This window comes from Vipera ursinii (assembly GCF_947247035.1).
Source record: "Vipera ursinii genome assembly, chromosome: 5".
In the NCBI taxonomy this organism is placed as follows: Eukaryota; Metazoa; Chordata; class Lepidosauria; order Squamata; family Viperidae; genus Vipera; species Vipera ursinii.
The window spans coordinates 19,277,191-19,565,548 of record NC_139518.1 but is presented as its reverse complement, the minus strand read 5'-3'; the positions used below and the strand labels follow the sequence as shown (position 1 = coordinate 19,565,548).

At 38.0% G+C, this 288,358-nt stretch overlaps 2 protein-coding genes across 2 annotated transcripts in view; both read right to left on the bottom strand.

The window, feature by feature from the left end:
• Positions 1-66,427: 66,427 nt before the first annotated feature.
• SI (sucrase-isomaltase) lies at positions 66,428-199,423 on the bottom strand. The gene is made up of 48 exons (XM_083364319.1): positions 199,316-199,423; positions 190,223-190,340; positions 180,477-180,550; positions 173,491-173,611; positions 172,126-172,235; positions 152,596-152,750; positions 151,502-151,673; positions 149,570-149,669; positions 147,846-147,958; positions 144,103-144,228; positions 141,472-141,603; positions 140,184-140,303; positions 135,977-136,090; positions 134,064-134,148; positions 132,725-132,842; positions 131,657-131,828; positions 129,533-129,649; positions 129,296-129,450; positions 127,667-127,751; positions 126,251-126,307; positions 125,386-125,510; positions 123,414-123,502; positions 121,616-121,665; positions 120,721-120,891; positions 119,536-119,685; positions 116,444-116,650; positions 113,861-114,015; positions 111,295-111,463; positions 109,237-109,333; positions 104,420-104,532; positions 104,183-104,308; positions 103,565-103,693; positions 99,024-99,131; positions 96,048-96,110; positions 93,632-93,766; positions 92,710-92,794; positions 92,204-92,342; positions 81,724-81,857; positions 80,836-80,870; positions 80,629-80,745; positions 75,257-75,405; positions 74,235-74,319; positions 74,075-74,131; positions 73,671-73,795; positions 72,984-73,072; positions 71,600-71,649; positions 68,917-69,090; positions 66,428-68,283 (listed from the first exon to the last, which is right to left on the bottom strand). Exons 2-48 carry the CDS (start codon positions 190,338-190,340, stop codon positions 68,221-68,223), a joined length of 5,433 nt encoding a protein of 1,810 aa, XP_083220445.1. The 5' UTR covers positions 199,316-199,423; the 3' UTR covers positions 66,428-68,220.
• An 88,632-nt stretch (positions 199,424-288,055) lies between these two features.
• The window catches only part of SLITRK3 (SLIT and NTRK like family member 3), a gene marked incomplete at both ends in the record, with an annotated part of 2,892 nt that continues 2,589 nt past the window's right edge, over positions 288,056-288,358 (bottom strand). The window contains one exon of the mRNA XM_083363357.1: positions 288,056-288,358. This exon is cut by the window's right edge and continues 2,589 nt beyond it. Coding sequence (XP_083219483.1) covers positions 288,056-288,358 — 303 coding nt within the window.

Sequence of the window (288,358 nt, the reverse complement as noted above, 5' to 3'; positions counted from 1 at the left end):
TTTTTTTTTTTTTTCAAAAAAAGGGGGGAGGAAATTTTCAGAAAAGTCCCACAGGAAGATGGTTAGGGGAATAAGAAAGGTAAAATCTCACCCAGGTCCTCCAGATTGCTTCTTAGTGCTAGGTAGTGCTTTTGGCAGGGAGCAGCTTAATGATCGGCCATGTTAATGGCCTGTCTCTTCTTCTTCGGGCCAAAAGAGCTGCTCTGGATTCAAGCAGAGGGCTGCTGCCCTTCTGAGATCACAGGGAGGGCCTCCTTACAGTGGTCGCCCCTCCATGGCATCTTTTGACCCTTTTCAGGGTCCTCCAAGGAATAAAGATTGGACGGCAGGAAGCAGACTCTTCCTGGACGTCCAGAAGTGCCGTGCGCACAAACCGGAAGCCTAGTTTGCTTCTCTCCTTGATTTACTCACCAAAAGTGGAAGAAGAAGAAAAATAGAATCAAATGGCTTTCAATTGCATATATGTTGTTCCACATTTGAAAACAAAGGATTTTCTGGAAATCTTGTGTTCTCACTTCAACTTATTTGCAGAGAAAATTGTTCTAGGGCTTGATGAGTAATCTACAGTGAAGCAAAAATGAACTAAATTATTGTAAGTAAGGAAGAATTATCACAGATATATTTTTAAAAAAAATAAAAAATCAGGAAATTCAGATAGAACTTCCATGGAATTTAACAAAAGATTAATAATGTTAATTATAATAACCTTTACAATGTTTTCAAAAGCTGAATTTGCAGCTTGTTCTACAATATATAGACTTTAAACCCATGATAGCTATGGGTGACCTTTCCAAATTACAGAAGGTATAAAATGAGGCATGACTTCTATTTTACTGCATTTCCATTAATGGAAGGAAGGAGTTGTTTCTCCCTTTATAATATGCTACTATGGCATTCAGAAAATAGACTTCTATATTCTTTAATAAATGAAATTGTCACCTCAATAACCTTGAGACTGAAGGCTCCATTCTGTTCCTTTCCTTCCCAAATATAATTAAACCTTAAAGTTAATAAACATAGAGAAATATTTTTTTTATTTGTTTGCTGCAATTATAACACAGGCTATCTGAACTCTCACAACACCTGTTAAAACTGTTTCTTTTGTTGTGGGAAATTAATGAAGATTGTTTGCTACATCTAATCATACTCTTGGTAAATAGAAAGTATGTGATACTGATCTAAAGAAAAAAATGACTTAATTAGCACTAAATACAATATAAAACAAAACAGTTGTGCAACAGGAATACAGCATAGACCATGCAGTCAACACATAATTTGAGCAATATTCAAATAGTCCTTCCCTTCCCTTAAGTACAGTGTAACTGTTAAATATGTGATCTTATTTTCTTCACTATAGCAAGCAGAGAAGTCTTGGTAAAAGTAAATTTTAAGTCTTGAATGGCAAAATTAGGTAGATCAAACCTTTGCTGAGATCTTTAGCTAAAACAAATCCCTGCTTTTTTATGAGGCTCATTGTTGTCTTCTATAGCATCTGATAAGTTCACTCAGTATTGACAAACTTTAACAATTTCTTCTTAGCACCTCAAATATAAACTCTTCTTCCTCAATAGGTATCTAGTTAATAATGAGTAGGTCTTCAGTATTCAATTATAGAGTCACAGAGAAGACACATTTAGCCACTCTATTTTCTTGATTCTAGGATGTAAGAGATAGATAGAATTACTTAAGAGACAGGATTTCATTTATTCCTATTTTGACACAATACTTTGTTCTAAAAAGAAGAAAAGAACTAACAGTGTTGAAAGATTATTTTCTTTCAAGCCAGCAACACTGCAATGATTTTAACCACATTGATATTTTTAACTCTTTATGATGATGCATGCCGTCTTCTTCTGTTCTTCTTCCTGTTCTTCAAAATAAACTGTGTTTTATAACTATGCACTTGGCAATACCCTTTTAAGAAGGAAGTCTCATTGCATTTTCTTTGCAAACCTGCATGACTGGACAGATGCATTTTGTGTTCATAGGTGGATTTGCATTTAGAAACTTCAAGCAAATAATGTAAGGGTTCACTTTTCCTTTGAAGCTGACTTGAAAATTGTCATCCATGGGAAAAGTACTTAAAATTGTCCACAGATGGACAAATAAGGATGTGTCAGGATATGTGGTGTCCTTGAAAGAAGAGTACTACAGAAGAAAAGCATAATACCCTCCCAATAAATTTTGTACTCTTTAAACTATTTATGTTTATTAAAATCAAATCTTGTTAAGTAAGTTACAAATTGAGAAATATAGCTTGATGATTTGATAGCATCAATGCACAGCAACAATACAAATGGTAAAAATGCCCGATAACAGCTGTTCCCATTCCAAGAGAATCCATTATTTGCCCATTATGCTACAAAGTAGACATCCATTAAGATGTGGATGTCTTTGTTACGCATCACATCAAAAATATTTTTTAAAAAACATCTATAAATAATATGCTATTAGAATTCAATAGAATATATTGTACATAAATTATTTCCAAGAATTTTTATAGACAGAGAGAGAATAATTACTTAAGAAATAGAACACAAAAACATTAGGAATAGGTGGAGAGCAGGATGTGGTGGACATCATGGGAGAGGTTGAACTTCTCTATGTGCCAACAGATAATACATTGGATACCCCGGATTATAAAATAAAAGCTATCTGAAACTTCAATATTTATTGTCAATGTCCTACTTTTTTCTTTTCCTCATCTTGAAATCCTTTCTTACACTGTCACATAAAAGACTAACAAGATACCCTTTTCTTTTTCACCTCAGCTGAAGAATCTTATACAGTTCTCCTTAATAGATGTGAAAGTGGTAAAATAGTGACAGATCTGTATCGCCTGCTACATTTATTGTGTTAACAGCATTCCAAGCATTTTACAAGTGCTTGGTCAATTTTCATGTCAGTATCATCTCTAGCTGAATATCAGCAAGGCCTCTTTTGTCAAGATGAGTGCACAGTACAGCCACCTTTAGAAAGCGGCTTTTCTTTTATCTGTCCAGGCTAGATCTATCTGGCTTTTCAGGTATTCTACTGGTGAATACAAAGCTTTGTATGCATTTTCAGAATTCACTTCACCGAGCAACAATAAATGATAATCTATTTTACTCTTATCTTTTATATACTGTCCTATTTTACATGGACTCGTGGTTGTGCACAATAAAAATAATCAATCATAACAGTAAGAGAAAAAGAAATCTAAGTGTAATAGCAGAGGGTTAAATGAAGGAAAGGTCAGCAACATCATACACTGAGCAAATAGTAGTTATAGGATATATTTAACTTACTATTTGAAACTTTGATTATTAATGAAGGGTGACATTCACAGCTATCTGTGTTATGTTGTAATGAGGTTTCTTTTATTTTTAACAGTTCATTTAACCATGTAAGTTACTTACTGATACAACAAAAATGTCAATTAACAGAATGAACATTTTAGAGATTTATATGAGAATGATAGTGATATTTCAAAATGAGAAATTGAAACAAATGCATCAGTGTTACAAATGTTAGTTCTGGAAGAGCAGAATCATGAACAAGTGGTAAAAATTGGTGAGAATACTGCAGTATGTTAAAGTAGATGATGTAATTAGAGAAGTTTAAAAATATGGATGTGGTTTGCTTATGTGTTAGTTATTAATGTACATTTGAAGACAGCATCTGGAAGAATAGCATTATTAGTCTCCTATACAAAGAACATAGTAAAGGCATATAGAAACTACAAGGAGATTGAAGTCTTAAGTATCCCTTGAAGTTTCCATCAAAAAAATAATAATGGATGTGCATATCCATGACTTTAGTTCACTTTTTATATATCAAAGTGGGAATTCGAAGGCTGCCAGGAAAAATAACTTGAATGCAAAGGGAATAAGGTACTTAAGAAGTTATTTTTTTAAAAAAGAAAAAAAGAAAAGAAAATAAGAATGGATGCCGAATGAATGTGGGTTGAATAGAAAGTGAAGTATGAAAAAAGTATATTGAGGTGGTCTGATTATATAGAATGAGAACTGTATTGCAACAAAAGTATATGTAGGAAAATTGAATGGGTCAAAAGGGAAGATAAAAACTAAGGAGGCTGAATTGAGTAGAACAGATAATCAAAAAGAGAGAGAGATTTGAAGAACAAAGGAGAGGAGTGGCAGTGGAGTTACTGTGTTTCCCCAAAAGTAACACCTACCCTGAAAATAAGCCCTAGCTGGGCCTAATATACTGTAAGCCCTATCCTCAAAATAGGCACTAGTTTTGGGGTGAGATGCAAGCCTAAAAATCAAGCAAGGTGGGGGTGGGGGAGTGGAGCTTACCATTGCAGCCAGGCCTCCCATGCATCGACACTTGCTCAATTCATAGCTCAATTCTCGGCTGTATAGGCCTCCCGGAAAGGTCTCTGACTGCAAAATGGAGGCCGGAGCTCCATTCTCAGCTGCAGAATGAAGCTGCTCCTTCAGCTGCAGAAGAAGTATGTCAGCTGGGCGGGGCTGTCAGTGCTGCCACTGTGAGTTGAGTGGAAACCTCCACTCCAAATAAGACCTGAAGCCTCTTTTGGAGGCAAATAAAAACAACAACAACAATAATGATATAATACCAGGTCTTATTTTCAGGGAAACATGGTAAAAGAGGGATCAGCTTAGAATCCCTCTGTAGCCACAGAAGGGCTAAGTCCAAACCCTAATTCCTAAGTCCAATTTCATGGACCCTTATCTAACTCCAAGCCCATGCTACTTTTAGCTGAAAAGATTCCTGTGCATAGGGTTTTTTTTTACCAATAAATCAGTTTAATTGGATCCTCAAATGTGCCCCTGGTCTTTCATGCCATGTATTACATGAAGCATTGCATGGACATGGCAGGAGTAACAAATGTGGTTTACAAGAGTAAAAATATATGAAGAAGTAATGTGGGTATAACCTAATCTAACCTAATTTTACTTTTATTTCCTTTTCAAGGGACTTTTCAGAGTATACCCTTAATAAAGAATTTAAGCTGGATTAAATTGTGGACTCTTACATAATAAATATATATTTCCTTCTCTTTTTCTTGCTTTTCTTATCTTATTCCTTCCATTTCCTTCACTTAGATTTATTTGTTATTCCTTTGCTGTGCTGTGCATAGCATTGCCTATCCAAAAGGGATGATGGGTGAATATATAATTTGTGCACTGTATGGTTTTCTTTTACAGAAAATTTGTGCAGACTCCACTAATCATATTTAATGTTTATTTCCAGCAATATCTGTTATTTCTAATCTGAGATAAAAACTAGCACATTATGTAAAGTATTACTAACAAAAAATGGTTTTTAAAATGGACTTTGTTTAAAAAAAAGTAGTTTTAGAATGTTTGTTCCTCTGTTTCTGAAGTCGCACTGTTTTATTCTGTCATTAGTTTCCTTAAGCTATTCACAACAGATGTTTTCATTATGTCCTAGACTAAAATATTTCTATTGAAACAAATGAATATTGTATTTCTTTTCTGACAACAATGCCAAGTCAATCTTAGCATTGTTTCAGACTTATTTCTTGTTCATATTTGACCTGATGATAATCCAAGGGCTCATTAAAAAAAAAACCTTCATAAAAAGCTTTGCTTCAGATCTTTTCCCATGTTAAACCAATTTCTTCAGAATCTGTTCATTTTAGGAAATCCGAGATTGCCATATTTTTTCTGTTATAATCAACAAAGCACAGAATATCTAAATAAAGATTCCCTTGTACTGGACTTGACTCCTAGCGATTACATGGACATGAATGGAGCCTCCAGGGCAGGAGTTTCTTGCTTAGCTTTTTTTGGCTTGGTGCTGCCACCTGCTGTTATATAATACCCAAATAGGTGCAGTGTATATTGTAAAGTATTATGAATTTGATTTGGGAAAGAAGAATCAGAACTCTGCCCATTAAAAAATTCACTAAATCAGATCAAGGATGTATTCACTCAAGAATTTTGACACAAAGATAATTGTGAGAAGTATACATGACAGAATTCACCACCTTTCTTGATTCTTCCCACACTTTTCGGTTCACTTTTTCTCCACACACAATACCCTTATTACTTAAACTGGAGTCCCACAATGTTTTGTGGCAATAGGTAATATAGAAATTTTTAGAACATGTTACAGGGAATCTTTAGAAGGTGGGCACAATTCTAAACAAAGTAATGGCATGCCACCATTTTTTATTTAAAATTGATTTTGAGTTGTCATCTTTCCTTTTCTTTCTGTTTTTGTAGTGCACTTCTATTTTAATTTTTGTATGTGGATTCTTTTATACTGGATTTTTCTGTGTGAGCCATAAAGAGTTTTTTTTTAAAAAAAATTGTGACAGAGGAAAGGGGGAAGGAAGGAAGGAAGGAAGGAAGGGAGGGAGGGAGGGAGGGAGGGAAGGCCTTCAGAATATACATACTTGGAAATATTTGTTGCTTAAGTATGTTGCTTAGATTGAAAGAATAAAAATACATGTTGGACATGAAACCTACATCACATTTAGTAAAGGAAATCTTGAATAAGTTTTGAAATTCCAGCAACTAATTACCCAACTGTAGGTTTCACAAAACTAAATAAAGTAGGTTCTGGCAAAAGAAAGCAAACATTCCTGAGTCAGGACATTATTTATCATTATACTTACTCGTAAAATCATAAATTAGAGTTCAGCCTTTCAGTTTCTTGAAAACTAAAGCAGTTTCAGTGCCTCAGGCAGTCCAGGACTTAAAACTCAACAAGCAATCCAATTACAATGGACAAACTTCAAAATGATAAGGTGGTTGCAGTTCTTAGAACTGGTCTAGGGACGAAGGAATTCACACAGCATCAGATACAACATATAACACAACTTGTGTTGCAACTTCTGTAGCAACAGAAATGCCCCAGGCCTCTCCCCAAATAGAATTGATGGTTAAGAGCATTAATGTATTAGAGTCATCATCTGAAAGGCTTCAGGTCCCGTGACTTGTTTTCTCTGACAAGAGCTATTGCTTTGTATTCTTACCTTCAAACTCTCCACCCATTTCCAATAACATTCCCAAAGAGGCTGATTGATTATGTGCCATCAGATCCTTTTCAGCTGCCAGAAACCACATAGATAATTTTCTTCATGAAGAGAAGAGACACCTTCAATTCCACTTCAGTGTTCTCCCTAAGGTTAGGAATGATAGGGTCAGCATCTTATTTTTTTTACCTTTTGACATTGGGAGTTGTTCCTCAGTTTCTGAGTTGCCAGCTACATAAGTTTGTTCCTGTTCAGAGGAAAATGTGTCCAACTGACCTCTAGCACCTCAACCTGTATGCAATTTTGGAATATGATTTTGCAAAGAATAAAGTTTCATTTTTCTTGGAAGGATTCTGTTTGCAATGTATTTAAAGAACAAAGTAAAACTGATCAGCACTTGCTTTTAACTGTGATTTGGCCTTCACTCCTTTACTATTCTCTTTTCCTTAGGTTAGGGGTCTGCAACCTTGACAACTTTAAGACTTGTGGACTTCAGTTCCCAGAATTCCTCAGCCAGCATAGTTGGCTGAGGAATTCTGGGAGCTGAAGTCCACAAGTCTTAAAGTTGTCAAGGTTGAAGACCCCTACCTTAGATATATATAAAACAAAGGGACACGGTGGCTCAGTGGGTTAAGGGATGCTGAGCTTGTCGATCAGAAGGTCGGCAGTTTGGCGGGTCGAATCCCGAGTGCCACATAAGAGTGAGCGCCTGTTACTCATTGCAGCTTCTGTCAACCTAGCAGTTCAAAAGCACGTAAAAATGCAAGTAGGAAAATAGGGACCACTACGGTGGGAAGGTAACAGCGTTCCGTGCACCTTTGGCGTCTAGTCATGCCGGCCACATGACCACGGAGACATCCTTGGACAAGCGGTGGCTCTTCGGCTTTGAAACGGAGATGAGCACCGGCCCCTAGAGTTGGAAACGACTAGCATGCACGTGCGGGGGAACCTTTACCTTTTTATATAAAACAAAATAAAGTACAACAAGTACAAAAGCTCAAACCTACCCATCCCATAGTGCAGGACCTATTATAATTTTCACAAAATTGGACTGAGGGTGCTAGTATAACTAGAAAAAAGTGAAAAGTGTTCTGCCTGTTCCTTTTGTTATTTGTAGCACTGCAAAGCATTGGAAATACAAATTGGAGATAGCTTTTAGAATTAGCCAAAGAGGAGTAAACTCTCTGTCCAGAATTCACCTTGGCTTTCTTTGGGTTTCATTCTGAATTAAAACACAGTCAATTTCTAGGCTAAAGATATGGCAATATTTATTTATCCAATGCCTACTTTTACCTACAAAAATCTTACTAAATTCCTTGGGAGTATCTTGCTTTATATGTTCACAGTCTGCACAATCAGCATTACAGCTGTGGAGGGACTTAAACCAGAGTTTTCCCTAAGGAACTCAATTACCTCATACAGCAGAGTGACTTCCTTCATTCTTTTCTTATTTTGATTTTTTTTTAAATTTTACTCAAAAGCCCATATCTGACTATCCATTTGAACAAGCTGACACATATTCTATTAAACACTTTTGAGTTTGTGCCTGTTCTGAGATTAATGTGTACTTTGGGCATCTAATAAATCATATTTAAAATGTCAGGTCTCATATTACTCAGTAGATTTGGAAAACCTTAAGCTACAATAATGGTTATATATATATAAAAAAATCTCCCAAGTAGTGTAAGACAGAATGGCTAAGACTTACAAGCAGGCACAAAGAATGAGAAAACCTTATTTTATCTGAAGATGATTATCCAAAACCATTATATAACAATTAAGTTGAAGCAAAGAACATATATTAATGAAAAATGTTTAAAGCTTCCCAGTCTATTCTAGAAAGTACATATTTCTGAAGTGTTTTTGTACAATATATGGATTTTGAATGAAAAGTTTAAAAGATAATTTTCCTCATATTTTTAAGCAGTTAACCTCCTTCCTAAGTTTATGTGTGCAGCTAAATGGAGCATGGAAAAAACCATGTAACAATTTTAGTTGTATGCCATTTTTATTATGTTCTAGTTTGCTTTCTAATAAAGAACTTTTATTTAAATACCCTCCTAAAATTGTAAAATATGCAAATGCTTAATCTGATATATTTAAATCACTCAGATAAGGACAGTACTGAAGATTGTCTATGGAATACATTAATCTAAATCTATTGAAGATTTAAAGAAATCTAAAATCAGATGGATGCCTGTTAAGTTCAAACTGTATTAATATAGTCCAAGTGGATCAAATTTCTTGTCCTATATGAATTCTCAAAGTGCGTCAATCATTCTTGTTATGAGTTTTGTACTCCTAGTGTTCCCTTTTGAATATATCATTTGGTCTTACAGCAAGGATTCTATTCTATGTTTGTGTTTGTAGTATAGAACTGAATAACATTAACAAACATCAAGATGAAGGTTGGACATAGGAGAATGTCTGGCATCTCTAAGTTAAGCAGCATGATATATCTAGGATCTGAAGTTCTCATTAATATGACAAAAGCAGTGTTACACCACTGTGGAACAAGCTATTTTTACTCCTTTCATACATTTGTACAATGTTACATTATGCATACAAAAGGGGTGGACCTTGTGTGACAATAACAGCATGTAGCTTTCATCATTTACCCTATTGTTTTTATGCACCCACTCCATCACCAGTGGACCATTGTGGAGATAATCATTTTCCTGAAAGTGCCCCTGTTTAAAACATACATTAAGGAAAATTACATAAGATCCTATCAGTAATCTTTACTGACATGCTGTACTCAAAAATAAATTTAATTAGAATGGGGAAGAGAACTCTGTATATCCCAGCATCAACTATAGATCACAAACCTAATAGTAAATAAATCTGGTAAATTTCCATTTAATTTATGATGATCTCAACTATTTTTCCAATTGGCTGACAAACTGTAATTTTTAGGACACTATGGACACCAGTCTGATGTTTCCTCAGCTAGCCTGCTTCATTATGCTGAACATCTACATTAGTCCAATTGACCATTTTCATTAAGTTTACTAATGAGATTTAAAATGTTTGCAGACCCTTGGCCCTGTTAGTACTGTTAAACCCCAACAGTGTAGAATTTATTTGGTGAGGGACTTGGAACAGAAAAACTCATTTGCATGAGCCCTGAGGTTTTGGGAGGAGGGAGAACATTTCAGATCTGTTTGTGTCAGAAATGGTTCTCTGCATGAGACTTATATTATATAAAAATAGTGATTTATATATATTGTTTTGTCTCTGATGATTGTCTGATGATCAAGAATTGCTATGGCAATAATATTTTTTTTAAAAAAAATAAATAAAACATTATTCATTCACAGGGTTGCATTGCTTTCCAATTAAATCCACAGTGTGGATGGATGATTCAAAAGAAAGCAGAGTCTATTGTACTCATGTGGAGACTCATTAAATGACTCCATCTCTCATCATATCCACCCACAAATGATCTTCCAACCAAAGAGACAAATGTATTTGCCATGAAAATAAAAGAATAAAACTCAGTATACAAATGTTTGGATTAAAGGAAGCTACTTAATATGTCCAGAAAGGTGAATTTTGTTTTGTGTTGTTTTCCAGGAAATGCTGAGCTTTGATGTAAGCCAAACTAGATAAATGTGTCACCCTGACATTCTTTATTTAAAGACCAATTGTGACTCTTGGTGATAGGAGAGGTAGGTTCAAATCTAGAATATTAGAAGAAGAGAATATGGATGATGGATAAAATGAATGCAAGTGAATGCAAAGTTATGTAATTTTGCTTTTTAATTGATAACAGAATAACTGACTTGAAAGAGACTTTGGAAGTCTTCTAGTCTAGCACTCTCCTCAAGCAGGAGACCCTACACCATTCCAAACAAGTGGCTGTCCAGTCTCTTCTTAAAAGGCTCCAGTGATGGAGCACCTACAACTTCTGAAGGCAAGCCATTCCACTGATTAATTGTTCTCACTGTTAGGAAATTTCTCCTTAGTTCTAGGTTACTTCTCTCCTTGATTAGTTTCCATCCATTGTTTCTTGTCTTGCCTTCTGGTACTTTGGAAAATAGGTTGACTCTCTCTTCTTTGTGGCAGCTCCTCAAATATTGGAACACTGCTGTCATGTCACCCAAATTTTTTTCACTAGACTATACATATCCAATACCTGCAACCGTTCTTCATGTTTTAGCCTCCACCAGCTTAATCATCTTTGTTGCTCTTTTCTGTATTCTTTCCAGAGTCTCTACATCTTCTTTATAATATGGTGATCAAAACTGGATGCAGTATTCTAAGTGTGTTCTTACTAAGGCTTTATAAAGTGGTACTAATACTGCATGTGATCTTGATTCTATCTCTCTAATAATGCAGCCTAGGACTATATTGGCTTTTCTGGGTGCTGCTGCACTTTTCAAACGGTGGTACGGGTACCACATGTAGTACATTGGCACCTGGCAGGTGGTACGCGACCATCCTAGAAAAGTGGTAGTGGGGGAAGGGAATGAGCTGAATTGGTGGCAGCACTGCACAAGCCTGAGCAAGAGATGGCTGGAGCTGCAGGTCTGTCAGGGCTCAGTGGAAGCACCAGGATCAGTGCCAGGCTCCAGCTGGAGCTTGGCACTGATCCCGGTGCTTCTGCTGAGCCCAGAAGAAGCACCGATCAGCTGGAATGTTGCAACATCTCCAGGGTCTTGTGATTTACATTCAGATGCTTGGCAACTGATTCATATTTATGATGGTCACAATGTCCCAGGGTCATGTGAAGTGACCAAAACCTGCTGCAACCACCCAGCAGAGGGAGGGGGGATAAATACCAAACACCCCCCACCCCATCCCCACTGCCAATCTTCAACAGAAATGCTCACAACAATGAAAACCTCAGGCAGGAGGAAAAGCGCTGCTGGGTGGACAGGCAGGTGTCTTGCTCAGCTGTGGCTTGGGGGGCACTTTTTTCAGTGCCATTGTTACTTTGAACAGTCACTAAGCAAACTGTTGTAAATCGAGAACTACCTGTACTTCATACTTCATCACTTTTTTCCTTTTTTTTTTTTGGTCATCAAGTTTTTGACACCTTGCTAGGCAACTGGTGGTACTCGGCTGTTGCCATATCCTAAAAGTGGTACAATGGGTGAAAAGGTTGAAAAGCCCTGGCATAGATTATAAATGTCTGATCAACCAAACACAACATGCCATTCAACTGTGCTTGGTGTTTGCTTTCTCACTTATGGGATAAAAAGTAGGTTAATTATTTCAGGGATCAGTATGAAGGCTTTACATGGAAAACTGATCACAATTTGAAAGTAGAGGAATTGGGCTAACTCTACATTGATTCAGAGAATTTGGGTATCTGCATGGTTCACATGCTATTGCATGTGAGTTGGTGGAGGGAAGGGAAAGGGGATGGTTCTGCATGAGTGACTGGCAAGGTTATGCATGTGTGTGCAGCTCCATTGGCATGTGAGGCAGACAATTGCCCACCACTCATGCAAATGGAGGGTAGATGCCCACGCCCACTGCTCACACAAGTGGGGATGCATGCGTGCATATTCACCCCGCTGCTTCCACAGCCCACTTCCAAACGGCTCACAGCCCAATGGCCTGGGGGTTCGGCATCCCTGGTTTAGTGGTAACAGTCAAACAGGGTAAAAAAGAGCTCTGTCGAACAGAATGGAGCATTCCTTTGTAATTTATATAGACCTTTTTTTAAAAAAAATAATAAAAGTAATTCCTTTAACTCTTGTTAAAAGCCAACTTTCCTATAGCTAGCATATTATTATAGATGTTTCCCCACTTAAACTCTTCAACATCTCTATTTCCTCATCATTCCCTAATATTTAAGCCAACAAAAAAGCAATTATGTCTGGACAAAAATAATTCAGACTAAAATATAGCATTGGTATAACCAGATCTTCTTTAGGGAGCTATTTATCTGTATGCATCCTCATCTATTAGTGGTACAGAGCCAACTGTGGTTTACAGCACACATTGTACAATTAAGTAGTCTTCTGTATTTAAATATTTATATGCTGCTTCTTTTAAAAACATAATTGTAAAAAATTGGAAAGAGCAATAATGGGTAGTATTTTGGCAGAGAGTGTTCATGAGAACATGCACACACATAGACACAGGCACATGTACATATATTGTTTAATTTCATCAGAGAGTGAGAGGTAAATTGGATTTTAAAAAATAGGCTGAGTTACAGTATCATCAAATGGATTCTTTTCATTAAAAAGCTACTGAGGTCATTCATAACATCCATGAAAGCTTACAGAGACTTACATATCACCTGCCTGCTCTTGAAGATCACCCAGAAGCTTTAACTGATGTAGACTGCAGTGACTTCACCAGTGAAAAGCATACCTGGTATGCCCATGTAACAACTCTATTTCTTGAGCTACAACGGTTGTCAGTTTGCTTACTGGTGTGATTCAGGATTCTGGTTGTTATCTGAGGAACAGACTATTTCCCATAATATATACTGCAACATAAAAAAGAAGCATTGAAAAATGGGGGAAAATGGATGACAAATGGGAAGGGAAGGGAAGGGAAACACCAGGAAAGAAACATTCAAAGGTATTAATATGTCAATTATCTTGGTGATACCTTTATTCATATCCTGAGAAAAAAACTTGATATGAATTGCTGAAACAAAGTGAAAAAGATTTGTTTGTTGTACATAGATTATTTGAAGCTACTGTATATGGAACTATATTTGAAACTATAATTTCACCTTTACTTCATAATGTGAAAATATATAATGATAATATTAGCAAATGTTGAGTTTGTTTTCCTTGTGTAGGTAAAACTTGAACAAAATGAAGTTTGACAATGGACATATCATAAAATCTTCACCAATACAGAGACAGTACAAATATCTAGGAATATTTGTAGCAGATAACATTTTGCATGTTGAAGTTTAAAAGATAACCAGTTTATATTGAATGAGTACAAAACATTCTAAATTCAAAATTAAATGCCATCAACATCAAAGCCATACACACTTGGCTGGGATATTAATCTAGACATAACTTGAATTGTACAATTTTGATTGGAAAACCTGAAAACTAATGTCAATGCATCAGGCACTGTATCCATGAAGTGATGCTTATTGGCTGTACTTAGTATGGAAAATTGAGGCCATAGTTTTCTGCAGGCAACACCACTGTTGCAGAAAACAAAAGTGAATTAAATGATTGTATCAAGGAGAGCAAAGATGAAATGCCCTTTATAGTTTGCAAGGAAAATATCTTGCAAGCAGCAGAAGCAAAAATGACTAAAAAGTGTATTATTGAAAAACCATTTAGAAAACTGGATAAGTAAACCATGACATGGCCAATACATAAAAGAAATTACAAACAAAGTGTACAAAATCAGAATTGGCAATTGTTAAAAGCTGGCATCATTAAGAAGGAAACATAAATAATTGTTGCAGCTCAAGTATTAAAAACAAATGTGGTGAAATCTAGGATACAAAATCAGAGAAGAGCATGTATGCATTTGATAGCTTTTTATTACTATTGACAGTGAAGGAAGTCTGAACCTGTTCAAGTTTATTAAACCTACAATGGCCACTGTGAAAAAAATGAGTATATTTTTTATTTATTTCAAATGTGCTATAAGTTGTTTTGCAAAGTAATTGCAAAGTAATTTTGCTGAATTTGGACTTTTCAGGGACAATAAGAACACTACCTTTCCCTACAAGGCAAGTAATATTTTCCCATTAATTTTCTTCACTTTTTATGTCATTCAAATGAGAAAAAATAATTTCATAGAAAAAATATAGATGAAATGTGAATGGATTTAATGCAGGATTCTCTTGCCTTGTTTCTAAAACAATTGAGAGATGAATAATGTCATCTTTCATAATGATTTTATCTTATTTTGTGTCTTCTATTTCTGTTAAAATATGAGGACACACATTGAAGGATCTTTTCCCCACAAGCCCTCTTCAGACCAAGAAAGTAATAGAGTGATGGAGTGAGGTATAAAAAAGGGAAAAAACACCAGCACCAAATCACAGCAGAAACAAAATACATTCCAAAGACCCCACTAAAATAAATTTAAAAGAAATCCGGACAAAGTTAGGAGTAGAATTATTGAACCCTCTTTCACAGAGGAAGAAAATGTTTGGGAAATTAGAAGACAGGTTTTCAACAGAATTTGTTGTTGTCGTTAGCTGTGAAATCATGTCCAACCCATCGTGACCCCATGGACAACATTCCTCCAGGCCTTCCTGTCCTCTACCATCTTCTGGAGTCCATTTAAGCTCACGCCTACTGCTTCAGTGACTCCATCCAGCCACCTTGTTCTCTGTCGTCCCCTTCTTCTATTGCCCTCGATCTTTCCCAGCATTAGGCTCTTCTCCAGTGAGAATAGTACCAGAATTGGTACCATATCATTAATATACACTACACATTTTAAAACATGGAAGTGAATGTTGAGTTGATTTTCATTCTGTCAGTGATAACTAGGAAGATTTAACTGATATGTGCAGCTCCAAAGATAAAGTTGCTATCAGAAATATGTATCCAAGTGAAGTTATTCTAGTACCTTTCTGAACAAGTATGATATTAGTATTCTGCTGTCCAAGAAAATCAAGTTTCAGTGCAGTGAAAAGGGTTTACACAACACTTTTAAATGTTTTGATTGAAAGAAATATTCAGTATTCAGGGAGGAAGCTTTGAACATTACAAACCCAGATGGCGCTTGGGTCTATACCTATCGCCCTCATTCACAGCCTGGCCGATGCCTTGGTGGATGCCTGGGAAAGGGCGGCCACCGAGGCACTTGACCGTGTGGTACCCTTGCGACCCCTGACCCAGCGCAGATACCGTTGGGCTCCATGGTTTTCTGTGGAGCTCCAGGAGATGAAGCATCGGAGATGGGGTCTAAAGAGCGGTTGGAGGTCCAGCTGATCCGAATCTGACTGATTGCAGTTAAGAACCTTTATAAGGTCTTATCTTGCAGCAATGAGGACGGCGAAGGCTAATTACTTTGCTGCCCTCATTGCGTCCGCAGATAATCGACCAGTCGCCCTGTTTAGGGTGACTTGCTCCCTTCTTAACCAGGAGGTGAGGGAGGATCCCTTACAGGGTCAGGCCAAGGAGTTTAGTCACCATCTGACGGACAAAATTGCTCAGATCCGGGCCGGTTTGGACTCTGACTGGGCAGAGTCTGATGTGGAGGAATTGGACGGTCTTGAGCATGTTATCTGGACTGACTTTGATCCTGTTTCCCCTGATGATGTGGACAGGAGTATGGGGAGGCTGAGCTCCAACACCTGTTTATTGGACCCATGTCCCTCCTGGCTGATTTATGCAGCTCAGGAGGAGACACGAAGCTGGTTCCAGGCAGTAATAACTGCCTCTTTGAGGAAGCGTGTTTTCCCCGCTGCCTTGAAGGAGGCAGTGGTGAGACCCCTTCTCAAGAAGCCTGCCCTGGACCCAGCGATTTTGAATAACTATCATCCGGTCTCCAACCTTCGCTTTTTGGCGAAGGTTGTTGAGAGTGTGGTGGCGCATCAGCTTCCTCTGTTCCTGGAGGAAACTGATTATCTTGACCCGTACCAATCTGGTTTCAGGCCCGGGTACAGCACGGAGACGGCTTTGGTCGCACTGGTGAATGATCTCTGGCGGGCTCGGGACATGGGTTGTCCCTCTGACCTAGTCCTATTAGATCTCTCAGCGGCTTTTGATACCATCGACCATGGTATCCTACTGCGGCATCTCAGGAGGTTGGGAGTGGGAGGCACTGTTTTACGGTGGTTCTCTTCCTATCTCCTGGGCCGCTCACAGTCGGTGTTGACAGGAGGGCAGAGATCCGCCCCGAGGCCTCTCGTTTGTGGAGTTCCTCAGGGGTCGGTTCTCTCTCCCCTCCTGTTCAACATCTATATGAAGCCGCTGGGTGAGATCATTCGTGGTTTCGGGGTGGGGTATCATCAGTATGCTGATGATACCCAACTTTTTCTTTCCACCCCGAACCAACCCAGTGATGCCCTCGCCGTGATGTCCTGTTGCCTGGAGGCAGTCTGGATGGGGAGAAACAGGCTTCGTCTCAATCCTGCCAAGACTGAGTGGCTGTGCATATCGGCATCTCGGGTTAACCAATTTATTCCATCGTTAACAATGGGGGTGAGGTGTTACCCCCCGTTGATAGGACTCGGAACTTGAGCATCCTCTTGGATTCACGGCTCAGTTTTGAAGATCACATAGGAGCCGTGACCAGAGGGGCTTTTGCCCAGGTTCGCCTGGTGCGCCAGTTGCGACCCTACCTGGACCAAGACACCCTACACACATGGGGCTGCCCTTGAGGACCACTCGGAGGCTTCAGCTGGTGCAGAATGCAGCTGCGCGAGTTGTGATGGGGGTTTCCCGATACTCCCATGTAACACCTCTACTCAGCGAGCTGCATTGGCTTCCGGTTACCCTCTGGGTGAGATTCAAGGTGCTGGTGATGACCTATAAAGCCCTAAATGGCTTGAGTCTGGGATATTTGAGGGAACACCTACTGCCAGCATCAAGTTCCCTTCGTCCTGTGCACTGCCACAGGGAGGGCCTTCTCAGGGTGCCGCCAGTAAAAGACTGCTGGCAGATAACACCCAGGGGGAGGGCCTTCTCTGTGGGTGCACCTGCCCTTTGGAACCAGCTGCCCGTGGAGCTTATGACTGCCCCCGACCTTCGTTCATTTTGCCGGGACCTAAAGATCTGGCTTTTTGAGCTTTCTGGCCCAGGCTGAGTTTTTCATTGGGTTTTTTTATATTTTTACTTCAGGGATCGAATTTAATTATTTTTAATTGTTTTTTTAATTTTTGTATTGTATTGATGTTTTAAACACCTTGTAAACCGCCCTGAGTCCTACGGGAAAAGGGCGGCATATAAATCTAATAAAATCTAAATCTAAATCTAGTGGTGGGATTCAGCCAGTTTGCACCTGTTCGGCAGAACCGGTAGCTATTTTTTGTTGTTGCCCAGGCCCAAAATTGACTTATGGAAGCAGCATCCGTACAGAGAACTGGTTGTTTACATATTTGAATCCCACTACTGCCTAGAATATTTATATTTTGTAAAGCAGGGCAGTGGAGCCTTTTAAAATACAAACAATGTTATATAAAGCATTCCAGCTTTATCTAATGCTGGTTCAAATATTAGCTGGAATAAATTTGGCACTTCACAAAATACAAACAATGTTATATAAAGCATTCCAGCTTTATCTAATGCTGGTTCAAATATTAGCTGGAATAAATTTGGCACTTCACAAGATATCACTTCTGTCTCCATCTTATTTCTGTTTTTTTCAAGACTTTTTTCCCCCCAAAAAATCATTGCTACAGACCATCTGTTGGTGTAGGTTTCCTCAATCAGCTATTGTTTTTAAAGGATTACCTTTTTACACTTTCCTTCCAAATTTTACAAAATTGCATTTCAACATGCCAGCTTCTGAAAACCTTTTGTAATTCTCTTTCCTTTAAATTAGCAATCTCTTGTCACCTTTAGCTGTAGCTGAGACAAGCTTCTGTTTAAATGAATAAGAAATGCCATCATGAAAGATTCATTTCCCCCAACTCTTTTTCCCCTTCTTATTTAATTTGCAACTTTCTGCTCATTTACCACAAGTTTTCACATATTTCAGGAAACAGCTAATTTTCCCAGAGAACAAATTGTAACATTTACTCATGTCCTTCAAAGAAACTAATAGTTATAGTGGGTGAAAAATTGAGAACAATAAAGAGAATTTGGCACTAGCTATTCTTAACTCTATTTCAGTAAATTCAGTAAATTACAAGTGGTGCATGCATCAAATGTTGCAGTATGTAAAATGTATTTTCAGATATTATATTCTGTAAGAGTAAACATATATTTTGCTGGTACTCAGCCTCTTTCATATATTATATTTGTGATACATCTGTAATATTCTCAAGTGGAGTCAGCTTTGTTATGAAAAGGTTAGACTTTATGTAATAGTGATAACTTAGTATATATCGTTCATTATTGTGTTTCATTCTGCAATTCAGAGTTATTGTTTTTTTTTCCCCAGTCAACAATACTTCAATGGCCAATAAGGATATATTCATCTTTGCAATAAGATTTTAAGAGTCTTTTTTCTCTCAAAATATTTTTTTCTCATTCACTTCAGAGCATAGAGTTGATGCTGCACTGAAATCTTGGAATTCTTCATTGATTTATTCAGTCTGTGTAAGAATGCCTTCCCAATAACAACTACATTAGTAGGGAGGAAGGGAGGGAAGTTCAGTTATATGTGTATAGGTCTTCATTGTGCTTCCATAAATCTTAAGCGAGAAAAGAAAGGAAAAAAATTATTTGTATTGGCCTATTCTAGAAAAATATATTATTTTTATCAAATATAATTTTGGGGCATCATCATGAGTTTCTTTACCTCAAAATTTGTCCAGAGCAGTTGATTTTCAAGCTGATTTCTGTTTGTTTGTGTGTTTGTTTTAGTATTTCAGTTGGGAAATGAAATAATCACTATGCAGCGGAGGAACAAGACAGAAACATTAAAGAATCCAAAATAATTAGTCTTTAAGCAAAGATTTATGAGGTAAATTGCTTAACAAATATCTTAAAGCTCAGCAAGATATAGGAGCAAATTGTCCCACTACAACAATTCAGTGAACAAGTAGTGCAAGGTATGACCTAGAAATCAATCTGGATTTCAATGACAGACTTTTGGGAGTTACCCCACAAGAAAATTAGTGCAGAAACGTACAGAAATGTTGGAAGTTAGAAAAGCACTTCTGTATTTTGAAGACCACTTTATCTTTCCTGAGTTTTAAACCTAGGAACCAAAATTGAAACTGATCTGAATGGCAGCTAGTTTTATTATTATTATTAAATTTATATGTCACCGTTCTGTCCAATAAGATGGCTCTGGGGAAGTCATTTCATGGAACCTGCTGTGAGGAAAGGACAAGTAGATACAGAGCATCCAAATAAAACTGCTGTCCTTTCCTTCTTCCATTTTAATTTCCTTTCTGATAAAATGCTTTAATTGTTCCATCTGTTTAAAGCTATAGTGAATATCCCAGCAGAAACGTGTGGCAGAATTTGTTTCAGATTTCTTATAAATATGTCATGTCCTTCAGTTTTACACATACCCGTCCCTATATTTTTAGTGACAATTATTACTGTTTTAACCAGCTCTTCATGCTACTTTCATAGATAACTTCAGTAGAATCTGAACAAGGTCGTCCTTGACTTAAGGCTGTAATTGAGGTCAGCATCATAGCTGAAAGTTATTGCAAACATAAGTCAAGCCATCGCATGAGCAGATCTGGGTTTTGTGCGTGTGTGTGTGTGTGTGAATCATTAACTGAATGCAGTGGCTGATACACAAACAACTTGGTCATTAAGCAAATCCATTTTCATATACACACACACACACACACACACACACACACACACACACACACACACACACATATATATATATATATATATATATATATATATATATATATATATATATATATATATACATATATATATATATATATATATATATATATATATGCAAATTATTCAAATTGCTAATAAAGAATTTTGGGAGGCTGAGATGATCATTTCGAACTCTTTATGTTCTCTTCAGTCAGTCATACCCTTTATCTGAGATTCGAACCTGGGCTGATTAGATATTAGGCAGTTGTTTTTTAACTTCCTGAGCCACAGGTTCTTTCTCTCTTTTATTAGCTAGAAGGCAAGGCAAATGTGTGTTAAGTATTTGTCAAGGCTTTTTTTTAATGCACCTTGCTAATTAACTCTTTCATTCCTGTTTTGGCCTGACTCAAGGCTTATCCACAGGATATAGTCAACTTATGACAGCTCATTATTTGTGCAAATTATTCAAATTGCTAATAAAGAATTTTGGGAGGCTAAGATGATCATTTCGAACTATTTATGTTCTCTTCAGTCAGTCATACCCTTTATCTGACACACACATATATATACATACATATATACATATACATATACATATATGTATACCCACAACGATAACAACACACAACCACAAAACAGAAACCTAACTACAGCTGCAACATTAGCCACTTTAAACCCCTCCAAACCACACAATAAGCAAACTGACACCCACTATAAAAACAGGGCACCACCACAAACACAGAGCCGAACAAAAGCAGCACAACTCACCGGTTCAGGTCTAAGGCTGGCAGCTGAGACCAGCCCATCCACTCAAAACACATCCCCACCCAATCAGAACACAGCCCCCATTCAAAACACACTCCCACCCAATCAGAACACAGCTAACCCTCCACCCAATCAGAGCACACCTCCACCCACAGAACACACCCCCTCTGGCAGTTTAAAAAAGAAGAAAAAACAGCCACTACCACACACTTCTCCCAGAAGAACGAAGCTAAAGTCATATGGAAACTGGATGCAAACACTGTAAACTGGCAAAAAATGTTGCAAATCATGGTCACATGACATTGAGATGCTGCAAACAGCCATAAAGATGATCCAATTGTCAAACACCAAATGTGGTTGCCAAGAACCATTAGAATACGTGACTGTCATAATTTCATAAAGAGATAACAAATAGTTCTGATCTGTCATGAATTTAAAGGGTTGTTATATGACCAATCATATGGCTACTTATATCTCATCGAATATTGCATACTTGACCAAAAACTCCCAATGCTGATCCCTGCCTGAGTGTCCCTGCAATGTGACTGAAAATAAAATAAGAATAAAATATGTCCACATGCTCATTAGTTCCATTCCTATTGTTTTTGAGAAGAAATAGAACTTCATTCTGTGAAATGTGAAATGTGTATACTGTAAACAATTTTATATTTCAAGTATAACATCTATATAAATAGAACATACTGCTTTCTACAAGTATTATTTACTATTCCTTCCCATATGGCTGGTAGATAGCAATAACAAGAAAAAATAAATGAACAGTCCTTTCTGATTGCAATTGCGCCCCCTCCAAATTTGAGTATTTTCTGTCATCAGAAAAGTAAAAAGTGCCATAATAATATAGCTACAGCACACATAATGTTTGTACATTTCTGCAAGACGTCCTGATGAGCTCTTTTAAAAGAATGTTAAACACGCTCAGTAAATGGAGATTAGTAGTGGTGGCTATGGAACAACTAAATTTAAATAAAGCATAGTTCCAGATAGTAAATATCCAGGGCAGGCAACATTAAAAATCTTTCCTGCTGTTTTTGTGCACTTCCTAAGGCACTTGGCCAAAAAAAAAAAATCCCGGTTAGAAACAGAAATTGTATGGAGGGCTAAAGAACTTGGTTCTTAAGCTGCAGAAATTTTATTGATGGCAGAGAAATGGTCAGAACACATCTGCCCTGGCTAATTGTGAGACCACCTGTTTCAAATTATCTCTGCTCATCCCCAACGTATAATAGGGATGGCATGTTGTCAGAGCCAAGCATACATCATCTTCCAGGGGATTTTTACCAACCAGGAAAAAATATGAATGTAATGCATAGTTGGCTTAACTGTGTGAAGGACCAGGACTAAAAAGCTTGTCCTCTTTCCCAAAGCCAGCAGATTCAAATTCTGCCAGAAAAGCACCAGGCTATGCCACAAAGAGTTCCAAAGGACCTGTCCAGTTAGATTCCAGCTCAAACAGTTTCAAATGGTTTTATCTAACAGGTACCTTCACAGCAGTCCTGAAAATGTTCTTCTGATCTCTCTCTTATCCAGGAGGGACTGGCTCACCTTACAGATAGCTGCCAGCCATCTCTCTGCAAATATAATAACATCCAAAAAAATGTTTTGCCCTTCTTATTACAACAAACCTTAATAAAGGCTCTTGCCTTGTTTCATTTTGGTCGTTCTTTGTTTTCTTCTAATTGGGCATAACTCTGTATTTCATCTCATTGGGTCATTTTGAAATTCAGTGAGTTTTTCAAGAGGCACTACAAGAAAGAATCTGCACTTGCACAACTACATCCAATGCTATTGCTGTCCCTTTGGCCCTTCTAAACCAAGCAGTGACTAAGGGCTTCATTGTGCATCCAAGCTTAGTCAACCTCACTTTGAAATATAACAGAATTTATCTAGTGCCCATGAGGGTCCAATTTAACGAGCCATTACAGAGAACTGTAAGGCTAAAAGACAGTGATATGTGCATGAAAAGAGCTGAGTGGTGACATTCCAGAATTTTATGTAATGCCTGAATATGAGATCATCACTTTGAATCAGGCAGAGAAGTGAATCAAGAACACAGTAAACAAATAAAATCCATGGGTTTCAGTGTGGCCATGAACTATTGGGCTGCCTTTAATCCCATGGCCAGAGAAGACAGGTTCAAATCCCTCAGTACTATTAGTCTGGGGAACTCCACTGGTACAATCACACACACACACACACACACACACACACACCCCTATAAAACTGCATTATATTCAGTTATTTTGTTTGCAGGAACCATAAATACTGGATAAAAAAATAACAATGACTGTGATTATAGAATATGCACCAAAATACCAAACAAAACTGCATGGTTTCTTAACTTTCTTTTTTTTTAAAAAGTAAAAATTAAGATAGGAATGAAAGAATAGCATTTTTCAAGGGAGATTGCTGCAAACAGATTAGTTGTGTTGTGAAACCTGAGGTTAAATTTCAGGAGTAGCATTCCATTGTTCCATAGTCCTGTTATTTGTCTTGGCAAGTTGTCTTGTTTTGTTTTTCTCTATATGTGTGTGTGTGTTTAACCCAAGCAGCTTCAATTACTTTCTTTATTCACAATGGCCCAAAAGTACAGGACTGTAGCTTCAGCTAATTATTTTTCAGGCAGCCTATCACAATGGGTTATTGAATCTTTTTGAAAACCCTCTAAATCTAAAATCAGGCCGGGCCAATTTTTCCTTCTGCACATTCTAATATAATTAGAAAAAAGTGAAACTATATCAATTTTGAAATTAAGTGGTTGTGGAGTTCTTGGTGTTTCTGAGTTTGGTTGTTTGCTTGCCAATGTTTCATTACCCGAGTAGGTAACATCTTCAGTACTAATACACACACATCTACACACAAACACATACATACATACATACATACATACAGTGGTGTAGCGTGGGGGGTGCAGGGGGGGCGGCTGCACCGGGTGCAACATCTGGGGGGCCGCTCGCACTCGCAGCTCTCTGCCCCTGCCTGGCTCACTCACTCTCTCTCACTGCAGTGCTGGCTGTGCGAATCCGATCCGAGCCGCCGGGTCGTCGCCCACTGTGGAGGAGGGGTGCCAGGCGTGCGGTGCGGTGCGGAGAGAGATCGAGGGACTATCTGGGGGAGGGACAGTGCAGCGGCCGCCCAGCACAGGGTTTCTTTAACTAAAAAAAGGTAAAGGTTCCCCCGCACATGCGTGCTAGTCATTTCCGACTCTAGGGGCCGGTGCTCATCTCCGTTTCAAAGCCGAAGAGCCAACGCTTGTCCAAGGACGTCTCCGTGGTCATGTGGCCGGCATGACTGGACGCCAAAGGCGCATGGAGCGCTGTTACCTTCCCACAGTAGTGGTCCCTATTTTTCTACTTTCATTTTTACGTGCTTTCGAACTGCTAGGTTGGCAGAAGCTGGGACGAGTAACAGACGCTCACTCTGTTACGCGGCACTTGGGATTCGACCCGCCAAACTGCCGACCTTCTGATCGACAAGCTCAGCGTCCTAACCCACTGAGCCACCGCGTCCCTTTCTTCTTTAACTAATCTAGTGCTAAAATCCACGGGTTAGGGGGCGCAAATTACTTGCCTTGCCCCGGGTGCTGACAACCCATGCTACGCCACTGCATACATTCATACATATATACATACATACATGGTGCAATGTATGCAAGCTGTTATAAGTTTTGACAGGTTCAGGAGATAGAGAGCGCTGGACAGCGAAGGTGGAGTCTGGCCGGCAGGAAGCAGAGTTCGACGCTATTGGCTGTTGAGACTGGCTCGAGCTGAAGTTTGATTTAAGTGGTTAACAGGCACACAGTTGATGCAGTATAAATAGTGCATATATAGCCATTTACTCAGTTCAGTTCTGTTACAGTTACTAGCAATAAAGTACAGTGTTACAGCACACAGCGTCTGACTAATTCTTCGAACCTGCAACATAATAACTGGCAACGAAGGTGGGATGCTGTTTCGATCAGCTGGAGACACTTTCAGTGATCAGCTAAAGCCTTGCTGCATCATAGAGGCACGCAGGAACAGCAGTCCCCAGGTCAGACGTTGCTGCCATGGCACAGGTCGGTCAAATACCTGTCTTTGATACTTCCCATCTGGAGCTATGGGAAGCGCACGTAGGACAAGTAGAGTTCTACTGCAAAGTGAACAATATTACAGAGGACGGGATGAAGGTGGTCACTCTCCTTTGTACCAGCGGATCAGACATTTATAACCTGGCAGTGGGGTTATGTGCCCCAACGGCCATTGGAGCAGTTGCCTATGGTGACCTTCTGGAGAAGCTGAACAAGCATTTCAGTCCTCATGTGTCATTGCAAGTTGGAGGTACAAGTTTGAGAAGAGAGACCAGCTACCAGGAGAATCGGCAGCCAATTTTATTGCTAGCCTACGGCAGGCGGCTCAAATATGCCGTTTTGAAAACTTGGAAGACCGTTTGAGGGACAGAATTATATTCGGTATCAGAAACAGGAAACTGCAGTAGAAGTTTTTCGCAAAGCCTGATCTAACCCTGCAAGAAGTCCAAGAGGAAGTCCTAGCCAGGGACATGGCAGACTCTCCAGAACACAATCGAGCATACATTGCCAGTTCGAGTGGGGCTGTTAACAGGTCATTTGCATATGGGGACAGCAGTGACTTGAGTGATGAGGTGGAGGTGGACATGATCCAACAGAAACCAGGCTCAGCACAGGCTCATCACAATTCGCAGAAGAGTCAACAACCAACGACCTCATCAAACAAACAAGAAAGAAAAGGGTCCGGTTACAGCAGCCCCATGTCAAAACAGAGGTGCGCCGGATGCGGGGGCAACCACCCCAAAATCACCTGCAAGTTCCAGACAGCCAAGTGCAGAGGGTGTGGCAAAACGGGCCACATCACGTCCGTCTGCCAGAGCAGGGCTCATGACAGCCTGAACCACATGGAGTCGGAGGACTACATGATCAAAGGTACCTGGGGCCAGTACCAGGAAACATCAATCAGCCATTCAAACAGCTGGCGGGCCAAGGATAAAAATGGGGTCCACCGGTCACTGACTCCAAAAATTAAGCTGATTATTTCTTTAAATCGGGTGCCTTGTAGCATGGAGCTTGACTCTGGCTCAGCGGTCTCAGTGATTTCATATGAGACATTTAAGACAGTGTGCAGCCAGAGCAAGCAGAAGAGCACTTTGAGACCGTCCAGTATACTGCTGACTGATTTCCAAAAATCCCCAATAAAAGTAAAGGGGGAGGCCACTTTGGAGGTGCGGTACAAAGAGTTCCTGGGGTATTTGGACGTCCTAGTGGTCAAGGGACAAAGGACTAGCCTTGTGGGTTTGGAGTGGTTCAAAAGCCTCAGAATTGTCATCACTGACATTAATAGAGTCCAATCCCACAGCATCAAAGCAGTCTGCGAGGGATTCGCTGATGTCTTCGATGAATTGTTAGGCAAATACATGCCCCCCATCACATTTAAGCTAAACCCCAATGTAATGCCAATCAGAATTAAACCGTGACAGGTACCTTTCGCTCTGAAACAAAAAATAGAAAGAGAGCTTGATAAATTAGTGGCACAGGGAGTGCTTACACAGGTTGACAGTGCCGAGTGGGAGACTCCTATAGTCACCCCACTCAAGGCAAACGGCAAGGTGTGCATCTGCGCAGATTACAAATGTTCCATCAATAAAGCATTGGACCAACACGCTTACCCGGTGCCCACGGTAAGCAGCATATTGGACTTTGCACAGGCATACCAACAACTGGCTGTGTCCAAAGAGACTGCAGATGCACAAACTATTGTTATTCACAAGGGGACGTTCCAGGTAAACCAGTTACAATTTGGAGTCAGCATCGTGCCTGGCATCTTTCAGGAGGTGATGGAGCGAACGCTTAAGGGCATCCCTGAGGTCTGCCCTTACTTTGATGACATCCTTATTGCAGGAGGGTCAGAAGAAGAGTTGGCTAACAGATTGCAGGCTGTTTTGGAAAGGTTCAGAGCTGCAGGTATCAGACTTAAAAGGAACAAGTGCAGCATTGGTGTAACTGAGACAGAATTTTGGGTTTTAAAATTGATGCTCAGGGCATTCATCCTACTGATGCCAAGGTAAAAGCAATTAAAGCAGCTCCCACACCCAAAAATAAAATGGAGCTTCAAACTTTTTTGGGACTGTTAACTTTTAACACGCATTTTTGCCACACAAGGCATCCATTGCAGAGCCTTTACACAGACTACTCGATAAAAAATCACCATGGATCTGGACTATCACACATGACAAATGTTTTCAAGCTCTAAAAAAATTATTGGCCAGCAATGCCACAATCACCCATTTCATTGAAATTAAAACAATCTGCATTGCCTGTGATTCATCTTCCTATGGAGTGGGTGCAGTATTAAGTCATATTGAAGACGGGGGTAAGCAAGTACCAATAGCGTATTACTCCAGAATGTTGTCAGCGGCAGAGCGTAACTACGTGCAAATCGATAAAGAAGCCTTGGCAATTGTTGCTGGAGTAAGGAAATTCCATGAGTACCTGTATGGTAGGGAATTTGTTATTTTCACGGATCATAAGCCCCTTTTGGGTCTTTTTACCACAGACAGGCAAACTCCACAAATAATGTCACCTAGAATGCTCAGGTGGTCTATTTTCTTGTCAGCCTATACGTGCAAGCTTATATACAGGCCAGGCAAGGAAATGGGCCATGCAGATGGACTTAGCAGGCTTCCCTTGCGAAATACTGAACCAGATCCGGCTCCAGAATCACAAATTATGTGTTTACAGGAATTTCCAGAATGCCCCCTTAGTGCAAAGGTCATAGCAGTAGACACCAACTGACAAAATTTTAAGCAGGGTTTTGGCTTGGGTCTGCTCGGGATGGCAGGATAGGTCCCCGGGACCGGAATTCCAGGCATATTTTGTGAGGAGACATGAACTGTTGGTTCACAAAGGATGTCTGTTGTGGGGATGCAGGGTTGTTATACCTGACAAACTACAATGGAGAGTTCTACAATCACTCCATGAAGGGCACCCCGGGGTGGTACACATGAAGGCATTGGCTAGGAGTTATTTGTGGTGGCCAGGGTTGGATAAGGACATCAAAGACCATGTTGTGGGATGTTATATCTGTCAGAGGTCCCGGCCTGAAGAGCCACATGCACCAGTGCATAAGTGGGAAGCCACACACACACCCTGGTCCAGGGTGCACATTGATTTTGCTGGACCCTTTCAGGGACAATTATTTTTTTTAGCAGTAGATAGTTACTCAAAATGGTTAGAAGTGGTACCAGTTCATAACATGACCATGGCAAGGATGATCCAGGTACTCAAGGGACTTTTTGCCACACATGGCCTCCCTGATGTATTGGTCTCTGATAACGGGCCACAATTTATTTCTGCGGATTTTCAGGTGTTTACGACAATGTTCGGAATTAGACATGTCACCGTTGCCCCGTTCCACCCACCTTTGAACAGCATGGGCTGAACATATGGTGCACACGATGAAGGATGCTCTGCGGCGCATCATACACGGAGATTGGAAAAGCAGGTTAGCACAATTTTTGTTGCACCAACACTCAACCCCTTCAACAGCTACTGGAAAGAGCCCAGCGGAAGTACACTGGGGAAAAAGACTCATTACAGAATTAGACAGACTACACCCAGACAGAGTAGCAGTGGACTCAGAGTATCCACTGAATCACAGCCAATTCACAAATGGAGATTTGGTATGGACCAGAAATTATGCTTCAGGTCACCCTTGGGTGCCAGGGGAGGTTGTTGAACAAACTGGTCCATTGTCTTACATTATAAGGGTGGAGGGGGGTAGACAACACAGAAGGCACGTTGATCAGATAAGGAAGAGAGTCATTGAAAATAGTTCCGGAATTGGCACACTTGTGGACAGTCCATCAATACACACTGACAGCGACTACCTAACAGATACTGAGGATTTGTGGACTGTAGGTCCTAACTTAAATACTGACACAGTGACACCTCCCAGAGGACCAGAGCAAAACAGACAGTCTGTTCTCCCCATACTGGACAGGGGAGAAACTTTGAGAAGATCTAATCATTCACACAAGTCACCAGCGTATCTTGCGGATTTTGTGTGTGAATAAGCAGAAGAACACATGTATATAGTTGTTATTGGGTTATGAGTATTGTTTAGTCTTAAAGGGTGGAGGGGTGAAATGTATGCAAGCTGTTATAAGTTTTGACAGGTTCAGGAGGTAGAGAGTGCTGGACAGCGACGGTGGAGTCTGGCCGGTGGGAAGCAGAGTTTGATGCTATTGGCTGTTGAGACTGGCTCGAGCTGAAGTTTGATTTAAGTGGTTAACAGACACACAGTTGATGCAGTATAAATAGTGCATATATAGCCGTTTATTCAGTTCAGTACTGTTACAGTTACTAGCAATAAAGTACAGTGTTACAGCACACAGAGTCTGACTAATTCTTCGAACCTGCAACATAACGCATACATACACACATACATAAAGTAGCTATATGTTTTCAGTGCTATATTCTCTTTTATTAGCCTGTAGTAGGATTGCTTCATGTTTTAGTAGTTCCATAAGAATCTGAATGCTACAAACCTTTCCCATTAGGAATTGATGCATCAGTCAAAACTCTGCTAGGTTGGTGGGCAGTTGTTCTGATTTCAATGGGGCAAGTAATGAATGGACACTTACAAGCTAGCACACTGCTACTGCCCAATATATAAAGGCACGAGTCCCAGGTGCCAATATGTTTCCCCAATTTAATATGCAAATACCTTTGATGCTGCAGCTAGCACTACAGATTTGGCAAAAAACAAAACAAAACAAAACCCACCAGTCTTTAACTAATTATTTATCTGTCCACCTTTACTGTGCATTTGGCTCCAGCAAATAGATGCTAACATATTATGTGATTATTCTTTCCTTTTTTCCTCTTTGAATGTGCATTGAGATATAATTATGTTTTCTAATTATCTGAAATCTCTTTGTAATAGCTTTTTTTTGGCACCCATAGGATCTGTTGTGATGTTGCTTTTCAGTCTCCAATGACACATTTTGGAGCATATTGTTCCAACCTCATGAATCCCATAAAAATTAATCATTCATTGTGATCAATATAACAGCAACCTTCCTCCCTTGAAATAATTTACTCATCTTGGTTTTTATAGTATCCACAACTGAACTAATTAAATTAAAACAGAAGGCTAAGTCATCATCACTAAACAAACTGTTAGTTACTGTATTGCTTCATTAGGTCTTATCCACACAGAGAAATATAGTTTATGTGATAGAAAGGTAGACAGATAATGATGTAGAAGATGAGAATAATGATGGACAGATCTGTGCAGATAACTGCTATCTGTATTTTATATAGATTTTCAGGGATCTGCTTTGTTTTAATAAAAATACAGAAAGTGCTTACAAATATCCAGCCAGTTTCCCCCAGAAACTCAAGACTCTTTTTCAATCCATTTTCTGTCTCCTTGGGCAAAACTGTCAAATCTACTTAATATTTTATAATCATTTATAGAGAATGCAAGCATGGAAAGATGTCAGCATTTCTGGTAACAATTTATATATATATATATATATATATATATATATATATATATATATATATATATATATATATATATATATATATATATCCATGAAGCAAGTTCCCCACCATAGTATTTTGGCTTTAAAGCTTTCAACAGAATCCTAGTGGTTTTTCTGTTGATTAAGAAGAGAATAGGTGCTCGATTGTAACCCAGTTCAGTGAAACAGAATGGTGAGTCCATATATTTGAAATTTTCCCCCCTTCATTGCACACAGAACATTTTTATGTATTATTATTTTTTTAGCTGGAGCTTTTTATCAATCTGCTTTCTATCATGAGAGCTGGATTGGAAAATCATTTGAAGAGCGAACCTATACTATGCCTCCAGGAAATGAAAAGGGATATCACCATACTAGCTAAAATGTTTGGCTGATTTTCCAGTCACCATATTTTGATGAATGCTTGATGCATCAGTTGTACATCAGTTTTAAAGTTCTTTCATCTATCTAGTTCTTATGACTGATTCTCCAATTTCAAAAGAGCAAGAAAGTAGATGTTGCCCCCTTAGGTTTGATCTAAGATTATCTCTCAAAAGAAGCAATGAACAATCCTATGTATGTTTACTCAGGAGTAATCCCAAAATATGCAATGAATCATTTATCTGAGAGTCCATATTAATCTAGTTCCATGTTCATTAATTTATTTGCTAATGTATTTTGTACATATGACTATCTAGCCTTTGTTGAAAGGCAGTGAAGGGTAAGATATCATTTAATGACACCTAGTCCATTGGTTGACAATATTGACTATTAATTTTTCCTAATATCTAACCTGAATCTACTCCACTCTAGTTTTAACCTTTGATTTGATCCTGCCCTCCAGAGCAACAACAAACAACTCTGTTCCCTCCTCTAAGTGGCAACTATTTGCACATCAGAAGACAGCTATCGTAACTCCCTCTGGTCACTTTCCTCTTCCCTTTCATCTATAAGCTATTCATGCCCAATTCCTTTAAATATTCCTTATGGGGCATCATTATTTTTTCTTCACATATACTATTGTCAAGCAAAGTCTTTTCTATTCTATACTTGTTTTTTTTCTTTCTCCCAAGATGCAAGAATTAACATATTAACACTTGTGCCCTACCATTCTAAACCTTCTCTCTCTCTCTCTCTCTCTCTCTCTCTCTCTCTCTCTCTCTCTCCCTGTTTCTCTTTCTCTTTCTATCTCTATCTTTCTTTTCCTTAAAGTGTTACCTACTCCTCTAGTTTTGTGCAAAGTTGATAATCAACAACTCAATCTTTTCATCCAGGTCATTAATAAAAATATGAAATAACAAGGAATCCCTGTGTCACCCCACAATTCTCGTCAGGCTTATATTTTGTATGTAATTCTTAAGAAATGTTTTGCTACAGTGAAAGTGTATTATGTCTACCTAGCTTATTTTTAAAAAAAAACAATCACTGTAAAAAAAAAGACATAAAATACTCTGGTTGTGATTAGCCATGCTGGCTCTTGTCAGTTCTTGCATCCTTGTATATTTTCACAATTATCCTGTTTAGTGATCTGATAGCAGACCTTGTCCAGTATAAGTAGACAGGATTTTCCTGGGGCTTTTGAAGACAGAGGCAATATGCTCTCATCCAATCTCCTGAAATCTCACGAATTGTCCATGAATTGTCCAAAGTTATATATACCGTAGATAAATGATAGACAGTCAGACAGACAATAGAGCAGTTTAATAATTCTAATAATTCCATTTCTTCTTGAAGCATTGCAATTAATGTAGCTATGAGGAAAGTAAACTTTTTGAAATGGATTTCTAATTTCTTCACTTTTTAACATTATTTCTATAAAGTGAATATACCATGATCTCTCTAAGTTCCAATTCTGTCACTGAAAGCTTCTTCAGTAATGTAAAATAAGTGTGTTTTGATAGTTCTAACTCATAAGGTTTCATTTTCCCTTTGAGAAAATGCAATATTTTTCAGTGTGAATTCTTCATAGTATCAAGAAGGTTCTCCTTAAGATGAGAAGTTAAGAATAAGTTGTATTTCAGGTTCATGGTATACTGTCCCTATTCCCATTCAACAGAGTATAAATCCTGTTAATTGTCAAAGCTCGTCCTGCAGCAAGCAGGGCAAAGTACCGAACACAGGAACGAGAGACCTCCGCTGCGAACTGAAAGCACTTTATTCCCCAAGGCAACAGCTGCAGCAAGAAACAAAGCCAGTGTTGGCCGCTACCTGCAGCCAACGCTGCTATATACACACCCGAAACACCCACCCATACTCCACCCAAACACGCCCATGCCCTCCCATTCCCTATATCTTTCCCACCCCTCCCCTACAAGCCCCTTCGCCCGGCGCCTAACCAGGTAAGCCCCCTCCTGTGCTCTGCCGCCACTGTGCTCCACCCACTCACTCCCTCCCTCCCTGCCGCGCCCATCTCTGGACCCCCCTGTGGTCATCTACGTTCGGGGGCCCCAGCCACCCAAGCATTGCGACGGGGAGGGACCCGTCCCCCAACAGGCTCACCGGCTTCCGAGCAACACGGCCCCGTGCACAACCGTCCAGTGCCCTGGGCTGCTCCGCTGAACGTGGTCCCGGCAGCTGAAGCCGGGGAAGGGCCGGCGTCGTGCCGCGGGCTCCCAAAATGGCAGTCCCACTACCAGCTGATCTGGAGCTTCCGTTGGGCATGCCACCGGCTGGGGAGCCCCGTGCAGGCGTGGCGTCGGCCAGAGGAGACAGCCGCATCAGCGCGGTCTCTGAAGCCTCCTAAAGCGCGGCCAAAACTCCCGAAGCCTCCCAGGCCGCCGTGACGTAGGGTGGGTCCGGGCCTCTGCCGGTCGTGCCGTGGGCCGGGGAGACCTACACAGACGCGCCACCGGGTGAAGACGGCAGCCGCGGCACGGATGGGGAAAGCAGAAGTGGTGGCACGGCCCCCGGAGCCTTCCGGGCCACCGAGGAGTCTGGCACGGCCTCCGGAGCCTCTCGGGCTGCTGTAGAGCTGGGCGGGTCCAGCGGGTGCCAGGCAGGGGGTGCCGTAGAGGTGGAGGGGCCCCCCCTCGAGTGTCGGGGTCCCGAGGCCTGACATTAATATGGACAACAATAACACTAAAAGCAAAGGACTAAAAGAAAATGATGCAGAAATTTAAATTTTATTTCCTTCAACAGTGTAGAATTTCAAGTAAATTCTCTAAGAACCTGTTCAAATGATTCATGAAATATCTACCAAAAATTGCTTCTGACTTTCAGTGCTAGATTTACAGTGCTTACATTTCAGATAGGGAGGGAGGGAGGGAGGGAGGGAGGGAGGAAGGAAGTTAGGAAGGAAGCTTTTTCTTTCATATTCTTCCAAGTCTTATTAATCATTGATTTTTCTATGTGGGGAATATTAAAGCTAATTTTATAGGTAGGGCAGAAAATTGTCAGGTACAATTACTTTTTCCCCAGTCAAAAGTTCATGTAACTGAACATAAACTAAGGGCTTAAATACTTCATGACTTTGTCTTCTCTATCATGAATTGAAGAGTAAAAAAGGAAAGCTCACAAAATTAGGAGTGAATGATAAACATCTTTTGTCTTCTAAAAGTGGCAGTTAAAGACCCAAGTATCATGTTTAGTTTTGTTTTATCATAAAAACGCTGTATGGAACAGAAATCTTCAGTTTAATGCATATTAATTTACACTTTCCAAGTCAATATACAATTATATGTCACTATTTGTACTTTTCTGAATTTTGTTTGGAGAAAAGAAATAGCAAAACTATGATGTAGAAACTGGGACAAAATTAACTTAAGTTTGGAGAGATGGGTAAAAAGAAAATTCTGAACTGAAGTCTTAATGCATTTTAAGTCCTTTTAAAAAAAATATTTACAAATCAGTGTAAGCTATGTGGATTGGAAACCTACAAGAGACATTTTTAAACAAAGCTGTTTGGTTAAGCCTCTTTGTTTTTATTCTTTCCACCTACCCACAAAATCCAACACATACTCAATAAAAGGCTATTATTTTGAAAAAAATATATATTTCCAATGTGAGGTTGGTTACTTCGTCTGGTGTGAATGCAGGAGGGGGCCTACCACACTGTTCTTTAAATTAATGCCATCAAGTTAAAGAGGTCAGAACTTTATTCTGCAGGAAGCAACCAATTCATATGGCACTGTCCTCCTTGATGGTATGTCCTGCTGTTTAGTAATGGCTGGCTAATTTTCACTCAGTGATTTTGCATCTTTTAAGTTGAAATCTTTTTAAAGTTGAACTGGAAAGCAGTAATTGCACAGTCAGTTAACCTAGTGGGGGAGGAGATATCTCTCCATTTTTTTTCTGGGACAGAATATATCTTACTGAAGGAAGCAACAATTGTTGAAATATTTTTTTAAAAAAATCTTCCTTCTAAGTTTTATTCTTTTATTCACATTTCTGTGTATTACCACTGGAGGGAAAAGACCAGCACATTTTCTTTCTTTTCTTTTCTTTTCTTTTCTTTTCTTTTCTTTTGTTTTTGCTGAGTCTCTGGCTTTCACAAATGTGGCATGAGGTGGAATGGACCATATGTCTGTTTCAGTATATGGCCATTCCTGTTCCTAAGGTAGATGTCTCAGGTAAAGCAACTGTCACTGGAAGGATTCAATTTCTGAAGTCACTGAGATAACAAAAATCAATCTTAATGGACCAGAATTAGGATGAGGTGCATAAATTCTGCCATCATTTAGAGATATGCCTGTATAATGGCTTGAGGTCAAGAAAAATTCTACAAAAGATGCACAGGAAGAATTAGCTTTCCAGCTTATCCTAATACCCCGATGGCCTTAATTTTATTCTATTTATTTATTCTCTAGAAGGTTTTTTGTTGTTGTTGCAAGGCTTCTTCCATGAACCTATCTTTAAAAAATCACTTAATTTAATCCAAATCTATATGGCTTTGAAGTGAAATATAGCAGCATGATGCAATTGTGTAATGGTAATATAGCTGCACTTCCATCCAGTTTACTTCCAAGCATAATTCAAAGTGACAGTATATCCTTAGTGGGTTTTTTTAGATCTACCTACACAGAACTGAAGCAATCAACTGAACACTCTTTCCTTGGAGGAAAATAAAAAACAATCTGTGGTTACCAGAGTCAGTTTTACAACATTTTTAATGATGATACCTAATGTTCTGATTCAGCCTATAACTGTGGTCTTTTGGCTGTTCAATCACAAGAAGATTTTCCAGGGCCATGTAATGATCCAGATTTAAAGGGAGAAGTGTTATGTGATATATGCATGGTTGTAAATGTGCATCAGTCAAGAATATCTTTAAGGGAGCTGTTTCTTTTCTTGGACTCAAATACAATCTGTGTCTTGGTTCCGATAGACAGGGACAAATAAAGCAGAATTCTGAGGCTTGAGAACTCCTCAAAGAACATGTTTATGGTTACAAAGTATCGACACAGTCAAAAGTTAAACCAAGTCTGAATTTTCAACTAAAAATTACCCAGTTACAAAGTATAATGGCTCACCCTCAAGAATATGCATTTTACTATGTTTCCCAATAGAAATGTCTGGCGGACTTTCTAATGCACCGCCCTGTCCCTAGTCCTGGGAGTAATAGATGACCTTGGTTCCCACAGGATATTGTTTAGACTAGCCAAGAGTCTGTGAACCCCCCCCCCTTTGCATGTGGCAACCTAGAATGAGACAGAGAAAGATGGCTGCAGCTGGCTCATGGTAGAGTTGACATTCAGAAGAAGGTGTTCAGTTGAAGGTGTTTCTGACATATGTGACATGCAAACCCAAACACTTCCAACCCATTTTTCTCTGTTGAAATTCAAAGCATTGCATAATCTATTCATTTCAGGTTCTTGGGTCTTTTCAGGGTTTTTTTTTTTTGCTACTGGTTTCATCTAAGTTTATATGTTGTTTTTATTACTGTTCTTTGTTTTTTTATGGCATGTTTCTAATTTACCCATAAATTTATCTGACAGTTTATAACTGTCATGCGCTCGTGACCTCCTGTTTAGACTACTGCAATGCTCTCTACATGGGGCTGCCCTTGAGGACCACTCGGAGGCTTCAGCTGGTGCAGAATGCGGCCGCGCGAGTTGTGATGGGGGTTTCCCGATACTCCCATGTAACACCTCTACTCCGCAAGCTGCATTGGCTTCCGGTTGCCCTCCGGGTGAGATTCAAGGTGCTGGTGATGACCTATAAAGCCCTAAATGGCTTGAGTCTGGGATATTTGAGGGAACACCTACTGCCAGCATCAAGTTCCCTTTGTCCTGTGCACTCCCACAGAGAGAGCCTTCTCAGGGTGCCGCCAGTAAAAGACTGCTGGCGGATAACACCCAGGGGGAGGGCCTTCTCAGTGGGTGCGCCTGCCCTTTGTTACCAGCTGCCCATGGAACATAGGACTGCCCCCGACCTCCGTTCATTCTGCCGGGACCCGAAGACCTGGCTCTTCGAGCTCTCTGGCCCAGGCTGAGAATTTTAATTTTAATTTTAATTGGGTTTTTTACTTTTTCAGGGACTGTTGTAATTATTTTTAATTGTTTTTAACTTTTGTATTTCTTGTTTTAAATACCCTGTAAACCACTCTGAGTCCTGCGGGAAAGGGCGGTATATAAATCCAATTAAATAAATAAATAAATCCAATTAAATAAATAAACTTCTCTATCAGTATTTAATGTCATTTAGAGACTGTGTAGGGGAAAAAAAATCTGAAGCTTAATTCAGAAAATATATAAGTTTAAAAGCAGATGATGAAGTGGTTATTCAAGCCATCTTTACTAAAGGTATAACTCCACAGAAGACTCTAATTTGGATCTATGTATTAATGGTTTCAGCCCTGAATCTGACTGTCCAGGGTTTTTGATTGTCTGAATTGTATGCATATAAGCAGGTATAATCAGCTATATTTATTTATTTATTTATTTATTTATTTATTTATTTATTTATTTATTTATTTTATTACATTTATATACCGCCCTTTCCCGAAGGACTCAGGGTGGTTTACAGGGTGATTAAAAAACCAAGATACAAAAGTTAAAAACAAATATTTAAAAAATTATATTTGTCCCTACATAAATAAAACCACAGTTAAAATAAGATTAATCCTCAGCCTGGGCCAGAGAGCTCGAAGAGCCAGGTCTTCAGGCCCTGGCGGAATGAACGGAGGTTGGGGGCAGTCCTCAGCTCCACTGGCAGCTGGTTCCAAAGGGCAGGCACCCCCACTGAGAAGGCCCTATCCCTGGGTGTTACCCGCCGGCAATCTCTTACCGGTGGCACCCTGAGAAGACCCTCCCTGTGGGAGCGCACTGGACAAAGGGAACTTGATGCCAGCAGCAGGTGTTCCCTCAGATATCCCGGACCCAAGCCATGTAGGGCTTTATAGGTCATCACCAGCACCTTGAATCTCACCCGGAGGGCAACCGGAAGCCAATGCAGCTCACGGAGTAGAGGTGTTACATGGGAGTATCGGGAAACCCCCATCACAACTCGCACGGCCGCATTCTGCACCAGCTGAAGCCTCTGAGTGGTCCTCAAGGGCAGCCCCATGTAGAGAGCATTGCAGTAGTCTAAACGGGAGGTCACGAGCGCATGAGTGACTGTGTGTATGCCTTCTTCTACATCAAAACTTGCCATGTTGAAATGTGCTATGGTTTCAAATATGCTGTTTGGACTATTGTAAATGTTCTCTATGCAAACTACCTTTCAAGAGCACTTCACTATATCAGCTTGGAAACTGCAATCAGATTATCACCTAGGATACTTATAAAGAGTATAAGACAATCATCCTGAACAGTACTCCAGTCTATTATATTTAAATTCAAGTCAAAGTTTGCTTATAAACTTAAGGCAATGCTATATAAATAATGGTGCTATCCCATCAAATTTCTGCACAGCGTCTAAAAATTAGCCATATTTGTAACACAACATTATTATTGTCTATAGTAGGGCTTTTCAACCTTTTCACCCATTGTACCAATTTTAGGACATGGCAACATCCGAGTACCACCAGTAGCCTAGCAAGGTGTCAAAAACTTGATGACCAAAAAAAAAAAAAGGAAAAAAAAGTGATGAAGTACAGGTAGTCCTCGATTTACAACAGTTTGCTTAGTGACTGTTCAAAGTTACAATGGTACTGAAAAAAGTGCCCCCCAAGCCACAGCCGAGCAAGACACCTGCCTGCCTGCTCGGCGGCGCTCTTCCTCCTGTCTGAGGTTTTCATTGTTGTGAGCATTTCTGTTGAAGAGTGGCAGTGGGGGTGGGGTGGGGGGTGTTTGGTTTTTATCCCCCTCTGCTGGGTGGTTGCAGCAGGTTTTGGTCACTTCACATGATCCTGGGTCACTGTGACCATCATAAATATGAATCAGTTGACAAGCATCTGAATGTAAATTACAAGACCCTGGAGATGCTGCAACATTCCAGCTGATCAGTGCTTCTTCTGGGCTCAGCAGAAGCACCAGGATCAGTCCCGAGCTCTAGCTGGAGCCTGGCACTGATCCTGGTGCTTCCGCTGAGCCCTGTCAGCCCTGCAGCTCTAGCCATCTGTCGCTCAGACTTGTGTGATGCTGCCACCAATTCAGCTCATTCCCCTCCCCCGCTACCACTTTTCTAGGATGGTCGCGTACCACCTGCCAGGTGCCAATACCATAAGTGGTACCCGTACCACTGGTTGAAAAGCCCTGGTGTATAGAGATTTCTTTGAAGTCATTTTACTTCTCATCCAAGATGCTTCAGCTTCAGCTGAAGAAGCTCCTTGGATGAGTAGCAAAACATCTTCAAAGAAAAAAGAAAGTCCAGTTGCCTCATGAAAAAGCACCTTTGGGATATCATTATTATTGTTATGTGTTAAGTTTTATGTTGTTACGCACATTTATATATAACATGATATGAGGTGATGTGATATGATATGATATATAATACTATATATATATATATATGATTTTTTTTATCTAACTTATAAAGCTGCCCATCTCATGAAAAAGTAAACAATAAAAGTAAAACAAAAAATATTTAAAATAATCATTAAAATATTATTTTTTTAAAAAAATACTAAACAGATAAATAGGATTAATAGCCAGGCAGATGTTAATAGTAATGGAGCAACCTCACTATTTCATCCATTTTCTCGTGTCCCCAGGCTTAGTATAATCATATCTTGCGGGACCTTCAGAAGCTTACAAGTGATGAGGCCATCCTCACCTTGAAGAGGGGGAGTTTCCATAGCACGTAAACCACAGCACAAAGGTTCTTCATCTAGGGCCCATCAAATGTCCCTAGTACTTGACGACATCCATAACATGTCCATTCTATAAGATCTCATGGGAAGGGTAGAAACTGGTAAAGAAACTGGTTATAAACAATGCAGTTTATGCATCACAAGGGTAGCATGTGCTCTACAAGAGGAACACATAAATGCTTGCATCACTGCATCTTGTACCAGTTGACGTTTCCAAATACTTTTCAAGGATGCATGTAAAGTGCATTGTGATAGTCCATCAGGGAGATGATCAGGGATCAGTGAGCATGAGGGGTATATACTAAGAGGTATAATATAAATATTTGTATATTTGGTGATGATACAAGATAGAACTTTTACAGTGGTTGCTGCAGATACTTTTCATCTTTTCTTAGAATATGCTTCTGACTCATTTTAAATGCAAAGTAGAACCAACAGAATACAGCCTTCAAAAGTTCTGGGTGCTCCAAAAGCACGAGGAGTTTAAGAAGAGGCTGAACAGCCACTTGTCTGGAATAGTATAGGATCTCCTGCTTAATAGTAGGTTGGACTAGAAGGCCTCCAAAGTCCCTTCCAATTGTTATTCTGTTATGCTGCTTTGTTTTCATCACTCCTGGGATAGGCAGATGTTTGATGGTGTTAAAGGTCACAAAATGTAAGCTATTCCAAGTAAAGCTGCCTTTTGCAATTGATAGATGATGATTTTGTTGATGCTGATGGTGTTCAAGTGGTGCTCTGGATTTTTTGGGATTGCACTATTGGTACTATCATTCTTTTCTTTTATCACAATTGTTATCATTACTATTTCTAAGTAACACCAGGAATAACTAAACTATGTACTTATAAGTATAGTGTTATAAAAACAAAAAAGAGTAGACAATCATTTTATTTACTGAATTATTTTTCTTTTCTTTTTTCTTAAGAAAGTTGAATCATTTTGACATTTAAATCAGAACTGTCTTATTGTTTAAAACAGGCTGCCTTTCCAACAGTCAGTGTGTTGATTTAAAGAACAATATTCTTCATCTATATGCTACTTGTAAACTAGCTACCTTTAGAGAGCATAAATGCAAGTCTTGGGTTTCTTAATAAAACTGGAGCTCATTCTGTAAAATTATTCTAGTTTATGTTATATTGCATCTCTTTGCAAAGTTTATGTATTCTTTTTACCATAGTGATATGTTTCTATTTTTAAATCAATTTCCCTTATTATGACATTGGTGTAAACTCTAGGTCGTACACTAGTTTGATTGGCTACATAAGTAAAATATGGATGGAACATGTTATTAAGGGTTTAAATGAATATGAATATTCTCTACATAGCAAAGGTCAAAAATAATAATTTTGCTAATTATGGGACCCAGGAACCCTATTCCCCATCATGTTTTAAATGACTTCCCCGCATGTAGTACATGCTTTCTTTCTAGTCTCCATATTTTCTATTTTGCATGCTACCTTAGTTGCCACAATTTACAGCCTGTCAGGAACATGATTTCTTAAGCATAGATCCTGATCAGCAATAAGTCATCCTCTGCTATTTCTGCTGTATGCTAGCACAGCTATTTTTGGTATTTGCAAGCCTAATGTCGCACAGACTCAGCATAATGACCCCGCTTTGAATCTACCAGTTGTCACCTGGCCTTCAGTTTCAGCTGTAAAACACATTAGAACGGAACTCTGTGCCCAGATTCAGCATGAACCCTGAACCCAAAACCAATTTAGACAAATTAGGGTAATCTTTAACTCACTCAAAGTTGTATAGAGAGTTGCTCTGACCTTTCTTGCATTTTTTACCGTTCACTTTGATTTTTTCTTTTCTTTTCCTTGTTTCATTTTATATTTGCATTAATTTTATCTTCCTTTTTTTAAACAAAATATTTAATATAATATATATGTGTATGTGTATATACATATACTGTATATATGCAATGTATATGTATGGATAAGGATATGGATTTGTATATTAGGATCTAAATTTGCTCTGATCTGAATTCATAATCCTCTAGACTAGAGGTCCCCATCCTTTTGAGCACCAGGGCCTGGTTCCATAGAGAGACGTTTTTCTGTGGACTGGAGGGGGCATGATTTCATACACTGCCTGCATCCCATGGATGGGCCTTTGCTTGTTTGCGCGGACTGGATCAGGGTTTGGGGACAGCTGCAGCACATAAAAAGAGTTAAAAAGAAAAGTACTTTTGTTGCTTGTTGTCATAATGAATCTTCATAGGGTTTGAAGAGTAAGAAAGCATGGGTATGGTTGACTTACAACCATAAGTGAACCCACAGTTTCAGTCATAAAGTGGGGGGTCACTGCATGACTGTGTCCTATTTTATGACCTTTTATGTGAGGGTCATTAAATGAAGGTGACAGTCAAAAAGTGAATGTGGCAATTATTAAGCAAATGTGATGGTTGTTAAGTAAACTTACTGTTTGTTATGGGGCATTTTTTTTGCTGGAAACCAAAGGTAAATGCTGGTTTCTGAGGGAAAAAAAAACATTGTAAATTGTAGTCAAGTGACTACAGTCATGCTGCAAATGACTGTAAATGCAGGCTGGTTACCAAGCAATCAAGTATAATCACACGACTATGGGGAGGTGAATGTCAAAACTTTGAATTTGGGGATATATTGTAAAATTTTGTTTTTGTAAAACTCTTAAATAAAAAAAACTTTGAATTTGGATTGTAAGTCACTATTTAGGGGTCTATCATAACTAAACAGTCACAAAGCATACAGGATTCTCAGAACACAGGCCTCTGTAATCAAACTAGTATTGTTTACTGTTGCAAACTTTTCAGCACTATTTTGAGAACCTTGGGGATCAAATCTGAAATGAAACCACAGGGTTCTTTTTTACTAGGTACAATTCCAGAATATATCAATGCAAAATACCATAATGTATTAAGATCACTCTACTCCGGCCTAGGACTAGAAGACTTCTAAAGTCTCTTCCTATATTTCTATGAGCTATGAGAACAAATTTTGCATAAACTGGAACAAGTCATTGTACCAGCAATATCTGATTGGGAACTTAAAACATGGACAATATGCAGCCATGATGAAACATGGTATATGCTTGGTGTATAATTGTCTGTACACCTATTGATATGATCTTTTGCAGAAATACATATATCTGTTTTAAATAAAAAAAATCAATGAAATTTTAACGGTAAGAAAAGCTGCTGGCAGATAAGCCATCTCTGTTTGCTTCACAAATCCAAGTTGTCACCCTTTAATACCTTTGTAATTGATTCCCATTTCAGCTGAAAAATCAAACCAAGAAAAAAAAGGGAAGGGAGGAGAGGATAGGAGAGGATAAAGCATCTTGGGGGAAAATGGAGAAAATCCCTTAGTTTATTCATTTTCTCACTGGTTCTTATCCTTCATCTATAAAAGTAAGAAAATTTTGGCTGTCCCATGTATCTGGCCTGTGCATTCAAGCAAAAGACAAATGAATTGATCTCCTATACTTATTTTACTCTCAGCTGTTGGCAGCAAGTGAAGATAGGTTTGTCAGGAAAAGGCATAATATTAAAATATTTTGACAGCTGGTGCACCATGTAAACAGTGGCAGAAGGCTATATCTAAATTTTTGTGGCAGGGGAAAACAACCCATATATTTATTAAAAATCATTTGTATGGCATAATAATATTCCTTACTATTACCCCTTCTCTTTGCAGAACAGCCCAAAAATCTCTGTGAAATTGACCAATACCTGTGAAATTTGTCACAAGTATTTTTCATCAGGGGATGCATTTATGGATAGATTTCAGTAAAGTCAACATGAACAAAATTTTTAGTTACCCATACTTTTATACAAAGCACATTTTGAAAATCTCTGCACAGTGAAATGCAAAAAAAAAAAAAACTTAGGTATTTCAAATAAACTTTTAATGTTCATAAACATTCCTCCACTATATTCTACTTGGTGCATTTTATCCTTTTATAATGCTCAAATATTACTTAAATTTCACCTTGTTCTACTGAAACAAAACAAAATAAATCAAAGCCTTTAGTCATGTTTTCCAAATTTAATAATGAGAAGACTAAGACACTTTTTTCTCTCCATAGTCCAAAAATATTAAGACAGGTGATAGTGATATAATTGTGAATTAGATTGAACTACATTTCTTCTACAAAAATCTAAAAGCTTCAACAAGTTTTTTTATCAAAACATATTGGGCAATAAAATATTTTTCTCATGCTTGGGATATTCCTTCTCAGTTTTTGTCTTTATTTTTCTAGCTTGCTTTTTAAAAATCCTTTATCTGTGTTTTGCATAATTTTGCTTTCCTGAAAGTAAACAGTGGGTATACATGTATGTACGTTGTCTTTATAATTTTGTAAGTCATTGTTTAAATGTTTTATTTCCAACTACCTTTGTTATATAACAACATCTAGCAGTGCTGGCAGAATGGTTAGAATGCAATACTGCAGGAGACTCTGCCTACTGTCTGGAGTTTGATCCTGACTGGCTCAAAGTTGACTCAGCCTCTCACCCTTCTGAAGTCAGTAAAATGAGGGCCCAGATTGTTGGGGACAATATGCTGGCTCTGACATGATGGAGAAGAATATTTGTAGATCATGAATGAAATGAGGATTTCTTGGTTCTCTCTGAACTATGTTGTTTTCTTCCAGACATTTCATCATCCAAACTAAGTATCACCATCAGAGCTAGTAGGGCCTGGGTTTCTTCTCATTTTATATTCTAGTGAAAACTTTTCTGTACCCTTCACACCTAAAATGCTTCTGATATATTTTCTCACCCCTTACAAAAGTTCAAAACAATGGCAACGAATTATGCATATACACTATAATTTTGAAAACCCAAGTTTTCACACACCCTGGAATATTGTCTCGCACCCGCAAGTGGTGTAAGCACCCCTGGTTGGGAACCCCTGTTCTAGTGGCTTGCCCTGCCAGTGTTGGTGGGAGTAGTTCTGGTGGTTTTTTGGTTGAGCTATTTACTGTTAGCTTATTTTGTTTATGCCTTGATGTTAATCTTGGTGTAAATTTCTGATTATCTGCATATTATCTCATTTGAATAGTATATAGATGTTTATGTCTATGTCCTGCTGATGGCTGATTTGTCAGAGTGCCAGGCTTCTAGGAATTCTCTAGCAGCTTTGGTCTTGGCTTGATCTAGGATAGTCACAGCTGCCCAGTTCAAACTGTGGTTAAGTCTATCCATGTGTTCTGTGATTAAGAAGTTTTTGTCAGGTCTTCTGACTGCTGGTTAGTGTTCTTGGATGTGCTTTGCTTGTCTTCTGCTTGTCCTATGTAGCATCTTTTGCAGTCCTTACATTATATGTTATAGATGACTCCTGGTTTTTCTGCTGGCATTGCTGGGTCTTTACTTAGGATATTCTGAACAGCTTTAGTTGGTTTGTAAGCTACACTTATGCCATGTGGTTGTGATAGTCTTTTGGTGGTTTTTGATGTATTTTCGATGTGTGGCAGGGTTATCCTTTTCACAGCTCTTGTTGGTTGTGCTATATTGGGTTGAGTGGTCAGGCACTTTTGTGTGGATATCCATATTGTTAGAAGATGCTGTACAGATAATCCCTTTCCTTTTTCTGAGGTTCATGGTTGCTGGAATGTGTTTGTCTTCATCAAGAACACTATTCGTTGCCATTGTTTTGAACACTATAGAAATTAAATTATTATTATTATTATTATTATTATTATTATTATTATTATTATTATTTAAACATATTCTGGAATGCACATATTCAAAGGCAATTCATAGATCAAATACATTATCTGTATTTGTTCATGAATGAAGCATGTGCACAATCCCCCAATAGTCTATGATGTGAATGGTTTTTATATTCCTAGGCTGTGTACATTGAAGTATACAGAGTGTATTAATATTGTTAACTAACTGATAGCCACTGAGCTGACCAAACAACTTTTCTACTTGATTCCAAATGGTACCCAAGAACTGATGTCAAATATCAGTGCCATTGTGCTATAATAAGAAGTTATTACAGAAAGATGAATCATAGTGTCATCAAATTCAGTATATGTGTAAATGTGCAATTGTCAAAGAAGTTAGAAAGATTTCTATTCACTTTTAAAAGAGGAAAGTTATTTTTAAAAAGGGAAGCTTTGTGATAAAGGAGATAAAAGAGAAAATCAAAAGGGTCAGATTTCTTTAAAATTCTTAACAGGTTATTCAAAACTAAATTAATAGAACTGAATTCAGAAAATATACCAAAGATCAAGAGAGTTGGTTTCAAATTGTAAGAAAGCATTCCTCCTTTAAATAGCAGAATCAAAGAACAATTAGAAGTAGGAAAGCTTGCTTTTTTTTTAAAAAAAGTGATATTTTGCCAAATGAGGAAAACATAAAGGAAGCTTTTTATCTTTATTCAGAGAATAAACAATGTAGAATTCAACGGCTGGAAAGAAAGAAGCTGAAATACTAAACCATTGTAAAATAATATTTATATCTAGTGTTTAAAATGTGCTATAAAATATGAAAGCATGTGCCTCTCTTGTGCCATTCTGTCTATGTGTCATGACTGTTCAACTGGCTAAGTAGGGATGCTGTAGGAAGGTTTCTGAGTTTTCAGAATGAACCACTGTAGTGTCTGAAGTGTCCCTCTATAAAGGCAAACACTTCAACCACTTTATTCTGAATTAGTTCTTCTGAACACCAGTTATGGTTACCACATGAGGACTTGGCCTGAGTTCATCACTTTTCCTAATCCAGAACCAAACAAAGGGTCATCTGTAAGTGTCATGGTTCCAATAGATGAAAGCTATCAAAAGAACTTCGAGGTAAAATTCTTCCTTAAAGAACATTTATTTGGGAAACAAAGTATCGGCAGTACATAGTTGAACCCAAAAACTAAATTCCCTTCTCCTGGATACAAAGTAACAAAGTACAGTTCCCACCCCCCAATAAACTGTCATAAAGCGCATTCCCCAATTAGCTTAAAACGCAGGCTTTCTCCTCAGTTCCTCAGCCCACAAAAACGTTATCAGCTTGTCCTTGGGTTCCCACAGCAGCGTTATTATTATGGCTAGCTGAGCTTACATCCTGACCACCCCCCCACTGCACCTTAATTCTAAAAGCAAGAAAAGCATGTTAAAGGAGAAGAGAAAATGGCTGCATTTTCATCAGTTGTCAGAGCAGGAACATCCAATGTTAGCAGCATTGATAGTAAGATTAAAATAAAAAAGGTTAAAAAAAAGTAAAGATTTCCCCTAACTAATCATTTCCTAGCCAAGGGAACCAGTATTATTTGAAGATGCTTCCATGTGGCCGGCATGACTCTATGCTGAGGCACATGGTACACTGTTACCTCCCCATGAAAGTGGTATCTATTTATCTACTTACATTTGCATACTTTCAAACTACTAGGTTGGCTGGACCTCAAGCAAGAATGGGAGCTCACTCCATCACGTGGCCTTGAATTGTCAACCTTCTGATTGACAAACCCATTGTCGTCACTGAAAGATATAAACATATCTCCAATGTGCATATTTTAAATCTACTGATGCCTTAAAGAGATGTTTGTTCTAAAAGAGATACCACTGTTATATCTGGGATCAAACGAAATCATATGCTGCATTCTTGATAAGATGAAAGTTACAGTTTAATAGAATAATCTTCTTGCTTTGATGTGTTGTCTTCCAAGTCATCAGTTGAAGAGACAGTATCCTATGTTTATTCCTGTTCAGCCTCTTTAGTTTTATGACCACCTCTTTTGTCTTGCGTTTGTTGTCAACATGTCAGTTGTGGAGAGTGTAAATATCCTCTTCCTTTGTATTAGAAATATTCCAAAACATGATGTTAACCTCAATACTTTTCGGTTGCTTTAAAGTGAGAACTTTGAAGTAATGTTGCTATATTCTTAAATTGACTGGGACTAGATAATACCTGTTTTTGTTATCATTAAACTCTTGTTATTGTAAACTCTTTCTTTTAAGAAAAATAATATAGTTGGGCATAATATGTATTTGTTGACAATTGTTGTACCTTCTACTCTTTTATTTATTTACTTGAATCAAGCCTCATAGAAAATATATATTTTAACAGGGGAATAAGTGTAATTGTGCTAGATGGTCAGACTGAACTCTTTTCTATTATTTAACCAGTAAAAGTTGAAAGGTTAGCTAGTTCTACAGATGTTGCCATTGTAAGCTATTAGGATTGTATTGGACAAATAAAAAAATCAAAGCAAAACAGAAATGATTCACTGATAGAGAGTAAGCCTGCTAGTTCAGAATAAGGAATTTAGTTTTAAAAATCATTTTTATTATTATATAACACATTTTCTTTTACCACTGCCAAGGGAGTCCTGAACATTGCATCAAAACCTTCTGTACAAAAAGTTTCAACTGTTTAATTTTGTATGTCATTCCCAGTATTTAATGATAGTAGTTATTAATGCATGGTGAATATATTAGATTTATATGTACGCTGGAAGTTGTTTTTGTAAACAACTGGATTTGCCATTTTCACCCACATTTTAATATACAACACAGACACATAATTTTTCCTTATTCATAGTTTGAGAAAACACGAAAATGACAATTATTGGCACATTAATGCTGTCCTACCAGTTTTTCAATGTTGCCTTCATTTGAAGGTAAACTCCTTCCTCTGCTTATCTTACAGTAGCAATAACTGGTTCTTCATGAGATGACAACCCTTCTCCATTCTATCAAAAATGAAGCATCAAAGGAGATCATTTTTTTACAAAAGAAAAGCACAGCATCCACAACAGTAGACTGCTAGATTTGAAGAACTACTCCAGGCAATTAACTAACATGGTCATCAACTTAGAATTAAAAACCAAGCCTACCACCCTCACCACCACTTCTCTCCTCAGCCATAATATTGTACCTATGATACACAGCTTTTTCAATTATTTTACTCTTTTGTGAGCTTTAGATGAGCCTTAATATTGGCATACATACTATGTCCAGTTGATTCCCAGCTGGAAGATGAGAAGATCAGCTGCTACCATGTGGTAAAGGGTGAATGGAAATAAGCTTGCAAACGAAGGAGCAAATGTGATGGCACAACAAATAAATGGCCTTTTTGCACCATTATTATTTTGGAAGTCTCTTACTTATTTTTCTTAATAGAACAGTAAAGTAGGATAATAATAAAAAGGCTTTATATTCCAAGTCTGTGTCTCATTACATGAATCTTGTTACTTTACTTTATTTGTTCTCTTGCAAAGAACTATTCCCTTTTCAGAAAAAGCAACATTTTAGCAGAGCAAAAGTGAAAAACTATTGCAGAGAAGTGGCAGTATATCAAAAACGAGAAAGTATACCCAGTCTCTCCAGAGATTACTCACGATAATTTTGATGAATGGTCCTCTCTCCACATCACTCTCACATTCTGTAGAAGTGATTTCTTTCCAAAATGTGATTGTCCTATAAGAGGTAATGTGAGTACAATTTGTCTGGCTTATGACTGCTTAGCTTGGGAAAGTAGAGAGGCAAAGAAAGCTGAACCCTGAAATTGCAGCTGTAAAAGCTTTTTGCCATAGTGTTGAAATATATTTAAAGTGGTTGGGGAGAGGAGGTGCATGAGTTCTCTTTTCCATTCAGAAGGAAACAAGCACTGTGTCAATATCAGTAGAAGCAGGACAAAATTATGAAGGGAGGGAGAAAATGGAAGCACCTTTGTACAGGTAGCATTGTACAGATAGTCCTATCCTGATCCTGCTGTCAGAGGTTTTCATCTTTGGATACCTGCCAAAGCACATCTGCAGCACAAGAACCATTGCTATTTCTAGAACTTTCAGATCCTTCTTAAGCTCTTCTTCAGTACTTTTATATATGAAACAGAGGAAATAAGCCCTATTTGTCCTTCTACTATGAAGTATTGCAGACTGGAATGCAAAAAGCTGGGAATGTTCAATTGCCATAGAGACGAATACCATTAAAAAAGGAAAATAACAAACGTTGTTTCCTTATATATATAACCAGTAGCTCATCCCCTTTTTACATCCCATCACCCTCTGCAAAGGTTAAAGATAGATAAGCAATTTGGTGAATGATTGAAACAGTATCTTTGGAGCACAGATGTTTCTGATGTATACATTTTTACTTAGAGTGCCTGATACTTGAGCTTATAAAGCAGATGTCTCAAGTTTTGAGTGACTGAAATGTCAGCAAATATGGTTTAATACTTACAGGGGCAGACCTGGACTCAGTTCAAATAGGCACTCAGCAGGAGCCATATATATTTTGTGGTCAATGCACAGGATAAGAGTTAGAAGAAAATAGATTAATATCCTGTAGTTCAATTCTAAACTTCACAGGTAATGAATAGGACGCATATAGATAGATGACAGACAGACAGATGGATGATAGGTAGAATTTGAAGGAAGATGAATACATACATTTTAAACAGAAATAGACTGTTTTTCCTGTAAATAAGAACTTGTTTACTATATACAATAGTAAATTATATTAAAATATTTCATAATTCTGCAAATAAAAAAGTAAGAAAGCATTTTAGTGTAAATATGCTATTAGTTTCTACCCTAGACTCATCTTTACCTAATGTGAACATCACTGTATACCTTTTCTTAATATATTGATCTCTGCATCTAGTTTCCTGAAATGCATAGATCTTATATGCAACTTTTCCAAATATTTTGCTTTTTATTTTGCAAGCAACTTTGCAGAGTATTCAAAAAAAATTGTGACGTTTAAGCCTAGAACATCTTGAGATGAATGCTAGCAGGCTCCACAAATTATTTTTATGTTATGGTGAATTCCCAATTCTAGTGCATTTGGCAATTTCAATCAAAAGCAATACTTATTAAACCCCTTAAAAACTAATAAATTATTAGCAAAATCTTCAGTATATCTCCACACTATTTTGAAGGGCAACTTACTTTTCATGATAGTTTCTGGACTGTCCTTTTGAAGGTTGATGCGATATTCATATTTGCACACAATATTCAATCATTACAATTACCCATTCAGTTATCTAGAGTTGCAGCACAAAACCTGTCACATTTTATGGTCACATGATTACAAACAGACATGATATATTTCATTTCATGGTGGCAGATGTGTTTTGTAATGTTATTTCTGTTGGAAGTGATTATGATAACATTCAGCTTTGGATATGAGACTCCCAAATGTGTTGAACATTGAAATGAGTAACTAGGGGGATGCTTATCTCCAAAACAGGTTTTTCAGTGACACTTCGCAACCCTAGAATTTGAGAGGCCCTTGGCCTTTCACTTAATATTTAAAAGGCACTTACCCTTTATCCTTAGACTATCTAGTATTCACATAGAAGCAGTATGTGGTTGAAATAGGCACTATGCTACCACTTAGATGCTGTATTTACCTTCAAGAAAATAATGGTATTTTATAGAAGCATGAAAATATGGATAAGCTGAGAATCTGAGAGGCAAAGAAGGAGTATTTTTTCTTCCCATTCCACCTTCTTTTAATGAGGTGAGAGAAATTTAAGTCATGTTCTAAAGATTTGTCCCTGTCATCTCACCTAGGGTTCAAAGACTTTAATTATGCCAACTATGTTTTATTTATGTGTTGCCTTTCTTTCATAATTAAGGCAAGATGAAATGATGGTTCTAAAAAAAGAAGTTGAGAAAGAATAGAAAGTGATATTATAATGACAGTTACCATTGATTCACCAAGCTGGGATTAATTTAAGAAGTTTTAGGAAGGAATCTGTACTGGAAATTGAACCTGGTACCCATTGTATGCATAGTGGGTGTTCTACCATTGCACTTTAATTGTATCCAGGCTCACCAAGAAAACAAAACAAAAACAAAAAAACATTTTTCAGTACTTCTTCTGGTGCAGGTAAGCTAAATGGCTACAAAATAGAAGAAGTTCTGAGGATAGAAGTATCAACTGACAATAACCAACTAAGCTAACTCTTTTGTGACTCTCCCTTCCAACAGGTACAGAACTGAATTGAATTTTCACTTGCCAGACATTTGATAGCCTCAATTTCTGGATTTTCCTGTGTTCAACCTGCTGCTCAACCCCCTGCTACTAGTCTGAACTTCTTGAGATATTTTTTTACTGAATCTTTAAATTGATTTATAATGAAATGAAGAAGAAACATATTGATATTTGTGCAGCATTGTTTAAATCTTTCAAATATCTCATGCTAATTCTGCACCTTATTTAACTTTGAAAATATATGAACAAGACATTAGTAGCTAGTTTTTGTCTTTGTTTATTTCTGTATGTTTTAAAAAATAAAGAGAGAGATGGAGGGTTCAGGAAAAACTGACAGGAATCAAATTCATTTCTTTTAGATCATGAAAGACAGAAAATTTAGTCTTTGCTGAATCACAGAATTTAAGATTGTATTTGCCTTTAAATTCCACTTTCTTTTGTATACCATAATCTCTCACTGCAAGTAATTTTAATCTCCTTCAATCTTGAAGACATCTTCATTTTGGATACCACTAAAAGTCCTAGATAAATCTCTTGATTATAATCTCTTTCAGTACAATTATCTGGCTAACCTTCTCACTTGGTCATATTTTATAAACTATAGTGTCTTTTGAAACAATTTTCTCAACTCTGAAATCTGACAGTGCAGTTGTTTGGACATTAATAATAATCTCTTTGAAAAATGCCTTTAATGACAACATAATATCTCAATTATGCCCCATTGTTCTTTGATATTTATATCTGAACTGAATTTTTTTTAGAAATATCCCCTTTACTGTCTTTTCTGTCTAAACTAATGGCTCACTGTATAGAATTTCTTTGGGGTCAAAATGTTTTTTTTTCCCTAGTTCCTAAGACTTACTAAATTTTCAAGACAACCATTCTTTCAGGATAATATAATAAATAAGATAGATGCAAGCAAAGTAGCAATTTATCTTCTGATTAGGGATGAGCCGAAAATCTGTTTTCTTTTCCTGCCTATTTCACAAGAGAGAATTGTGCTCTAGCAGAATTTATAGCCAGATTTTTAACAAAAAAGCATGGATAAAAGCAGATTTTTAAAAGTAGAGGGACTGTATTTATTTTGTATATATGTATATGTATGTATGTATGTATATTTAATTTAATTTAATTTAATTTAATAATATTTCTATACCGCCCTTCTCCCGAAGGACTCAGGGTGGTGAACAGGGCAAGAATAAAAATACAGGATTACAAAAGTTAAAAAATAATTAAATACATGCCCATATACTAAAAATACTAAAAATATATACATATTTTTATGTATTTTTAGTATACTTAGGGACGCAGTGGCTCAGTGGGTTAGGATGCTGAGCCTGTCGATCAGAAGGTTGGCAGTTTGGCGGGTTGAATCCCGAGTGCCGCGTAACAGAGTGAGTGCCTGTTACTCATCCCAGCTTCTGCCAACCTAGCAGTTCGAAAGCACGTAAAAATGCAAGTAGAAAAATAGGGACCACTACGGTGGGAAGGTAATAGCGTTCCGTGCGCCTTTGGCATCTAGTCATGCCAGCCACATGACCACGGAGACGTCCTCGGACAAGCGTTGGCTCTTCGGCTTTGAAACGGAGATGATCACCGGCCCCTAGAATTGGAAACGACTAGCATGCATGTGCGGGGGAACCTTTACCTTTTTTTATATATATCAGGGGACCTGTAGTTTCAACTTTTTATTTCTGTTCATAGGAAGAAAAGATCTCTTTTACAGATTCTACAGAAGCTCCTTTGCAGCACTTTCTGGAATTACCACAAATGTGATCATACATTGCTATGCGTGCCATGTATGATTAAGTTTTTGAAATTTTTAAAATTTGCATGCTACCATTTAAAACCATGGAGTTTTGCTATATTTCTGTCCTTTTGCAGCTTTAAGAAGAAAAGCCTCTTTCCCTTTGGCATAGTTATGATCATGGTCAGTTTTAGAGAAGGAAAAGTCTACCTGGTGTCTTTTTCATTCCTTTTTGCAATGCATCCTTAACTTTACTGTATGTTTGCCTCACCACTTAAGCACCAGTGAGTAAGACTGACCTTTACCTGAACACAAAAATACATTGCTTGTTTTTTTCCCCTATTTACACAATCTAGGTTTTGTTAAGACTGTGGATCATTATGCCCAGTGTTGTCTTGAATGCTACCGATAACTCAGTCTCCTGATCATTGAAGCCGATTAGGATATTCTCTATGCCATTATTTCTATGAATGTGTGGTCCTTTGTTTGCAATAATCTTAAGCTTAATTATGCACAAAAAATGTATCAAAGCTTATATCAACATATTGGTAAGGGAATAGGGATATATTAAAGCAATAGATTTATATTTGTATTGAGCTTCTTCCGATTCTGGAATGTAAAATGAAAGTATTATACTCTGTTCCCTTGTCTTGTCTGTACTGTTAATAATCATATTTGATCACAATAACGTATAACCACACACTAGCATTCTAGAACAATTATACAATAAAACATGATATCAAATCCACAAAATGCTACAGACACCAATCATGTTTTAAAACCAATATGTTAATTTATTAAAATTCATGGGATAGTAAAAAAAAAGTCACTACATCTATCCCCAAAAGACAAATGTATCAAATGGACCAGACCTAACGCATGCAAGATATTTTTAAGATAGAAGACTACTTATGCTAAGACCCCCTGATCCAGACACCTGAGCATTCCAAATGCATTGTAAAAGAGCAACAATTTTTGCCATGAATGTCTAGGGCATGGAAGAAATAAAAATGATAAAGAGCATTATTTTTAATTTGAGATATGTCTTTTAGTCTTCTAGGCCTGAAGTTATTATCATGTATGAGAGACAGAAATACATCTAAAAAAGAATTGCTGAAGATGCCTGGTACCCAATATTACATCTACATGTGATTCATTCAGTCAAGTATCCAATATCAGGATACTGAATCTGAACATCTTCAGAAAGAGGTTTCATGCTTATGAGCACATTTGTTTCTTAGATCAGGGACCATGCATGGAAGTTAGGCAAAAATCTCTATTCTACATTTATCTATCTATCTCTATGTCCATTTCCATCTCCATCTCCATCCATATCTCTATTTCTATTCATATCTCCATATTCCGTATCTCCATTTTTTTTCTCTCTCTCCCTCTCCCTCACTGCCTCCCACCTATCACACACTATGTTTTTATATAATCTTAAAAAAAACATTATGAGGGTGGAGCTGATTCCTTTCTCTTCCGTAACATGTTTTGTTTCTTGTCAATAGAATAAATCTTCATAGTATTCTTCTTCTAATTAATCATCAGAGTACTACATCATCCTAGAATGTAGATTGCAAAGGAAAGGGGTTATAATAATGATATATACAGGAAAAGAAATAGATTAATTCCAGATCACATAATATACTGGGTAGAAGAATCTCGGTGTTCTTCAGATTAAAATCTGATTTTTTTTAATGATTTGAAATTTATATTTGAGATGAGAATTATGACCCCTCCCTGTCCATAGTATTAGTAACATGCTTTTATGTACACATGTTCTCTATAGTCTCTATGGCTCAAGCCCTGGATTATTTCTAACTATCTATAAAATTGACATTCTGTCCATGAAATATGAGGTGAAGAAATCCTAAGGAATGTCCCTAGATATCAAGAAATGTAATGAGAAGGGGCTCCAAAAGCAGGCATTTTCTATGCTTTAGGCAAAGGTAGCTCTCGGTCACATAACCTTCTGTAAACATGTAAAAAATTGACTGCTGGGAATGTTTGTGTTGTAGATCTCCTGTTATTAGAAATGCTATAATTCTTTTGTAATTATTAATTGCAATTATCACTGCATGGGGGCTGAGTGGTTAGGATGCTGGATTGGCAATTAGCAAGTCCGCATTCAAAACCCAAGTGCTGCTGCATGATGGGGGGAGCCCCTGTTATTCGCTCTAGCCTCTGCTGACTTAGCAATTTGAAAGCAAGTACTCACAAATAGATAGATAGGTACCACTTCAGGGGGGCACATTAATGGAGACATGAAAGAAGCCTCCAGCCAGGCATCTGCCAGGCATTGGTGATGTCACTGGCTAATCTTTTCAACACAGAAGCACCTCGGTGCTTCCCACATGAATGCAAGTAATGACTGTATTTGTTATATATAGCATATCATTGTATGTTATTGTTGTTGCTGTTGCACTGGCTGTGCCTCTTGTTTGGGTACAGTGGTTGATTGTAGTGGTTCATAAACTAATAAGCAACTAATAAATACATATATAAATGCCTGTATGCAGTATCAGTATACTTTTATTGATTTATAAATTTGAGAGAAAGAAGAAAACAACAGAGAAAGTGCTCTGCTGTATTTCATGAGACATTCTTGCTCAGAGATTTATAAACTTCATCATAAGGCAAAATTAAATAGTGCATCAAGCCAGGCACTTAGAGATTATGCTGACATTTTAATTCCACTGCAAAATAGACCAAAAAAAAATCTGACTCTGACAAGCTCATACACATTGCCTTTTTAGAATTGTTTTTAAATTCATAATATTCACTATTTTGCAAAGTTATCTTTTTCCCCGCTTTAGTAAAATAAGCATTTTTCACTTTTATCTAATTTAACAGCCAAAACAGCGTTCCACATTTGTCATATATATAATAAGTATCTTTTAAAGAAAAAAATGAAGGAATTATGACAAAAATCACCTATAGAGAAGACAAATCAATTCTTTAATTTGCCTATCAGTGCCATTCCTTCATAAAACACTTCTAGGAAAAAAGTGAATTCATCAGCTTAGAAGTCATCCTTACATTGCTTGTTTTTCAGAAATTGTTAAGTAGCTGTCATGACCTCTTTGACTGGATTTAATTTAGCAATGAAGTAATTTGGGGTACTGAGCTTATGATAAAGATATTATACATGATGGGGGGAGAGAATGCAAAAATTAATCCTTTATTTCTGAACATATAGCTAAAGTCCTACCAATATTCATAAATTAATAAAGCTGAAAGAATCCATTGATCAGTGGTGGGATTCAAATATGTGAACAACCGGTTCTCTGTGTGGATGCCACTTCTGGAAGTCCATTCTGGGCTACCAGATCTGCTGAACTGGTGCAAACTGGCTGAATCCCACCACTGCTATTGATGCTTGAGTCCTAACACTTACTCATTATGAGAATCTAAATTGAAGCACCCTACATAATTGTCTACCCATCTTTTGCTTAAATACATTTAGGACAGGGCAGTCAACCAACTACTGTTAAACTAAGGTTATCATTTGGATGTTTTTTCCTAATATAGGGACATTATTTTAGTGGTGGTGCTTTTGAGGCAGTGTTGATCTTGGTAACTGAATAGTCTCCTAATTTTTTTGCACAAGATTTGGAAGTACCTTTTTTAAAAGGCTGGTTTCAGGCCTAGGGAAGGGTGAACTCATTGTCCCCTGGCTTCTAGCCTGATGTCTTAACAACTATATCAACCTGGCTCTCTATCAAATAACTGTCACCCAAGATAACAGATGATATCACAAACATAGTCCAACAGCATAACAAACTAGGAATAGAATAAGACACCATGTTTCACTAATATCTAATATCTTCTTTGGGAAATTAATATTTATTGGAAGATACTCTCTTGGATATGCAAGCTCCATCAAACATATTCAAAAGCATGCTATATGGAATGTATCACAGCCTTAATTTTTGTGCTTGGCTGATACCACAGTGTGGCTAATATTCTGATTATTTTATACTGTAATTAAATTCAGGTATAAATGCATGAGGTTTGGCTCAAATTAACTCTTAAAACTGGCTCTAATTTGATCAATTATGATGCAAAGAAAGCTTTGGATAGCTGCCCTAAATGTCTTTTCAAAACTTTGTTCATTGTATAGAGATAACCTTGATGGAATCCCTAAGGAGGAATGAGATGACAATGTTAATATTTATTAATATGGGGGCAGCTTGGAGATATTTAAATGACATGTTGGTAAATTCTTACCTAAGGGACATTCAGACCATTTTTATAGTCAGCCTCTTCACTGGTTATCACCATAGGGTTCTTTTAAGCTTCAGATCCACAAAACTATTACAATCTTAGTTTTACATGGCCCCACCAGTGGCATAAAATTCAAGTCCTGTGGAGAAACTGTTTCCTAAGGTAGTAAGTTGGCAAGTAGATAGGCAAGCTGGTCAAATGAAAATACCCCCTTCTCCTACATACGAAGTTGATTGGAAGTCTTCTTCATCCAGGATGGAAATAAATTATCTCATTAGACTTAAATAGTAGATTGCCCTTCAGCAGGTTCTTATTATCCATAAAATCAATAATGAGTAACTTCCTAAAGTAGTTAGGAGAACTGGGTGAAATCATTGTCCATTTTGAAGACACCAAACCATGGCTTAGGCAATATCATTTTCTCCTTGCTCCCAGAGCACTCAAACCCATAGAAGATCATTATTTTATAATTTCTTCACAGGCAGACTCTGTATAGAAAAAAAAAAACCTATGAGTGATCTAGCTCTCTCTTTGATCTGGAGACAGTTCCTGGGAGCCAATCTGTTCATCTGCTCCTCTTATCACCCTAGTCATTAGCCCTGCTTTCAAAGATTTGTCTTCAGTCCACCATTGTTTCAAGTCTCAAATGATACAATTAGTCATTGCAAAAGACATCATGACAGTACTGCACCATTTGTGAAATAACTTGATGTGCATGCTGACATTTGATGTCATTGTCACTTCTTCCGAATGCCATAAGTATTAACTTAAAGGAGGGTGGGTGGGGGAACAAGTCTAATTTCAAAGAAGCAGATTGCTCATCAACCGTTTTCCTTGCCAGACATATCCAAACAAGACACAAGCAATCTTGGAACTGTTATTGAACAAATTGTTCATCAGCTTGAAAATAAAGGTTTTATTTTTCCATTTTCTGGTATGGAGATAATTTCACCTGTTGGCTTATGTGAGTAGAAAACGCATCTGCTGCAGCAACCTTCAATTTCTTATTTATCTCTTATTGTTCAATTTGATTAAAGCATTGGCAATGAAGATGATGTCCTCCATCCTTTAAGAAGTTGACATATGGCTTATCCTCTCCCTGCCTTCAGATGACCTGACCTCTATAACTCCCAGTGTCTGCAGAGGAGTTTCTATTTTTCATTATTGCTAGTTTGAGAGATGCTTAAAACAGCCTAATAATAATAATTTGAGCTGCATATGGGATCTTGCCTTTATGGAAGGCTTAAAGAACCTCAAACAAAATCTCCCTGTTACATATATTTCTGGAATACAGTCATTACTCCACAATGGGTAAAGGGGGAATTGAAGAAAGGACTTCTTCTGTACAAGGCAACAGTGCCACTGATTGCAGCCTGTTGACATTTAACAATCAGGCACCAAAGGATGGAGCAGTTATTAACCTGGGTGTTATGCATCAATGCATGGAAATAAGTGTTATATAGGTTATAACTATAACTATATATCTATATATCTATATATCTATATATGTGTGTGTGTGTGTCTGTGTGTCTGTGTGTCTGTGTGTCTGTGTGTGTCTGTGTGTGTGTGTGTGTGTGTGTGTGAGAGAGAGAGAGAGAGAGATAGCTTATATAGCTATAAGTGTCATATAGGGCTAGCCAGTTTTGGGCAAGACATATCAGCATTATTTTTCATGCCATACTGTAGCAGTCTGTTCTCTTAGGGGCCAGACAAATACTCAAGGGAATTTAATAATCTCCTTGCAGTGGTCTTCCAAGGGATTCACATTGCCATTAAAGCTAGTAGCTATTATTTGCCATCACTTCCATGAATTGGTTCAGCCCCTTTTGGGAACCAAACAGTAGTCTTGGATTTTTGCAACCCATATCTGGTAACCATGATTGTCCCACTACTGGAATTGCTAGAGAAGAATTTGAAGTAAAAGAATGCAATGTAATTCAGTTGATTAGGTTTGCTTTTAGGGTACATTGCTTAATAAAGCAAATTTAAAAAGGTGCTTCACACGATCTTTTATCAAAGCAAAGAACCTCTTTAAAGTAACAGTGTAGGCTTTCACAACCAGTGTCAATTAAATAATGATGAGTTTTCTTGCTGAATGGCATCAACTAAGCAATGACCAAACATTGAAAATTCTGAAATTTGGCCTACAAGTTTTAATAATTGTTTTACGCGAAGAATGTTTTCTTTATGTAAAGCATAATTATTAAAATTTGTAGGCCAAGTTTAAGAATTCAGAATGTATATTTCTATTTGTTTTTACCACTACGTTGATATATTATTTCTATAGTAAAAAAAGTGGTAGATTCATTGAAATTTAATCTTTGACTTGACTTGTTTCTCACCAGTGGTTCCTTTTCTTTCAGGCACTTAATTTATATACCTAGGGTTGCTGAACAGGTATAATCTTTCTTTCCACTTGATTTTAAATACAACTACTTAGTTCCCTGCAGCACCTCTGTATACATTAAAATCTTGTAAATGTAAATGTTAACACAAATTGAAAATTTGCATCTTCCCTCATTTCTAGAATATTCACAACAGTTTCAAATAGTCTGGGAGACTATGTAATGTTAATTTAATTTAAACTGCTGTACAATCACTCATGGTATTTCCAGCTGATGTAATATCTTCAGCTGATTATGAAAAAAAGAAATGCTTGTGATGTTGGGCAGTCCCATTCTCTACATTAATACTTTTCCAAGGACATTAAATAGATTTTCCAGAAATGTTGATGCCTTTCATCCTCCTTCTCTGTTGCCTTCCTCTTTATCTTCCTCAATCTTGTCAAGAATAAACTTTTTTCTCCCTGCCTCCCACTATACCTGTTTCCATCACCTGCCTGATGTAGCTCCATTTCCCCTTCTTGATCAAGTGAATTGTCACCATTTATCTGGTTCCAGATATACTTGACTTTTTTTCCTTAAACAGATACTTTAAACAGTTATCTTCAAATCCATCCTTTGGAAATTTATATCTTTGATCTCTTCTACTTTTTTTAGTACCAGCTATCACATCCATTAAGAAGCACAGTGGTTTAATGGCTTAAAAGATGCCAGAGAAAGTTCAGTCATACCACCCTGGGATGGAGTGAGTTCCCATTACTTACCTCAGCTCCTGCCATCCTAGCAGTTTGAAAGCATGCAAATGCAAGTAGATAAATAGGTATCACTTCAGTGGGAAGCTATCAACATTCTGTATTTTATATGCTTTTCACTGAGGCATGATGTTATACTGGGCACAGATCATAGAAACATCTTTGGACAGTGCTGGCTTAATGGCTTTAAGAAATGGATATAAGTACCACCCCCTAAAATCAGCTATGATTAATGGAGTAAAACCCACAGGGACTCCTTTAACTTTTTTAAAAAAAATCAGATACACTACTATTGGGAGCAAAACGTTTTAACTATTTCTATCCTTATTGTTGATGAAACATTTTTATCCTTCATTATCTTGAGTTTATCACTGCCTTTTCCCTAGATCTCCTCTTTCCTTTCTAGTACATTATCAATCTTTATGTATTCATGAATGCAACAAAATAAATATATCTGTTTCCTTCACATTTTTGCTGCCAATTATGCATTGACTAAGCAAGCAAACATTAACCCTAATTTTTCATTTCCATGTTTACTTTCATAATGAATTAAATCTTTATTTTCAGCTATGAAAATAGTACATTAACATATTTCAATTTATTAGAAATTCCACACCTAGCTTTGATTCCAACTATCAATCTTTTTAATCCTGCTATTCTTATAATATATTCATTGAACAAGTTAAGCAAAGATAAGCAAGTATGCTTCTCACTCCCTTCCTTAATCTACATCAAAGGCAACTGGAGCAAGGAGCAACGGTGGCCAAACTGATATCAGCAGTGTTGTGTTTTGCTGTGCTGTTCCATTTCTATGTGTGCTGTGACATTGAATGTACAATCTAAGGGGCAGTGTTTTTCACAAATATAGTGTAGTGGGTGGTGAACTGCATGGCAATGAGGAGGCAGATGAGTACCGCATGTCAGCTCTTTATTTGTGGTAGGCGCGTACTGAACAAAGGGGTTTACCTGGACCCCTTATATACTTAGCTAGGTGATGCTCTGGCCAATCCATCCATCCATATCTCCCGCCGAAACCCTTTCAGCCAATCCAACCACAGGACAGCACCCCCTGGTGGTACCTGCAGAGCTGCTGCTCACACCCCATACATAACACCAAAAGCAATGACTTATTTTTGGTGCTGCTTTTCTGAACAACTATGCTTCTCCAAACTCAGTTATTTTGTTCAATAGCTTCCTGTTCATTATAAAAAAAAATCCTCAGGTGCTCAGACATACACACAAATCTTAATATATTTTCTATTCTGGAATATTTTATGTAGTCAGAGGCCTTTGTGGATCAGGTAAAAATAATTCTTTCTCATATTCTCTTTCTTTCTCTAGCATCCATCTTATAGTAGCTTATCACGTTATAAAACTTTAGTAAGTTCACACTTGGAATATTGCATCAAGTTTTGGTCACCACATTATAAAAAAATTGAGATTCTGGAAAGAGTGCAGAGAAGAGCAAGAAAAATGGTCCTGGAGACTAAAAGATATGAGCAACGGTTGCAGGAATTGTATATGTCTAGAATAATAATAATAATAATAATAATAATAATAATAATAATAATAATAATAATAATAATAATAATAATAAGACTAGGGGTGACATGATAGCTGTGTTCCCATATTTGAGTGGCTGCCACAAAGAAGAGCGGGAATCAACCTATTTTCCAAAGCACCAGAAGACAAGACAATAAACAATGAATGGGAGGAGAGAAGGTATCAAGGAGAGAAGCAGCCTAGAAATAAGGAGAAATTTCCTAACAGTGAGAACAATTAATCAGTGGAATGGCTTACCTCCAGAATTTGTGCTCCATCACTGGAAGCTTTCAAAAAGGGACTGGACAACTAATTATCTGAAATAGTATAGATTCTCCTGGTTGAACAGGGCATTGGACTAAATGATCTCTGATGTGCCTTCGAAATCTGTTATTCTGTTTCTGTTACCAATCTTGTGTGCCTCTACCCACTGTGTAACTTGATTGTCAATCTGATATTTCTCTCTCCATATATGTATTAGTATAACTTTTCATAATCTCAACTTTTTCCTAAATCTCAGTATAAGCAAATACTGTGATTTTTTTATCCCCTCCCTGAAGTCTAAGTCATAGAATCTTTCCTATTTGTTGACATGGAGCTATTAGCATCTTAGCTGCTTCTTGTCCATGACCTTTAAACAATTTAGGAAGTATTTCCATTGCTCTTGATGCTTTGCCATCTTACAACTGGGTCATTGACTATTATCACATTTTTAGTTGAGTCAGTTGATGAGTAAACTGTTTTTCTATAATTATTTCTGTCATTTTATAATCTATGTTCTACACTATTTCAGTATTTGTGTGTATGCATATTCTATCCAGCAATAGCCTCAGATCATCCCAGACACATTTTTATGATTATGTTCCCCTATTTGTTGTTCTTCAAAGACATTTGTTTTCTTCTCATTGTACCATTTTTCTTGTTACATAGGGTTTTCATGATAGCTTGTTCTGGAAGTCACTTGGATCATCTCCTTTTTGGACATTTTGTTTTTTTAAAAAAACTACTTCATTCTGTCTCTTTTCTCTTCACTATTCCACACATTCTCCTCTGTATAAGCCAAGCATTTCAAATCTGTTTCTCACATGATTAGATTCTTTTTAGATTCTCAGGCAAGGTATTCTTTAAGAAGGAGAACATTTTCTCATTCAGCCCCTTCAGCATTTCCCACAATTGCCTTGTATATCTCTTATTCCCTAAGTGAACCAAAATTGAATTGCTCACTGCCAGGCAAAGATTCTAGTTTCTTTTTCATTAGCTCCATCTTAAATTCTTTACTCCTTTACCAGTTCTGCTAGTCCACAGAGTTTGCGAGATGCTACTGCTTGCCCTTCAAAGTTATTTTTATTTAAAGGATCATTGCTCAAATTCAAGAATTTCTCAACTGTTTGAGACTGCTGTTCAATCTCTTTGTTGAATATGGTTTTCATGCAACTTTTAAATGTATGTGGGCAGCCTTATCATTTTTTTAGGTTCATAAATACTTTTAAAAAAAAAGATTGATGCAACTCTGATTGAACGTCACAGTTACAAATACTAAGCAGAGTGTCTCTATGTGTAATAAAAACAAACCACAAACAGTATCAAATAGATTTTAAGGTCTAAAAAAAGAAATTAAGTTTATTAAGAGAATTATATGTGCTAACAGAAATCCTTGGAAGAGGCTTATTTTGATTTTGGAACAAGCTGCTCTCACTTAATCTGAAAGGCAATAAGAAGTATCACATTTGTATGATTCTGCAAATATGCAACTCTGAAGATTTAATTCCTTTTGTTTGCTATCTGCAATGCTAAACTTCATGCTCACAACAATAGTAATATGCTATAAATACAATTTCAGAATATAATATCTTGCTCCAATTGAGACATCTGTAAATTTCTACAGATATATTAAGTATTTTCTGCATTCGAGAAAGATCAAATGCGATCAACCTCTGGATCAAAATAACTAAAATAGGCTTCAGGATTTAAGATTCATGAAATTATGCACAAAAACATTCATACATACAAATCACTGTTTTGCAAAAAATAAAATTTATGGTTATTTGCATGATTATCTTTTTAAAGTAAGAATAAAACATTTTGCTTATTATTTTTCTGGTCAATTAACTATGCATTTTTATAATTTATTATATACTTATTCTCATTTCCATTCTCTCCCTTGATCTATCTATAACAGTTTTTTGAAAATGTGTGTCCCACATTTTTTTTCTGAAGTTTTCTATATCCTTGCTATTGAATGTTAAATCAATCAATTTTATTTCTATCTTTCTCCAGCATAAAGGATAGGATAAATGATACAGAATAATTCACAAAAGCATGCAATAATTATATCACTTAAAAGCACCCTATCATATTAGATATTAACAGTATAAGGTATACTTATTACAAAATATCTATGAGAGTAAGATCCATAAACTAGACATCTGGGTCTGAGTCATATATAAAAGACATTGAAATAAATAATAAACAAATGTGAAGTTTTTATCATGTATTTCATATACAGCATATCCAACCTGTAAAATGCCAAAGTGAAAAGATAAATAATTGCTATAAATCAGTTATATCTATTTAAAGTATGTTTGGCAGCAGTTCTGTGTACATATTCTTAAAGAATAGAATAGAATAGAATAGAATAGAATAGAATAGAATAGAATAGAATAGAATAGAATAGAATAGAATAGAATAGAATAGAAAATAGAATAGAATAGAATAGAATAGAATAGAATAGAATAGAATAGAATAGAATAGAATAGAATAGAATAGAATAGAATAGAATAGAATAGAATAGAATAGAATAGAATAGAATGGGACCTTGGAGGCCTTCTAGTCCAGCCCCTACTCAAGAAGGAGACCCTTTACCATCTCAGACAGGTGAATGTCTAGTCTCTTCTTAAAAATCTCCAGTGATGGAGCAGCCATGATTTCTGGGGGTAAGCTGTTCCACTGGTTGATTGTCCTCACTGTCAGGAAGTTTCTCCTTAATTCCAGGTTGCTTCTCTCCTTGATTAGTTTCCAACCATTGTTTCTCGTCCTTCCCTCTGGAGCTTTGGTGAACAATCTGGCCCCCTCTGCCTTGTGGCAGCCTCTCAGATACTGGAACACTACTATCATGTCTCCCCCCCTTTTTTTCTCTTTAGACTAGCCAAACCCAACTCCTGTAGCCATTCTTCATATATTTTAGTCTCCAGGCCTTTGATCATCTTGGTTGCTCTTCTCTGAAATTTTTGCAAACTCTCAACATCTTTTTTGTGATATGGTGACCAAAATTGGCTGCAGTATTCCAGGTGTGGTTTTATTAGGGTTTATAAAGCAGTACTAATACTTCGTGTGATCTTGATTCTATGCCTCTGTTTCTACAACCCATGATTGTATTAGCTTTTTTGGTTGCTGCTGCAAACTGCTGGCTCATGGTCAAGTAATCGTCCACTAGGGCAATCACTTGAACTGATATCATTTGAACTGATATGGACCAGATCTGCCCTACATAACTCTTGCAAACTTTAGTTGTCATCATCACAATGAAGTTCTCACCATACTGATTTTACAGTTGCTTCATGTGCCATTCAAAAACAATTTTTGAAGATCACATTTTATTTCAATTTCTTGATGATTATTCAGTATGAAAAATGGTACTAAAACCATTTCTACAGCTCTGGGCTTCACTTACCTATCACAAGAAATTGGAAATACAGAAGATTTGGGACATTAAAAATGTCAAGAGTGTTTTCCCTCTCAAAAATCATTTCAAACATGCAGCCTAACATTGCTCAGGATGCCACACAGAACTACAGAAGAACCTCTAGAGCTATGTAGTTAGCTAAAGTCAATGTACATAGTTTCAAAATCGGAACAGTACTGTGGAAAAATGGGGTAACTTTATTTTTTTTGTTTGTTTCTTAACACCTTGGGGTGGGGTAGGATGGGATGGGATGGGACGTGAAGGAAGGACTAGCCTAGTATTGAGTTCTTGCGTGATTGATTTCAACTTTGCCCAGTCTTGGAGTTTGAGCAACACTGAAGGGCAATTCAAATAACAATATTATTAATGTGTCAGATAGGTTTCTCAAAGAAAGAATCCTTTTTCTGTTTTAGGAAAATGGCTTTAATTCATATCAAATACTGGTAACCATATTACTTTTAATAATCCAAATCAATACCCTTATGATGAATTATTTACACTTTTAAAAAACTCTATCTGTATTTCCTCAGACATTCTCTCGCCTTGTTCCTATATTCCATGTGCCAAAAATGCACTAATAAGAATTTACCAATCATTCTTCCAGGGATCATATTTCTAGTCTTCTCATTAAAGCTTTGGTAAAAACTGTCCTCCCTTAAATGTTTGTGTGTGCATGCATAATGCTAATTTATATTATAGCCTTATTTCAATTTTCTAATAATTTATGAATATTTATTTTGATTTATGGAGTGTCTGGACTTTTTGTCATGGCAATGCAGGCATAATTCCACAAATATTGGCTTTTTCTATGTATTTATTCATTTAATAATTCTTAAATCTCCTAGTTATTGCTCCATCCAAAGTGGTCTGTGAATATATATCTTATAATATCAAAATTAGTAGTATCAAAATTCAGTCAATTCACAAGACAGAGCATTAATAAAAACTATATAGAAGTAATTTCCAAAAGCAAATTAAATAGTTTTACCTTTAATTGCATCTGGGAAATATAGACCTATTTGATTTTAATGACATAATTAAAGGAAATATTCCAACTTCTCCTTTCACAATCAGTTAAACCAAAAGATATTTAAATTCAGCTCTATTACACACAAACAATAAAACTATTTAATTGATAAGCCAGGAAAAAAATAAATGTATGACAGAAATAGTATCTTAAACAAGTCAAATGCATTTTTCAAAAGATATTTTCAGCTTATCAAGATTGTCTCCCTGATAGGTGTGTGAAGAATTGCATTTTAATTATGTGGAACTAAGTTGAATTCAAATATGCATAGAAGCATCCTCAGCTATCTACTGACATAAGGAACAATTCCCTTAATCCTTTTATCAGTTCCCTAATGTTTACCTCTCATATGCAGCCATAAATTTTAAAAGTGGTTTGTTTTTCTGATCCAAATTGAAATATTTGACAAAAAAAAGAGTGGTTCTTTAGAAGCTGAGCAAATGATGGGATAACAGATCTCTTTAGAAACAAGATGTTAAGGCTTAACTTCAAATCTTACTCATACAGTATATTTAATGAAAAATAATAAAAGAAAAGAGCTCTGGTTCCAATATTGACTTTTACTCAAATTATAATAACACAGTCTAATAGCAGTATTCACAATACCCAAGAACAGCAAATATACCGAGTTATGCCTTATGCAAAAACTGGCATTCCCAACACAGCCTTATCAGATATAGAACATAAATTGGTTTTCCATTCAGAAAACCTTTTTTTATATATATTCAGAAATTACCTATTGTTGGAGTCTTCATGGAGAAAACCATTTAAAACTGACAAGGATATGTTTTAAAGTGCTGAACTGGAATTGTAATAAACCATTTATGCAAATATTAAAGTTGACATTAAGATAAAGTTTATCAAATATGTTGAGTTAGCATTGGGTTGAACAAGTTACACTATGGATTAATGGAGAATGAAATATGGAATTTTGCCCTTTGATTTTTGAACCTTGTAAATTCAGATCTACTTAATAATGGAGTCAATCTACTGTTTTCCAGAATAGTTATATTCTGAAAACATCCAAAAATGAACTTAGTTGTGTTTAAGAATGATAAACTTGTGATAAGTATACAGATGAAAAAAGTGGTTTTCTGTGTCGTATAAGAGATGCTAGTTCCATCGTAGTGCATAAGCTTGGCCCAGGAAAAGGTGAAGATCTGTAATATGCATTGCCTTTGGAAACAAACAGTGGAAATGATAAAATTAGTTTAATGTTCCTGTATATAAATAGAAAAACATTTATATGAAGTACAATTGATTTCTCATATATAATGTAGTAGAAAAGAATGGAATTTGGGGAAAGAATCATTTCATCCCCCTCAGATCTAATCACTTTGCTTCTCACTATGATTAACTCTCCTTTGATTGAGTTTGCCATGCATTCATCCTGCTCTTATTAGGTCAGTCATTTCTATGGATAAAGAGATGGCTCTGTTACTCCGCATAGCTTTATCTTCATCAGTTCAAGCCAATATTTGAAGATTACAGTGCATCACACTACTGAATTGTGTTCACATTAAATAGTTAAGGCTGGCACAGCTAGCTTTAGAAGAGAGTTAACTGAGTTCATGGAAAATTCATCTATTGATATTTATTAGTCATCATATTGTCTTGAGGGTCACAGATATCATATTACCTAATGCAAGTAATGGAAAACCACAAAATGGAGTAGCCTTCATATATTGCTTGCTGATTTTCCACAGGCAGCCACTGTGGGAAACTGGATACTGAATCTCAAAAAGTGTTGGTCTAATAGAACAGGGATAAAACTATGCTCTTCTTAATGCTAAAATTATTTTTCCTTACCTGACTTGTAGAGTTATACATTACTTTGTGAGTAGATGGAATGATTGCATCATTCTGAAGTACAACCACACTTGGAGAGGACTTGAATTGGGCCCCTAAGATTTTTACTTCACCAAACTTTAAATTATTTGGGTCAAAATATCCTTGATGGGCAATCATGATATCCAAGACATTCTGAAAGACAGTTTCCTAATATCATTATTTATAAAATTTGCCATTTCCTACATTTGGTTCCCCCATTTAATCTATTATTGAGACAATAGGATGAGAATGGAAATAGCAGCAATGGGAATATTGACAAAAAGTTTGACACTCATGGTTTAATGATACTGGCTTCTAATAATCTGTAGATAAAAGCTTATTGTCTTGAGTTGTTGAACAGAATTTACATATTATTACTGATCTTTGTAAATCTAAATGTAGCTTTGCCTACTTATTATTGTGTTTTTCTTAACATGCCCCACTTTCCCGATGGGAGACCATGCCATTCTGCATTTCTTCTTGCTTTGTATGTTATAACCCTACTAACTAAACAAAGTTGTTCCAGAATAAATGAGCATTTTGACTAAAATAAATGTACTATTCACATGTCCCAAAGCTTGGATAAGAAGAGAAATGTCTTCAAGAAAAACAAGGAAAGTCCAGTTGTCTTTGGGGAAAAAAAAACACAACCTTTGGGATAACCATGACCTGAGAATGGCTATGACTGAGAATCTCCATAGGTATAATTCACATGTAGACAAAGTAGTCTAGAAGCCCTAATTCATACCACATTGGTATATATTAGGTATTTTCCCTTCTTCTTTCATTTGCTTCCCATTTTGATCCTCCCACCTATCATTGCCTTTGTGCCTGGACCCTGCCTGATGGGCCTCTGAGTGGCTCTCAGCTCACCATCAGGCTGGAGTCCAGGTGCAAAGGCAAAAACAGGTGGGAGGAGTCAAAATGGGAAGTCCCTGCCCACCGCTGCCTGCCTGTTGCCCTGTCTGCCAGCTTTAAAAAAAAAGCCTGCAGAGCACTGGCTTCCTTGTCTTCTTCCACCCTCCCCTCCATTGCCTCTGTTCCTGGACAACCAGCCTCACAGAGAATGGGGAGTTGGCCTGCTGCCCCATGCAAGGCTTCCCCACCTCCACAATGGCAGGAGCTGCACCAATGCCATTCACCTCCTTGTTGCCCCAAGCAAAGCTTTCTCCTCCTCCCCCTGCAATGGCAGGAGCCCCCAACTTGCACTTCTTTTTTAAAAAATTGCATCGCAGGCTTTCCCCCCTCCCACAGAGCCCCTGCATTCACCTATCACAGGCTGCACCTGCAGCACCATGGCATCTGCCTGCCACCCGATTGGCCGGCAGCTAGCTATCCTGTGCAGCCAAAGGCCTCGGACATAGGTGCCTTGGCAAAAGGCCAGGTCGAAGGGTGTAGGGTGGAGAGCAAGGGGCCCATTGGCTAGGGGGAATGGCCAGGGGTAGGCCAGCCAAGGAGAAATACTGGAGGTAAATGGGCTGAGGCAGGAGGAGAGAGGCAGAGGAGCCATGTCCAAGAGTGGGAATCAAAGGATCCTAGACCAGGAGCAAGACTGAAAGCAATCAGAGAAAAAAAATCCCAGCATTGTTTCTCTCCCTCTCTTTCTCTCTTTTTCTCTCTGTGTTTGTGTGTGTGTTTGTGAGAGAGAGAGAGAGAGAGAAAGAGAATCAATTAATTTGCATTTAGCACACATAGACATTTTGCTTCTTCCTTCATTGTTTCTATCTTTTTCTCTGTGGGTCATACACAGACATGTACAAATGTTACTGGCAAGTAACTGATTCAAAGAAAGCATTTTGGTCATACTGGTTTGGATCTGAAGAATTTCTAGGTAAAGGTAAAGGTTCCCCCGCACATGCGTGCTAGTCGTTTCCGACTCTAGGGACCGGTGCTCATCTCCGTTTCAAAGCCAAAGAGCCAGCGTTTGTCCAAGGACGTCTCCGTGGTCATGTGGCCGGCATGACTAGACACCAAAGGTGCACGGAACACTGTTACCTTCCCACCGGAGTGGTCCCTATTTTTCTACTTGCATTTTTACGTGCTTTCGAACTGCTAGGTTGGCAGAAGCTGGGACGAGTAACAGGCGCTCACTCTGTTACGTGGCACTCAGGATTCGACCCGCTAAACTGCCGATCTTCTGATCGACAAGCTCAGCGTCCTAACCCCCGGAGCCACCGCGTCCCTCTTGAAGAATTTATACTGAAGCATAAATGATTTCTCTGTACAGGCAGTCGACTTATGACCACAATTTAGTCCAAAATTTCTGTTGCTAAGTGCGACATTTGTTAAGTGAATTTTGCCCCATTTTGCGACCTTTCTTGCCACAGTTGTTAGGTGAATGACTACAGTTGCTAAATTAGTAACACGGTTGTTCAGTGCATCTGGCTTCCCCATTGACTTTGCTTGTCAGAAGATCGCAAAAGGTGATCACATGACCCTGGGAGACTGCAACCATCATAAATATGAGTCAGTTGCCAAGCTTCTGAATTTTGATGCTGCAACATGGGGATGCTGCAACAGTTGTAAGTGTGAAAAACAGTCATAAGTCACTTTTTTCAGCTCTGTTGTAACTTTGAATGGTCACTTAATGAACTGTTATAAATTGAGAATTACCTGTACTGGTTCATTCAATTGGGAAATAATGCCTAGGAAATGTACATACCTGACTGACATTAAATGTATGTAAGAGGTAAAGTCCTTTCTCATATGCATCTGTAACAAAATAATAGCAATATATGATGATTGTATTATCTATGTTTCTGACATGCTGTTTTTCACCATTTCATTCATTTATTCATTCAATATTTAAACTGCCCAATAGCCAAAGTGTTTGGTCAATTTACAACAAAACTCACTAAAAATTAAAGGTAATAATAATAATAATAATAATAATAATAATAATAATAATAATAATAATAATAATAATAATAATAATAATAACAACAACAACAACAACAACAACAACAACAACAACAACAACAATAAAATAAAGAAACAGACATTCTTTAATCTTGAAATAGTGACATTACCACCTGACAAAGCATTCATGGGAAATATGGTATTAAATGTTTCTGGCTGGCTGATCATCTTAACTGGGGCTTTTTTTTTGTGGTGGGGCTTATATAATGAGTGTCCTGAAAAATCACACTAGGGTTTTGTTTTTTTCCGGTTGGGTCTTATTTTCAGGAAAACATAGTATATTATTTCCTTATATTGTCTTGGAATAAAGCCTTAAGTATTCATTATATGTGTTCATTACTTCTGAACCGAAACACCATATGGCAGAATTGTAATCAGCTAGCATCATCTTTTAGAAAAGGCCATCCAGGTAATAGTGGAATCACTATATGCTATAATGTTCCCTTATGTCATTTCAGTCTATCCTGGAAGATAGCATGGCCAATATCAAATGCCACTGAAAAGTCCAGGAGAAGCAACAGAAAAAGAAAAAAAAACTTTTTTGCCAACCCAGACCATCCCAAAGGGTGACCAAGGCAATTTCTGTTCCAACTGTAGACCAAATAACTTCCTAACAGCAGCGAACAGGTAACCAAATAAACAATTGAGCAAAAGCATGAATTTCTAACGAAAATAGTTGTACACGTTTGTTTTAAGTATAGTTGAACAAGTTCATTACTAAAATTGGAGGAAAATTAAATTTTAGGTAGAACAATTACCATGCATTTGACCCTATAAGAAGGCTAAAAGAAATAGGTAAACCTCCAACAGATTAATTTGACTGTTTGTTCATTTTAAGGGCCAAAAATATAAGCCCTACATTCTAGCATTGCCTTCTAGAGTTCTTGGAAGCCATGCAAAAATGATGTTTTAAATCACAAAATATTTACTTGTCCTATGATTAAGGACATTTTTTTTCAAGTTACGCTAAAGGGGCTTTGCATTCTTTTCAATAATTTGCATTATACAGTTAAACATCCTAACAGTGTTACTATTCAGTACATCGTCAATGTATTCTACTGCATGGAGAGTGATATATACAGTAAGCCAATTAAATCTATTGATTAGTCTATCAAGCTTATATTTACCAATTGTTGTTCCATCATCCCAATAAAGAAGTCCTTGAGCAGTTCCATTATCATCCAAAGCAACTGTAAGTCCCATTAAATTTTTTCGACTAAAAAGAAAAGAAAACGGAATAGAAGAGAAGGGAAGGGAAGAGAAGAGAAGAGAAGAGAAGAGAAGAGAAGAGAAGAGAAGAGAAGAGAAGAGAAGAGAAGAGAAGAGAAGAGAAGAGAAGAGAAGAGAAGAGAAGAGGAAGGACATTAAAGAAGAAAGTTGATTTAGTTTCATCATTGTTCTAACTTGAGCTAGAGTATGTTGGCCTCATAAGAATCTGTTGTATAGCCACACTTAGAGAAGATATATTCATTCATTCATTCATTCATTCATTCATTCATTCATTCATTCATTCGTTTGTTTGTTTGTTTGTTTAACTGCCCATCTCAACCCAACTCTAAAACTCTAAAACAATTACATATTTCATAATATTTATCTTTTAATGTGGATTTTTATATTTTTAAATGTTTTGTTTTTATACTGGTTGTTTTATATGATTGTTGTACATCACATAAGTTGCTTTTTTGTAAGATGGGCAGCTATATAAATTTGATTAATAAATGAATGAATGAATTTGCATTCTATTTTAGTTTCCAGTACTTCTCAGTACAAAATTCATGAGGAAGGTACCAATATTGTGACACATTGGCTCATACCTGGCCTTGGTGTTTAAACCAGGTAGCTGCCATGGGATAATATAGCCACCTCTGACATGAAGATTGATGTGATCAAGAGGAGTTGGCAATCTTCTCTGCTGCCGCCTTGCACCAATGTTTTCATCCTATATGCAAAGAAGACAATATTTGTCCATGTTGTTTTCCCCACCTCCCCAAAAGTCACAGACTCCTCCACATTTATTTGAGAACTTGAATAATTTTTTATTTGGTTGCTTTTACCAACATTTGATTCAAATTCCCATCAGTATTTAGCTCAGTGCCCCCCTTTTATTCATCAAAGTCTTCTTATTCTTGAACTCAACTGAAGTTTGAGGCTAAAAGAAAGTATGGAAATTTACTACTATAGAAGTAGTAAAGGAAGAAAGAGAGAGATTATTACTTACTGTGTAATAATCATACCAGCGGGTATCTGGAAAGTAAGCTTCCACTTCTGTAATGTTCTACATTTAAATAGATACATTAATGTTAAAAATATGAATGGTTCTTTTTGAAGAAAAAATATGTTCACACATATTTACTGTTTGTTTTCCTCTCTCAACTTACTTCATGTAGTGCAGGACTAATGAGCAATGCAGGTCCCCAGAGAAATTGCTCATATATACTCCATGTTGCTTTATCATCTGTAAATCTAAAAGTAGTATAATGAATGATTATGTAGAGCAGGGTTGGGCTCTGCTTTTTATCTACCAAAACTTTAATCATCTCTTCCTCCTCCTCCATTTTTAAAACTTAATCAGAAGCTTTTGCCCATCTACTTCAAGTTATCCAAAACTATCAGTAGATTCTGATTAAACATCTGATCGAGAGCAAAAAAAGCATGCTTCTTTAAAAATCAAATACCTGGGTGTATGTGAAAAATGTTATTTTACAGTATATACTTCATTTGAAAAGACTGTTCTAAATGTTGAAAAATGTAACTGCTCTTGAGATTAAATTTCCAACCTGTTGAGGGTTTTTTTAAGAAGGAAGGACATATTTTCATTTCTAAAAAGGATATATTCAGTTGTTATTTTATTGCAAACAAAAACTAAGCTTTGAAAGTTCACACACCATTAATTAATTAAAAGTCACCTCTTGATAACTCTTCATTTCAGAGAAAATTTTCACTTTTCCTATTGTCACCACAATGATGGTATGAATGAAAATAATATTCAAACGTTGGCCTTGTTTTTATATTTTTAAAATAATATAAATTATAAGAATTCACATTCACTGAATAGCATATGTTTAGATATTTAATTGTGTTTAATTATATTCTTTTTTATTATAATGTAACATAGAAACTGTATAATATTTTTCCCCCAGAAAAATGCGAGTCCAGGAAGGAACTCATCTCAGCTTCTTCTGTTGAAGGAAAAATAAATGACTTTAATCAGATAACTTTACACATTACAGTGCTTTGTGCAGTCATAGGAAGGATTTGATAATGAGTATTCTATAATTGCTGGAATAACAAACTAGTAAGTGTGTGTTTGTGTGTGTTTGTTTCCTTCCTTTTTATAAACTAAAAAATAACCAAAACAATTTCAAGATGACAGAAGGATTCAAGAATATTCAATACTTACTCATGAAGTAAAGGGCGCACAACAGTGCTGCCATGAGCATGGGCATTATACATTAATGTGTACAGATATGGAAGCAAAGTATATCTGATATTGAGCACGTTCCTGGATATATCTTCAAATTCCTTATTAAAGGCTACAGGATCTTGCTTCTAAAATTTCAAATAAATATAATTGTTAGATTTTCAGAAATTGTCACTCTGCTGCTATATCCACATTTCCTTGCTGTTTCTGACATGCACAGAAAGCGTTAGGGAAAAAAATAAAATAATATACTTGTATTTTCAAGATGGATGACAGTCCCACTTGGGTACACCAAACCAAAAATCAATACCAAGTTAAAAGTACTTTGATTTAGGTTTGGTATAACAGAATCTTGCATGTCTGATTGTACTGTATTTCCTCCACTTTCCTAGACTATTGTGAATTATGGAGATGTCTGTCTCAGCCACTTACTGGCTGTTGTGGATTTAAAATATGTTTTTAATTTCTTTAAAAACTGAGCCATTTCTTTTTGTTCTTCTCAACCCAATGAGATGCTGGAATAAATTATGTAAAGGAGCTCAAGACAATCTCTATTTGCCAATGTTCTCGATAACTTTCCAAAATGTGAATAGAAAAATAACAAATTTGGAATAGGGCAGAATCCACAAAAATAAATGTTGACATTGAGTATGTACCATATTTGGCTGAGGGCTAAAAAAAAAAGACCTGAAATCCCACCCCCATCCTTAACAGTAAAGAAGAGGGGCAGAAATAAGTAGTGGCAATTACCTCACTCTACCCTCTCCACCATCTCTCCTGGCCTTATGGCCAAGAATGTAGTTTATGCAGCCTATCCTGTGCTTCCTGGGCATGTAGACCAACACAGATATATAGACTCGTGATAAGGGGAAAGCAAAAACAAGCAGAACACAGTCTTCACTAACTGCAGAATATATACATTCTAGAAAATTTACCACTTACAGATGGCAAATTAGTGGGAAAGAATATTTAAATAGAACAAAGTCTATCTCATAAAGAAAAACTGTGCAACAGATTGAATCGTGGACTAGCAGTAGCACTTCACATTTCTGCCCATCTACATTCAGCAGCATAAAATGAGGTAAAATGAGGACCCAGATTGTTGGGGGCAGTAGCACTTCACATTTCTGCCCATCTACATTCAGCAGCATAAAATGAGGTAAAATGAGGACCCAGATTGTTGGGGGCAATTAAGCTGACTTTGTAATAATGCCGCTTAGGGGGTGTGTGAAAGCCCTAATAAGCAGGCATATACATAGAATGAAGGCTACTGCTAAGTTTGTAAGCCGCCCTGAGTCTTCGGAGAAGGGCGGGATATAAATGGAATTAAAATAAAATAAATAAAATAAATATATTTAAAATAAAATAAATATATTTAAAATTTGGCAGGCCAGAATTTCTGGTCCTTTATCAATATGCAATAAAACTAGATCATTCTTCACTAGCCTTATTAAGTATGAAAGTGTTGTTTCCTCCTTAATTTATTTTCCCACTCACTTCGTTAAACTATTTTCTACAATATATTTCCTTGCTATTCTCCACATTAGAGGACAGGCACCTTTTGGAATATAGCCACCAGCAGAGGCCAAATCAGTTAATTTCCCTGCCTATTTATGAGATTTATCTCTAACTCGCTTTCTTTCTCTTTTTTTGTCCCTTTTGTTATAAAGAACTAAGGGGTTAACGTCTGGAATATAACTTCTTATTTTTGCAGATTTATGTCAACACTGTGTTCCTAGCAGACCCTGAAGTTTATAGAACCATATAGTTTGAATGTGTCTTTGGGCATTTAAATCAACTTCTTGCTTAGTGCAGAAGTCCAAATTAAAATATCTGAGATAAATGGCAATCTAACTTCCATCTGAACATATCCAATTAAGCAGCTTCCATCATAAGAACATGACCTATTGGATCAGGCCATATATCTTCTTACTTAGCATTTTGTTTCTTAGTAAAGTAAAGTAAAGTTTCCCCCGCACATGCGTGCTAGTCGTTTCCGACTCTAGGGGCCGGTGCTCATCTCCGTTTCAAAGCCGAAGAGCCAGCGCTTGTCCAAGGACATCTCCGTGGTCATGTGGCCGGCATGACTAGACGCCAAAGGCGCACGGAACGCTGTTACCTTCCCACCGTAGTGGTCCCTATTTTTCTACTTGCATTTTTACGTGCTTTCGAACTGCTAGGTTGGCAGAAGCTGGGACGAGTAACAGGCGCTCACTCTGTTACGCGGCACTCGGGATTCGACCCGCCAAACTGCCGACCTTCCGATCGACAAGCTCAGCGTCCTAACCCACTGAGCCACCGCGTCCCTCCTTTGTTTCTTATAGTGGCCAATCAGATGGCTCTGGAATCCTCATAGCAGAAAATGGAGACAAATTCTTTTGCATTTGGTATTTGCCAAATATTAAAGTATCAATACTATAGTACAAAGCCATGAATATTAATACTATCTAAATTACAAGTATTTGCCAATAATTTTGGAAAATCTCTTGGAAGGAATAAAAGTAATAATGTAAAACTTAAGGGATTTTGATGCAGTAGCTGGATTTTAAATCAATAATGGAAAAAAAATGTTAGCAAAAAAAATGAAGATGGAAGAGCAAAAATAACTGATAGAAAGAAGTGGTATATATCACCAGAGAAATTGTCTAGAACAAGGGTCCCCAACCCCTAGTCCGTGGACCAGTACCCGGCTGCGGCATGCCAGCAACCGGGCTGCACAGACAACCAAAGCCCCATCTGTGGGATGCAGGCAGCATACAAAACCATGCACTCTCTCGTCCGTGGAAAAACCTCTTCAATTTATGTTGGAAGTGTGAACAACAATAAGGTATATTTTATCATCTTGGGTTGATGTGTTTCATTTTTTATCTGGTTACCGGTAATTTTTTTCTTTAGTAAAATTATATATAGAGCCTTGGTGGAGCAGTGGGCTAATGCCTCCTTAAGTAACACCAGCTGCTTGCAATTAGTGCAGGTTCACATCCCACCAGGCTCAAGGTTGACTCAGCCTTCCATCCTTCCGAGGTAGGTAAAATGAGGACCCAGATTGTTAGGGGCAATAAGCTGACTTTGTAATAATGCTGCTTGGGGTGTGTGTGAAAGCCCTAATAAGTAGACATATACATAGAATATGCTAAGCTTGTAAGCCTCAGTATGACTTTATTGTGTACAGTAGCAATACATTCCAAGGGCCAATTATGTATTCCGTGAGTAAATGCTTTTTTTTTTCACCAAATCTGTTTTATTGGCTGCTCCTGGGTCCTAATATTTTGAGAAAGGGATGAAAACAATATCTTTGACCAATATTGGAAGACTGTCCCAAAGGTGCAGTCAAAAGGCAACTGACCTTTTTTTTCTTGAACACATTTTGCTTCTGATTCAAGAAGCTTCTACAGTTGGATTTTCACTTCTCATTCATGCTTCTTCTTGGATGAGAAGTGAAATGTCTTCAAGGAAAAACAAAGTCAGTTGTCTTTTGAAAAAGCACTTTTGGGACATCAGACCTGGATCACTGAGAATCTCCATAGATATTGGATCACTGCTATCATGTCACCTCTCGTCTTTCTTTTCACTAGACTACACATAACCAATTTCTGCAACCATATGTTTTAGCCTCCAACCTCCTAACCATCCTTTTGCTCTTCTCTGCACTCATCCGGTCTCCTCAGAGTTATTTTCAGGTTTTAACATCCTAAATAATTTAGTATCAACCACAAACACAACCTGTCAACTGATTATCCAAGATGCAATCTCTCTGAATAATAGTCTGCTGTCATCCTTACTGTTAGGATGCTTTTTATAACATTTAATCTAAATTAACTTTAGCATGATTAAAATCCATTATTATGCATCCTCCACTATGAAACAAAGGAAAACAGTTCTTAACCTTCTTCTGTTGACATCAAATATGTGAACAGTGCTATCATAGTTCCCTTCATCCTACTTTTCTCAAGACTAACTATATCCATAATCATATCAATTAATCATGTCTTTATATCACCCCTTAAGATTCAATAGTTTAACCTACTTCCTTAATTAAATGTTTTTGAGGGGACCTTTTATGCAGAAGTGTAGTTAAATAGTGAAACCAATTACTGAGAGATATGCTCTGTACCCTGATGGTTTTAGATTGAAGCTAGACAGCCATCTATCCAAAATGAATTTAGAGTCCTGCACTGGGTACTGGATTTAATGTCTGCAATGGTTTCTTCCCAGTCTGGCGCATTTTTCCCCACACAGGAGTAAAACAAACAAGCTAAAACAGGAGTAGGCTAGAGTGAAAGTAGATGTCCATACAGCAAGTTTACAGGTGTACAGGAGGCACTTCTTTGGCCAGTGGATATGTACAGGTAGAGGGAGACTATCCAGTGGCTTGTCTGACACCATTATTCACAGTCATACATGATTCCCAGAGAAATGTTTGAGAAAATGTTTGAGGCTGACTGCCTCAACGAGCACTGTGGGATCGCCCATCATGAATCATATGCTCAGGCAAAGGTCTTCCAGTCTAAGTGACATACCAGGAGCTATCTTGAAACTGCCCACCTTGAAGTACTTGGGTGAATGTTACCAGAAAAGGCCAAGAAATGTTTTCTACTGCATCACTGAACCAAAGTAGTTTGAGGTTGTCTAAATGACTTTGCCATGGCAAATTGGGTAGTTTCTTTATTTTAGCAAAGCAAATCAGATAACCTTCACTGAATAAATCAGCTTGCTGGAGGAAATTCTAGCTGTTTTGCATAAATTCATTCTAATCCAGAGTTGCCTCTCTTGGCTTTGTATGTGCAGACAGATGTCCTTCCAACAGAGAGATGATTACTCCATTTTTTGTTGTTGTGCCACTTACAGTACTTCTTGCAAACAACAGAGTGGAAGAAAAGTCATTCCCTGATCAGGAGCTGAATAACTGCATGGATTATTTGGTTATTAACTTTCCTCAGTCATAGCATTTGCAAACACATGAGTAACACTGATTAATATCATGCACTAGTCATATGTAAGGATTTGGGAGCCAACCCTATCTCTCATATAGAACAAGAAGATGGAGAGGACACATTCTAACAACATGGAATAAAATGGAGTAGTTGTGGGTGCTGTTATCCATATTTAAAGTGAGCTGAGGCTTTGCACTAGAGTTAAACTAGATCTGATTTAGTTGCAGATCTTACTAAAACAATCACGGTTATTACTTTTTGTGCAGTGTTTTCTTCTTGTGTATTCATTTCTAATGGAACAGACAAAAACATGAATAATGGCTTGATGCAGCTATAGCATTTTAAAGCATGAACCAGAAGGAAATGTTCACCATATTAGGAAACATCAATACTAAAAACCACACTTTCTAAACTTACGATAAATCCAATGCCATTATGATTTCTAGAATATGGGTAAAAGGCACCCAACTGCATCCAACGGGCACACAATTCATATGTTGTATTGTCATTGAAGCCACAGATATCTGCTCCAGTCTGCACATATTAAAAAATATTTAATTATCAGTCTCACTTTAAAAATAAATAAATAAAGAAACAATTGAAATTATTTTGAATCAAACTTACATAGGATATTCCAAAAAGGCTAAATTCCAACATACCTGAAAAAAGTAATACACTGCTTTAGCAAATGATTTCTTTTTCAATAGTCACTATATTAACCACTTGTAGGACATTAGAGATTTTGTTTTGATTTTAATTGAGAGATACATGTATCAGTCTAAATCCAGCCTACATCAAAATTACAAGTATTGATATGTTCCACTCAATCTTCTGCAAGATGTTTTTAAAACCACACATTTGTTTCCCAATGCAGCTTTCTGTAACAAACTTTGGCTTTAGTGTAATTATCTCAATGTACACATTTTATATGTGTAAATCTCCATAGTACACATTTTAATATTGCATTTTATAATATATTCAAGAAATTCAATGAACTTTTAATTTTAAGAGCAACATGATACATTTCAGGTGTATAATGAAGAAAAAAATACTTTACACGCTAAATGGGCATAAGGATAGTGTTATGGAATATGAAGCTATTTAGTTTTACATGGAATACTTTCAATGCATAGCCATGACACTTTTCTGGATGAAAATATAAAAGTGACAAAAATGCATTTATTCAGTTTTCAATGTATTAAGAATTAAGTTTAATTCATAAGGAACTGAGAAGAACTGGTGAGCATTTTTCATGATTTTTGTTTCTTAATATTCAATAAAAGCCTATGTCATTAATTACATGTTGTTGATATATCCAGAAATGGAGCACATAAATAAATCTGATGACTACAAAAAATGTATGCAGTCCACTGCAAAAATGGGTAGATAAGCATTAAGAGCAACTTTATACTATTGATATTAAGAGTCTGTTACTTAAAGTTTTATAAATAGTAGGAATTATATTTGTTTACATAAAAACTGCTAACTACATCCAACTTAGCTTTCACTTACCAATTATGGATTTGTAAAGCTGGTCCCATTTTGAAAAATTATCACCTAACCAATGTCCTGCCCATTTGCCACTCGATGGATATGTTGAACGAGAAATGACAATGCCACGTTCCCCAGTGATACTATGCAGAGCACTAATAAAAGGAATAAAGCAACATTTAGGGTGAGTCATTAAAAACCATGATATATATTTAAGAAGCAAAAATACAGTGCAAATAGTTAAGACCATTATATCAAGGGTGCATCAAGAGTTTTCAATATAAACATGCAACAATTGTTAATTAGAATGTGAAGATTTTCTAAATTTTAACTTATAAAATTTCCACATTTTTAAATTCTAAATGCTTGCAAATCAGGTATTTTAATACAGGTAGTCCTTGAGTTATGACTACAATTGAGCCTAAAATTTATGTTGCAAAGTGAAACATTTGTTAGGTGAGTTTACCCCATTTTATGACTTTTCTTGCCACAGTTGTTAAGTAAATCATTTCATTTGTTAAGCTAATAACACAGTTGTTAAGTGAATCTGGCTTCCCCTTTGACTTTGCCTATCAGAAGGTCACAAAAGTTGATCACATGATCCTGGGACACTGCAACCATCATAAATATGAGTCAGTTGTCAAGCATCCCAATTTTGTTCATGTGACCATGGGAATACTGCAACAGTTTTAAGTATGAAAACGTTCATAAGTCACTTTTTTCAATGGTGTTGTAACTTTGAATCAACACTAAATGAAGTGGTGTAAGTCGAGGACTACCTGTAAAAAAAAAAGATGTCCTTTCATTCTGTATGCTATTTCCCTAACTTTGAGTTGAGAAATTGGTCAGAGTAAATTATCTGTAGGAGAATGGGATATAGCAAGGCAAAGCTGAATGGTGATAAAGTTGCCTTATTTTATGTAGAAGGCAAACAGTGGGAAGACAAGACAATAATAATAATAATAATAATAATAATAATAATAATAATAATAATAATAATAATAATAATAATAATAAAGTTGGAAGGGACCTTGGAGGTCATCTAGTCCAACCCCCTGCTCAGGAAGGAAACCTTATACCATTTCAGGCAAATGGCTGTCCAGTCTCTTCTTAAAAACCTCCAGTGTTGGAGCATTCACCACCTCTGGAGGCAGGTTGTTCCACTGGTTATTTTTTCTAACTGTCAGGAAGTTTCTCTTTAGTTCTAGGTTGCTTCTCTCCTTGACTAGTTTCCATCCGTTGCTTCGTGTCCTGCTTTCAGGTGCTTTGGAGAATAGCTTGACTCCCTCTTCTTTGTGGCAGCCCCTGAGATATTGGAACACTGCTATCATGTCACCCCTCACTCTTCTCTTCATTAAACTACACATACCCAATTCCAGCAACCGTTCCCTATATGTTTTAGCCTCCAGCCCCCTAATGCCAGGTGTGGCCTTACCAAGGCATTGTAAAGTGGTATTAGTACTTCATGTGATCTTGATTCTATCCCTCTGTTAATGCAGCCTAGCACTGTGTTGGCTTTTTTGGCAGCTGCAGCACACTGCTGGCTCATATTGAAGTGATTGTCTACTAAGACTCTGAGATCCCTCTCAGAGTTACTACTATTAAGCAAGGTACCACCTATACTATACCTATGCATTTGATTTTTCCTGCCTAAATGTATTGAATTTCATTTTGTTAGATAGTGCCCAGTGTTTGAGTCTGTCCAGATCCTTCTGTATCTTAAGCCTATCTTCTGGAGTATTGGCTATTCCTGCCAGCTTGGTGTTGTCTGCAAATTTGATGAGTTCCCCATCTATCCCCTCATCCAAATCATTAATGAAGATATTGAAGAGCACTGGGCCCAGAACAGAGCCCTGGGGCACCCCACTACACACTTCCTTCCATGTAGATGCAGTTCCATTGAGGACCACATGCTGAGTATGGCCTGTCAGCCAGCTACGAATCCATCTGGTGGTAATGCTGTCTAACCCACATTTTTCTATCTTATAAAGTAGTAGGTTGTGATCTACCTTATCAAATGCCTTACAAGTAAATTATACATACAGCATTCCTCTGGTCCACTAGTTTTGTCACTTGGTCAAAGAATGTAATAAGATTTGTCTGGCATGATCTGTTTTTGCAAACCCATGTTGACTTTTAGTGATGACTTTGTTTGCATCAAGGTGTTCGCTGATTTGCTTAAACCCATTCTAAGAAATTAACTTGAGAAATCTGCTCACACAGATTCATTTTATTCACATAATGAGAAAATTAATGGCAGTGTTGCAAGTTTCTGTTACTGTAGCTGTTCTATTTAAAGTAGTTGTAGACTTATATGGAATTGATTCTTAGTGTAGTCTACCCTATAGGGCTGACATATCCATATTTACTGAGGCAACCAGACCTTGCAATCTCTCTGGAGTTTTCCTCCTCTGCAAAAGATTATGCATTTCTATCTTTCTCTCAGAATGAGTAAGATAAATTCTTTCTCTCATAATCTTCTCTTGCAATGTTTTTCAACTGATTTTATTGTTGGAAATAATTCAGAGTGCTATTCCTGTTGTTGTTTTCTCTAACACATTTTTCTATCATGCTGAATCCTCTTCAGCTGCCTACGCTTCCCCATTTGAAAAAGCCAATTGGAGGAATGTTTTCATTATATCATCCCTTGGGATTTAATTAAAGCAGACTGCTAAGAGATGATTATATAGCAAAAGATATTCACACACAGCTCTCAGCCACCTTGTAACTAAATTAGTGGAATAACATAGCATTCTACTCATAATAATTCCTCTAAAATTCTATTCTGCTGGGAAAGAATTTGTTTAAAAAAACATTCTCTTTCATCAATACTCAGTAAGAAAGAATATGAAAAATATGGTTGTTTTCTTTCAGACATTTCATTACTCAAGTTAGGTAACATTATCAATGTTAGTCAGAAGTGGGGTTTCTTTCATTTTATATTCCAATGCAGGGGTCCCTAACCCCGGTCCATGGACCAGTACCGGACTGTGGTATGCCAGCTGTCATGGTTCCGATTAATGAGACAGTTTAAACAACATTCAAGCATTTTTTTTTATCTAAAAGTCTATAATCATGAAACAAAACATCGGCACTCATGGATGGATGCCAGAATCTGAAATCACCTCCCCTAAGCCCATACACAATTCCCACCCTTATTTACATGTCATAAATCACATTATCCAATTAGTTTTACGTATGTAGTTTCACTTCCTTTCTGTGCCTGCTATTTCTTATCTTATCAAAACATCCAGTTGACATTCCCCCCCCCTTCAGTGATTCAAAGTGAAGCAGTTAGAGCAAAAGGCTACCTCTTATATTGTAGGACATTAGAGATTTTGTTTTGATTTGAATTGAGAGGTACATGTATCAGTCTAAATCCAGCCTACATCAAAATTACAAGTATTGATATGCTCCACTCAATCTTCTGCAAGATGTTTTTAAAACCACACATTTGTTTCCCGATGCAGCTTTCTGTAACAAACTTTGGCATTAGTGTAATTATCTCAATGTACACATTTTATATGTGTAATTTTCTATAGTACAGATTTTAATATTCCATTTTATAATATATTCAAGACGTTCAATGAACTTTTAATTTTAAGAGCAACATGATATGGTCAAGAGGATATATTGGTAGGTTATAATGAATTCTGCAACAGACTTTGCATCCCTTTTGTTAAGTTTCATGTTTTACATTAAAAACAGCTATTTATATTATACAGAACTGGAAACTTACAGAGAATCCTAAATCCATTATGCTTTTTTGCAGAAAATAGACTAAAAGGATTGCCCCCAAATTGGTGATATGTTTCATAGAATTATTATGCATGTTTTAAATTTAATGTAATATTAATTTAGTTTCACTTCCTTTCTGTGCATGCTATTTCTTATCTTAACAAAACATCCAGTTGACATTCCCCCCCTTCAGCAATTCAAAGTGAAGCAGTTAGAGCAAAAAGCTGCCTCTTATATTGTCAGTGCAAAAACATGTCAATGTTTGCGGCATTGACACCAGCACAAACAAGAGAAGCCCCATCCGTGGGATGCAGGCAGCACCCAAAACCACAAACTCTCCGGTCTGCGGAAAAACCTCTCTCCATGGAACCGGACCCTGGTGCCCAAAAGGTTGGACCTCTGTTCTAGTGGCTTGCCCAGTCAAATGATCTTGGTTCTTTGGTAAGACTTTTTACTGTTAGCATGTTTGGCTGTTTCTTCATTGGAGTATTATTTGCTGCTTAATTGTTGGTCTGATGTTAATCTTGGTGTTAATCACTGCTCATCTGAGTGCTGATTGCTGGTGAGAAGGTGTTTTGGTTCCCTTTTGTCTTGTTGGTTGTCTCCTTTGAATGGTATATAGATGACTATTTATTTGTTTGTTTTGTTTGCTGGCCTCATGCTTTGAAGTGATTCTGGGTGGCTTACAACATTAAAAGTAATGTAATAATAAAAGATAGATATTTCTAAAAAGAACAAAAAATAGAATTACAATCCAAACTAAAGTTACAGTTAAACTATTGGGAGGGAAGAAGTGGGTGAGGTGGTTTTTTTTCTTTTCAACCAGTGGTACCACCTGTACGGGTACCACCTGTGGTACATTGGCACCTAGCAGGTGGTATGCGACCATCCTAGAAAAGTGGTAGCGGGGGAGGGGAATGAGCTGAATTGGTGGCAGCATCACACAAGTCTGAGTGACAGATGGCTGGAGCTGCAGGGCTTTCAGGGCTCAGCGAAAGCGCCAGGATCAGCGCTTCTTCGGGGCTTTCAGGGCTCAGTGGAAGTGCCAGGATCAGTGCCGGGCTCCAGCTGGAGCTCAGCGCTGATCCTGGCACTTCTGAGCCCAGAAGAAGCACCGATCAGCTGGAATGTTGCAGCATCTCCAGGGTCTTGTGATTTACATTCAGATGCTTGGCAACCGATTCATATTTATGACGGTCACAGTGTCCCAGGGTCATGTGAAGTGACCAAAACCTGCTGCAACTACCCAGCAGACGAGGGAAATAAAAACCAAACACCCCCCCACACACCACCCCCACTGCCAATCCTCAACAGAAATGCTCATAACAATGAAAACCTCAGACAGGAGGAAGAGTGACACCCAGCAGACAGGTGCCTTGCTCGGCTGTGGCTTGGGGGGAACTTTTTTCAGTTCCATTGTAACTTCAAACAGTCACTAAGTGAACTACCTGTACTTCATCATTTTTTTTTTCCTTTTTTTTTGGTCATCAAGTTTTTGACACCTTGCTAGGCAACTGGTGGTACTTGGATGTTGCCATATCCTGAAAGTGGTACAATGGGTGAAAAGGTTGAAAAGCTCTGCACTAAGGCATTGAGCTAAAATAAACCTATTTATCTTTAAGTTGTTTGATAAATTAAAAATCCTAGTTTTTAATCTGTGTATGCCATCCAGAGTCAATTCTGTGGAATGGGCAGCTATATAAGTAGGCTAAATGTACAAATACATTTGGTTTCTTTTAATTAGATAAGTTTTTATTAGATACGTGGTGATGGTTTGTGTTGTGATTCAGGGTCAGCCTGTGGGTTCGGCAGTTGGGTCGGACGACTCAGAGGAGGAGGGGAGTGTTGAAGAGCTTGCTGAGGGGGTTGGAGAGCTTGCTGATGAGAGCCCACAGCCAGGCCCCTCCCACCTGATCACGACGGAGACCCAGCTGTGTAAGCCTGACAGCGTGGATGAAGATGACCCACAGCTGGCCCTGTTCAAGGATGCCTGACGCAGGAGGCAGTCAATCAGGAGTAAACAGAGGAAGGCAATGTGGCACCTCAGAAGGAGGCAGAGAGAAGCCACGCCCTGAACTGTATAAAAGGGGAATGTGTGGGAGGGCTGGTTTGCTGAAGGCAACCGCTTGAATAGTTCCTGTTTCATAGCTCCTGTTTCATGGTTGGTGTCTTGTTTTGCTCTGTTTTATGTTTATAAATTTGGCAGGCTTAATTCCAGCCTCTTGCCGTTTGTAAAGGGGTTGTCCCTGCCTTTTCTGCAGGGCCGGTAGCAGGCTGGTACAGAACAGTTTGTTTGTTTATTTATTTAACTTTTGCTTGACGGATGCTGTCAGCATTGTCATTTTAAAAACTATCTGAATCTTTACACAAGCAGATAAACAAACTCAGGAATATGAACTGCTGTCTAATCTCAAAGGTGCTTTTTTTCAAAAGGCAACTGGACTTTCTTTGTTTTTTCCTTGAAGACATTTTGCTTCTTATCAAACAAGCTTCATTGATTCTGGCAGGATGGTGGGGAGGATAGAAGAGAGAGAGTGTGTTAACCAGAACCAATGAAGCTGCTTGGATGAGAAGTGAATTGTCTTTCAGGAAAAAACAAAGAAAGTCCAGTTGCCTTTTGAAAAAGCGTATTTGAGACAACCATGACCTGGTTAACTGAGAATCTCCATAGGCATTGCTGCTAATACATATTTTTATTGACCATATTCCCATGATTTAAATTACATTAGGAGCTTCTGGCCTCATCTTCAGTTTGTGTGTGAGTGTGTAGACAAAGTGGACCATTGTCATATCTTTGGTGAAACCCCACCTCCATCCCACTTGAAAGTTTATTTATTACTTCATTTGAAAGCCTTCGTGTAAGCCTCTCTAGCAAGAAAAGTTAAGTGGTGACAGCCCAGGAACCAGTCTTCCTGTGTTTTCTACTTAACCTTTATCTAAAGAGATCAGACTAATTTCCTCTCGTCTTTCTGATAGGTTGTTGTGTTTTGTGTTGTGCACCACTTGGCCTTTCAGTGATTTTTAGCTCTGCACTCTCTCACACTCTTGCTCTGTTTTAAAGTTTGACAATTTAACCTTTGTTTATTTTATTTTTTTTGCAGTTTCAGAATAGGATTTATCCTGGAGTGAAGGACAAGATAAATCAGGAAAGATTTCATAAATAAATAAGAGTAACATGAACCTGTCATTTATTCCCTTTGTTACCATTCTTTTGAAGGAAGTGCAAACGCGCACACCCACACCCACAAACCCAAAATATGATCCTTCATCTTCAGTTTCATCTAAGGTATCATTACATCTAGTGCTGAATTATTGTTTGCTGATGACATTTAAGTAATATTTGATCCAGCTAGCAATAGGCAAATCTGAAATTCATTCCTTTCTCATCAGCAGTTTTGTAAAAGTTCGGATTGTCAGTGAAATGTTAGAATGTACCAGATGAATACTGTGATGTTTTTCGCACTTTTTGTGGCAATATGAAACTTGGATCACTATAATTAATTTGGGGGGAAGGCTATTTTTACTGTGAATTGCAGGGTAAAAAACCTAGGTATATTATCCTTAGATCTGCCATTGTTTCAAACACAAAGTATCTCAATCAGGAATTAGTGTGTCATAAAGAGGTCTGGGAACAGACAAAATGCATTGTTAAAGCAGTAGTATTTTTCGGTTTCTTTCCATTATATCTACCCTCTTGCCCCTCTTTGTTTGATTTTTTAAAAAAGTGAATTGCTAAGATTATTAATTTACGAACAAGTATACAGAGCACTTAATTTAAAACAATCATTCTGCACATCCTACATGGAATCCTAGCCAAACAATACCAGCTTTTTAATTAAAGCAGTCCATCACAAACTAAGCTTGGAACAAGAGGTTATTTTCTTCTCCAATTCCTTGTGCTACACTCTTAATGGCATATTGAGAAGTTGAAAATTGTTTCATGTCATCAATGAATGGCAGAGCCCTTTTTATTGCAGTTCATGGTTGGTTCATCCACACAGGAGTGTCTCAAGTTGGCCTTTGCGGATTATGTTTCAAAATGAATCCATCTCATAAACTCAATAAACTGTATCTGAAAGCACCAGGACAAGAGAAAATTTGGTGACATGGGCATAAACATCCATGTTGAGCTGTATTCAGAATATTAGCTTGACCATTTTATTTTAGAAACAGGTCAGCAACTTCATAAAATTTTACAGAGGAAATATGTACAAATAATTACTCACAACTAGCTGAATAGCTGGGTCTCTTAATATTCTGTCCCAATATTCTTGCATATTTAGTAAGAAGACAGCAAAGCATAAAATGCTAGTCAAAGTGGAAAGGTAAATGTCCCAATGGCACCCAGGTTCTTTTGAAGGTTGCAGTTGTATAGTACTCATGGTACCTAGGAAATTAACTTTTTTTCTCTGGAATGGCTAAATTGGACAGAGGGGACATTCTCTTTCTTAATAATGTTATTACTGGGAAACAGAGCAAATTTCATAGATGAGCACAGATTTCAATATAGCCGAACATCCCTTGTGCATATCCAGAACCTTTCTAGTAAACCATATAATGTAAGATATATTATTATTATTTTGAAAAAGTGACTACAGTATGCTGTGTTTGTAGAGTTGCAGTTATGGCTTGTTCCTCCTAACTAGTCTGCTACTTTCAAAAAAAAGAGAGAGAATTCTGTCATCAGTATTGAAGAAATATTCAATCCATGAAATGGCAGTAGCCCCTTATCTCAGACAGCAAAGTATCTTAGGCCAACTTTGTATGTAAGTTATAGCTTAGCCTAACTTTTGTACATTACTCATAACTAAAGATAATTTCCTCCTTATAAATACAAGGGATCCAAGTGGTAAATTTAGAAAGTAGTCCTCTGGGATTTTCAGATACCAAACTATATTGTAAAATGCTGTACAGCCTAATATTAAGAAATGACAAATATGCCTAAGATGATTTGTTTGATATCTGGTCTATGGAAAGGATATTTCTGCTAGGCTTTGTTAAATTGCCAAGGAATTCCTTGAAGTAAGAGCAGGATAGAAACATAAAAATTAAAAATGTATGATCTCTTGCCCTCAGTATTACGTTATTGAATATGCCAGTTATAGTCAGCAATTTTTATTATAGACATGGGTCTATAATAAAATTAAATCTCAGAAACTCAGTTCATTTTCAATAAATATTCATTTTCTTGTATATATTTTGTTAGAATTTTTAACATAAATAACATAAATCTTTATAAAACAGAATGTTGTCTGGGTGACATTTATAAAACTCTCCTTAACAATTCATTTCTAAAAACTATATTCCATCTGTTAATTTCATTTGATTTCCCCTATCCCTAATATATCATTTTCAACAAATATTCAACTGCAGGTGTCTATCATGCAATTTATCCTATAACTCTAGCCAGTGCTTTTTTTCTAAAAAAAAAAAAGTACGGGAACTCACACACGTCATACAACCCACCTTACCTACCCTACAAGGTTTATCTTTGAGGTTGAAAAAAAAACCTTCAATTTTTAGTGTATCTAAAAGACTAGGATTTTGTTCAATGTAAGTTAATACTATTAATGTTACCATGCACTGTGTGGCTTTAAATTGCAAGAAGGCATTTTATTAATCTTTTGGGATATTTACCACTGGCATACCCATTTAGTTTAATGAGTGAAAATGTCAGCTTTCTATGTGGAATGAAATTGGCCCAATAAAACAAAATTTGGTTGCTTGTAATAGACTGAATTATTTTTAAGAAGTTGTCAAACAAGGTGGAAAAATTTACATTTGGAGTTTAATATGGATATTGACTTGAAACAAATTAAAATTGAAACTTTGTCAGTGAACAGATTACTTTTAATTTACCTTTAAGTTAAACCCAATTTAATAAATAGATCTGATTAAACCTCATACTGTAGGTCTACCTTTACATCTGACCAATACAGAATTAATATATATTATTATTAATAATAATAATACCTCAAAATCACAAGACATTAGCTTTATTCTTATTCTTCCCTTTTGCAGTTTGCGTATAAAGTATAAAAGACTAAAAAGAGATTTTTGTAGCCTTTGAACTACCCAAGGAACCTAAACAGCAAAGTTTTGCTGTCGGGCAAGCTTCTACGCCAGCCGCCTTTCTTTCCTCTTGCTTCGCCTCTTTTTAACCTCACACCCCACCTTCTGTCAGGGAGGGCAAAAGGCTCACTCACCCTCTCGTGAAAGATGGCCTCCATGTTTATGTGTCTCCCACCGCCACCATTGGCTTCCACACCACATGGTCCAACCCAGCCAATCAAGCCACGCTCTGGCTGTGGTGCTCCAGAGCCTTATGGCTCCTCCTAGAGGAGGCAGACAGCACCGGAGGGGACCCCACTCACACCGTACCACCAGTGGGGCATTTTAAAAAAACAAATGAGGATAGGAGGGAAACAATAGAAAAAGAATGCAACTCTGGAAAATCCATTGAAAAAAGGTGTCAGAACTCCGTTCCGGTGCGTTCTATGACAAAAAAGCCCTGACTCTAGCTATAATGTTAAAATATTTGAACCATTGAAGAGAAATTTAAAGAAATACACATTTAAATGTTATTATATGAAACAACAACATCAAATAATTAAACTAAGATACTGTACATGTATAAACTTTTAATCTCTCATGCAAATTAACTCTAGTAAACTAGGATTCTATTTATTAAATGGAACAACTTCTATAACTACTACTAAATAACTATTAAAGTGATGCTACTACTCAGAGAAAGATAACTTACTCATAGGTAGGCTTAGTTTGCGACCATCCATATAAATTGTGGACATCGTAATGTCGAACTGGGTTTCCATCAGGCAGAATTTGTTCACTTTCCATACACATAGTTTTTTCATTCAGTCCCACATGTTTTCCCAGAATGTCTGAAAAAATAATAATAAATAAATAAATTCAAGGAAGTTAACAGAACCAGATATATCTGTCTGTAAATTTCTACTTTTTTAGGTAAAATGTTTTACATGGCTTGACGTATAGTGATTTCACATCAGTGAAATGTAGCATGCACAATGTGCATAATAAATTTGTGAGAGAACTCAGCCAAAGGTACATAGAAGAGATAGAATAGCACTATTTCCAAAATATTTTTTACCAGAATCATGTGTCTGACTGAATCTAAAAAAAATCATTTTAGAAAGTTTGGCTTAATCTAAATTCTGGCATGTTGATATTTTGGCCTCAAATTTACCAACATTCCAAAAAATTAGAATACAGTGTTATAATGATAATTACCTGGCATATATATAGGATTATTTAGTTCAGAGTTCCTACAACCAGTAACTGCACCATTGACAAAACTTGCAGGTTCATTCATATCCTTAAATTGTAAAACAAATAAGACACAGAGACTGTTATTAAAATATTTCACTAACATTTTATGAAGTGTATACCTGCTACTTTCTAGTTTATACCATTTGTAAAATTATGCAAATGATGTGCTATGATGAAGTAAACTGTAAAGTCCATGATAGCAGAAATTGACCATTAGCAAATAGGCAGTGCATTAGTACATATTCCTGTAGAAAGCATAAGCTTGCAATAAACCTTTATATTCATTTGAACTGCCTGGACTTCTTGATTTAGAAGGCTCTACAGGATATTTAAGTGTGTTATATATAAATCAGTGCATATATGAAATGGAATATCATAGATTTATGGATTAACATATTGAAATGGGACATAAATGAGATTTGGATTCTAAATGGATCTACTCATTTGTACTAGTAAAAAACACCAAAATCAATGACCTCATAATGCATTTCATCTGCTTTATTTATTTATTTATTTATTTATTTATTTATTTATTTATTTATTTATTTATTTATTTATTTATTTATTTATTTATTCATTCATTCATTCATTCATTCATTCATTCATTCATTCAGTTAGTTATTTAGTTATTTATCAATTTTCTATATTTTAGGTCCATTTCCCTAACTTAAAGTCTTCCAAATGAGTTAGCTTAGGAATAATTGGGAACAGAAAAATTGTGGGAATTACGAAGCTCCCCAGAAGTATAGTTTATAGTCTTAAAATAATATTTTTGTTACTGTTAAATGTGGTGTCTGAAAACACTGATTAATGTAGAAAGCGTGAACTGGAAATAATGTTACTAAATTTATCAGATAAAACATTATACAAGACAGGAACCTACAATCCATAGTCCATCAAACTTGATGCTTTGTGATTGATTGATGGGGTTATTGTAGACTTCTTCAATTTCTTTTTTCCACCACTGGGCTGTAGATTTGCGAAAAAAATCTGGGAAAGCAGTCCAAGCACTGTAAAACTGAAGAAGAGCAGAAAATGTGAAAAAGAAAATAAAACATCCCATGTATTAGAAAGTAAACCTCTGTTGATACAGTCTATAGCATTTACCTTTTGTGCAGTTTCATCACACTGTTTATTCATATTAACTATTATTATGTAATCCATTTCACAATTAATATGGCCAGGTATGCCCAATTCTATTTCTTTGTGTGTGACTTCTATTTTCTAAATGAAGAACTGCTACAGTATCTTGATCTGATTAATTACCTAAAGTTTCAGGAATATTTTGAATGTTAGTTATGCTTTTTTTTAAGGTTATATTATATCTCAATAGAAGAGAATGTTGGTAGCTCAGGGTTGACCTCTGGGATTTTGGTGCTCCATGAGTTTGGTTTTATGCTTACAGATGTTTCATTATCCAACTAGGTAACATCATCTATGTGATACAATATATTCCATCCAATATCTTCTTCACATCTAATGAGCAGAAGTTGATAAGATTTCAGAAAAGGAATGTAATCATTTCATTTTGCATATTTTAAGAACACTCTGTGCTTGCTTCATATAACATATCCATAATTTTATGCATAATCTTTAACAGTGGGTTTTTTTGTAAGAAAAAAGGTGCCAGAACACGCATCTTGTTAATCTTTTATTTTTAAAAATTATATATTCAGTTCTTAGCAGGACTGGTGGTTTCATTTTTAAATTTGGGGTCACACTTTTACACTAAAAAGTTTAAAAAGATTTTCAATTCACCAATGATTTTTTTTAAAATAAAGACATTATTTACCTTTCTACATAGTCAATTGCTGTACACACACCCACACATGTCAATTGTGTAATGAAACATAACGATCATCACCCGCAGTAAGCACTCAGTGCGCAACCACATGACCAATCACAAGCCGAGCAGTGCCACAAAGCCAAGCAGCACCATCACAACCAGTGCAGACGAAGTACACATACATCGGACTCCACATATAATCAGCCCACATGCACCATTTTAATGATTTTGCCGCTAATCTGCTACATTCAACAGGGCGTTTCAAGTCCACATGGACCAAACATCAAAATTTTCAAAAGTTATTTTTAAAACTTGGAAAATCCATCAAAAAACGGTGCCTGAACTCTGTTCTGGTGCGTTCTATGACAAAAAAACCCCCAAACACTGCCCTTTAAATAATTTCTTAAGGCTCTCTGGAATCTTTATAATTCTGTTCCTGGAATAACAGAATAGGAAGGGACCTTGGAAGTCTTCTCTATATCATTTCAGACAAGTAGTTGTCCATTCTCTTCTCAGAAATCTCCAGTGATGGAACACCCACAGCTTCTGAAGGCAAGCCCCCACTGATTAATTGTTCAGGAAATTTATTTTTATTGGTTTTCTCATTGATTAGTTTCCATCCATTGCTTCTCGGTCTACCTTCAGATACTTTGGAGAATAGGTTGGCACTCTCTTCTTTGTGGCAGCCCTTTAGATATTGGAACACTGCTATCATATCACCCTAATCCTTTTTATTATTATTATTAAACTACACTTACCCAATTCCAATAAGTAACTGAAAAATTTGCAGAGCTTACTTATGAGTAAATGTGTGTCAGGAAGCATGTTTGGAATGATAAAAAAACAATAAGGTTTTGAATGTTTCTACACTAGAATTGTTTTCTGACAAAATCCCAGACTTTTAATGAAACTCTTCCCATGCAGTAAGTATGAAAGAAAAGCCTGCTGAATCAGGTCAATGGGTCAAACATTCTGTGTCAACAATTCTTTTCCACTGCTGTATCCTAGCAGCTGGTATTTAATAGCAGACATTGGTATTAAATACTATACAAGTTAACTAAGATACTTTGCCTCATCATTGGGGGTATTGTGAAAGGATGTACATAAATTCCAATGGCGTTATAAATGAGTTTCAAAGTTCTTTGAATTTTAACCTTTGTATCTATTGCTGTGAGATTCAGGGAGCAACAACTTCGCTGTGTTTTTCTCATAATATTTCCCCATGAGGTACAAGCTTTGTGATTTTTAATCGAAATTTAATCTATCTCAAAATAAACTAGAAAATTGGCCATTCAGGCATTCAGAGATTGTACTTCCTCCAACAACCTACAGATCAGAGTACATTCATCCAGCTTCTTCCAATTGCAGATTTTCAACAATGTGACTGAAGTTATATTGGTTTTTGCTATAATTGCTGCTACTATTACTACTAAAATTTCTGTTAAGTTTTATTAGTATAAAAAATTGCTTGGAATCTTTTTACCAAAGCAGTGCATGAATAAATTACACTTACTTTCACTTTATCATCCCAGCTAAGTGATGAATTTACAACAACATCAGGAAGATATGGCCACACCTAAAATAAAAAGAACATTTGAAAATAATTAGCTTTATGAGTTAATTAAAGGAGAGGAAGATTTCTTCTTACAAATAATCCATTGTCAAAAAACTTTTGCCTTTCATTGTTACCAAAATAAGGGAAATTACATAAAAAATAAGGCAAAGGGGATAAGGCAGTTGTGACTCTAAGCTAGAGATCCTTCAGCTTGGTTGTTGACGAGATTGTAGTGCAACTGGGAACATTTGAATCCTTTTTACTCAGCAAAAATGGTGATGATGGCTTGGCATCTGCCCTGGATTGAGTTCTTAGCTGAGCAATGGAGGGAATGGGGATGCAAGTATCCTTTGTGGGCAAAGAATTTAGAGATATGGATGATGGGGCTGTTCAGTATTGGGAGTAGGAACATATGGGTGCTCCAGCAAAAAAAAGAAAAAAAACCAAACAACAATTGTAGCTTCCAGCTGTCATGTAGTTGGCATGCATAATACAGCAGCTATGTTGGTTATTGTTTTTCTCTTGCATAGAAAAGGATCTGGAATCTGCCTTAAATGTTTCAGCTTTTGACAGTTTCTTTCTTTCTTTCTTTCTTTCTTTCTTTCTTTCTTTCTTTCTTTCTTTCTTTCTTTCTTTCTTTCTTTTTTATATTTTTGTTGCTGCTGTCTGCTCTGAGATCAGTGAAGGGTACAACTATAGTAGTTATCTCTCAGTGGGAAAGATTTTTTTCTTTTCCTACAGCAATGCAGGCAAGCGTGGAGAAGGTGGGATATTGATGTGAACAACATAAGTGGTAGTGGGAAGTAGGTTGGCTGAACAGCTTTCAGACTGTTGAGCAGTATGATAAAATACCCTGGATGTCTGGGCTAGTTGCTTATTTTGAGAAGTATGTTATCTGGTTGCAAGGTAGGGTGTTTTGAAATGCAGAACATTAGCAAGAGTCAAGGGAAGTTGATGCTTTGTAGGAGGAAATGGCCGAAAATCACAATATAGCTATGAGAGGCATAGCAAATGTAACAGAAACAGGAAGGGCTGCTTTCGGAGAAGGCAGCCTTAGTATTTGATATTCATGCCACATTCCAGTCCTATCTGTTCTTCCCAAGATCTGTTCTTCAGAGTTTCTCTTTGACTCAGACCTAGCAAGACTACAGAAGATTTTCCATCTCTGGTATTGGATGAGGTAAGCACTCCATCAGTGTTGGTGCACAGTTATGGGTCCTCTTAGACTCATGACTCCTACTGGAAGGACTTTGTACAAATCTATCTTGTCTGCTAATTGTGTTTCTGGATACATATTTGTTTCTGGATCTTGCATATTTGTTAACTTGACTTGTGTATACCCATTTCACATAGAATATGTGACTCTAGGTGGCAAGTAATAAAATAGATAAAACCAATAAAATGCATAATATAATAATAGACAGCTGAGCAAATCATAAAATTACAATGGGCTATATTGCACACCAAGGGTCTCCAACCCAGGCCCAAAATCTGGTTTTCAAGGGCACACAAAGCCACTAGCAAAGAGCTAACCTAATCACACAGACAATAGTCTTCCAAAGGGTGGGCACCATGACAAAAAAGACTCTCCTTTTGGCCCCTGCTAACTGACTTTCATAAACTAACAGTATCTGTGAAGTCCTATAAGAAACCAGTCCCAAGCCATGAATGACCTTACAGGTGGTAACCAGCACTTTGAGTTGCACCCAGAAACACACTTTAACTCACAGTGCTGAATAACCAATGCAATATACTGCCTGCGACACTTGCTGCTGCATCAGCTGATGTTTCTGAAAGTTCTTCAAGGGCAAACCCATGAACAGCATGTTTCAGTATCCAGTCTGAAAATCACAAAGGTCTGAGCGACTATGAACAGACTTCACACAGTATAGGAATGAGTGCAAGTGATGTATAATCATGCAAAGTTCCTCCTATTCATGTCTGCCACCTGCTCTCCAAGCAACAGCCACAAGTCCAGAAGAACACCCAGATTGTACACTGGATCTGCCTGTGATAGTGCCATCATATCCACAATCAAAGATTAAAGATCTATGGAATCATCAGGTCAAACATCTTAGAGTTCTTAGTCTTGTTCGGACTGAAAATCTGAAGATGAAATTATTCTCGGGGATATGTTTATTTCCCTAAGACCTGGAACATGAGGAATAGTTTTCTTTGGCTATTTTTTATGATCAGACCTTGTTCTTTTTCTTACTTGTTTGATTCTATTTTATCAGACCATGCCATCTTACTGGAAATATTTTTTATTGGTTGTTTGTGTCATTAGCTGTCCAGAATTAATTAAATTGGGCATCTTCTAAGAAAGAAGGAAGGGAAGAAGGGAGGAAGGGAGGAAGGAAGGAAGGAAGGATAAGGTGAGGTGAGGTGAGGTGAGGTGAGGTGAGGTGATAAGATAAGATAAGATAAGATAAGATAAGATAAGATAAGATAAGATAAGATAAGATAAGATAAGATAAGATAAGATAAGATAAGATAAGATGATAAGATAATCTTTTTTGTCATTTTTTTTTACTGTGGGCACAACGGCACACAACAAAATGAAATTTAGTTGCCTGCTCTCAAAGTGAAACACATACATGACACACACCTAACCATACTATATACAACATATGTATAGACCCACACCCCTACATTACATAACAAATAAATATTAAATACTGTCCATCTTGAATATATAACGGAAGGAGGAAACTTGAGAGTTCACAAGGTTAATGCTGAATGGAATGAAACCAAGGCTGAATCTGGATGTTCTGCTATGGATACAAGGAAAGAAGGAAGGAAGGAAGGAAGGAAGGAAGGAAGGAAGGAAGGAAGGAAGGAAGGAAGGAAGGAAGGAAGGAAAATTGTTAGCTATATTGAGTGCTATTCTTTGGCATAAAGGCAAGGCACAAAATTACTATTATAAAATATTACCTTCCCCCACACAATATCATTGCTATTAGGCCACTTAATGAAAACATCATCCTGAAGTCCTCTGGTGAAAGCAGGGTAATCAGTTTCATTTCCTGAGATGGCTGGATCCTGAAATGAAACAGTATGCTCTTTAGATTTATATCTAAATCTAGGAAGTCCAACATACAGCACAGGCAATCCTATAGTGGAAATATAACAGCTGTGGAAATGACAAATATAACTTCTTTCTTTCTTTCTTTCTTTCTTTCTTTCTTTCTTTCTTTCTTTCTTTCTTTCTTTCTTTCTTTCTTTCTTTCTTTCTTTCTTTCTTTCTTTCTTTCTTTCTGATTATTGTTGATGCCTGGTGATTGCCTGGACAAGTTCCTTCAGTTTTCTTGGCAAGATTTTTGAGAAGTGGTTTGTCATTTCTACATATAAGAGAGAGTGACCCAACATCAGTCAGCTAGCTTTGTACCTAAGGCAGGACTAGAATTCATAATCTCGCTCTTTCTAGCCTGATGTTTTAACCATTACACCAAACTGGAGTTCTAGACTGCTATGATGAGGTCAAATAAATGGAAGGGATTATTGAAAGATTTTCCTGACAGTTTGGGAGTCACCCTGATATAGAAAGACTATGTTACAGGAGGCAACACACATTTCACATGGAAGAACTTCACATTGTCCAAATGTATTTCCACTTCTGGTCTGTAGGAGCAAGCTCTATAGACTTTCCTCACAACCTACTCTATAGTGAAAAGTTAGAATGTGTAAATGGGACTGTGAAGTAGAAGAGAACAAAAAGATATAGCTAATTCCCTTTTTCTTAGAAGCAGTATTTCCTTCAAATCTTAACTGAAGTAAAGATTGAATTTAAGAGAATTTATACATTTACTATGGTCAAAATGGAAACAGGACACAGGAGAAACCTCTGTGCTTAGATTTAGTATTCCAACATTATTATTATTATTATTTATTAAATTTTTATACCGCCCTTCTCCCGAAGGACTCAGGGCGGTGAACAGGGCATATCTTAAAACTACAAAAATACAAAAATTAAAAAAGAATTAAATTATTGCCCACAATAAAAACAATAAAAATATATATAAATATTAAAACCCTAAGTGATTCCCCATCAGGCCAGGCCAGCTTGTTCAAATAAATGGGTCTTTAACCCGCGAAGGAAGGAGTGGAGATCCGGTGCCATCCGGAGCTCAACTGGCAGCTGGTTCCACAAAGCCGGAGCGCCCACAGAGAAGGCCCTCCCCCTGGGGGCCACCAGCCGACATTCTCTGACTGGAGGCACCCTGAGGAGGCCCTCTCTGTGGGAACGCATGGGGCGGAGGGGAGTTGACGCCGGCAGCAGGTGGTCCCCGAGGTATTCCGGACCCATGCCATGTAAGGACTTAAAAACCATCACTAAGACCTTGAACCTCACCCGGAAGACAACTGGTAACCAATGCAGCTCGCGGAGCAAAGGTGTAACATGGGAGTACCGGGAAACTCCCAAGACAACTCTCGCGGCCGCATTCTGTACCAGTTGGAGCCTCCGAGTGGTCTTCAAGGGAAGCCCCATGTAGAGAGCATTGCAATAGTCAAGACGAGAGGTCACGAGCACATGAGTGACCGTACACAGGGCATCCCAGTCTAGATAGGGCTGCAACTGCCGCACCAGGCGAACCTGTGCGAAAGCCCCCCTGGTCACGGCTACTACATGATCTTCTAAGGTGAGCCGTGCATCAAGGAGGACTCCCAAGTTGTGAGCCCTATCTACGGGGGGTAAAGACTCACCCCCCATAGAAAGTGATGGAACGTTTTGAATGTCCTGGGATGCCGGAATGTACAGCCACTCAGTCTTGTCAGGGTTGAGTTGAAGTCTGTTCCTCCCCATCCAGACCCGAACCGCCTCCAGGCAACGGGACATCACAGCGAGGGCATCACTGGGGTGGTTTGGGGTCGAAATGAAAAGTTGGGTATCATCAGCATATTGATGATACCCAACTCCAAAACCACGAATGATCTCACCCAGCGGTTTCATGTAGATGTTGAACAGGAGAGGCGAGAGAACCGAACCCTGAGGAACTCCACAAACGAGAGACCTAGGGGCCGATCTCTGCCCCCCTGCCAACACCGACTGCGAACGTCCCAGGAGATAGGAGGAGAACCACCGAAGAACTGTGCCTCCCACTCCCCTGAGACGCCGCAGCAGGATACCATGGTCGATGGTATCGAAAGCCGCCGAGAGGTCTAATAGGACCAGGACAGAGGAATATCCCCTATCCCGGGCCCTCCAGAGATCATTCACCAGAGCGACCAATGCCGTCTCCGTGCTGTACCCGGGCCTGAAACCCGATTGGTACGGGTCCAGATAATCCGCTTCATCCAGGACCAGAGGGAGCTGATGCGCCACTACACTCTCAACAACCTTCGCAAGAAAGCGAAGGTTGGAGACTGGACGAAAGTTGTTCAAGACAGCTGGGTCCAAGGCAGGCTTCTTGAGGAGAGGTCTCACCACCACCTCCTTCAAGACAGTGGGGAAATTACCCTCACTCAAAGAAGCAGATATCACCGCCTGGAACCAGCCTCGTGTCCTCTCCCTGGCTGCATAAACCAGCCAGGAAGGGCACGGATCCAATAAACATGTGGTGGAGCTCAACCTCCCCATAATCCTGTCCACTTCATCAGGGGTCACAGAATCAAACTCCTCCCAGATAACATTGACAAGACCGCCCGTGTCCTGATCGTCAGACTCTGCCCAGCTGGAGTCCAAACCGGTCCGAATCCGAGCGATTTTATCCGACAGATGTTGACCAAACTCCTCAGCACCACCCTGCAAGGGATCCTCCCTCACCTCCTGATTAAGGAGGGAGCGAGTCACCCTAAACAGGGCGGCCGGGCGATTATCTGCGGACGCGATGAGGGCAGAGAAGTAATTGCACCTCGCTGCCCTCATCGCTGTGAGATAAGACCTAATATAGGTTCTTAACCGCAACCGGTTGGATTCGGATCGGCTGGACCTCCAGCAGCTCTCTAGGCCCCGTTTCCAACGCTTCATCTCCCGGAGCTCCGCGGAGAACCATGGAGCTCGATGGGATCTGCACCGGGTCAGGGGCTGCAGGGGTACAACTCGGTCCAGTGCCTCAGTGGCTGCCCTTTCCCAGGCTTCCACTAAGGCATCCGCCGAGCTGTGAGCGACGGAGGCAGGTGGGGATCCCAGCGCTGCCTGGAACCCGAGAGGGTCCATTAAGCGTCTGGGGCGGTACCATCTAGTTGGTTCCGCATCCCCACGGTGGGGGGTGGCAAGACGGAAGACCAGCCGCAGGAGGTGATGATCGGTCCATGACAGGGGCATAATAAATGGAGAGCCCCCACCAAGATCATCCAACCACCGTCCAGATAAAAAAACCAAGTCAAGGGTGTGGCCTCCCTCATGAGTTGGTTCAGAAATTACCTGCGTCAGGTCCATGGCTGTCATGGAAGCCATGAACTCCCGGGCTAACTCAGATGACCCTCCCAGGGATGGTAGATTGAAGTCACCCAAAACTAGAAGTTTGGGGAACTCAATCACCAAACCGGAGAGGACATCGAGTAGCACGGGCAGGGCTGCCGCTGTGTGACTAGGCGAAACGTACACCAGCAGCAAGCCCAACTGCGCCCCCGAACCAAACCTCAAAAAGAGAGACTCACACCCGACTATCTGAGGAACGGTGGTCTCCTGCGGACATAAGGTCTCCCTAATAACAACCGCCACTCCCCCGCCCCTACCTTGAGCCCAAGGCTGGTGTAACGCTCGGAAACCTGGTGGGCAAAGGTCAACCAAAGGGACCCCACCCTCTGGACCCAACCAGGTCTCGGTGATACAAGCCAGGTCCGCATGCTCACCCTCCACCAGATCCCGCACAAGGGGAGCCTTATTAACCACGGACCTGGCATTCAGGTACACCAGCCGGAGCTCAGGAGGCTGCACATCCTCACTCCCGGCACCTCGGGGAAGAACCAGAGGGTCGGAGCGCCTCACCGCTCGCAAACAGCGGAGACGGCCCTCCCGGTAACGATACGGCCCTCTGTCCATACGCCTGCTGCCATACCCCAGTGTCGTGGGAATCGGTAATCCCACGACCCGCTCCAGAGCCCCAGATGTAACCACAACCCGCTCCCCCCGAACGCCGTCAGACCCAGGCCTGGCCTGCAACACGGTTGTATGGCCACCCCCCACAGCCAGACAACCATCAATCACAATCAAATTACTGTTATGATAATTTTGCATTAAAAAATATCCTTATGTGTAGAGAATCAGAGAAATGACTTTAGAGAAAATAATCAACAACTTTACACAACCAAAGAGGGATGAAATATTTCTTAAGTCTTAGGAAACCCTAGGAAATTACTAATGTGCTCAGATATCTAAAAAAGCAAAGAAAGCCATCCAGAGATACACATTGTCATAACTGGGATCAATGGATGGATGGATGGATGGATGGATGGATGGATGGATGGATAATTGTGTCTGTGTTGTTGTTAGATTAAGCAACTAGTCTGAACAATTAATGAAGAGCGCTTACCAAAATGATGACAAATCTCATTCCATCCTTTTTTATTCTGTTAATCAGAGCTGGAAGATTTGCAAAATTGGGACTTAAAGTGAAATCCAACTGCCGCTCCATGTAGTCAATATCGGCATATTGTACATCCTAAGGAAAACAGATAATTTTGTGAAGTGATGTGCATTTTTAATAACAAACCCATTATAAACTATTCATTTTCAAATAAACAAACAAACAAATAAACAAAATAAATGAAACATCAAAGAACAAAAGACTACTGCATCACTAACATTTGTTTTTTTTAGAACTTCTGTTAAATCCAGTACACGTTTGTTTTTAGACCGGTAGTGCTGTTATTATCCATAAGAAATAACTGATATTATAACTTTGTCAGACTGACATTTAATCTCTTTCTATTTTAACATTTCTTTTGAATTGCTGACTTTTCAAATATTTATCCAGAGCTTTTAGGTGTTTTAGCAGCTCTAGAAAAGTTTTTGTTTCATACTACCATAATTTAGCATAATGATAATGCATAGCTTCTTATTCATATGAAACTAACTCAAGTAATTTCATAACATTCTCCTTTTTTGGATAGAAAGCTGTGAAAAAAATGCTCATTTTTGAATAACTTACATATGATATGTTAGCTGCTTTCATGTTATCATACAATTCAGATATTTCTGCATCATCTTTGTAGCCATATCGACACAACTGGAATCCCAAACCCCAATATGGAGGTAAAACTGGACGTCCAACGAGCTAATAAAAAACCAAAAGGAAATAGGGATTATATGTTCTATGTTTTGTTGGCATAATAAGGAATGTTATAATCACATTTTAGAGTAGAATTTTTGTAATAAGAGTTCTTACTGCAGTATATTTTTGAACAACTTGTTCTGGAGTTGGACCCAAAACCATGTAAAAGTCCAAAATTCCTCCAATGGTACGGTAGGTTAAAGCAGGAGTTGGCTGGAATTTTACCTCTGAAAATTCACAAAGGGGAAATAAATATTACATAGCACCTGAAAGTACTGTTATATAAAATAAAAAAATCAAACAATAAAAATGAAAATCACTCCTCTGTCATTTCACCTCCGAGATGAGCAGCCTGATGTACAATCTTCTCCCTTGAAATCACAGGAAATGTGTTGTATCTCATCTGAGACATTTCCCAGCAAGAGGAACCAGGTAACTGTATCAAATTATTTGCTTTGCCTAAGCTATTTCACAAATAATAGTAATCTGTTGTTTAACTTGAAATAACATATGCTAAAAACAGACATACAGTGTCACATTTGTGATGGCAGATTTATATGCCATCACAAATATTTATATATATTTATATATTTATATATATATATATATATATATATATATATATATATATATATATATATATATATATATATATATATATATGTGTGTGTGTGTGTGTGTGTGTGTGTGTGTGTGTGTGTGTGTGTGTGTGTAAATTACTAACAAAGAATTAAAGGGAAACTGGGATGCATTTCTGACTCCTTAGTCGTCCTCAGCCAGCCATACCCTTCTGAGATTCGAACCAGGGCTGATTGCATATATATGTTTTCTGAGGTTTTCGCGGGTGTTCGTATGTGGATCTTTGGTTATTCGGGTTTTTCCCCGCGTAGAACTAAAGGTGTAGGGGCGACGTTTCGACGGAATCCCATCCATCATCATCAGGCTGGTGGCTTCTGCTTCCTTCTTCTGGGAGAAGCATGTGGCTGTTTGTTCCTCTTTTTTAAACTGCCAGAGGGGGTGTGTTCTGTGGGTGGAGGTGTGCTCTGATTGGGTGGGGGAGTAAGTGTGTTCTGATTGGGTGGGAGTGTGTTTTGAATGGTGGGTGTGTTCTGATTGGGTGGGGGTGTGTTTTGAGTGGCTGATGTTGCAGCTGTAGTTAGGTTTCTGTTTTGTGGTTGTGCCTCGTTATCATTGTGGGTTCGGATTTGCTTTTTGAATGGTTGTGTGGTGGTGATGTCCTGTGGTGTTATCATGATTTTGGGTCTATCATTCTTGGTGGTTGGGACTTGTCTGTCAATCCACTTTAAACCCCTCCAAACCACACAATAAGCAAACTGACACCCACTATAAAAACATGGCACCACCACAAACACGAAGCCGAACAAAAGCAGCACAACTCACCAGCTCAGGTCTAAGGCTGGCAGCTGAGACCAGCCCATCCACTCAAAACACACCCCCACCCAATCAGAACACACCCACTATTCAAAACACACTCCCACCCAATCAGAACACACTTACTCCCCCACCCAATCAGAGCACACCTCCACCCACAGAACACACCCCCTCTGGCAGTTTAAAAAAGAGGAACAAACAGCCACATGCTTCTCCCAGAAGAAGGAAGAAGAAGCCACCAGCCTGATGATGACGGATGGGATTCCGTCGAAACGTCGCCCCTACACCTTTAGTTCTGCGTGGGGAAAAACCCGAATAACCAAAGATGCACATACGAACACCCGCGAAAACCTCAGAAAACAAATATCTTACCTCTACGGGGAGGAAATCCACCAGCTAACTAGGACCTATGAAAAACTCGAAGTACGAAGAGCTTCCATTCTGTGTGACCTCACATTCCTACGCAACTGCCGAGATCAAAATTTAATCCCCACATCCTTCCAATTGAAATTCCACTCCAACTCTGCAGCCATCAAACACATCCTGATAAGAACTGAACTGGCCCTAATCAGAAATGAACTCCACACAAAAAGATTCCTCCTGGACCGAATCAACAGAGACCTCCTCACACTTCACCTCAAACTCAGCAACAAGATCCACCCCACACTTTGGGACAAATTCAAACAAATCGCTGTCTGGAGAGCTGAAACAGAGACTGCCTACAAAACAGACACACACACCAATAAACTCCGAAGACTAAAGGAACGCCAGAAACAAACCCCTCCTCTCTCACAGCAACACATGAAACAAACTGTGCACAACATCTCAGATAGGATTCTCACCAAAGCCAAAACCAACGTCCTGTCTAAAGGATTTAATTTTGCAGTCGCTCCCAAACACATTCCCACGGAAACCATTATATGCGGAGTCGAATCCAGCCTGACCAAAATTAACCCTGATGACGCCAACAAAATCAGACTCGAAGTGACCAACATCCTCTGCACCAGCAAACCACCCAAAAGCAACTTACCCAAAGAGGAACAGACAGCACTACTTAACCTAAAAAATGACACCAGCATAATCATTCTGCCAGCAGACAAAGGCAACGCCACGGTGGTAATGAACTCATCTGACTACCATACCAAATTATCCAACCTACTCCAAGACTCCACATACAAACTCCTCAAGACAGATCCCACCACCTACCTGGAAAAAACCACAAAATCCAAAATAAAAGCCACCCCCATCAGTGAAGAGATCCAGAAAACAATCATTCCCAGAGAAAAATCATCCAGATGTCCTAAGCTCTATGGTCTGCCCAAGATACACAAAGAAGGAACCCCACTCAGACCCATAGTCAGCTCCATAGGCTCACCTCTACAAAATCTAGCCAAATTTCTTGCCAAACAACTACAGCCTTACGCAAATTCCATCACCTCACACGTACAAGATTCATTCCAATTCATAGAGATCATATGTAAACTAAACTTACAGCCCTGTGACCTACTTGTGAGCTTCGATGTCGTATCCCTCTTCACCCAAGTGCCAATCAAAGAAGCCTTGACAGCTATCCTAAATAAATACAACCCCCCAAAACACATCCTAGATCTGACCAACCACTGCCTATCTAACACATACTTCATCTACAATGGACAAAGATACAAACAAATGGAAGGAGCACCCATGGGATCACCCCTTTCACCTGTCATCGCAAACCTCTACATGGAACACTTTGAAACCCTCGCTCTAGAAAAATCCAACCACAAACCCAAACTCTGGCTCAGATACGTAGATGACACCTTCGTAATCTGGCCACACGGCAAAGAAAAACTGGATGACTTCCTCACACACCTCAATAGCCTACACCCCAAAATACAATTCACTATGGAAACAGAAGCTAACAATCAACTCCCCTTCCTTGATGTCTTAGTCTACAAGAAATCCAATGGCTCCCTAGGACACACTATCTACCATAAAAAAACACACAAAAACCGCTATCTGAACGCACTCTCACACCACCACCCAGCACAGATCAACTCCGTAGCCAAGACACTCATCTCCAGAACAAAACACCTAGCTGATGAACAACACCAAAAAACCGAACTACACACTCTCACTAATGTACTAACAGCCAATGGATTCCAAAGAAACACGATTACCAACTTAATCTGAAGAGAGACACCCACAAAAACCCAAGACAGAGAACAAGAAAATGGCAAAGCCCTCCTCCCATACTTAAAAGGGACCACAGACAGAATCAGTAAGGTCCTCCAAAAACACAACATTAAAACAGCATTCTACACAGACAGAAAAATATCCACCATCCTAAGAAACCCCAAGGACATAATTGGCTTAGAAAACCAAGGAGTATACGAAATCCCATGCACCACCTGCCCCACCACATACATCGGACAGACCAACAGAAGAATAAGTGCACGCATTGAAGAGCACAAAAACTCACTCAGAAAAGGAGAACAAACTTCATCCCTGGTCCAACACTTTGAAGCCACGGGACATGAAATTGATTTTAAAAAAACCAAAACTATCGCCAAAATTGAACATTTTAACAACAGAATAATCAGAGAAGCCATTGAGATAGAAAAACGCCCCCACAGCATAAACAAACGAGATGATACCTCTCGCCTACCAACCATTTGGAAACCCGCCTTGATTGACAGACGAGTCCCAACCACCAAGAATGATAGACCCAAACTCATGATAACACCACATGACATCACCACCACACAACCATTCAAAAAGCAAATCCGAACCCACAATGATAACGAGGCACAACCACAAAACAGAAACCTAACTACAGCTGCAACATCAGCCACTTTAAACCACTCCAAACCACACAATAAGCAAACTGACACCCACTATAAAAACATGGCACCACCACAAACACGAAGCCGAACAAAAGCAGCACAACTCACCAGCTCAGGTCTAAGGCTGGCAGCTGAGACCAGCCCATCCACTCAAAACACACCCCCACCCAATCAGAACACACCCACCATTCAAAACACACTCCCACCCAATCAGAACACACTTACTCCCCCACCCAATCAGAGCACACCACCCACAGAACACACCCCCTCTGGCAGTTTAAAAAAGAGGAACAAACAGCCACATGCTTCTCCCAGAAGAAGGAAGAAGAAGCCACCAGCCTGATGATGACGGATGGGATTCCGTCGAAACGTCGCCCCTACACCTTTAGTTCTACGCGGGGAAAAACCCGAATAACCAAAGATGCACATACGAACACCCGCGAAAACCTCAGAAAACAAATATATATATATATATATATATATATATATATATATATATATATATATATATATATATATATATATATATATATATATATATATATATATATATATATATATATATGATTGTTTTAGCTATTTGCTTGCAGATGGATAAATATTTCAGACTGAGCAAGAAAATAAGAACTGATTTGGCCTATGAATTAATGTTCACCAATATAATATTCATTATATTAGTTAAGAACAGACACTAGGAAATGAACAAAAGCTTACCCATTCCATTACTGTTCAACAATAGGACTCCATGAGCATTGCCATCCTCTTCCAAGGCCATATAAAAAGGGTGAACTCCATAAGTGTTAAATCTATACTATGGGCATAAAGATTTGTTTAAAAAATGTCATAATTAAATGCATTGTTTAGCATATATATTTTATTGCCAGCCTGTGAATATCAATGGAATACAATAAATTACATTCTCAATACAGCATATTTTGTGTGGACCTGAGTAAAGTGTGAATATTTTAGATTTCTTGGCTATCTTTGATGCCATCACCATTGAAATCCTTCTGAACTGCCTTCCAGCTGGGGATCTAGAACAATATTCTGCAATGGTGCCACTCTTATCTTAGAGAGTGGCTCCAGGCATTGTTTTTGTGGGAAGCGTGGTTAAATAGTTTTAAGGATGCCTCGTGGGTTAATCCTCTCCTATTAGTTTTCAACATCCACTTGAAGACAATGGAAGAAGTCATCTATTGGTTTAAGGTGAAGTGTGCTCAGTATGTAAATGATACTTAAGACTGCATAGCCTACGGGCTGGTCCTGATGTTTGGAAATAGTTAGGATTGGGATTGGATAGGACAAACGTATGTTGATCCCTGAAGCATGAACCCAAGGAGTTGCTACTTGGTTATTGTGCTTTCCACTCCTTAAAAAGGAAGCACTACCTGTGAGAAGTAGATTTATAAGATGGAGGTCATTCTGGACTCAGAGTAATTGCTGGATGGGCTGGTGGAAATATGGCCAAGAGGATTTGGTATAGCTTCAGGGGCAGCCCTATGAGGTGTACAGGGAGTTCATAAAATTACACGTTACCTCGTTATTATTTGGCTAAATTGCTGCAAAGTGTTCTACTAGCCTGCTTTTGAAGCCCGCTTGGCTGTGATAATTGCTATGGAATATAGTGGCTTGCTTACTAATTAGTGCTGAGCGCCAAAGAATTGAGGCCTTTGAACTATGGTGCTGGAGAAGACTCCTGTGAGTCCCTTGGACTGCAAGGCATTCAAACTGGTCAGTCCTAGAAGAGATCAACCCTGATTGCTCTTTAGAAGACCAGATCCTGAAGCTGAAACTCAAATACTTTGGCCACCTAATGAGAAGGAAGGACTCACTGGAGAAGAGCCTAATGCTGGGAAAGATTGAAGGCAAGAGAAGAAGGGGACGACAGAGAATGAGGTGGCTGGATGGAGTCACTGAAGCAGTAGGCATGAGCTTAAATGGACTCCAGAAGATGGTAGAGGACAGGAAGGCCTGGAGGAACGTTGTCCATAGGGTCACGATGGGTCGGACATGACTTCGCAACAAACAACAACAAATTGAGAACTATTACACCAATGCTACAATATTGCTAGTAGATTTCCAAGCTCATTCCAAATTCACCAAATTCAAGTAATGCTTTGACCTATAAAGCCCTACTGTATTTACCTGGGCATGCAGAACTCCCTTTTCTACTTCATCTATGCTATTATATATTCTATGAAAAACTTTTGCTGATTCCCAAAGTGAGGGGGGACTGAAGCTGGGCAGTCAATTCTGTGATGTGGTTTGGTACTGTGGGATAGTCTCCCCTCATGTGAACTTGCCCCATTATTAACCACTTTCTAGAAATTGATAAAGGTGGAACTTTTCCAGACAATTGTAGTTTGACTGTATGTTTTTGTCATATACTGTAATACTTTGTACTTACTTTTTTACTTGATTTATTTTATTTAGAATTGATTATATTCTAAGCAGTCTAAGTACAAAAAAATAAAACAATAAAACAATAAAAATTGTAACACACGAATGGTTTCATTTATTATTACTCACTAGCATGGCCATTTTAATTTAATTTATTGATTATCAATATTGACTACTGTAGACTTTTAATATGCCTTTTGTTATGTTACTAACTGCCTGGAGCCATTGCAAAATACAGTGATGTACAAGAATGCTAAATAAGTGTATACATTTCATTTTAAAAGAACAGTGAGACATTAATTTAGCCTCTTTACTTAGTTAAAATCTACAATAAATAAGTAAAGGTAATTCTATCAAGAAAGAAAGACTTACTCCGGGAGACTGATCCCTTGCAAACATTGGCCAAGTTTTCCAATTCATTTCATGCTGGAATTGTTTATGCTCTGTTTCCCCAAACCCATATACAAACTGTGAAGGTAGGCGAGTTGAAATCTGAATGAACATATCACTGAAGGTGAAGCCAGGTAACTGGGAATCCCAGCTATAAGAAAAAAAGTTTGTAATTGGAAAATGATTAAATTTCAAACTATAACTGAACAATAAACAATACTAAAACACAGGAATAGTAACACAATACGAAGTTGTTGAGTTTTTGATCATTTGCCGGATGAAAAAATATACCAGCTATTAGAAAAAAAAAGAAAGAAGTGTGTGGCTATAATAAAATAGGGATTTTTCTACCTTGCAGTAAAATGTCATTGCTCTTGCAGACAGAGCAAATACTTGTTGACATTTTCTAATATCATCAAAACACAAAGTTCTTTCCTTGGGATATTAAAACAAAAAGAGTACTCTATAGTGACTGTTCTTGAGAAAAATTGCAGCTTTTCCATTTTATATATTCTTGAGCTATCAACTTCATTCCTGTGCATCTCTGATTCATCACTGAATTTTAAAATTGCATTGCATTCAAACCTTGAAACAATTCTCTGGGTTTAGAAAGCTCTCCTAGAGAACTGACATCTTCTTGAAAGGTAACTGATGACAAGAGACCCAGAATTGAAACAAGCCAGGACATTGATAGCTGTAGATTAAAACCACTGGACACTTTTGTGAGGCAGAAATACAAGCAGCTTATAGAACTGTAATAGCACTCATCTCCTATATACCATGATAAAGATCAACAACGCTAAGCATTTGCACCTGTATTTTAACATTTTGGAAAATCATAGAGTTGGACTTAGGCCAAGTTTAAGTCCCGCTCAGTGCAGGAATTGAAAATAAATGTAGCCTCCAACTAAACAGCTCAAGCGAAAAACAATCCCCAATTTTCTGTGGAACTGATTTAACTGTCAAACTCTTCCGACTCTCAAGAAGTTTTTTTGTTACACACAGTTGCGATCTGCTTTCCTATAATTTAAAGTTATTATTTTATTATTTCCATAATTTTGATACATTTATCTGGAGAAGCCCAATTTCTTTTTCTTAGCATTTTTATCTGCTTTGTAGATCATTCTGAGCTTTAGTTTTCCAAATGCTGCATTTATAATTCCCAGATATCTATGTGTACTCTTCCTTGTTCTTTCTTTCATTTCCTCCATTTACCAAAAGTGCTTTTTCAAAAGGCAACTGGACTTCCTTTGTTTTTGCTTGAAGACATTTTGCTTCTCAGTTCAGAAGTAAAGAAGCTTCTTGGATGAGAAACAAAACATACTCAAGCAAAAGCAAAGCAAGTCCAGTTGCCTTTTGAAAAAGCACCTTTGGATGACTGAAAATCTCCATTGTCATTTCCTCTATGTATTCTTATTTATTTTTATTTTTAAAAAATAGACTTCTGACAAGCTTTTTTCTACAGCTCCTTTTTTCCCTCACTGAAAGTTAGCATCTAACATTTATGATTTCCCTCCTGTCACAAGCTTCCTTTTCTATAAGTGAGTTCATTTTCCTGAGTTCTCAAAGAGAGAGCGGGGGGGGGGGGGGAAGGAGGGAAGAAAAGAGAGAGAGAAGGAGGGAGAGAGAGATGGTGTTTTGAGCTTTCATGATGTTTCTCTGTCTCTTTTTTAACATGATCTGTTAATAGGGAAAAATAAACCACGAATCTTCTGGAATCTATGGCCAACATGTACAAAGCACTAAAAAGGTTTTGATGTTCTTGTGCTATTTTCTTGCTTATTTTTCTATGTTGTTTGATCACTGCAGAAGAGGGGTAAAAGAGGTGATGCTAAGCTAAACTTAGTTCATTACCTGATGAGCATAAAAGAAACTGCAATTACTTTGATTCACATGGTGCTTAAGCTCAAAGTAAAGCAAAATCTAGGCGACTTTAAGAATAGTGCAGTGGTGTTTCAACAACTCTTGGAATAAACTTTGGAAAACTTAGGAGAAAAAATTGGAATTTTTATTGGAATGGAATGAAATTCAATTTTTCCAAGAAAAATTGCTAAGAAGCTATTCTAGTCCATCCATCCATCAATCCATCAACCAACCAATTAATTAATTAATTAATTTTTTGTTCCAGCAGGCTGGCCTGGCATGATAGCGTTAATTGGGGTCCCAGTTTGTGTTCATTAGTGTTTCTTATTATTTTATTGTTCGGTCTGTATACTTCGTCCTTCCTCTGTACACCGCCCCGAGTCCCTCGGGAGAAGGGCGGTTTATAAAAACTAATAAATAAATAAATAAATAAATAATTAACCGCAAAATGATTGGATTCCCCATCAAGGTGATAGCAGTGATGAAGGAAGATATTATTTTAAGAAAAAGTATGGAAAATTTCCCTGCTATCACAGCACTGATATCTAAAGTATCATTTTTAAATATGTGCAATGTTATATGTAGCCCATAACGCTTAATGCTGCAGCTCATCCACAGCATTGTTCACAACAGTCTTTAATTCACCAATAAAATATTTCCTCTGTAATATCACATTTCTACTTACAGGACTGTCCCAGTGCTTTTGCGCCGAACTTGAATTCCAAATGGGTGGTTCTGAATTGATACTTCATAGAGACGGTTTTCCAGAATACTTACAGGTGTTTGGGGAAGATTCAGAGGCACTGGAACTTCAAATCTCTTTTTACTATAATCATAAATCTAAGAATAAAAGTGAGAATTAAGTTTAAAACCTGGTCATAAAATATATATCAAAGAACTGCATGTTCATTTTATAATATTCTCCCACTTAATGATGGTAAAAGTTTCTTAACAGATAAAAACATTTTACTTATGATCTTCCAACAAAGAAAAGTATAAGTATAACAAGTATAAGTGTAACAGTATAACAAAGTATGACAAGTATAAGAAGTGGAAAGAGGGGCACATAACTAAGGCAGAATATCAGCAAACAGCCCGTGCTTGCAAAGATGAAGTGAGAGAAGCTAAGGCTCAAAATGAACTAAGGCTTGCGACCAAAGTCAAAAATAACAAAAAAAGCTTCTTTCAACATATAAGAAACAAGGAAAAAGTTAAGGAAATGAGTGGGGAAAAGGGGCAAGAAGGTGACAAGCAACAGGGAGAAAGCAGAACTATTTAACTCATTTTTTGCATCTGTCTTTACACAAAGGGAAAAAAAACAGTGCAACCTACCAAAACCAGTGCCATAAAAAACAGAATAGAAACGCAAGTTAAGATAGGCAAGAAAATGGTAAGTGAGCACCTGTCCAGCCTAGATGAGTTCAAATCACCAGGACCAGATGGATTACACCCCAAAGTTCTCAAGGAACTGGCAGAGGTGATCTCAGAACCACTGAACTATGTTTTTCAAAGATCCTGGAGCACTGGGGAACTACCAGAGGACTGGAAGAGAGCAGATGTAGTTCCCATCTTCAAAAAAGGGAAAAAAATAGATCCAGGAAACTACAGACCTATCAGCCTGACCTCAATACCTGGGAAGATTCTGGAAAAGATAATCAAACAACAAATCAGCGAACACCTTGATGAGAACAAAGTTATCACTAAAAGCCAACATGGGGTTGTCAAAAACAGATCATGCCAGACAAATCTTATTGCATTCTTTGACCAAGTGACAAAACTAGTGGACCAAAGGAATGCTGTAGATATAATTTACTTGGACTTCAGTAAGGCATTTGATAAAGTAGATCACAACTTACTACTTGATAAGATAGAAAAATGTGGGGTAGATAGCATCATCACCAGATGGCTGACAGGCCGTACTCAGCGTGTGGTCCTCAATGGAACTGCATCTACATGGAAGGAAGTGTGTAGTGGGGTGCCCCAGGGCTCAGTTCTGGGCCCAGTGCTTTTCAACATCTTCATCAACGATTTGGATGAGGGGATAGATGGGGAACTCATCAAATTTGCAGATGACACTAAGCTTGCAGGAATAGCCAATACTCCAGAAGATAGGCTTAAGATACAGGAGGATCTGGACAGACTCGAACACTGGGCACTATCTAACAAAATGAAATTCAATTGTGAAAAAAGTAAGGTTCTACATTTAGGCAGGAAAAATCAAATGCACAGGTATAGTATAGGTGGTACCTTGCTCAATAGTAGTCACTGTGAGAGAGATCTCGGAGTCCTAGTGGACAATCACTTAAATATGAGCCAGCAGTGTGCTGCAGCTGCCAAAAAAGCCAACTCAGTGCTAGGCTGCATTAACAGAGGGATATAATCAAGATCACGTGAAGTACTAATACCACTTTACAATGCCTTGGTAAGACCACACCTGGAATACTGCATCCAGTTTTGGTCACCACGATGTAAAAAAGATGTTGAGACTCTAGAAAGACTACAGAGAAGAGCAACAAAGATGATTGGGGGACTGGAGGCTAAAAGATATAGGGAACGATTGCTGGAATTGGGTATGTGTAATTTAATGAAGAGAAGGGTGAGGGGTGACATGATAGCAGTGTTCCAATATCTCAGGGGCTGCCACAAAGAAGAGGGAGTCAAGCTATTCTCCGAAGCACCTGAAAGCAGGACAAGAAGCAATGGATGGAAACTAGTCAAGGAGAGAAGCAACCTAGAACTAAGGAGAAGCTATGCAAAGTATGTATGAGTGTGAGTGTGTATTTGTGTATATATGTGATTCTCTGTTTGTGTGTGTGTGTGTGTGTGTGTGTATACACCAAAAATATTATAAAGAAAATTGTATGTAGTTGCAGTTGGAAAAATTGCATATCAATGCATTTCTGATGTAACTTGAAAAAAATGACTACATTGGAAAATTGAAAAGAAAATGGATATTGATATCTATTCACAAGTAAATAAAAATAAAATCACTACTGCAAAAATAGTCTGGAATGAACTTGTGCTGAAAAGTTAGATGTTATAAAACAGAAAATAAAATAATTAGATGAAAATGCTAACAAGAATTAAAAATGTATGCACCAAGATACAGTATATCAATCGTCCTATTTTTCTATATTTTATGTTTCATATTTTGAAACCAGATAGTTTGGCAAACTTCTAATCAGATAGCCAGAATCAAACTAATAATGACAAAACCATCAATCTGTTTCCAAAATGACCAACTGTAACATTTTACAAAGGGCTTTACCTTAAATTGAAGCAAGTTATTGTCATGATATTTTACTTCCAAACGAAGATTGTCAATGAGGGGGACTTGCTGTCCTGAAAGTCTAACAGAGTCGGTGGTTCTACCAAGATTGGCTGTTAAACCAGATGATGTATATTCAATTTGGTCAACCATGTAACCATTGTCGGAAGGATAGTAGCAGAATGGAACGCCAGCAACAGCAGAAGGCTAGTTTATTAAAAATAAAAAGGATATATCAATGAGTGAATAGAATTGGAAAGAGATTAAATCCATAATTTCTGATTTGATTAGAGTCAATATTTCAATTAGTTTGCAAGCCTTTTCAAAATCAGGTTTCCCATGGCTACTATTGAATGCCATCATAGAATTGTATAAAAATGATGGGTTTGTTCCATGCAACTAGACATACTGTCATTTTACCCAGTTCCATTTTTTATATTCATTTATTTTATCTCCACACTATTTTTCCTTATAAAGAATCTTAGAATGGCTTTTTGGAGAAGAGAGTACAGGAGCATCATATTGTAAAAAATGAATATAAAAATATGAAATAAATGTTATTGAAAAAGAAAAACAAGAATTAAAACAATCAAACAAAATCATTTATTTAAAGTCCCAAACCATAAAAGAAAATCAAAATAAACAACAATCTAGCCCTGGGTGTCAAACTGCCAGCCCATGGGCTGGACATGTCATGAAGAAACCGTGCCCATCCCTTTGCCAGAAATGGTAAAAAAGCTCTGATATGTCGCACAACATCACGTGACATCACAAGTTTGACATGTCTGGTCAAGCCTGATCCTGAAACATGATTACAATTTTAAACTCACCAGTAGGACTCTCAGCACTGAAATTGGATAGTTGGATAAAATTTCTAGGCCACTGTTAAGATTTCTATATTTAGAAGCATCCTTTGTCACTGGAATGGCAAATTTTTTATTGCCTATCCCATTGATGAATTGAATCAAGAAGCATTAAATATCATAATTCCCGTGCCACATGAAATAACATTCAAGATTTCATTATGTCACTGTGTAAGAAATTTTATGAATTGGAATAGCCATAGCAACAAACCAGCCAAAGAGAACTGTTTTTGATTGAGACACAGTATTGGCTGTGTGAGGCATGTGATCCAGCCTGTCTTAGTCTTCTGTATGTTTTTTTTTCTGATCTCCAAGTTAAGAGTTGTTGATGTTCCCCAGAGCTGGATGAAACTGTATGCATCATGTTTACACACACACACACACACACACACATACATATACACATACACATACATACATACACACACACACACACACACACATATTATACACAAAGTTTTTCTAAACTATGCCTCCTACTCATTTTGAATGTGGGCTCATTTTGGGGGCTTCTTTTTGCACTGGAAAGCTGTAAAACTCTAACACATTAGAATCACAGCTTAATGTTAAAAGGACCAACAAGGCTTGTTCAATCAGATTAAAATGATTCTGCAGCTGAAATACAGACAGCTGAAACAATACTTCTTGGAATTGCTGTTGGAAACAAACATTGCAAGTTATTTAGAAATAGCTGAATCCAACATAATTATGGACTTTTAAGAACTATTGATTCAAGTAACTGAGAGTTAAATGGGAATTGAATCTGATTGGCATCTCTCTGCCCTTTGAGGGCATCAAAATAATGCAAAATGATTTTATACAATGTGTTTTTCTCCCTACATGTCACAGTATCTTGCTTCTCTTGAAACAGTTTGAGAAATGCAGGGAGTTTCATGAATAATAAACAAATATTGTCCTACTCTATGCATTTTTGTGGAATCAGAGAGAAATCTGCTGAGAAAGGACACCAGGTAGCTATATTTCTGTCTACTTAGCTCTGCAGGAATGCTCAGCTTTAGTTGGTCTGTACCCAAAATGCTTAGTTATAGTAGTCATGATGCTAATGAGGTGAACACTGAGGTTACTTTCCTATATATTAAATAGAAAGCACTGGTTTAATTTACGTGTATATAGAAAAGTGAATGTTTTGTGCTTCTTTCTGTCCATTTCAGCCTTGCAAAGATTTTAGGAAAAGGCATATTCATCTTATATGCACTATTTTAATTGACCTATAATACCTATAATGGGGCTGCAGAACTTAAGCAGCACAACTTTTGCTTTTAGTAAGAGTACATGATAGCTGAGGGAAGCACCATCATGCTATTAGATATAGAAACTTGAGTTGAATTTAAAAAGAAAACATAGATCATAGCTGGAGAGAACGATGGGAAGAGTACAAGAGTTGTAATCTATCCAGAAACAATTCTGTTCATAAAAGACACTATTTGTAGCTTAGGGTTGAACTGTGGGGCCTTTGGTACTCTTTGAGCTTGGGGGGGTTTCTAGCAGATGTTTCCTTGCCAAACTAGTTAACAGCATCAGTGCACTGAAGATGTTATCTAGTTTGGTAATGGAACTTCTGCAAGAATGTCCATCAGGCTCAGAGTGCAACAAGGACTCCACAATTCCGTTCACTTTACATTTTCCTAGGTCACATGGAAACATTCCTAGATTTATTTCAAATTAATAAGAAACATACAAATATCTGCATTTTTCCACATGATTTCTATTTCCAGGCGGCTAGGTGCAAAAAGGACAGGAAGGCCTGGAGGAACGTTGTCCATGGGGTCGCGATGGGTCAGACACAACTTCGCAACTAACAACAACAAGGTGCAAATAATTCATCATTATAACCTATTATAATATGATTTTTACATTTTATTTTTACAAGTGCAGTTCTAATTAAGGCTATAGAATTGAATTACAGCCTTTCAAAAATGCCTCCTTGTGGGTAGACCTTCATTTTATCTAATTATGCTGGTTCAAAAATAATCAGTTAGGAAGCTTCACAGTCAACTGTGAACCCAACAAAGAGGAACGGTACTCAACAAAATTCCACAAGACATTTAGGAAAAATTGATAGAGAGATGCTCAGTTAATAAGCTATTTTGACTCCAATTTGTGAATGTAGATAAAGGGGAAAAGAAATGCAAATACATGAAGTCTCTACAAACAGAACTTCAAAGAGTAAAAACACATTAGAAGGACAAAATGGATTTTTTTCCTTACTTTCCATATGCAGTGAAGAGCTTCACATTTTTCTTTTGATGCATGTTCTTCAGGATGACAGTCAAATTTGTCACTATCTCTTAAAGTCTGCTTCCAGGATATTGTATGTTCTTCTCCCAATTTAAGATGAAGACCATTTATATGAGCAACCTATGAAATTCACAATAAAAGCCAAAATACGGATCATATAAATGTCCCAAGTAAATCACATATGTAACCATTTTTTTTAAAAAAATGGCTATCACCACATTAATAAATAGCAGCTTTATGTCTTTTTATTGGTAGTAGAAAAGCCATAAGGAAATATGAACAAAAGCATATTCTAGAAGCAGCACATTAAGTAGAAACATTTTTGTAGTCTAGTATGACTGTCAGGAAAACCTGTACCTTTTTATTTGTTAAATAATGTACAACTGGCAATATTAATCAGCTGCAGAAACTGACTTGCTGACAAAATATTGAAGGAGCAGACTGTAATTCAAAGGGATTTGCAAGGCAAAAGGTGATGCACAAATATTCTGGAGGCCTCTTCAAGGTGTGTGTGACAAGTGAGAAGGCAGTTATTTTAGGAAAATGCTGAGACCAGCAGTACTGGGAAAATATTAACTTATGCTGCATAATCAAATTAGAAGTGGCTGTATGAGTATTAATTTCAAATCCCTACTAGCTACCTGGTTATGAATATTAAAGTTGACTACATTAGTCTCAAAATGTTCTTCTCAGTTCAATAGGCAAAGTAAAGAGAAATATTGAATGTATTTTGAACTCCATGTCTCTTTTTGCATCAATCTTTAAAGGATATATCAAAGTTCAAAGTAACAACAAAAACAACAAAAAGTAAGAATAAAATTCTTAAAATAAGGTGGGTTTTTTTTGTGCCAGTCACTTTGATCTATATGGTTTGTCCCATGGCCTAGCAGTTAAGATGTGGGCTTGTCAACCAGAAGTTCGAGATCCAAGCACTACATGGTGGGGTGAGCTCCTGTTCTTGCCCCAGCTCCTGCCCACCTAGCAGTTTGAAAGCATGCAAATGCTAAAGGAATGTATTCTTGAAACATTAATATTGACTACATTATAAATCTAGTAAATATACACTCAGAGCTTATTTTTGAGTAGCAAGTGATATTATCTGTAGAGGGGGAAAAAACTTCATTAAAATTTATGAAAACACTCAGCAATGTATACCTTGTCTGCAGCATTGTACTTGACACTCAAGTTATATGACTGAGCCACATTATTTGAGATCACTTTCACATCTGAAGGCTCAAGGGGTAACCCAAGAATCTTGATATTCTCAAATATCAGATTATTTGGATCTATATAGCCTTTATGTATCACTGCCATAGTTAAGACTTTCTGGAAGAGAGCAAAATCATTACGCAACACTTTTGTTAACTGATCAGTTATAATTTTCTATGATTTCTCTTAAAGCTAAAATCATATAATTAAGAAGTAAACAATAGCTTGTTGTAAATACGGTACAATCAACATCCCTTGGAAAAGAAAATGTGTTACAATCATGCAATCTAATTGCTACAATGAAATGAGTTTTCTCTAGCATTTAAGTTCAGTAAGATTTCCCAATACTAAACCCGTTGATCATATTTATTACAAATCAGGGAACTGTTTAAATAAGATTCACAGATGCAGAAGAACAGTAAGGATTTATGAGGAAAATAAATTAGAGCTAGAGATAAAATAAAATAAAATATTAATTTACCCAACACTGTTCACTACAGTCACCCTATAGCTTTCCATACGTGCAAACTATCTTTCTATACACCAAACATGCACTCACTTTTACACATATTGTATTAAATTAACCCATTCATTCTCTATTCTTCTTGCTCTGACACACACACCTTAAATATCCTTTATTCTGCTGTTCCATATAACAAAGTAGGCATGAATATACTTACGTTAAAAAAAATACTTCTTTCAACAAATATTCATTCTTCATAATAGGCCACATAGTGTCCATTACCTTTCTTTAAGAATTTACATATTTTAAACATATTTATCCAGTTAAAAATTGAATGAAATTTCTGGGAATCTCCATTACTAATGAAAACATACTTACGTTGGTGACAGTAAAGTTATATAAGAGATACTTTTCATTTGCCACTGTATCTAAAACATTAGTAAAAATGTACTTTTAAATAATATTAAAGCAAGTTATTCAAATAAAATATTTAAATATTTATGTATTACATGTAATAAATATATATTATTAATATTCTGAATGTTATTTGGAAATCTGCTCATAACTTGTCTTGATGTTCATCTAAATACTTACCTATAATCAAACAGATGGAACAATAAAACATAATATCAATAGAACAATCGAAAGAACTGTTGAATAAATAGATAAAATATACCCAAAGCTAAGGTAAATTGATATAAAATGTTCTATAAATCAGAAGTCCCCAACCTTTTGGGCACTCGGAACCAGTTCCGTGGACAGAGGTTTTTCCACAGACCAGTGGGTACATGGTTTTGTGTGCTGCCTGCATCCTGCAGGTGGGGCATTGTTTGTTTGTGCGGCCTGGGGGTTGGGGACCCCTGTTATAGATGGTATATAACTGTCAACATTGGACAAATCATACAGCAATAAATGTTAGAAATGCCATAAGAAGAAAGAATATTTTATATCCCTCAATTTTGATGACATGCTGCTGAAATTCAGTGGTTTGATTCTAGGGTGTGAGAAAAGGACCAGAGGCTATAAAACATTATCTGTCATAATACACATCTTATATGCTTCACCTAGAATAATTCCTAATTGAAGACATTGGTGTTTGGGAAAATGTGAGTGTGAATCTATCTAAACTATAAATCCTGAGGTCATCAGATTGAATTAGCTGAATGCCTCCATTTTAAAAAAAAAATCTATTATGGACAGTGAATTCCTATCACATTCAAGATAATTTTTATCTAATTTAATTGAAATATATAACAGAAAAAAATGTTCCTTCCTCAAAAATGATCTAATTAACAATAAAGTCTATTCATGGTGAAAGAAGAGATTTTAAAAAAATATTAACTAGTAAGAAATGACTTGCTGTGGTCAGTATTTGGCAAAAGGATTATTGAAAAAAATAAACTACTAAAGGTGTCTTTTTTCTATTCTGAAGATGTTACCCACTGAATATTTTTGAAATGGAAGACATTTTCCCATAATAACCTTTTATAAAACTATGTGACCCAAACTGCTTTATTATACAGAGCAGACAATATATGCCTATTACAATTCCAGACATACACTTAATTGCTAAATATGATCTGCTTTTAACAGAAAAAAGTAGCAAGTTTGCTAGCAGTTACTTTTGATCGTAAAATCATTGCTCATACATTTTCTTAAAGAAAGAGATAACATTTTATATTGCTTTATTTTTAAATTAATACAATGAGGATCTGCTTATTTTAGACCTTGAAAAAGAGTTCAATATCTTTGTAGTACAATGTTATCTGCATACCTTAAAGGCATTCAGTATTCATTGCAGCAATTATCACCCTGTTTGTTCTGTTTCTTTTTTTAAAAATCCTCTCATTATTTTACTGGCTTTTTAAAATAACCACTGGTGACCAACAAGATTATATATGATGCAACACAGAGGTCTTTGATATCAGGGAGAAAGGTAATTTAAGAAACACAGAGATAACTGTTATTTTGCAGCACTTTAGAAACCATTGCTAGCAATGGTCTATCTCATTTATCTATCTGTCTGTCTACCTGTCTGTCTTTCTGTCCATCTATCTATCTATCTATCTATCTATCTATCTATCTATCTATCTATCTATCTATCTATCAATCATTCTATTGTTCTATCATTCTATTGTTCTATCTACCACTTTTCTATTCCTCTTAGTAAGTTTACCTCTTGTTATTCCATCATCCCAGAATAAGTCTCCAGTTGCTTCTCCATTCTCATCTAAAGCAATTATAAGTCCCATAGGCTTCGTACGGCTGTTAAAAAACATATTGCGTTTATTGACCCAGATATTGATAGCTTCTATAATAACACTACATTCTCATCCATTATATTCTTCTAATGATATCATGAAATAATTGAGCATATAGGGATTTGTGATGGTTAAGGAGAATAATAATGGGGTGAAAGACTAATGTTTATTTGGAAATAAGTATCATTGTGTTAAATTAAGCTTTCTCACAGAAAAGCTAAATTGTTTCAACTGAGGTCTATTTACTACAAACCAAGGGGGACATCCCATCATAATCGCAAAGCAATTATAGGTGTATGTTGTTCTTTCCAATTATATCCCATTTTATTGCCCATACAGTAGCCAGTGTGATTACTAGCAATCAATTATACCACATGCATTTAAAACTTCACAATCTGTGCACTCATTTTGGCAGACAAATACAAAGTCAGCCAATCCCTTTCCAGCCAATGACTAGCATACAAATACAAATAAATGCATTCCAATGCTTCTGGAGAAAAATATAGTGGCAGAAAGACACTATACACTTCATCTCCATTTTTATTGGTCTGGAATCCCTGGATAGGACATCTCCAAAAGTTCTAGAACCAATTCTAACTGTAGTATCATTTCTATCATAGGCACCTGCAGAAACATGTCTCTAATCCACTTCTGGAGACCACATAGGCTGCAAAATGCTGCTAAAGCACCTGAAGGCAGGACAAGAAGCAATGGATGGAAACTAATCAAGGAAAGAACCAACCTAGAACTAAGGAGAAATTCCCTGGCAGGAGAACAATTAACCAATGGAATGACTTGCCTCCAGAAATTGTGGGTGCTACGACATTGGAGGCTTTTAAGGAGAGATTGGACATTAATTTGTCTGAAATGGTATAGGATTTCCTGCTTGAGCTGCGGGTTGGACTAGAAGACCTCCAAGGTCTGTTCCAAATCTGTTATACTGTTATTCTGTTAAAATGTAGCACTGTCCTTTCTACCATTGCTTTTTTCTGTTTTAATCTAGATATATATGAATATAGATATACAGAATATGGCAGAAAGTATCTTGTGATATTATTCCTTAGGAAGCATATGAAGTGTGTAAAATAATATAGGCACAAAGCTAGTGTAGGGGAGGTTGTATAATACAAGCAAGATATTTATATGCCCTCCTTGACTCCCTTTTCAGAAATAAATGCAAGAACACTACTGTCCCAAGTTCTCATCTTCTTGCAATGAGATTTCAAAGGAAGAAATTCTGTTTTCATCAGCTTGAAATGTGAACTAATAAAAAAACATGCAGAAAATTTCTCTCTATACTATTAGTTGCATGACCTCTGGAGTTTAAAGTTCTAGATTTGGAAAAGAACTGTTAAATCCATCTGTAGCATTGGTTCAAGTATTGTGAATATTTTGTCTTCATCCAAACAACACTAATTGCTGTTATGTGCCTATTATATCAGGTATTTGGAAACAAGCTGAATCTATGCCAGAAAAATGAGATTTCCATAACATGTTGGAATTAGGTTTTTAAGATTTTATCCAAAAACTGGAAAGTCTGCCCAAATTCCTAGATGACAGAAGAAACCTTTCAACCCTCAAGAATAGACAGAAGAAAACTTTCAGTCCTCTAGAATCTCTATGAATTGCCTATCAGGGTCTCCACTATGTCAAACTTAAGTAACTAATATTTTCTCTTGCTATGTGATATTAACCAACTTTTGTGTTATTGTCACAAATATCCAAAATAATGGCTAAACTGTGCTGCATTGTATTTGTTTATAGTGAGGATAAAGATCAATTTTCTTTTCTTTCTTATATAGTCTATTTATTCACCATCAGTGCATTAGATACATTAAATAGATGTCACAGCTGCATGCTTAAGAATCCACTAATATCAGAAAATACCTGTAAACAGTTGTGTTGGCTGGTTGTTGAATAGGAAAGATGTATCCTCCTCTAAGATGAAGTCCAAGTTTATTTTCTGGAAGGAACATTTGACACACTTGTTTTCTGCAAGGTGCTTTTATACCCTATAAGGAAATTAGAATAAAGGTTTATTATACTTATACAATTGTTAGTACAAATTAGAATTGATAATTTTACAAACAAAGAATAAAGTATATATTCCTTTTATAATTGAAATAATTTTGTCAGAGGAAGAATCTCATGATTCTATTTATGTATTTTGTATTATAGGAAATAAAAAATGGTTAAACTAATTCAGATCTTCTATTCATATTGAGTAAATTCTAATGTCAAATTGATGATGGGAGGGGAAAGTGGGGACATTCAACTTGACTGAATTTGAAAATTGAAGTTTTTCTATGAACTTTAGCTTCATAGAGCCTTAATGTGCTTCTAAAAAAGATCATATTGCAATTTATGTATTGTTTTTGTTTTTTGGCAGGATAATATTAAAACATAAAATGCTTAATGGCCCATCCACACCCTACAAAACTTTCTTAGAAAGGATAGACAATTTGTTTGAAGTACTTCTTTTTTAATCATCAAAAGTAACCTGATTAAAGAAATGCTTCGGTGAAAGTGAAATATTTTCTTTGATCTGAAGTATCTAAGTATGTTGATTTGACCTTTTGTGTATACTTTGGTAATGAGTACCCCTACAAAATTCTGTGCAGCTCCAGATCTTTGACCCATATGCATTTTTCAGTGTATAAAAATGATGTACAGTTTGCTATGCAGCAGAGTTAATTTGAAATATTAATAGTATACTTTTAGGGGAGAGATTTTGTAATAATCATGCACTTACTGTCTCATACTCATACCACACAGCATCAGGGATGTATGCTGTTACTGTATCAACCCCCTGAAATATTAAAAGAAAATATTTCATTTATTAGCAACATCAAAGGGAAAATGCCTTGATATTATTAGATTTTTTTTTCTAGGCTGGAGATAGATGAGCATGATTTTTTTTCTCTTTGATTCTTTCCTGACTCTTCTACTGGAAAAAATATTTGTCAAGCATTTTCTTCCATGTTGTAATGTCGATTACTATTTCCACCACAAAATGCCCTAAAATGATTGTAGACTTGGAAGATTTGGAGAATGGAAAGTGATTACCAAGCTGTCGTTAGCAAATGCTGGTGGATTTTCATTGTGGCAGGAATAGGTGTAGTTTTTGAAGCAATAATGAAAAAGGAAGGAAGGAAGGAAGGAAGGAAGGAAGGAAGGAAGGAAGGAAGGAAGGAAGCAAGGAAGCAAGGAAGAAAGAAAGAAAGAAAGAAAGAAAGAAAGAAAGAAAGAAAGAAAGAAAGGAAGGAAGGAAGGAAGGAAGGAAGGAAGGAAGGAAGGAAGGAAGAAAGAAAGAAAGAAAGAAAGAAAGAAAGAAAGAAAGAAAGAAAGAAAGAAAGAAAGAAAGAAAGAAAGATGATTTATTTTATTCCATCAAATAGGAACATACTAACACAATAACTTAATATTTAGCTTCCTCTAAAACCATTTGCTAAATTTCCTTTAGCTAAACAAAGGGTGAATGCATTACTTGAAGTATGAAGAGCTAACATTACTTGAAAAGCAACTGTACTTTTGTTCACCAAAATGTCAGGTCTGCCATCTTTGGCTTGATGCCTCACTGGCATCCTGCCATCAAAGGCTAAGGAACAGGGGACATGATGTGGATGAACAAATGGGCAATATGTGATGGGAAAGTCAGTAGTGATGGGAAATAGGGAGTGACAGCTTGACAAAGAACAGAAAAGCTGAGAACCAGTAAGTGCCAGCACTCAAGGCCATGCTACTTGAGAAGAAATGTGGATTACCCCAAACTTCTCAGCTTTCTCAAAACACATAGGCAAACCAGTCAGGGAGGAGAGCTGGTTTGAGGGGAAATCTTTTGTATCTTTTTAGCGCAAGAAATTTAGTTCTAGCCTGACTTTGCTGCAGCCAGCATCTTTTAATAAATGAACCTATCACTTCAACCAAATAGAGTCAAGGGTCTTTTTTTCCTAAGGAATCAGACTGGGGAAGGGCTGACACAAAAGGAGATAGGAAGGAACTATGATGAAAAAGGGCATGCTCATCTCTTTCACTCAATTATTTAAATTATTTTATTACTTCTGCTCTTTTATTTATCGCTTAACAGAAATTGTGACGCAGGTTTAGCATGTACTTACTGCAAAACAAACAGTTATGTATATTGCAACTTAATAAAAATTAAATATACCGGATCTAAGACTGGAGTAATAAGTAGTCCAGGTCCCCACAAGAATTGTCTGTCTATGGTCCAGGTAGCTTCATCAGAGTAGAATCTAAAAAATATTACAATATTAAAGTTATGTTTTTATGATTGGTGAATCTTAAATAACTATGTATTGGAGAAACTGTTGACAATTTGAAGTTTAACAATTTCAATTAAAGAGAGGCTTTCAGGTTTTAAGACAACTCACAAGTTAATATTGCCACATGAAAAAGTAGGATTAGAAACTTAGTTATGCTTTAATGAAATCAACCATTTGGATTCAATATACAATATATTCTTAACCATTGTCTATTAAGGCTTTTTAATATTCCATGCATTAATGAAGCTGAAACAATTTTAGCTTTGTCACTCAGACTGTTATTTTGGATTAATACATAAATATTGATATAAGCAGATTTATATACTATACCTCTTTCTTCTGTCTCATTGATGGCTGTAAGGTCATAAGCTTCCTTATATATGAAATTGTGTCTGTGTGTATGCATATAAATATGCATTCTATTTGCATATTCTATTTTATGTATGTAAATGTGCTGGTTTTCATTGTGCCATCATCTAACCAATGTTTTACATCCTATATGTCTTTTCTTGCTTGGATTAAATCCAGATACCAGGCATTCTTGTACAGGAAACAAAGGCAAATAAGGAGACATAAGAATGAAGAAAAAGCAACAAAAGAAATAGTACTATCTACTACCTTAAAAATAAAATCAGATTAAATACATCATCAAAATAAATGAGAAAAAAAATCCTTCAGCATTCTGAGAATAAGGTAGAAAAGTAAAAGCTGTTTTGCAATGAAAGAAAATTTCTGAGTGATTGCAAAGGCAGATCTTAACTCAGCTTTAGTGTCTACAAAAATATTCCTAGAATGTCAGGGAATGCTTATGATATTCTGAACAAATTCCAGATATCTTCAAGCATCAGTGAGCTCTAGGCATAGAGATCTTTTTTGTTTTTGTTTTTTCATCAATTTAGCTTGCTGGAAACTAAGAGTATTTCTCCTGGAGTTTATTAACTGCACATCCTATAATGATTAATTATGATAACTGTCTATTTATTCCTGTGAGAATAAGCCTTATACATTGCTATAATCCTGCCAGTGAAATGGAAGTGAATCTAGCGCTCCAGCTATGCTCTTCAAAACACCAAAGCATGCTTGCTTGCTTGCCTGTTTGTTTTATTTATTTATTTTGTGGCTACTCAATTGAAGAACCTGTTGTATCAATCTCAAGCATTGCAACGTGGTTCCAGGTCACATCTGATAATATTTAACATTTGATTGTTCTAATTCCAGCAGAAGAGAGGCATACTACTTTCTTGTTTTAAAACTTTTATAAAATTTAAAATCTGTATAACTTTCATCTATGACAAGACTTTTAAAGAATTTAATTTTCTAAGAATCTGAAATAATATTGAGATCAACTACTTGAGTCTATAAAGGCTAATAAGTACATTCTAAAATATCTCGGCATGTGTGTATCTGTCTATGTGTCTGTCTGTGTAAGACATAAATGTAAATATATAAATACATATGTATGGAAAGTGTAAAGTACTTTCCCATCACCCAAAATCTTAAAAGCATGAACTTACTCATGTAGAACAGGTCTTGCAACCGTCTCTCCCCGTGCATGTGCTTTATAAAAGAGGGTATAGAGATATGGTAACAAAGTGTAACGTATTGTCAAGTAGTGTTTCGTTGAATTCACCAAAAGTGAATTGTGTCCAAAATATGCTGGATCTTTAGGCTAAAAATAAATATTCATAAAATTACTGGGGGGAAAGCCTTCAAACAATTAGAAGCTTGATCAATTTTAAAATTGGTCTTACGGCATATGCTGCAGCATTGTGATTCCTAGACAATGGGTAAAATGCTCCAAGTTGCAACCATCGTCTACAAAGTTCTTCTGAGACATCTTCAAGGAAGCCACAAATATCTGCTCCAATCTAAAATAGAAGCATATTAAAAATCATTGACATACTTACTGTGTGATATATCTGCATAAGATCTGCTACCATATCTACAACCTCCACGTTAATCAGTTCTCAGATGAACAATATAAATTGATTCACACTGGTCTTTGATAAAGGTTTTTTTAAAAAATCTAAATCATGTTTGGCTGATTGAGCAAAGAGAAATAGGATAGAATAGCAATGAGATAAGCTATTACTATATATGTAAATATTTTATCTGACTTTTCTAAATATATGTATATCTATACATATTCACACACACACATATACACACACATATATGTATACATATATATATATATACACACACGTAATACACATACATGTATGTATATGCATGAATGTATATACACATACATTCTATGAAAAATTAGTCAAAGTTACAAGAGACAGCCAGCTTTTTAATGTATATTTTTATAAAAGCACAAATACCAGAAGAAGACAAGCTTCAGGCTGTAAGGAATTGCATAGTATAATAGCAGATACGATAAATGTCTCTTCCAACAAACAAACAATCAGCCTCATTTCACAGTGAGAAAACAAGAAGGAAAAATCTACTTTAGCTTTCTTATGAGACACGGAAATTCATATCACATTGGTGCTCTTTCAGTAACTTTGATTCTAAGCTACTTTTAAAACTAGAAAGAAAATAATAACAAAGGTCTTAGAAAAAAATCTATCACCTCATCTATTCTGAGACAACTTTAAACCCATATTTTTGCTTTAAAAAAATAATTTTGCTTTCTGAATACATCTTTCAGTCTCATCTTTATTCTTTGGATTGCCAAACTGCCAAGCTGTACTGTTTTGGAATTGCATATCATACAGCAGGAGAGAATATATGCAGCTCAGGGTCAATTTGTGGATCCTTGGTGCTATCTGAATTTGCTTGCAAATGTTTCATTGCACAATTAAGTGACATTATCAGCATGATGCTACATAGTTAAGTAATGAAACATTTGCAAGTAAACAGAGAAGTCCCAGAAGTCTTCAAATCATACAGCTTACCAAAGGATTACTCCAATAGGAAAGAGATAGTCAGACCCTCCAAAATATATAGTTGAAGTTTACTAAATCATACATTGTTGTGCTAAGTCTAAAGAATGTGGTATGCATAGATCTCACTTAGAGAGATACATTAACCCAACACTTTATCTTACGAGAGCAATTTGGAAATAAACCTCCATTTGGTTATCAATGACAGACACTCACAGATACACAACTTTTATTATACACATTAGAAAACTACAGCATTACATTACTTTTCAACATAATTGCCATTCAAATTGAGGTACTTGTCATAACGTCTTACAAGGTTTGAAATACCTTAGTAGTCACTCGGTGCCAAATCTGGGCTATAGGGGTGGTGATCAAAACATCCCAACAGAACTACTTCAAAAGTTCTTGGATGCATCTAGTGGTGTGTGGGTGAGCATTATCATGAACTAACACCACACCAGAAGTGGTGCCTTAGAAAATCCTGCCAAATGTGAAGATGCCAAGGGAGTACTGCTAGTGAAGTTCATGGAGCGTGATTTGTCCATCAATTCAGAAACCACTGTGAAACATTATGAAAACTCAGGCAAGCCATCCATAACAAGCGTCGGGGCATGATAACTGACAGTGTGGTGTTGGTTCACAATAATGCTCACCCACACACCGCTAGATGCACCTTTTGAAGCAGTTCCATTGGGATGTTTTTGATCACCCCCCCATAGCTCTGATTTGGCGCCGAGCAACTACCAATAAGGAATTTCAAACCTTGTAAGATATTATGACAAGTGCCTCAATTTGAATGACGATTATGTTGAAAAGTCATGTAATGTTCTAGTTTTCTAATGTGTATAATAAATTTTCTGTATCTGCAAGTGTCTGTCATTGATAACGAAATGGAGGTTTATTTCTGAATTGCCCTCGTATTTTATTATGCCAGAATTTAACAGTTGGACCAAACCTACTATTACAGTTAAAATAGCTTACAAAAGGATATCCAAATAGACCAAATTCTAATATTCCTGGTATAGACCACTTAATATCATTCCAAGTTGCAAAATTATCTCCCAGCCAATGTCCTGTGAATTTTCCAGAACCAGAAAATGTTGATCGGGAAAGGAGGAAGCTTCTACTTTCCTGGAAAATAGTCTTGAGTGCTCTGAAAACAACATAAATTTATGGCATTAAGGAATCGGTATATTTTACTGGGATGAAAAATTTGGAGAAAATGAAAGGCAGGTTTCAACATTGTATTTGTACCTACAACATATCCAATAAATTCTTGCAAAATTAACTTATGAATAGACTATTAAAGTCTAAAATATGAGCCAGCCTTTCAGATCACATCTTATAATTTGTGTGTACCAAATAGATGTCTTTTCAATTCATGAGAACGATTATGTCAATAAGCGTGTTTTGGCCAAATCACAAAAAAATAAAATAAATAAAATAAAATTAGGTTTTACTCTTGGATGGTTTTAGGCTTCCCAAGGGAGTAAGATTTACCAGTAGAATTTTGATAGTGTGTTCAATATTTATTCTAACATGTTAAGAGTTTATATTTTTGAATATTCCAGTCAGGTACTAATAGAGAAATCGCAGAATTTTTTTTCTAATACACATTCTTAGATTGATGATGGGGAGGGCATTCCAGTATTTGAGGGGCTGCCACAAAGAAGAGGGGGGGTCAACGTATTTTCCAAAGCACCAGAAGGCAAGACAAGAAACAATGGATGGAAACTAATCAAGGAGAGAAGCAACCTGAAATTAAGGAGACACTTCCTAACAGTGAGGACAATTAGCCAGTGGAACAGCTTGTCTTTAGAAGTTGTAAGTGCTTCATCAGGTTTTTAAGAAAAGACAGCCTCCTATCTGAAATAGTATAGGGTCTCTCTCCTGCTTGAGCAGGGGATTGGACTAGAAGACCTCCCACGTCCCATCCAGGTTTGTTCTGATTGATTGATTTTTATTCTTGTGATTACCTGTCCAAACCGAAACAAAGAAAATCTGGCACAAATTAAATTTAAAGGGAAAAAAGAATGCAAAATTATTTACTTATCAGTAGCTATAGACATGAAATATCCATAGAGGCTGTGAACATCATAGTGTTTCCCTGCCTTTTGGACTGCATCCATACAAAGCGTCTTTGAATACATAACTCCATCCAGAATCTCTGCAGAAAAAAAAGAGATTTTTTTAAAAAAAAATCTATTGACTTAAAAAAAATCTCTATTGAACATTTCATTGGATAGCTTTCTGCAAGAATGCACAAGGAAATGACATTTTTTGTGGAATTCCAGTTTTTGAAAGTTACTTTTTTTCCCCTTTAAATCCACTACACTAGACTATTTTTTTAAAATAAGGTTAATATTCAATACTGAGTTTGCTAATTCAAAATTACTTGATCAAATTTCTAAATCAGCTTTAGGAATATAATCAGAGCTCATATCAAATCAGATACTTCCTAATTAATTCAGATATCCCTCTGTATTAAAATAAATGGTATTTACAAATAATTGCAACAAAAATATATCTGAATCAAAAAGAAAAAAAACCTAGTTAGATTGAATCAATGATATAGAGCAAGGGGTCAAGCCCGATTGCATTGCGGGCCATATCGTGACATATCAGGATGTTTTTGCATTTGTGGGGCTGGAGTGGGCATGGCCTGCTCAGGCTACATCCAGCCCGTGGGCCATGTGTTTGATATGCCTAGAATAGAGTCTCCTGTGTGGGCAGACTGTTAGACTAGAAGGCCTCCAAGGTTGCGTTTAACCCATTTATTATGAATTCTATATCAAATTAGATTTGATTTAATTAATATAGTTATAAATTAGGTCAGCACTGTTTACCTTTCTATACTGAAGTTATTTGTTTGTATTTTAAAATCCCCAAACAAAATTCTTTTTAGTTACAGTTAGGATGATAACTTGTAAGTCATCTGTCAATTTAACAATTAGTTCATTCTGTTCTTCCAGAAGAATCACTATGTTGTAAAAAGGTAAAGGTAAAGGTTCCCCCGCACATGCGTGCTAGTCGTTTCCAACTCTAGGGGCCGGTGCTCATCTCCATTTCAAAGCCGAAGAGCCAGCGCTTGTCCGAGGACGTCTCCGTGGTCATGTGGCCGGCATGACTAGATGCCAAAGGCACACGGAACGCTGTTACCTTCCCACCGTAGTGGTCCCTATTTTTCTACTTGCATTTTTACGTGCTTTCGAACTGCTAGCTTGGCAGAAGCTGACAACAATTGGTAAAGGAATCTGTTCCTGAAAATGTCTAAGATTCTATCTAAGGACCTTACAATTTATTTAACTACTGTGGGTTATTGATTATACAGATATATGAAAAATCTAGCATGGAAATTAAATAATTTTGATTTTAGTTGAGAACTTACTGGGAGTAAAAGGTGGGTAGTTTAAATTGTTTGCTGCACAACCAGTTTTTGATCCTTTGACAAAATTGGATACTTCATTCATGTCCTATGAAAAAAGATACATAGAAATTCATAAATATGTAGTTGTAATCTTCAGACACATATTAATACCCATCAGGATCCATGTTCCATTCAACTTTCAAAAAAAAAATAATTTTAAAAAGCAAGCACTCCTAACAACATATTTAACTGCCATAATAATTTTGGGTCCTACGGAGGTTGTTGTTGTTAGCTGCAAAGTCATGTCTGACCCATTGTGACTCCATGGACAATGTTCCTCCATGCCTTCCTGTCCTCTACCATCTTCTGGAGTCCATTTAAGCTCACGCCTACTGCATCAGTGACTCCATCCAGTCACCTCATTCTCTGTCGTCCCCTTCTTCTCTTGCCCTCAATCTTTCCCAGCATTAGGCTCTTCTCCAGTGAGTCCTTCCTTCTCATTAGGTGGCCAAATTATTTGAGTTTCAACTTCAGGATCTGGCCTTCTAAAGAGCAGTCAGGGTCTCCTCTAGGACTGACCGGTTTGATCGCCTTGCAGTCCAAGGGACTCGCAGGAGTCTTCTCCAGCACCATAGTTCAAAGGCCTCAATTCTTTGGCACTCAGCCTTGCTTATGGTCCAACATTCACATACATACATACATACATACATACATACATACATACATACATACATACATACATACAGAGATACCCATAGGTTAATAGAGAAGATATATGACTGAGGGTTTCTTAATGCTATCTGAGCTTAGTTGTTTTTTATGCAGACTTTTTATTATCCAAACTAGGTAATCATCATCAGTGCACTGATGTTACCTAGTTTGGGCAATGAAATGTCTGCAAGATAACAACACCAAGGACCTTTCATTTCAACCCTGAGCTACAAATATTTTCCTCCAAAAAATATGACCAACTTTCTTGTAAATAAATATGAATAGACTATTAAAGTCTAAAATATGAGCCAGCCTTTCAGATTACATCTTATAATTTGTGTGTACTAAATAGATGGCTTTTCAATTCATGAGAACTAACAAAGCCCACTGTGGCAACATTTTTCATGAATAGGCAAGTCTACCTTTGAATCTGTAAGCCAGTTACTGATAATTCTCCGTTCCTGTTTATCAAATTCTGCAGTGGGTAGCAGAAATGAATGGTGTTATGCATCTAGTTTTTCAACTGTTGTCCATCTCAGCTCTCTAACTCTTTAACAAGAGAGACAGCCTTCTTCCATATTTTTTTATTTATTTATTTTATTAGATTTATATACCGCCCCTCTCCAAGGACCCGGGGCGGTGTACAGGGCAATTGTATCCTTCAAGAGGATACTTTTGTTGCTATGAACAGTAAGCCACAACAGCAGACCTTGTCTGATTTTATATGGAACCAAAAATCAAAATGTATTAGTGTTTGGGTTGGAAAGCCACAAGAAAATTCTAAACCTTCAGGCTAGACTGGGAAGCTGAGATAGGAGATACTGCTGTATTGTTACTAGGAAAGCAAAACGGATCTTTTCATGTAATCCCTTGGAGATGAGCTAGACTTAGCAACTATACTTTAACAGCAATATTTTACTGTTGTTCAGGTTCATGAATGACATACTTTCCTCCATTTCTATTCTTCGCTCAGATATTATAATATCCCAGGGGTTCCAATCTGTTTGAATTTCAGCAACAATTGTACATGTCTGAATGTGCTAGGCATGGATAACATGCTTTTAAAAATCAAAACATTTTCTTCCAATGTTTGTATATCTATGGGAAGAATATATTGTTGCCTATTAAAAGAATAAAAAAATAGAGGTGCATATATTTTGCTTATTGCTAAGTACTTTTTGTTACCAACTATTTGTTTCTTTGTTGTGCTAAATAGTACTTACAATCCACAATCCATCAAAATGGATTGTTTTGTGAAAATTGTTGCACTCATACACCCACCACTGAACAGCTTCAGGACTGGAAAAATCAGGGAAGACTGTTGTTCCTGGCCACACCTGCAGGTAAATATATACATATATAATTGGTCTACAAAAAGATATAAAGATTTCCTTAAAATAGTTTTGCAAGATACTAAGCAAAATGAAACAAGAGGAATATCTTAGTGATATTTCAAAATGAAACAAATGGAATATCTAAGTGATATTCCACTTGTACTAAATTTGTTATTTATGTGTATGGGAAGACAATAAAATAGAAAAGGGCAATTATATCTTAGATATTGAAATTCAGTTTTTATTAAATTGCTTCTTTTTCACGTAACAGTACTACTTCAAGAAATTGTCGCCTAGACAACTTAGTGGATATCATAAATGCCATTATGTTTTGCTATGTTTTTATATACAGTATATATAACATACTGCTAAGTTCTGCCTCAGTTATTTTCTATTAAGAACACCCACAAAACACTGACACCCAAATATGTCTCCATAATAGGATATATCTTGCACATGCATATATAATTGTTTTATATATATATTGTGTGCATATATACAGTGATGGGATTCAGCTGGTTTTCACCACTTTGGCAGAACCAGTAGCTAATATTTTGTTGCCCAGGCCCAGAATGGACTCCCGGAAGTGGCATCCACACAGAGAACCAGTTGATCACATATTTGAATCCCACCACTACATATATGTATAGATATACATACATATATGCATATGCACACATTTGTTTATATATATATATGTATGTATGTATGTATGTATGTATGTATGTATGTATGTATGTATGTAGAAACAGGCAGGGGAAAGTGAGAAAGACCCAGAAGTCATGGGCTATAAGGAAATGTAAATCAGTTTTAGTTCTTAGCAAATGGCTATCATCAAAGAAATCAACTTTTTTAAATCTCATCCTCCAGGATGTGTAGGTAGATAGGTAGTTAGGTAGCAAATTCTGCTTGCATTAATTTGTATTTTTCTCCCTTTTCTGAAGACAATATTCAAAATATCAAACTTACCATCTAGTTAATATTTTCAGTATAATTTTAAAGAAAGAAATGCACTGAGGGAGAGAAGAACTTTGAATCTGTTACCATCAAATGCAAGATAACATTGATATACTAATTTAAATATTACACTTCTGCCTGCAGCCATTCCTCATGACTTATTGAGCATGATGCAGAATGAATAGAATGTTTATATCTTCATAATAAGAGACATGAATATTACATAATAAGTTACTAATAATGTAATAAAATAACTTGTAGGTTACCAAACAGAGCAGGAAGATTCTTAATAATCTCTATTCCAGACATGTCAAACACAAGGCCCGGGGGCCAGATCCAGCCCGCGAAGTGGTTTCATGTGGCCCACGAAGCCATCCTGGAAACAGTGAGGGAACGGCCTCCACTGCCTTGGCTCTGGCCCAGAGACCCTCCTCCTGCCAGAGACCCTCAGATCTGTCCCACTCCTGCCCAGGCCCCCATAGGCACCCTTGATGCAAATGATGTAGAGCTGGCCACACCCACCCAGTAGGCCATATGCACTCTAGCCATGCCCACCCAGTAGGCCACGGCCACCCTGGCCATACCTATCCGGCCCCCTGAGGGCAACCGCAATGCTGATGCGGCCCTCAATGAAATTGAGTTTGACACCCCTGTTCTATTCAATCAAAATAGAGCTGGAAGGAACCTTGGTGGTCTTCAAGTCCAACCCTGTTCAAGCAGGAGACCCTACACCATTTCAGACAGATGGCTTTTCCTGTCTTTTCTTAAAGACCTCCAGTGATGAAGCACCTACAACTTCTGAAGGCAAGCTGTTCCACTGATTAATTGTTCTCACTGTTAGGAAGTTTCATCTTAATTCCAGGTTGCTTCTCTCTTTGATTAGTTTCCATCCATTTCTATCCATTGTTTCTTGTCAAGTGCTTTGGAAAATAAATTGACCCTCTCTTCTCTGTAGCAGCTTCTCAAATACTGTAATACTGCTATCATGTAACCTCTAATCCTTCTTTTCTTTAGACTGGCCATACCCAATTCCTGCAACTGTTCTTCATATGTTTTTGTCTCCAGGCCCTTAATCATTTTAGTTGCTCTTCTTTGCACTTTTTCCAACATCTTTTTTGTAATGTGGTGACCAAAACTGGATAGGGTATTCCAGGTGTGGTCCTACTTAGGATTTATAAAGCAGCACTAATACTCCACGTGATTTTGATTCTATACCTCTGTTTATACAACCAAGGAGATTGTTTCTTTTTTAGATGCTGCCACACACTGCTGACTCATGTTCAAGTGATCATCCACTAGGACTCCAAGGTCCCTCTAACAGTTATTGTTTTTGAGCAGGTTTCACTTAATTTATACTTGTACCTTTGTTTTTTCCTGCTTAGGTGTAAAACCTTGCTTTTCTCCACATTAAATTTCATGTTGTTGGGTAGGGCTCATTGTTCAAGTCTGTCAAGATTTTTTTGGGATTCTGAGCTTGTCTTCTGGGGTGTTGGCTATTCCTGCCAGCTTAGTTTCATCTGCCAATTTGATGAGCTCCCCTTCAATTCCCTCATCTAAGTCATTTATGAAGATATTGAAGAGTACTGGGTCTAAGACGGAAGCTTGTAGTATCCCACTGCTTACTTCTCTCTATGTAGATGCAGAACCATTAAGGACAACCTGTTGGGAGTGCTTTGTCAGTCATTTATAAAACCATCTGATGATAATGCTGTCTATCACACATTATTCTAGTTTACCAAGAAGTAGGTTGTAGTTTACTTTGTCAAACGCCTTGCTGAAGTTTAAGTATACTATGTCCAAAACATTTTGTTGGTTTACTAATTTAGTCATTTTGTCAAGAATGAAATAAGATTGGTTTGTCATAATTTGTTTTTAACAAATATGTGTTGGCTATTTTATTTGTTTCTACATGTTTACAGATCTGGTTTTTTATTATTTTTCCAGTATCTTCCCAGATATTGATGTTAGCCTGATTGGTCTGTAGTTTCCTGGGTCTGTGTTTTTTTCCTTTCCTTTCCTTTCCTTTCCTTTCCTTTCCTTTCCTTTCCTTTCCTTTCCTTTCCTTTCCTTTCCTTTCCTTTCCTTTCCTTTCCTTTCCTTTCCTTTCCTTTCTTTCTTTCTTTTCTTTTTTTTTTGAAGATGGGAATCACATCAGCTCTTTTCCAATGCTCTGGTAGTTCCTGGTGCTCCAGGATTTTTGAAAGATATGGTACAATGGTTCTGAGATAACATCTGCTAGCTCTTTCAGAACTCTCGGATGTAATCCATCAGGTCCAGGTGATTTATATTCACCAAAATCAGAGAGGTATTCTCTTCTTAGCGTTAAAAATATTTTATTTTTGGGAATATATCTGAGAAAACAAGTATTGTCAACAGTGTGATTTATTCTCAGTTTGTTGATTGTACCACTATTTATTTTCTAGAACTAGATAAAGAAATGTAAATTGCTTTGACAGCAATTGTAAATTCACTATAGGATCAGAACAATCAACATGGGTGACATTTAACAAAGAGTTACACCTTTCTCTGAAGGTCCTCATGCCAAAGAGAAAAAAATACAGTGGGTTTCTTCAGAATACTGAATAAATAATATATGTGGAGTGGAGAAAAGATCCCAGTTTTGCAGATGATTCCGGAAACTATTAGTACAATATTTTTCTCCTTTCTCTTTCCTCTTTAGACACTTATTTGCTATACTGTACATTTATGTTTTCTTTGTTACCTTCTGGGAGGAGGCTTCATGTTATTAGAAGCAGAACATCCAGATTCAGACACAGTTTTGTTCCATACAGTATTGTCCTTGTGAACTCTAAAGGTTCCTCCCTCCGTTATGTATTCAAGATGGACAGTGATTAATATTTATATGTAACTTATATGTACAGGTGTAGGTCTATATATGTGTTGTATATATAGTATGTTTAAATGTGTGTTATGTATGTGTACACTTTGAGGGGAAACAACTAAATTTCATTTTTAACATGTGTCATTGTGCCTTTAGAGGAACCTTTAGAGTAAAAAATGACAATAAAAGTTTATCTATCTATCTATCTATCTATCTATCTATCTATCTATCTATCTATCTATCTATCTATCTATCGCTCCGGTGGTCCACAACTGATTTCTAAAACCAGCAACTTACTTCCCCAATAAGAGGGCTTATTCCATCTGATTCATTTATCCACACTTTCATCCGTTCTCCCCTTACATAGGCTTCATAAGGGGTATTGTTCATGAGATTGTTGACAGAAATGGCAGGATCCTTTAAGAAAAGAAATTAAAAACAATAAACTTTCTAAACCTTTGTATAATTATGCAATTGCTTGTACTCTTGCAGAGGATAGCAGGGGTGCTTTGCTATGCAACAAAGCAGAACAAAGTTGACAAACTCTACTCCTCAGTGATGTCACCCCACCTCCTTTACATGCCCTTATCACTGTAGGACAGGACTTGTAAATTGACATCATTGAACATGCTCTGATCCTGTAAAAGACATCTTGTATCTTGCTTTCTGCCACTAAATTGCCAGGTACCATTGGAGAGCAGCTGCTAAGGGACAATTAGTATTCTGTTTAATTTTGCCATCTGTTGGATGTTTTTTTCTAAAACAAAAATTCTGGAAATGGAATTATGATATCCATTGACTATTGGTTACAGTACAGACAAAGTGGGCAACCTTTCAGAATATTTAATAGTATGGGAAAGTCAAGGACCATCATTAAGGATGAAGATGTAAAACAGTTGAGGCCATGTTGTCAAAGAATTGTTCATTTTTAACTTTTTAAAATTATTGTAATCCTTCCATCACACATTTCTTGTGCTGTTTGTTTTAAAATTCATCTGTAATCCATTGAACAACAAAAACATATAAGTCAAGGAAGGTTTATAGGAAGTTGCAGGGACTAGATAAACAATTACTAGACTCTTATGTTCCTGAATAAAATAATACTGTTTCATCAGGTTCCCATTACTGTTACTGAAGGAGTTGAGATGAAGAGAAATCTTAGTACAAATAAGGAAGAAAAATTGAGAAGTTTAGAAGTAATAATAGCAAAAACTTAATGTTTCAGGAAAGAGAGGAAAATGTAATGATGTGGATAGGCAAGACATTTGGCATTATAACATAATATATATCAGCTGTAACATAATGTATATGAGACATGGTGATGAAGTGATTAAAATGTCATATTGCAGGCTAATTCAGTTCAGTCCCTGACTGGCTTAAGGTTGACCCATCCTGCCATCCTTCTGCGGTCAGTAAAATGAGGACCCAGATTGCTGGAGACAGTATGCTGACTCTGTAAACCACTTAGAGAAGGCTGTAAAGCACTGTGAAGTGGTATATAACTGTAAGTGCTATTGCTATATGCAAACAATTGCTGATAAACTATTTCAATAATTGCTTTGCTGTTTAAATTAATCAGAATTACCAATATGATGACATATTTCTGTCCATGGTCATGAAGGTCTTGGACAAATTCAGGGAGGCCTGCAAAGTTTATCTTATCATAAGTGAAATCTTTCTTATCTTCCATGTAGTCAATATCAGTATATTGAACATCCTGGAAAGAAAAATGCAGCCATTGGAAATGTTGAATTTTTACACTATTTCAACACAGGCAGAACTGTGAGGAATCGTCATTATCACCAACACCAAGATCATCATAGTCTATATGAAGAATTCCAAGAAAAAGCTTAAAGGAAAGAGAATTGATGCTGATGAGTTTTTTTAATCAAGATGAAATAATTGGAAACTTTAATTCTATATCATATCTAAGTCTCCATTGGACAATCCTACCAGGAGGGTATATGAAGTATGGTTATTGTTCTACCCATAATATGGCTCATTCTGACAGAGCACAAAGATTCATTTGGTTTCTTGCATTCTGTTAACAATGTTATATTCAGAAAACTATTTTCTTTGAATCTGCAACTCTGACTCATTATACAGTATACCCCCATACTCAATTTTCATTACCATAATAACTTGCTATGTAGCCACACTATTTTTTTCCTCTAATGTATATAAAAAAGTAAAATAGATCAATTTATCCTTTAATATTGCAAAGGAAATTGGTTTCTCCCAACATATCCTTTTAATGGTAGAAAGAAAATGCATAGGTTGTTATCTGATGAAGCTGATGTTTTGGCTAAAGGAACTGTTCCTTGCATTAGCTAAGTTTAATATTCACAGGTGTGACAAAATTCAGCACCTGTTCTCATTTTAATTCTTCAGCCTCCAGAGAGACTTTTTTTAACTAGATTCCCAGCAAGTATAAATTCTTGTAAAATGACATTCTTGATTTTATTCTCTCTATATTGCCTAAACATTGACAGTTTCATTGAAACCCTATCTAACTTTTATCCTTTACTAAACCACCAGGCTTCTAGAAGATATCTGAAGACATATTTCATTTATTTTGATTGAATCCAGATTCAGAATGACTGATGTGGGGATAAAGCACTGTAATTTCTTTAGCCAGTGTGCCCAAAGGTGCTTTTTCACGAGTCAACTGGACTTTCTTGCTTTTTTTAAAGACATTTCACTTCTTATCCAAGAAGCTTCTTTAGCTCTGACTGGATGGTGGGGAATGGAAGGATTTATACTCCTTGCAGACAGATGGTCATTTGCATTCTTTTAGATCAGGGGTCTTCAAACTTGGCCCTTTTATGACTTGTGGTTGAGGAATTCTGGGAGTTGAAGTCCACAAGTCATAAAAGGACCATGTTTGCACCTGAGTAGTGCAAATGGGTGTGAAGCCTTCTTGGAACTGCTGAAAGGACTGTCTTGTAGACTGGAGATAGATGATGCCATATCCCTCCCCCTCTGTTGAGAGAGGCTGATCAATTTTGACATAGATGGCCTCTTTGACCCCTCTTTCAAACCAGCAGTCCTCTCTGTCCAAAATGTGAACTTTGCTGTCTTTAAAAGTATGACTTTGGTCTTTTAAATGCAGATGGACTGCTGAATCTTGTCCTGATGGGTTTGTTCTCCAATTTTGTGCCATGCTTTTATGAAGTGGTTGTTTTGTTTCCCCAATATACAGATCCACATATGGTTCACTGCATTATACTGCATATACCACCTTTCTCAGTTTGTGTCTGGGTGTTTGATTTCCTGCACTTGACACTAAAAAAATTAAAATCAAATACAAAATATATTTATAGTCCTAAAATAGATTTGCATTTTAGTTATTTTTTTAAAAAAATCCAGCTAGCCCAAACCAGGAAATAAAGAATATTAAATCCTAACCCCATCTACTTTGTAAATCAACCCATTCATTGTGACCTTCTATTTTCTACCCCCCTTCCCCCCAAAATAAAAGTGAAGTGTATCCTCTAATCCAAAATTTATCCATCCCTGGATTACAACTTCCCTTCCTTACTTGGTCTTGTTTTCCCAAAGCATGAAGTTGTCATTGAATTATGACAAAATTAAAACAATGACATTAAAACTTCCCACATAATTCATGGTTTCTTTTTCCATTAGAGTAACAAATAAAAGAGACTATCCATGGATTATGCATATCGTAACAAATTGAGATCTCATAATAAAAATAGCAAAAAGTCCTAGACATATGTAAGAATGGGACTTTAATTTGGTTAAAACTGAATTTATTAAATGAGCATGGATTTGCTTACTATGCTCATGCTTCAAGGGAAACTAGCCATCAAATTCTACCATCAATACTATGAATCCTTCAAGAATTGTACCCTTCTACTGAACACAGTAGCACAGTCAAATGGTATTTGAGTCTTCAAAATAACTGATTTTTCCCTCCAATCAATAATGTATTGATTTATTAATTAAAAATGTGTATAAAGGTAAAGGTAAAGGTTCCCCCGCACATGTGTGCTAGTCGTTTCCGACTCTAGGGGCTGGTGCTCATCTCCGTTTCAAAGCCGAAGAGCCAGCGCTTGTCCGAGGATGCCTCCGGGGTCATGTGGCCAGCATGACTAGATGCCAAAGGCACACGGAGCGCTGTTACCTTCCCACCATAGTCCCACCCAATTTTCACAGAGTGACTGCATTCCTTCTCCACCCATACATTTTTACTTACATAAGGTATTCCAGCTGCACGATTCCTTTCCACTACAGCTTTCACATCATTTAGATCAGTGTAATTCCATCGACAGATATGGAAACCGAGATTCCAATAGGAAGGCATCCATGGAAGCCCTATCAACTTTAGAATTAAAATAAAAAACAAAATTTAAAGGGGAGCATTTCCTTTTGCACTGTATACTTTATAGAATAGGATAATATTTTCTTGAAATGTAGGCAAAGAGGAAGTCTACTGAAATCTCTGTACCATCATGTTACTACACAAGTCATATTCATATTGATATAGTTATCTATCAAAAATGTAACACAGTTTTAATATGCCATGAGAATGCAGAAGAAATTTAGATTCTGGCTTTACTGTATTTCCTGAACCTAGGAATACATGAGTCAGTATCAATGTTTGGTAGTACTTTGGAGTTTTATGAAATTGAACAGCAGCAGCAAAAATAGCAATAGAAATCTTCCTCCAGATAATTCAAAACTACTAATTAAGGATTTTGATGAACTTGTAAGAGGGAATGGAATATTTGGAAGAGAGTTACATATTTTTGACATGTAAGATTTGAAGGCCAGAATTATTTTTATCTAATTCTGAGATATATTCATAGGGCAGTGACAACGGGGGGAGGGGGAGGGCTTTGTCATTTCTGCTTGTGTATCTGGTATGTCTTTCCTAAAATAAATAATGTCTATGAATATTTCCTGTTGTTAGTTCAATAAAAGATAACTATAACATGCTCGGCAAAATCCTTTAAACTTAGCTGGATTGTTATGATTAAATTTCAGGCTGTTATGGTTATATCTAGAATGAAGACATAAAATCATACAATACTAGTCCTAACAACTAACTATGGTATTTGTAATGTATTGGGATTTTTACTTGAACTGATTCATGTATCTGTTTGAATGCTGCTTAAGGTTGCTCAATGGTGTGTCTGTGTAACGGTCACTGACTAAGCCAGACTTCTTGTCTCCAAGAAGATCATTGGATGATTTGGGGCGGGAATGGGTTCCTTTAAACCTATTGGCTGCTGCCTAGTGGCCAACCCTATAAGTAGCTGTGCAGCAGCCTCTTTTTCAGTTCTGTTCCTGTTTGCCTCAATAAAGCATGTTCCTTTTTGCTACCTTCCGTCTCGCTTATTGCCTGCAAAGAACTGGCTACACAACAGCATTGTTACTAACTTTGATTTTAGGTTTAGTTGAAGTGATTTGGACATTATGACTGTATACAAGGATATTTTATAAATCCTTTAATATAAACTGATCTGACAATTTCACTCTTCTTCTGGAATTTGTCTCTCACTACTAAATAGAAACAGAGCAAAAAGGACTATACAGATGGTATTTTAATTTAACGGTGCTCCCTTCTAGAATAGCTTCTCAAGAAAAGCAGATCTCCTCTTACCATGATGAACAACATATAGAGTTATTTCATCATGATTTTGGCTTGCTTAAAGGTTGTGCTTAAAAAAAGCTATTTTTATGTAAATTCTTTTGAATATTTACCATACAAGTGGTAGGCTATAGATTAATCATTATACAGGTAGTCCTTGACTTACAACCATTTGTTTAGTGATGTTCAAAGTTACAGTGGCACAGAGAAAAAAGTGATTTATGATTGTTCACTATTAACACTCTTGGTGACATGATCAGTTGTTTGGCAACTGGCATGTATTTATAATGGTTGCAGTGCCCCAGGATCATGGGATCACCCCTTGTGACCTTCTGACAAGCAAAGTCAATGGAAAAAAAACAGATTTACTTAAGAACAGTAACAGTTGCAGTCATTCACTTAATCACTGCAAGAAAGCTTGTAAAATGAGACAAAATTTACTTAACAACTATCTTGCTTAGCAATGGAAATTTGGGACTCAGTTGTGGTCATAAGTCAAGGAGTACCTATATAGCAAAGGGAGGTATAAATCATCTTAATTTAATAGAGTGCTATAAGGTAAAGGTAAAGGTAAAGGTTCCCCCGCACATGTGTGCTAGTCGTTTCCGACTCTAGGGGCCGGTGCTCATCTCCGTTTCAAAGCCGAAGAGCCAGCGCTTGTCCGAGGACGTCTCCGTGGTCATGTGGCCGGCATGACTAGCACGGAACGCTGTTACCTTCCCACCGTAGTGGTCCCTATTTTTCTACTTGCATTTTTACGTGCTTTCGAACTGCTAGTTGGGCAGAAGCTGGGACGAGTAACAGGCGCTCACTCTGCTACGCGGCACTCGGGATTTGATCCACCAAACTGCCGACCTTCTGATCGACAAGCTCAGTGTCCTAACCCACTGAGCCACCGCGTCCCTTAGAGTGCTATATAACATATTATTTACTGCATCTTCTGTCCACCTTTTCAAGTTCAACAGAAAAGCTAACGGCATTTAATGTACACAGAATAAAATGATTTGCAAAATCATTTTGGCAAGAAATAATAGGTGCAATAGATAATATTGCCTCAGATTGCCCAAGGATCTGCTGATACAATTTTACAGAAGAATTATTGAGTCTGTCATTTGTACCTCAATATCTGTCTTGTTTGGCACAGCAACCAAACAGGACAGATATAGACTTCAACAGAAAGTTAGGACTGCAGAAAAAACAATCACAATCAGCCTGCCTTCCATTGAGGATCTGTGTACTGCAAGAACCAGAAAGAGGTATGAGAAAATATCTACATACCTCTCACATCCTGGACATAATCTATTTCAACTTCTCCCCTAAGGACACCACTATAGAGCATTGCACACCAAAACAACCAGACATAAAGATAGTTTTTTTCCTCCATGCTATCCCTCTGCTGAACACTTAATTCCCACAAGTCTGTCTCATTTCTCAACTTTTCTTCTTTCCTGCTATATTCTCCTGTTTGATTCTTTTGATTTATCAATTGTTGTTTGTAACTTATGATAAAAGACTGTAATTGTGATTTATGACCTATGACCTATTAGGTAAAGGTAAAGGGTCCCCCGCACATGTGTGCTAGTCATTTCCGACTCTAGGGGCCGGTGCTCATCTCCGTTTCAAAGCCGAAGAGCCAGCGCTTGTCCGAGGACGTCTCCGTGGTCATGTGGCCGGCATGACTAGACGCCAAAGGCGCACGGAACGCTGTTACCTTCCCACCGTAGTGGTCCCTATTTTTCTACTTGCATTTTTACGTGCTTTCGAACTGCTAGGTTGGCAGAAGCTGGGACGAGTAACAGGCGCTCACTCTGCTACGCGGCACTCGGGATTCGACCCGCCAAACTGCCGACCTTCTGATCGACAAGCTCAGCGTCTTAACCCACTGAGCCACCGCGTCCCTTTATGACCTATTACTTGTTGTTTATATGTATACTGTGAACCTATGCACCAGAGGCAAATTCTTTGTGTGTCTCATCAAATTTGGCCAATAAAGAATTCTATGCTGTGCTGTGCTGTGCTGTGCTGTGCTGTGCTGTGCTGTGCTGTGCTGTGCTGTGCTGTGCTGTCCTATCCTATCCTATCCTATCCTATCCTATCCTATCCTATCCTATCCTATCCTATCCTATACTATACTATACTATACTATACTATACTATACTATACTATACTATACTATACTATACTATACTATACTATACTATCCTCTAGGATCCATGATACATATTGGTACTGAAAGTTGCAAAAGTAGTAGTAGTTTACCTTTAAGAATATCTTATACAAGTGTGTTAAAATAACGAGATGACAGATCATCAAGGACCAAGTAAAAACATTACAGAAAACCATACCAATAGATATTCTTGGACTACTTGCTCTGGAGTATTTCCTAAGAAGACGTAGAAATCTAAAATTCCACCAATTGTTCTGTATGTTATAGCAGGAGCAGGTTGAAGAGCAAAATCTGTCAGGCAAAATTCTTAAAATTAATTAAGACTTAAATACAAGAATATTGTCTTTATTTTCACTCCTAAATTATTGTGGAAATTTAATATATGAATGAATAGGAATCTTCCCAGGATTAACATGTGCCTTTCAAAGTTTTTGCATATTTCAGTTTTCCGTTGGAAATCTCAGTTGTAAGAAGAATCCCAATATACTTCTAACGGTCTAACAAATTTTGCACTAAACCAGGTTTTCTAGATCTCTTCAAGGTGCTACAAATCTACAGATGTTAATATCTTGATTGTAAAAACTATATTAAAAACTAAAAAGTTTTGCTACATTGTCCATGTAGATGATGACATCTTATAAAAGTTATTACTCTGCTGTGGACTTTGAATTTTTTTATATAGATCTTTAGCTTGCTTTCTTTTAGTTGGAAAATAGAGATTCTTGTCAAATTTTTTGCCCGGTTAGCTAACCCTCCTACTACGTTTTTCTAATCTTCTTCTAAATTTTTAATTGTCTTAAAATAATCAGATAGGATTTTCCCTTCTTCTGTAGCAACTTCTAGTCTGATTGCAGGCCTGAATCCTCAATATAATAATTGCATACATTACATTTCCATTATACAACATAAAGCTAATAGAAATATTGATCCTGATACTAGTTGTTTTAATATAGAGAATGGCATTTCAATGAATGAGCTGAGATTTTGATAAGAATTTTTTGAGTTACTAGGATCAGTTATCCATTATAGCTATATTTATCCTCAATAGAATTTTATAATTTATATCTAGCATATAAGGTTCAGCTTCTTCACAAATTAAAATGGATTTACATTTCTCACTCCAAGAAGTTTTTTCTCGCCTATTAGGCCTAAGCATGAAACCACACTGAAGTTGACTAATCAACTATTATTTATATTTATTTATTTAAATCTATTATACCTACCTATTCCTGTTGACTTTGAGTGGCTATAATAATATTTGATCTATAATCTCTGAAACCTATTAAACAGCAGTCCAAAACTATTCTTAATTGCTCCTTGAGAATCTCATAAAGATTGAAAGTTTAGGGAGATTAAGTGATTTAAAGATGGAAATTACTGTATGTTGAGGATTTCAATTTAACCATATAAACATAGGTCAATTAACTTTTAACATCTGTAAAAATTACTTTAAAGAACATTGTTTAACTGTAAAACCACTGAAAACACTTTTCAGTAGAGCTGCATAGAAACACATCTGGAAGAAAAACAACATAGAAACAATATGGAATTCCTCATAAATATTTATGCTGCCTTGGTAGAATGCTTTCAAATGGACCTAGTGTGATTTGAGAAGGAAAAACAGTAATCTTATATTTGCTAACCTACCATGACATTGCCTCAACAAGATTAAGGATTTAATTTTGAATAGATAGGATCACACTGTTACACAATTAGATTCTCACTATTGTTAGTTAGAACAATGTAATTGGAATACAATTTCCTCAGAATAAATGTATTGGATGAAAAATCTATAGTATACCTGCTGATTACCTCTTGTGCATTTTTCATATAAGTACCTGTGTAGAAAATTATTTAAGAAAGCCATATGATATTAATCAATATCATAAATCATTTCCTTACCCATGGCATTACTGTTCATAAGGAATACTCCAAATGAATGTCCACTCTTATCTTCCAGACATAAGAAGAAAGTCTGAGCACCATACAGGTTGCTCATATCCTTTGAAAGAAATAACAACAAAACATGAATACTGAAGTCCTAAGTGTTGAAATGGCCTTTAATTTGAGTGAAGAACCACACAGCATATATCCTTGAATTTAGACCATAGATAATGACATTCAGTGTTTTCAAGTGTGTATTGTTAATCTGCTTCTTGCACTACTGTCTAAATCAGTGGATCTACTGGTTCTATAACAATATAATTTATGCAGGCACTTGACATAAGACTGTCTCTGAAGATATATACAAGTGTATGTACTGACTCCCTTATCATTCAGCCCTTGCTCTGATGATGTCAACAGCTTGTTGACGAAAGCTCAGCAATAAAGAAGAATTTTCTCTTATATCCCGGAGTTCATCGTTTTTGTTTTTACTAACTTCAAATGTCTACACCCAGGATTCCAGTTTTTAAATTTATTATGTGTGTGTGTGAGAGAGAGTGTGTATATATATGTTTCAGCCTAAACGAAGGCCATCGACAGGAAGTAGTCACAACAGTGACAGCTCATATTTGTGTAATTTTTTTTTAGATTGCTAACAAAGAATTAAAGGGAGACTGATATGCATTTCAAACTTATTTGTTTTCATCAGTCAGCCATACCTTTCTGAGATTCGAACCTGGGCTGATTGCACATTAGGCAGTTGTTTTTACCTCTAGGCCACAAGCTCTATCTCACTTTGTTAGCTGAGAAGCAAGGGAGATATGTGTTAAATGCTTGTTAACTATTTAGATTACCTTGCTAGGCCCCAAACATGGGACAAATCTTTATTTCCTGTTTCGGCCTAACCGAAGGCCATCAACAGGCAGTAGTCACAACAGTGACAGCTCATATTTGTGTAATTTTTTTTAGATTGCTATACACACACACACACACACATATTTGTATATGTTTCTGTATTATTTTTTACTTATTCTGGGAGTGGGGGAGGTATAATTTAATTTAATGTGCTATACGCTCTATTGGGAAAACTCTTTTTGAAGACCAGATTGCAAAGTAAGAAAGTAAAAGAAAATTAAAATACACAATATTTATCTTTATCCAAATTTGAAAAAATCTGGGACAGAACCTAGAACTATATCCTTATAATTCCTCCTCCTCCTCCTTCTCTTCCTCCTCCTCCTCCTCCTCACTTTTATACTCCACACCACCACCACTGGTTCTATACAGAAAGGAAAAAAACAAAGGATTGCAAAAAAACATTACAATATAAGAGAAGTCATTGGGATACAGATAGTCCTCAATTTACAACTATTCATTTAGTGGCCATTGAAAGTTACAATGCCACCAAAAAAATACAACTGTTTTTTTACACTCTTGCAGCATTTCCATATACATGTGAACAAAATTGAACGTTTGACAACTGACATGTATTTATGACAATTGCAGTCGTCTTTTGTGACTTTCTGAAAGCAAAATCAATGGGAAAGCCAAATTCCCTTAACAACCATGTTACGAACATAACAACTGCACTTAACAGTATGGCAAGAAAAGTCATGAAAGGGGGCAAAATTCATAATTATCTTGCTTAGCAAAATAAAAGTTGGCCTCAACTGTGGTCATAATTTGAGGATTACCTGTATTTCTAACAAGCGAGCTGTGCTTTCTTCCTTTGTTCTCCTTTATGCCTTGCCTGAATTTTAAATATCATGTAATGCTGTCCTATCATTTTATTCACAGAAATGTCAGAATCACACTTCTAGTGAAAAATGGAATTACAGTTCAAAAATATGTATTATTATTTCATTGATACAGAATCTATTACATTTCATTTATTTTAATGCTTTAGAGTCCAGCACCAAACCATATGCAGAATGAGAAGAAGACACTTACCCCATTAGGAAAAGCATCCCGGGTAAAGATAGGCCATGTTTTCCAGTTAAAATCATGCCGATATTGTCTGTGCACATGTTCTCCTACGCCATAAACATTCCAGCTAGGCACTCTAATGGAAAGCTGCAAGAACTGCTCCGCATATATGAGAGGTCCTATACTGGTGTTGAAGCTGTTTGAATTATCAAAGGTATTATGCTTTTCATAAACTGGACTTTTTTTAAAAAATGCATTCAATTCACATTGTATTCATACTAAGCATTCCTTGTGAAGAAAAAAAAGGCTAAGCAAAAGACCAGCATTTGTCTATAGTGACATAAAAGCTCAAAATTGTGTCACCAGAAAGAGCTATAGTCACCAAGACAGGACACTACAGGACACCGGAAACATTTGGAAGAATAGATAATAGGTCTTTATTCCTTAACAGGCATTGCTCATTTTCTTGACTGCTGCTGATGTATTGTTTTAATTATCCCATTTCAATATTGTGATAAGGACATTACATAAATAAATGATGGCAGTCAAACTTCCCGGAAGGATGATTATTTCTGATTCTTGCCTAAGTGTGTAGCAACAATGAATATGCTACTGAATGCACTTACATTTCATGTTGAACAACAGAGCTACAGATAACAAAATCTGGTAGGAAAAGTGCAAAAACATTTTCTGATTTAGAGTCTTTTCTTAGGACACTGTTGAACATGAAAGCATCCTATGGTCTATGAGATGTTTTCTATTACAGATGTGTGCAGTTCAAATAACTGCATTTACTGTCTTTTTTAAAAGTGTTTGAAAATTAATTGTCAATGTATTAGTAACAGTTCTCAAAGTGTAGTATGGGTACCTCTGAGAGTTCCTGAGACCCTTTCAGAGAGTCTGTAAAGATAAAAATAATCCCTCAATGTTAATTTATAATACAGTAAATATTGACAGATGTAGCCCACACAAACCAAAGTTGTTTGAGATTCTCAATCATTTTTAAGGATGTAAAAGGAGCCTGAGATTTGAGAATTGCTATATAATTAATCTTTGGGTGGGGAAGTGGTTGAACAATTATAAATTACCTATAAAAAAAGCTCAGAAAGATAACTTACAGTACTTTATTATTGCTATTCCTGATCACACTGATTCCAAAAGGATTTTCTTTGACTTCTATTTGATACATTAAATTGGTTGCTTTAGAACCTTGAAAAGGTTGAATGTTTTCATGTGGGACTTCATATCTATCTTTGTTGGCAGGATCTGTAATCTGTTAAAACCAATCAGCAACATAAAGTTTAAAATAAAATAAACTTTAACATAGTGAATGCACAACTTTTCCTCATTTTAAAGATTCTTAATTGGTGAAACCTGGGTCAGATTTAATAAATGCAATTAATTATATTAGTGTCGCGCCCCGCGGGCTCGACGCCCAGCGGCGCCACGGGCGCGACACTCACCGGCGCCGGTTACCTCTGTTCCTCCTTCTCCTGCTCGGGCCGGGAGAGTGTCTGGCGGCCTGGAATGGGAGAGCGCCCAACAGCTGCGACAACGGCCTCCACACACGACCGCCGAGCCGGCTGAAGCCCCGACAGTGCGCACGCGCGTCGTGCGACCCGGCCCCACCCTGCCGGCTACGGTGGCCTCACAGGGTCCTGGGCTCAGCCTCGTCCTGCTGGCTATGGTGGCCTCGCAGGACCATGGGCCCAAACCGAATAGTGACTCGGCCCTTGCGGCTCTGGCGGGCGGGGCCTTCGGCAGCGGAGCCCGTTTACGACAAGAAAGGACTGGGGGCTTGCCAGGCTTGCGAGGGGGGGGGCGGGCAGCAGGGCAGAGGTGTGTTCGCGACAGGAGGGAAGGTGCCGGGTTCAGGGACGGGGGTGGGGGTGGTGACTAGTGGCGATGGGGTGAGCGTTCACGAGGAGACTCACCTGGGAGGTAGAGGGTGCCGGGTGGCAGGGCGTGTCGCAAAGGAAGGTGTTTGGGAGACACGGGAGTTAAGTAGGGGATGGGCGGAAGTGGGTGCGGTTGGGTGGGGCGTGGGTGTATACATGCAATGTGTATTTAACAGCGTTGGATGCGGGTAGCAGCCAACGCTGGCTTTGTTCCGTTTGAAGATCGTTTGTTTTTGCTTATTAAACCGTTTTGGAAACTCAGCTTTCGTCTCAGTTGCTTGAATCTCCTGCTCTCCGGACGAGGTTTGAGAATTAGTCTTGTAATAAAAAATAAGGACCCAACATCAAACCCCAACCCATTTATATTTTTTAGTTCAAACAAGATGCCAGAAAGCAACTATTCTTTAAGCGTCCTCAGATGTAGATAATATAGCTGTCATGGTTCCGACAGATGAAACTTCAAAAAACTTTGAGGCATTGTTTACCTTAAAAAAATCTTTATTCGAGTAGCATGGCATCGGCACATACATGGTCAATGCCAAAATCTGAATTCTCCTCCCATAAATACATAGTATCAAAGCACAATTCCCTCCTCTAATTAACAGTCATAAGTCACATTCTCCAATTAGTTTGAAATGCAGACCTTCCCTCCAGTTCTCCAACCGGCCACTTCTTATCATCTCTTATTTCAAACAACCTTGAAAAACACTCTACTAAGATGTTGTTATGTCTAACTAATTCCCATGCACATTCTTCCTCCCCCCACCCCCAGCATCATCTAATTCTAACTCTAAAAGTAATGCATGTTAAGGGGAAATTGACTGCATCTTCATAAATTGGCAAAGCAAGAACATCCGATGTTAGCAGCATTGACAATAGCAAGCACTAATATGATAAGTAAAAGCTTTAGACAAATTCTAGGGCCCTTCTTTCAAATGTAAGGGATGAATATAAAGGATGTATAGCTTCATCTTCCACATCTCCTATTATTTATTTTAATTATTAATCTAACTACTCAATAAAGCTATAGAATTCCCATAATTGATTAGATTGAGGAGTTGTCTATGGACAACAAAATGCACACTATTGTAACCAATCAAATAAAATATGATTTGTATAAGACCATAAAGAGTGTGTCAAGCAAGAACATCTGATGTTAGCAGCATTGACAATAGCAAGCACTAATATGATAAGTAAAAGCTTTAGACAAATTCTAGGGCCCTTCTTTCAAATGTAAGGGATGAATATAAAGGATGTATAGCTTCATCTTCCACATCTCCTATTATTTATTTTAATTATTAATCTAACTACTCAATAAAGCTATAGAATTCCCATAATTGATTAGATTGAGGAGTTGTCTATGGACAACAAAATGCACACTATTGTAACCAATCAAATAAAATATGATTTGTATAAGACCATAAAGAGTGTGTCAAGCAAGAACATCTGATGTTAGCAGGTAAACAATGCCTTGAAGTTCTTTCAAGTACTGCATTTGTCAGAACTGAAGTAGCCGAAGGACCACTCGGGACGACAGGCTAGTTCAACAACAGATTTATTAAGAGCAAGGCAAACATAGAATAACTTGTCCGGCTTTTATAGCCGGCAGCTGGTAGCGAGGACCAATCAGCGGTGTTCATTTTGGCGCCCTGTCAGGCAGGGACCAATCCGCGTCGTCTTTTGTTGACAGCTCCGGCTTCCGCGTGTCTTGGTGTTTTGACAGCCGCGAGCTGTCAGTGGTTGCGCCTGCGCTGTACGGTGGGTGCTTTGACAGCTCAGGCTTCTTCGTAGTCCGGCGTTTGACAGCCGCGAGCTGTCAGTGGTGGCGCCTGCGTGGTGCGAGGAACTTTGACAGCTGTCAAAGTTCCCGCGTGTATTTCTGTCAGGCGGTTTTACCTTATATGCTAGGCGATGCCTTCTTATTTGTACTGTTAACATATATATACATTGATTAAAGGAATGTTTACATATATAATACACCCCTTACCCCTCCCCTGGTTCGTTTCTTCCTTCTTGGATGTTTGAACCTGCCCACTGATAGTCTTTTAGGTAGGTGGGTGGTCTTCGATTCCTGGTTGAGCGGCGAAGGGGTGGTGGGTGTTCTGGTTCTGGTTCTTCGTCCTGGTGCTCAGCTTCCTGGTTTGGGATAGGCCGCATTTCCGGTGGGGGTTGTAAGTCGGCACTGGGTGGTTGCTCAGAAGCGTGTGGTGGTTGTCTGGGTCTGAGCTGGTCAATATGGCGGCGTATGTTGCCCTGTGCTTGCGTAGCTACCAGGTATGAGATGGGCCCTGTTTGTTTTATTACTGTCCCTTGGACCCACTTGTTTTTATCTGTGTATGAACGTGCCCATATTAATTGACCCGGGTTGAGTTTGCGGCCGGGGTGGGGGTGCTGTTTTTCTTCTGGGGCTGTGTCAGGGTGCAGTCTGTCGAGACGTGTTATTAGCCTCCTCCCCCATCTTAATTCTGCTGGTGATTTGCTAGTTGTAGAGCATGGTGTTGTGTGTTGTGATAAGAGGAACTGGCTGAGTCGCCTTTGCCAGTTTCCTTTAACGAATTTTTTCAAGGCTTCTTTTGTGTATCGTACCATAATTTCAGCCATTCCGTTCGACGATGGGTGGAACGGCGCCGACGTGACCAGCCTAATACAATTCCTCGTAGCGAAGATCTGAAATTCACGAGAGGTGAATTGAGGTCCATTGTCAGAAACTATGGTATCAGGTAGGCCGTGTGTTGCGAATATTTTTCGTAAGGCTTGAATAGTGGCTGTGGACGTTGTTTTCCTAAGGGGTGTGACTTCCAGCCATTTGGAATAGCTGTCCACTACAATTAAGAAACTTTGGCCCTGGATAGGTCCTGCAAAATCTATATGTATACGTGACCAAGGGTTCCTTGTAGTCTCCCATTTATGGATTGGTGCCTGGGGTGGTTCATTCCTGGTCTCCTGACAGGTGTAACACCCACCCACATACTGTTCAATTTGTTTATCTATGCCGGGCCACCACACATAACTTCTGGCCATCGCCTTCATTTTTACAATTCCAGGGTGCCCTTCATGTAAAATGTGCAATGTTTGGTCTATGTTTTTCTCTGGTATGATGACCCTATTTCCCCATAGCAGGCAACCTCTGTGTGTTGAAATCTCATTTTTCCTGTTATAATAAGGTTGGAATTGGGGTTGTGGGTTTTGAGTTGGCCACCCAGTTGTGGCCCATTTGAGGACTCTGGCAAGTATTTTATCTTTTGTTGAATTATTGGCTATAATGTTTGCAGTCAGGGGGCATTCTGGAAGTTGGGAGATTGCTAAAATCCCGCTGGCTGGGGCTGGGTCTGAGTTCCTGGTTTGTATGGGCAGTCTGCTGAGGCAGTCAGCATGGCCCAATTCTTTACCTGGTTTATGTATTAGCTGATAAGAATAGGCTGCTAAAAATGTTGACCATCTTAAAATTCTCGGGGAGAGGATTTGTGGAGTAGTTTTATTCCAAGTAAATATGCCTAGCAGGGGTTTGTGATCTGTAAATATAGTAAATGGTCTTCCATACAGATAATCGTGAAATTTTTTGACCCCTGCCACTATCGCTAGGGCTTCCCTGTCAATTTGTGCATAGTTTCTTTCAGCTTTGGTCAGAGTGCGTGAATAGAAAGCTATGGGTCTTTGTGTACCGTCCTTGAATATGTGACTTAATACAGCCCCGATTCCATAGGGAGAGGCATCGCAAGCGATGCATATTGGGGTGTCTTCCTTGAAAAGGGTGATTGTTGAGCTGTGACAGATAAGCTTTTTTAACGATTGGAAACTGTTCTCATGTTCCTTGGTCCAGGACCAAGTTGTACCTTTGTCTAGGAGCCTATGGAGTGGCTCTGCAATAGTGGCTTTGTGGGGAATGAAGGCATGGTAAAAGTTTAACAGCCCCAAAAAGGATTGAAGCTCTTGCTTATTCCTAGGGCTGGGTGCGGTTTGAATAGCCATTAGTTTTTCAATTTTTTCTTTAAGGGCGAAAGGTACCCTCCTAGCTCTTATTTTAATTGGTTGAATTGCTGGATTTAGTTGCAGGGAAATGGGGGAACCTGTATATTTCCCTAAAGTGCCATCGAAAACGTCGGCGTACCTTTCGCAAACGGCTTCTAGGCTAGGTGTTTGAATGGTATTAACCCCCGTTAAGGCGATGCCTAGTGGAGTGAACCAGTTTAGCCCTATCAAGTTGGTACGGTTCCCTGGCGTAACTAAAACCTCCAGGGGACCCTTGAACCCCTTATACTGCACCAGGACCTTGGCTTTCCCTTCCAACGGAATAGGGGTTTTCTGGAAGTCTGCAAGGTGTACCTGAGTTTGTTTCAGGGGAATTTGTCTTCGGCCTTTCTGACAGATTTCCTGATAGGTTGTCAGCGAAATTAATGAGACTGCTGACCCAGAATCTACCTCCATGTGGCAGGGCACCCCCTGAATTCTGACCCAGATCTTAACTTTGGAGCTTATGCTGTTTACCCTGTCAATTGTCTCTACCAGGGGGCCTGGTGGGGTTTCTCTGCTGGCCTGGGCAGCCGGCCTACCTGGGGGGTTTGCCTCCACCTCATTGATGTTGTCCCGGCCCTTGCTGCGGCACACCGGCTTGATGTGGCCAGTCTTCCCGCAGTTGTGGCATTTCGCGCTCCTAAAACGGCAGCTTCCTCGGGCATGGTTGCCCCCGCAGCTGGCACAGGCGGCCCGTGGCTCGTAACGCGGTGGTGGCGGTGGTGGGTTCCTGGATCCGCGGCGGTCCGACGTTTTTCCCCTCCTCGGCTGCCGGTGCTCCATCCTGCGCTGTAGGGCTTCTCCATCGGTGAAGTCTACTGACTCTCCGCTGTCGCTGAAGGTTGCGCTTTCCTGGTAGACGGTCGCGGGGTGTACCAGGTGGTGATCGGTCTGAGGGACGAGAAGCTACAGAAGAAACTGACGTCCAAACCCGACATGAACCTGGCAGAGCTGACCAGGGAGATCATGGCATATGAACACAGCCACAAGAAGAAGCCGACGAACACGACCCCAGAGACCCCCGCGACCGTCTACCAGGAAAGCGCAACCTTCAGCGACAGCGGAGAGTCAGTAGACTTCACCGATGGAGAAGCCCTACAGCGCAGGATGGAGCACCGGCAGCCGAGGAGGGGAAAAACGTCGGACCGCCGCGGATCCAGGAACCCACCACCGCCACCACCGCGTTACGAGCCACGGGCCGCCTGTGCCAGCTGCGGGGGCAACCATGCCCGAGGAAGCTGCCGTTTTAGGAACGCGAAATGCCACAACTGCGGGAAGACTGGCCACATCAAGCCGGTGTGCCGCAGCAAGGGCCGGGACAACATCAATGAGGTGGAGGCAAACCCCCCAGGTAGGCCGGCTGCCCAGGCCAGCAGAGAAACCCCACCAGGCCCCCTGGTAGAGACAATTGACAGGGTAAACAGCATAAGCTCCAAAGTTAAGATCTGGGTCAGAATTCAGGGGGTGCCCTGCCACATGGAGGTAGATTCTGGGTCAGCAGTCTCATTAATTTCGCTGACAACCTATCAGGAAATCTGTCAGAAAGGCCGAAGACAAATTCCCCTGAAACAAACTCAGGTACACCTTGCAGACTTCCAGAAAACCCCTATTCCGTTGGAAGGGAAAGCCAAGGTCCTGGTGCAGTATAAGGGGTTCAAGGGTCCCCTGGAGGTTTTAGTTACGCCAGGGAACCGTACCAACTTGATAGGGCTAAACTGGTTCACTCCACTAGGCATCGCCTTAACGGGGGTTAATACCATTCAAACACCTAGCCTAGAAGCCGTTTGCGAAAGGTACGCCGACGTTTTCGATGGCACTTTAGGGAAATATACAGGTTCCCCCATTTCCCTGCAACTAAATCCAGCAATTCAACCAATTAAAATAAGAGCTAGGAGGGTACCTTTCGCCCTTAAAGAAAAAATTGAAAACGAGCTTGACCGACTCGTGGGACTAGGGGTACTGGAACCAACAGAAGGGGGAACCTGGGAGACCCCTATTGTCACCCCAATCAAACCTAATGGCGAAGTGAGACTGTGCGCAGACTATAAAGCGACAGTCAACCTAGCCCTCAGCCCCCATGCTTACCCGGTGCCAGCGGTAAGGGACGTATTTGCTTCCATCCGCTCTGGCACCATTTTCGCCAAGCTCGATCTCACACAGGCGTATTTACAGCTGCCTGTCACAGACGACACCGCGGAAGCTCAAACTATTGTCACCCACCGCGGTGCTTTTAAAGTAAAGAGGCTACAATTCGGCATATCTGCAGCCCCGGGTATTTTTCAGGGCATCATGGAAAAGACCCTGAAGGGAATACCCGGGGTCTGCCCCTATTTCGACGATGTTCTCATCGCCGGGGAAAACGAAGCTAGTTTAGCTGACAGGTTGTCAGCTGTGCTGAGCCGGCTCAGAGAAGCCGGTCTCAAACTTAAGCGGGAGAAGTGCTCTATTGGAGTCACTTCTACAGAATTCCTAGGGTATAAAATTGATAGCCAGGGCATCCACCCCACCGCTGAAAAACTAATGGCTATTCAAACCGCACCCAGCCCTAGGAATAAGCAAGAGCTTCAATCCTTTTTGGGGCTGTTAAACTTTTACCATGCCTTCATTCCCCACAAAGCCACTATTGCAGAGCCGCTCCATAGGCTCCTAGACAAAGGTACAACTTGGTCCTGGACCAAGGAACATGAGAACAGTTTCCAATCGTTAAAAAAGCTTATCTGTCACAGCTCAACTATCACCCTTTTCAAGGAAGACACCCCAATATGCATCGCTTGCGATGCCTCTCCCTATGGAATCGGGGCTGTATTAAGTCACATATTCAAGGACGGTACACAAAGACCCATAGCTTTCTATTCACGCACTCTGACCAAAGCTGAAAGAAACTATGCACAAATTGACAGGGAAGCCCTAGCGATAGTGGCAGGGGTCAAAAAATTTCACGATTATCTGTATGGAAGACCATTTACTATATTTACAGATCACAAACCCCTGCTAGGCATATTTACTTGGAATAAAACTACTCCACAAATCCTCTCCCCGAGAATTTTAAGATGGTCAACATTTTTAGCAGCCTATTCTTATCAGCTAATACATAAACCAGGTAAAGAATTGGGCCATGCTGACTGCCTCAGCAGACTGCCCATACAAACCAGGGACTCAGACCCAGCCCCAGCCAGCGGGATTTTAGCAATCTCCCAACTTCCAGAATGCCCCCTGACTGCAAACATTATAGCCAATAATTCAACAAAAGATAAAATACTTGCCAGAGTCCTCAAATGGGCCACAACTGGGTGGCCAACTCAAAACCCACAACCCCAATTCCAACCTTATTATAACAGGAAAAATGAGATTTCAACACACAGAGGTTGCCTGCTATGGGGAAATAGGGTCATCATACCAGAGAAAAACATAGACCAAACATTGCACATTTTACATGAAGGGCACCCTGGAATTGTAAAAATGAAGGCGATGGCCAGAAGTTATGTGTGGTGGCCCGGCATAGATAAACAAATTGAACAGTATGTGGGTGGGTGTTACACCTGTCAGGAGACCAGGAATGAACCACCCCAGGCACCAATCCATAAATGGGAGACTACAAGGAACCCTTGGTCACGTATACATATAGATTTTGCAGGACCTATCCAGGGCCAAAGTTTCTTAATTGTAGTGGACAGCTATTCCAAATGGCTGGAAGTCACACCCCTTAGGAAAACAACGTCCACAGCCACTATTCAAGCCTTACGAAAAATATTCGCAACACACGGCCTACCTGATACCATAGTTTCTGACAATGGACCTCAATTCACCTCTCGTGAATTTCAGATCTTCGCTACGAGGAATTGTATTAGGCTGGTCACGTCGGCGCCGTTCCACCCATCGTCGAACGGAATGGCTGAAATTATGGTACGATACACAAAAGAAGCCTTGAAAAAATTCGTTAAAGGAAACTGGCAAAGGCGACTCAGCCAGTTCCTCTTATCACAACACACAACACCATGCTCTACAACTAGCAAATCACCAGCAGAATTAAGATGGGGGAGGAGGCTAATAACACGTCTCGACAGACTGCACCCTGACACAGCCCCAGAAGAAAAACAGCACCCCCACCCCGGCCGCAAACTCAACCCGGGTCAATTAATATGGGCACGTTCATACACAGATAAAAACAAGTGGGTCCAAGGGACAGTAATAAAACAAACAGGGCCCATCTCATACCTGGTAGCTACGCAAGCACAGGGCAACATACGCCGCCATATTGACCAGCTCAGACCCAGACAACCACCACACGCTTCTGAGCAACCACCCAGTGCCGACTTACAACCCCCACCGGAAATGCGGCCTATCCCAAACCAGGAAGCTGAGCACCAGGACGAAGAACCAGAACCAGAACACCCACCACCCCTTCGCCGCTCAACCAGGAATCGAAGACCACCCACCTACCTAAAAGACTATCAGTGGGCAGGTTCAAACATCCAAGAAGGAAGAAACGAACCAGGGGAGGGGTAAGGGGTGTATTATATATGTAAACATTCCTTTAATCAATGTATATATATGTTAACAGTACAAATAAGAAGGCATCGCCTAGCATATAAGGTAAAACCGCCTGACAGAAATACACGCGGGAACTTTGACAGCTGTCAAAGTTCCTCGCACCACGCAGGCGCCACCACTGACAGCTCGCGGCTGTCAAACGCCGGACTACGAAGAAGCCTGAGCTGTCAAAGCACCCACCGTACAGCGCAGGCGCAACCACTGACAGCTCGCGGCTGTCAAAACACCAAGACACGCGGAAGCCGGAGCTGTCAACAAAAGACGACGCGGATTGGTCCCTGCCTGACAGGGCGCCAAAATGAACACCGCTGATTGGTCCTCGCTACCAGCTGCCGGCTATAAAAGCCGGACAAGTTATTCTATGTTTGCCTTGCTCTTAATAAATCTGTTGTTGAACTAGCCTGTCGTCCCGAGTGGTCCTTTGATACCCGCCATCCCGAGAGATGGCAATCACACCTCGGCCAAGTCGAGGGATTTCTCCTCGTCAGTAAAATCACTGACGACCGAGCAAGGGCCGCCGCTCTGCTGTACATCAGCGGGCCCCCGGTGTACGACGCAGCCGTCGGGCTGTTCAGCCCAGTGCCCATCACGGAAGTCTCCTACGCTGACCTGGTGGACCAGCTGAACAAGTACTACATGCCAGCGCGTTCAGAACTGTACTGGCGGGTGCAATTCGCACAAAAGAAACAACGGCAGGACGAGCCCGCCAACGAATTCATTGCCGGGGTCAGACACGCCGCGCGGAACTGCTCCTTCCCCGACCTGGAAGACCGCATCAGAGACCAGGTGGTGATCGGTCTGAGGGACGAGAAGCTACAGAAGAAACTGACGTCCAAACCCGACATGAACCTGGCAGAGCTGACCAGGGAGATCATGGCATATGAACACAGCCACAAGAAGAAGCCGACGAACACGACCCCAGAGACCCCCGCGACCGTCTACCAGGAAAGCGCAACCTTCAGCGACAGCGGAGAGTCAGTAGACTTCACCGATGGAGAAGCCCTACAGCGCAGGATGGAGCACCGGCAGCCGAGGAGGGGAAAAACGTCGGACCGCCGCGGATCCAAGAACCCACCACCGCCACCACCGCGTTACGAGCCACGGGCCGCCTGTGCCAGCTGCGGGGGCAACCATGCCCGAGGAAGCTGCCGTTTTAGGAACGCGAAATGCCACAACTGCGGGAAGACTGGCCACATCAAGCCGGTGTGCCGCAGCAAGGGCCGGGACAACATCAATGAGGTGGAGGCAAACCCCCCAGGTAGGCCGGCTGCCCAGGCCAGCAGAGAAACCCCACCAGGCCCCCTGGTAGAGACAATTGACAGGGTAAACAGCATAAGCTCCAAAGTTAAGATCTGGGTCAGAATTCAGGGGGTGCCCTGCCACATGGAGGTAGATTCTGGGTCAGCAGTCTCATTAATTTCGCTGACAACCTATCAGGAAATCTGTCAGAAAGGCCGAAGACAAATTCCCCTGAAACAAACTCAGGTACACCTTGCAGACTTCCAGAAAACCCCTATTCCGTTGGAAGGGAAAGCCAAGGTCCTGGTGCAGTATAAGGGGTTCAAGGGTCCCCTGGAGGTTTTAGTTACGCCAGGGAACCGTACCAACTTGATAGGGCTAAACTGGTTCACTCCACTAGGCATCGCCTTAACGGGGGTTAATACCATTCAAACACCTAGCCTAGAAGCCGTTTGCGAAAGGTACGCCGACGTTTTCGATGGCACTTTAGGGAAATATACAGGTTCCCCCATTTCCCTGCAACTAAATCCAGCAATTCAACCAATTAAAATAAGAGCTAGGAGGGTACCTTTCGCCCTTAAAGAAAAAATTGAAAACGAGCTTGACCGACTCGTGGGACTAGGGGTACTGGAACCAACAGAAGGGGGAACCTGGGAGACCCCTATTGTCACCCCAATCAAACCTAATGGCGAAGTGAGACTGTGCGCAGACTATAAAGCGACAGTCAACCTAGCCCTCAGCCCCCATGCTTACCCGGTGCCAGCGGTAAGGGACGTATTTGCTTCCATCCGCTCTGGCACCATTTTCGCCAAGCTCGATCTCACACAGGCGTATTTACAGCTGCCTGTCACAGACGACACCGCGGAAGCTCAAACTATTGTCACCCACCGCGGTGCTTTTAAAGTAAAGAGGCTACAATTCGGCATATCTGCAGCCCCGGGTATTTTTCAGGGCATCATGGAAAAGACCCTGAAGGGAATACCCGGGGTCTGCCCCTATTTCGACGATGTTCTCATCGCCGGGGAAAACGAAGCTAGTTTAGCTGACAGGTTGTCAGCTGTGCTGAGCCGGCTCAGAGAAGCCGGTCTCAAACTTAAGCGGGAGAAGTGCTCTATTGGAGTCACTTCTACAGAATTCCTAGGGTATAAAATTGATAGCCAGGGCATCCACCCCACCGCTGAAAAACTAATGGCTATTCAAACCGCACCCAGCCCTAGGAATAAGCAAGAGCTTCAATCCTTTTTGGGGCTGTTAAACTTTTACCATGCCTTCATTCCCCACAAAGCCACTATTGCAGAGCCGCTCCATAGGCTCCTAGACAAAGGTACAACTTGGTCCTGGACCAAGGAACATGAGAACAGTTTCCAATCGTTAAAAAAGCTTATCTGTCACAGCTCAACTATCACCCTTTTCAAGGAAGACACCCCAATATGCATCGCTTGCGATGCCTCTCCCTATGGAATCGGGGCTGTATTAAGTCACATATTCAAGGACGGTACACAAAGACCCATAGCTTTCTATTCACGCACTCTGACCAAAGCTGAAAGAAACTATGCACAAATTGACAGGGAAGCCCTAGCGATAGTGGCAGGGGTCAAAAAATTTCACGATTATCTGTATGGAAGACCATTTACTATATTTACAGATCACAAACCCCTGCTAGGCATATTTACTTGGAATAAAACTACTCCACAAATCCTCTCCCCGAGAATTTTAAGATGGTCAACATTTTTAGCAGCCTATTCTTATCAGCTAATACATAAACCAGGTAAAGAATTGGGCCATGCTGACTGCCTCAGCAGACTGCCCATACAAACCAGGGACTCAGACCCAGCCCCAGCCAGCGGGATTTTAGCAATCTCCCAACTTCCAGAATGCCCCCTGACTGCAAACATTATAGCCAATAATTCAACAAAAGATAAAATACTTGCCAGAGTCCTCAAATGGGCCACAACTGGGTGGCCAACTCAAAACCCACAACCCCAATTCCAACCTTATTATAACAGGAAAAATGAGATTTCAACACACAGAGGTTGCCTGCTATGGGGAAATAGGGACCAATCCGCGTCGTCTTTTGTTGACAGCTCCGGCTTCCGCGTGTCTTGGTGTTTTGACAGCCGCGAGCTGTCAGTGGTTGCGCCTGTGCTGTACGGTGGGTGCTTTGACAGCTCAGGCTTCTTCGTAGTCCGGCGTTTGACAGCCGCGAGCTGTCAGTGGTGGCGCCTGCGTGGTGCGAGGAACTTTGACAGCTGTCAAAGTTCCCGCGTGTATTTCTGTCAGGCGGTTTTACCTTATATGCTAGGCGATGCCTTCTTATTTGTACTGTTAACATATATATACATTGATTAAAGGAATGTTTACATATATAATACACCCCTTACCCCTCCCCTGGTTCGTTTCTTCCTTCTTGGATGTTTGAACCTGCCCACTGATAGTCTTTTAGGTAGGTGGGTGGTCTTCGATTCCTGGTTGAGCGGCGAAGGGGTGGTGGGTGTTCTGGTTCTGGTTCTTCGTCCTGGTGCTCAGCTTCCTGGTTTGGGATAGGCCGCATTTCCGGTGGGGGTTGTAAGTCGGCACTGGGTGGTTGCTCAGAAGCGTGTGGTGGTTGTCTGGGTCTGAGCTGGTCAATATGGCGGCGTATGTTGCCCTGTGCTTGCGTAGCTACCAGGTATGAGATGGGCCCTGTTTGTTTTATTACTGTCCCTTGGACCCACTTGTTTTTATCTGTGTATGAACGTGCCCATATTAATTGACCCGGGTTGAGTTTGCGGCCGGGGTGGGGGTGCTGTTTTTCTTCTGGGGCTGTGTCAGGGTGCAGTCTGTCGAGACGTGTTATTAGCCTCCTCCCCCATCTTAATTCTGCTGGTGATTTGCTAGTTGTAGAGCATGGTGTTGTGTGTTGTGATAAGAGGAACTGGCTGAGTCGCCTTTGCCAGTTTCCTTTAACGAATTTTTTCAAGGCTTCTTTTGTGTATCGTACCATAATTTCAGCCATTCCGTTCGACGATGGGTGGAACGGCGCCGACGTGACCAGCCTAATACAATTCCTCGTAGCGAAGATCTGAAATTCACGAGAGGTGAATTGAGGTCCATTGTCAGAAACTATGGTATCAGGTAGGCCGTGTGTTGCGAATATTTTTCGTAAGGCTTGAATAGTGGCTGTGGACGTTGTTTTCCTAAGGGGTGTGACTTCCAGCCATTTGGAATAGCTGTCCACTACAATTAAGAAACTTTGGCCCTGGATAGGTCCTGCAAAATCTATATGTATACGTGACCAAGGGTTCCTTGTAGTCTCCCATTTATGGATTGGTGCCTGGGGTGGTTCATTCCTGGTCTCCTGACAGGTGTAACACCCACCCACATACTGTTCAATTTGTTTATCTATGCCGGGCCACCACACATAACTTCTGGCCATCGCCTTCATTTTTACAATTCCAGGGTGCCCTTCATGTAAAATGTGCAATGTTTGGTCTATGTTTTTCTCTGGTATGATGACCCTATTTCCCCATAGCAGGCAACCTCTGTGTGTTGAAATCTCATTTTTCCTGTTATAATAAGGTTGGAATTGGGGTTGTGGGTTTTGAGTTGGCCACCCAGTTGTGGCCCATTTGAGGACTCTGGCAAGTATTTTATCTTTTGTTGAATTATTGGCTATAATGTTTGCAGTCAGGGGGCATTCTGGAAGTTGGGAGATTGCTAAAATCCCGCTGGCTGGGGCTGGGTCTGAGTCCCTGGTTTGTATGGGCAGTCTGCTGAGGCAGTCAGCATGGCCCAATTCTTTACCTGGTTTATGTATTAGCTGATAAGAATAGGCTGCTAAAAATGTTGACCATCTTAAAATTCTCGGGGAGAGGATTTGTGGAGTAGTTTTATTCCAAGTAAATATGCCTAGCAGGGGTTTGTGATCTGTAAATATAGTAAATGGTCTTCCATACAGATAATCGTGAAATTTTTTGACCCCTGCCACTATCGCTAGGGCTTCCCTGTCAATTTGTGCATAGTTTCTTTCAGCTTTGGTCAGAGTGCGTGAATAGAAAGCTATGGGTCTTTGTGTACCGTCCTTGAATATGTGACTTAATACAGCCCCGATTCCATAGGGAGAGGCATCGCAAGCGATGCATATTGGGGTGTCTTCCTTGAAAAGGGTGATAGTTGAGCTGTGACAGATAAGCTTTTTTAACGATTGGAAACTGTTCTCATGTTCCTTGGTCCAGGACCAAGTTGTACCTTTGTCTAGGAGCCTATGGAGCGGCTCTGCAATAGTGGCTTTGTGGGGAATGAAGGCATGGTAAAAGTTTAACAGCCCCAAAAAGGATTGAAGCTCTTGCTTATTCCTAGGGCTGGGTGCGGTTTGAATAGCCATTAGTTTTTCAGCGGTGGGGTGGATGCCCTGGCTATCAATTTTATACCCTAGGAATTCTGTAGAAGTGACTCCAATAGAGCACTTCTCCCGCTTAAGTTTGAGACCGGCTTCTCTGAGCCGGCTCAGCACAGCTGACAACCTGTCAGCTAAACTAGCTTCGTTTTCCCCGGCGATGAGAACATCGTCGAAATAGGGGCAGACCCCGGGTATTCCCTTCAGGGTCTTTTCCATGATGCCCTGAAAAATACCCGGGGCTGCAGATATGCCGAATTGTAGCCTCTTTACTTTAAAAGCACCGCGGTGGGTGACAATAGTTTGAGCTTCCGCGGTGTCGTCTGTGACAGGCAGCTGTAAATACGCCTGTGTGAGATCGAGCTTGGCGAAAATGGTGCCAGAGCGGATGGAAGCAAATACGTCCCTTACCGCTGGCACCGGGTAAGCATGGGGGCTGAGGGCTAGGTTGACTGTCGCTTTATAGTCTGCGCACAGTCTCACTTCGCCATTAGGTTTGATTGGGGTGACAATAGGGGTCTCCCAGGTTCCCCCTTCTGTTGGTTCCAGTACCCCTAGTCCCACGAGTCGGTCAAGCTCGTTTTCAATTTTTTCTTTAAGGGCGAAAGGTACCCTCCTAGCTCTTATTTTAATTGGTTGAATTGCTGGATTTAGTTGCAGGGAAATGGGGGAACCTGTATATTTCCCTAAAGTGCCATCGAAAACGTCGGCGTACCTTTCGCAAACGGCTTCTAGGCTAGGTGTTTGAATGGTATTAACCCCCGTTAAGGCGATGCCTAGTGGAGTGAACCAGTTTAGCCCTATCAAGTTGGTACGATTCCCTGGCATAACTAAAACCTCCAGGGGACCCTTGAACCCCTTATACTGCACCAGGACCTTGGCTTTCCCTTCCAACGGAATAGGGGTTTTCTGGAAGTCTGCAAGGTGTACCTGAGTTTGTTTCAGGGGAATTTGTCTTCGGCCTTTCTGACAGATTTCCTGATAGGTTGTCAGCGAAATTAATGAGACTGCTGACCCAGAATCTACCTCCATGTGGCAGGGCACCCCCTGAATTCTGACCCAGATCTTAACTTTGGAGCTTATGCTGTTTACCCTGTCAATTGTCTCTACCAGGGGGCCTGGTGGGGTTTCTCTGCTGGCCTGGGCAGCCGGCCTACCTGGGGGGTTTGCCTCCACCTCATTGATGTTGTCCCGGCCCTTGCTGCGGCACACCGGCTTGATGTGGCCAGTCTTCCCGCAGTTGTGGCATTTCGCGTTCCTAAAACGGCAGCTTCCTCGGGCATGGTTGCCCCCGCAGCTGGCACAGGCGGCCCGTGGCTCGTAACGCGGTGGTGGCGGTGGTGGGTTCCTGGATCCGCGGCGGTCCGACGTTTTTCCCCTCCTCGGCTGCCGGTGCTCCATCCTGCGCTGTAGGGCTTCTCCATCGGTGAAGTCTACTGACTCTCCGCTGTCGCTGAAGGTTGCGCTTTCCTGGTAGACGGTCGCGGGGGTCTCTGGGGTCGTGTTCGTCGGCTTCTTCTTGTGGCTGTGTTCATATGCCATGATCTCCCTGGTCAGCTCTGCCAGGTTCATGTCGGGTTTGGACGTCAGTTTCTTCTGTAGCTTCTCGTCCCTCAGACCGATCACCACCTGGTCTCTGATGCGGTCTTCCAGGTCGGGGAAGGAGCAGTTCCGCGCGGCGTGTCTGACCCCGGCAATGAATTCGTTGGCGGGCTCGTCCTGCCGTTGTTTCTTTTGTGCGAATTGCACCCGCCAGTACAGTTCTGAACGCGCTGGCATGTAGTACTTGTTCAGCTGGTCCACCAGGTCAGCGTAGGAGACTTCCGTGATGGGCACTGGGCTGAACAGCCCGACGGCTGCGTCGTACACCGGGGGCCCGCTGATGTACAGCAGAGCGGCGGCCTTTGCTCGGTCGTCAGTGATTTTACTGACGAGGAGAAATCCCTCGACTTGGCCGAGGTGTGATTGCCATCTCTCGGGATGGCGGGTATCAAACTCCCTCACACGGCCGAAGTTTGCCATGTCGTCCGGTCCTGGGTTGCTCCGATGGAAGTTAAAACTACCGTGACAGCTCTTGCCGGGAACTCTCTTCCTCGGCCGTGACTTCAGCTCCGGAGCGATCCCACCTTCGTCGCCAGTGAAGTAGCCGAAGGACCACTCGGGACGACAGGCTAGTTCAACAACAGATTTATTAAGAGCAAGGCAAACATAGAATAACTTGTCCGGCTTTTATAGCCGGCAGCTGGTAGCGAGGACCAATCAGCGGTGTTCATTTTGGCGCCCTGTCAGGCAGGGACCAATCCGCGTCGTCTTTTGTTGACAGCTCCGGCTTCCGCGTGTCTTGGTGTTTTGACAGCCGCGAGCTGTCAGTGGTTGCGCCTGCGCTGTACGGTGGGTGCTTTGACAGCTCAGGCTTCTTCGTAGTCCGGCGTTTGACAGCCGCGAGCTGTCAGTGGTGGCGCCTGCGTGGTGCGAGGAACTTTGACAGCTGTCAAAGTTCCCGCGTGTATTTCTGTCAGGCGGTTTTACCTTATATGCTAGGCGATGCCTTCTTATTTGTACTGTTAACATATATATACATTGATTAAAGGAATGTTTACATATATAATACAAGAACCATGACAGAGGGCTTGTAACTACACTTCTTTAAGCTTCAATTTCTGATATCAAAAGTTGTACTTCAATGTATTTGTGCTCTGATCTCTACAGTCTCTTGTATTGTAAAGGGTGGTATTTGTTAGAGAAATCTCTAAAGGTAAAGGTAAAGGTTCCCCCGCACATGCATGCTAGTTGTTTCCAACTCTAGGGGCCGGTGCTCATCTCTGTTTCAAAGCCGAAGAGCCAGCACTTGTCCAAGGACGTCTCCATGGTCATGTGGCTGGCATGACTAGACACCAAAGGCACACGGAACGCTGTTACCTTCCCACCGTAGTGGTCCCTATTTTTCTACTTGCATTTTTATGTGCTTTCAAACTGCTAGGTTGGCAGAAGCTGGAACGAGTAACAGGCGCTCACTGTTATGCGGCACTCGGGATTCGACCCGCCAAACTGCCAACCTTCTGATCGACAAGCTCAGCATCCTAACCCACTGATCCACCATGTCCCTTTTAGAGAAATCTCTACAGCTGCAGATTTCTAGACTGACTAAGCATTCTCTGTTCCCAAAAATCAAAAGCATCTTTTTAGTTGTTTCATCACTCTGTTATCAGAAATTCAAAGTAATGTCTTTCAATAACCTTTAAAGTATGTTAAAAACGGTTTTCATAATTGCAGACCATGTTTGAATTTCTTCATTTTCTATGTATCAAATCCTACAGTGAGCCCCAATGATGCAGGGGTTAGAATGCAGTATTGCAGGCAAACTATGCCCACAGCCAGGGTTTTGATCCTGACAGAGGTCAACATTGACTCAGCCTTCCATCCTTCCGAGGTTGGTAAAATGCTGACATTGTAAATTGCCCAGAGATGCTGTAAAGCACTATGAGATGTTATATAAGTCTAAGTGCTATTGCTATTGCTACATGATCACAGGCATTCAATTCAAAAGTTTATAAAGCTTCATACATGCTTTTTTACTAATAGAATTAAATCTGGCAAACCAGACAGATGGGTTTCTCAGTGAATATCTGAAATGTCCTGAAAAACTTCATATTGGCTATGAACTAACATGAGAATGCTGAACTTAAGGCATTTTACTGGAATATATTTTTATAGAAAGTATATTTTAAGTAGCTTGTTCCTAAATAAATATGAAATAGGACATTGCATGCTTACATTTATTTGCCTTAATATGCAGAACATTTTACTTTAAGATGATCAATCTTAAGATTGGTTTTGTTTTAGATACAATATTCTATATTTGGACAACACACCCTTTCAAATGAATATTTTATTTTTATCTTTGAAGATACAGAATAGATCTGAGCTGCAAAATTCCAGATGTTCACCATATGTTAGCAAATATTGAGTGCTTTCTATATCTCTTTGATGTTATCTAATGGACATCTGGAGTTTTACAATCTAGATCTAGAATATCTAGAAAAAATGATGACATTGTACAGACTGAAAATAGGACATTTGCCTGCAATTTGTGCACAATGATACATTATGGCATCAGTTTGTCATTCATTCATCTCTTCATTCCCTATTAAGGAGTCCTAATAGGTCTAGTGACAATGTAAGAGACAGCCTTTTGTTTAAACTGCTTCACTTTGAATCTTGAAGGGAGGAAATTTTTCTAATGTCTATTTTGAGAAGATAAGAAGCCCAGGTACAGAATGGGAGGAGAGACCTCATAGGTGAAACTAATGGGATAATGTGATTTATGACATGTAGATAAGAGCGGGGATTGTGTGTGTGTTATGATGGGTTTGGGGGGAGGAGATTTCAGATTCTGGCATCCCTCCATGAGTGCCGATGTTTCATTTTATGATTAAGACTTTTTAGATAAACAATGCTTGCACTTTGTTTGATTTGTCTCATTCATCAGAACCACGACATCTAGTTGCCAGCCACTCACATTCCATGATCTTTTGGTTGAACATATTTCATTTTAAAAAAAAAAACATTCTAACCTTAAAATGAAATCGGTTTGCTGTTTGGTATTCCGCAGTGAGGTGAATCTTTTCAATATCACTTCCAAACAGGGACGGAGAAGGTCGTCTTACTAGAGTAGCTTCAAATCCTAAGAAGGGAGGGAAGGAAGAAAGAAAGGGTGTTACTTCCAGAATTGACAATAACAGTAGTAATCTGTGGTCTACTAAGTACTCCTCTTCCAGGACAAAGGAAAGTAAAAGAATAGGGCATGCAGTTTACTGATAAACCTTCCTGTCCACTCTGATCCTTAGATTAAATCTGTGTTCAATATATCTGAAACATTTTTCAATCCAGCTTCTATTTTTTTTACGTAACAATCAAATAAAGGAAGTTGAATAGGGTGAACTTCTATGACAAAATCAGCCAATGAATTATAGAGCAAAACAGGCATTGAACCTGCCTCCGTATTATGCAGCCTTTTTAGTTGATTCATTTCATTGTGGAAGCCTCTATACTGCCTTTCTCATTGCATGGAAACTGCTGCTCCTGAAAAATGCTATAGGAATTTTCTGCATTGCATTTAGTCATTGATAAATTTACAAGGATTAAACGTTTGCTAATGGACCAGGTTGACTTCAGTTTGCTAATGGACCAGGTTTCAAAAAATTTTCAGTTTGCTAATGGACCAGGTTTCAAAAAAAATTCAGTTTGCTAATGGACCAGGTTTCCAAAAAATTTTTGCTTAATCTGCAGGGTTCTAAAAAAAACACTGGATCTATACATAAAGCAAAAGGAAGATCTTCTTAAGTCCTGAAAACATTGTCAGATACTTTCCTAGTTCTGTTACAACTTGTGGATTTTCCGATTATATGAATCATTAATATCCCATCTTTATGGTGCTCAATTAACAATTAGTTTTATTTATTTCTTTATGGTGCAAGATGAAGTCATGCTAAACAATTAAACAACGCATAATAAAATACTGGGAAAATAATTTATTTTTATATGTATTCATTTTATATTTAGAAGTGACAAAAATAGTAGAAAACAAATCCTCAATTTTAACTCTATTACCTACCTAAAATAATTACAAACCTCAACTTCTTATTAACTAGCAAAATGTTATTAACAAACATGCTAACTTAGCCTCCTAACTCAGAACGTTTAAGAATTAGGAATGGCTGCTTCTTTTTCCCACATTAATTGGTGCAGACATGAAAAAGATACTTGATCTATCCATTTTTAAGATTATTGGTAAGAAAGAGATTAAGCATTAAGTTTACCCATATGCTGAAAATATTTTTATATTACATTTTATATTCATTGCCTTATTTTCATGACCTGGGCATGTTTTGTGCCTATAAATATTTAATCAGTCTGGAGATTAGGCTTCTTCTACTTACCTGAATTTGTATCTGATATGCTTCCTTGAACTTGGTACCCATGGTTTTCTGAAAAGTAACACCAAGGTACATGTGTTTCATTCTGAGGATCCCAGCAACAGCCACGGAGTACACACAGATCCTGTATCATCAGCATTAAAAGGAAATCAGAACTGTGACCATCAAAATAAACTCCAGAATAATTTTTGGACAATAGCATGTGTGTGATTATTAATGACAAGCAAGCTGCACAGTTTGAAATCAATTATCACTGACTTTGTAAGTGGATTCATAGTTTTCATATATTGGATTTCTTTTGCAAACATATTTGTACTTATAAATGGTCCAAATTACCATTAAGAGTTGGTTTTCAGACTTACAAACATTCAAGCAACTGTTATATAAGCAACAGTAGCTAACATATTTTTATCAATAAAAAGAACTTCCTTTCGTACTTAGGGCTGTGGAAAAATGACTCGTAAAGTCTCTGTCTTAATAAACTTTGGGATTAATTCTAAACATTAAATTAATTCACTTGCTGGAAAATGTGTGCTGCTACTTTTCCAAACTTAATACATCTTTTAAAGAGAACTCTGTGAACTGGGGAAAAAAATTCATTCAGTTCAGTCAGCTGCCAAAAGCCTGACAAACCTTTAGTAAAAGGAAATATGGAAATTCACTTTCTTCCAATAACTGGACCAAAACAGGAATAGATCCTCTTCCTTTCATACAGTGGGGATATCATTTTTGGGTGGAGGATGTGTACAACTACACAAACTACTTCAATGATGAAGCTTAAGTAATATCTTCACCACACATTACAGCAGAGGATATTAATCCCAATAGCTAGTCTAAACAGAGTCATGACTTGGAAATTCACCACCAAAGGAGATGTTCCCAAGATGTTTTCCAATTACAACTCAGAAGGTAAAAGACTGACAGGCCAGCTGAAGAGTGACAAAGCCGTTGGCTTCAAATTGTACTCCTTCAGAAATGATAAAGAATAATGCTGACTAGTGGATTCCAATTCTGGCTGCCTTCTTCACATTTACTAACTCCTCTGGATAGTTTTCAGAAGACTGATATGATTGTAATTGTTCCTGTTCACAAGAAAGGGCTCACATTTGATCTAATTAACTATTATTCCATTAGCTTCCTAAGCCTAATTGGGAAATCTTTGTAGAAGGCACCTCTGTAATAAATTCAAGGACTGGATGGATAGTGAAGAAATCACTGCAGATGAACAGACAGAGAAGACCTGATTTTATACCAACTGGCTGAAAGATGTACGACATGGACAAATAATCCCTCTGCAGAATTTAAATTGGCTTTTGATATTATGAATGGCAAAAACCTGAGGCTTCTTGCATGGTTCTTTACTCTTATCAGAAACCTTTATCACAGGAACTGGATGAGAATTACAGAGTACTCTCTCCACCAAGTATAGGCAGTCCCTCATTTGATGCAATTCCATAAATAGGTTAAGACTGTTCCATTTCAATCAACTTTTAAGTCCCAGCTGGTGGAGTGTGGGCAGCTAACTTGGATTTTATCTGAGAGTTATTTTTGCTTTCTGTAATTATTTTTGTTTGTTCTGTATTTAGTTAATTCATTGTTTTTCCCTCTGTCTTTTCTTTTTTTTCTTTTTTTATACTATGGAATTAGAACTTTATTTTTATTTATTTATTAAATTTGTTTGCTGCCCATCTCACCTGAGGCTTATGTTTACTGTAAATATATACTTTACCTCTCATATAGAACTGTGGAATGTTATTGATGACTTGTGCATTTACTAATCACAGTCAGCCATGCATCTTCTAATATTTGCTGCAAGAGGTTGTATAAATAGGTAGCAGTCCTTATATGATGGCAAGTACAATTTTAATAATAATAATAATAATAATAATAATATTTGCATTTGTATACCGCCCTTTCCCTGAGGACTCAGGGCGGTTTACAGGGAATTAAAATCGAAACATACAAAAGTTAAAACCAATTAAAAAAGCATTAAATTCACCCTGTTGATTAAAACCCCAGTTAAAATTTTCTCCTCAGCCTGGGCCCGAGAGCTCAAAGAGCCAGGTCTTCAGGCCCCGGCGGAATGATCGGAGGTCAGGAGCAGTCCTCAGCTCTACCGGCAGCTGGTTCCAGAGGGCAGGCGCTCCCACCGAGAAGGCCCTATCCCTGGGTGTCACCCGCCGGCAATCTCTCACCGGCGGAACCCTGAGCAGACCCTCCCTGTGGGAGCGCACTGGGCGAAGGGCATTTGATGCCGGCAGCAGGTGTTCCCTCAAATAACCCGGACCCAGGCCATGTAGGGCTTTATAGGTGATAACCAGCACCTTGAATTTCACCCGGAGGGCAACCGGAAGCCAATGCAGCTCGCGGAGTAGAGGTGTTACATGGGAGTATCGGGAAACCCCCATTACAACTCGCGCGGCCGCATTCTGCACCAGTTGAAGCCTCCGAGTGGTCTTCAAGGGCAGCCCCATGTAGAGAGCGTTGCAGTAGTCCAGACGGGAGGTCACAAGCGCATGAGTGACTGTGCGTAGGGCGTCTCGGTCCAGATAGGGGCGCAACTGGCGCACCAGGCGAACCTGTGCAAAAGCCCCCCTGGTCACGGCTCCTATGTGATCTTCAAAATTGAGCCGTGAATTTTACATGTCCCAGGAGCTTTATTTCACTGCCTCCTAAACCAATGTCAGAATGTTGCAAAACATATCTTTTAGGAGTGCCAAGACATTACACTATGCCAAATAAATCTTTCATTTGTAGAGGGAAATTTGAGCAAGCAGATAGATGGTATATGACCTTTTCAAGAATTATTCGTACCCATTTCCTAATTTAACTCTCTCAAATCCCAAAGGACTGACAAATTAAAAAAGAAAGGCCACCATTGCATATATTCCCTCCTCAACAACACCTTTTTTCGGCATTTTTTGAATCTATACTCAGATGTTAAATTTGCTGGGGAAATAAAGAAGAAATATTAATTTAAACCTGTACTTGAAATGATTAATTCCATAAGCAGCACAGAGACCTTTTATGGGAAATAAAAAGGGTCTTTTAACTAATTAGTAACACATTAGTTATTAAGTATTTTGGAAGAGAAAGAAGCTCAGAATGCTATATCATTTTTCCATTATATCAGAACAACATCTTCTTTCATATGTATAAGCATTTAAGGAATTACTTTGGGTCTGGATTAATGCTGAAGCAAATTCGGCTGGTTCCATTCATCACTAAGCAGAAGTAGAAAGACATTGATGGTATTTTACAAATACTATCTCGGTTTTCTAAGTTACAGGAGTCAATTCTTATCCCTATAGCATTGACATTTATATACATTTATGTACTCAACTTTCCACATGAAAGATACACACACACACACACTCACACACACAAATTATTGACTGCAAATGTTTTTGCTAAAATGCATTTTGCAATACATTCAAAGATGAAGTCTTCACTCATTCCTTTGATTCACTAATCTCTTTTTTGTAACTGATCTTTAAAGAGGGTTGTGTATTAATCGAGAATCAAGTACCAGCCATCATTTGGATGTTATCCCAGAATCTATGTGATTCCTCTTATATGACATTACAAACAATGAATTTAAATAAAAAGTTCTTAATCACTAATATAAATGTTTTTTTTCACTGAAAATTTATTATCACAAAAGAATTATAGATTAGAAGGAAGAAAAATATTTTGGAGCTAAATTCCTGTGGAGCAAAATTCCTGTGTACATGACATTAACTTTTCCATGACTAACTTCAAAATGACTCTCAGTTGTAAATATGCTTATTAATTCTAATAATTTCCTCAGTTAACATGGACATATTTATTAAATTATTCTATTTCTAATTTTAGGAAAAGTTTTGTTTTGTTTTCATACTTAATGGGGTTTAAGAAAAAAAAATCTATAAAAAATAACCGGTATATTGTTAGTGCTCCCATAATTTGCTCTTAAAAGAAAGAAAAAAAGAACCTACATTTTAAAACTGAATTCAACTGTTCCCACTACATTGTCCATTCAATTTTCTTGGTTACAGGGCTTTATCTTTTACTTTTTGCAGGATTTTTCTTTCCAGATTGCCTTTCTGTATATTGATCCTGTTGTTCTCCCATCCAGGTCCTAACAAATCCTGTTTAGCTTTTTGATGCTTGTTAAAACTGTCTGGCTGAGGAATTCTAGGCATTGAAGGCCACAAGTCTTAAATTTGCCAAATTTGGAGGCCCCTGCTCTATATAGACTTTGTGATTGCTTGTTTTTGTTTTGCTTTTAAAGAAATAATGTTTTACCTTGAACAAACCCAATCCATCACTTGATTCCCATAGTTAACAAAATAACATTGCAGGATCACAATTCTGAATTAGTAATGTGAACCTCTGATTAACAAGGAAAGTTTTCCCATGTCTTCTCTTGAAAAGCATAAAAAAGAGTTATAAGGATTTACTAGTTTAGTATTCTCTACTTGGAGTTTCAGTGTCAAATGTAGTCCAAGAGGAATCACATGCAGTTAGGCATGACTAAATGTGGACTATTATACACAATCAAATTAGCAACTGAATACATTTCCCCATTCCCTTTTGACACATTTGACTGAAGCAGAGTATCAAGCCAGTCGCCTAAGCAGCAAATGGTGTCCCCCACCACCACCACCCATACATATACATACACTACCCAATTTCTAAAAAAAAAAGTGTGTAGAAAGTGGTTATGAAAAGTATTTCATTTTCAGAAGGGAAGGCCACTTCATGGGGAAAAAACAACCAGTTGCTAGATGAACAAATCTTTTGGTGTTCAAAATTACCAATGTGTGTCTGTCTGTGTGTGTGTGTGTGTATGGTGACGCTTCGATGAGGTCCCACTCGTCATCTTCAGGCTGGTGTCTTCGGCTTCGTGTCATCACACAGCCCATTATCCAGGTCCTTACAACACAAAAAAATAATGGACACACAGCCAACACCTCAGGCACACAGGATGTTAAAAAACAGCCGACTAATCTGCAAACAATAACGCCATCAACCAATCAAGATGTAACAACACAGCCAACCAACCCGCTTACAGCAACAAAGCCAGCACCCCACACATCCCCACCAATATTTATGTAGAGAGACAGCAGCTCCGAGCACGCTTTGCTCGCACAAGCACAAAGCCGAAGACACCAGCCTAAAGATGACGAGTGGGACCTCGTCAAAACGTCACCAAGACACTCTCAATCTTACATGGATGGTATGTGTCTTTCCCAATCTCAGGCCTGGGAGATTGAGATTTCCACACAATATCTTCGCTGTTCAGTCTTTATTAAACTGCATCAGGGTATTCATGAAAAAAAATGTATAATTGGCTTCCCCATCTCTGATGATTGTTGGGGTTTACCCAAACACCCCTCCTCTCCATGCAATCCTAAAGCATTTTTTGTGGTGGCCCATAAGATAGCAGTTCCAACTTTTCCCACCTACAAAATGATGACAATACTGGCAATGACAATGATTTCTTCTTCAACTTTTTATTTCCTGCTGTCTCTTTCCCTCTGTTGCTACACATTTTTTTCTGTTTTCTTCTAATTTTTCTTAAAATTCTTCTACAGCATTTCAAACTCCTCTGCATAAGCTTATTAACTTGGGAAGAATGGGGAGGCATATTGGTGAAGGCACAAAAAGCTACATGAATGCTCTACTTGAGTGCCAACAAATAATTCAGTCTGTTAGCTTACTAAATCATGATGCATGTTATGGTTTAAACAACATGACATTTGTAAACCTTCCTGAGCCTTTAGAAGAGATTGCATGCATGCATAAAGAAATAAGTAGGGCTGCCAAGCTTTTTTCAATTAGCATGATCAATTCCATTGACCCTTCCAACCCTTTGCAAATATTCCCTTTAAAAATGTAATCTTCACAGTGTGGGAAATAAATATTTTTTCATTAACCAAAATGATACCAATGAACAATATAGACATAAAACCTTTACTCTGACTTGAATAATAGCACAAATTTATCTCATTTTCCCCCCTTTCTTAACCACTTTGTAACCTTGCAAAATACAGTATTTTCTTAGGATTGCTTTACATAGGAAGAAAGAGAGGAAAGGGAAGAAAAGGGAGCAAATTTTCCTTTATAAAAATATCACCCCAAACTTCTTAAATTTATATTTTCAGCAACTCTGTCTAAAATAGAAGCTCTGATTAGCCAGAAGTTTATCATTTTTATACATCTATTGAATTTTTCCCAAGGACCTGGCGTAAGCAGATATTGTTCTTCGATGGTATTAAAGTATCAGTACAGATCCAAATAAAATTACCCTTTGCAACTGATGGATGGTGTTTTTGTCAATCATGATGGTATTCAAATGGTGCTTCAGATGTTTCAAGATTGCACCCAAGGCACCTTCTGAATATTGGTACTACCTAGGATTTCTTTTAGCATAGTCATTTGACTTCTTTTTGCAGGCCTTTCTATTTTCTGATTTTCTCCATCTCTTTCTCTTCTATTTTGCTATTTTATTATTATTTGGAGGTAATCTACAGTTATACAGGTAGTTCTTGACTTACAACCATAATTGATCCCAATTTTGTTTTGCTAAGTGAGACAGTTGTTGGGTTTTGCGACCTTTCTTGCCATAGTTGTTTAGTGCATCACTGCAGTTGTTCAGTTAATCACATGGTTGTTTAGTGAATCTGGTTTTCCCATTGACTTTGCTTGTCAGAAAAGGTGATCACATGACCCTAGGACACTACAACTATCATAAATGTTAGTCAGTTGCCAAGCATCTAAATTTTCATCACATGGTATAGGGAAGCTGCAACAGTCATAAGGGTGGAAAATGGTCATGAATGACTTTTTTCAGTTCTATTGTAACTTTGAATGCTCACGAAATAAACTGTTGTAAATTGAGGAGTAGTTAGTTTAATCTTTGTTTAAGATTCGTGGAATTTAATAATTTAATAATTATTAACCATTAAGTTATTATTATCATTTCACTTGTATGTACTTCTTACCTTTGTTGCCACTTGATCTGGGATGCAATCTATTCTTTCAGGAAGAGGTATAACTGGACAAGCAGGTGAAAAGGCTAGAAATAAATCAATTTATTATATCAGCCAGAGAATAATAATATCAACATAATAGAAATAAATAGGCAACACAAATGCAGCAATCAAGTATTTTGTTGGTTAACAAATCTGAGCAATCCTCACTGTGCTGTGGCAAAAATATTGTTCATTTCAATTATTCATTTTAATAAAATTCAGACAATGTCAAAAAACAATCCCTACTTTGACTGTGATTTTCAGATCCTTACTAGAATTGTGATAATACATTCAGAGAGTGTCCATGTATCAATATCTACAGATATTAGACAGAAAATGCATTTAATTTCTAGAAGAGAATCAAATAGGTTGATGTTACCTTGTAGAATATATATATATAAGTTTGAAATGCATATCAGTCTCCCTTAATTCTTTGTTAGCAATTTAAAATTTACACAAATATGAGCTGTCACCGGTGTGACTACTGCCTGTCGATGGCCTTCAGGATAGGCTGACACAGGAGATAAACATTTGTCCCATGTTTGGGGCCTAGCAAGGTAATCTAAAATAATAATGATAATAATAATAATAATAATAATAATAATAATAATAATAATAATAATAATAATAATAATAATAATAATAATAATTTGGAAGGGACCTTGGAGGTCATCTAGTCCAACCCCCTGCTAAGGCAGGAAACCCTATACCATTTCAGACAAATGGCTGGCCAGTCTCTTCTTAAAAACTTCCAGTGTTGGAGCATTCACCACTTCTGGAGGCAGGTTGTTCCACTGATTAATTGTTCTAACTGTCAGGAAATTTATCCTTAGTTCTAGGTTGCTTCTCTCTTTGGTTAGTTTCCATCTGTTGCTTCTTGTCCTGCCTTCAGGCACTTTGGAGAATAGCTTGCCTCCCTCTTCTTTGTGGCAGCCCCTGAGATATTGGAACACTGCTATCATGTCCCCCCTCATCCTTCTCTTCATTAAACTACACATACCCAATTCCAGCAACTGTTCCCTATATGTTTTAGCTTCCAGTCCCCCAATCATCTTTGTTGCTCTTCTCTGTACTCTTTCTAGAGTCTCGGCATCTTTTTTACATCATGGTGACCAAAACTGGATGCAGTATTCCAGGTGTGGCCTTACCAAGGCATTGTAAAGTGGTATTAGTACTTCATGTGATCTTGATTTGTGAAGCAATATGGTGGTTGGGTAGTTCAAAATAACAAATAACAAGTTGTAAATAGTTCAGGTTGCATCAACAGGGATTCCCTCTCTGATTCCTTTAGTTATCACATAGTCAAAATAGTCAAGTTAATACACTTCTAGTTGTAACCTAGTCAATTAACAAAATTTTCAATATATTTTCACTAATACATATCAATATCCTGTTTTTAAATTTTATCTAATTGCAATAGATTATTCTAGAATAGCCTTTAAAATACAAAAGAAAGCGTAATTTTTGGGTAACCCACAATTCCCTATTTCAATAAAGAATAATTCTCTTGTCTACAAAAGTTACATTGTTCATTACAAAACATTGTTATGTTTTACCATTAAAGTCTAGTTTTCATTTTAACAAATCACCAATTATTAAAAAGATATCTTTTGTCTTAACTGTTCAACAATTATTAAAATACTATCTTTTATATATAAAATTCTAGATTCTATAATATAGTTTTGTTTTCCCTTACAGATCTAAAACCTAAATGTAAAATCAGTTATATTTTTAGAGATTCCACTTAATCCATGAAAAATATTTTTGTACTCTATCTTTAGGAATCCCAAAAAAGAAACAAATTCAGTTTTTTAAATCTAACTCTTGCCTTCCTTTTGTGCCAATCGGGCTTCCCTTTTGGCATGTTTAAATTCTCAAATGTATCTCCCTTTTTTCCTATACACCTTATTTGAATCCAGGGAGCGTATCCAAATGTCAATTTTGCAAGGAAAATGTCTCCTTTGTAACCATTGTAGTTTTGCTTTGATAATTCAGTTTTTGATGATTGATGTAATAGAGTTGTCGTTATATCAGTCAAGTCTTTTTCTTCTTCCAATTCTATCTGGGTTAGGTAGAAAGTAGTAGCTGGTGTTATAGCTGTCATTTGATTAGTTGAACTCTCAATATAGTGTATTTGAAGGCGTTTAGTGTCTTCACTCTTAGTATTGCTTTCTTCAGGTGCTGTTGCTTTTTGAGTTGTAAGTTTTGTAGTTGCCATTAAAGTTTGGACTTTAAGATTTTTTGTAGGTTGCATTTGTTGTTCTTTGAAGTCTCCTATTTTAGTGTTACTTTCCACTTCTTCTATTTGGTTTTGGATTATCTTTTCCTCATTTAAAGTCGAAATTTGATTTGGTGGCTTTGAGTTGTCAGATTTTTCTTGCAATTTGGCTTTGATTTGCTCTGTCATTGCCAGAATTGTGTCCAGTATCAGTGTATAGTCAAGTGGTGGGATATATTCTTCCATTTCATTATTGTTTGCAGTTAAATCTTCCATGGAGGCTATTTTAATAAGAATTATCCACCTCTGAAAGAGTTGTTTTCAGTGCCAGGTGTTCCCACACTTATCTTTAAAAATAATGTCAAGCACAGCTCTGTTATTCAGTCAGCTCTCACAACAACAAAAAAAGAAATTTAGTTGCTGTACCAAGTTTCGCCAGAAGATGTCATCAATAACATATAAAATGCAATGTAAAAACTTTCTTTTTTCCCAAATTAATATAGAACTTTTGTAGCATTAGTCCATTTTTTTCCTTAATTCACAGCTTAGACAGAAAATAGGATAGTGGATCCCCAGCAAAAAATAGGAGCTTTTTACTAGATACAGATGAAATTGCTTAATTTCTTTGCTGAATTAATTAAGTTTCTTATAAAGCTTTAAGGCTTTAAGATTTGTTCCCAGAGTAGATATTCACCATTTTCTCAAAAAATGGGGAAATAGATTTTCAGGAAAGTCCCACAGGAAGATGCTTAAGGGAATAGGAAAGGTAAAGGCTCACCCAGGTCCTCCAGATTGCTTCTTGGTGCTAGGTAGTGCTTTTGGCTTTTGGCAGGGAGTGGTTTAGTTAACGGCCATCTTTATGGCCAGTCTTTTCTTCGGGCCAGAGAAGATTGTCCAGGGTTCAAGCAGAGGGCTGCTGCCCTTACGCGATCACAGGGAAGGCCTCATCATGGTAATCACCCCTCCAGGGCAATTTTTGACCCTTTTCAGGGTCCTCCAAAAAAGAAAGTAATGGACGGCAGGAAGCGGACTGTTCCTTTGAGTCCAGAAGCGCCGCACGCACAAACTGGAAGCCAGAATATCTGAATTACTAATGACTAAGTCTGAATTAAATCAAGTACATTGAGTGTACTTAAATTAGTTCTGGATTGCAGACTAAATGCTGCTAGAGCTTGTTTGCTTATTTGTTTATTTCTATTAAGATAACAATCCAACTCTCAAATTTCAACTCTGAGCAGCTTACATACCTTTAAAACAAAATCAGCCTTCCCAAAAGACCCAGCCCAGAATCATTCAGTATTAAAGCTGTTCCATTCACCACCCTGACTTGATGCCCCAGAGAAAAGCTAGATCTTCATAATCTACAAAAGACCCATATGGCTGGGACCACTTGCAGCCTGGGTGCAAGTGGCTTCAACATACCAAAGGCAAAGCATTCCTAGGCCACTTTTTCTTCTGATGAAAAATGAATCTGACCATATATAAAACACCATGTCCATCCTGAGAACAAAAATATTTAATTCTACTAGTGAAAGCAGCCTACTGCAAGAGTATTTAACAGTTGATTATCTCTTGATTACTTCTTGATGTCTTGCCCGGGTTGGCGATTAAGTTCCCCAGGCTCATAGTTCTGGGGGACTTCAATCTGCCTTCCATGGGTGAGGCATCTGAGTTGGCTCAGGAGTTCATGTCCTCCATGACGGCCATGGACCTGACTCAAATAATTCAGGACCAGACTCATAACGGAGGGCACACACTTGACCTGGTTTTTATCTCTGGGCAGTGGATTAATGGTCTGGGTAGGGGAGATTTAACCATCCAACCCCTGTCATGGTCCGATCATTTCCTTCTCTGACTAGACTTTCAGTACACCACCCCCCGCCACTGGGAGGCGGAACTGACTAGGTGGTTGCGCCCCAGGCGCCTGATGGACCCTGAGAGGTTCCAGACGTAGCTTGGGACATTTCCTGCTTCCCTTGCCCACAACTCTGCCGAGGCCCTAGTGGCGGCCTGGGAGAGAGAGGCTGCTGGAGCCTTGGATCAAGTTGTGCCTTTGCGGCCTCTGACCCGTTGCAGAACCCGGGTGTCCCCCTGGTTTACCGAGGGATTCTGAGAGATGAAGCACTGGAAAAGACACCTAGAGAGCTGTTGGAGGTCCAGCAGATCCGAATCTGATCGAACACAGCTAAGAACGTATCTTAAGTGTTACCTAGTGGTGATGGAAGTGGCAAAGCATGTTTACTTTTCCACTCTCATTGCATCCACAGATAACCACCCAGCCAACTTGTTTAGAGTGACCTGCTCACTGCTTAATCAGCGACCGAGGGATGACCCCTTGCAAGGTAGGGCTGAGGAATTTGTACAGTATGTGCAGGACAAAATTGCTCAGATCCAGACTGGTTTGGACTCCGACTGGGCAGAATCTGATGGGGTGGAGAGAGGAGGTCTTGGTTTTACCATTTGGGGTGAGTTTGACCCTGTGTCTTTAGAAGATGTGGACAGGATCATGCATAGACTGAGCACTACAACCTGTTTATTGGACCCATGTCCCTCCTGGCTAGTTTTGGCTGCTGGGGAGGTGACAGGGGGCTGGCTCCAGGCAGTTGTCAATGCTTCATTGACAGAGGGTGTCTTCCCCTCCGCCTTAAAAGAGGAGGTGGTGAGGCTCCTCCTCAAGAAGCCTGCTCTGGACCTGGCCTTGTTAAATAACTATCGTCCTGTCTCCAACCTTCACTTTGTAGCGAAGGTTGTTGAGAGTGTTGTGACACGTCAGCTTCCACATTTCCTGGATGAAGCGGACTATCTGGACCCATACCAGTCTGGTTTCAGACCCAGCTACAGCATGGAAATGGCATTGGTCGCACTGGTAGATGATCTCTGGTGGGCCCGGGACAGGGGTTGCTCTTCTGTCCTGGTCCTACTTGACCTCTCAGCGGCTTTTGATACCATCAACCATGGTATCCTGCTACGACAGCTCAAGGGGTTGGGAGTGGGAGGCACTGTTTTACGGTGGTTGTCCTCCTACCTCTCAGGCCATTTGCAGTTTGTAGTGGCATGTGGGACAGAGATCTACCCCGAGGCCCCTTTCCTGTGGGGTACCTCAGGGGTCAGTTCTTCCCCCCCTCCTGTTTAACATCTATATGAAGCCGCTTGGTGAGGTATCACCAATATGTGGATGATACCCAGTTGTTTATCTCCAGCCTGAGCCAACCCAGTGATGGCCTTGACATGATGTCCTGGTGCCTGGAGGCGGTGTGGGTCTGAATGGAAAGGAATAGGCTCAGGCTGAACCCCTCCAAGACCGAGTGGCTGTGGATACTGGCATCTCGCATTGTCCAACATGTTCCATCTCTTTTGATGGGGGGAGAGCTCTTGCCCCCCTCAGAAAGGGCCCGCAACTTGGGTGTCCTCCTGGATTCACGGCTTAACCTGGAAGATCATCTAACCACCTTGACCAGGGGGGGCCTTTGCACAGGTTTGCCTGGTGTGCCAGTTGCGTCTCTTTTTGGACCGAGATGCCCTATGCACGGTCACCCATGCCCTTGTCACTTCTCGCCTGGATTACTGCAATGCTCTCTACATGGGGCTGCCCTTGAAGTGCACCCAGAGGCTTCAGCTGGTACAAAATGCGGCCACGCAGGTGCTTATGGGAGTATCTTGATACTCCCATGTTACACCTCTCCTGTGCGAGCTTCATTGGCTTCTGGTTGCCCTCTGGCTGCAATTCAAGGTGCTGGTAATTAACTTTAAAGCCCTACATGGCTTAGGCCTGGGGTACTTGCGAGGTCACCTGCTGCCAATGTCAACCTCCCATCGCCCAGTTCACTCCCACAGAGTCGGCCTCCTCAGGGTTCTGTCGGCCAGGCAATGCCGGCTGGTGACCCCCAGGGGGAGAGTCTTCTCTGTAGGTGCGCCGACCCTCTGGAATGAACTGCCTCTGGAGCTGTGGATGGCCCCTGACCTTCAATCCTTCCACCGTGACCTGAATACATGATTGTTCCAACAAGCGGGCCTGGACTGACCATGGTTTTTAATTTGGTTTTTATTGTGTAAATTGTCCCGTATTTCTTATATTCATTGTTTAATTCTTTTTTATTTTTTGTATTTTATGTCTCTTAATTTTTATTGTTGTGAGCCGCCCTGAATCCTTAGGGAGAAGGGTGGCATATAAATTTAATAAATCTATCCATCCAATCCAATCCAATCTGCAGTCTAATACTACACGCAGCTGGACACTTATAGTCCAGAAAGGCATTCTTCCCATTCCAGTCAATGTTCAACTCTCACTCCAATTTCTGCCACATAAACTTGCAACTCCAACATTCTCTCTGGCATCAATAACTCCTGAGCCCATACCAACATACAAATACAAGCTATATTTTTTTCATTTGGCCTTCCAGTCAGTGTTTACTCCCAGTGACTAGCTGGACTAGTGCCCAAAGTTCTCTTGGCAAGATTTCAGAAGTGGCTGGCCATTGCTTCCTTTCTAGGGCTGAGAGTTACAGGTCCAAAGTCACCCAGTTTTGTATCCAAGGCAGGAGTAGAATTCAGTCTTCTGGTTTATATCTGGTGCCTTTAATTACTATACCAAACAAGTTTTCAACTACTCCTACAGCCTGTCATTAAGTCAGCCTTTGACCTCAGTACCATTACAATAAATAAATAAATATCATCACTCTATTGATAACTGTATCATGTCTATTTTTAAAACATTCTACTTCTTACACTTCCATGCTATGTTCAATTACATAATATACATTGCACAGAAAAAGTGAATTAATATATTGTTTTATTGATTACATTTTTGGAAACAAATAGTTTAAATAAATGTTATAAATAAATTATATAAATAATATAAATGAATGTTACTAGTGTTTAATATATATTTCTTTTTTTCTGCTCAATAAAATGCAATAATGTTATTCTGAAGACTACATATTCTGTTAGTATAAGCACATGTCCACATAATTTGATTACCCATTTTAAAGCAATTATACAAATAAATAACTTGGTTCTGTCCTAGAGTATTTTGTATGTACTTTCATCTAGGGAGCATTTTATCATAACCTGTTTATTCTACCATGATACATTTCTTTTGCAGAGACTAGCAACTGTTTCACTGCATAGTTGAAACAAATGACTTCCATTTAAGCAATTTGTCTAAAACGTGCAGTGAACCAGATTACCAGTTTTTGCAAAATAATTCTATATATATAATTATTATTATATAGATATAATATTTATAATATTATATATATATATATATATATATATATATATATATATATATATATATATATATATATATATATATATATATATATAATTATTATAAGAGAGAGAGAGAGAGAGAGAGAGAATATATATATATATGTACACACACCCTCATTGTTATATATAGTATATTATATGTATATACATATGTATGTGGCTAGGAAAGAAAGATGTAATAACTAAATGAGATGCGAGCTTTTTAAATGTTATCACAGTAAAATTACAAATGTAGATATTTAACCCATACTAAAAATTGCCACAGTGACAATATATTACATGGAATCATGCTTTAAATGATTCCCTATGCCCAATGGATGCACACTGTTGATTTATCCTTTTTATCTGTATGTGACACTCTTTGTATGGACCAATGATCAAGCAATAATTGAGTTATTTATTTCAGCTTCCTGAGAGCTTCAGATATATTGTTTAACTCTCAGTGGTTCCTTTGGTTAATTACATGAATATAATCTTATATATTCTATACTAGTAAGAAAATTATAAGAATAAACATGTAAATCGTAACTAAGCATTACAGTCCTTTTGGCAAATGCCAAAAGTTTTATACAAGGGCATTAACAACTAAACTGCATCTAAGGCAGGGGTGTTAAACTGCCGGCCTACAGGCCGAGCACATCATGTGGAAGCCGCACCCACCCCATTGGTTGCAATGGCAAAACCGTCCCGATACATTGTGCGACGTCACATGATGTCGTGTGTTTGAAATGTCTGATCTGAGGACTCATCTCCAGTTAACATTTCTATTCTGGCTTGCCGTAATGTCAATGGTTTGATGGATGACTGGACTCACAAGTTTAACCAGTCTTTAAAACTCCTTCCACCTATTCACCCACCTCTGCACCCAGTCAGGAGACCAAGTTTGGAAAAGCAACAGATGAAGAAGAAAGACTTTACCTATCAGATTTGTGTACCTGAGTAGGATCAGACCTGATGCAAATATACCTGATGCAAATATACCTGATATATACAGTTGCAGGGGGCACCTTTTGGTTTGTCAGCCTCTGTTTGGGGTGATTCTGAACATGGGTTTATTGCTGTTCCAGAGGAGTGCTAATCCCATAGTCTTTGGAATACCAGGTTCATGATCTTCTGCAAGACCATTCAAAAGGACATTCAAATTGCTTTCAAGTGCATCTTGTACAACAGCTGGCAACCAAGTTGTGGGATGTTTATATGAGCTGAGTCTATTCTGTTGCTTTACTATTCAGTCCTTCTGCCATCAATTATGGTTTGGGCTGTTTTTCTGACAAGCTAATAAACCTATGTTGTTGTTGTTATTGTTGTTGTTTAAAAAACATAACCTCTGAATAATAGCTGATGAATACCATATGTGGGTGGAGATACACCATGAGAAGCTGGGGCAAAGAAAATCACTCTCTTGTTTTCCTGCATAATCCCCTTCACCCCCTCTGATCGGCTACTATTCATGTTCTTTAGTTGAGGATCAGCTAATGACTTGGTTGATATTTACTGTTAGATAATCTACTTTGAAGTACCTGGATTCTTCTATTGCTCAGAATATAATGACCAGAGACAGTACCCAAGAACTAGAAGGTTATAAGATACCTAAAGTCAGCTTAAATTGGTTAATAGCTGCCAAGCTGATCCAACCCTGTAGGTAATGCCATTGCAAAATGGTCAGAAAGTGAGTCAGATTGTATTGCTGGTAAAATTGCTATAGCTCATTAGTTACTTAACAAGGGAAACACTATTTTAGACTGTCTCACGTAGAGAGTGAAGACCAGGTAAGACAACCATATGGGAACATAGCAGGAAAAAAAAAGAATAACTGGAGGATATATGTATCTTGGATAGGTGCAAGTAGGGAAATATTCTTTTTTATGACTTAGAATGGACAAGACCACTTTTGATGGACTCCATTTAACACTTGGGGGGAGTTCATGAAATAGATGGAATTGCATCATACCTAGATGAGACTGGGACTTGGGGAGAATTTTGATGGGTTCTGTTTTGAATTTTTAACTCCAATATACCTACCCTACTCTAATTCCAATGGGTTTCATATTTCAAAATGGTAAATGATCAAAGGCAGAAGAAACACAAAGGCTTAACCTAAGGCACAATTAAATGTCCACACCTATCTGAAAATCATGTGGGAAATATTTAAGTATTATTTAAAAAGATCTTGTGTACCCATTGAAGCATTCTTCTGGCTATAAGGCAAGGAATTGTGAACTATTACCTTTAAGACCAGAATAACCTGTTGCTAGAAGTGCAATCAAAGTGATGGTTACAATGAGTAGCAAAAGGAAGAAAGTGATCAGGGAGATTTCTAATCCAGTAAATTTCTTCTTTCCCATCTAGACAGAAAAAGAGAGAAAAAGATATTAATCACACAACTTTATCACACAACTTGCAAGAAAACATTTAAGTGTTTATTTTAAATAATAATAACCTTTTTCAAAGCAGCATTTTAAGAGGTTAATTTTTCATCACTAAAGCTTCTCTCAAGGGTTGAGATGTAGACCTCTTCTTTCAATAAAAGTAAAATCACATTTATATGTGTAGGTTTTTTTTCCTGTGTTGTTAATCCCTTTCTTCCAGTTGACAATCATTGAAGAAAAACTTACTGAATGTACATGCACACATTACACATACACAGAAACTGCTAAAAGAAACCAACCAGAATCTAGAATAAAACTTACCAATAAAAAAACCCTTTAGCAATAGTGATAGCACTTAGACTTATGTACCACTTCACAATGCTTTACAGTCCTCTCTCTAAATGGTTTACATAGTCAGCATATTGCCCCCAACAATCTGAGTCCTCCTTTTACCAACCTCGGAAGGACGGAAGGCTGAGCCAATCTTGAGTTGGTGAGGATTGAACTGCCAAAATGCTGGCAATCAGCGGGTCAGCAGAATTAGCCTGCAATACTGCATTCTAGCCACTGTGCCACCACAGCCCTTTAGCTTGAGATTTATAAGAAATAAATGTTAGCAGGTTCTCATCTTGGCTGAAATATAGTACTTAAGGATAGGGATTGCTTAGTAATCTTAGGAATTATGCCCATATCTGACAGACAGTCTTATGGCACCTTCTCTATGGGCACGTGTGCTGTCGCCCCAGTCCTAGCTGGGTTTTATAAAACCCTTTCGCTTTAGGTCTCCACCGCCATGTGCAAAAAAGAAGTTTCAATCAATCAATTTTAAGTTCTCGTGGGAAAAAAAAAGATCTTGCAAAGTTGGAATTGATTGATTGAACTTTTTAGTCCCACTCAGTCTGCCGTTAACACTGTAGATACACATAATAATAATAATAATAATAATAATAATAATAATAATAATAATAATAATAATAATTGTTGGAATAACCATGATCTCTGTTCCTATACATGAAGCTGGCTAGTACTTTTCTGGCTAGTACTTTTCTACCATGGAAAGTCTTCAGTGAACCATGTATAAGGAAGTAAACCAAGAAACCTAGAAAACAAAGAAACCTAGGAGAGATGTCATTGGCTACAGCCAGATAAGGGCATAATCACAGAATTCCTTCACACCATTGGCTATTCCATATAAGGCAAATTCTGACGCCCCCTGCAGATGATTGGTCATTACTGTATTTGAATCTACTATTTACACCAATGTCCTTTCAGGATAGTTTAGAAGAACACATGTGTAATCATGATTGGTCTATTTGAACAATAATAAAATATGATTGGTTGCTTTTACTATAAATAAGCAAGGTCCACTGCTCCTAGTGGTTGAGAGTGCATCCCAGGTTGAGAGTGCATCCCAGGTTGAGAGTGCATCCCAGGAGCAGCGGAGCCCTTCCCCCGAGAGATCTCTGTGTCCTTCTTTCATGGGCACCAAACCTGGGCAGGAGCAGCCTCTGCCCAGCTTCACCAGCAGCTAATTTCTCAACCCGGCTGCACAAGCAGCAGGTTCCCAGCAAATAATAATAATAATAATAATAATAATAATAATAATAATAATAATAATAATAATAATAATAATAATAATAATAATAATAATAATAATAATAAAGTTGGAAGTGACCTTGGAGGTCATCTAGTCCAACCCCCTGCTCAGGCAAAAAACCCTATACCATTTCAGACAAATAGCTGTCCAGTCTCTTCTTAAAAACTTCCAGTGTTGGAGCATTCACAGCTTCTAGAGCAGGGGTCTTCAAACTTGGCCCTATGATGACTTGTGGACTTCAGCTCCCAGAATTCCTCAGCCAGCATGCCTGGCTGAGGAATTCTGGGAGCTGAAGTCCACAAGTCATCAAAGGGCCACGTTTGAAGACCCTTGTTCTAGAGGCAGGTTGTTCCACTGATTAATTGTTCTAACTGTCAGGTAGTTTCTCCTTAGTTCTAGGTTGCTTCTCTCCTTGATTAATTTCCATCCATTGCTTCTTGTCCTGCCTTTGGGCGCTTTGGAGAATAGCTTGAGTCCCTCCTCTTTGTGGCAGCCCCTGAGATATTGGAACACTGCTATCATGTCCCCACTTCGTCCTTCTCTTCATTAAACTAGACATACCCAATTCCAGCAGCCATTCCTTATATGTTTTAGTCTCCAGTCCCCTAATCATCTTTGCTGCTCTTCTCTGTACTCTTTCTAGAGTCTCAACATCTTTTTTACATCGTGGTGACCGAAACTGGATGCAGCATTCCAAGTGTGGCCTTACCAAGGCATTGTAAAGTGGTATTAATACTTCACGTGATCTTGATTCTATCCCTCTAGTAATGCAGCCTAGCACTGTGTTGACTTTTTTAGCAGCTGCAGCACACTGCTGGCTCATATTGAAGTGATTGTCCACTAGGACTCTGAGATCCCTCTCACAGTTACTACTATTGAGCAAGGTACCACCTATACTATACCTGTACATTTGGTTTTTCTTGCCTAAAAGTAGAACCTTACTTTTTTCACCATTGAATTTAATTTTGTTAGATAGCACCTAGTGTTCAAGTCTGTCCAGATCCTCCTGTATCTTAAGCCTGTCTTCTGGAGTGTTGGCTGTTCCTGCCAGCTTGGTGTTGTCTGCAAATTTGATGAGTTCCCCATTTATCCCTTCGTCCAAATCGTTGATGAAGATGTTGAAGAGCACTGGGCCCAGAACAGAGCCCTGGAGCACCTCACTACATACTTCCCTCCATGTAGATGTGGTTCCATTGAGGACCACACGCTGAGTATGGCCAGTCAGCCAGCTACAAATCCATCTGGTAGTGATGGGCCATGCCCATCCGGCACCCAACGATACATTGGTGGGTTTGGGGTTGCAGTTTGGGCACTCGGTCTCTAAAAGGTTTGACATCACTGATTTAGAACAATAAGGAATCAGTTAGATAATCCTTTGCTTTGCTTGATTTTGCTTAACAGGGTAAGAGGAGCTACATTTTTTTCTTTGCTATTGAGAATTTATCCAACTTTATTTAAATTAGTCTTTAAAGCATTCCAAATGTTCAACTGTTTCAGCAATGAAATAAACATATTGGCTTTGAGGTTTCTTCCCACCCCCACCCCCCAGGTTTGGCTATACTTGCAAACTGTTATGAATTATAGTGAAGGTTTAAAGATCATAAATAAAGTATTGATCAAGTGTAAATACACACACACATACACATACACATACATACATACACATACATACATACACACACACACACACACACACACACATATATATATATATGTGTGTGTGTGTGTGTGTGTGTAAACATTACTTTAAGGGATGTGACTAGAGCTTTAAGAACAGAAGAATGTGAGCAAAATTATAGCATAAATTATATTGCATTTCAACACAGCATTTCAACACAGCAAGGAAATCCAATTTTTATACATTACAGTCACTCTTCCATTTCTGCATTTTATCCCTTTGCTTGTTTTCCCAATACTTTCATTCATCTTGGCCCATGACTACATGCCTATAAGTCTCATTTCTCTTTCCTGAAATTTATTTTGTCCTTAATTTTGGAATCATTTTTTTTCTCTCCAACAACTCATCTCAGTACCTAGTTAGGATATTATTAAGGCTGCAAAACTCTGATTGACCACCAGCTGGAAGCAAAGTGGTAGAATTTTCTGTCTGTCTCTGCTGCTGTACAGATTTTTGCAACTCAAGAGTCAGTAGCCTTAGGATAACAGTTATACAATAAAGTTATACAATGCTTTTGGATCTGGAGGGATTTCCTGCTCTCATTATTACAACATACATTTCTTAGCTAAAGAATTACAAAACAGAGTTTTGATTCATTTAGTACACTCCTCCCTTGAATTTCATTTTCTGAGCATAAATATAAGAATTTTTTTTTTAAATCCTATAGTTGATAAACATGCAGATTTTCTATAGGCTAGGTTACCTATGAGGAGATACCGAAACTATGAAGTATTAAAAAATGTTTTTGAAAAAAAGACAGTGTGACATCAAGTTACATCTACATTATTTCCAGTAGAGAATGGTTATTGGTGACCAAGCAATGTCCTCAGAGTTTCAAATGAAAGAGGATCACATTAATATTCTCTTTTTATGTGAATTACACCAACTGGGGTATACACTGGCTATTTTGAACACTAGTGAAACTGAACAAACATGATTTCTTTAAAAATACATACCAATAAAGGCTCTTGTTTTCCTCCACGTAAGACTGCTAGATGGTTCTGTGAAAGGAATCATTTACTTTGTAGCCTCTTGTTATATACTGACCTGCTATCAATGTACTATATTATATTTTAACTAGGCTGTCATTTGAAGTTAGGCATATACAGGCAGATTGCTTGGTTACTTTTAACTGCTGCAGATAGGGAATGGCTAGTTAATTAATAATTTTTTTTTATCCTAGGTGTCTGTCACGCAGCATTTAAGACGTACAAGTACAGAGTACCTGTAGATCAATTTTGCTTTTTGCCATGCTACAATCTGCACTATCAATCCACTTTCTTATTCTCCCTGGACTTTTGCTTTTCTTATCAGCATTTCTGCAATGAACCTCAGTATAAAATCATTAACATTTTATAAAGGTTCAGAAAGCAGAGTTTCAAGTAGCCTGCAACAGTATTAATGTTTTTTTTATCACTGCTTTTCTTTCAATGCTATTGTCACCTGTTGATTAGTATAAACAGTCATAGGTACCTGTTAGAGTGAGAAAATGTAAATAAGAATTGTTGGCTAAGATTTTTTTAATCCTTCTAATTATTTACTTTATGTATATCCTACCTTTGTTATTTTAAGAAATAATTCAATCTGCAAACATACCTAATGGTCCTTCCTCCTCCTATTTTCCCCACAGCAACTACCTTGTGAGGTGGGTTGAGCCAAGAGAGTGGGTGGGTCTGGCACAAAGTCATCCAGCTGGTTTTCATGCCTAAGGAATGACTAGAACTCCCAGTCTCCCTTTTTCTCACCTGGTGCCTTTGCCAAACTGAGTCTCAAGATGCACTCAAGCTAGTATACCAGGAAGGTTTACTGAGTACTGGTGAGACCAAACTGGCTTGTAACAAAGAACAAAGGAAGAACAGAAAAGAGATACATGGACAGTACAATAAAAATAAAATAGTAGACAAAGCAAGCAAGAGACTTGGCAGTGGCTAAGATTAGGCAAGTTGAACATAGAGGCAGAGGGGTACTTCTGGTTGCATGAGACCAAGCCTGAAGAACAAATGCACAGAAATCCAGAATTGAGAAGACAGTAACAGACAGCATGTGTTACCTCTGCTAAGAAGCTAAAGAAACAGTGGACCACTTGATAAGCTGTTGTAAGAATATTGCACAGAGTGACTTGAAACAGTGGCATGACAAAGTAAGTGAAAGTGTTCTTGGACTTCAGAATTCAAGCAGGCAAGCACTTGCCACATAACTCACAGATTTAATAACCGTCAATAAGAAAGACAAAAAAAAGTCTGGATAAAGTCGTTTCGGTCCACTAGCTGCAAATAGAAATAGAACAACTATGGAAAAAGAAAGCAAAGAAAGGTAATATCTGCAGTAGTAGGTGTCTGAGACTTAGGTGAAATCCAAAAACAACTGAGCATCACTTGAACACCATAGGCATTGACAAATTCACCATTAGTCAATTGCAAAAAGCAGCTTTACTTGGAACAGCTTACATCTTGCAATGATACCTTTAAAGGTAATCAAACATCAACATTTGCCTGTCCCAAGTCCTTGGGAAGGTGGACAAAAATGCCAAACCCAGTCTGAACATCTGGCCATGTGACAAACTAACAATAATAAAGATGGCTTACTTTCCTCTGTCTGTCAGCTCATCTTTTCAGATGGAGTTCTTGGAGGACAGAGAAAATTTGTAAAATCATGGGGTTGGGAGGGACCTTCTAGTTCAACCTCCTGCCCAGGCAGGAATCTTCACATCATTCTGGGCAAAAGGGTCTCCAGTCTTTTCTTTAAAAAGCGTCAGTGATGGAGCACCCAAAACTTCAGCAGACAGGGACAGGCTGTCCATTCCTTAATAGTCCTTATAGTCAGGGAATTCTTCTTGAAGAATATCCCATCATTCAGGGCAGCAATGTCTATTGGGAGTGGGGAATATGCAGGCATGATGTGTACAAAATAGATGAAGCTTGTGTGATTATATCTATTATCTGGCTGATTTTTATTACCTTCCCTTCTGCCAATGGGAATGTTTCAACAAACCTCTGAAAATGGCTCTAGAGGCATGGTAATCCATCTAAATCCAATGTTACTTTACAAATTGTGTTGTTGTTTTCCACCAGGACAATTTATTTATTTCCTCTCTTACTGCATGTCAGGCATTCAGCCTATTCTTTTATGTGTCTAATTGTGTTTTAAAGAACAAACATTACCTTTTCATTATTATGTGCTGCTTCATTTTGGCTTCCAAATTTTCATTCCCCTTTCTTTATCTACAAATTTTATTTGTCCTTTTGACCCTTTAAATGTTATCTTTTACCTTTTTTTAGAACAAAATGGAAGCAGAAAAGGCAGGGAGGATTCCAATATTAAGCAAATGTTTTTTTAATGAAAAAGTATATATAAATTAGAAAAAAAAATCCATTGCAAATGATTTCCACAACGAATTAAAGCATTGCCAGCATGCTACATATAGAAATGCCACTACAGTCAATATTAAGGACACTTGGATATTTTCCAGCAACTTTAAGATTGGTTTTATAGCTTTACAGGACTTCGGAGAAATGTATGCAGCTTTCCTATTAGCTGCTCCCAGTGTGCATTTAACCTAGAATTCAGAGCTTTAGGTATATTTGGATTATACTTAATTGAAAGACATAAATTCAGGCACAGGTCCTTGGATTAAGTAGAAAGGTTTCCTTTTGTTATTTCTAATGAAACTGATTGAATACTATTAGACAGCTTGACTTGACTTGACTTGTTATGAAGAGTTGTTGGTGCTTTCTGAGCTTGGTTGTTTTCCTACAGACATTTCTTTATCCAAACTAGGTAACATTATCATTGCTGACAGGAAATGGGTTTGCTCTTATTTTATATTTGGGAGGATTGCCCTATCAGTGCTGGTGGGGGTGGTCTTGGGGGTTCTTTGATTGATCTTTTTTCCGTTAGCTTTTTTGGCATCTCCTTGATTGGGATATTGTTTAATCTTGATATTAATCTCTGCTCATCTAGGTGTTGATTGCTGGGGGGGGGGGGTCTTCTATCTGCTAATTAGCATAGCACTTAAGCCAACTAAAGTCCTCCAAAATGTCCTAAATAAACCAAAAAAAAAAAACCCAGAAGAAAAGGACAGGAGTCATCTGTGCAAACAGATGAAGACTAGTAGAGTGATCCACAAACACCAACTAGGAAGCAGAAGACATGACGAAAACTCCCTAATTTCACAACAGACTTAATCATAGTTTCAACTGGAAAACTGTGACTATCGTAGACCAAGCCAAATCCAAAAACAATAGAGAATTCCTGGAGGCCTGTGCATTCTGGCAAATTGGCCATCAATAGGCACCATTGAAAAGAGACAATCAACAAGCCAAAAAGGGAATAAAAAGACCCAAACAACCCCCCCACATCAGGAAACAAACCCAGACGAGCAGAGTTTAACACCAATATTAGGTAAAGGTAAAGGTTCCCCCACACATGCGTGCTAGTCATTTCCAACTCTAGGGGCTGGTGCTCATCTCCGTTTCAAAGCCAAAGAGCCAGCGCTTGTCCGAGGACATCTCCGTGGTCATGTGGCCAGCATGACTAGACGCCGAAGGTGCACGGAACGCTTTTACCTTCCCACCGTAGTGGTCCCTATTTTTCTACTTGCATTTTTATGTGCTTTCGAACTGCTAGGTTGGCAGAAGCTGGGACGAGTAACAGGCGCTCACTCTGTTACGTGGCACTCGGGATTCAACCCACCAAACTGCCAACCTTTGATCGACAAGCTCAGCGTCCTAACCCACTGAACCACCACGTCCTTGACTAACACCAATATTAACATCAGACTAATAATGAAGAAGTAATCAATACCCCAATCAAGGAACTCCCAAACTAGCTTAGAGCAAGTAGGCCAATCAAAGAAGAGCCAAGACCACTTCCACCAACACTGACAGGGCAAGCCACTAGAATATAAGATGAAGTGCAAACCCACTCCCTATGAGCACTGGTAATCTTGCCTAGTTTGGGTGATGAAATGCAAGAAAACAACCAAGCTAAGAGAACACCAAGGACCCTGAATTTCAACCCTGAGCTACAAATATATAAGTGAAAACTGTTAATCAGAAAGTGGAAGTTGAAAAACTTAGAGCCTTTCAGAAGATCAAGCCTTTGTAATACAAGAGCAAAAGCAATACAAAAATGAACAATTGATTCAGATTGCAGTGTAAAATAATATGATCACCATCAGCACATTTAAAAATACAGTTATGAGCCCTCTGTGTAAATTCTCACCTTTCCACTTTTGCTTTTTGTGGCAATATTCAACCTTCTGCCTTGGAATTTACATAGGTAATTCTACCCACCCCCTAATTGTATCCTTTCTCCTTATAAATAGATGATCAGTTGTGTTAGGTTTATCCAAATGCAAAATAAATACTTTTGCAAAGCTACTAATAAGACCTTGCTCCTAAGGTCACTTTAACAAAATATATTCAACAAAATTTAAGAGTAATAATACATGTTAAAGCCTAATAGAAAAGGTCAATTATAATAAGTTTACTTTTTAGTCTGAGAAAATCCTCCAGTTAGAAATGGACAAAGATTTACTTACTAAGGTTACATATTGCAGAAAGTGAAAAGCAGAAGTTTCTATAACACCCTAGATCAGCAAAACATTCTCATCTAATTAACAAATATTTGTTTAAATATCCTTTAAATACTCCTAAAATCATCTAATTATCTTACCTGAATTATGGGGCTTGGGTTTCAAAGGATCTGTTTTGTATTGATGCTGATTTTTACACAAGATATAAATTAGATGGTTGTACAGCAAGAACCAAACCTTTTTGATTTGTCATTGTGTTACATTCTGTGTTTTTTTTTACAAGAGAAATGTAGGAAGGATATTTCTCAACTATTACAGTATCTACTGAACTTCACAGCTTTAAATATTTGTAATTTATACTGAGAAAGAGTTGATCATGATAATAGTTCTAATCTAAGTAAAAGCTCATGGAACTTATGCCAAGAAAATCAGCCATTGCCCAAATACTTCTTTTTTTGCTATTTTTTTTTTAAAAAAATCAATAATTTCTCCTTCATTCAAGAAAACTTTTTTTTTCCAAAGAGAAAGCCACATTCCCTGCAATTAGATTGCAATAAAGGTCATATCCTAATACAACCAGTTTCACTTCTGTCTCATGGCCAGGACTGAAAATGTACTGTTAAGGAATCAGATAATTTGTCTCTTCTTAGACATTCTTAGTTTGTCTTCCCATACTGCTGCAATATTCTTCCCTAAAAAGTGAATGTTGGAGATAAACAACAGGATATAAGGTGGGGACTTTAAAAGGAAATGCATTACATTTTTTTTTCAAAACAGTAGAAAATATCCCCTTTCACAGTGAGCTGTTGACTACTTCCAAGTCCATAAATTCTTCTAAGTCCATAAACTCCAGAAGAGACAAAAGGGGCATGAATTCATTTCAGAAGAGGCAGGAGAGCACCCTATTCACTTCATCTGAATCCACAAACCAGAAAGAATCCAAGATAACATGGCAAGGCATTGCCCAAGTTTCCACTATGTACCCTGCCCAGTAAGAGTTAGAACTTGGCAAATATCAGTCACTTGGTCAGCAGTGGTATACGAAACAATCACAGCTACCAGTAATTTCTTCCCATATAAGGAGAATAGAATCCTAAACCTGAAAAGTTGTCAATTGGGAAAGCATGCAATAAGAGAAGGCATGTAAGAGTATTCTGCCTATCTTACTATCATAGTAAGTATATTTGAACTTGAACTTATACATACGCTTGGCTAAGTTCTCTTTTATTCTTCCCTATCCAGTGTTCCTAAGCTTCTCAATAAACCTAGAAACTAAGCAATATTGGTTAACAGAAATAGGTTGTTGATATAACTATCATGTTAACAGTGTGGTCATTTTCTGCTTCAAATGACAAACTGGATAATTTTTAGATCTGCCTAGTAGATCAGAGGTGTCCAAAAAGATCTGCCTACTAGATCAGAGGTGCCTAAAACCAAGGACTGGTTCCATGGAGAGAGGTTTTTCCACGGAACAGAGGGTGCATGATTTTGTGTGCTGCCTGCATCCCGCAGATGGGGCTTTGCTTGTTTGTGTGGACTGGTTGCTGGCATCCTGCAGCCTGGTACTGGTCCACAGATGGGGGGTTGGGGACCACAGAACTAGATGATTGAAAAATTCCCAGAACAAATATCAAGATCCTACTGGATCTACATGGTGCCTAGGTTGATCCATTCTTATCACCCTATTTGTCCTGCAGCAGTCATAAGTACTAGTCTCAATCACTGAATAATTGTGCAGAGGATGAGTAACACAAGAAACTCCATATATATATATATATCCCTGCAAATCAAAAGATCTTTCCACACAACCAGGAGTCCTGGTTTTGGGTATTCAGAAACAGTAGCCTGGATCTTCAGATGAACTTAAGTTTATGGAAGAGAAGTTTTCTATCCAAGCTAGGAACCTGGATAGTGCAGCAACCTGCAAATCCTCAAAACAGATCTAGAGATTGGAATTGTTATTCTAAACATTCTGTTATGGGCAGGAAAGAGAAGAGACATCAAAAATTATTTACATTAGTTTAATATCCTTAATATCCCATCCCATCTCATCATACTGCTAACTTCAATTGTGTACGCTTCAATTTACCCTCCACATATTCATATGCTATTTAAACAGTTGACATTGCTGTCAATAGTTTCAGGCATAAAACAATGAATGAAGATGGAGTTAATTAATTCTTGGATGGACTACAAGCCTTTATAACTTACTTTGTATAGGGAAACACTACTATATTTTCTATCAAATTTTCTGAGGAGAACAATTCTGTGCAGCTCTTTTGTATTTCTCTTGAAAGTTCCCAGTTGAATATTAAATATTTCTAAGTTAATATGGTGACAATGATAAGCCTTATGAATTTTTCATTACAAAATTTCAGTGTAATATGTACATTAAAATATGCCCTGATCTCCTGGGTCCATTCTCAAGAAAGGAATAGCAGTAGAGTTTTTGATGCATTCAAATGTAGCTGTACTCTAAAACAAATTGGAACAAATGTCAAATTATGTTTCCCTAGAATTAAGTGATCCAAATATGATTTTGATTTCCCCCCAGTGAACATATTTTTCAGACTTTTTTTTCCCCGTGTAAACCAATTTAGGAGAACCTACATCCCTATTCATTTTATTATCATCACAAACTTATAATGAAGGTTAGGCTGAGCAACACTGGTGTTAGGCATATGGTGTTAGCCTACAATGTTGGGTTGAAAATATATTAACCATGATGTTGTTATGTCTTTAAGTTGTTAATTGGCCAATGGGTGTGTAAGTGTTCTCATGGCCATAAGAGGAAGCTAAGAACGTAGCTTCTCTCTCTCTCTGAATTCACTGATATCTACTGTTACTGTTTTTGCTCTGCTGTTGGTTTACTACTGTTGTAACCTGAACTGTGTATTGACCTCTGGACCAGTAAGAAGACTTTGTAGCTTGGACTGTTGCTATTGTTTATGACCTGGACTGTTTATTTTTGACTGTGCATTTTTGTTCTTACACCACCTCAAAAGTAAACTACTTTTTGTTTTTATAACTCAGTGTATTCTTGTGTGACTTTTACTACTCTCAGTACCCTTCCTTGTCTGTGCAACTCTTTGGTAGCACAAGGAGACCTCTGCACAACAAATTCCTTAACAACTGGCTGTCTTAAAATCATGAAAATAAATGGATGGGGATATTTATCTTTTATTTATTAAATTTGTTTGCCTCCATATCACCATGAGGTGACTCTATAAGCTAATGAATCTGGTTTCTTCAATTCTTATAGTAAAATATAATGCAATCTACAGTTGTTCACTAGTACATTTTAGTTTTTAATTCGTGTAAAGATATTGAGTAAGAAGGCTTCATACCATCATTTTGATCATCTACTTTGAGCAAGCAAGCATGAGAACTTCTTTTCTTTAGATAGTAGGACTGAAGGAAAACCATTATGTGCTATTTATCCATCCATAGAAGTACAGATATCAGACTTACAGAAATTTTATGAAAAAAGACTGACCCTATCAGTTATCATTAGGATTGAACCGTACCATCTATATTCTATAGGATAACGTCTTTAGTTAAGTTTGGGTGACATCTAAGTGATCATAGTGTACTCTTTGGTATTACTCTTTGGCATAACAACAGATCTATGTCATGATGAACTGCTACTGCTGGAACAGGTGCTTCTCCATACATCTTTGCCTTCTTGTCTATTTCTCATGGACTTTTTCATATCTCCAGAAAATACTTTCCTAAGTATGAGGCACCATCAGATATCATCATTACTCCTATTGGTTGATGAAGGAGCAGGCAAATACTTAAATGTGCATTCTATTTTAAAATTGAATTATTTTAACCTATTATTTTATATTTAATATATTTATTATTAGTTTATTATAATAAATATATAATAATCATGTTCCCTCCCATAAAAATAAATTATCTGTGTTTCACTTTTGTCCACCTATTTTCATTTTATGAATGGCTGGCTTAACAATTCTCAAGTAGACTTTGGAACTAAAAACTGTGAGTTCCTCCAATCCAAAAGGGTCTACTAAGACAGGTATCAGACCTTTTTATGTATCTTCATTTCCTTAACAGAACAGAAGAGTCCTTTGAGCTTTGATATTATATTTAACCCTTAATCAGTGTGAATATTTGTTTTGTTATTAGTGCAAAGACAACGAAGATTTATCAAGGGTTGCTGATATGATATGGGCATTAGGCAAATGTATGATACCCTCACTGATAAAACATTTATCATGATCATAGATTTTGGGGGCCATGAGACATGTCAATAATGTTGCAAGAATTGTTATGGGGAACTAGGAGTTTATTTACTTATTTGACTTGTATGCCACTCATCTCATCTATAATTTCCTACTTGCAAAATAGTTTCCACAAGAAATATAACCTATCGGAATGGAAAACAAACTGATATCGTTGCTATCTGCCATCTCTAACCTACACCCAAGAGAGGGTATAACATAACAGCTTACTATTAAGCTACATAAATCACCATTCTCTTGATCAAAGCATTGGGCTATGACCATCTTCTGTTCTTATTTTCCAAAACAAACAAACAAACAAACAAACACTTACGGAGCTCAAGGTTAAAATGAAAATTATCATGAAATAACTTTGATGTTTGGATAGTTTTCTCTGGGTATATTCATAACTATAGAAAATAAGAATATTTCCCTTCTAATGAAGATTGAGTGGCATATTACAGATTTGATCTCATTTACTCACCAGGGTAACTAAGCTTTCATATATTCTTGCAGATAAACAGTGTTATAAACTGAGGTACAAAGTTCAGCAAGATCTAAATTTGCTGATCATTACCTTCAGTCCTAGCTGAGATTATACCAATGTGATCCAATTAATTAGTTATAAAAGAAGTAAAATCAAAACAAAATATGCAGCTTAACTTTATTTGCCATGTTTGTATGAGTTTCAGAATTTGCTTCTCCTGCTTTAAAATCTTCACTTTTTCAGAATGTATTTGTACATACAATCCTGCTAAATGCTCCAAAGTCTCTACCCCTTCATTTGTGTTTATGCTAAAGTTGGGGTTATTTTAATCACTAAAAGAGATTGGCAAGTTTGCTAGCTATTCTTGCTATGCTTTATATTACAGGACTACGAGTCACAGAACAGCAGTCTTTTTATGGCTATAGATAAAAGGCACCAGGCTAGAAACCAGAAACTCCGGGGTTGTAGTCCCACCTTAGGCACAAAAATAGGCTGGTGACTTTGGGCCAATCACCAGAAGCTTGTGAGTTGTAGTCCCACCTTAGGCACAAAAATAGGCTGGTGACTTTGGGCCAATCACCAGAAGCTTGTGAGTTGTAGTCCCACCTTAGGCACAAAGATAGGCTGGTGACTTTGGGCCAATCACCAGAAGCTTATGAGTTGTAGTCTCACTTTAGGCATGAAAACTGACTGGATGATCTTAAGCCAATCAATCTTTCTCAGCCCAATTCACCTCAAAGTGTTTTCTTGTGGGGAAAATGGGAGTAGGAAGGAGTATTAGATATCTTCACGATCTTGAGATGATTTTTAAAAAAATCACAAAGGCTAGATATAAACAAACAAACAAATAAATAAATAGAGTCAAGTTATTATTCTAGAAATGCTGATGTTATTTTTGGCATTTGAAACTTCACGAGGCTGCCACCTGGTTTTTAAGGGCATACACTATATTCCATGGTTTGTTATTTCTTGTATGCCATTGTATTAAATAGTATTTTTAATTTTGTACATTACTTGGATATGCTTAGCATGATAGACAGAATATAAACATTTTAAAAGAACAAATACAGCCATAAATAAAATTCCATGAACTTTTTTTTCTAGTAGGACTTCAAGGGAAGGTGTTGGAATAGAGATAGTTGGAACATACTGCTTGGAACTAATCAAAAACTACTTTTAACCCACACAGAGGGGGAATAAGATCATGAGTGTTAAAAAGAAAAAAGAAAGATCACAACATTGCCCTTTTTGAAAGAATTCTACAATAATTAATGACTCAGCTGACCTGCAGTGAAATGCAACTCATTAATTTTATAGAACAGTAACTGCAGAGTTTCTGATACCACCTGCTATAACTATGGTCTTGTCCAGCTCTATCAGCTTGATTTTAAGACAGTAAGATAATTACTGCATGGGCAACAGTTTTCAAAACAAGTTACCGTATTTTCCTGCTGCCTTCATGACTGGAGGAAGCCACTGAACACAACTGGTGGGAGAGACCATGTGTCTAACACAGTTGAAATATTAAGCACTTGGTTTAAAAAAAGGTAACAAGATCATAGAGAGCCAGTTTGGTGTAGTAGTTAAGACACCAGACTAGAAATTGGAAGACTGGAAATTCTAGTCTTGCTGTAGGCACAAAGCCAACTGGTTGACCTTGATGTGACTGTCTCTCTCAGCCATAGAAAGAAGGCAATGACAAAACTCTTTTCAAAAACCTTGCCAAGAAAACTGCAGGGACTAGTTCAGGCAGTTCCCAGGAATCAAAAGTGACTCAAATATGTATACACACACAAACAAGAAAATATATTTTTGGAATGAATAAAAATTTATATCCCTGTAGAGCTGGTTTCTGATGCAGTTAGCTACATAATTTTATTTTTACTGCTTTTTTAGAATACACAGATCTATTGTAAACAATAGAGTGCAATGAATCGTGGCAGGCCCTCGGATCTGGAATCCTACCACAAAGAATGTCACAAGATAGAAGATTTACATGCACTGTGATCCCATTGAATACCACACCATAGGTGTGTTTCTTTTCTCAGAGTACGTCCTTCTCTTTCTGTATGATTCTATTGCTTCAGTGTTCAGATTGAGTGTGTGTGTCTGTGTGTGTGTGTGTGTGTGTGTGTGTGTGTGTGAGAGAGAGAGAGAGAGAGAGAGAGAGAGAGAGAGAGAGAGAGAGAGAGAGAGAGAGAGAGAGTTCAGCAAAGCAAAGTTTCCAGTTGCTACTCCTTGGTTCCCAAAACAACTCCTACAGAATAACGGTTTGCGGTTTGGTTGACTTTTGTCAAAAGAAAAACACAAAATCAAGCAGCTACACTTTGGGGGGGGGGGTTGCCTCATCTACCAGTTCATGGACTTGGAGAAATTCAATCAATTACTTCTCCTTTGTGTTAGAAGGTAAGGAGAATAATGAGTCTCTATGGAGAGTAAAATATGGGATAATAACATAAAAGAAATAGAAGAAAGTAAACCATTTTATCATCCGCATAAGCAGAACTGTGATTCAGAAGATGCATAAAGTGACTATATTTTGTTTTTACAGAAGCTTGGTGGTATATTGATTACTATTTAATCTGGATATTCATAACATTCATGACTTAATGGTATGTGGAAGAGAGCAGTGGGCAAAGCTCTCTACTTGTATTTTGTGTCATTTTCTTTTTTTAACCCCTGGTTGTATCATGTTTCTAAATGTATTTAAAGAATGCAGGGCAGGGTTTTCCAGTATTGTGAGTTTTGATATGAATATTCAGTATTAATATCTCTCATTTAGTAAAGTTACTGTAATATCTTCGGTTCTTTAGGCATTAAGCGAGACGAAGTGTTGAAACAACAAACAAGTTTATTAACTCAGAACAGAAACAGCCCTAATGCCTGCTGCACAGCTATTTATACTGTTGGCCTCTAAGTGTCAACTAATAGGTTTAAAGTAACAGTTTCCTGCCCCAAGCCTAATTATCAGCTTGGAGACAGCCAGTCTGGCTTTCAGTAACAGCAACTGTTACATAACAGAGAAATTTAAGTCAGACATTAAGCAAGTGATCAGACATTAAGCAAGTGATTTAAAACAATTAAAGCCAATACATTACAGTTACATTTGGACATTTTGACAAATATATTTTACAGAACAAGATAGTTTATAGACTTGTGTTCTGGATTTCGACTAGTTTCTAACACTTTTTTTTTTTTGCTTTGATGGTTTGCTGTAAAATATTAAAATGATAGGATTTTGGGCCAGAATATTTACATTATCTAATGCTTTGAAATTTGGTGCAGTTGTTAAGGCACAAAACTAAGCACCCTGAAACCATAAGTTCTTGTCCTACCTTAGAAACAGTTACTTAAACCAGTTACTTTCTCTCTTGGCAAAAAAAATTGCCAAGCAAACTGCAGGGACAAAATCCTAGTAGTCATCACAGGTCAAAACAAACTAGAAGACATCAAACAAACAAAGAAGCAGATATTATGATACTGATGAATCATTCTTTTCATTTTTGTCTTTAATTTGAAATCAGTAAAGGTAAGTCTGTGGGATTATACAACAACATTTATACTAATTAATTAATTATATTAATTAAACCAACAAATAAATGGAGTATGTGTTGTTGCTGAGCGGCTGTGAGGGAATTATTGTTTTATTTTTTATTATTTTTATTTCTTCTACATTGTGTTTTTATTTTCCCAAAATAAATGAATGAATGAATTAATGAATAAATGAATGAATGAATAAATGTTCTGTTATCTAGAGCAGGGGTGTCAAACTGCTGGCCTGTGGGCCGGATGCATCATTGCAAAACCACACCCACCCCATTGCCGGCAATGGCAACGTCATGTGATGTTGTGAGTTTGACACCCCTGATCTAGAACAAAGAATGGCAGATTCTAAAAGAAAGCCCCCAAATCTGTTTCAATATATGAGAATATTTTTTTTAAAAGTCAATAAATCAAATGCCCAAAGGCACCTTGGTCTGTGTTTTGAGGCTGGGAAAGTGTTGTACCATAATTTGGGCTCAATTTAATTCTGCTGGATATTAATGGCTGCCATCTCAAGCTGTGTTTATTTTGCCTCTTCCTCTTCAAATATGGAATATGACAGCCTTCCTTTCCTTGAAGGAAATGGGTGGTCTAGAAACATGATAGATAGATAGATAGATAGATAGATAGATAGATAGATAGATAGATAGATAGATAGATAGATAGATAGATAGATAGATAGATAGATATGACAGCCCAATTTGGGCATAAATTCAGCTGTATCTATGTTTTTTGGGAAGGTCTAATTTGAAATAACATATTCAGTAGTTAAGCCAAGTTTACTTCATTATAATATAAGATGTGATTCAGTGGTGGGATTCAGCTGGTTCGTACTACTTCGACAAAACTGGTAGCCCAGGCCCAGAATGGACTTCCGGAAGCAGCATCCACACAGAGAACCGGTTGTTCACATATTTGAATCCCACCAGTGCTGTGATTCCATACTGTCATGACAACTAATGAAGGATGAATATGAAATACTGAATATACAAATATGAAATACTAAATTTAGATTAATGTTTTAAACAGCAACAAAGCCAGAAAAACTAGACACTGTACTTTTTGAAGAAAATTTTTAAAAGAGCATAATTCTCAAATTCAGTTCACAAGTTGAACATCCATTTCTATAACCAAGGAATTGTATATTGTTCTCTTATTTCATTTACTAAAGAGTTCTTCTGTAGTTTAAATTGGTTTTTAAACTACTGGCCAAGTATTATTATTTGTGGAGTTAAGATATGTAGAATAACAAAATCACCAGACTGTTTATGATGCACATCTAAATACTGATGACCTAGGAGGAGCTAAAAATGTACTTATTTATTAGCTTTTTCTACTTCTTTTCTTCAGCTATAAATTCACTTTAGGAACTTTTACTTGTAGGGCACAAAAAAAAACTATTTTATGCTATCATTTTCTCAACAACTCAGTTTCTTACACAATTTAATGGGAATTATTAATAGTTTTTTTCTGCTACGTCCAGTTCTTAATTTCCTTTCCTCTGGTCCTTCCAATTGCTTTTTAGTAGACTTATTGGCACAAGTAAGATAAACTGGATTTGCCCTGGTGAATATTTATTAAGCCATATCTAGCAATGCTTCCTTTATTACAAGTGATTCACCAAATCAGAGGAAACAAACTAATAAACCACTACTCCTTTTTTTTAACCACAGAAAAAGTAAGAGGCACATAGCACTTTACCAGTGTCAAGGCAGGTGCTTCCCTTTAATATTATCTCTGCAAAACTAAGTTAACAGAAAATCATGAAAAGCCCCCCAAACCTTGTGGAAAAAGTGTGCTATAAATAAAGAAAATATAGCTAGATGTAAATGTGTTGTGAAAAGCACCATTTCTTCTACTCAGCAAGTACAGTGGCTACAGCAATCAGAGAAATGCATTATGCACAGAGGGGTGAATAGAGTTGTCTGAACCCCAGAATCTCAATGAGAACCCCAAACTTAGGTGGCATCTGAAATGGTGTGAAAGTTCAGACTTGAGTCCCTGCAAACTGAGGGCAATTGGAACAGTTACTTGGCTCAATGCCAGTAACTGTGAAAGGGATATTGGAGTCCAAGTGGACAATCACTTTGCTGAACTTAATGTCCCATATTCTTGCTGTTATCTAGGACTGCTGAGAGTATGCTGGATGTAACTTAAATATGAGCCAGCAGCAGCAGCCAAAAAAGCCAATACAATCCTAGGCTGAATTAATAGAGGGTTAGAATAAAGATCACATGAAGTAATAGTACCACTTTGTAAAGCCTTGGTGAGGCCACTCTTGGAATACTATATCCAGTTTGATTACCACAATATAAAAAAGATGTTGAGGTTCTGGAAAGAGTACAGAGAAGAGCAACAAAGATGGTTGGGGGCTGAAAGCTAAAACATGTGAAGAACAGTTGCAGGAATTGGGTATGTCTAGTCTAGTGAACTAGGGACTAGGGGACTAGGGGACACATGATAGAAGTATTCCAATATTTGAGTGGAGGGCAAACTATTTTCCAAGGCACCAGAAGGCAATATAAGAAGCTGTGGATGGAAACTAAGCAAGGAGAGAAATACTATAACCTAGAACTAAGGAGAAATTTCCTAATGGTGAGAACAATCAACCAGTGGAATGACTTGCCTTCAGAAATTGTGGGTGCCCATCACTGGAGGCTTTTGAAAGGAGACTGTACAACCGTTTGTCTTAAATAAGTACATAAAAGAGAGCCACTGATTGTAATAGTTAAGGGATTAGGTCATAAACCAGGAAACCAGGAACACTAGTTCTGCCTTAGGCATGAAAACCAGTTGGGCGAGTTTGTGCCAATCATACTCTCTCAGGTCTAGGAAGAAGGAAGAGGCAAACTACTTCTGAAACGTTGTCAAGAAAACTTCATGGACTTGTCCAAGCAGTCACCAGGAGTCAACAATGACTTGAAGAGATAAGAAAAGAAAAAGACAGGATTAAACAGTTAAAGATGGATTTTAAAAAGGCCCCTTCCTTTGGCTCTCTTCCTGTTAATTATCCACTGATACTTATCCATGTTAATTATTCAATGACTCTGGAAATGTCTGCATGTGTCTGTGAGAAAGAATGAGAGATAATATTGATTGTTATTATTAATGCCTCTGCCTTTTTATCTTCTGCTTGTTATTTGCATCTGTCTTTCCTGTGTTTGCCTGTTTCCCCCCCCCCCCCATTTTTATGGTTTTCCCACCTCTGATTCCTTGGTTTTAAAAGTTTTTTTTGTTAATACACTAACATCCTGAAGGTTCTTAATTTATCTCTTATTACCCAAAGTAATAATAGTTTAACATTATGCTATTGTTAACCATTTTATTTGCTCATAATATTATTATGTTTTTTTAGCATGTTCAAAACTGCCCTGAAAATCTTTTTGTGCTCTTCATATATCTATTTACCCTTTTCTTTTGTTCTCAATTTCTTGTGTATTATATAATTACAGATTTGTTTGAAACAAATTAGTCAATGACTGTAATAAAGGTGTTCTTGAACTTGTGAAGTTGATAAACAAACATCAGGCTTTGCTGAACTTAATGTCCCACATTTTTGCTCTTATCTGGGACTGCTGGGAGTATGCTGGATGTAACTGGAAAGCACTCAAGTAATTTTCCAAAAAGTATCCCAGTAATCCCATATTAGCCGTCTCCTCTTTACTGTATTCATACCATTAACTGCATACTTTGTTAACTTGGACATATTTATTAGAGTTAGAAACTGCAGAAATATCCCAATTGTTTAAGAGTGATGTTCACATCTTGCTAATGCTGCCACAGCCTACTTTTGGACATCACGTTAGGCCATCAATTAGGTTTCATTCAGTAGAGTATGTGATTATATGTGATTATGTCATCCTCTGATAATGAAAGCCTGTTTCTAGACTTCTACTTCTTATGCGAGACCACAGTTTCTATTTTCTTCTTTTCCCTGTTTACAACTTTCACATTCTCATATTTGTTTCTTATGATTAGGAGCATGCTATTCACACAGCAAAACATATTGCTCTAAATAAAACTTGCACTATCAAAGCAACTGTGAACATAATAACAAAGCTTAGGAATTTGTTTCTCTCATTATTTTGCATCTTACAGCATATAATTTATGACTTTAGCTATAATTACAAAGTCCTCTGTTTTATGACACAGCAATTATACTCTTGTTTATTTTCAGATGAAGTGCCCCTGGTCAGATGTTGTTCACTTTCCTGTTTGAGAAGTTAGGCATCCTTCTTGGAGGCCGCTTTCTATTTTGGTTCTGAGCTCAGGACAAAACAGTCCTGATGAGGCTTTTTTTGAGCCCTGATACCTTTGATTATATTACAGTTTGGGGATTTTGTTTCTTGTATCTTTTATAGAACATTATATTTTTTTGTTTTCTTTGCAACCCAAAATTTCAAGGATAGATGGACAGTCATATAATTCACTATGTGGTTTATTCACATAATGAGATTTTTTTCCCCTGGTTTAATATATATGGTGTGACCACAACCAATTGTGTCATTTATTCAATAAACCGTGATTAAACAAACCACAATATAGAATTAGTCTATTTCCCTTCTCTACTCTTATCCATCAGTATAATCACCTTGTTTATTTATATTTAGTAAGTTCAATTAAACTGATGGTTTTCTAGAAGTTATTTTTATTTCATTTGTTCTATTATGTACACATAGAAAGATGTTAGTATTGTTAATATCAGTGTGGTTAAAACTGGCAAAATAATAAAGATATTGGAGCACTTTGGGGGGGGAGGTTGTGCAAATAATTAAAGCTGCAATTTATATACTACTAAAACCCCTAAAAGGGACGCGGTGGCTCAGTGGGTTAGGACGCTGAGCTTGTCGATCAGAAGGTCGGCAGTTTGGCGGGTCGAATCCCGAGCGCCGCGTAGCAGAGTGAGCGCCTGTTACTCATCCCAGCTTCTGCCAACCTAGCAGTTTGAAAGCACGTAAAAACGCAAGTAGAAAAATAGGGACCACTCCGGTGGGAAGGTAACAGCGTTCCGTGCGCCTTTGGCGTCTAGTCATGCCGGCCACATGACCATGGAGACGTCCTCGGACAAGCGCTGGCTCTTCGGCTTTGAAACGGAGATGAGCACCGGCCCCTAGAGTCAGAAAACGACTAGCGCGCATGCGCGGGGGAACCTTTACCTTTACCTTTAAAACCCTCAAAGTTTTCTCTCTAATAATGACCCAATGGGTCACAAAGTTTTCTAATAATCCATATAAGTGATAGATGCCAAGAAGGTAAAGTATGGCAGATAGAAAAGTGGAGGGTTACTGTGGTCTTATTGAGAACTGAAATTACCTAAATAATACAATGTGACACAATTGTGTTATCCTCCATAATGACCAATGACATCACAGCTTGTGAACAATGTGAGCAATTAAAATCTCTACAGCATCTCCAAGGATAATCTAAAAGACCTCTGTCTTTAATCCTGCTTAGGTTTTACTTTGAGTGGTAAAGTATGAGTAGAGAAGTAGAGATCCTCAAGAAGTCCATTCAAGTCAAACTTAGAAAGAAATGTTACTTGAAACCAGCTTCCAAACTGATTTTTTTTAAAAAAATTGTACCTAAAACATATATCCAGTTCAGTAATTCAAAGCCAAAGTAGCAACCCAAAATAGGAAACAAAGGCATATCTCATTTAGGTCCTCAATGATTGAGTTCACTTCTTCATTATTGTTTTTGCCTTCACCTTGCAACACACTTCTCTCATTGTATAGAGTGAGCTAACATTATTTTCTTAGATTACATAAAGTAAGAATCCTGAAGCAGAATGTGTGTAAGGGTACAGATTGTTTGTTTTTTTTTTTCAAAAAAAAGGAGTTTTTAAAAATACTATTTAATTATTTAAAAATAAAAATAATCTTAGCATATGGAAAATTCTTTAAATGTATCTGACTGGCTTCTACGTCTGAATCATAGAAGATTTTACAAGATGGTTTGCAATTTCACTTTAGTTTCTTAGCTGAAGGTGGTGAGAAAGTAATACTCCAAATTATTGGTAATTTCATACTCTCTCTTTTCTCTAAAGCATGACCATGCTGATAGTATTAATGGCAATACACAGCTGAATAAACACCATTGCTTTGCATCTTTGATTTTGTAATCAATAAGGTGAAGCCCTTATTTAACCTGAAATCTTTCATCTATTACTATTATTCTCAGTGCTTGTGGAATTGATTACATTTTTTTGTCTCATTCTCTTTCCTTCCATTTGCCATGGCCTAGGAGACAGCTAAGAAAACTGTTTTTCTTCTAGGAAACAGATGAAATGAGTTGGTTCTGCATATGGAAATAGAACACAATTTTACATGTGCGAGGAGACATTTTCATTTGGCCTTTTATCCTTTGGGTTTCAACTCTCTCATTTATTTTTCTACATGCTTCAGGCAAATATTGCCTGTTCATTTGCAAAGACGAATTGGTTATCTTTGAAAGGTTCATAATAAGCATCATATGAAAAGATCCAGGAATTATATGGGAAGGAAGAGGAGGAACAAATGTCTTTTAACTAAGTATCTCATCAATGCAAAATAGTTTATTTGGCAGTTTCAAGAATTGTGTAGAGAAGTTCAATGTCTGCCTTCTACTGCATATCTACACAATACAATTTTGATTACATTGTCATCATATAGGAAGAGAAAGATCTGTTTTGTGGATCTTGAAACTGGAACTATACTTGCTCAACACAATCTGTTTAATAGTTTAAGACATTTTCTAGATTTGCACATTATAGCAGTTGTTAACTAGTAGATGGTTCACACAACATGCTCAGCCACAAATGAACTAGCCAGCTTTAACACTAACCAAGCTTAGCATGTTGTACATATCTATCTAATAGGTGTATCAGTTGGACTCCATACAGTAGTTAGGCATGGAAAATGACTCTATCTGATTATGTTATATGATAATTATTATTTCAATTCAAAAGTGATTTAAAGAGAATTGATCAATGGAAAACACTATCATGTATAACTTTGATAGTATTTTATTTAAAAAGGGGAACAATGCTAATAGTTGTTACTTCACACTTTCTATTTATGCAACTTATACCTTGATATTACACAAGGTATCACCTATGTAAATATATTTAAATTTCATGAATCATAGAATTAAAAGAGCCATTGAAACTACTGGGTTTAATTCCCTTCTTAGGGAGATGTTTCTGATAGATTAATTTCCTGTTCTACCAAATTTAAACACAAAGAATGCAAGAGACAAAGAGAAAAATAGGAACTGAAATTAATTCTGCCATTATGTTCATTGGGACATTTGACATAAAATTGCCTCCCCCTCTATAACTGATTGGGTATCACTATAAAACTGGAAATTAGAAGTTATAATTTCCATTGAATTAATACTTCCTTTTTTAGAGGCTGTTGTCCTAAACTAATGATTCTTTAATTGGTCTGAGCAGTACTTACTAGTATTAATTTTTCAATTCCTAAATTCAGAACTGATGCTAGCAAGTACGAATGCTAAACTAGGTTCCCATGATGATTCTGGCTTGTTGCATCTGTGTATTGCAAACTTTAAATTTGCAATACTAACTTGTTTTTGTACTTGTCATTTTAAGAAGAAACAAATTCATAATAGATGAAGGTTTCCAAACTATTGATTACACACAACAGTCACAACCACTGATCAATGACAATTCTAGTTAAGCATGTTGCTGTATTATAATACTTGTATGCAAGTCAAATTCTTGTTCTGCCCCATTTCCCACTATAAAATAATACTAGGAAGGTTGTATCTTTGTCTCCTATTTAATGTTTACCTTCATTCCACAGTTCAGGTATTCTCAAAACATATGTTCTGCCATACATTCATAGACATACATAGTCAGCAATCCCATATCCATCTTAATTTATGCAGATGACACTATCATTTTCTCCCAAACTCAGGTCTTCCTTGATAGAGCCTCCACACTCTAGCATACATTGCAGCATGAAAAATGAGAAATTAATTATTTGAAAATGAACTTAGTTTAATTTACTAAGCAGTGTGCCAACTGAGACCACAATTGGAAAAGTAATGTCATTCAAATTGAACAGATTAGGGTTTTTAAATATCTTGAAATTTATTTTTAATCTACTACCTCTTGGAAGCAACACTGAGAAACTATGGCTTATGCCCAGAAGGCTTCCAAAAGTATAATTAGATTTTCAGGATGTAACAGTTACAACTTCATTGCTGCAACAGTGAAATTATTTGAGCTAAGATGCTGAGTTCCCTACCGTATGGACAACAACTTTGCATTAGGAAGATATAAAGTCCTTAAAGCAACTCAGGCAAAACTTATTAAAATCCTGCTTTGTGCTCCTCAATCTACCCTACACATTTCTTCAACTGGAACTAAGCTGTTCTTCTGTGGAAGACCGCACAAGAATGTATTGCTTGAAATGTTAGCTAAAACTAACTTTGATTCAGTATGTAAGTGTACTTCTCGGTGGGGGAAAAAAAATCCTGTACTGTGAGATTCTTCACACTATGATCTCTCAAGTCAATTTCTTATAATACTTGAACCGAGGTGAAACATAATCAAACAATTTTTTTTTTGTTTTTGGATCTTCTGAATAACAGATAAAATTTCTATGGGACTCACTCTAAAATAAATCTTTGACTAAACCAAATTATTTATTTATTTATTTATTTTATTGGATTTGTATAATGCCCTATTCCCGTAGGACTCAGGGCGGTTTACAGGACAGTTAAAACCATGAATACAAAAAATTAAAAACAATTAAAACAATTAAATTAAATTCAAGCCCCAAGAGTAAATCTAAAACACAGTTAAATTAACAACCCCACAGTCTGTACCAAACAGATCAAAGAGCCAAGTTTTCAGGTCCAGGCGAAATGAGCGAAGGTCAGGGGCAGTCCTAAGTTCTGTGGGTAGTTGGTTCCATAGGGCAGGCGCACCCACAGAGAACGCCCTTCCCCTGGGAATAACCCGCCAGCATTCATTAACCGGCAGCACCCTGAGAAGGCCCTCCCTTATTATCTTATTATAAATTATAAATTCTTCCCATTCTGCATAAGAGGGTGCTTATATTACCAAGAATCTTTAGCATGCTAGAGGGGTGATTTAATAGCATCCCATATATGGAGTTCCTCCGTCCATGTTCAGATGAGGCCATTGAGAAAGAATCATATCCTAAATCAAGAAGTTATGTTATATAAAATTACATTTTTGCGAAAAATCAATTCAACTTGCAAATGGAGTAAAAACAATTTGTTATTTCTGTCTAGACTAATCATTGAAATTTTATTAGCAAATGAGCATGAGGAACATAGTGTGGTGCCATGTACAATTATTTTAATCCAGGTTTTAAAATGACTTGCTAGATAATTAATCAATCTAATAAGTGTCAATGTAGGCATTTTCAGAAGCAATTGAGGTTTACATCTGTCTTTACAAGGTTGAAATACTATGGGGAATAATAAATATTTTTAAGGACCATGTCTATCATTTTCAGTAAATCCCAGCTGATGGTTATTTTTGTCAATCATTTCTTTTAAATAATAACCTTCATGGAATGAGGAAAATTCTTTTAGGACCTTATTTAGCTTAACCAGTTCTTACCTAATTCCTATTCCAGTTGGTCAAGGCCTCCTGAGATTTGGCATGTGGTTGAGTCCAAGTAGTGTTTAATACTTCTTTTCAAGATGACGAGATACCACCTACTTTGAAGGACATGGCAGAATGCCTACTTTTCAAGACATTCCCCCTAGTGTTGGATATCTTTCATCCATCTCCAAACTTCCATTTCTAATTGTTGTTTTGTAGATGAACTTCATGGATTACTGCCTTGTCGTGGCGAAGGGGCTTGCGTAATTCAATGAAGCTATGAGCTATGCCGTGCAGGGCCACCCAAGACGGACAGGTCATAGCCGAGAGTTCTGACAAAACGTGATCCACTGGAGAAGGAAATGGCAACCCACTCCAGTATCTTTGCCATGAAAACCCTATGGACAGTACCAAAAGGCAAAACGATATGACGCTGGAAGATGAGCCCCTCAGGTCGGAAGGTGTCCAATATGCTACTGGGGAAGAGCAGAGGGCTAGTACTAGTAGCGCCAGAAAGAATGAAGCGACTGGGCCAAAGCCGAAAGGACGCTCAGCTGTGGATGCGTCTGGTGGTGAAAGGAAAGTCCGATGCTGTAAAGATTTTTTCTCCATAGGAACCTGGAATGTAAGATCCATGAATCAAGGAAAGCTGGACGTGGTGAAACAAGAGATGACAAGACTGAACATCGACATCTTAGGTATCAGCGAACTAAAATGGACAGGAATGGGTGAATTTAATTCAGATGACCATCAGGTATACTACTGCGGACAAGAATCCCTCAGAAGAAATGGAGTAGCCTTCATAGTCAATAAAAGAGTAGGAAAAGCAATACTAGGATACAATCCTCAAAATGACAGAATGATCTCAGTTCGAATCCAAGGCAAACCATTCAATATCACAGTAGTCCAAGTCTATGCCCCAACCACCAGTGCTGAAGAGGATGAAATTGACCGGTTCTATGAAGCCCTACAGCACCTTATAGAACTAACACCCAAAAATGATGTCCTTATCATCATGGGGGATTGGAATGCTAAAGTAGGAAGCCAAAAGATAAGCGGAATAACAGGCAAGTTTGGCCTTGGAGTCCAAAATGAAGCAGGGCACAGGCTGATAGAATTTTGTCAAGAGAATACGATGGTCATAGCAAACACTCTTTTCCAACAACCCAAGAGACGGCTCTACACATGGACATCACCAGACGGTCAACACAGAAATCAGATTGACTATATGCTCTGCAGCCAAAGATGGAGAAGCTCCATACAGTCAGTAAAAACAAGACCAGGAGCTGACTGTGGCTCAGACCATGAGCTTCTTGTTGCAAAGTTTAGGCTTAAACTGAAGAAAGTAGGGAAAAGCACTAGGCCACTCAGGTATGAATTAAATCATATCCCTGTTGAATATACAGTAGAGGTGACAAATAGATTTAAGGAATTAGATCTGATAGACAGAGTGCCTGAAGAACTATGGACAGAGGTTCGCGACATTGTACAACAGGTAGCAACCAAAACCATCCCAAAGAAAATGCAAGAAAGCAAAATGGCTGTCTGAGGAAGCTTTGCAAATAGCTGAGGAAAGGAGGGAAGCGAAAGGCAAGGGAGAAAAACATAGATATGCCCAATTGAATGCAGAATTCCAGAGAATAGCTAGAAGAGATAAGAATGCCTTCTTAAATGAACAGTGCAAAGAAATAGAAGAAAACAATAGAATAGGGAGGACCAGAGATCTTTTCAAGAAAATTGGAGAGATGAAGGGAACGTTTAATGCAAAAATGGGCATGATAAAGGACCAAAACGGCAGGGACCTAACAGAGGCAGAAGAGATTAAGAAGAGGTGGCAAAATTACACAGAAGAACTATACAAGAATGAGCTTAACATCCCAGATAATCACAATGAGGTGGTCACTGACCTCGAGCCAGACATCCTAGAATGTGAAGTGAAGTGGGCCTTAGAAAAGCTGAGCAACAACAAAGCTAGTGGAGGTGACAGTATTCCAGCTGAGCTGTTCAAAATCTTAAAAGACAGTGCAGTAAAAGTGCTACACTCAATTTGCCAGCAAATTTGGAAAACTCAACAGTGGCCACAGGATTGGAAAAGATCAGTTTACATCCCAATTCCAAAGAAGGGCAGTGCCAAAGAATGTTCAAACTATCGCACCATTGCACTCATTTCTCATGCTAGTAAAGTCATGCTTAAAATCCTACAAGCTAGACTTCAGCAGTATGTGGATCGAGAACTACCAGAAGTACAGGCAGGATTTCGAAGAGGCAGAGGAACTAGAGATCAAATTGCCAACATACGCTGGATCATGGAGAAAGCTAGGGAGTTCCAGAAAAACATCTACTTCTGCTTCATTGACTATGCTAAAGCCTTTGATTGTGTGGATCATAACAAACTGTGGCAAGTTCTTAAAGAGATGGGAGTACCAGACCATCTTATTTGTCTCTTGAAAAACTTATATGCGGGTCAAGAAGCAACAGTGAGAACTGGACATGGAACCACTGATTGGTTCAAAATTGGGAAAGGAGTCCGGCAAGGCTGTATACTGTCGCCCTGCCTATTTAACTTATATGCAGAGCACATCATGAGAAAGGCAGGGCTAGATGATTCAAAAGTTGGAATTAAGATTGCCGGAAGAAATATCAGCAACCTAAGATACGCAGATGATACCACTCTAATGGCAGAAAGTGAAGAAGAACTAAAGAGCCTCTTGTTGCGGGTGAAGCAGGAGAGTGCAAAACTTGGGTTGAAACTTAACATTAAGAAAACCAAGATCATGGCATCTGGCCCTCTCAATTCCTGGCAAATAGATGGGGAAGAAATGGAGGTAGTGACAGATTTTATTTTCCTGGGCTCCAAGATCACTGCAGATGGGGACTGTAGCCAAGAAATTAAAAGACGCTTGCTCCTCGGAAGGAAAGCCATGGCAAATCTAGACAGCACACTAAAAAGCAGAGACATCACCCTGTCAACAAAAGTGCGTATAGTCAAGGCTATGGTCTTCCCAGTTGCAATGTATGGCAGTGAAAGTTGGACCATAAGAAAGGCTGAGCGCCAAAGAATTGAGGCCTTTGAACTATGGTGCTGGAGAAGACTCCTGCGAGTCCCTTGGACTGCAAGGCGATCAAACCGGTCAGTCCTAGAGGAGATCAATCCTGACTGCTCTTTAGAAGGCCAGATCCTGAAGCTAAAACTCAAATACTTTGGCCACCTAATGAGAAGGAAGGACTCACTGGAGAAGAGCCTAATGCTGGGAAAAATTGAGGGCAATAGAAGAATGGGACGACAGAGAATGAGGTGGCTGGATGGAGTCACTGAAGCAGTAGGCGTGAGCTTAAATGGACTCCAGAAGATGGTAGAGGACAGGAAGGCCTGGAGGAATGTTGTCCATAGGGTCGCGATGGGTCGGACACGACTTCGCAGCTAACAACAACAACAAAAACAACAGATGACCTTTAGATCAGTCAGGATGGAGGTGAATGTAACATTTCTAGATCTCTCAATGGCTTTCAATTCTATCAAGTAGTATTGTTCTGTACCAGCTTTGGACTTTTGGAGGCACTAGTCTATAGTGGTTCTCCTCTTTTTTTATATGGCCAGTTCCACTCAATGTTGATTGGTAGGAAAGGTCTAACCCTAACCTAGTAAAGAATGTGGTGCCTCAGGGTTTAGATGTTTCACCCATCTGTTTTAACATCCACATGAAACCAGAGGGCAAAGTCATTCAGTGGCACTTGGTGTAGTATATTACATACACTGATGATATCAGTGATATATCTCCACATAGCAATAGTTGATGCTGTTGAAGTACTTAAAGTGCCTGGAGGTTATTATGGTCTGGATGGGGAGGTATAGACTCCCCCTCAACTCTAGCAAGACAGGGGTTTTCAGACTCCAATGTCAGCTCTGAGATAAACCAGACTAGGAAACCAAAATTATGAATGCTAATACTACTTTTTGAATAAGGTTATACCAACAAAATTTTTCAAGTTTTTATTTGTCTCCCCCCTCCCAATCCTTTATTTTACAAAAAGCAGGAAGGTCAACTCTGAGATATTTTGTCCAATTATATTTCAGCTTTGTAATCAAATTTCTTTGTCTGACTGTTACCTTGGTTTGGGTTCCTTCTGTTCCTTTACATTATTCTTACATCCCATGACAGCTAAGATAAGGTGACTTGTCATTGTTGAGTCTTAGTAGAGTTAAACTTCCCTGGATAAAATTGATGCTTTCATTGGCCCAACTTTCACTGAATAGATGTCCATCAAACAAAACTGGACATATGCTCATTTCACAGCAATTGGTAATTCTGCACCAACAGAGGTCATGGCCATTGCCTTTTATTCCTTTCTTCTATCCACCTGCTTGTGTATAAGTACATTAAGATTTATATATAAAACATTTTGATATAAAATTCAGTAATTTTAGTAATTACTTCATTATTTCAATTAATGAAGTAATTAATTCAGTATTTTCAGTAACCTGATGATTATAATGAGGTCTGTCAATATACAATAGCTGTTATTTACTTTGGATGGATTAGGAGTACAGTGATTTCTCCTGGAAACAAGGTGTTACCCAATGAAATATACATTATATTTTATCAAATATACATTATATACATTTGATGGATTTTTTTACTCTTATTTCTCTTGTTACTGCTATTGTCTAGAACATCTCAAGTCTTGCTCTGTAGTATACACAACTTCCCCCATTCTTTATATTTTTCCCAAAGTCAGATCAATAATTTTCAGATATCTAGAAATATATCCTAGATACCTAGCTTTGCCCCATAGACTAAATGTGTATTTTTAAAATCCTGTGCAAAAAAACCTTCACTGATATTCATTGGGTCAAAAGTTTTATTTGCCTCTGCAGCAGATTCTGTGCTATGCACCAGTTTTTAATCATTATGCTATATTGTAACAATAAACAAAATTTAAAAGCCTTGGGTGCAGCAAATGATCAGTGGAGTTGACTTTGCAGATTGCTGAATGCCTCAAGGAAAGTTTTTTTCCCCCTGAAATGCCTTGATAAATGTGGGCATTTCTAAGTTATTCATTACTATGTTTTCCTGCTTATTTCAGTATGTTAGCCTCAAACTTTCTTTCATTCACTCGATTTATATTCCACTTTTCTGCTAACAAAAGAAGTTCAATGTGATTAACAATAAGCATAAAAGCAATGCAATTGAAAATACAGTTCATAACATCTTTAAAATATATTCAAATTAAAAGCAAACAAATAAAATGTCACAATTGCATCTCCCAAGCTGTAGCCAAAAATAGTACAGTTATATTGTTATCATGGTTTAGGAACAAAGGTCAAGCATATATGATAAATCTCACTTTTATAAGGGTTCTATACAATTTTCTACCTATATTCCGGTTATACAACAAAACAAATCAAAAACCTAAAAGGGCAAAGTGATTGGAGAAAGATTTCATTTGGAGATTTCAACCAAAGGTGAGTTGATCCAATCTACAAATTGAACTTAAAAAAAATAATAATAGAAGCATTGGAATTCAAAAATGTAAATTCCTTAACCCAAGGTTTAACTAGTTTATTTTATTTTATTTTTTTATCAAACCAGACTAGCAGAAGATAAAATTATAATGCCTGGCCTTATAGCAGTCAAAATATTCAGGTCAGCATGGATGTGAGTGTTTTTATCGGAAAAGGATCAAACATTTTTTTTACACTGCAGAAAGAATTTTAATAATCAGTAATAATCAGAGGAGACTCTTTCTCCCACTGGCTCAAATCAATCAAGACTAGAAACTATGTTGCAATCAGGTACATTTTAACAAAGATCTGGGAAAGATCACTGAAAGCAGATCTCTGCTAAGCAATCAACTGATAAATAGGAAAGCCAATTGCCTGGACAAGGGTAATTAACCAGACAAAGAACCAGTTCACTGCACTTCCCCAAACCCAGGTGGCTAGAAAGGCCCAACAGAGGCTTCACTTTCTTAGGGTCTTGCGGAAGAACAGGGTAGAACAACAGCTAATGACCCTCTTTTACCGGTCTACCATAGAGAGCGTCCTCTCGTATGGTATTGTGGTTTGGTATGCTGGTCTGACAGCCGCGGACAGGAAAGTATTACAGAGGGTGGTGAGCACAACACAAGACATTGTGGGCTGTCCCCTGACACCACTGGACGACATCGCCAGGGCTTGTTGCCTTGGAAGAGTGAGGAAGATTCTCAGGGATGACTCACACCCTGGACGGTATCTCTTTATTCTCCTACCATCCGGTAGGAGATACAGGAATATAGCCAGCCGTACCAACAGGCTGAAGAACAGCTTTTATCCGTGGGCTGTTAGGCTTTTAAATGGGACATAATCTTATGCGGAATTGACTTGGGAGGCCGGTGTGTGGTGTAGTTTGGTTCACGTGGTGTGGTGGGATGGAGGGTTTGTTGTCACTGTGTGTTGGGGGGAGAGAGCACGGGGGGAGGCTCAGCTAATCTCAATGTACACATGTACTTTGACAATAAAGGTTTATTTATTTATTTATTTATTTATTTATTTATTTATTTATTTATTTATTTATTTATTTATTTTATTCATATAGGCCACTATCTACACAACAAAGACAAACCTACAGACACAAGGAAAGACAATTAAGATTAAGAGTCACATAGTAGGACAAGAAGATATACACACCAATACACATTAAGCCCACAACAAGGACCCAGTCCTCCTATAAAACAACCTCTCCGTATCTCATTTTTTTTTCTGTAGTTACCAAAGCAAGCAAACCTCTTTGTTTTGAGAATAAATAAATCTCCTTTCCACGCAGCATGTCTGGGTTTCATTCTGATTTGTTCTTGTGCAACCCCAGCTCAAACTGGGATCCCAAATTATTATTTTGACAGCACTATACCGACAAATTTTATTGAAAAACCTTTACCCAAATCAGCAGAGAACAACAATTTATTATTTTCTGCCCTTGTTGTTTATTCTTGTATACTTATCATTCCACTCAGTCACCTTTGTGAGCCTGCTTGAATAGGAGGTGCTTGTTTGGCTCTGTCTGTTGAAAGAAGATGCTCAGAACCAATTGAGTCAATTTTCTGTAGCATTTTCCCATTCTAGAAGTCAAATGGGACTTTGATTAAATATCCTGCTGAGGAATATCTCAGACTTATGAACTAACAACTCATCTATTTCCTGGGGTATACATCTCAAACAGAATGCTATCTCAACAAAATCTTTGAATTCCCTAGCAAGCTTTCAGTGCAATACATATATTAGCCCTAGCTAGAATCCATGTGGGACCTTAGAATTCTGCTAAATTTTCTAGAGCCGAAAATTCACATTAACAATCAAACAACATGAATGTAGCTCTGCACATGTATTAAGGATATTTTTTCCTGTGTAATTTTTTAAAAGAATTTCCTAATATACCTCGTATCTCTGAGGATTCGTTCTTGAATATTCCTAAATTAACCCTTTCTCATTTCAAGACTTGGTCCCATGAGTCTGCCTAGGTTATGACATCAAAACCAGAAACAAAGATGCAACCAAGGGCAAACTGTTGGTGAATGACATAAAACAGTAATAGGGAACTTCTGAAATAAATGGTTAGGCGTGAAAAGGGAAGTTGAAATGTCACATGGAATCAAAACCAAATTACAAACATAGTATCGGGAAAGTATATTGTGCCAATCCAAGAACAACATGCATTTGGTTAATTAGGTGAAACAAGTAAATGCCTGTCTACAAAAGCTAAGGCTGAGGCAACTTCTTACAAAGAAAATGGATGAAAAACTCCCAATTTAAAATATCAAGAAAATATTGAGACTTAGAACTAATTAGGCAAAACATTGGATATGGCTTTGATACTGTCTCCATAACCACAAGTTCAGTGTGAAAACCAATGTACAGTGACCTGGAGACTTGCAAGCAACCTGTAAATCTGAGAAAAATATTTTGGCATGCAACTGAACCAGAAGGGGAAATGTTAACTCTCTGCTCTTTGATTCTTAGTGATCTTTTCATATAGATAAGACTAATAGAATGAAGAAAAGACCACTCAGTACTTATCAATCATTCATCTCTGATACCCAGTCATAATTGAAGACTCAGTCCTGAAGGAATATCAAGCAGCACGCTGGCCTAAGGCTATTCATTAATTGTCTTAGTCTGCAATTCTTTGAAGGAATTAGAGTGACGTTTATCACAACTGGACCTCTACACAAAGACATCAAATTAACTAGGGAATATACTATCCAGCAATGCAAGTTTCTTCATTTTCCTTGTGTTATCTTCAGGGAGCAATAAGATTCGGTGCCGATCACCAGGTCAGAGTTCAGCCTTTTCATGATGCTAGTAAAAACTTTAAATGATAGCTCCCACATTGCACTGTAGGAAGAAAAGTCTTCATCATGGTTTCATCCAAACTGGGGATAAACAACATGGAGACTGCTTTAAGGAAGAAGGTTACAGTTTATTACAGAGGAAAGCCAGACAGAAAGATGGATCCAACAGAAAAGGACTGAGCACATGTGGGTAGTGGGTTTTTATACCCCATGGACTCTGTTGTTTGGAGTTATTTCCTGTTCCTGTTTGAGCCTATTTCCTGTGTCATGAGTCCAGGTGTGCCTTTCTAGGATTCTTGATGGTTGTGGGTATGTCCCAGCCCCTGCTTCCCTGGGGCTGGGGTATGTAGATGTTAGGCCTTTGTCTTCCTAAGCTTCTAGCTCCAACCTTCTTGATGGCTTACATTTGCATGTCTATAGAACTGGTTTTATGCTTGGGGGGAAGGAGACCTGAGACTATTAAGAAAACTGGGCATGCTTTCCTGGTTCTTCAATTTTTTTTTAGGAAACATATTTTTCTGCCCTTTTAGTATTTCCTTCTCTGGGGAGCTGACTTCCCTCAGCACTAAAAGCAAAATACGGTTTATTTCTTCCTAGTTCATATGTTACGTGAACATAGACAGCTTATTGAATTTGTCAGGGTCACACAATATGGCTGGGCAAAGCTTCAAAGGTTTTCTTGTATTTGCAGGAGCCTATTCTGGCTATATGAAACAAATATAGGGAGGCAAATTGTGGCCATCTCTTCTTAAGCAAATCATAGCTTAATGCAATATATGAAGTCAGTTACTGATTCTCATATAACAAATCTGCTTCTTTTTCACTCCCTATTTTAATATAACAGTTATGATTTATGTTGATGCATTTTTAAATATTTTAAATTGAGTTATCTAATAAGTGATAGATTTTCAGAAATATCAAAATAATTTACAGTACGGGCAACTACTTTTAGTGCTAATTTGAGACTGAGAGCAAGATTCAGATATGCTCTCAGCCTCAGAAGAACCTGAATGACTGTGGGCCAGAATTGTTCAATCCAATCTATTGTTATTGGGAGCTAAAATAAAGGAGGAAGTGATTTTATGCCATTTTGAGATCTTATCAGAAATGTGGGATGTAAAACTATTCAACAAATTTCTCTTTCAAACCACGTAAAATATGAATTTGCAAAGTATTCCAACCCTGAAATCAGTGAATTGAATATTGTTTACATTTCCTGCATCAGATGAGGAGAGCACATCTCTTTCCTTCTGTCCTGGCCACTTTTTATAGAGGTACCATTGAGAGCATTTTAACAAACTGCAACACTGTCTGGTTTGGTGGCAGCAGTGCCTCAGACAGAAAGTCCATACAGAGAGTGGAAAGGACAGCTGAGAAGATCACAGGAAGGTCACTTCCTGGTATTCAGGATGCTGCTTATAAGCGCTATGTGCTTAGAGCTCCAAGAACATAGAGACCACACACAACCATTTTATTGTCTGTTTCTGTTGCTCCCCTCTGGGAGGAGGTTTCGAAGTATTTCTAGCAGGACTACCAGATTCTGTAACAGCTTTGTTCCCTATGCCATCTATCTGGTAAACTCACAAGATTCATTTTCCATGCCATGCACATGTGTACATAATCTGAACTAGACTGTGTTGTTTCTCTGTGTTATATAATATATGTGGGTATATGCATCTAGATAAGATAAGATAACCTTTATTATCATTTTTTTTTTACTGTGGGCACAACAGCACACATCAAAAATGAAATTTAGTTGCCTGCTCTCAAAGTGAAACACATACATGACAGACACCTAACCATACTATATACAACATATGTATAGACCCACACCCCTACATTATTTCTGTATTTATTTATTGTTATATTTATGTAGTGTATATTGGAGATGGTGACCGTTTGATAGCTGTATGCAATGAAATCTCATTTTAATGCATGCTGATTAGTGTACATTTAAAGTGACAAAAAGTTATTATTCTATTCTATTCTATTCTATTCTATTCTATTCTATTCTATTCTATTCTATTCTATTCTATTCTATTCTATTCTATTGTGAAATGAGAGCAAAAGTCAGCATAGAGAAAGTCCTAACTACTTTTGCAAACCTATAAGCAAAAGAACAAAAAAGTTATTTTTCTGTTCCCATTGTTTCTAGTGAGAGAGAACATATAAAATATTCCAACTTTTGTTGTGTCAACTCTTGGTAGCAAGAACATATTAACCCTATGAAGTTTCTTATGACTAAAAATAACTTTTTTAAAAATTCATGTAATGTGATCATATTTTTTCTGATTATTGCAATGCTTTAACTTCCCTCACTTTCAGACTTTTTTATTTTTTTCTGAGAAAGAAACATGATCTGCTAGGATTTGCCTTGAAAAAAAACATTGCAGTTCAGACTTGTAGTTAATTTAACTTTAAATGTCAGGTTCAGCTTCATTTGTTGAAGTGTCATTTGATACTGTATGAAAAAATGTCAAAGCTGTACTGCCACTTTTGGAACATATGGTCCCTAATTAAAGCAAATAATGACCCATATGCAATTATTTTATTATTAATATCTACCCAAGACTTCTTTTCTATGAAAGTTTATTCCCTATATATATATGACATATACTTTGTCTTAAGCCTCCTTTCATATGCAGCTGTAGTGGTCCTTTTCTTCTTAAATCAAAATAACTCAATAAAAAACAAAATCAATAAAAACAAAACATTATAACAGAATGGAACGGAACAGAACAGAACAGAATAGAATAGAAAAACAGAGTTGGAAGGGACCTTGAAGGTCTTCTAGTCCAACCTCCTGCTCAAATGGCTGTCCAGTCTCTTTTTAAAAACTTCCAGTGTTGGAGCATTCACAACTTCTGGAGGCAAGTTTTTCCACTGATTAATTGTTCCAATTGTCCAGAAATTTCTTCTCACTTCTAGGTAGCTTCTCTCCTTGATTAGTTTCCTTCCATTGCTTCTTGTCCTGCCCTCAGGTGCCTTACTTTTTTCACCATTGAATTTTATTTTGTTAGATAGCACCCAAAGTTCAAGTCTGTCAAGATCCTTCTGTATATTAAGCCTATCTTCTGGAGTGTTGGCTATTCCTGCCAGCTTGGTGTCGTCTGCAAATTTGATGAGTTCCCCATCTATACTCTCATCCAAATTGTTGATGAAGATGTTGAAAAGTACTGGACCTGAAACAGATCATTGGGTAGCCCACTGCATTACTTTTTCCATAATTCAAGAAATATGTCATAACCAAAAAACCTTCAAGACTGCATGTAGCATATGGATGAAAGGAAGCAAAAAATAGAAGGAAAATAATAAGATGTCATTCCTATCATAGGAAGGATGATGTTCTCTTCTAAAAGATGATCTATGTACAGTAAGGGAGACTCACAGTTGGACAAAAAAAGAATGAAAGCAATGTGGGAGAAAAGAGAGGAGGATGACAGGAAGCAAAGTGGATATGCAATTAAAAGTGATGATGAGTGTAGTGTTGGGAGATATGAAACACCGAGTTCGAGACAGATCAATATAGAGAAAATCTACCTAGGTGATTACTAAGGATCCACAGTTATTTGATGGAGCATAATCAATCAATTATATTTCTTTTCTAGGATTAGATTTGTTGGAATTCAGCACCCACCCACCCTCCTAGAGAAGGAAATATTTTGGGGAATATTAAAAAGGGCAAAAAGGAATAATGGAGAAAAATCTTAAAAGCAGCCCCTGCCCCCAGCAGAAATCAAGCAGAAACCAATTTTTAGAAATGCTGGTTTGGGGCTTCCTATTCATAAGCAAAATGCCTTCAGCCACAGACCCAGGAAGGCTAGAGCTGAGGGATTTAGAAAAATAAAGACTCCAAGGACAGGAACATGACCTTTAAGACATAATAGGATTAACCCACCACTATTAGAATACCAAAAGGGCACACTCAAGATCAGATCAAATTACATTGCACAGGAACAGGAAGAACCTCAAAGCCCAAAGAAGATATAAAATCCCACTTACTCCCAACTCCATTTTGGTCAGCTACCCCAGAAATGTGCTGTGTTACTGAAGTTTCTGGCAACTAAACAAGAACCTTCTTTCCCAAGTAGCCTCCATTTTATTTCAAGCATCTTAGCCTTCTTTTTTTTTTTTTACTCCCGGCTTGGACTGGACCTGAAGATTTTTCTTTCAGCAGATTCATCTTGCATGGCTCAACTGATTTCTATACTCAGTGATTTTAAAGCTGTATACTTTGAGATTTTTTTAAAAAAAAACAAAACCCAGTGCTTTTTTTGTAAAAGAAAAAGGTGCTGGAACTCACATGTCATACAATCCGCCATGCCTACCCTACAAGGTTCCATCCAAAAAAGGTGCCGGAACTCTGTTCCGAGCGTTCTATGAGAAAAAAAGCCCTGAAAAAAACTACTAATTGATGGCTACAACCAGTTTGTTGATTAACTAATTTAGACACAAATAAAAGACATATACACTCCTAGTGTAATCCCTTACAGAAGTTGCTTAAAGAATGAAAACAGCTGATTTATATGATTTCGGGATGTGTATATGATTGATGGTTTTTTTTTCAAATATTAATCAAGATGCTTGAACCAATACTGTTCTAGTTGGCACTATTCTTTTAAACCTATGATTTCTTTAAAAACCATATTCAGTTATAATGTTTTCTAACAATTTCAGGAAAATCAGTACATTCAAAAATGGCATGGGTGGGAAAGAATTGATCAATTGCACTATTCTCTTAATAGATTACGGTAATCCTCTTAATCTATCCTATTACGTAGCTAATAGAAGTTTTTCTTGTTAGACTTTTTTGATATTTCATCATTAAGTACAATGAGAATGATACTATCCTACCTCCTTAATTTCACTTTGAAAGTTCTACAAGAGGACTGTATAAGCAATTAGCAGTTAATGCTGCTGCTTCGTACTCATCTTGTTAAATGGGCTTGTAAAGCCATCTTTTTTTGCTGCACCTAAGCTATTCTGAATTGGTTTTGTATTCATTAGATGATCACTAAAACAACAGGATTGCACATTTCCACATAGTATTCACCCACTTGCTTTTACGAATCCAAATCTGATGGACATCAAGGTGGGATGTCATTGATATCATATCTTTCACCTGTCTTTAAATATAGAAAGGTAAGTGAAAGCTTTATCTTCCATTTAGTGATCAGGGATTAACTGTTTTTTCCCCCTCTTTTACAAATTTAACAGAATATTGATACATACTAGAAGAGGGTAGCCATATTACCTCTCTTACTTTTTCCTCAATTTCAATGCATTTCTACATGTTCCAGTTTTCTTTAGCTAGACTATGAAATGGGTGGTCCTGTCATATGGCGGTGATGCAATGCAACAGAAAAACAAACATACTTAATAAACAAATCCAACATCTCTAAGATGTTGTGTAAAATCAATCAATACCAGCAAAGAAAGAATTGAATAAGTCACCAGGAACATATTCCTAGACAATTGTCACCCTTTAATGCAATAATCTGTATTTTTTTTATTCTTTCCAATGGCCTTGTATGCTACATCCTATTTCATATTAATTCATTAAAGTAAACAAAATTAAATCAAATCTCAAAAGCTACTTCTGTACTTGAAGATCAGTTTGTTCTTTAGTTGGAATTAGCAGACATTATTGGTTTGTAATAGCTGTAATTATTTTAGCTAATTGATGCTATTAGGATTCAGTTAACAGTTTCATTGTAGTTCTAAAAGTGTATATTTCAATGTATTTGGCAAAAAAGTACATAAGAAATAAAAGTAAAAAATCAATGTGGTGGGAATTCAGAGGCTTAAAAAACTTGGTTAACTGTAGGATATGGTTATTATGCAAAAATATGTTGAATAACTGTTTATAAGCCAAAGGACTACTACTGAAGGGAAATTACAACAAAACACAAGGTATCATATTAATAAAATATTCAGTTTTGTAATAATAGTTGTTAATATTGATAATCCTGGTGGTCATGTTAAGATTATATTGTGAGACCAGCAACCAGGGTTCTTAAACCAGGGTTCTTAAACCCAGGTGATAAACTTTAAACTTCAGTTAGAAAAATGCAATTGAGCTCAATCCATATATTCTCCAATACACACATAAGGAAATCAAATCATGGCTTGATGTTGATTGCCTGGTTGACACATCATATAAAGTCAGTGGCTTAGTTCTAACATTTATCCACCGTATTTTATCCTAGTCTAACCCAATGCATAAATCATGACAGCCAGCAAGGAAAGAAGCAACCAGACTTACAACATATACACAGCCACAACCACAATTTTCCTATTCATTAAACAGATTGAGATTTTTTTTTTCAGGCTTCTGCACAAATCTTTGTAGCTGTTTTAAGACTCTCATTAAATAATTCAAATTAGCAGCCTCTTCTTTCAGACTTGTACAGAAGATTGGTTATTTTAATGTATAACAAGAAAAATAAATGAATGACTGAACGGGATTTGGTTTGGGCAAAACCTAATATAGAATGAGTTCAAAAATGCCATTCTGAAATTGAGCTAAAAAAACAATTGATCTTCTAAATCTGTAATGGAAAATGCATAATCAAAGTCAGGAATGTAGAAGCTGAAAAATCAATCACAGTGGACAGTTGCTTTTTTATATAAGAAAATATAGAAGGGTCATGGTGTGCCTTATAAAATAAACTGATTTCACAATTGGAGGCAGAACATTCAAAGAGAAGTTGCAAAATTATATGTGGAGAATTACACAGTGATATATATTTAGCACTAATCTTACACACTGAGTTTTATGTCTGTCACATAATAAAGAACTATATGATCTAAAAGAAATAGGTCAAATCAGAAATGTAGTGCAATATGATCCTAGTTATTTCAAATCTATTGCAGGCCATAACATTATGGAATTTTCTTTAGATTTGATATTAGCTTCTTTTGTTCTGGATAAATAAAAGTACAAAAAGTAGAAAATGCAAAATAAACATTAAGTGATGTATGTGAGGAAGAATACTGAGTGAAAACTGAGTAGGTACTAGCAAAAGAGTAACAGAGAAAGGCATTAACAGCTTATTTTTATTTTATTTAAATTAAATTCTTAATTTCTCAGTAGAAAGTGGGACTACTGTAAAACAGTTTTTTTTCAAGCTTCACCACTTTAAGATGTGTGGACTTCCACTCCAAGAATTCTCCAGACAGCAAGGTTGGCTGAGGAATTCTGGGAGTTGAAGTCTGCACATTTTCCAGTGGCCAAGGTTGATAAACACTGCTGTAAAATTAATCTTGACTTCAGTAAGGAATTTGATACACTAGCCTGCAACATGGTGACTTAGCAAGCTAGGTAAATGTCATCTGAATTGCATGGATAGAAAATAAAACAAAACAGAAAAAGATATAAAATGGGATGTCCTAAATTTCTATTCTAGAGCCTGTACTTGTCAGCATTTTTATTAATAACTTAGATGAGCAGCAAAGGCAATGTTTATCAGATTTGTAGATAACAAAAAACTGTGTGGGATAATATAGCCAATGCATTGGAGAATGAGTTATTTAATTTTATGCATAAAAATATGTTATATTTATTAATATTTAATATGTTAAATAGTCTGTACAGGAATAGCATATGGGTGCCTAGCTTGACAGTGACATTTGTAAAAAAAATAATAATCTAGGAATAGTAGTTGATTACACACTGGGTTTTTTCCCTTTCATTTTCTGTAATTTTAACAGAAAATTTTGTTGGTGTAAATGATAGATACAATCGTAAAAAAGATACGATCATAAATGCAATGGAATTTTGAAAGTTTTTGAAATTTTAAAATATTTCAAAATAACATTTTCTGCCTTTTTACTTTAGTCAGATTCCCACCTTGAGTATTGTGTTTAGTTCAGATCATGCTTTAAGAAGGATGTAGAGCTACTGAAATAGGTTCAGAGACAAGGCAATGAAAATAATCCGGAGACTACAAACTATATGCAAAGACAGATTGAAGGAATTTAAAGTATTTCGTTTAAGAATAATAGAACTCTTCAGAAACCAGTTTGGTGTAGTAGTTAAGGTAGCAGGCTAGAGACTGTGAGATTGTCCCAGGCCTAAATCCAACTGGCTGACTTTTGATTACACACTCATCACCCCTAAGAAGAAGGCAATAGTAAATTTCTGAAAAACCTTGTCAAGAAAACCATCCAGGCAGTTACCAGGAATCAAAAACCAGCTCAAAGGGGTGCAATGCATTCATGTACACATGTGCGCATGTGCACACGCATGTGCACACATGCACACACACACACATAAGTCTTCAAAAAACTGAAAGGATTCACATGGAAGATCAAGTTTTGTTCTCTTCAATCTAGAGTTCCAGGAACCAGGCTGTTGCAAGAAGGGTTATTCTGATATCCTATTTTGTGGGGTGGAGGCAGAAAGAACTGCATGATTATAAAAAAGTATTAACAGTAGAACCAATTCCCTGAATGTGGAAGTGCAGGCTACTCAGCCAAGTATCAAGAAGCTTTCATTTATATTCCTGTACTGAAGTAGATGGTTAAAATGATCCTTTTTGTAGTTCATGATGAGTGTTTGTGTGTGTGTGTGTGTGTGTGTGTGTGTGTGTGAGAGAGAGAGAGAGAGAGAGAGAGAGAGAGAGAGAGAGAGAGAGAGAGAGAGAGAGAGAGAGAGATTCTGGAAAGTTTACAAATTATTAAAAAACATTTAAAAACAAGGGATGAGACAAAAATCACACACAATTTTGGTTGCATATTTTGTCAAATCTATTCTTTAAAATATATCTACAAAACAGTTCCCCATTCCTTTCGAATCTGAGAAACCAAAAATGTTGGAAGAAAATATATTCAGCACTGAAGAGAAACATGTGGTGAAGCTGGAGGAAACATCAGTAGAATCATTCTTCAAGTGTAATTCATTTTTAGAGAAAAGCCAGGGCATTCCTTGTCTAAAATCATTATGCTTTGTTTCTTTCACCATAGCTGGTTTCTGGGGGATGTCTGTATTTCGAGCTATGGAAGCTGATTACAAATAAGGATGAACTATTAACCCATAAATTATAAAAGTACAATTTCATAACAATATATACTATTGAAAATGCAGTACACTAAATATATTAATATAAAAAAATCAAATGCATAAAGCATGGGCAACATGTGTTTACAAGAAATAAAGAAAACATGATTTTCTGTTCTTTAGTTCTGATATTTCTTGAGCTTTGTTGCTCAAGTTCTCTGAGGAATTAGAATAGGAACAGTAGCACTTGTCCAATGCTGATACTTTAACCATTACTAGCTATTTAAAAACTGGTGCAACCCGTTCTTAAATTGCCTTGGACTATCTTCTCTAACCCCTTCATGGATTACTGCCTTGTCGTGGCGAAGGGGCTTGCGTAATTCAATGAAGCTATGAGCTATGCCGTGCAGGGCCACCCAAGACGGACAGGTCATAGCAGAGAGTTCTGCTATGGAAGTGACAGTATTCCAGCTGAGCTATTCAAAATCTTAAAAGACAATGCAGTAAAAGTGCTACACTCAATTTGCCAGCAAATTTGGAAAACTCAACAGTGGCCACAGGATTGGAAAAGATCAGTTTACATTCCAATTCCAAAGAAAGGCAGTGCCAAAGAATGTTCAAACTATCGCACCATTGCACTCATTTCTCATGCTAGTAAAGTCATGCTTAAAATCCTACAAGCTAGACTTCAGCAGTATGTGGATCGAGAACTACCAGAAGTACAGGCAGGATTTCGAAGAGGCAGAGGAACTAGAGATCAAATTGCCAACATACGCTGGATCATGGAGAAAGCTAGGGAGTTCCAGAAAAACATCTACTTCTGCTTCATTGACTATGCTAAAGCCTTTGATTGTGTGGATCACAACAAACTGTGGCAAGTTCTTAAAGAGATGGGAGTACCAGACCATCTTATTTGTCTCTTGAGAAACCTATATGCGGGTCAAGAAGCAACAGTGAGAACTGGACACGGAACCACTGATTGGTTCAAAATTGGGAAAGGAGTCCGGCAAGGCTGTATACTGTCGCCCTGCCTATTTAACTTATATGCAGAGCACATCATGAGAAAGGCAGGGCTAGATGAATCAAAAGTTGGAATTAAGATTGCCGGAAGAAATATCAACAACCTAAGATACGCAGATGATACCACTCTAATGGCAGAAAGTGAAGAAGAACTAAAGAGCCTCTTGTTGCAGGTGAAGAAGGAGAGTGCAAAACTTGGGTTGAAACTTAACATTAAGAAAACCAAGATCATGGCATCTGGCCCTCTCAATTCCTGGCAAATAGATGGGGAAGAAATGGAGGTAGTGACAGATTTTATTTTCCTGGGCTCCAAGATCACTGCAGACGGGGACTGTAGCCAAGAAATTAAAAGACGCTTGCTCCTGGGGAGGAAAGCCATGGCAAATCTAGACAGCACACTAAAAAGCAGAGACATCACCCTGTCAACAAAAGTGCGTATAGTCAAGGCTATGGTCTTCCCAGTTGCAATGTATGGCAGTGAAAGTTGGACCATAAGAAAGGCTGAGCGCCAAAGAATTGAGGCCTTTGAACTGTGGTGCTGGAGAAGACTCCTGCGAGTCCCTTGGACTGCAAGGCGATCAAACCGGTCAGTCCTAGAGGAGATCAACCCAGACTGTCCTTTAGAAGGCCAGATTCTGAAGCTAAAACTCAAGTACTTTGGCCACCTAATGAGAAGGAAGGACTCACTGGAGAAGAGCCTAATGCTGGGAAAGATCGAGGGCAATAGAAGAAGGGGACGACAGAGAATGAGGTGGCTGGATGGAGTCACTGAAGCAGTAGGCGCGAGCTTAAATGGACTCCAGAAGATGGTAGAGGACAGGAAGGCCTGGAGGAATGTTGTCCATAGGGTCGCGATGGGTCGGACACGACTTCGCAGCTAACAACAACATCTTCTCTAATCAGTTTTCCTAAGGTTATTACAGTACTACAGATATCTTCAATACTAGAATGTTACCTATATAATTGTGAATGGGTCCTTCTCCTTCTCCTTCTCCTTCTCCTTCTCCTTCTTCTTCTCCTCTTGATGTGCTCCGAATGTGGTTTTTAAATGACTTCTAGCTATTTTGCCAATAGGGATTTTGTAATTCTGAGGTTTTTGTTGGAATTTTGTTCCCACCCACAGTCACATTTTTGCAACTTGGATGGCTGGATAAAACTTTTAAATAAGTAAATAAAGCTACTGCTTAGGAAGACAAGACTATGGAGGAGAATTTTGATGGAAAAAGAAAGTTTTTGATTTAAATGTAAGTTCAAAATGCATTTAACTAAGTGAAAGAAAACTTTTCACTCTCCGCTCCCTCCCCAAACATAAAGAAAAGATTACACAGTGGAAAAAGCATCTGCCTCCAAAACCATATTCTTTGTAAATGTAATGTTTTTATTTAAAAAAAATAAATTATCTGGGGGCTGAATGGGGGGATCCCTAGCCTTCTTTTCAGTAAAGACCAGGGCTTTTTTTCTCATAGAACGCTCAGAACGGAGTTCCGGCACCTTTTTTGGATGGAACCTTGTAGGGTAGGCAAGGTGGGTTGTATGACATGTGTGAGTTCCGGCACCTTTTTCCTTTACAAAAAAAGCACTGGTAAAGACAGAATGACAGAAAATTCTTTCTTTTTTTTCTGTACATTTTAAAAATAAAATTGATCCCATCACCAGAAATCAATCTAAAACATGGGCATTTGTAATCAAATAATCTGTGTTGAACTCATTGGGTTTATGCTTTTATTTTCATGTCATGGATGCTGTTGATATGACAATATCAATCCCAAAACATAGCATTTTACTTACTATAAACTATTTTAAAATATTCCAGTATCTATGTGTTTTTTTAATTATTCAGGAAGGCATTCTGCTTTTTCTTTATAGGATTAATTGGCTAATTACAGAAGAACATATGCACGTCTTTACAACTGAGATACATTATAGAGGAAGTTTAGCTTATTGATTACATGTATTTTTGGTGCCTTCTGCTCGCTTTGATGTTAAAACAGAAAACTTTGTATTAGAGTATCCTTTATCTCTGATAGAACAAAAGACTCAAAGGAGAAAAACTGGTGGAACAACTAAAAATAAAAATCACTTACTATTGGCATTTCACCCCCACTGTCTGGATTAAATAAATATTCATTCTTTAACACGCAATTAAAGCCGCATTGAATCGTCATGTGCGAGCAGGTGGCAATATAAATTTTCTAAATAAATAAATAAAATAAGTGAATTGGTATTCTTCCCACCAAAATTAAAAAAGATACAGTCATATGCCATTAAATATCATTAAGCCACTGACGACCTTAAGGAAACATTTGAACTGGTTAACATACAGTCATGCCAGCAAAGTTTCATAGTTGTAAAACTTTATTACCATCCTAAGAGAATGAAAAATTATCAGTTATCATTGGAATCACAAGCAGTGTTCAGGTCTGGATGGGGAGGAACAGGCTTCGACTTAATACCGACAAGACCGAGTGGTTGTACATACCGGCATCTCGGACAATCCAGCCTATTCCATCTTTAACTATGGGGGGTGAGGTGTTACCCCCAGTAGATAGGGCTCACAACTTGGGCATCCTCCTTGACTCACAGCTGAGTTTGGAAGATCACATAGGAGCTGTGGCCAGGGGGGCTTTTGCCCAGGTTCGCCTGGTGCACTAGTTGTGGCCCTATCTGGACCGAGATGCCCTATGTACAGTCACTCATGTGCTCGTGACCTCTTGAATAGACTACTGCAATGCTCTCTACATGGGGCTGCCCTTGAGGACCATTCAGAGGCTTCAGCTGGTGCAGAATGCGGCCGTGCGAGTTGTGATGGGGGTCTCCCGATACTGCCATGTAACACCTCTTCTCCACAAGCTGCATTGGCTCCCAGTTTTCCTCTGGGTGAGATTCAAGGTGCTGGTGATGACCTATAAAGCCCTAAATGGCATGGGTCCAGATTATTTACAGGAGCACCTGCTGCCAGCGTCAACTTCCCATCGCCCCATGTGCTCCCACAGAGAGGGTCTCCTCAGGGTGCCATCGGTCAGGGAGTGCCGGCTGGCGGCCCCCAGGGGGAGAGTATTCTCTGTGGGCACGCCTGCCCTCTGGAATCAGCTGCCTGTCGAGCTCCGGATGGCTCCCGACCTTCGCTCTTTTCACCATGACCTGAAAACCTGGTTATTCGAGCTTGCCGGCCTGGACTGAGGGATTGGGGTTTTAAATTTCATAATTTAATTTATTTTGTTTTGGGCTAAATTTAATTTAATCTATTTTTAACTTTTGTATGTTATATTTTAATTGCCCTGTACACCGCCCTGAGTCCCTCGGGAGAAGAGCAGTATATAAATCTAATAAATAAATAAATAAATAAATAAATAAATAAATAAATAAATAAATAAATAAATAAATAAATAAATAAATTTGTTAGTCTTGGGTTGTTGTTTTTTTATAGTCTTTTGTTGTTGTTAAAAAAAATTGTTTTTTATGATTGGCATAAAGTATCCTTACTTACCTTGAAAATAGCCTAGAATTAAAACTTTCTATGAAGACTTGATTATCTATTTATTTTTGTCAGTCTATCTTCTTTCTTTCTTTCTTTCTTTCTTTCTTTCTTTCTTTCTTTCTTTCTTATCATCTGTCTTTCTATCTATCTATCTATCATCTGTCTATTCCCAAATCCACACATCTTGGTCTCTGGATACTCTTTATTGACCTGCTTTCAAGAAATAAAAGTCAGGGGATTTAAAACCTACATTATTTATAATTATTAATATCAAAAGGAACAAATTTTCCCAGGGTATCTGGAAACAATAATTTGGGTAAGTAGTATGGATTTTCCCAACCGCTTTTTCTGAACTATGTCAGGAACAATTAGGAGATTGGGATGATGTATCTGACAACCTCAGATTTATTATGGTACAGAGATGAAGATATATCTGGAAGTCATGGGCTGAATTTTTTTGGAGAACTGCTATATCTGGGTTCAAACCTGTCCCTTCAACAACCAGTTCATCACAGAAAAGGTTTTTTTTCCCCACCTTGCATCTTTTTGCTGCCTTCTAGTGGTGAACCACCTCAGATGTTACAACCGTAAAACCTGCATGAAGTGTGGCCATGATTTTATGGGATCAGAAAAACAAGTGTGATTAAAATTTTCAGTTCACGGTTTTGTATGTAGACATTGGTATGCAAGCAAAAATATTACTAGCAATTTAACTCCTTGAAAAAAAACAATGGTTAAAGCTGAACAATACAGTTAAAATAATTTCTTTGCACCTCTATTTTTAACTTTTAGTTGATTATCTGGGAACTCCAAATGGCTTTAAGTAATCAGTGCAGATCTTTTAGCAGTAGAAATGCATATTCCAAAGCTATTTTTATTGTTTCACAGCTACACAATTATTTGCAGTCACTCTATACAAGTGAGTATAATCCTGCTGCTTATTTATTGGTGTGAATGCTAAAGATTTCTTTCAGTGCTGTCTGTTGCTAGTTGCAGTTAAATGTTCATGCTACCATGTTGTCATTCACACAAAATTGAGCAGTTGGCTGTGGAGCCCTAACACTTCAACAGACAGTGTTTGTCAAAGATGGGCTTTGTTCCTAACTTTACTAAGCATTCTGCTTCCCTGAGGATTTCAGCCAAGATGAGCAGCTGGCATATTTATTTCTCACAAATCCCAAACCAAGAAATCAGAACTTACATTGTATTTTAATCAAGAAATCCTACTGCTTTCTTGATACAAATAAATATCACCAACCAGGCCTGTGTTATTTTAGGAATCTAATGAGGATACAGAATCTCATAATGAGAAAAAGTCAACATTGGCAATGTTTTGTTTCAATGGTAAAAAATGTTTCCATCTGGATAGTATATCTTGTATCACCAGTGAGGATTTTTTTTAATCTCCTCAAACAAGAATTCATATTTCCTACTTAGTTCTATCAATATTCTTATTACAATTTGCTATGGAAAAAAAACCATTAAAATATATTTCAGTAGCTCATAAAGTGTTGGGCCTTCATTTCAATCAATTTGCTTTTTTAAAGAAATGTCTGTTAGATATTTAGATTACAGCTTTCTAGGACACTTAATTTTCTTAACATTGTAGTTGCCCTCTACATAAGTGAAAATATTAAATGGAATATTCTTGATATATCCTTATTCATTCTTTTAGTGATTGTAGCCTATATTTTGTTTGAACTTGTACCAACCATTCCATTAGTACATAAATCCATTACTTTCACTGACATAAGGGTAGATTTTTTCCCCCAGCAAACCATCATTTTATAGTCACAGCTCCAAGTACAGATAGTCTTCACTTAAACAATTGGAAATTGAAACTCTGTTGCTAAACAACATGGTTGAAAAAAACACATGAGCATGCCACTTGTCAATGGCAGTTCTGGCCGCTATCTTTAAGCAATAATCATGCAAAGATGAAGTCAGGAGAGTCAGAACAAACAAAGACTTGCAACAGAAATCAAGGATAATAATAAAAAAGTTTTTTTCCCCCAACATATTAACAACAAGAAAAAATCAGGGAAACTATAGGTCCACTAAAGAAAGAAGATGGCAAAGAAATAACAGGCAATAGAGAAAAGCAGAGCTGCTTTATTCATATTTTACATCAGTCTTCACACAAAAAGAAACTACAGCCCAACATACAAAAAAAACCCACTTCAGAAGACAAACTAGAAACAAAAATTAAAATAAACAAGAAAATGCCTATCTGACCTTGATGAGTATAAATCACTGGGACCCAACAGATTACATCCCAGAGTTCTGAAGGAGCTGGCAGATGTTATCTCAGAACCATTGCACCACAACTTTCATAAATCCTGGAGCACCAGGGAAGTACCTGAGGATTGGAAAAGGGCTGATATGGTTTCCATCTTCAAGAAAGGGGGAAAAATGGACTCAAACTACAGACCAATCAGTTTAACATCAATACCTGGGAAGATCTTAGAAAAGATAATCAAAAAACAGATCTGCGAACAACTAGAAGCAAACAAAGTTATAACTATTAGCCAACATGAGCTTGTTAAAAACAGATTATGCCAAAACAATCTTATTTCATTCTTTCATAAAGTGACTAAACTAGTAGATGAGCCAAGTACTGTGGAAGTAGTATACTTAGATTTCAGTAAGGCATTTGATAAATAGACTACAACCTACTCCTTGGTAAGCTAGAAAAAGGTAGAATAGACAACATCACCACCAAATGGATCTGTAGCTGGCTGGCAAACCATATTCAATGAGTAGTTCTCAATGGCATTGCATCCACATGGAGAGAAGTAAGCAGTTAGGTACCACAAGGTTCTGTCTTAGGCCCAGTACTCTTCAATATCTTCATCAATGACTTAGATGATTGAAGGGGAACTCATCAAATTTGCAGATCACACCAAACTGGCAGGAGAAGGCAACAACGCAGAAGACAAACTCAGGATTCAAAAAGTTCTTGATAAACTTGAACAATGGGCCCTGTCCAACAAAATTAGTTTCAATGTGGAGAAAAGCAAAGTTTTACATTTCGGCAGGAAAAATCAAAGGTACAAGTACAGATTGTGTGAGACATTGCCTTAAAAACAGTAACTGTGAGAGGGACCTTAGAGTCCTAGTGGACAATCACTTGACTATGAGCCAGCAGTGTGCAGCAGCAGCCAAAAAGTTAATAAAATCCTGGGTTGTATAAGAATCTTGCATAGAATCAAGATCACACAAAGTATTAGTACTGCTTTATAAAACCCTAGTAAGACCACACCTGGAATACCGCAGCCAATTTTAATCACCATATCATGAAAAAGATGTTGAGAGTTTTGAAAAAAAATAGAGAAGAGCACTAAGATGATTAAAGGCTTGGAGACTAAAACATATGAAAATGGCTGCAGGAATTGGGTTTGGCTAGTCAAAAGAAAAGAATAAATAGCAATATTCCAGTATTTGAGGGGCTGCCACCAAGAAGAGTGGGTCACATTATTTACCAAAGCACCAAAGAGCAGGAAAAGAAAAAAATGGTTGGAAACTGATCAAAGACAGAAGCAACCTGGAATTAAGGAGAAACTTCCTGACTGTGAGGACAATTAACCAGTGGAACAGCTTGCCTCCAGAAATCATGGGCGCTCCATTACTGGAAATTTTTAAGAAGAGGCTAGACAGTCACTTATCTGAGATGGTATAGGTCCTCCTGCTTCAGCAGGGGACTGGATTAGAAGACCTCCAAGGTCCCTTCCAGCTTCTGTTCTGTTCTATTCTATTCATGCAGATCATTAAGCAAGGACCCCATGTGACCTCAACTGTTTTGGAGGGAAACTATGAACATTTATATTTGGGTGGAGCTTTCAAGTATTGTGATTGGTTAAGGCCTTGTGGGTTCAGAGTATAAATTACAGGCAATTCTCCAGCTCTAGTTTGATTCAATAAATGATGTTGTAATTATGCTGGTCTGATCCTTGTGTACTGAAACCCACTACTCAATAAATTGTATAATGCCCATATTGGGAGATGTCAATCTAGATTCCAATATAAAAAAAGAGATTTAACTAAGCACACAAACTATTGTACAATAACCTTAATTACACATGCTAGCAAAATAGTACTTAAAGTCATCCAGCACAATTAGAGTTCTTCATGGAAAAAGAGATGCTAGAAAAAGCCCAAAACATGAGTCATTATATCCAATATGTGCTGGATAATTGAAAAAAGTCAAAAAATGTGAAAAAGAAGTCAGTGTGTGCTTCATCAATTATAGAAAAGCCTTTGATAGTGCTGATCAGGTCAAGCTGTGGAACTATGCTCAGAAAATAGGAATTCCACAACATCTCCTTGCCCCCATAAGAAATTTATATACAGGTCAGAAAGCCAAAGTCAGACAGAACAAGGTGAAATAGACTGGATCCATGTTGGCAAAGGAGTGTGACAAAGCTGTACACTCTCTCCTTATTTATTCAATATACATGCAGAATATATATTAAGGGAAGCTGGAGTGGAAGAAGAAGAGTGTGGTTTTAAAACTGGAGAAAGAGACATCAATAGCCTGCAATATAAATCTGATGCTACCCCAGCCAAAATGCAAAGGATCTGCAAGGCCTAGTACTAAAATTCAAAGAAACCAATGACAGAGGGGATAAAATTAAATATAAAATAGACCAAATTAATGACAACTAGTCTTAGAATTCACAAGAAAGAAATTAAAGTGGTAGATAGCTTCTGTCTTTTATTATCAACCATCAACAATAAAAGATTACACTGTCAAAATAATAGAAGAACAAAGTGGGAGAGGACCTTGCAGGTCTTCTAGTTCAATCCCCTACTCAAGCAGGAAACCATATAGCATTTCAGACAAATGGTTGTTCAATCAAAACAATGTGGTCATTAGCAGTTGAAAACAATTTGATGTCACCTAGTCAATCTAGCAAAAATATAAGCATGGACTTTTTTTTTAATCCAGATGCTAGCCCTTAACTATTGTAAGTTTGTGACTGAGTCAGTGAATTTTAAATGCAATAAATAAATTTTCAAATAAGTCTGGGTAGCAACAGTCCAGACTGTCCACCCCACACACTGATACTTTGCAATTAGCATTGGAAAGAAGAAGCGAAAATCTCTTCAGCTGAAGGAAATTTAGTTTATGGAGTACATGAAGCATTCTGAACAACTGAAACCAGCAATATGCATACAGTATTTATCATTGCTTTACTCAAGCATTATTAAATTAATAATAATATGTAAGCTGAAGTATAGTTTGCCGAAGAAAATTAACACAGGTGGTAAAATAGTTTGCCGAAGAAAATTAACACAGGTGGTAAAACAAGTTCAGAGGAAGAAAAGAGAATATAAATCTAGGTAGAAAATAAAAAGATGAGTAAAGTGCTTCGAAAAGTCTGTACAATATTTTAAATATTAGAGACTTTGCAATTAATTATATATGTAGGTATATTCTGAATCATTTTGAATCTTAGTAGCTTTTAGCAAAATGAAATATTATGAAACATTGCCCAGAAAAGGAACAAACAATCCAAATACAGTATATTATTCACCCTTCCCAAATACTTTCCCACCTTTGGAGAAATTAAAGAGTTCATGGCAACCATGACACCTTGGATCTGTTCCTGCATGCCATTGGTTCAACTCATGTGATAGGACCTATTCTAGATCCATTTTTTTTTCTTACTGTGTAGGACAATAAAAACGTAAAATTAGGCCTCCTGCATCAGGTAAAGGACTATCTTAATTCAATACCTTCTCAGATGTCCCTGGCATGCTTTTAGATAGAAAATGAAAAAAAAAATATTCCTGCCCCCCCACACACATAAACACTGTTCCTTCACAACTGGTATTCCTAGGGATGTTTCTTCCAGGCTGAAAACAACACTGAAGCTAATTATTTATAACTTGCTTAATATTCATTGGAATTGGGACAGTATTTCTTTTCCAGATAGTTAGAAGCAGCTGAGATCCAATCATCGTATTGTGACATAAATTATTTCTGATTCATATACACTTACTCCTCAATTTACAACCATTGGTTTAGTGACTGTTTAGTTACAACGACACTGAAAAAAGTGAGTTATGACTTTATTTCACACTTACAATTGTTGTAGCATCCCCATGGGCAAGTGATTAAAATTTGGGCACTTGGCAATCGGGACTTATTTATGATGGTTGCAGTGTCTGGGGATCGTATATTTACATTTTGCAGTCTTCTGACAAGCAAAGTCAGTAGGGAAGCTGGATTCAACTCAGTATTATTTGGCAGTCTATATTTAGCTTGGCCAACTGAACTTTTTACTTGTACTAGTAACAACTGCTGTTTCTTCCATTCCAGAAACTTATCTAAATATTTACCACACTTATCTAAATATTTACCACAATCTTGAGATCTTGTAGAAGATTTTGACTGTTTGACTCTGTAATTATCAAAGCATCCACAATCATTCCATCCTGTAGATTTGTCCCCCAAGAAAGAATTGGTCCTTCTTATGAGAACATTTTCCTTCTCAAAATGGCCTATTTCTCCAAGACTCATTTTCTGTCTGACAAGGGAGTTAATACTATAGAATTAATAAGCAAAATTATAACACCCTAGAGATATTTTTTCGAATCATTAAGCATCTCTAGATATTAGCTGCCCAGAGTCACCTTGTAAGGGAGATGGGTGGAATTAAAAAATAAAATAAAATAAAATAGATCAGCTACTTGGATTTCAAAGGATTTGTTCTTTGAAGCCAAGAGATCATTGCACTAAGCACAAATCTACAATTAATACCCAATTACACATGTGATGTTCTGTGTACAAAAAACAAAAACTGGAAAGCAGCCTCCCTCCTAATGTTTTTCTACATTCATAACAGTTGTTATTGTTAGTGATTTCAGATGTCTTCAAGGACTGTTAAACTTTATAAGATAGCTGCATTTTATATTTATATGTAGTTAGGGACACTGACTTCCTCACTTAAGGTATATCAGTAGTATACCCTTAAGCTGTTTCTATTCTGTGTTCAGGTCATAGAACAGCCACATTACAAAAATTATGTGTGAACTAAGACACTTCACCAGCAGTTTGTAAGGTATGTTGTTCAGACTGAAGGGTACCACACCCTCCTACTTGACAATTCCTGTGTGCCTTCCAACTTCCCATTCCAGAAAAGCACTTGCCACTGGCTTTCCTTTCTGAGGGTGAGTGTTACTGGAAAATTTTATATATGTAAAACACATATATGTATATAAAATAGAACATTAGAACATCAAAATGCACAAAAATATGAAGGCACAACAACCAGCTTTATTTTAAAATGTTACATTTTCTTATTTCAGGTTTGTGCACTGTGGGAGAAAGGAGAGGAGAGGAGAGGAAAAGGAAGGACTACATGCACAGGTGGTTCAGAGAAAATAAAACCTCACTTACTCTACATTATATGCACAGAAATATAAAAAACATTCTTGCTGGGTTTTGAGCAATATTTTCTATGTTAAGCTGCAGATGATCCTATTTAAGAAATGCTGGGAAAATGTGTGTGTGTGTGTGTGCGTTCTGGTTTCCTTGAAGTAGCCAATCAAAGTGCAAAGGTTAATCTTGAAGAAAGTAAACAACAGCAGTGCTTGAGTCAACAAAAGCAGAAAAACACTAGTTTGAAAGCAGGGCAGGAAAATGCAGCCAAAGATCATATGTGAAGTCCAAATGCAGGGTGATATTGCTTATTCTTGCCTTCTAGTTACTAAAGAAAACCTTTTTTAAATTTAAATTCCAGGCTTCTCACATGTCCTGAAAAAGGGGCAATCCAGCAGTGTAGATAATCCCACAGTTAGAAAACATACCTTGAATTTTAGTCACTGGAAATAGGTCATTTTTGTCTTCTCCTGAGAACTTCACTTTCCTTGTTCTCTTTCCTACACATTTGCTCTGCTTATAATCTTCCAACTACTTCCTCTTCCAAAACATTTGACTGAGACTAAATAGTTGACGGAGAAATTTTATTCCACCTTCTAGTTAATCAGCCTAGCACTGATTTAATTCTAGCTGGAAGACCTTCCTTTTTTTACAGCATGTGCTTGGCATGTAGGGACATGCATCCCATTCTATAGGGCAGGAGAAAACCAATCACACCATAGCCTCACCCAACTAGTCAAACTTCCTTAAGGCAAACAACCTTCCTGTTTTGAAGGAGAGTGATTTCATATTCATTCATTGTTATGATCATACTATTTCCTCCTTTGAGATTTAGACTAATAATATTTCTCTTTGCAGGGATGGAGGAATGCAAGTTAATGGCTCATATGATTTCCAGAGGATTTGGAGAATTTTTCCAACTAGTATGTTGGATCTTCTGTTGAAGTTTTGGTCATAAATAGAACCTTGGGCAATGGTACAAGCATGCCTAGGTATCCTCCCACATCCTGCAGAACACATTTAGTTCATTAGCACATTTTCCAACTGAGGACAATGAAGAAAATTGGAAGATGTTGAAATGCAAGTGGAGGAAAATTCATATCTCAGAACCTGCCCTTTTAACAGACAGTTTTCATAAGACAAAGCCCTGAGCTTTCAATGAACTCAATGAAGCATTAGTAAAAACCACTCTTTGTTTGCAATGGTCTGCAAAACCCCACAAACTCTCTATTATGTGGATTATAACATCTATATTCAATGTGCCACTACTATTAAGCAGATTTGACAACTGACTTTCCCAGTGTTTTCTTTTAAACCCATGGTTGGAGGAAAGATCACTGGCTGAATGAGAAGCAATCACTTAATTTTAGATCATTAAAAGAAGGGATCTGGGGTGAGACACCATTTTGCACTTGAAAATGCTAATGTTGTAATTTTATAAAAATGCAAAAATAGTAAGAAAAACATTCAGGTAAATCCTTCTGTTAATAATTCCTCCCACTCCCTTTGCATACAACATGCAAAAATGTTTGGTTCATATAACTTGAAGATCAAAGATATATTTACATTATTACAAGTCTGTTGATCTTTTGACTTAAATCAGAATTTCCTTAACTTTGTCATAATTTCATTTTTAATAAAGAGGAGAACCTATCCCAATTCCTGGCATAATTAATGCCATGTAATTTAACAATGAGGTGCAGAGTTTAAGGCTAAGACTAGGGAGTTCAAGGTGTAAAGCTATCCTCATCCATAAACATGTCCTGATTTTTTTTTTTGTTTTAGTGGAATAAGAGAGTTACATGTTCTCAGCCCAAATAACTAACAGAGTTATTGCTGTAGGTATAAAGTAAAGCTATTTTCAAGCATATGCTGCCTTGAACCATGGTGACACAATGGTTAGAATGTAGCATTGCAGGCTAACTCTCTGCTCACTGCCAGAAGTTTAATCCTCACCAGCTCAAGGTTGACCCATCCTTCCAAGGTCAGTGAAATGAGGACCCAGATTGTTGGGCACAATGGGCTGACTCTATAAACTGCTGAGAGAGGGTTGTAAAGCATTATGAAGCAGAATATAAGTCTAAGTGCTGTTGCTAAGTGCTATTGCTATTGAGCTCCTAGGAAAAGTAAAATATATTAATTTCATACAATCCATCTTGAATTGGATAGAAAAGTTAATCATAATAAAGCTTTAGAACAAAATCCAATTTTACCTGAGACAAATTAAAAGTCATCTGGTAATTTTAAGTAAAAAATGGTCAGAATGCACACAATGATTTCTTTTAATGTCTGATAATTGTTTTTAATGACTGTATTTGAAGAACACTCAGCAAATCAAGACAGTTGCATGGATTCATTAACTACAGCTGTAGAGGGTAGGCTAACAAAAAGAGTTCAACACTATGGCAGTCTAACCCAATTAATTAAATTCATTAAGGATATAGCATGTATACCATTGATTCTAAAATGCATCATGATGAGAGACAATCTGTGTTAATTTGGGGGGTCCCTGTTAACCTTGTTTTATTGTCTACTTTTGCAGATAACAGAGTGTAAAACTAAAAGTTACATGAGAATGTTAGACCCTTTCAGAGATTGACAGAGTCTAATTTAGAATGTAAGGCTCAGGTCATTTACAATCTGTTAGGAATAAGCTTTAGAATAAAGCCATTGCAAGGTCCCAATGCATTTTCTAGGGGGGAAAAAGACAGTTGTAAAAAAAGAGAAAACAATAGACACAATAAACTAAGTCTGCTGTTCCCTATTTCAACCTAGTTCATATTCTTAGGTACAAGAAAAAGAAATTGAACTCTAAATAATACAGAAAAAAAGCACAATCCCACATGTCATTAGTGGTCATAATGGTAATATTCTATTATTCTAATTTTATTTTTATGACAAAAGATAATATAATTAGGTATCCCTCAATGGTTCATGTTCCTCAATCTGACATTTTCCAAATGTGTTGGAATGTTAAATCTGTCACCCAATGTAAACTTGCTATCACAGCACATGGGAAAGATTGATGTCAGCTCTGCATGATGTTGCTGTCTATTAGAATGATATATAGAAACCACCTTCTCTTAAGCTTGCAGATGTCATGCTAAATCCATTTTTACTCAGTGTACTTTTTAAGTTACATTGAATTATATTTAGTTAAGTTGTATATAGTCATGTAGAGTGCAAAGGTCAATGAGCTCAATTCCCATTGGATGGTTTGAACCCCATAGAATAAATCTGGATACCCACATCTGATGAGTTTCAATAGGATAAAATATGCTGTGTGGTGCCTTCTGATGATCAATCCATCTGATGTTAGCCATGTCAAAAATGCATTTCCTTGAAATGGAATGGCTTCTATGATCACTCACTACAACTGATTTATTTTTTTTTTGTCTTCATTCTCAATAAAATGTTCTTGTCACACATGGTGTTATGGATTTCCATTAAGGAAAAAAAAAGAAAATTATCTACAAGGCACAATGAGCTTTTTACTAATTGTGGTACTGGCATTTTGTCAGCCCCTATTCTATATAAATATATGACTGCTTCCAGTTCTTAGTGACAAATATTGTAAATTAGATTCTGAGGGAAATGGAATGACCTAACTACAAATCTTGTAACCAGTTGGAATCTCAGCATTAGCTGAGTCATTCCAGTGTGTTCATTTGTACAATAAAACAGTAGTCTGAAAAGTGAAGAACTAGATAGCCAAATTAAAGAACCTCCTGCCTTAGTCAATCATTTTTACATTAGAAGGAAGGTGATAGCTATTCAGGGGTTCCTTTTCATGACAGACTTAAAATGATGAACAAAAGAATGAATCCATTCTAGCATTGGTGCCAATTTTTTTTATGACTGATCATTACTGGGAAGAAAAAAAACCACACACAATAAACTATAGCACCAGCGATTGCAAAGTGCTGATGCTCAAACACTGGAGGGAAGAGTGAGTACCTGTTTTGTATAGCTAACAAAACAAGTAAAAAATTATACTGTCTAATGAGGAATATATATACAAACAATAGTCCTGGTTTCAATTGTACCATAGTTTGATTCACAGAAGAATTCATTACCAGTGATTATAGAAGAGATGTTTTCTAGCAAGGCATTCTTCAATTTTCTCAAAAAGCACACTCATTATATTTTCATACAATATTATGAGGGCTAGACTGAAATAATTGCAAATTACACTGTATATTGTAACTCTGCCACTTTTGTCTTTAATAATTGGATTAGCAGATTTGTAAATTGTTGCAAAAAAAGTCCTGTTCAAATAATGTTCAGTCACTGCATATCCACTAATTAAATTTGATTGTAGACAATATCAGTTGGATGAGTCTCTAATGTGGGGCTTCTCAGTTCCATGTAGCTATACTTACATTTTCTGTGGTCTACAGGCCCTCTGTTTCAACATATCTCTTATACACCTATTTTAAGTTTAAAATTTAACTTTAACAAAATCAAATGGAAACCTGGCATATCAAGTTCCCGCATCTTTATTTCTAAGCTTCAGAGCTTTATTGGAATTCTTGGGAAATTTACTGCAGTGTTTTGCTAGAAATATACATATTTCACCAGGAAAAGAAAAAAAGCAAGAGAAAGATAAGTTATTAAGGAAGAAATTATGTAGATGGGAAAGAAGAGGTTTTGCATTTTGTAAGGAGTGACTCTTTGTGATTAGACATATCAGCCGTGATGATCATTTTATTAGAATATTCTCATGTTTAAAAAATTTCAAAAGGGCCCATTATTTAGCCAAAGGATTTATACTACAGTATCCTTTACCACTGTTAAATAACTATATTGTTAAAATTATATATTTTAACAAACTTTTGGTATCTGCTTTTTCCAACAGCATTGTGAAATAGTAAATACTTGGAATTTGTTCAAATCTTTACGCAGACTTGTATTGTTGTTTTTTTACCTCAACAATTTGTTGAATAAGAATCTATGGAGAATTTATGGTGTAAAGTTGAATATGTCAAACACAAGCTGCTGATTAAAAATAATGCAAAATTCATTTTCCGCTTGTCGTCAATACTGACCTTCCATTTTCATGTGTGACCTCTTGTATTCTGCTGGGAATGCCGATAATTATATCGCCTTGCTATACTTATGCAAATGTATTGCTTTTAAACAAGAGAAACACTTTAGCTAAAATGTTTAGCTAAACATTTCCCTAACAAGCAGATGAAGTTGAGGCAGTTGTTTTCTTGACTGGGATACGGAAAGGTGATCTAGATTTTTATTTTATGTGGCTCTCATCATGAAGTCTCATATTTAGCTCTTTTTACAGAGGAGGCAATAAGATATGGTCAGACAAATTAAAGCATTACAGTATGGTCAAAGTTCTGCCAGGTTGTTTTTTTTATGCAGCATACATTAAAAAGGGGGAAAGACATTTTTTTTAAAAAAATGAGGAAATCAATCTAAAAAATGGGGGCAAGAGTTAAAAATTGATTTGACATTATTTTCCTGGACTGTCAGCATCTTAAAGTTGACCTGATCAGGAAACATACTCCACAAGAAGACCAGAGCTATACTTTATTGAGGAAGGCTATAATATCATAAATCTGATGGAACTTCTTTTCCTTCTTTTTAATAACCTATTGAATCAGGGAGGGGACATTCTGAGTCACTTCTTAAATCTATTTTCCTTCCTAGGATGTAAGAAATGCTTCTGTTTACATAAAACTCTGAATATTTGCTTCAAAGCTGTCTCCCTGCATGGATAGACAATCCATTTAGGAACATGTTGTTTTTAATACCTTCAATCTATAACCTAATTTGGGAATATTTCTAATGTTTTATGTATGTGTTAAGGAGCATTCAGATCCCTCAGTCTAATCCTAGAACAAAAATGTCCTAGCATTATCTTCTGGAGTTGTCTAACCTTGTGTGAATAGAATCAGTACAGGATCCAATCTGGGTTGGTCACCGGGATGAGAGGTTTAGTCTTCCAAGCTTTCAAATTCATCCTGGAGCCCATCCTCAGGGAACTTCTCTCCACCAGAATGTGCAGTAGAACCTTTGAAGACTAAACCTCTGGTCCTGATAACCAATCCAAATTAGATCCTTTAACATTATCCTAGGACACATATATTTGCCTTCTTCATTTGTGAGAATCAGTACAGTACTATGCCACTGATGCCTGACTAAATAATTCTCCAGAATATCCTAAAGGTAAAGGTTCCCCTGCACATGCGTGCTAGTTGTTTCTGACTCTAGGGGCCAGTGCTTATTTCCGTTTCAAAGCCAAAGAGCTGTTGCTTGTCCGAGGACATCTCTGTGGTCATGTGGCCGGCATGACTAATGCCAAAGGTGCACGGAATGCTGTTACCTTCCCATCGTAGTGGTCCCTATTTTTCTACTTGCATTTTTACATGCTTTTGAACTGCTAGGTTTGCAGAAGCTGGAACGAGTAACAGGTGCTCACTCTGTTACACGGCACTTGGGATTCGACCCGCCAAACTGCCAATCTTCTGATTAACAAGCTCAACGTCCTAACCCACTGAGCCACTGCATCCCTAGAATATCCTAGTTGACAATAAAAGGTAAAGTTTCCCCTGCACATGCGTGCTAGTCGTTTCCAACTCTAGGGGCCGGTGCTCATCTCCGTTTCAAAGCCGAAGAGCCAGAGCTTGTCCGAGGACGACTCCATGGTCATGTGGCTGGCATGACTAGAAGCCAAAGGCGCACGGAACGCTGTTACCTTCCCACCATAGTGGTCCCTATTTTTCTACTTGCATTTTTACGTTCTTTCGAACTGCTAGGTTGGCAGAAGCTGGGACGAGTAACAGGTGCTCACTCTGTTATGTGGCACTCAGGATTCGACCCACCAAACTGCCGACCTTCTGATCGACAAGCTCAGCATCCTCCCTGTACTACTCCTGTTTTAAAGTTCTCCCACAAGTTGATCAAAGTATTTTCAGTGCCAAAACAAATGATCTGAGCAATCTATATCCTTTAACGATGAATAGATCTCATTAGCCATCATGTTCTTGAGCATATTGCCCTAAAACATCCTGACCAACTTGTAAATTTGGTCCAATCACCATGAGATTCATTACAGGGTTATGCTTGATTTGAGAAATTCACAGTAACGTTTGAATGTCAGGTAAGCAAAGATTCTTGATTGGAATACCTTTTCCATGGCAATGAAGGAAATCCCTACCATATGTAATAATGCTAAGAAGAAGGGAAATGCACACAAACATACACACCTGGATGCTTAGTTCCTTTCCAAGGATGTATCTGTTCTTTAACTTGAATATTATTATGAGTATATTGTTCCTCTAGTCATGGTGAATTAAGCTTTTAGATACAGTGTCCTACATTAAATAGCAACCCATCAAAATCAGTGATGTTATTTCAAAATGAGTTATCCTCAGTGGGAGCCTAATGGAATAGGTGTCCTCCTTGAAGGATGAAAATGGGAGCAGGTGTGAAATTTTCTCACACTTGGGAGAATTTATTTATTCCAAAGAACAGCTGCCTATGCTAAAAAGGCAGTCTCATCAGAAAGTGAGAAGGTATTTTCCTGATACAATTAAAGGAGGGTGAATTTAATGGAAAACCAATTTTCTGTGTAATATTAATATCTGGGAAGGACTGTTTATTTATTTATTTATGACTTCTGGACATCTACTTTCCATCAATCTATTTTATTTTTATAGATATTAGAATGAAAATTACCTAAATATATAGCCACACTGGAGGTTGCCATGGAAATAGAAGTGGGAAAATGAATTATACAACATGTAGCAAATGGTTCTTATTCAGACTCTACATGTGTAAAACTGCACAGCTGGGGAGGATTTCAGTTTTTCCATTTACCAGTATAAACAGGGAAATGGAGAGAGTAAAACTGTGTAGAAACAAACTAATTTACAGGAAATATGTTATGCCTTATATCCCTATGGCTGGTAAATTGAAGCATTTCACACAATGTTTTTAACTGGCTCTGTTAAAGATTGTGTGTGTGTGTGTGTGTGTGTGTATATATATATATATATATATATATATATATATATATATATATATATATATATATATATATATATATATATATATATATATATATATATATATATTTGTACAACATTATATTTTATACTAACATCAATCAGCCTTAGGTGTGAAGGGATGGGGTTAGTTTATAATGTTGTGCAAATTCAGCCTGTTTCATTAGTTTATACCTTAAGATATTTTCATGCTAAAGGTTTTTATCTTTTTGAAATACCTATATCTATTACTTTCTCCTGAATGCCAATGAAAATTCTCAATCATCGAGGTGCTTTTCCAAAAGGCAATTGGACTTTCTTGATTTTTTCCTTGAAAATTTTTCACTTCTCATCCAAAAAGCTGCTTCAATTCTTCTGCAGTGAGGCATCTTCAAGGAAAAAAAAAACCAAGGAAGTCCAATTACCTTTTGGAAAGGCAACATTGGGACAAGAAAAATTCAATTTTCCATGGCTAGTAGGGTTGCATCCCAGTGTACTGCAAGATTAATCAGAGATCTTGGTGAACTTTACTAACTCCTAGAGGATTGTCAAAGTGCCACAAAACTGAAGGAGATCACATGTCATCTACAAAAGAATGGAAGAAAGAAGACCAGGGAAAGAATTGTTCTGCCAGTTTGATATTTGTAAAGGCAAGATCTGTAATAGATAATCAGGCAGCATATTTATACTATGCAAGCAGTATATTAATGGGAACCGGCATGAGCTTGTCACAAACCAATCATGTCAGACTAATCATATTTCTCTCTTTGATAGAGTTATTTGCTTTATAGATTAAGGCATGCCATGGATACAGCCTACCTGGGCCTCAGCAGAACAGACTGCTTCCTGATATTCTTCTTAATTCCATGATATAATAGGGGCTTGAAAGTACCACTATTAGACAGATTCAAAGACAGATGAATGACTCTGATGGTTCTACTTCAACTTGGAGCAAAGTATTGTGTGATGTGCCATGGGGCTCTATCCAGGGTCCGTTGCTGTTGAACCTTTTTATAAATGACTTGGATGAAACAGTTAACCAATCCAGACAAAAATTAATAATTTGATACATTCTTTTGATAATGATTACTTTTATCCAGAGTGGAGGCAGGGATAACAGTGGTGGTAATGGGATTCTAGCCAATACCTTAATCAAAACGAGGTTTATTTTCTTTCATTCTGGGGGAAAATGCATACGCAGTGAACTTATTTCATTCTGTACCCTTGAACAAATGTATGAAAAGACCTTCAGTTATCCTTTGAAATTGCACTATTCCACATTTTATGCTACAGCTTTGCAAGAGGGAAACCAAGAGAGATAATGAGGAAAGTTAACAAGGAGATGGGCACATGAAAACAGAGAGTGTGTACTATATTGAAGTGCTTGAAAATATAGACATACACTGTATTAGAAAATCTGTTCATTGTTTAAATATGTGTATGTTAAGCAGTATATGTATAATATGCACAATTTCTACGCATATAAGTTTTGAAATATAAATAGCAAGCTGACATAGGAAATGAAGTTTTTTGGTTGGGTTTTATTTAATTATCTGTTTTAGAAGCAGCATTTTAATATAGCAATTCTAGTAATTTGAGATTTTATGCCGATATACAATTCTGAATAAATTACAAAATTATGAGTGATGCTTTTGCAAAAAAAAGGCTATACAGTTAGTCCTCGACGTATGACAACAATTGGGCCCAGAATTTATGTTCTAAGTGAGAAATTTGTTACGTGAGTTTTGCCCCATTTTATGACTTTTCTTGCCACATTTGTTAAGTGAGTCACCGTAATTGTTAAATTAGGAACACAGTGGTTAAGTGACTCTGGCTTTCCCATTGACTTTGCTTGTCAGGAGGTCACAAAAGGTGATCATATGACCTTGGGACACTGCAACCATCATGAATATGAACCAGTTGTCAAGCATCTGAATGTAAATCATGTGACCATGGGGATGCTGTAACAGTCACAAGTGTGAAATATGGTATTAAGTCACTTTTTTCAGTACCATTGTAACTTTGAATGGACAATAAGTGAACTGTGTAAGTCGAGGACTATCTGTATAGAAGCCTTACTAGAATAAAACTAGTTTTCATGGATGAGGCAAACCTCCATATATGCTATTATTGGAGCAAAAGGTAAAAGGATAGAAGGAAATTTAGATTAGTTCCACACAGGATTAAGGCCAGCTGTTCACAGCATAGAACTGGTGCCACTCAACGGAACCAAAAATTTCATGCCAAGAGATGGAAACAAATGAAACATCTATTAACATCTTCAAACCACACTTTTAAATTTAATCATTCACAATGCCAAATAAAGGTTTTTGTGTTCCTGTGTGTTTTTGCAATGCAGAGTAAGGTCAAACACAGCAATCAGGGCAAAAAATGTGTAGTATGGCAATGAAAGTGTTAAAGGCAAAATGGCTAGGAGGAAAAAAAAAACTCCCCTTTAAGTACATGCTTATTTTGCTTAATGGTTAAATGTAGGAGCTCTAAAGTGTCTGTTGCATCTTGGGAAGAGTTCTTATCTACTTCTGACTGTTGTAAGTGGAGTTTTCATTGAATTGAAGAGCTGACAAAGCAGAGCTAAATAGGAATTGGAAATTGCCATTTAGATTCCTCTATAAATATGGCTAGAATACATTCATTGTCTTCCACTTGAGAAAGGAAGCCTTATCTTGTAACTAGGAATAATTAAATGCTCATTTGAGCTTACAAGTTAGATTATGGTCCTGATGATGATCGTCAGTGAGTAATGCACATTCTTATTGTCTTTCTACTGATGTGAGAATAATGACCTCATTTCCTTATCTGTTGGACTAAATGCATTTGAATCATCTTTTTGTCATACCTACTTTATGAGAGTAAGGAATTTATTATCGTCAAAACTTAACTTTACAAGGTAAGATTTAGTGCCATCCAGGTTTTTTTCAGCACAATGATTCCTATAAAAATAGACATTTGCTTCTAAGACTTCATTAATTTCTGATAATCAGTTTCCTTTCCATCTTTGAAAAGATCAGCCATGTTGAATTTTATAGCTTTGTTACATTACTGAATTTTATAAAATACTATTATAAGGGCACTATAAGAACCTTGTTTTTGTTTTGTTTAGGTAAAGGTAAAGGTTCCCCTGCACATGCGTGCTAGTTGTTTCCAACTCTAGGGGCCGGTGCTCATCTCCGTTTCAAAGCCAAAGAGCCAGCGCTTGTCCGAGGACGTCTCCGTGGTCATGTGGCCATCATGACTAGATGCCAAAGGCGCATGGAATGCTGTTACCTTCCCACCGTAGTGGTCCCTTTTTTTCTACTTGCATTTTTATGTGCTTTCAAACTGCTAGGTTGGCAGAAGCTGGGACAAGTAACAGGCGCTCACTCTGTTACGCGGCACTCGGGATTCAACCCGCCAAACTGCCGACCTTCTGATCAGCGTCCTAACCCACTGAGCCACCACGTCCCTTGCAAGCCTAAAAGTAATTTCAAGTGAAAATTCTAGTGAAATCATTATCATTATTCTGCTATCATTATCATGATTCCAGTTGCAGAAATAGCACAATGCAAGAAACTGGGTATATTATGGCTTTAGCTGCATTGTTTATTAACTATCTACAACAGGGAATTTTCTGTGAGATTAAAATTATAAAACAGTTTATAAATTGTAAATACTTTATCTCTGACCAGAGAAATGATAACTGATCTTTCATTTCTACCTATATAAATAGATACTATAAAGTTTAAGTAATAAGACAACCACAAGCTTTTATTACTATTATTAGCTATGGCATCAAATAAAATAACCCACAGGTTTCTAAATGTAAATATTATTTGCAGACTGCATGCAAGATAATTTAAAAAGAGCCCACACCATGGATCTTAAACATTTTCCTAAATTCCAAAAAAACCAAAACTTTTCTTGACATAGCAGGACTATTAACTTGGAGTTCTCCTGGACTCTTGACTCCTGTTTGAGGAACAGGTGGCAGTCACAGCTACGAGAGCCTTTGCACAACTTTGTGTTGTGCACCAGTTGCAGCCTTTCCTGGATCAGGATTCCCTGCACTCAGTCGCTCAGTCCCTAGTAATCTCATGGCTGGACTATCGTAATGCACTCTACCTGGGGCTACCCTTGAAGAACATTTCATTTAATTTCCACTGAGTGGCTGTGCATACCGGCATCCCGGGATATTCAGAATATTCCACCTCTTTCCATGGGGGGTGAGTTTTTACCCCCCGTAGATAGGGCTCGCAACTTGGGAGTCCTCCTAGATTCGCGACTTACTTTGGAAGATCATATAGTGGCTGTGACTAGGGGGGCTTTCGCCCAGGTTCGCCTGGTGTGCCAGTTGTGGTCCTATCTAGACCAGGATGCCCTGTGTACGGTCACTCATGCGCTCGTGACCTCTCGTCTGGACTACTGCAACACTCTCTACATGGGGCTTCCCTTGAAGACCACTCGGAGGCTCCAGCTGGTACAGAATGCAGCTGTGAGAGTTGTCTTGGGAGTTTCCCGGTACTCCCATGTTACACCTTTGCTCCACGAGCTGCACTGGTTACCAGTTGTCTTCCGGGTGAGGTTTGTTAGAGATTAAACTTGATTTGGGTGACAATATTATATAATGGAGTAAAAGCACCTTTAAGGAGTTAAACGGCCTAAGGGTGTGGCTGTAATTATTCCACATAAAAGAGAGTTAGATGTTACACATAGTTGCTCTTGTATATGTGTTTGATGTTAGTGTTTGGATACCTCTTGTTCTCTTGTTTGCTAACTTGATATTTATTCTCTCAAGAATCAACTGCTTGCTACAGTGTATATTGTTTTTGATATTGGTAAGCAGCTTTTGTATTTTGATACTATGTTTTTATGGACTGACTTTTATGTGCATGATACTGGATTGATACTTGGACTATTTCTTACTGTGTTTCTTTTTGTTGTCTGAGTAAAAATAAGTTATAAAACTCATGTTAGTGCATTACTGTTTGCCTAAAAGTCCCAGTACAACTTCCACTGTGTATTAATAATACTCTGTTAAACAAACCATTTTTTCAACAACATATTCTAACAAGGTTCAAGGTTTTGGTAATGGTTTTTAAGGCCCTACATGGCATGGGTCCGGAGTACCTCGGGGATCACCTGCTGCCGGCATCAACTTCCCTCCGCCCTGTGCGTTCCCACAGAGAGGGCCTCCTCAGGGTGCCACCGGTCAGAGAATGTCGGCTGGTGGCCCCCAGGGGGAGGGCCTTCTCTGTGGGTGCCCCGGCTTTATGGAATCAGCTGCCGGTCGAGCTCCAGATGGCACCTGACCTTTGCTCCTTCCGACGCGACTTGAAGGCCTACCTGTTTGAGCAAGCCAGCCTGGCCTGATGGGGGATGTGCTGGGGTTTTTATTGGGGATTTTTATTATTCTACTGTTTTTAGCTCGGGCTCTTATTTAATTCTTTTTTAATTTTTGTATTCTGTATTTTTTTATGTGCCCTGTTCACCGCCCTGAGTCCTTCGGGAGAAGGGCGGTATACAAATATAATAAATGAAATGAAATGAAGAACATTCAGAAGCTACAACTGGTACAAAGTATGGCAGCATAGGTAGTTCCCCCCCCCATGAATGTCAGCTGTAATGTCATTGCTCTGCAAGCTGCACTAGTTACCAGTTTGCTGCCAGGTGCAATTTTAGGTTTTAGTGATCACCTTTAAAGCCCTTCATGGCATGGGTCCAGGTTACTTGAGGGATCATCTCTCCCCACTGGGATTGGCCTATACCATTCATGCCTGCAGAGGAGGCATGCTGTGGGGCCTGTCAGCCCAATTATTCTGTCTAGTGGGGTCCAGAAGAAGGGCTTTCTCTGCTGTTGCCAGTGGCGTAGCGTGGGTTGTCAGCACCCGGGGCAAGGCAAGTAATTTGCGCCCCCTAACCCATGGATTTTAGCACTCGAGTCTCTTCCACTAGCTCAGGAATTCTGGGAGTTGAAGTCCATGAGTCATAAAAGAGCCAAGGTTGCCTACCCTTGAGTTAGGTTCAAGGCAAAAAAGGGTCTCTGGAGAAGAGGGAAAATGCTAGTTTAAAACTGAAACAAGGCAACTTTAAGGTGCCTCAGCTGTGATTTAGGATGAGACAAAGAGAGGACATGGCGTTGAAAATGGTTAATGGGGCATGTTTGTTCCACTCTTAGTGAATGTCAAGATAAACCCCACGAGAGAATGACCTTACAACAGATGTGAATAGGCTTGGACTACGTTTGTAGATTGAGTGCATACATCACATGGAGCGATGATGGGCTTCATCAAGATTTATGATCCCACAATTGGCTAGTTTTCTCCATCTTGTCCTAAACCCTGGATACCAACCACGGTTTATGGCTTAGCATGTGGTGTGGGGTGACCCAACATGTTAGGCAACAAACAATGACTTCCAACTTACAATGCCTCAGCTTCCCAAGGTTATTCCAAAGCCGGAAAAGCCAACCAACCCACCCTGCAGCTTTGCCTGCTTAGGCTGAACCCCAGGAGTTCATACTTGCTATGGCGCCTGACCTATTTTCTGCCCAGACGCTGCTTATCCAAGCCAAGCCACCTCCTTCTCTTTGGCACCTCGCCCCAAAGATTCGCCGGCCTGGCTGGAAACTCTCGCTGCTGGCGACGTGTGTCGGGGGGGGCCTCCCGATCGCCTCCTGCAGGGGGAACCGAGTGGCCACAGAGAGTCAATACGGCAGGAGGAGGAGGAGAAGGAGGAGGAGGAGGAGCAGCAAGCAGCCGCAGGTGCGGCGGCTGCAGTTGTTACCTTTACCTCCGGGAAAGGAGGAGACGGGGGCGGGAGCTGGGTCGGGGGGGCCGGGCTTGCAGGTTGAGAGCCAAGCGGAGGAGAGCCGTGGCGGGAGAAAGAGAGGGAGGCAAAACGCCGCCAAGCCTCCCCACCCCCACCCAAGAAAGGAGGCGATCCGCAGCCGCGAGAGGACGGGATCCCGCTCTGGCTGGGCGCAGCAAATGCGGTTGCTTTCTACGCTCCGCCCACTCGCTCGCTCCTCCGACCCTCGGCGAAACAGAATCGTCCCCCTCCGGCGAGCTTAATGGGGGCCCCCCTAGATGTTGCAGCCGGTGCGGCCGGCCCCCCCTGCACCCCCCACGCTACGCCACTGGCTGTTGCTCCTGCCCCCTGGAATATCTTGCCCCCAAATCAATAAAAGAAGGAAGGAAGGAAGGAAGGAAGGAAGGAAGGAAGGAAGGAAGGAAGGAAGGAAGGAAGGAAGGAAAGCTTCTGCTAATTTATAAAGACTTTTGATCTTATAATTAAGGAGGAGGAGGAATAAACAGTGTCCTGCTGTGTTTAGTATGTTTATTTGTGTTTCTGTGTGTAGACTTGGAAGTAGAAAAGAGAGAACAGACTTAGATTGATGAATTATCACTAAAAACAATAGAAATATGGAAAATATTTTGAATTTGAAAACTGTTTTTGACCTTGGCAGAAGTGTTGCATTCCTTTTTGAAAATGTTCCAGAACCACAATGACCCTTTGTGAAATTCAGACAGAGGATTAAAGCTCAAAATAGGGTTCTCCATAGCTGGAATAATATCAGAATACTTTTGGGAAGGTCAAATTAGCTATTTTGAGCTCAAAATCTTTTACATACAACTAAAAAAAGGATGCATTTTGTATAAAGACTTCACTTAGCCATTTATTTTTTTTAGCTTCAAACCAAATTTGTTACAAAATAGTTATTGAGTTATATCTTATTTTAGATAAAGTCTAATGCCATGGTAATATGTTTAGGCTGTTTCTTTTCCAATACAGTGAGAAAACACAGCAACATTTTCACACACACTAAAATTGCAATAACCTCAAAGCCCTTGGCAAGTTTAGCATTATCAAATTGAGATAAATATTAAAAAGGGCCAAAAGCAGGGAACTTTTATACTGACATCATTCCAGTGTTTTACTGTCAATCAAAACACTGACAGAACTGCTGATCATGTCAGCAGTTGTCAACTTCCAAAGAAGTATCATTTGAATATTGCCACTAGCCAGTTATAAAGTTGTGTTTGCTTCAAAGTTGCATTATAGTTAATGAGCTGACTCCTTAAAGCAGCCACAACTACCTAGAAATGATGCTGTAATAAATAAAAGTCCTAGACTGATAAGGTATGAAGCACTTTTTCCAACTAATTGTTGAAGAGTTTATAATCCTCTTATTTAGGACTGTGGCTAATATTTTCTATGATGTTGAGAATAGGTGAAGTATTTCTGTTGCTTCTAATTAGAGAATTTTCAAGTATTAACGAGTGCCCCCAAAAAGTGACTAAAGATTTACATTACAATTTCTGAACAGACTGTTAATAGCTGAAAGAGAAAGTTCTGTTTCTAAACCATAATTTAGAAAAAGTCTGATAATGGCTTAAATACTGAACACATTTTTAAGGAACACTTTTCAGACACAACAACCATTATATTAGCCTTAAAATTGAGATCTGCAGATACATTTTTAATGGGATGTTGCCACCCTGGAATGTAAATGAGAAAAAGAAAGGTAAAGTAGTTGATTATTTTTCTCTATTATAGTCTAGTTCAATTCTACATTATATAAAGAACCACACTAGTATCAGTTTTATATTAGATGTTTGCATAGGGGATTTTTCTCCAAAAGTTTTCATTATTTTTAATATGGATTATATGAGTAATAAGTTCATTTTTTTCAAAAGTACCTACTTTCATTTCTTAACACATCCAAGCTTAGCTTCTCAGGGCCAGATCAATATTTATTTAGTTATTTATTTGATTTCTGTCTTACACTCAAACATTATGCTTGATGTGTACTCAGCAAAACAATCTGCACAGGAACAATAAAAGATTAAATGAGCAAAAGTATACTTAAAATAATATATGGACTAGAACTACTGGAACATCATCAGAAAATTCTGCAAATCTCAGCTCCAAATAAGCCCATAAGAGAACAAGAATCTTTCAAGTAGCCTTGAAGCCATCATCATCTGAGTCTGGAAATTACTTGTGAAACAGAACAAATTTTGTGTGATATGGCTGTGCTCCAATCAAGTAGGTGATAGCAATACTATGGATGTCCTGCCTCAGATGAGCAAAAACACGAGGAGTGGAAGATCTCCATAGCCTCTAGTGGAAGCCCCATTCCATGGCATATATATCTTCTTAGTATCCCATCTGGTTTTGTAGATAAAGCAGATCTAGAATACACAATCTTTTGGTTTCTAGCCTGCTTAACCACCATGCCAAATTGTCTGTTTTTTATACAGTATATGCATGCATGCACCCATGCTTACACACGTATGGTTGAAGCTTTTGTTGAGAACATGTGAGCATTCCTAACAGCTGCAACCTGACAAGTCATTGGCTGTTGTTTTCTTGTGCTGCCAAAACCTCAGCTCCTAAGTATCTGATAAGCTGGTGGTAAATCAGCACTCCTCTTGACTGACAAGGTGCCTGTTTCACAGGTTTTGATCATTTCCCTGACTATCTTTGTACCTGCTTGGCCAACACTCCCAGCAGCTCTTGAAATAGAATGTATGTCCTTGTTGATTGCAATGTGATGTTACCAATGAGTTTGGTCTCTGACTAAACTTTGCTTCCTGTAGTATCTCTGTTGGCTGATCTTTTCCTGACTATGTTTCTGAAAGTGATACACTTCTTCAAATTCTTCTTTCACCAGCTCAGATGACTCACATTTTTTTCTCTCCTTTATGGAAATTATACGTATTTATTTGATCACTGAGCTTATATCCCTAGCACCTAATCAGTCACTGGTTCTATATGTCCATCTGTCCAAAAAGACAGCTAAAGAGCATATGATCTCTGCATGCATATGTGAGGACAAAGGCAGAAGGATGTGACCTCAGATTAGTCTCATTGACAATAAGCGGGCGGAATATTAAGAAAAGAAGAAATGGCAAAGAAACAGTTAATTCAAAAGGGGATGGTGTGCTAAAGTTGGTGGTTGGTTGGTTGGTTGATCAGAATTGAAGAAGCTGAGAAGCTGAATATCTTCAAGGAAAAACCAAGTCTAGTAGCCTTTTGAAGAAGCACCTTTGGGTGGGATGAATGGATGGATGGAGATTCCTGGCTCATTCTAAATAAAAAGCTTTGTATTATGATAATACCATGTATGTGTTAGGAAAGAGCAGGCCTCATAAAAATATGTTTGTATGTAAAGAGCTATATTTGTGGGGGAGCTGAAATACATTGCATATTTGGAACCTGTATGCAAAACCACAACATTTTTAAATAAGGCAGAAAACAAAGAATCGTGGAGGGGAAAAATGTTTATCTTGCACAAAAATAATAGTAGTGCACTAGTCTACTTTAATTACTTTGTTAATTTAAGTGATGTGTACATTTTTACTGTAATTATGTTGCCATTTAGGCCACAAATCTTACAGAAAAAAATAGAAAGGAAGAAATGTTGCCTTACTTCAGGATATGTTTTGGCTATTTACTGGAGATATCAGTCTAGTCCCCTTTTCAACTAATTATTCTGAACTATTTTTGTCTTATTTATGTTGAACGATTCACAAGAAAACATCCAAATAGTGCTTAATGCATACTATTTGTATACTGTTTAGTTTTTCCCTTTGCCTAACTGAATTGTAAGATGCTACAGTATGTGGACATGTATGTACTCTTTAAAATGCTGAGATTCAGCTTTTTCAAGCTGGTAATTTCTAGATAAGTTAGCAAGTGGCTTGGTAGGGGATTATGTGATCTGCAGTCAAAACACAAAACTGTGTTAGGGAAAACTGGCTAGACACATATCTACTTCACTGCATCCATACACGTGAGAATATTTTATTTATTTATATCTCACCTTTATTATTTTTATAAATAACTCAAGGTGGAAAACATATCCAATGGTCCTTCCTACTTCTATTCTCCCCACAATAACAACCCAGTGAAGTGGCCCAAAATCATCCATTGGTTTTAAATCTAAGTTGGGACTAGAACTCACAGTTTCCCATCAAAGTATACTATTATCATCTAAAACAGACCTTGCACACTTGCTGATGGTAGGACTGACCTTGTTTTTGTTTTTTTCTTCAGCATAAGATGGCTATTATGGCATAGACACAGGTTGGATCCCTGAGTGTTCACTAATATATTCATAAATTTGTATGTACACAGACAAATGTATTTCCTATGATTCCAAACCAAGCTGAAAAACTGCCTAGGGAATCTTTGCAGTTAATATCTCATTAAGTTTCATACATCTTTATACAGAGAATTACTTTAAAAGAATAAGTGATGTAGGAAGCATGGTAAGATTAAAAACTACTTTGAGTTAATCCTGATTCTTGGACACTTAACCTTATGGACATATGCATGTAGCTTTGTTAGCCACAACATAGAAACTGTTATTCCTGAGATGATCTTCATTGTCTATCAGTTTGTTTTATTTCTCCCAATTTCCCAATTGTGGTGCTTTCCATCCAACTATCAGTCAAGTCTACTGATTAGTTTTTCAGAATCAGCAAAACTTAGGTGTTGGCCCGCTGAAAGAGAAAATATGGACACAGAATATCAATAGTGGAGTGGTTTGGTCTTAGATCAGGATCAAATCAAAGAAACTTGTTCGACATAATGCTTAGCTAGTGTATAGAATTTTTTTCTGCTAAAAATTTGGACATTTGGCTACCAATATTAATGACGCAGATTAAATAAATTAAATAAATTGGTGAAGGTCAATAATTCAAATCTATTAAAATAGGTTTTGGGATGGTCTAGAATGGAAGTGTTTTTAAGGGGCGTGAGTGAGGTTTGTGATAGTGGGTTAGTAACATGGGAGTGTTGTGAAAGTTTTGTGTTAGTCTGGAGGGATGATTTGGGGGGGGGGGTTATCTTCCAATCTTGAGAAATATATTTTGAGAAGGAAAGCAGAAAAGCAAGTAAGAAGCAATTTGATTAGAAGAATTGGCTTACCTACCTCTTTGGGTTCTATGCATGTTTTAACTTAGTTAGTTTGCTTTTGTAAAATGTTTTATTTCTCTTTAAATGTTGTGTTTGTCTGCACCACCCAGCAGTCATTTACTGTGTCCACTTATCCAAATTTTTCAAAATTAGAGAGAGTGGGACTTGCATGCCGAGCCAATTCTTACTTTGAGCTCTGTCATGGCTAAAACTCTCTTACTGAAATTGCAGATCAACTACAAGATAAAATCCATTTCTGATGACAGGTTAAAGACATAATGAATGAAGGAATAAATGGACAATAAAGAGACATTTCTTTACAACAGACTAGTATAAACAGAAGCAGTATGTTTCTTATCAGATATTAGAAAATGTATTTGGAAGGGGGCTTCTGAAAGGCACATGGTTGAGAAGTATGTGGTCCTCCAGCTACTGCTGAACTACAATTTCCACTATCCTTTTTTACTTACCATGATTGATGTGATTATTTATAACTGTAACTCAGGAATACTTGGATAATTCCACCATGCTGACCCATCAGAGTTCTTCTGATGCTTTTAGGCAATTGCTACCAGTTACACACTGAGACTAATTCAGGTAGTCCTTATGACCATAGTAGAGTCTATTGTGACCATTGTTGTAGTTATTGTGACGTGGCCCACTTCCTTGGGGCCTCCCGAGGTCTTTTCCACAAAAAAACACCCCATGCTCCACTTCTTGCCCTTTAGACTCTTTTCTCTTTCTCCCAGTAGCTTCCTGAAGTCTTACACACACACACACACACACACACACACACACACACACACACACACACACATATACACACACAGGGTCCAGAGAGACTCAGAAGAATCTTTCTAATGGACACCTATCTGGAGAGTAGAAGCCAAGGGATAAACAATTGTTGCCCAATTTAGATAACTTCAATGGATCCCGATTTTGTATTTACTTTAGTGTATTGTTGATACAGTTGTTGTTCATAAGAACAATTTGTATTTATAGACAACCAGTTGTGTTTCCTAGGCTGCATCTAATAGCTATTGGCATAGCACCACTTTTCAATGCTTTCTGCACATTTTTATTATTTATTGATGAAACTATTCCATCAACAATTTCATTCTGTGGTCCATGGATCCATGTGCATATGTATCTTAAATATTAAAATTGTGAAGTTTGGTAATTCCTTAAACAATTTTTTTAAAATTATATTTGGTCAATGCCTCTTCATTGATTGGGAAGTAGTTATTAATTTCACTATTTTTGTAGTGACTTTGAATATTCTCCATTTTTAAGAGATAGAATGAAGTTCATATTTTCTAATGTTGGGTGGAAAAAATAAGCCTCACTAAACAGGCAGTAGGATTATCAATATTGTATTTTAAGCAAATATTTTAAAATAAGTTACATCAATAGTTATATCAATCAATCAAACTGACAGACCTCAGTTGCACTGATTGATTTGAAGACCACATTACAGAAAAGTGAAATGCAAATTTGTGGAATTTTGAGAGTGCCTTTAAGCAAAGCATTTACCAATTAGGAGAAATATGAGTTTTGTTTCTTGCTTTAGTAAAACTATAGATTATGTAATGTTGTTGTTTATTATTTTGAAGATAGCATGGTAAAATTTCTAGACAGTTATCTATGCATCGGCATGCAATCTGCAACATCCAAGAATCACAAGGTAAAATGGACCATTCCCACTGTTTTTTTCCTCAGTTTTACATTGTTGCTTAGATATGTGACAGACTTCATCTGATATTGGTGCAGGTCAAAAACCTAAAAGTTGGACGTGGGTAGAACTTGAAGGTGAAACCAAGAAGAAATCTTACAGCTGTACTTTAGATTAGGAAGCAATTAAAAAAAAAGATTCTGGTAGAAGACAGTGGCAAATCCTTTCTGTATTATTGCCAACCTTAACTGTAGAAAATGGGCAGATAGCAGGTATGGGGACCCCATATTACTCTGAAGCTGGATCAAATATCTGATTTGATTTTGTTTGTTGCCATGGGGAAAGAGGGTTTTCTACCGTGGATTTTTAATCTTGTAAAACACTTGAAGTTATAGTGTGAGTGGGGTGGCCATATAAATTTGCTTAATAAATTTGCTCCGGGAGATGAAGCGCCGGAAAAGACACCTAGAGAGCTGTTGGAGGTCCAGCGGATCCGAATCTGATCGAACACAGCTAAGAACTTATCTTAAGTCTTACCTAGTGGTGATGTAAGCAGCAAAGCGTGTTTACTTTTCCGCTCTCATTGCGTCCGCAGATAACCACCCAGCCGCCCTGTTTAGAGTGACCCGCTCCCTGTTTAATCAGGGACCGAGGGATAACCCCTTGCAGGGTAGGACTGAGGAATTTGTACAGTATCTGCAGGACAAAATTGCTCAGATCTGGACTGGCTTGGACTCCAACTGGGCGTAATCCGGCAGAGTGGAGAGGGAAGGTCTTGGTCATACCATTTGGGGTGAGTTTGACCCTGTGACTCTGGATGATGTGGACAGGATCATGCGTAGACTGAGCACTACAACTTGTTTACTGGACCCATGTCCCTCCTGGCTGGTTTCGGCCGCCTGGGAGGTGACAGGGGGTTGCCTCCAGGCAGCTGTTAATGCTTCTTTGATGGAGGGTGTCTTCCCCTCCGCCTTAAAAGAGGTGGTGGTGAGGCCCCTCCTCAAGAAGCCTGCTCTGGACCCGGCCTCATTGAATAACTACCGTCCTGTCTCCAACCTTCGCTTTGTAGCAAAGGTTGTTAAGAGTGTTGTGGTGCATCAGCTCCCGCAATTCCTGGATGAAGCGGACTATCTGGACCTGTACCAGTTTGGTTTCAGACGCGGCTACAGCACGGAAATGGCATTGGTCACACTGTTGGATGATCTCTGGCGGGCCCGGGACAGGGGCTGTTCCTCTGTCCTGGTCCTACTTGACCTCTCAGCGGCTTTTGATACCATCAACCATGGTATCCTGCTGCGACGGCTTGATGGGTTGGGAGTGGTAGGCACTGTTTTACAGTGGTTCTCCTCCTACCTCTCGGGCCGCTTGCAGTTTGTATTGCAAAGGGAAAGAGATCTATCCCGAGGCCCCTCACTTGTGGGGTGCCTCAGGGGTTGGTTCTCTCCCCCCTCCTGTTTAACATCTATATGAAGCCACTGGGTGAGATCATCCTTGGCTTTGGGGTGAGGTATCACCAATATGCGGATGATACCCAGTTGTTCATTCCCACCTCAAGCCAACCGAGTGATGCCCTTGACGTGATGTCCCAGTGATGTGCCTGGAGGTGGTGCCGGTCTGGATGGGAAGGAACAGGCTCAGGCTTAACCCTTCCAAGACCAAGTGGCTGTGGATACCAGCATATCATATTGTCCAACAAGTTCCATCTCTTTCGATGGGGGGGAGGTATTGCCCCCCTCAGAAAGGGCTCACAACTTGGGTGTCCTCCTGGATTCACGGCTTAATTTGGAAGATCATCTAACGGCCGTGACCAGGGGGGCCTTTGCACAGGGCTGCCTAGTGCACCAGTTGCGCCCCTTTTTGGACTGAGATGCAATCTGCAACATCCAAGAATCACAAGGTAAAATGGACCATTGCACAGTTACCCACACCCTCGTCACTTCTCGCCTGGATTACTGCAATGCTCTTTACATGGGGCTGCCCTTGAAGAACACCCGGAGGCTTCAACTGGTGCAAAATGCAGCCGCATGGGTGCTTATGGGAGTATCTCGGTATTCCCATGTTACACTACTCCTGCGTGAGCTGCATTGGCTTCCGGTTGCCCTCCAAGTGTTATTTAAGGTGCTGGTAATAACCTTTAAAGCCCTACATGGCTTAGGCCTGGGGTACTTGCGAGACCACCTGCTGCCAATGTCAACCTCCCATCGCCCGGTTCCCTCCCACAGAGTCGGCCTCCTCAGGGTTCCGTCGGCCAGGCAATGCCGGCTGGCAACCCCCAGTGGGAGAGCCTTCTCTGTGGGTGCACCGAACCTCTGGAATGAGTTGCCTCCGGAGCTGCAGACGGCCCCTGACCTTCGGTCCTTCCACCGTGACATGAAGACATGGTTGTTCGAACAAGCGGGCCTGGACTGACTACAATTTTTAATTAGGCTTTTACTGGGTTAAATTGTTTTGTAATTTCATATTTATTGTTTAATTCTCTTTTACTCTATGTTTTTTATTTTTTATTGTTGTGAGCTGCCCTGAGTCCTCAGGGAGAAGGGCGGCATATAAATTTAATAAAATGAAATGAAAATGAAATAAATACACAAATCCCATTAAGTTCATTTTTATCCATTCTTTAACTTTTTCTAACTTAAGTTTGTCATTAAGGAAAGCCTTTCCATGAATTAATGGAAAGGAAATACTTATGCCATGGCCAATTTAATCTTAGATTGAAGGTATTATTTTAATACTGTATACGTTTATTAAATTAAGCTAGCAATTTATTTTAACTATTCTGAAAAAGAATTTGACACTAACCGTCTTATTAAATTGTTTTAAAATATCCTTTGTTTATTGACTTTTAATAATCTACTGCATGTGTTGTTAATGTTGTGATTCAGGGTCAGCCTGTGGGTTCGGCAGTTGGGTCGGACGACTCAGAAAAGGAGGGGGGTGTTGAAGAGCTTGCTGAGGGGGGTTGAAGATCTTGCTGATGAGAGCCCTCAGCCAGGCCCCTCCCACCTGGTCACGACAGAGACCCAGCTGTGTGAGCCTGACAGCGTGGATGAAGATGACCCACAGCTGGCCCTGTTCAAGGACGCCCGACACAGGAGGCAGTCAATCAGGAGTAAACAGAGGAAGGCAATGGGGCACCTCGGAAGGAGGCAGAGAGAAGCCACGTCCTGAACTGTATAAAAGGGGAATGCGTGGGAGGGCTGGTTTGCTGAAGGCAACCGCTTGAATAGTTCCTGTTTCATAGCTCCTGTTTCATGGTTGGTGTCTTGTTTTGCTCTGTTTTATGTTAATAAATTTGGCAGGCTTAATTCCAGCTTCTTGCTGTTTGTAAAGGGGTTGTCCCTGCCTTTTCTGCAGGGCCGGTAGCAGGCTGGTACAGAACAGTTAATAAATGTAAAACTTTCAGTGTGGCTCTTAAACGTTTCAGTCTCAAAGCATTGAAAAATATTTATTTGACTTTGTATATATATTACCTATTTTCAGCACATTTTCAGCCTATAAAAATAATAACATCTTCAAGGAAATGACCTTTATTTTTCTTGAACATGTCTGCTAAATTTCACATTAATGCAAGAAAGAGAAGACAGCTGTGTATGCAAGTAGAAAAATCATTTTTTTGGCGGAAGAGATCTTACCATCCATTTCAGATCCTTTTTTCTTAATGAATCTTTAACCTTCTTCAGGTTTTGATTCTGGCTCTAAACTTGCCATTAATCTGCACAAACCATGGATGGAATACAATATACCTCCAAATTTTGACCGTGTGAATCCACATTTGTCCAGCAAACAACAATGAAAATGGCATTCATATGCTGTGGAAAGAGCCAAATAACACCATATTGTATTACTATATTGATCCAGTGTGCCGTCCCGTAAAAACTGGAGATGCAATTTGGATAGGGTGATTCAGCCAAGTCAAAATAAACCATAAACAATTTCACTATAACTTGCATTGGAGGACATGAGCATTTCCCAAAGAACTTTTGTAGAACTGTTACCAGGAAATTCAGCATAATATCCATTAATAAACTGAAAAAATAAAGAGTATGATGGTATAATACCAGACTCATAATTCAAGTCATAAAAATAGCTTCAACGAAATCAGGATTATCAAAATTCTGGGAGAATATAAAGGATTAATGTTGAAAGGACATCCAAGTATCACGGTAGAAGAATGTGCTGATAAGTTGCTTTGACTAAGATATTTCTTTTCTTATTCACCACCTTCTTCACTTCAAAGGGGAAAGACACGTCTCTGATGAAATTTTCAGCCTCCAGATAGGCTCATGTTAAAGGAGATCTTTCTGGTATCCACATTTTAGCTGAGTATGACTAAACACTGGCTTCACCATTCTCTATTATTCTTAGTTATAGTCTAAGAAGGTTATACATTTGCTTGGGCACCAGACAAAGAGACTTTAGCACCTGCTCTTCAGTTCAGTTTCTGCAAGCTCCACAGCCTAACTACAAAAGAAGAATAAGAAAAAAAAATGAAGTGGAATTCATCACAGATTGGAATGAAGAATAAAAGTGGATGCTTTTAGTTGATGATTTTAGAGTCCCCATCCAGAAGATTGCCACTTAAATGTATTTATGGATCTTGAAATGATAAGCATTTGTCTAGATGCTTGATAGGTCCAGGTTGAAATTGTTGCTTGCATAGCAAAAGAAAATCAGAAAGGAAAAGTTGCTTAATTTTAACAGCATGTCTTTTAGTCCTGTATAAATTCCATCCCAACGATATAGTCAAAATAATTTCTTTCCTACTTGCAAAGTGTAAGAAAAACAATCTTTTCCTTCCCTTCCTTTGTCATAACAAGTGGCAGCACCAAGGAGACTGTCTGATCTTAAAAGAAAACAAAAACAAGCTTGTTCAGATATGGTTAATGCTTGGTTGGGATTCCAAGAGGAAATAATAGGACTATAGGATAGATTAGGAATTTGAAGGGTTGGGGGGGAAGACCTGGGAGATTTATACATTGTTGATTGCTGCACGGAAACAACATGCAAATACCAATGAAGTCATTAGGAATCTAACTTGACTTGAGGAAGGATTTATGATCACTATTTATCTTCTCAACATAGAAGAGTTGTTGCTTTTTTCTATACTAAATAGAGGATATTTTCTAAATTATGTTTTGGTGGGTTTGGGATTTTTTAAAGGGGAGAGAAATACATATGAAGATATCAAAACATAACATTTTTATAAGATTTAGGCATAAAACAAAAAAAGCCTTATTAAAAAGCAGAGATGCCAACATTTGCCTATCCTGACATGATGAAATTGTGGAATAGATATTTAATTCAGGAGCCCAATCTGAATCCCTAATCCGCATGGGACAAAGACCTCTTTTAATTGACATTAAGAATCTGCACATTAATAATCAGTTCAAGAGTGCATTTTTAGAAAGCTCTTACAAAATATATGACCCTGAAGAGTTTTTTCCTCCCACTTCTTGGGTATTCCAAAAACAGATTCCTTCCTTCCAAGCTATTCCACAAAGCTCATTAAATATATAACCTTTATTAATTCATTTTTAGAATTTCACTGAGGTATCTTGACTTTAAATACTTACAAAACTCTTATTATTTATTTCACTAATATTAACTCCTACTTATATCAAATGAAAAAATAACACCTCTAAGTTCAAACCAGAGATATTTCATTTTTTTCCTTCTATGAAAATCTTCCTATATTTGGAGATCTTCAAATTGCATAGGAAAATCAGAAGTAACTTTATGTTGAATCAGATTTGCCCATCTATCCATGGGCAAGTTATGTTCCAGAGGTCTGGACAGCACATGGTTAAAATTTGGAAATAAAGTGGCCATTTTCAGATATACAGTGTATTTGATTGTTTATCTTGGATTCTTTAACTTTTTGAATAATATTATACACAAGAGTGTGGCTGCAAAGATAACCCTTTAAGTTAAACACCTTTATGTTCAACACTATTGAAAAATAAGCAAGCAAGCAACCATACAAAGGAGGAAAAAGATGTGCATTCCAGATTTAGCAGCTAAAACACACACCCCTAAATTCTTTTCAGGTTCCATAATGCCCCAAAATTTTATTAAACTTTTCTCAATGTTTTAAATGATTTTAACCCTCTCCTCACAGCTACAATCATGATTAAATTATCAGACATGGATGGATCAAACTATTGCAGATATACAGAAGGCCAGCCTTAAATACTCTACGTTCTTTCCTAATTTTGTTTCTTTCTTAGAAAGCATGCCATTCTAAATTGAATTTTATCCTAATGCTTCTTTTTCTTCTTTTGGGGATTTTTATTACAAAATTAGGAGAAGGATGATAAATAAAGGACAATTCATTTCTGTGCCACATATTAACCAATAAAAGTGTGGATAGGGTCACAGTGTACAACAGGGGTGTCAAACTCAATTTCATTGAGGGCCGCATCAGCATTGCGGTTGCCCTCAAGGGGCCGGGTGGGTGTGGCCAGGGTGGGCATGGCCTACTGGGTGGGCGTGGCTAGAGTGCATATGGCCTACTGGGTGGGCATGGCCAGCTCTACCTCATTCGCATCAAGGGTGCCCATGGGTGCCTGGGCAGGAGTGGGACAGATCTGAGGGTCTCTGGCAGGAGGAGGGTCTCTGGGCCAGGGTCAAGGCAGTGGGGGCCCTTCCCTCACTGTTTCCAGGATGGCTTCGCGGGCCGCATGAAACCACTTTGCGGGCCGGATCCGGCCCCCGGGCCTTGTGTTTGACATGTCTGGTGTACAAAGATCAAACCCTTCAAATGCCTCATTTAAGAGTTGCATATGAATGTACACATACATATATATTGGTCCTTTTTGATGACATTTTATGAAGAGGAAAGCACTGGACAACACATTTTCTGTCATGCGTATATGATCACATCAAAGTTGTTTTCTTGCAAAGTGTTTTTTTATCTCCAATAAAATGGGATTTGTTGTTTCAACATTTTTAATTAATTTCAAAAAATTAAGAAAATGTGAAATGTCAGGAAAATGTGATAAGAAGCTGATAGCTGCTTCCTCTGTTTCCTATTAAGTAGAAGCAAATCTATTTAAATATATACCATGGTAACTAACTAACAGTGCCTTGCTACATATTGTGTTGAAAATATGCTGATAGGAGTAACAATTTTCCCAAGGACAATAACAATTGCCCATCTTTGGTCCAATATAATTTATGCATTGTCCTTAAAAACAGCCATTATCATTTGAAGGCATCCTTGAATAGCTTAGGTTAATGTACCATTATCCAATGTTATACCTTTAGAGAGATTTTAATACGAGAGGGTTTTAAACAAATCACATACGCTTTTGTATCTGTAGTGATGCAATCTCAATTTGTACTTATGGTGGTGCCATGAAGGAGCCTTCATTTGTGTGTGTATATTTGAAGCCTCAAATAATCCACAGGAAAAGGCTGCAACCTCCATATATTCTTAGGGTAATTGACTAACTACTGCCAGAAGTAGAAATTCTGGATCCTTGCCACAAAGCCAGGCTTCTATGAACAGAGCAAGGGTCATATACACATATATTTACAGAAATAAATGTGGGTTCATATGCTCATATATATTCATTAGGCAGATGGATGGATGGTACCTAGAATCTTATCCATGCATTTACACTGTTACAACCAGATCTTTCTTTTCTGTGATTACTGCTAAGAAGTTTGAAACTATTACCTTTGGTTTATCAACCTACTTGAAACGAAGTAAAAAAAAATTGCATTATTACCTAACAATTTTTATTTCATTTTATTTTTATTTTTATTCCATTTATATCCCGCCCTTCTCTGAAGACTCAGGGCGCCTTACAAGCTTAGCAGTAGCCGTAATAATATTCAGTGGTACCTTGATATTCATTATAATTGGTGCTGGGAGGTGCAATGAGTACCAAAAACGATAAGTACCAAACAAATTGTTTCTATAAGGAATAATGTAGTGAGCCACAAGGCAACCTTATACTGCAAAGTTCTAGTTTGTGCATTAAGTACCAAACTATGAGTCCCGGGACAAAATTTTCATGTCAAAATGCATTGAGTACCAAATTTGATATGTTTCAAAGCAGTTGAGTACCAACATACCACTGTACAGTTATGTCCAAATTATGTCAGTTTTTTATATCCAATATTATATAATCTATTGTGCATTTGATTTTAATAAAATGTTCTTTCTCGACATTTCAAAATTATTGGAATTTGTCCTAGCATTAGTTGATTGCAGATACCTTAACTGTATACCAATGGTATCATATTCACTGCTTACAAAGCTGTATATCACACTTCATGTTTGGGTTTCCACAGTAGGAGACACAGGAGTAAGTCATTACTGTCTGTCACTTTTCAGCAAATCAGAAACATTTTCCGTGTTATTTGTGATTTTATTTTCTCAGTCTCACAAGTCAAGTACTGTAGCAGAGCTAGAAATACCAATGGAATTACTGAAACTCATGTACAGAACTGAAATATGAGAGGCTTCCAAATGAGGAATATGGCAAACTAAGACATGTCTGAAGGATTGGTGCTGTGGGACAGACAGGGGCCAGGCCACAGGATATCAGCCACCTACACACTGGCAGCTATTTAATTATGTCTCTAAACATTCCCAAGGCAGTGAAGTCAAATTAATCTGGAGTCCCCCAGACCGAGGAGGCAACAATGCTTATTGCTTTCCTGTTTGGATTTCTGTGCTCACATGGAATCTTTTATAATCATTCTTTCAATGTGACTGAGGGGATCTGAAAGGTGCTTTTTTCAAAAGGCAACTGGACTTTGTTTTTCCTTGAAGACGTTTTGCTTCTCATCAAAAAGCTACATTCAGAACTGAGGTAGCTTCTTGGATGAGAAGCAAAACATCTTCAAGGAAAAACAAAGTCCAGTTGCCTTTTGAAAAAGCACCTTTGGGACATGACCTGGATGACTGAGAATCTCCATAGACAGTTACTGAGGGGACAATTATTAGAATCATAGAGCTGAAGGGGGATTGAGTCCACCAAAGTTAGCCTTCTGATCAGTGCCAGGAATCCACATCATAACATTGGCTGTCCAGTCTGTACATGAACACATCCTGCTTAAATATTCCACTATCCTCGGAAAGATTATTTAACCTCAATCTGTTTTTCTGTAACTTAAAATAATTGTTCTCCGTCTTAACCCTGGAAGATTAGAAAAAATGTTTAATTGTTATATTTTATATATATGACACCTTTTCTGGTACTTGAAAACTGGTATTGCATTCTCCTAGATATCAATCTTCTTTTCTTAAGACTAAAACATCTTGGGAAATATGAATGTCCCCTACTTTAAAAGGGACTGTTACAGTCTCTCCTAAAGAAGCTCTCCCTGGAATCAACCATTTCTTATAACTTGAATCCAATTTACAATCTTTCCTTCTTTGAAAATGACTGAGAAGGTGGTGGTGAACCGGCTTTAGAGGATCCTAGATAAAATGAATTATCTGGAGATCTTTCAATTGCAATTCAACCTGGGTTATGGGAAGATATGGCATTAGTCAGTCTAGTTGATGATTTGTGTCAGAACCTAGATGAGCAGGTATCACTCTTGGTAGACTTGTTGTCAGCATGTGCTTTCTAAACTGTCTATCACATTTGGGAATTGAGACATACTTTTATGGCATTTGGACTATTCCAGGCAGTAAGTGATAGGTAATCAGTGTTTGGGCTGATGAAAATTCAAATGTAGGTTGCTCCAGAGCCCACAAAAACCTCCATATTATTTAAAATCTAGATGAAACTGCTGGAAAAGATAATTTGATGATTTAGGGTGGTCAAATTTTAATACATTCTTGGATGTTGTGTCTAAAGTTGTATAGTGGAGATCCATGTCCCCAGTCCTATGTTGACAGTAAACATTCAATTTTTAAACAGGAATTCACATTACTGAAAATGAAAAAATGACACACCTAATTTTTGTCTGAGTGTAGTATTGACCCTTGTGAATAATGCCTCATAACAGACACAAATTATAATTTACCTCCATCTGCAATAGGGACATATACAGTATTAAAGCAGGCATAATTGTTTATAAAAAGAACTACTGAAGTTACTACTGTTACACCTTCCTCACTGTAATAATAATAATAACAATAATATCATATAACCCAAGCATCAATTCATAAAGTTTTCTTTTTCCACATATGCACATGGTTACATTCCTACTCATAGTTATACCAAAGGAGCTTACAAAATGTAGCATAAGAAAATGTAAGAAAAATATCTGGGTAAGGAAAAATATAAGTGCCATCTAAATTCAGAGATTAGGAATGTGGAATATAGAAAACTCACAACTGAGACTACAGTAGACATATATTTCTATTTCTATTTAAATTTGAAACTACAAATAAATCCAAGAGTTAGAAAACATTAAATGAAATATGCATATGTACTGTATATAAAATTATTTAAATAAAGACTGGCTACATGAATTCTCCCTTTCCAATTTTCTCTTTTTGTACACTTAGAACACAATAGTTTGGAACTTTAAAATAATCATATTAAATTGTTTTTGTCATGACAGGAACTGAAAATAGCTTATTAATAAACTAAAAAAATAGCCTACTCTCATCACCTTTTTGTTTGAAGCTTCATTGTATGATGTCTAAAAAATAATAATAAATAAAGCTGTTCTTCCATATTTTGTCCCAGTAGTAACCCTATGATGTAGCACAGGTTATGACTATGTCTTGCATCAGCTTTACAGGTAAGCAAGAATTCAAAGCATCATACTTGCCAAACTGAAGAGGTATTAAGTTCAAAGTTTAAGTAATGCACACAATCTACAAGTCGCAAGAAACTCACTCTCGCCTCCAGTATCTTCTACAACAGGAGTCTTCAAACTTGGCCTTTCATGACTTGTGCACTTCAACTCCCAGAATTTCTCAGGCAGCTTGCCTGGCTGAGGAATTCTGGGAGTTGAAGTCCACAAGTCATAAAAGGGCCAAGTCTGAAGACCCCTGTTCTACAAGAAAATTCCTAACTATTGTTAATCACAGTAGGTTTATCTAGAACAAGGGTGCAGAGTCTGGAACCTCATAATTATATATAGTTCCCAGATACTTTATTGGATAATTTCAAAAGCTGAAACAAAAGTTATCACCAAACTGTAATTTTTCTGCCCGTAGAAGTCATATTTTAAATCATTTCAACAATAGTTAATTTTATTTTAATTCAAAAACTTTTTGATTTTTTTATCTGCCCCTCTTGATTTGTTAGAGTACAGTTTCCACGTGCGAAGGACAAACATTTATTCCACAATAGATAGATGCATGGAATTTGGCCAATGAAGATTCTGTATAAACATCCCAGTTACAATTCTTATAGGTGTTAGCTTATCTCATTGTATGATGGAAATAATGAATGCTTGCCTGAAGAAAAAGGTGTTTATTTTAAACCCTCTCTTTCCTTCCCCCTTTCCTTCTACTTCTTCTAGCAATATATATGGTTAGCTAAATCAAGTGAAACCTAACAGACATATTCACACAACATACTAAACTTCAATATTATTAACCTTATTCTGGTTTTCTAAAGGCTCATTTAAAGTTCAATATATTTGTGCCAACCCTGAAAATGAGTTACTTCGGTATAAGTGTATATCATGGGAGAGCAATCAATGACTTGGTAACATTTTAGACAAGCAGCTGAATGTGCAGCTGCAACAATTTACCTCAGGGGTTTTGGGTTGTTGTTGTTGTTTTTTTAAGAAAAAACAAAATGCTTTTTTCTCACAAAAAATTTAAATGCAGTGAAAATGAGGAGATAAATTTTAATAGGTAGCTTTACTTAGTATATACTGTAGATATGCAAATAAGTGCTTTGGACTTGTTTGTGAGTATATATACAATAGTTATTTTTTTGTTCATTAAAGCAACCACATTTTTTCAGGCTTCGATGTGAACCTGGAAAAAGTAAAAAAAAATTGCTTCTACTTTAAAAGACATATATCAATAGCCTCTGATTTTGAGCTTCACACAAAAGCCTGAAAACCCCCCAAAAACAAACATTTTAAGGAACAGCAGTTCGATGTTGTGCTTTACCAGGTCCAAAGCACTTCTGAATCATTTGCAAAGCATGCACAGTTCTAGTAAAAAACTTCATCTAATGAAGCATTTTCTATAAGCTGCAAAAATAACCTTCTGAATTCCAAGTCAGTAATTGTTCTTAAAAATATGCAAGTAAGTAAAATACATGCTCAGAATACATTTAGATGTATGTCTTACCCAGCTTTTCACCAACCTGGCATCTCCCAATATGTTTCAGTAATATCTGTTAACACATTTGGAAGTATAGGCTGGGGCGGGGGAAGTAACTCTGAAGGAAACCAACATGGTGAGAAAATAAATTTAGTCTTCATTTGTTCTGCCTGCAGAAGAGGACTCCTAAATGTTTGCTTTCAAGGTAACATCCTACAAAAGATAGGACTTCTTCTGCTCATTCTGAGAATTGGATTAAATTTTGTTCCACCTACCTGTGCTAAGAATTTCTTTTCAAATTTTGTTTCATTCAGGTGAATATAAATGAAGTGATCTGGCCCCAAGTCAGTTAATCTCATTTGCACTTTTTCAAATAGAAATGGAAAGAATATCTTTTGGAAGATTAACAGTTAGGTTTCACTGTTAATCATGAAAAAGATTTGCATAGGTGCCATTAGCAGTGCAATCCTACTTATTTTTGCAAGGTATAATTCCCATTGAATAGAAATCATTCCCCAAAATTGGGCACCTCACATCTCTATACAAAGAAATTCTGCTGTTTATGATATGTTTCCTTGAGTCATAGTTGACTGAAGTCTTAACACAGAAATCTGAACAAGTATTGGAAGCAAGTCCTAAAGATAACAGGGCAATATTTTGCAAAAGTAAAAATATTACATATTCAGCTTGAAAAGATAGTTAGCCTGCTGTTTTATTGTAAGAAGCTATTTTTAAGTAGTTTAGGCCATTGATGTGAGAGGAAATCAAGTTAAATCTATTTATAGGAATGAAAAAAAATCTATTTCTCAATAATACATATGACATAAAATCAGAGAAAATTACTCAATCAGTAATTTGTCAGTTACCAGGAAGAACAACAAAAAGGTTTTGCTCACCACATAAGAAAGTTGAAGATCAATAGAATTTTGGTGCTTTAAAGATCATCCAAGGTCATAACACTTATTCAATTGTTACACATCCATTGTGGGACTGACTACAATATGAACTTAATCCTGTACACCAGATTATTTCCCTACTAGAGCAAATGGCTCTTGTTCATCTGCAGTTTGTATAGCATTATAGCAAAATCACTGAATTATAACAAAGTGCAGCTAATAATTCTCATAGGGAACATTATATTCTGGAACAGAAAGGAGAAGCAGAATGAATATGAATCTTATTACATACATTGCGACTTTCTATAAAACTCACAACTCCAGCTCATTTGCTATGATAAATCTTATTTCTAATATTCACACTAACCCTTGGGATATCCTAAACTGACTGGAAAAGAGATGGCTACAGTCATTTGAATCATATCCCCTGAACAGCACTGGAAAAAAAGAATCAAGTATCAGAAAGCCACATGTCCTTTTCCTACTCATTATGAGCAAATTCAGGGAGAAAACACACACACACACAAACACACACACACTCTTTTATCCATCAACATGTCCAACTATCAAGTCTTTTCTTCCCAGAATTATCTTGTCTATTCTGTACTGTATTGGCCAAGATGATTTTCATACCATCTTCAATATATAATTTATTTATTTTTTCTATGTGCATAAAAATAATCGATCTTTTTAAGTAAAAAAAAATCTTCATCATTATCATCTGCTGCAAAATTTATCAAGTTTAATTCCTATGCATCCTAGACAATAAATAGCTAGCAGACTGTAGAAGCTGGAATCAAAGCATACTTGGAGAAGTTTGCAGCGTTGGTACTCAGAATAAGGATGATGTTGATGAAGATGAAGATAGAACAAGATATTTTACCTGTCCCTTCATTCCATGTACCATGTCTCCCTAGATGGGGAACTGAACCTTCCTTCCACACTGGCGAAGTCTGGTGGGGCTGTATTCCCATCATATGTAAAAACGGCATGTTGCTTTTAGAAGCAAAGACCAGACTACATAGCACCAAGTTCTCTTAGTAGCAACTCTTTCTGCTGCTAAGTAGGGCCAATCCTATAAACCACCTATTCATCGATAGCATTGATAACCTTTCAGTCAAATCCTCTGTCTGAACAACCTGAAAACCCTAGAAAAGGGTCTTCCATCCCTTTCTACCATCCTTGCTTAGCTTTGATGTTGTTCTGTAGCGCCAAAACTTCCAACTAAAGCTAGCACTTATTACGCTTGGCTATATTTCTGAAGGTAAAATAGTTTTCTAGGAAACTCATAGGGGTGTTGTTTAGTATTTAGTTTGACTTCAAATTGCACTGCAGTTAGTAGGCAAATCATTTGGCCGTTTTCATTTGATATCCAACCAGCTGTCACAAGCCATAATATTCCACTACAAAAATGATCATGAACAGTGGAGATATTAAATAATAATACCTGTTTTACAGTTGCAGAGCAGGCATATTAATACTTAGGGGGGAAAAGATTTTGTTCAACTTCAATTGCTGGCATGCAGAGAATCCACACCTACTGAAAAATACCATTTATTTAGCAGATTAACTGCTAAACCAAGTTCTGAGTTTTCAACCGTGGCAGATCAATGAGAAACTCCTCACTTGTGTGTGGGGGGGCAGGGGGAAAACCTGTGCCAGCTCTTTCACCTGTCAACTCACTGAAAATCTCAATATTTAATCAGTACTTTTAATTCCTATTGAAAGTGCTTTATTGTGGGTATATATACATGTTTAATCAGTTAATAACAACTATTTATTTATTTATTTATTTATTTATTTATTTATTTATTTATTTATTTATTTTTAATTAGATTTCTATACTGCCGTATTCCCAAAGGACTCATCCCCTTATGTACAGTATATAAGCATGTATATATTTCCTAAAAACAATTTAATTTTATGTATGAAAAATGAATACATGAGACTTTCTTTTTGGTCTTAGAAATTAAATCTGTCCATCAGTTTCCCTGCTCCCCCCAGAGGAACTGAAATCTAGCAATACTTTCGAATACAAGAATACTCAAAAAGCCATAAAAATTATCCCATCCAAGAGAAAGTAGGCATCTGTCCTTGCAGGTACCAACCATTATAACCATCACACACTTCTTGGCACTTTCCCCCATCCTTGCCCTTCAAATATTCCATTCTTTAAGTGAGATGGGGTCTAGATTGTCTCTTGCCTTTTGTGAAGGTAATAGCTGTACGACTGACAAGGATGCACACATTTGCCAGGGTTGCTAGGCAGCTGACATTTCTCTACCACCCCCATGTATTCAACAGACACCACTTTCTGCTCACTGGTGAAGATTATCACATATCCCTAAGAGGTCGGAAAGGAAAATGTCTTTAGGAAACTATAATATGGTATTTAGTATAAGTATTGACAGTGGTAATCATTTGCTTGACGAACCCCTGTAAAATTCAAAATACAAGAATTCTATGCAAAAGCCTTCACTGAAGCATATTTTCATAACACTTCCCTCCTACGAATATAATGTAATCTCTTTTTCACAATAATTTCAATTAATATTATTGCTACTGCTATCTTACAATACTGCTAATGGTGATAAACCATCTCCACTAATTACCCATCACTCACGGTTAATGAATGAAAAAAGCCACTGATGGGATGACCCACTTTAGAGAAATGGAACAGCTACAGTTCTGCCCATTAGCCACTCAATCCAGTAATATTACCTCAATTAACACTTATATTATATATAGCAGCATTATAGCTGTGTCTTCAGACCCTCTGAATATGACAGACTTTAGTGGATATTTAATATGCAAGAGAATTATTTATGCAAGGAAACAAACAAAATTCAGACTCCGTGTTTTTCTGTCTTTCAAGAGCATTCTTTTGAATAGAAAAATTAGTCTTGTACATTTGTTTCCACTTAATATTATTTCAGCATTTTAGTTCAAAACTGTTTTCTATACTTAAGCCTAGATGCCTTTGTTGACAATATAAACAAAAGAAAAAAATATTTATAACCATTTATCTCTACTAGATGCTCATGTGGTTATATTTCAAGACATATTGAGCAGTTCATCACGTTCTGAAGATTTTATAAAATCAAACTTTATCCATACATGCAGCAAAAAAAGAGCAAAGGGTCATATCTGCCTTTAGAAAATAGCTTGACTGAGATGGGAGGCTATAGATTGAATTAAATTATAATTATTTTAATTATAAATGTATATTTATGCTTTCTGATAATTAAAAAAAAGGTTTCATGACCCTCCAACCAAATAGGAGAAACAAATAAGCTTGATGAAGTGGTAATGCAGCAAATCCAAAACTGCAATGATACCTCTATGCCAAAAAAATCACTTGAAATTTTCTAATTTCAGAAACTCTGTTAGAAATTATTAGCAGCTGATGCTTTAGGAACTCAGATGTATTGGATTCATAGCCAGAAATCATTAAGATAAAAGTTCTTTGTACATCTTAAACTTAACACAGCTATTATAACAATTATTGTACTGAATCTTGATATACTTTTGCACTACAATCATATACAAAGTTAGTTCTATCCAGCATAAATCTTATCTTACCTGAGCATGTCACCCCTTTCAATCTAACTTCCTGATACTTGATTTTGAACAGTATTATGTAGCCAAATTCTAGATTCTTCCTTCCTATGTGGAATGGAGCTATTTTCTCTATTATGGAATAAGGGAATAATCATCATTATGTGTGTGTGTGTGTGGGGGGGGACTGTATCCACTTTACACACAAAAAATAACAGTAGTAAAATAAGACTTTAGGGGAGAAGCCAATGGCTCAGTCAAGAACACAGGCCTGAGTAAGTTCTAGAAAGCTATTGCAACTCAGAGTAGATGGACCAGTGACATAAATGTTTCTGCACATAAAGCATACTCAACTAAAACCACAGTCAACTATATTACACATTTTATGACTTGAGCTTTGTACACAAGTTTACTTGGATTCAATATACCTACGGTTAATAGCACAAAGATATCACAAAGCAAAAACTGAGCTTTTGTTACTGCCTTGCTAATTGTAGTTCATGGATCAATTATTGCAAATAAGATTCAGTAAGTAAATGCAATGTACTGTTTTCAATCCAACTGTCTGGGTGGAAGAGCCTACATTTAATTTCTATTATTATTAAGTGGGATACATCTCATATTAGCACCAGGTAGGTGAATATAAAGGGAAAACTTCAAGATATTCAGCTGGCTTAATTTTCAGAGCTCTGATTTTTACCAGTCTATAGAACGGGATAAGGTGAGTTTCCTATTCCAGTTTATTTTATTTTTATTTTTAAAGGAACACATCCCAAGTGATTAGCAACCATATGAACATATATTTTACATCCAAGATTGCAAGTTATGCACTGAATCCTTAACTAAATTAGAACAAACAAATCATGGATCAAGAGTGTGAGAGGCAAACAGGTACCCCATCCCACCCCACTTCATTTTACAAGTAGAGACACTTTAAATTCCCTGGATAACATTTTAGTAAGACAAATAAATTGCTTTTATGACTTATTTTATTTTGTAAATACATTTCCCCTCTCTTCATGAGTGTGTGTCTGTGTGTCTGTGTTATATAAATATAAAAACCATTGCTTGAAATCATCAGAAACAGGGTACCCCCACCATATTGGTACATATTAAGGAGGTACTCTCCACAGTTTCCCTTTAGTTTGATTTTTATCTTCATGTAAGGCATTAGTGACGTCTGGTGAATTACATTCAACGTGATGATTTTCTATTAAGGGCAGATTCGGGACTCCAAATGGATAGGCTGTGTGCACCATTCAAAAGTAGCCTCCGGTCTCCGGGTGGCATTTCTGGAGCTTGGGTGCCATCTACTGGCCATACGGGACGGATATTTTTTTTTCTCCACCAAGAAAATCTTTTCCTTCCGATTTTTTTCATGTGTCAACTCAGTTCTACAAGAAACAAGATACCAGCTAGATACCTTGGAAAGGAAATAAATGAAACAAGCAAACTTTTCTTTTCTTTCTTTTTTTTTTTTTGCTGTTGCTTCTTTTCACACTAGTAAAAATAGTTTGGGGAAAAATGCTCTATGAATATAGCAATATTGGCAATATAGCAATTATAAAGTAAAAGAGAAGATATATTTTTTAAAAAAAATCCATAGCAAACACAACAAAACCACTTCATTATCTCAGCCCAAACTATGTTTTCAGTAAAGCAAATGGGGGTTTGTAGGTTAAAAAAAAGTTACAAGGCCTAATTTTCTGTTATAGAAAAAGAGGGGGAAAAGCAACATGCCCACACACTGCTAAAAAAAATATGTTGAAATTTATGCCTCCCATCCTAAAAATAATATGTAATATATTCAATATATTTTAAAAATCTAAACTTCCAAAGGGAGGGGGGTTTAAATTCAAATAAAAGGACTTTTCCTTGCATTCCTTGGAGCAAAACATAAATAATGATACCAATAATTTTAAAGAATTAAATAAATCTATTGCATATTTTTTTTATGTAGGAACTCACTCTGATAAAAGCATAACAAATTGAAATGGAGGAAAACAGAAGGAGCAGAAGGGAAAAGGGAAGAGAAAGAAAGAGATTGAAAATCAGATTTTAAAATTTCAAAATAGCATTTTGATAGAAAAATTGCAGAGATTGTTATTTTTGTTATATTGTTAACATCACAATAGATTGTACTGGTATTAATAAAACAACATGGACTTAACGGGAAGCAAGGGTATGAACAGGGTATAGCTCAAGTTTTTAAAATTCAAGCTTTTGTATCTTCTAATATATATCTATTATTTTTTTTTTCAAAATGTTTTATTAGGAAAGCTATACCAGACGCATCACTGTACAATGATTAAACATTACCTTTACAATTGATATTTACTTGAAAGTACAGAATAAATATATGCACATTTGCATTTGTGTCTGTGTGTGAGAGCGTGTGTGTGAGAGAGCAAGAAAGAGAAAAAAGAAAGAACATTAAAAGTGCTTCTTCTAAGAAATACCTGTGATTGGTACCCAGTGAGTTTATTTTTTCTCCCACCTGTACACTTATTATGTTGGAGTCTTAATTAGAAGTGTGGCTGCGATTGAATAGAGCAGTAATGAACTTAAAAAAATAATAATAATAATGAAACTGACCTTTTCTTTCCCACAGGAATGCCACAAAAAGAGACCAAGAACTGGAAATCTTGGCTTAAAATGATAATTTTTAGGCTAGCAATGTCTCTGATCTCCCTTACACAACATTTATTGTGGAAAATGGAGGGAGAGTGGGCACCTTGCAATGACAAAGGCAGCTGAACGAAGAAGGCTGGGAATAGAAAGTTAAGACTGAGATTGGGGACTTGTGTGTGCGTGTAGGTGAGAAAGAAGTGAGAGAAGAGAGTGAAAACATTAACAGAGGACAACTCCAACCCCCAAAAGCAGTTTCCAGACATGCAGCTAACTGCATTTTTTGTTGTTATTCACCCCACTTTTGTATTCTTTTAAATAAATGTACAGAATCTGTGCCATGATAAAAGGGGGGGGGAAGCTGAAGATGTTTTTTTTTAGTCCACCTCCCACTGTTCAACATAAAAAATAGAATGGAAAGATTTGTGTTTCTATGGTGTTTTGTTTCTTAAAAGGAAGAGTGAAGGCGCAAGAGAGAGAGAGAAAGAGAGAAGGAGGGGGAGGGGGAGGAGGAGGAAAAAGAGGGGAGGATAGTACACACAGAATTTTACTTTGTCAGGATCAAGACAAAGTTCCCCCATGATGCTAATTAATAATAATATTATTCTTATATCTTAGACAACATGGCACAGTCAAAAGTCTCAGGTTTTTGTTTTTCAATATAAAAAAATAATGATTGATTAACATCTGCTGGCAAAAGTCTGCAAAGGCACTTTTATCGATTAATGATCATCTGAGTTAGGCCCTTCCTCCAAACCAACAACTGGCAAGGGGGAAGCACAGAGCTGTATCTTCTAGTATCAGCATGCGGTGGTCGGGGGGGGGGAGGGAGAGGAGCAGATGGGGTGTGAGGGTGCTCTGGGGCAGGGAAGGGAGTGGTAGATGCTGGAATTTGGCTGTAAAAAGCTAGACGTTTTTCTCAAAACCTATAAGTGGTCTTCTCCAGGACTTCGAGGTAATCCGGCTTGGTTTGGAGTTTGGCCCTTAACTCGAGGTATTCACTTTGGGGGGGTTGATGATGTTCTGGGAAGCCCTTACCAGCCGAGAAGAGTAGAGTTTCTTTCAGCCTGGCGTCCTGTTGTAGGTCTGGATATTGCATGCCAGGGGGGTGCACGTGCAGTTCCTTTAATTTGGGCACTGTGCCATATAGGCAGTCCACAAAGCCCACTGAGCATGGAGGGATCAATGGGGGCCTCTCCCTGTTGTCTAGAACGGCACCACT

Coding starts and splice junctions, on each gene's coding strand:
- SI (XM_083364319.1), bottom strand. CDS start 190,340: ATGGGAAAGAAGAAATTTACTGGATTAGAAATCTCCCTGATCACTTTC. Junction 134,149..135,976: donor ATTTTGATGGATTGTGGATT/GTAAGTACTATT, acceptor CTTTTTTCATAG/GACATGAATGAAGTATCCAA. Junction 109,334..111,294: donor CAAGGGATCAGTCTCCCGGA/GTAAGTCTTTCT, acceptor TTATGCCCATAG/TATAGATTTAACACTTATGG.